The following is a 262509-nucleotide window of genomic DNA, read 5'->3' as shown; positions in this document are numbered from 1 at the left end:
GCCCCACATCGGGCCCTGTGCTGATAGCTCGGAGCCAGGAGCCTGCTTTGGATTCTGTGTCTCCCTCTCTCTCTGCTCCTTTCCCACTCATGGTCTGTCTTCCACTCTCTCAAAAATAAACAGACATTAAAAAAAATAGAATTGTGATGGCATTTTTTAAGTTCATTTATTTATTTTGAGAGAGAGAGAGAGAGGGAGGGAGGGCACGAGTGACCGTGGAGGAGGGGCAGAGAGAGAGGGAGAGAGAGAGAATCCCAAGCAGGCTCCATGCTGTCAGCACAGAGCCCAATGCACGGTTCCATCTCAAGAACCCGGAGATCATGACCTGAGCCAAAGCTAGGAGTCCGATGCTTAACCAACTGAGCCACCCAGGCGCCCCCATGATGGCTTGTTTAAAGTGCTTCTGGTCAGGAACCCACACCCATCCAGGGACAGTGCTCTCTTTTGCATCACCCCCCGCCCTCGGATGGGTATGAGTGTCCATAGAGGGCATGTGCCTTAACTCACTTTTCCGATGCAGCATCTGAATTGGTACCCTCACAGAGAAGGCAACAAAGGTAGCCCACGTTATTTTTTTTTCTTGTGGCTAAAAGGATAGCGGCATATGTTCTCTTAGTGTTGTACAGACAGGCTTCGGAGCGTCTGTGAAACAGCCATTTCGTGTCTTGATGAGGCTTTATCTCCTCTGACGTGCATGGAATCTGCACAGAATGCCCAAGATGAAATAGATAGCTGCTGCTTTCCTTGGGGTTCGCTCTACCTAGTGCTGTACCCTCACCTCCAGCCTGGGGGTCCGTCTTGCTTCCGCATGACCCAAGTCCCCACCACATCTTCAAATGGCCTTCAGCCCGAGAACCGGCGAGGCCAGAGACAGGTGCAACTTTGGGATTTGCAGGGCCTGCGAGATGAAGGAAAAGACCCTCTGGCCATCCTAGCCCTCTGTCCGACCAGCCTCCTCTGCCTGGTTAGACTTCCTCTGTGGGGAGCCACAAAGTCAGAGAAATGGCTGTGATCCAGAGAGCTTGGTACCCAAGAGCTGCTTTGTCTGTCCATGTCATGGTGTAGGTCCGTCTGTGACTTCAGAGCTCGTTAGCATCGCCCCCTCTGTGTTGCACAGTGAGCAGAATTTGGGAGATGGCTCCTGGTAGGAAAGCAGCCTACCTCAACTGTTTCGGACTGTGAATTTCAGAGAACCTGGGTTTGACATCAGTTGTCCAGAAGGTGGCAGGTGCCATTGAGGGAGGGCTCAGGCAGGGTTTTATCTGTCCCACCCTGACTCCCGTCTCTGGCCCAGCAGAGTCAAGTGTGTGACTGAAAATAGTTTTGAAAAAAATCACTAAGCGCCAACTCGCCATCAAGCCAGGATCCTGGCTCCTCTGAAATGTCCAGCAAACAGAGATGGTTTCAGCTTCCAGTTACTTCTGGGGCAAGACCCCTAAAACGGTCCAGTCCTAAGTATTTTTTCAATGGCTTTGTCAATAGAGTCATTCGTTGTTGCTCAAGAAACCACATTTCCCACACCTGGCCTTGCAGAAGAGGCTGGAAGGAGCCATCACTCTCTCCCTGACCTCACTGCCAGACCAAGATCCAACTCCATTCAAGACCTAGGTCATCACCACTTACAGCGACAGCAACCGTGGAGCCCACTGAGTGTCCGCCGTGTGTGGGGCTCCTGCAGGCCTCACAACAACCCTGCGGTCAACATGGTTCTTCCCATTTCACAGATGAGGAAATTGAGATCTGGAGACTTTTCATCACTGAACTAAGGCCTCCTGGCTGTCTCCTCTGCCCCCCGGTTCCCTTTCAAGGAAGTGTTGCCTGAAGGATAGGATGTGGACTCCTTCCCTCTCTACCCTATTTCCCCTCTTCTTGCTCTTTTCCTTCAAAAATAGGCATTGTGTGACACCTACGGGGTGTCACATACGGTCCCAAGCCCTGGGTATCCAAAGATGAGTAAGAAAGACTGCTTCTGGCCTTAAGGAGCATATTTAAGATGTTTTTCCAATAGACAGTGATACATGCTGGGGCACCTGGGTGGCTCAGTTGGTTAAGCATCTGACTCTTGATCTCAGCTCAGGTCTTGATCTGAGGGTCATGAGTTCAAGCCCCACCTCGGGCTCTGTGCTGAGTGCGAAGTCAACTTAAAAAAAAAAAGTGGGGGGCTCCTGGGTGGCTCAGTCGGTTGAGCGTCCAGCTTCGGCTAGGGTCACGATCTCGCGGTTCGTGAGTTCGAGCCCCGCGTCAGGCTCTGGGCTGATGGCTCAGAGCCTGGAGCCTGCTTCCGGTTCTGTGTCTCCCTCTCTCTCTGCCCCTCCCCCATTCATGCTCTGTCTCTCTCTGTCTCAAAAATAAATAAACATTAAAAAAAATTTTTTAAAAAAGTGGTACATGCTAGAATACATATATACTTGGTACTTCACACGGGAGATGACTTCAAAAATCTGTGTAAATTGCTGGAAGTAATAAACGGAATAGAAAATATTATTCTGTGGCTAAGAGATTAGAATATATGAGTTTTTTAAAAGACATACATTGTTCATGCATTTTTTTTTCTTCAAAATATTTTCTTTTTTTTATTTAAAAATTTTGTTTAACGTTTATTTATTTTTGAGAGAGACAGAGACAGAATGAGAGTGGGTTGGGGCAGAGAGAGAGGGAAGCATAGAATCTGAAGCAGGCTCCAGGCTCTGAGCTGTTCATCAGCACAGAACCCGACGCGGGGCTCGAAGTCATGAGCTGTGAGATCATGACCTGAGCTGAAGTCGGACGTTCAACCGACTGAGCCACCCAGGCGCCCCCTCTTCAAAATATTGTCAAACAGAAATAGGACCATGCTGTATTGATGTTTTGATTTTCTTTAATTGACTTAATGGGTTTTTAAACAATTTTTTAAAGTTTATTTTTGGAAGAAAGAGAGAGAGAGAGAGACCGTGAGCAGGAGAGGGGCAGAAAGAGGGAGACAGAGGATTCGAAGCAGGCTCTGTGCTGTCAGCACAGAGCCCGATGCGGCCTCGAACTCGTGAACCATGAGATCATGACCTGAGCCCAAATCAAGAGTTGGCTGCTTAACCCACTGAGCCACCCAGGTGCTCCTTCATAGTTTTAATAATAGATTCATAAATGCATATTAATAGGGAAGTTTAGATAATACAGAGAAAGTTACAGTTAACTTTGACTGCCACCCCCATTCCCTGATTTTAGTCTCAGAGGAAACCATGTTAAAAATGTTATTTGTATTCTTCCAGGCCTTTCTGCATTCACCTGTGGCAACATACCTTCCCCCGGCTTTGTACGTGTGGCTACTTAACTCTCTCCCTCCATCTATACTGATATTTATATAGATTTTGGATTTCTTTGATTACTGGAGTGATTGAATATTTTTGTGTGTTCACTGAGAATTATTTTTTTCCTTTACTTATTATAGATATGAATTCTGTAGGTGTTGAAAACTTTAACCATTTGTTGCAGGTAATCTTTACTTTGATTCACACTGAGATATTTTATGAAATAAAAAAAATAATTATTAAAAAAAGACAGAAATGGGGGCGCCTGGGTGGCTCAGTCAGTTAGGCGTCTGACTTTGGTTCAGGTCATGATCTCACGGCTCGTGAGTTCAAGCCCTGTGTCAGGATTTGCGCTGACAGCTCAGAGCCTGGAGCCTGCTTCCGATTCTGTCTCCCTCTCTCTCTGCCCCTCCCCTCCTCACACTCTGTCTGTCTCTCTCAAGAATAAATAAACATTAAAATATTAAAAAAAAGAAGACAGAAATGTAGAGTGTAGACAGTACAAATCCCCTCTGTTGGAAGGATGGAGTTGTAGCGTTCTTTTCACCTCCTTTCCCCCTTTCTGTCCTTACTGTTAAGGTCATAGTCATTTTAGGGTACCGTATCAAAGTTTTGTTTTGAGAAGTGGTCAATTTTAGCAGATCTAGAATGGAGACAAGACCAATTTTGCCAGCATTGGGATGGGTAGAGAAGTGGAAAGGATCCAGGGGAGGTTGTGCGAAGGAGATCAGAGATTGAGGGTCCAAAGGAAGGAGGGACTGCCAAACGTCCAGCTGAGAGAAATTCTATATGGACTGAAGGAAAAACACAAAGAAGTGTTTCTCTCATCTTCTGGATGCCATGTCTGCCTTGACTGGTTGAAAAGGTTGAAAACTAGTTGAAAACCCCGTTTTCCTTCGTATGGTCCTTGACCTGATGCCCTTCCAAATGGGCAGGTTCTGTCCTGAGCGTGAAGCTGCCTCTAGGTGTTGTTTCTGCAGTTACCTTGTGCCGTTGATGATTCTTCTTCTCCTCCTGTGGGGGAGTCAGAGGGAGAGGACACAGCCTGAGCGGTTTCTGTTTTATTAAAAAAAAAATATTCCCTGACTTGACACACTGAGGTTATAGAACATGAACCCAAGAGCTCTCTCACAGCCCATTTTTGCTCTCTGAGGAAGCACCATGAGGCTTCCTCCCCTGCAAATGCTATGATGTTCCTCATATCTCAACACCATCTCCCCAGCCCCCTGGCCCTGTGTTCAACTAAACTGATCTGCTTGTAGTCTCCAGGACACTTATGTATTCTTTCTTGTCACCTGATTTTCATACATTTCCCTAACTCTGGCTTGGGCGTCATCATTCTCATGATCATAAACTATTAGTTCTGGCCTTTCAGTTCAGTTATCCCTTGTTCCAAGTAGCCTTTAGGACCAGTTCCTTTCTTTCCGTGCCCAACATGCACACACACACACACACACACACACACACCCAGTCTGGGTTATGTACTCCGTTCTATGCACTTCAAAAACACTCTTGACCTACCCACCACAGTACCAATCTCACTGTATTATATTTCTCTATCAGAGCTGTCTCCCTGAATAGCAGTGACTTCCCTGAACATGCCTATTTTATCTCCTTATCTCCTTTGACGTACACAGCACCTGGCACACAATAGTTACCCAATAAATGTTTAAATATTTGTTAAACAAATGGACGAAAAATGTAAATGAACCAACACTGATATTTATAAATTCTTGTGTGAATTACCGTATTCTAGTTAATCCTTTTTCAATAGATAGCACACAAATAAACTCAAGTTTTGACTTTATCCAAAGTTGAAAATCTGAATAGACTTGTAATTGGTAAAAGACTGCTACAATGGCTATCAAAAAAAAAAAAAAAAAAAGAAAAACCCTTGCATTGTTGTGCATCTCTTACTTGTTGGGATTCTTTTTAGCATAAATATAGACTTGGGGACTTCCGCTTCCAGCCAAGAGGTAGGAATAGAACCAGATCTGCCCTCTCGCCTGAAACAACTCTCCTGCCCCAACTGACCCAAATTAAAAGATAAAATGTTTGAAGCAGTGATTTTCAAGATACTGGACATAGGACAATAAAGAACAGTGATTCTCAAGAGACAGAAAAAAATATATAAAACAATGAGGTGAGCCTATGACTGCCCCAGATTACTACCCTGAGAGGGTATTGAGGTCACAGCCCAGGGAAAGGGAACCCAGGCAGAACCCTAGGGACTTCTGAGTTGAGCAGAGTGGAAAGTCTGGGGAAATGAAAGTTGCAGTTCACAGAGAAGGCAGTTGCACAGAGAAAAGATCCAAAATTCTTCAGCAGATCGCCTTGAGTATTCAGGAGAATATTGATCAACATATGCATGTAAGGAAACTATGTGAAGTTGGGGACAGAACTATGCAAAAGGATGAGAGGGAATGGCACCAATCTCATTGTATTATATTTTTCAGGCCTACACAAAGCTGGGAATACACAAAGCTTGCTCCCACCAGCAGTGCTGAGAGACCCCACAGTTCTCTGGGTGTTGGGTGCAGTATTCTGAAGGGTTTTGCCCGGCAGTAGAGAATACCTACCTTTTGATTAAGCATGGCTATGGCCCTGCCTAACGGATCTTAAAAGTAAGACTCAAAAGGACCAAACTGTTGACAAGTAACTTAACTGCATCCCCAAACAATGCTCAAAAATACTTACAGTAGTACAAACATACCCAGCGTACAACAAGGAAAAATTTACAATGTCTGGCATCTGGTCAGAGATTATCAGACACGCATAGAAGCAGAAAAATATGGCCAATAATGAGGAGGAAAACCAATTAATCAAAACTCACCCAGAATGGACACGAACATTAAAATTCGCAGAAAAGAATATTAAAACAATCCTCATAATTTGTATCCCATAACTCAAAAAGTTAAGTAGAGACATATAAGATATAAAAAATATCCAAGTCAGAATGTTAGAGATGAACACTTCAATGCTGAAATGAAAAAATACCCTGAAAGGATTCACAGCAGATTAGTTAGTTTAGAAGGAAAGGTTATTACATTTGAGGACACGGCAATAGAAGTTACCTACAAGGGAACCAAAAATAAAAATTTGAAGAGAAAATGAACAGAGCGTCGATGAGTTGAAGAACAAGTTTAAGTGGCCTGATATACATGTAATTAGAGTTTCCGAAGGAGAGACACAGAAGAAATATCTGAATATACATTGGCAAAAATCCCCCAAGTTTGTTAAATATACTAACCTGTGCATCCATAAAGTTCGATGATGCGCGGGAACAAGGAACATGAAACGCACTGCATGTTCAAATTGGCCCAAACTAGTGACAAAGAGAAAATCTTAAAAGTAACCGGAGAAAGCAATCACATTACATGCAAATAAAACAAGGATAACAGAGATTTTCTCATAGAAAGTAATGGAATTGAGAAGATGGCACAACAGTGTATTTAAAATATTAAAAGAAAGGGGCGCCTGGGTGGCTCAGTCCGTTGAGTGTCTGACTCCTGATTTTGGCTCAGATCATGGATCCCAGGGTCATGGGATTGAGCCCCACATTGGATTCCATGCTGAGCACGGAGCCTGCTTATGATTCTCTCTCTCTCTCTCTCTCTCTCTCTCTCTCTCTCTCTCTCTCTTTCCCTTGGTCCCTCCCCTGCATGCACATGGTGCATGCACTCTCTCTAAAATTAAATTAAATTAAAAAAATTTAAATATATTGAAAGAAAACTATTTTAAAGATTTTATTTTTAGGTAATCTCTACACCCAATGTGGGATTCAACTCACAATCCTGAGATCAAGGATTGCAACTCTTGATTTTGGCTCAGGTCATGATCTCAAGGTTTGTGGGACTGAGCCCCGTGTTGGACTCTGCACTGAGCATGGAACCTGCTTGAGAGTCTCTCTCTCTCCCCCCCCTCTCTCAAAATAAATAAATACACATTAAAAAAAAAAAAGTTACTTGCTCTGCCACCTGAACCAGCCAGGCGCCCAAGAAAAACATTTTAATTTACAATTCTACACACAGTGAAAACATCTTTCAGAAACAAAGGTGAAATAAAGACTTTCCAGAGATACAAAAGCTGACAAAGCATTCATTATCAGTAAGAATGTTCCAAGAAGTCCTCTGGTATTTATATGATACCCAATAGAAATATGAGTCTACCTGAAGCAATGAAAAATACCAGAAAAGGTAACTACATAAATAAAAGCTTTTTCTTCTTATTTAAATCTCTTTTTAAAATATTCTACCATGTTAAACAGAAATAATAATAACATGCTGTAGGGTTTGTAACAAAAGTGGGAACGAAATGTGTGACACAATTGCATCCAGGCTGAGAGGGAGAAATACTCTTGTAAGGTTCTTATACCATATGTGAAGTAGTGAAATGTGGTTCGAAAGTAGAGTGTGGTAAGTTAAAAGATGGGTACTATAATTATTAAAATAACACAGCAGTTATAGTTAATAAGCCAACAAAAGAGGTAAAAATAAGTCATTAAAATATAATTAATATATAAGAAGGAGAAAAATGGAAAGAGAACAAAAAACAGAGCAGAGGGAAATAAAAAATAAATAATAGCAAAATGAGGTCAATACAAATGTAATACATGTCAATACATTTAAGTGTAAATGGCCTAACGCCCCAAATAAAAGGCAGAGATTATCAAATTAGATAAAAAGGCAGGGCTCATACGTTACATACAAAAAGCCTATTTTAGATATAATAATCTAACTAGATTAAAAGTAAAATAATGAGGAAATACCATGCTAACACCCATCAAAACAGTGCTGGAGTAGCGATGTTAATATCAAAGTATATTTCAGAATAAAGAATACTACTAGGGTAAACAGAGTGACTATGTAATGAACTTGTTCATCAGTAGGATGTAACAAACCTAAAAATGTATGCACCTGATAGCAGACTTTCAAAATACATGGAGCAGGGGCACCTGGGTGGCTCAGTTGGTTAAGCATCCGATTTCAGCGCAGGTCATGATCTGGTTCGTGAGTTTGAGCCTGGCATCTGGCTCCGTCTCTCCCTGCTCCTCCCCCACTCACGCTTTGTCTCTCTTTGTCTCTCAAAAATAAATAAACGTTGAAAAAACAAAGAAAATACATGGAGTAACAAATGATAGCATGTAAGAGAAATAGAAAAATCTACAATTATGTTTGTGTTGATAACTGATAGAACAAGTAGACACATCAGTAAAAATATTGCAGGCTTAGGGCACCTGGCAGACTCAGTTGATAAAGTGTGTGGATCTTGACCTTGGGGTTTGAAATTCAAGCCCCGCATTGGGTGTAGTGATTACTTAAATAAATAAACATATTTTTAAAAAAGAAAATAGAAGGCTTGACCACCACTATCGACCGGTTTGACCTAATTGCACTTGTAGAACACTCACCAAACAAAGACAGATTAAAGAGTCTTTTAAAGTACGTATAAAACAATGATCAAGACAGATCATATTCTGAGGCATTAAACAAATCTCAAAAAATTTAAAGCGTTCAAGTCAAACAAAGTGTGTTCTTGAGCTGCAACGGAATTAAGTTAGAAATCCATAATAGGAAGATATCCGGAGAATTCCCCAATTCTTGGAAAATAAATAATATACGTCCAAAAAACATGAGTCAGATAAATAAGAATGCATTTTGAACTGAATAAAAATGAAAATGCAACATGAATGAATTTGTGAGATAATTGCTAAAGCAGTACTTGGGGAAATTTACAACATGAAATACATATATTAGAAAAGGGAAAAGTCTCAAATCAATGACATCAGTTTTTTACCGTAGGAAATGAGAAAAAAAAAATGAACAAATTAAATTTAAAATAAGCAGAAGAAAGGAGATAATAAAGATCAGAATGGAAATTAATGAAACAGAAAATATAATAACAATAGAGAAAATTAATTAAACCGTAAGTTAGTTTTTGTTTTATTTGGTGGGGAGAGAAAATCAATTTTATTTTGTTTTATTTGTTTTATTTGCTGGGGAAGAAGTCAATAAAATTTATAAACTTCTGCCAGATTGATCAAGAAAAAAAGAAAACACACAAATTACCAATATAAAAAATGAGATAGTTGACATCACTAGAGTCCACAAATATTAGAAAAGATAATAAGGGAATATAATAACATTATGACCATAAATTTGACAGATTAAATATTGTCCAGTTTCTGGAAGGATACAAACTTCCAGGGGCGCCTGGGTGGCTCAGTCGGTTAAGCGTCTGACGTCGGCTCAGGTCATGATCTCGCGGTCCGTGAGTTTGAGCCCCCCCGTAGGGCTCCGTGCTGACAGCTCGGAGCCTGGAGCCTGCTTCGGATTGTGTGTCTCCCTCTCTCTCTCTGCTCCTCCCCCGTTCATGCTCTGTCTCTCTCTGTCTCAAAGATAAATAAACATTAAGAAAAAAAAAAAAAACCTTCCAGAGCTCACTCAGAAAGAAACAACCTCAACATGCCTGTATCTATGAAAGCAGTCAGGTTTGTAGTTAAAAATATTCCCCCAAAGAAAACTTCAGGCCCAGATGGCTTCACTGGTAAATTCTAGCAAGCAGTTAAGGAAAAAATACTACCAATTCTACACAAACCCTTCCAAGAAATTCTTTTGAACCTTGAGATAAATTTGTTAAAGTCTAAATAAATGGAGAGACACAACTTGTTTATAGTCAGAAGATTCAATATTGTTAAAATGTAAAATTTCCCCCAAATCTATAGCTTCAATTCAATCCAATCCCAATCAAAATTGAAGCAGACTTTTTTTTTTTTCAGAATTTGATAAGATTATTCTAAAATTTATATGGGGGTGCCTGCGTGGCTCAGTCAGTTAAGCATCTGACTCTTGATTTTGGCTCAGGTCATGATCTCATGGTCTGTGAATTCAAGCCCCACACTGGGCTCTGCACTGGGGCGTGCCCCTTCCCCGACTTGTGCACACACACTCTCTCTAAAAACAAGACATAAAATTTATATGGACATGGAAACAATCTTGAAAAACAAAACAACTTTGAAAAACGAGAATCAAATCAGAAGGCTAACACTTCCTTATTTCAAGACTTACAAAGGTATGGTAATCAACACATCAACAGATAGAGAGATCAGTGAGATACGAAATAGAGTCAGCGTCAGATCCACGCATATACGGACAACTGATTCTTATCAAAAGTACAAAGGCAAATCCGTGGAGAAAGGACAATCTTTTCAATCAGTGGTTCTAGAACAATTGGATAACCATCTGCAAAATATGAACTTCCACCCATACTTGTATCGTATGTCAAATTGACTCAGGATGGAACCTAAAATCTTTTTTTTAAAATTTTTAATTTTATTTATTTATTTACCTTTTAAATTTACATCCAAGTTAGTTAGTATATAGTGCAACAATGATTTCAGGAGTACATTCCTTAATGGCCCTTACCCATTTAGCTCATCCCCCCTCCCACAACCCCTCCTGTAACCCTCAGTTTGTTCTCCATATTTATGAGTCTCTTCTGTTTTGTCCCCCTCCCTGTTTTTATATTATTTTTGTTTCTCTTCCCTTATGTTCATCTGTTTTGTCTCCTAAAGTCCTCATGTGAGTGAAGTCATATGATATTTGTCTTTCTCTGACTAATTTCACTTAGCTTAATACCCTCCAGTTCCATCCACGTAGTTGCAAATGGCAAGATTTCATTCTTCTGATTGCCGAGTACTACTCCATTGTATATGTATACCACATCTTCTTTATCCATTCATCCATCGAAGGACACTTGGGCTTTCCATACTTTGGCTATTGCTGATAGTGCTGCTATAAACATTAGGGTGCAAGTGTCCCTTCAAAACAGCACACCTGTATCCCTTGGATAAATACCTAGTAGTGCAATTGCTGGGTCATAGGGTAGTTCTATTTTTAGTTTTTTTTTGGAACCTCCATACTGTTTTCCACAGTGGCTGCACCAGCTTGCATTCCCATGGAACCTAAAATCTTAAAACTTCTTGGATAAATGGAGAAAATATTTGTCTTTTGGGTTAGGCAAAGATTTCTTAGATACGACACTGAAGACATGATTCGTAAAAGAAATAATTGAAAAATTGGGCTTTACCAAAATGAAAAACGTCTGGTTTTTGGAAGACACTATTAAGAGAATGAGAAGATAAGGTGACTGAAAGAAAATATTTGTAAAGTATATATGAAGATAGAGAATTTGTACCCACACTATGTAAAGAACCCTCAGAACTCAATAATAAGAAACTACCCAATTTTTTAAATAAACAATTTAAAGAGACACATCATCAAAGAAGACAGAAGGGCAAAGAAGCCCATAAAAAGAAGTTCGATCTTATTTAGTCATGAAGGAAACACAAAACCACAATTAGGTACTCATATGCACTTATTTAGAGGGTTAAGTTTTAAAAATACAGACCATACTAAGTATTGGAGAAGATATGGAACATCTGGAACTCTCATACACTACTGGTAGAAATGTAAAATAGTAAAACTATTTTGGAAGTAGTTTGGCAGCTTGTTAAAAATTTAAACCTATGCATACTGTAGGATTCAGCCATTCCACTCCCAAATATTTTCCCAAGAGAAATGAAAGCATGTGACCATACAAAGACTTGTTCATGAATGTTCTTAGTGGCTTTGTTTGTGATGAATACCGCCAAATTGGGAACAACCCAAATGTCCATAAACAGGCAAATGGATAAACAGTTTGTGGTGTCTTCACACAATGGAACAACTCAGCAATAAAAAGAAATGTACTATGGATTCACCCAATGACATGAGTGAATTTCAAAGTAGTCATTGATGGGCATTGAGGAGGGCACCTGTTGGGATGGGCACTGGGCGTTGTATGGAAACCAATTTGACAATAAATTTCATATTAAAAAAAAAAAGTAGTCCCGCTGAATGAAAGAAGTCAGACCCAAGAAACAGTGCATGCTATATGACTGCATTTTCTAGAACTGTATATCAACTCTAGAAAATGTAAACTAATCAATAGTGACAAAGTGGATCAGTTGTTCCTGAGGGATGGGGATGGAAATGGGCCAGAGGGAGAGAATTCAAAAGGGCATAAGGAAACTTCAGGGGGTAATATGTTCACTATCTTGATTATAGTGATAAACTTCATAGGAGTATGCATATGAGGGAACTTAACAGATTGTAATTTTATTATTTTTTTTATTTTTTATTTTTTATAAATTTTTTTTTAACGTTTATTTATTTTTGAGACAGAGAGAGACAGAGCATGAATGGGGGAAGGGCAGAGAGAGAGGGAGACACAGAACCGGAAGCAGGCTCCGGGCTCCGAGCCATCAGCCCAGAGCCCGACGCAGGACTCGAACTCACGGACCTCGAGATCGTGACCCGAGCTGAAGTCGGACGCTTAACCGACTGAGCCACCCAGGCGCCCCAACACATTGTTGACCTAGGGTCAACTGTATTTACAGAGAGCTGTTTTTTTTTAAGTTTATTTATTTTGGGAGAGAGAGAGAGAATGCACACGAGGTGGGGAGGGGCAGAGAGAAAGGTAAAGCGAGAATCCCAAGCACTGTCGGTGCGGAGACCAATGTGGGGCCGAACTCACAAACCCTGAGATCATGACCTGAGCTGAAGCCAAGAGTCTGACACTAAACTGACTAAGCCACCCGGATGCCCTGAGAAGCCTTGAGATGGATTTTCTCCGTGAACCCTCATAGCAAAATGAGGGGTCATCAGCATTCTTATTTTACACATGCCAAAGACTAAGCACAGAGCAAATATCAGTGTTGTTTCCAAGCCAGTTACTGTCATGTCTTTGCATCCTTGCCCTTCTACCCTGAGAACCGCATGCCCATAAAACTAAAGACTCTTCTACAAGCCCCCTCGGCATTTTGATTTTATTTGTTTCAGTCTTGTGCCCACATGCCCTAGTTCTTCAAATTTTTATTCTGTATCTTTCAGATCTTCTGTATTTCTCCACAATTTATCTGAAACCCCTCAACGATGATAGTCACTGCTCTTATAAAGGCTTGCTGAATTTTAGAAGGTAACACCTTTGGGGCCCCCCGGGGGGCTCAGTCAGTTAAGCAGCCGACTTCGGCTCAGGTCATGATCTTGCGGTTGGTGAGTTGGAGCCCCGCGTCGGGCTCTGTGCTGACAGGTCGGAGCCTGGAGCCTGCTTCAGATTCTGTGTCTCCCTCTCTCTCTGCCCCTCCCCACCCCTCTCTCTCTCTCTCTCTCTCTCAAAAATAAATAAATATTTAAAAAAATTAGAAGGTGACCCCTTGGTTACGCATCGGAGTGACTTGTATTATAGTTTTGAGTTTACCATTCAGATGCTCTGGAAAAGCAGATTGATCGAACATCTATTCTAATTCCAGTCCCCGTCAAAAATCCCTCTAAAAATACAACACAGAATTTTTTGTTGTATAGAGCTGTAAGAATGGAGAGTGTAGAAGGGGAGGTGAGGCACTAACATTTTAAGAGCTAGAAAGCATGAGAATGAGTGGTAAATGACTTAGCATGTGGAAGACATTTAAATTTGAAGGTGTTAATTGGGGAAGCTAAGAAACAACCCACTGCGCATTGCTGAATCCCCAAATCTCAGGAACTGGTGGTACCATGTTTCCCTGGAAATGAGGGTGAGGAAGGAACCAAACCAATAAAGATTTGTTGAAAGCTGTTTGCAGAGCACTTGAGGGGTCTGTCACTCGATGAGCCAGAGGACTTCTCCTCTCCAGTCCTGGCAGAGACCGGAGGCTGATTCTGGAACATGTATAGATGGGAGGCAGCAGGTCGGCCCACGGTCGTGAGATGAGATGCCAGAATATTTGACCCCTCTAGTAGGATATTTGAAGAATCTTTTCCAGGGACTCTGACTCATGCAGAGACATAAAGATATTGATATTAGTGGCCTTGCAAACAAAACAATCCAATATAGGAGACTTAGACTGTACAACCCTCGACTTTATGTTGAGGGGTTCTAATCAGCTTTTCAGCCTCTACTCTTAAATATAAATAAACAAGCAAAGAACCAGAATGCTGAGGAAAGGTCTCTTTCCATCTCAGATGCTGCCTCCAATGATTCACACCCCTCCCGCAAAGAGAATACACTCTCTCCCTCCCAAGGCCAAAATGAAAGATAGAGACCAAAAACACAAACAGACAAAAAATATAAACAAAACCTTGGATATACGGGAACTGTGCAGGGAGCTAAAAACTTCAAAAATGTAATTAATAACCTCAGAGAGACTATAAGAAATACCGAAAGCATGAAACAAGACCACAGTGCTATTCAAAACAGAACAGATAGAGCACCTGGCTGGCTCAGCCAGTAAAGCATATACTCTTAATCTCAGGGTTGTGAGTTCAAGCCCCACATTAGACATGGAGCCTACTTAATAAACATAAAGACGGAACAGAAAGCAACCACAACAAAACTCTTAGGAAAAAAAAAAATAAGGGGCACCAGGCTGACTCAGTCAGTAGAGCATTCCACTCTTGATTTTGGGGTTGTGAGTTCGAGACCCACATTGGGTATAGAGATTACTTAAGAATAAAAACTTTAAAAAATATTTCAAAAAAGAAATTTAAAAAAGATACCATGATGAAGAATTAGGTCAAAGGATCGGAAGATAAATTTGAAGAAATCTTTAAGAAAATAGGGCAAGAAGTCAAGGAGATAAAAAATAGAAGATCAAATATCAGGAAATTAGAGGCTCAACCCAGGAGATCCCATACCTAAGCAAGAGATATTCCATAAAAGAAGAACAGAGAAAAGGGAGGAACTGAACTCATGAACTAAAAGATGAGATTACAAATTGAGAGGATGCTTCAAGTGCAGATATAAAAGGAAAAAATCGACCCAAACCAGGGAGCATCATTGAGAAATTCTGGAACACTGGGGACAAAGGCAAAGTCCCACAAGCCTCATACAAAGGATAAAGAATCACAGTGGCTTGGAACTTTCACATTAACACAGGAAGCTGAAAGATCAAAGAGATATGACTTTAAATGCTGAAGGAAAAAATGCTTTCCATCTAGAATTCTATATCCAGCTAAACTCTCAATCAAGTGTGATGGTAGAATAAAGACATTTTCAGATATGCCAGGTCTCAACACTTTTACTTTTTTCTTTAAAGTTTATTTATTATTTTTACTAATCTCTACACCCAAAGTGGGGCTCAAATTCACCACCCTGAGATCAAGAGTTGCATGTTCCCCTGACTCATGCCAAGAGGATGAAATTTATAAACCTCTTAGGCAGCTGAACGTCTGGAGGAGAGATTTAAACAAGGGGGAGAGGGTTTGGGGTTGAATTAATAATACATCTATCAAAAATCCTAGGCAAATGGTGAAAAGAAAATTACTAACACTAAGAAAACTAAAGGCTGTGTAGAAAGGAAAGGTAGTTATACTATATGGTTTAACTCGGAGTAGACCTTTCATGTCATGGGTGGACTTGGATGGGTGGATTAGTGTTTCTTATCGAAGTTAGGAAATTTGGGGCCATCACTTCTCCAAAACCATTTCCCCCCTTTCTTTCCTTTTGGAAGTCTTTGCAAGTGTGATGCTTGATGGATTCCCATAGGTCTCCGAAGCTCTGTTCATTTTTCTTTACTCTTTGTATTTTCCAGATTGGATAACTTCTATCGTCTTCAAGTTCACCATTCCTTCTTCTGCCCCCTCACATTTTTTTATGCTTATTTATTTTTGAGAGAGAGACAGAGTGTGAGTGGGGAGGGACAGAGAGAGAGAGAGAGAGAGAGAGAGAGAGAGAATCTGAAGAAAGCTCCAGGCTCCGAGCTGTCAGCACAGAGCCCGACACGGGGCTCAAACCCACCAACTGTGAGATCATGACCTGAGCCAAAGTCAGACGCTTAACTGACTGTGCCATCCAGGCACCCCACCCCTCACATTTTCTACTGAAGCTTTCATTTTCCAGTTTCAGTGATTTCACTTTTCAAGGTCCAGATTTTCCACTTGTTTCTTTCTTTCTTTTTTTTTTTTTAATGAGTTCTGGCTCCATGTTGGTATTCTTTCTTTGATGAGTCACTGTCATTATACTTTTCTTCAATTCTTTGAACACGCTTTTCTTTAGTGGCTTGAACGTATTTATAATAACTGCTTTGACGTCTTTGTCTGTGAAGCTCAACATCTAAACCCTCTCAGAGACAGCGTCTACTGTTTTCTTCTTGCCGACCCAAATCTTGTAATTTTTTTGTTAAAAACTATATATGTCACACACTATAGTGCAGCAACTCTAGATTGAGATTCCACTCCCTGCCCCTTTCAGAAGTTAGTGCTGTTGCGGAAGTTTTGTTTGTCTGGTTAGGGACTTGCCTGGGCTAATCTCAAGAACTCTGTTTCCTTTGCAGTGCATAGCTCCAGATGTCTCTCGTCAGTTTTACTTAAACTGTTGTTTTAATTTTTTAATACTGGCCTCCTAGAGATTGTTCCTATGTCAGTGTAATTTAGCGATCCACCGATGACTGATCAGAGATTGTGCTCAAACACTTGAGACAGTAAAAACTCCGTCCTTTGCTGATGGATCTGTATGGGGTTGGGGAACACACGCAAAATTCAGGTGATTTACAAGTCTTCCCTGGATTTTGCTTTTCACTGGCTCCCATGTGTCTCCTCTGTGTGTGTGTCAGACCTGGTGTTCAGCCAGGGGTGTATGGAGAGCTAGGGCCCTCCCTCTCTGGTCTCTCTTGTCCACGCACACAGCCTTGGAAATATGTGCAGCTTTCCAGACTGCCGGGGATATGTGAGAGAGGACTGGGACCATTATGGCCATCTCCTTCCAGGGATCTTACTGCTACATTTCTGGCTAGTCTGACAGTCTGTTATTTGTCCCAGCTCCAGGCTAGCTGCAATGTTGGTCAGCCCTGTCTGCTGGTAAAGCATCTGGATTTTGTGGCCTGCCCTGCCCTGGTAGAACTGTCAGACTGGAGCCAGGGATGAGGGGGGCAGGGGACAGGTAGGTGATAGATGGGATCCACCCTGGGCTAAAATGCCAGAGGCCCGCTGTTTATACCTGAGGTTTAGTAGTCTTTCTCGAATAAATATTTCTCGAGTTTTATATGCCTTGGGTTGATCTGCAGCACCCTGAAAATGTTTGTGGCTCTGTTGCCTGGTGTTGTCACTACTTTTTGAGAAGAGGGCTTGCCAAACTCCTTACCCTGTCATTCTGTCTTGTCACAACAATGCAAACACTGCTTTGTAGCCAAAGTGTTCAAAATATTATATTGGGAGGAGAGAGGAAAAGAGGGTGAAATCTGTATATTCTCAAGTGGGAGTTCAATTGATAATGCCTACACCAAAAAATTGAAAAGTCGCAATATGAACGTGTTATTTAGTGATACGAACATACGTATAAGATAAATCAGCTAAAAGAATTTAAAATGGTGTGACCATTTTGGGGGGCATGTCCAGCCTTGAAGAAATACACTGATTCAATAAACTGTGTCTCTACATAACTTTGATAAAAAATTTTTAAAAATTTAAAGCTAATAGGAAAAAAATTAAACACAATTAAGCCTATAAGGTCAGTCATACTTGAGGTTGAACCAGCACCGCAACTTGCTAGCTCTGTGACTTTTGTCACAAAACTTCAGACCATCAGGTCTCAATTTAGTCTTCTATAACATGCAGATGATGGTCACTTTGAAGAGTTATAGAGGCGCCTGGGTGGGTTAGTTGGTTGAGCGTCTGACTTCGACTCGGGTCATGATCTCAAGGTCCATGAGTTCGAGTCCCGCGTCAGGCTCTGTGCTGACAGCTCAGAGCCTGGAGCCTGCTTCCCATTCTGTGTCTCCCCCTCGCTCTACCCCTCCCCTGCTCGCACTCCCTCTCTCTCTCTCAAAAATAAATAAACATTGAAAAAAAAGGAGTTATAATAGTAGCACATACTATGTGCCAGGCAGCAAATATCACAAAGTGGGGAAAAGAATCTGTTTCCCTTGCCTGCAGGTAAAGCCATCTGTCCATCACCCTTCTTGACAGCCCAGAGCCCCTGAGAATGGATTTTTGGATCAGTCTCTAGCTAGTGGCTAATTGAGGCCAAGCATATGAGGTGTCTTCTCAATGACCAGCCTGGCTATATCTGCTTCTGTCTCCCCTCTGGAATGTAATCTCTAGAAGGGCGGGGACTAGTGTGCCTTCTTCTAGAGTGCCTGACAATTTGTAAGGGACCAATAAAATTTGTTGAATGAATCAATGAATCAGATAGTCTGACAGGGTATTCTATCTTTCAAGTAACAGTGTTTTTAATACCACAGCATAGGCCGCTCTCAATTGAATCTGTGTCCCATGTGGACAAACAACTTAAGGACAAGATAGCTTCCAGGGAACATTCTGGAACATTATTATCCTTCCCGAGTACAGGATGCTAGGTTGTTTTTTTTTTTTTTTTTTGGTTTGTTACTTAAAACAATTCTATCACCTTTTCCTCAAAGGCTTCAGTTTCCATCCCTGAGACAGTTTTATTTTGTTTTGTTTTTAATTTTCGTGAACCTCGTTCTCCTACTTTATATTGCTGTTGTAGGTTAGAGTCCAGTGCTGAACTCAAGACACTAACAAATAGCTTATGTTCTGTTTAGAGAAAATGGGATATACTAAAATCCAAGTTTATAAAAACCTGTAGATACAGGCAAGGTTATGAGCACCTGAACTTGCAAAAAAATCATCCCTGAATTCTGGGAAGAAGCCAGTTCACCGGTATATTTAGTGCATTATTCAAATTGTAAAACCTTGACTTATAATCACCTGAGGATATCGCAAACCCCTGGTCTTCTTCAAACCTCCACCCAGGAGATACAATGCGCAGACCAGACCTCATCCATTAGCCCCGAGACTCACTTGCCCTAGCAACCTGCCACATTAGCCAGGCTGCCTCCTCCAACCCCAGGACTTAGAATTACTTAGCTTCTCTGGTCATCTGTATAATGCCGTCCTTTTCTGAGGCTCTTCTGAAAGTTGCCAGTGATGTGGGCAGCAGAGTGGCAGAAACGACTGGGGAGGTCACCTCTAAGCCGGGCTGCTATGGCTTTCACGGGCCCTGGGCACTTTTGCTTTCGTGGGCCTCTTCTTCCATAAAAAAAATGTTTTTAATTATATTTTAGGACTGTGTTAGTATACAGGTAATATATTAACATATAGTAAAACAATTTTTCAACCTAAAAGCTAATTGTTTCTTCTGAGGTTAAAAGTAAGTAAAACATTTTCGTGGGTCCCTAAAAGCACTGTGGGCCCCCAACCCTGTACCTGCTGTGCCTAATGGAGACGTTGGTCCTGCCTGCGAAGGGATTCTAAGACACACGATTTCTTTTACGACACATACTGAGGGTAGCAGCTAAGAGTTGGGACTTGGGAGTTAGATGCAGATTTGCACTGTGGCTCTGTACTATCCTGGCTGTAGGGCCTTGGGTAAGTTGCTTAACCTCTCTGAGTCTCACTTTTGCCATCTGAAAGTGGAGGAAATGATACATTCTCAGTAGTTTTGATGTAAAGGCTAAATACTTAACATAACGCTTGTCCACTGGGAAATACATGGTCCGTGGATGACAGAAATGGTCAAACACTCCAACTGAGCATTGTTCTTCAAAGTCTAACCCATCAGGGGTTCCTTCTGTTCCCTAAAAAGTGGAAGTAGAACGGGATCCATGGTTCAGGGGGTTATGGGGCCATAGCAGAATTTATGAGGGGTGGGAGGGCAGGGAGCAGGAAAGCTGTTATGAAAGTCAGGGTTCGTCCCACCCCTCATCTTGCTAAATGCCACCAAAGAAATGGCCTAATGTAGCCCAACTGGTTATTTGGGGGACTTTCTGTCTGGTTCAGGCAAGGAAGGAGCAAGGCAAGATAGACCTAGAACCCCCTCTGTCTAGTTCTAGATTTGCCGGGGTCAAGTGCAGAGAGCTTGATTGTCTGGACAGGTTGCTTTGCCCAAAGCAGGGCCCAGGTAGCATTAGGCATGTGGCCGTGAGAATAATAATGCAGGCCCAGTGGTTTTAACCAATCCAATGAAGTGATTTTAAATGACAAGACCTGACCTTTTATATGACAGGTTCCAAGTTGCTTATGTGGTAAAACAAAACAAGAACAAAACAAAATCTCTGCCTCCCTAGCTTGAAATGCATGCAAATAGAGATTCAGTTGGGTGCGTAAGATCCTTTAAAATGCAGATAACTATAGGATGTTTAGGGGCTATCAATCATTCACACCTTGGAGTGAGTTAATTTAGTGAGCCTGATGTTTCTTCAACACTTAACTGAGATTTGCTGCTGAAGAGGAGCTTAGATAGGAGGGGGAGAAAGAGGGAGAGTGTATTTTGTTCCCTGGGTTACTACTTAGTGGAAGGAAGACTGGAGGTTTTCTGGATTGCGATCTTCCAAAGACCAGGAAGCACCAGACTGTATTGGGACCTGGAGAGGGGGCGGGCATGGGGTGAATAGCAGGACACAGAGGACGGAAACAGAGAGAGAGATGGGGAAACCTTCTAACTTGGAATTTAAGCAAAACGGTGAAATCGGGGTCTTTAAGTGTTTTATGAAAGAATAAATTGTTCCCTTGGATGCAGAGAACTTGCCTGTCAGCCCTGCTCTGGATATTCTTTTTATATGACCTGGCAAATGTCAGGAAGCAACCTTTTCTCATCTCTCCATCAAATTCTTATGTTAATAAGTTGGTTTGAAAATACTATACTTCTTAATTGCTTGGTAGAATTTTAACAGGGCCTGCATGAAATACCTATACTTTCCCGTGAATTCCCCTAAAGGAAAATATCCCTGGGGATTTACTTATTTGATTACAGTACATTTGTTTCGGATGATTGTTTATTTCGATACGAAAAATTCACCCACAATTCTCCTACCCAGCTTGAAAGGGAATCCCTACACTGGCCCAATGTCCTGACGGTGTGAAAATGAATGAGCAGGAGTAAATGAGTAGGAGTCTAGCCCAGAAGCCACGTTCTCTCCCCGATCATCAAGATGAATAGTCCCGAGTATTTACTCTCACCTCGCAAGGGTAAACAGAGTCACTGCCTAACCTAGCTAGGTTGAGGTTGGAGGAAAGACACCCATTTGATGATTATTGAAAGAGCAAGGCTGTGTGTCGCAAGACATTTTCTCTTGTTCATTTGGCCTCTATTGCGTAAGAGGAATGTCTACGCTTCCTAGTATGTTTGTACCTGTACTTGGTGATAATCTTGCTGAAGCTGTCCCATTTCTTCCCAATATTTATGCATTAGAGTCTGTCCTCGTTGACTTCAATTGTCCCATATTTCTGCTGGGGTGTTCCAGGCTGGCGAGGCAAATTAACTACAGCCACAAATATACAGTGTGTTCTTTCTGAGGGTTTTCCTGTAAGATCTAAGCTAGCCATTTCCTTAAACCCGAAATCCCTTACGTGATAACGTGCGTAGCGTTATAGGTAAAAAGAAAGCAAAACGAGCCCCTTTCTGGCCTTTTCCAGGAGATAGTGTTAGGGGTATAAAGACACGGTTGGCTTGGAAACGTTTTTATTTGGCCTTAAAACACTTTTCTTCCAGACGAAAGCATACTTCTGTATCTAATTTGGACCCATTTTAAGGTTACTTTCCTGTGCTCCGCAGATGAGTCGGCCTCGTACGGAGTGGAAGGTGCGGCTTTGATGTCAGGGAGACCTGGGTTCGAATTTCAGTTTTGCTACTACTAACCAGCGCCTCGGAGTCTAGTTTTTTTTCAACCTTAGATTTTTTTTTTTTTTTAACGTATAATAGAGACACAGCACCCAAAATAGCCACTTCACAGAACTGCGGTGGAGATGATTTGAGATCAACCCCACAATACACATTGGAAGTCACTCAAAAATATTAGCGTCCCACGCATGCTCAGATGTTGTTGGGTAAAAGTTTCCTTGGACTCATAAAAGCCTGGGAGGGATAAAGAGCTTTAAAAGAAGTTTTGGAAACCCTTTTTACCAGGCACAAAGGAAGCATAAATTCAAGAAGCTGCAAGTTTGCTCAGAACTCACATGTGTACAGCGTCATTTGAGTTAAAATCCTTGAAAAAAACTCTTATATCCCAGCACTTTTTTTTTGTTTCGTTTTCTGTTTTTGTTTTTTTCTGAGAGAGAGAGAGAGAGAGAGAGAGAGAGAGAGAGAGAGACTCCCAAGCAGTCTCCACGACCAGCAGAGAGCCCAACACGGGGCTCCATCCCACGACTCTGGGATCATGACCTGAGCCGAAATCAAGAGTCAGACGCTCAACTAACTGAGCCACCCAGGCACCCCCGTCCCAGCACTTCTTAAACTTTAAGGTGTAGAGGAATCACCCGGGACTCTCGTTAAAATGCAGATTGAGATTTAGTAGGACTGGGAGCCTGGGGGGCTCAGTCGGTTGAGCTTCCGACTTCAGCTCGGGTCACGGCCTCGCAGTTTGTGAGTTCAAGCCCCGCATCGGGCTCTGGGCTAACAAACAGCTCAGAGCCTGGAGCCTGCTTCGGATTCTGTATCTCTCTCTCTCCCCCTCCCCTGCTCATGCTCTGCCTCTCTCTGTCTCTCAAAAATAAATGTTAAAAAAAAAAAGATCTTCCATTAGATTTAGTAGGACTGGGGTGGGGCCTAAGATTCTACCTTTCTAAGAAGCTTCTAGATGATCAAACCAGCTGGTAGCAGACCCGGTACCTATGTCCTCTACTTGGTCAGTCCACAAGACAGTTGTGCAGTGTCTAAAATACTGCCTGGCGGGGGGGGGGGGGGGGTCAGCCTGTCATTATTGGATAAATGGAAAAGTGTATCCTTGACACAATTTTGTTCCCTATGATCCAAACTGGGACAAAACCGTCCTCACCTCCGAGGACGTGGTAAGTGCTGTCTCTTGCAGATCCACTGTGGGGAGACGGGTCACTTCAGAGCCAGCCGGGGTCATCCTCCACAGGCTTGCTGGTGAGAGGCGATCAGGTACATGAGGGTATCAGAGCTGTGGCCTGGCCGGCTGGGTCCCTGGCATGGCCTGGCTTGCAGAGAAGATCGAAGAGGCCGATCTCCCGCTCCGAAGCCTCAGACCAGGCCACACGTCCCCACGGGGGGCACAACAACACTCAGTGGAAATGGAGGGAGCCATCAGGGGCCTTTATTCTTTTTTTCTGGCGAACATAACCTTCTGCTCTCTGCCCAGGTGGACATTATGTCAGGCAGGCAGCGTCTAAGACGAATGCCCACAGGTTGCTAAACGTCCTGCGTGTGGCTCCCACGGCGCATGGTGTTACTTCCCTGAGGGACGGAATTGCCCCACATTTGAACCAGAAGTGGGACAGGTGTGGCGTATGTGGTGCGGAGAAGACAGAAAAGTGCGTCGGACAGAATGTGGACCCTGGGGTCAGTCAGAAGCCGCTTCCGGCCTCAGCTTTGTGGCAGTGAACACCTGTGTGGCTGCAGGCAGCACAGTGGCTCTCTGAGCCTCAGTTTTCTGATCTGTGAAATGGGGCTGCCTACAAATACAACCAGCAGGGTTGCTGCTGAGGAGTGGAGGTGCCGCGTTGTCGGATGGCACCTTAAGAGAGCGGCACCTTTAATGTTAGGCGGTCTGGCTGGTTTCTGGAAGGCAGCCCGCACTCAGATGGTCAGGCGAGCTCACTTGGGTTACCCACCAGCATCGTAACCTGCAATCGCCCATCAGCCACCGTCTTGACTCTCACACCTGACGATCCTGCATTGTGGCCAACGGGAAGGTGGCCTGGGTCGGGTGCAGCCTCCGGCCGGTCACAGCCTGGTGCTCTCTTTGCTCCTGTACGGTTATAAGCCTTACGGGACTCGCCGAACATCTGTAGCTAAGCAAGCTGAGCAGATCTGACGGTCCTTCTGCACTGTCCTTATGGACGGTCACTCAACCCCTGTTGCACCCACGCCTTCCTGTTGGCCAACAGAAGAGGAAAAAAGTGTTTTCATTAACAGCCAGGGAAATCCGAGCCAACCTACAAAGTGACCCACCTGCTGAGTTCTTAAACTAGCCCTAAAAGAAAACAGAGGATAGGAAAAGACTTCAATGAGAATTGTTAAATATTACAGCACTTAGCACACATCTTGTGAACAGAAAGATTAAGATAGTTTTGTCGAGTGTTGGAGCATTGTAACAGTTCCAAGGTTGTCTACTGGTTTAGAAGATGTTTTTGGGACTGCTGGTAGGTAGTCTCAGGCATGCAGTGAAGGACACCGACCCACTTACTGTCTAGAAATCACGCACACACCCAGTGCATTGGCTAATGCTAACCAGAATCCAAAGTAGAATAGAATAGAATAGAATAGAACAAAACAAAACAAAACAAAACAAAACAGAATAAAATAAAACACAATAAAACAAAACAAAACAAAACAAAATAAAACAAAACAAAATATGAAACAAAATAAAATAAAACAGAATAAAATAAAATAAAACAAAATAAAATAAAACAAAATAAAATAAAACAAAATAAAATAAAACAAAATAAAAAAAAACAAAATAAAATAAAACAGAATAAAATAAAATAAAATAAAACACAATAAAACAAAACAAAACAAAATAAAACAAAATAAAATAAAACAAAACAAAATACAAAACAAAATAAAATAAAACAAAATAAAATAAAACAAAATAAAATAAAACAAAATAAAGTAAAACAAAATAAAATAAAAAACAAAACAAAATAAAATAAAACAGAATAAAATAAAATAAAATAAAGCTTCAGCCTTTACTTTCATATAAAAAAAGCACTCATCACCCAGATTATTCACGATGCTTGATTTCAAAGCCGTCTCCCTGGCTATAATTCCAACAGTGTCAGAGAGGTAGGGTTTTGACCATAATTTTTCACGGCAGTGGAGGCAACCGGAGAACCACGAGTAAAATGATGACTTCTTCCCCCCCTCCTGAGTTTTTTATCTGCTCTTCCCTTAGTCTCAGTTTCCAAAGATAAATGTCCCTTGTCTCCAGTGAAGCAGGGTATGTCTTCTGCACACATTCTCGCAAATGAAAACGGGAGGTGGGTCCCACGGTCCTGGGTCCTCTCAGCTCAGTAGCAGGTGAATCATTCTGTTGCACGAGGACCCCACAGGGCACGTAGGCTACTGTCGCGATATGTGTTCCTGTGTGATTAACGGGTATCGGGAGAAGGAGGGACGTACCTTCGAATGCTTTGTGAAAGAGGGAGAGGCGATCGGGGGGACCACGTGCCTGGTGAGGGGTCTCTGCGAAGCCAGTGTCCGGAGAAGCAAGCTCTGTACCGACCTTGTGAGCCGTGCGGGGGTGCGCGGTACCTCCAGGGCTGGGAATCTTCCAGGCCAGCAGCCTTCTCACAGACCCTCGCTTCCCAGCATCCACAGACCTTGACTTCAGGAATTCCTCCCACGCTCACCCCTACCTCTTCCTGCACTGGGTGCCCCTGTGCACTTGGAGGCTGGGGGAGGAGGACGGACGGATACCCTCTCGTGAAATAAACATTTTTGGGAAACCTCCAAATTGTTTCAAAATCAGCAGGACGCATGAGCCAGCCACAATAGGTTCACTTTCATGTGGATGCTGGAGCGGGCAAGACTTCCAAGTAAAAACCCTGAATGTGAATTTAGCTAGTTTTGGATAAAGACGCCTTTCAGCGTCAATAAACACCATGAATGCAGCCGCAGTAGAGTTACAACTTAATGAGATGAGGGGAAGTGCACCGGGTCAGGCCTCACCTCCCAGCTTCTGTCATGCTAATCAGCTGGGCAGCCGGCAGCTGAAAAACTGCTGGCATTTTTATTTGCATTTCGTTTACTTGGAAGGAAATTGACCCAGATGGTCCACAAAGGCCCTAGAAGGCTGGCAAGCAGTGTGGGGCTGCACACTTCTCAGAGAGCCTCCACTTGTCTGCCCATCCTTCTTTGAGCCTCGGGCATAAAGGATTAAAACAGCGTAAGGGAATTGATTTCATGATTTTTAGATAATTTCCCCAAGATTTCAGAAAGGACCTCAAAAACTAATTTAATCAGCCAGGAACTCAATAGTAATTAAGAGGAAGAAAAGCTGAGATAATGAAAGAGGTGGTGAGGATTTTTGCTGTTGCTGGTGGGAACCTTTCTTAATTAGGAAAAGTCTAAAATCTCAACGATGCTAAGGGAGACGAGCATAGGCTGAGAGAGCCGGTGGCCGGCGCCACAGTCAGCCCATGATGGATTGCCCACGCAGTTCGTCTCCTGCAAAGAGCCCCAACAATTGGCCACAGAGGTGCCCTGCTTGGCATTTCTATGGGTATTTGCCTGAATCTTGAAGGCGGGGACCTCTGGGGGAGCCCAGGGTTTGTCTCCACCTAGTCCCCTTCCAAAGGGGGGCTCGTTCGCATCAGGTGAGACGCACCCCTCATCATGGCTCTGAGATAATGTGGGATTTGGGAGCACAAGCAGGGGGGAGGGGGGCGGTCAGGTTGTCTGTGCCCAAATCCGGGCTTTGTCAGCAACTAGCTGTATGACCTTGGGTGAATTAGCCTTCAACCCTGCACCTCGGTGACCTTGGGTGTAAGACGGAGATAATGATAATACCCTCCCTATAGGGTCCTTGTGCCCCGAGATGAAATAAGGCACAGAAAGCGCTTAACCCAGGGCCAGGAACAGAAGTACAGCTAAACAAATGTCAACTATTGTTCTTGTGAAGGTTAAATGGACATTCTCTTCAGGTCTTTAAGTAAAAATACCTCCTGGATCCATGAAAAATGGGTTGATATCAAAGTAATTGGTGCCCTCCCCGTCTTATTTTGGTGCCTATAGATACCTGGTGCATAGGAGACATCCAATAAATATTGCTCGAATCAATGCATGAAACATCACGTGTCAAAGAGTAAGTGCATGTTTTGGGCCGGACAGTAGGGAAGGGGGAAGGAACCGAGGATCTGTTTCATGGAGCCATGCCCTCAGAAGCCACCCTCCAGTTCCGGCCGCTCCTTGATGCAGTCCTTATCAGAACTCCCCTCCAATCAAAGGGATTTTCTTCAAACGACTGCTACCAGTCAGTCCTTAGATCAAATGAACCAACTCAGGCTTACCCGTGCCCTGATCTGATTTTCTGACCCGAAAGCAAGCAGGGAAAGGATACCTAAATACACAGACAGGTCACGTCTTCGAGGACGTTGCAGGCATGAAGTGAAGCCGAGTGCCTGGGGGCCAGTGCGGGCGCTTGTTTCCTGGACGCTGCATTTCGGACTCTTTGTCTGCCCTGGGCGCTCATCCCTGGGCACTGGCCATCCGCTCTGTGGCTTTCAGGTTCACCACCTTCCCTCTGATTCTCGCCTTTTTCTGACCTCCCTGGTCACATGCTCTTTCACCTCCACCCTACCCCCCACCCCCAGGACTGGAGCGACACCCCAGGCCTGGGCTCCTGCAGGAGGGTAAGCCTGGTTTGCTTGCCAGCTTCACCCCAGAGTTTTTCACTTCTAGCTTCTGTCTGCTTCCGCCTAAGAGAGCGAGAGAGCGTCCCAGGCCTCCGCCCTAGTGAAATGCATCCTGATTTATGTCTAATCTTTATCTTCCGTGTAGGAAATCTAAGGGTCACTTTACTGTGGCAGTGTGAAACATTTATTCTCCACGAGTGCCAACCAAAGGCTCTCTGCACAAGAAAGAATGTCTGTAGATTGGCTTTCAGTGACAAACATCATCTCGTTGTCTTGTACACATAAACCAACTTAAACCCTCTTATGCAAATCATGAGTTCCTTGTGAAGACCCGGGAGTAGGCCAGGGATCTTAGAGGCTAGGAGGCATCCTGCCCTTGGGGATGTGCTGGGAGTGGGAACTTGAACTTGAGGCCTCCCTCTGCCACTCACCTCTGCTCTTCCCCGTGTAGTCCTTCATTCTTCTCTTGCTCTCTGCACACTGTCTTCCTCTGTTGTTTTGATGCACAGGGTGGAAAATGGCCTCAAGTGGCCACCAAATTGCTACAAGTCCAGGCACCCGGGAAGAACCCGACTCTCTTGATTCTAATTCCAGATTCAAGGGAAGGGACTCTTGACTGGCTCATTTGGGGCAAGCACTCACCTCACCGTCTAGGGAAGGGGTGGGGTCAAAGTGGCTGCCGAAGTTAATGAGTTAATATTTGCAAGGCACCCTTTACTTAGCACACAATGAGCATGATAACTAATTGAAACTAAAGGCTCAATTGATTTTAAAGGCTAGATAAAAGAGGGGCGCCTGGGTGGCTTTGGCTCAGGTCCCGATCTCGTGGTTCGTGAGTTTGAGCCTGGCATCAGGCTGGCTACTGTCAGCAGAGACCCCACTTCAGATCCCCTGTCCCCGTCCCTCTCTGCCCCTCCCCTGCTCTCTCTCAAAAATAAATAAACTTTAAAAAAAACTTAGAAAAGAAAATGTTTCTCCTCACTCTTTCCCACCCCTCAAGAATGGGGCAGAGGAAGGGTCCAGGCAGACTATAGAGGCTGGGAACCAGCTTCCCTTTAGACCGTGGGCAACGGTACCAGGAATTACTCTCTACTGAATGTCAATGGAGAGAAAACAGAGAAAAATACCCCAAATTGCTCTTCACAGCCTCCTGAGGATGTGTTCCACAAGTAACCCAGCATTCTAGGTCAGCAGGGCCAGGTGAGGCTGCAACCCGGTGAGCCTGGGGAATCTGTGTCTGTCCTCTAAGAGTTGGAGGAATTTCCGTGGAAGGAGGGGGGGGGTGGAGGGAGGGTGAGGTTGTGGGATGGGGGGAGGGCGGGAATTCAGGTGCACACTCTCGAAAGGGAGCCTGGCCAATGATTGAGCTAATTCCCCTGGGGCCATCTGAGTTCTGCAAGTAGGGGCTGTACCTCCAAGTAAGGACACTGTTGGTGGGAAGGAGCCTGGGCAGGCACTTGTCCCAAAGAGAGTAGCATTTCGAAGTGCCACGGTGAAGACAGGCTTTACATTAGAGACCTGATTCTAAAGCTAGATAAAAGAAGGGAGCCTGGGTGGCTTCGGCTCAGGTCCCGATCTCACGGTTCGCGAGTTTGAGCCCTGCATCAGGCTGGCTCCTTAATTTCTCGGGGACTGTACTTAGAGGCAAGGAGAAAGCTGACAGAATGAGAACCCTAAGGCAGTGATTCTCAACCAGGAGTGATTTTGCCTGCCTCCAGGATGGGGAGTCCTCCAGGAGCACTTGGCCATGTCTGGAGATATTCCTTGTCACAGTGGGGGAGGGTACGCTAGTGATCTGGTGGGTAGAGGCTAGGGATACTGCCAAATGTCCCTCGGTGGCCACGATATGCTCCCATGACAAAGAATTATCTGGCCCAAATGTCAATGATGCTGAGGTTGAGGACCCTTGGTGTGGGGAAGGTCTTCCGCTTGAAAGACTTGTCAGCACGGGTCGTAAAGGTGGCCGGGTGGTGGTGTTGGCAAAGGATGCTGACAAAGAGGACGAAGTTAGCGCTGGCTGAGGGGTTGGCCAAGGTGGCGGCCATGTTGTTAAGCCTACAGACTTTGTCGACAGCTGTTGAGGATTTGTATCTCACCTTCATTAAGTAGTTGGGTGACCTCGGGGAAATTATTTAACCTGTCCGAGCATCAGCTGCGTATACAAGGGGAGTGATAGTAATACTTCTGCACGGGGCTGTTGTGAAGAGCAAATGGTATCACGCACAGCAGCGTGTTCATCACCGGGGACCGCTACCTCCGCTGGAACCTGCAGCGGAGTTTTCCTTCAAGAAGCAATGGCGGGCAGTGGAGCAGCTGGGATGGGAACCTGAGCACAGGGGATGGAGCCAACTAGAGTCTGAGAAAGAGACGCCGAAGCTGCATTCTTTTCCTTGGTGGCCTGCAAAATGAGAAACGGGAGGGTGGTAAGAGGACTTCGTCACTGCCCCAGAGGACCAAAGGGTCCCAGTTGGGTTGGACATCAAGGCTGGTCAATGAAGGCATCCTTGCGAGGTAGGGATTCATCCAGATCTCAGTCCAGGAGTAAGAAGGGACCATTGGTGGCACTTTACCGTCTCCTCTGGGTCTCTCTTCTCCCGGGGCAATTTGAGGTACCTTTCTGGAGCTCCCCCGCCCCTCCCCCTTGGATTGGCCCCCCATGTTCACCTAGTGAGCCGCTAGATGGTGTCTTAAGCGGGATCAAGACACTTCCCAGCCAGGCTGCCGGTGATGCGGCTGGAACGCCTTCGGCAAGTGGGAAGGAACGTTGGCATTACTTTCAGGATCCCTGACAGACCCCACTTTTCAGTCCTAGTTGCATCAGACACAAAGTCCAGCATGTACGAACAAGTGTGGTTTACGTTTCTCGAGTGGTGGATTGTAGAAACATCCCAAAGAAGACGCTGGAAGTTTTGAAAGGGGACTCCATAGAACTTTGGAAGCATCCTCACATATCAGATTTCTAAAGAAAGTGGGGTTTTTCTTCAAATCAGAAGAGAGGGGCTGCTCTTGTTGATGTTGTTTGCTGAGAGGCCCAGCCGGCGGCTCTGGCAGAGGCCGTTGGAACGAGGGAGCAAAGGGCCAGCTACTCAGCAGAGGTCCCCGGCTCTTGTGGAAGCTACAAAGCATCAAACTGCGAGCCTCTTTTTCCGGAGGTGCAAGGGCAGTTCCCGGAGAGGAGGATTTGAATTGTGGCTAACACGCATCTCTGCGTCAGTAACCCTCACAAAGTTCCAGCTCGTCTGTGGTTTCAAAGTCACCAATGGCCAGCGACTCCAAAAAGGCCTTTGGCAACGCAGAGAGAAGCCGAGACTTTCACGTTATAGTCCTGGAAATGCATCCAAATGTGGGCATGCATGTTGGGGTTAAGGAGCAGCTGAAGTCAGTGGAGGAAGATGCTTAAGGTAGTGAGTCTGGCCAAGTTGGCCTGGATGCAGCAAATAATTGCAGGGTCATTTGCAGTGAAAGGCTTTCGGGGGGGCTCGGACCACATGAGAGAACAGGAAACTGTCTTTAATTCTTTATGTTAATAAAGCCAGTTCCGGAGGGTTGCCTGCGTGGCTCAGTCGGTTAAGCATCCGACTTCGGCTCAGGTCACGATCTCGCGGTTTGTGAGTTCGAGCCCCGCGTCGGGCTCTGTGCTGACGGCTCAGAGCCTGGAGCCTGCTTCGGATTCTGTGCCTCCCTCTCTCTCTCTGCCCCTCCCCTCCTCACGCTCTGTCTCTCAAAAATAAATAAATGTTAAAAAAAATTTTTTTTAATAAAGCCAATTCTGGAGGAGGACAACAAGGAGGAAGAGAAAAAGGAGGAAACATTTCTACAAGCCTGTAGAAAAACGTAAGGCTGCTGAGTTAGCAATTAGATCCCCACATCTGGCAGATACTACCATCTGCTGGCCTTACGAGGTAGGGAACAGCTGGGTCCCAAATGCCAAACTTGGGTCTCTCTCAGCCAAAGTTGCGGGGTCCAGCAGAGCACGCTTGTTCAGCATTTGGTTGTGTACCAGAAGATGGGCTGGGTCTCCAAGGAAGCACATCAGGTCCCCAAAAGCCAAGAGTTTGCAGCAGGAAAGGTGGGGAATGGCCCAAGGGCTTTAGTACGAACTACCCTCGTCCTTGCGGAAATTGACTCCACTTAGGTGGGCAACCTGACTCTCTTCCACAGGAGCAGTAAGGGCACCAGTGTGCCAGATGGGAGATTGATGGAGTGGGGTGACAGGCTTTGTGGCCATCAAAGAGGAGAACCAGGTCACTAAAGTGCAATCAAGGTTTTCTGTGGTCACCATTTATTCTACTAGGAAATTCAAGGCCTTTCGTCATGTCCTCTGGAGCATGGGGATCTCACATGGCTCTTCAGGAAGCAGGGGATGTGCTGTTACCAGTAGAATCCCTCAAGAAGACTGTATGAGTGATGGATGAGGCGTGTCCTGATCTAGTCGAAACAATGGAGGTGGTGGTGCTTGCAAAGACTGACCCTAGCTTCTTCCAAGATCTCTTTATTGCTGTTAGGAGACTGGCTAGAACTAGGTAGTTCACTGGGATTACCATTTGATTGGCCTAGAGAGAGAAAAGCAAGTGAACTCCAGCCTACTTCTCTCTTCCAGCGCTTTCTTCTAGGGAACTTCATTGCCTGAGCCTTAGTTTTATTTACAGGATCATTAGTGCCTGAGAAGCAGAAGGGAGTCTGAAGGAGAACCCAATGACTATGGCAACAGTGTTTTCTTTCCTTCCTTCCTCCCTTCCTTCCTTCCTTCCTTCCTTCCTTCCCTCCCTCCCTTCTTCCTTCCTCCCTTCCTTTCTTTTCTTCCTTCCTCTCTCCCTCCCTCCATCCCTCCTTTTCTTTCTTTCTTTCTTTCTTTCTTTCTTTCTTTCTTTCTTTCTTTCTTCACCGTAATATATATTAAAAAGTATAAAGAATTAAAAAAGAAGAGGAACTTTATTCTTTTCATGCTTCTCTGAGCATCCAGGCTTTTCCCATACAAGGGTCCCATGTCCAGATGAGAGCTGCCTGTGCCCCCGCCTCCTGAGTGTTGGCTGTAAGGAGACTCTTGACACGGCAGCAGTGTTTTCTTGACACAAGTGGGGTGTTGCGATGGGATCCTCCTCTAGTCTCTTTGTTCTTACGTTTCTCCAGTTATAGTAGAGAAAAAATCCAGCAAGATCCAAATGTGCAGAGATTCCCACACTTAGCTGGATGAAGACTGAATAGGACACAGTGTGATTGGAGCCATTTGGTCCTGGATTACTTACTACGAGGATTTCGTGTTTCAGGGTGTTAAATCCACTATTACCTGGTGACAATATTTGATAGGGATAAAGGAAAAAAACCAAGGTTTTGTTAGCTTGTTTTATCAGCTAGGAAGGATACCCTAGTTGTCCCCGGAGGTGGGTACATTTCAGTGTCATGGAGAAGGTATTTAGGGACCAGAGTGCACTTGTATGTCTTTGCCAAGGTGAGCAGCAGGTGTGGTTAAAGTCCTAGACCTACAGGATGGAATTGGTGTCTGGTCTCCCTGAGATACTGGGAATGTTGATGGGCCTCCATCACTCTGCTCTACAATGAACATAAATCATGAAGGATCTCGCGAGGGAATAATCTCATCTAGAAAAGAGAATAAGAGATATGCTTTTAATTGCGCAAATTTTTTTTAGCATTCCAATCTGTGTTAATATCTGTCAGTCCCCCTAAAACAAGACTTTTCCCCCTGTTGCTCATCATTATGAATGTTTCCTATACTATTTAACAAATGAAAATAATCCATTAAATTGGGGCCTTAGTGTGGACTGAATGTTTATGTCCTCCTCTCCAAATTCATATGTTGAAGCTAGAGCCCCCGGTAGGAAAGTTTCAGGAGGTGGGGCCTTTGGGGGGTAATTAGGCTTAGATGGGGTCATAAGGGTGGAGCCTCCATGAATGAAAGTCACTAGAGAGTTTGCTTCCTCTCTCTGCTCTCTGCCATGTGAGGATATAATGAGACACTGGTGGTCTGCAACCAGGAAGAGAGCTTTTACCCGATTCCTACCTTGCTGGTACACTGATCTTAGACCTAGACCACCTGGTCTATAGTGTCTTTGTTACAGCAGCCTGAATGGACTAAGACAGGCCTTTATAGGGGTCTGTAATGGGGCTATTTATTACTCCTCTGATTCATACGGAAGCTGAAGGCCTAAGGATAGCAGTACCCATTGACGCCCATCCTCAACGTATGTCTTCACTCTTTGGTCCAGGCCTTCATTTTCTCATGTATGAAAATCAGGTTGTATGACCATATGGGTGTATTGTTTTGAAGATTTTACAAAAAAGACAGGAAAAAAAGGAGCAAAATTGTGTAGCAGCAAGCACTAATTTCAGAGTCAGACCTCGAATCTCAATATATATCAGTTTTCTTCGTTCACTTCTGTTTGTCTGCCTATCTGCCATATATCCATCTTTCTTTCCTTCCTCCCTCTTTCTTTTTCTCTCTTCCTTCTGTAAATATTTACTGAGCATCATGGTATTTATTAACTGTACTTCCTTCCTCTTCAGATCATTGCTGGTTTCTGCCCTTTATCCCTCAACTTGTTTTATTCTGCCTCATAGCCAGAAGTCTCTGAAGTTCTCAACATAAAACATGAGGGCTCTAACACTCCGATAGAGTCTCAGGACCAAGAATACTGAGTCCATACGAGATTGTAGAGCCTTCTGTCGTATTATATGCAGGACTTTCTGTTTTTTACGGACTAGCGACAGACTAGGAGAAAGACAGGAGACAATAGGGATTCGGGGCCTGAAATAATCACTTTTTATTAAAAAAGTAGTCAATCTTCCCCAAATGTGCTTATGCTTTAGAAGGAACCCAAGAATCACCCTGCATGTGACCATGTTGAAAACAAGAGGGACGTAAATAAATATTTGGGCTTTTCAGTGACTCTTCAGTGTCTCGTGGATGTGGTGATCAGAGCTCTTTTTGTTTCTTAACCAGAAGTATGTAGGTTTCAGCAAAGATGCTCACGATGTTCTTAAAGGCAAGATGACTGGATAACAATTGCACCGCTAGGCAGATTCGCAGCTGCATGACCACTGTGTCCAAAGAGCATTAATTAATGGATCCATTCATTCATCATTACTTGTGGATGTACATTGTATTCGTTCAGATTCTTTGCCTATAAGCTAGAGAAATTTACTATGGCTAACCCAGCAAAAGAAGAATTTACTGGATGGCTAGCGAATTAAAGAAAGAATTAGAAAATCGGATGCCAGGGACTTTGGAGCAGAAACTAAAGGACAATTATCTTCAGCACTCTCTCCAGGAGATGGCTCTGCTTTAACCATTTTCCATTCTGTATCCCTGCTCACGCTCCAGATTCCCCAGAAAGAAAGTCTCAGTTGCCAAGCTTAAACTAGAAGGGGCACAGGGGCAATGTGTGATTCACATTCCATAGGGAATGAGGGAGGGTAGTTCTCCACAAAAGAGATACTTTTTAGCCAATAATAGAGGATAGAAGGAACATTGGGTAGGCAAAAACAAACTCCACATAGAAGGAAGTTTCCAGTGAGAAACCATAAGGCTCTGTCCTTGACCATGACCTGTTCTACACTTAATCACGGCCTGGGATGGAGACACTGGTGGTAGACCTTGACTATGGACATGGCCCAAAGCTGAAGAGAGAGCTAATGATGTGAATGGCTGAGTTGAGTTGTGGAAGATTTTATAGGCCATGACATATGGAGAAGTCCTAGATTAATGTTAAACAATGATTTCATGCTCTCTCAAACTCCCATCAACAGTATCCCTACTGGTGAAACACTAGAGACATTCCCATCAAAATCAGAAACAACAAGCAAAAGTGTATTGTTATTTAACACTGTTCTGGAATTTCTGGACAACACTGGGAAATTGGCACCTGCCAACACACTACACTGTGCAATTCCAAGGAGCATTATTCATACAAGTCTACGTGCATGGTGCCCTTGGAGTTGTGTCATTGTGCCTACATGTCTGTTCATGGCAACCCTGGAAACCGAAGTACAACTATTGGAAGGAAGAAGGAAAATTCTCATATACGTAGGTGATGTAATTTCCACTTAGAAAATGCATGAACTGGAAAACTATCAAAATGAATAAAATGAATAAAACTATCAAAATGAATAAAATCATGCATATATATATGTTGTATATAAAAACCGAAGTGGGAGGGGGACGGATGAAATAGGTGAAGGGGATTAAAACACACTTACCCAGAGGAGCACTAAGTAATATGAAGAATTGTTGGATCACTGTATTATACCCCCGAGGCTAATTTAACATCATAGGTTAATTATACTAGAATTAAAAAAAAATGAGTGAGTTCCTGATATCCAAGGCACAGCATGGTGATTATAGTTGACCATTACTGTCAATGTATTTCCAAGTTGCTAACAGACTAGATCTTAAACATTCCTGCCACAAAAAAGAAATGATCATTACGTGGCAGTAGAGACGTGTCAGCTAATGCTACAGTGGGAATCATATCGCAATAACATAAATGTATTAAATCAACAGGTTGGATGCCTTAAAGTTACACGGTGTTACGTGTCCATCGTATTTCAATAAAAAGTAATAAGAGTATTAGAATGGTTTTAACAGATGGTATTTTTATACCAAAAATAATAAATTAGAGGATATAATGGGGATAAAATCCATCTGTGTTGAAAACAAACTTCTCCCCAACGTGCACACACACACACACACACACGCACACTCTAAGTATAATCTTAACAAGAAATGTGTAGGATTAATATGGAAAATAATTAACTCCACAACTCTTTACTCAGAGATATAAAGGACAACGTGAGCAGATGATGAGATGCTATAGACAGTATTTGTGTCCCCTCCCAATTCATGACTTGAAACTTATTCTCCCAATGTGATGGTTTGGGGGTGGGGTGGGGGCTTTGGATTGATTAACAAAATTAATCACTTTAAAGTGAAAAACTCAGTGACAATTTGGTACGTTTACAGTGTTGCGCAACCATCACTTGTAATTCCAAAATGTTTTCATCACCCTAAAAGGAAACCCTGGGTCCCTTAAACAGTTCCTCCGTCCCTTAGCCCCTGGAAACCACCGATCAATCCACTTGATATCTCTATGGATTCGTTTTCTGGCTATTTCATTTCATATGAATGGAATCATACAATAGGTAGCCTTTTGTGTCTGACTTCTTTCACTAGGCAGGTTTTCAAGGTTCAACCCTGTTGTACTTCATGAATTTTCATGGCTGAAACACATCCCATTGTATGTATATGCCACAATTTATTTATCCATTATCTGTCGGACATTTAGGCTGTTTCCGTTTTTGGGCTAGTGTGAAAAGTGCTACTTTGAATTTGTGTGTACCTGTATTTGTTTGAGTATATGTTTTCAATTCTTTGAGGTATATACCTAAGAACGGAATTGCTAGGTCGTATGGTAATTGTATATGTAACTTTTTAAGAAACCAGCAAACTGTTTTCCATAGCAGCTGAACCATTTTACATTCTCACCAGCAATGTACAGGGGTTCTCATTTCTCCATATCCTCATCAACCCTTGTTATTTTCCATTATCGTTGTTTATTAATTGTAGCGATCCTAGTGGGTGTGGAGTGATACCTTGCTGTGGTTTTGATGTGTATTTCCCTAGTTACTAACAATGTTGAGCATCTTTTCATGTGCTGGTTGGCCATTCATGTATCTTTTCTAAAGAAGTATATTCAGATCCTTTGCCTATATTTCAATGACAAATTTAAGTTGTCTTTTTATTGTTGAATTGTAAGAGTTCTTTATATGTTCTGGAAACAAGTCTCTTCTCAGATATCTAACTTGTAAATATTTCTCCCATTCTGTAGATTGTCTTTTCATTTTCTTGATAGTGTCTTTTCATGTACAAAATCTTTTGTTTATTTATTATTATTTAATGTTTATTTACTTTTGAGAGAGAGAGAGAGACAGAGTGCAAGGGAGGGGGGCAGAGAGAGAGGGAGAATAGACACAGAATCTGAAGCAGGCTCCAGGCTTTGAGCTGTCAGCACAGAGCCCAACTCAGGGCTTGAACCCACGAACCATGAGATCATGAACTGAGCCAAAGTTGGATGCTTAACTGGCTGAGCCACCCACGCACCCTAATGTACAAAACTCTTAAATTTTGATGAAGTTCAGTTTATTTATTTTTTCTTTTTTTGCATGGGCTTTTGTGTCATATCTAAGGATCCATTCCTAAATCCAAGGCCATGAAGATTTACCCCTATGTCTTCTTTTAAGAGTGACGGTTGACTTTGACTATAGGACTCTACGACAGCTTTTTCAAACCTTCCTTAGGCTCCAGGGCAGACCAGGATGCTTCCGTCCTACCCTTCCCTCCTCTCTTCACTCAAGATCAGATTTGCCTCATGGTCTGATAGCCCTCTCAGCCTTCCCTGACTAACTCCTCAATTTCCCTCACTTTCGTTAACGATATTCTTGTACATTCTTGCCAGTCTTCGTACTGGCATCTCAGAGGATCCAGACTGAAACAAGATTGAAATATTTGTCTATCTAAATACTGGGAGATATTGCAAAACTTGTCAATATTTACCAAAAGTAGTATCAATTTCATTTCCAGGATTCAATCTCCAGCAAAACAGGTAATCAGAGATGCAAACAAAATTTAAGCCTATGTAGGGGGCTGTTCCAAATAATCCTAAGTTGTGGTTTAGAGTCTGGCATTGTGCTGAACGTCTAGCCGTGGCTGGTGTCCTGACCTTTCCCCCCATATATTTTATATGGGGTGGGGGGGATATATTTGTTGTGGTGGGGAGGGATAGTAACTCTTGGGAGATTGAGTGCTTTGACGTCTGGGCCAGAGGCTGATGACAGGGAAGATGGAGGAAGTTATACTCTCCCTTCCTGTATGAGATGTGTCCCCTGGAGTCATTCACAGTGAAGGCTGGAGGGGACGGCTGCCACCTCACGCAATGGACACACTGAGACCACAGCGCCGCTGGCAGGGGTCAGCTTGTCACAGGGGACACCATCAGTGGTGGTTGTGTTGAAGACCCTCTCTTGAAGGACTTGTGAGTAAACAGACACCCTTCGGGAAGATGAAAAAGGAAAAAAGTGGCCCCAAGCACATGTAAATCACCCCCGGAGTCTCCCAGAAGACTTTAAGATTTTTTTAAAAAGTAATCTCTATATCCAATGTAGGGCTCAAAATGTACAACTCTGAGAGTAAAAGTTGCATGTTCCACCGACTGAGCCAGCCCAGCGTCCCTCCCAGGCTAACGAGAGGTTCACGGCCGAGGACCAGCTGACAGGGGCTATGGGGCCTCCAGGATGAGGTTATACTGTTAGTTTTAGTGTACTTCTGGCCTCAAATAACAGAAAGCCTATCCTAGCTGTCTCTGACATTAAGGACTCCCTCCGACCCAGACCCTGACTCCAGCTTTTTCCTCTCCCTTTCTGCCCTTGGAAACTGGTTCATTTGTTCCTAATCATCTGAAAGCTCCCAGTGACTTACCCAGTAAACCTACATAAATAAAGTGAGGGACGGATCACAGAGCTAGAACTTGAATATGGCATCTCATGGATACTCTCTAGGAAAATAAGCAAGTGGCTGTTCCTTTGCCTGTCCAGATTAATAATATCTGCCTCTTCTTAGAATGATTTGAGATTATATGAACATCCAAAAGGGCTGTTGATAAGCTAACTAATACTATGGAGCTAAATACCTAACCTTTATAAAAAATGTGTAACTTGTAACTACTGTATGACAAGTCAAAAAAAAGGAATAGGACAGAGGATATTTGGAAAGCAGTCTCACTGCCTTTGGCCAACAGGCAAAGAACATGCTAGGAGTCACTATTATCCTATCCTTAGTAGAGCTATTCTGTGGTTCTACCTGTACACTAATCGGCAGTTGGGAGGAATGGATTGCCATGTGAAGGACAGCTCCAGACTTCAGTACCTTGTGCCGGGCAGAGACCGATACAAGTAAAGGATTCCATGCAAATGAAGACCCTCGTGAATGGTACAAACGAGAAAAATATTTGCCTGGTCCCATTTAGGTTTGGGAGAGGAGATACATTTGGAGGACTTCTGTTATTTCAGATGTCTTCAGTGTGGTGCTCAAGGGCTTCAGCTTGGTTTCTCCACGATTCTCTTGGTTCTACCTCCCTTCTGTGCTATCTCATCTGGTGTGGGACTGCTGAGAAAGAGATGTGCCTTCCTTTTCTGAATGTCATTATGTCTCAGGCGAAAAAAAGACGACGCTCTTTTTTCTAGGAGTACGAGAAGGTTTTCCAGAAGCCCCAGCTGATGTTTTCCCCGTATTTTGTTGGCCAGAACCAGATCTCAAAGCACTGCCCTACCCATTGGCTTGCTGAGGGTGGGATTTACTTCCACTTAATGTAGGGAAGGGCAGGATCGTTGAATAAAAACAGAGATCTATTAGGGAAAGGGAAAAATGGATTTAGGGTAGGCTATCGGTGGAGTTTGGCCAATGACTATCTTTAATCCTATCTCATTTGGGGCTCGGAAATACGGGTTACATTCATGACCTGACCAAACATCCAAAATAACCTAAATGTATGCTGGGATGATTGCAACCGCTTCTTTAAAGTGGCCCCTCTCTTCCACATTTGCCTCCCTACCGTCTGTTTATTCTCCACAAAGTAACCAGAATCATGCGTATAAAATATAAATGAGACCTCATCCCTCCATTGCTCGAAACCTTCCGCTATCTCTCCGTTCATTAGGAATAATATCAATATTAAAAATAGTACTGATGATACTAACTAGCATCCTTTGCCCACTGGGCCTACACCATCTGGCTCCAGCCTTTTAAATAAATTAATTTAAAAAATGAATTTCTTCCATTGGAATGGTAACTCTTTGAGGACAAAGACTTGATCTGTGACGTTTACTGCTATATTGCGATACCTAATACACAGTCGGTGCTCAATGAATACATTTGAATGTTCCAAAGTGGAGTTATTATAGATATAATGGTACATACATGGGGTGGAAAATTATGTGAAAGCTGTTTCTTTTTTTAATGTTTATTTATTTTGAGAGAGAAAGCACGAGCGGGAGAGGGGCAGAGAGCGGGGGTGAGAGAGAACCTCAAGCAGGCTCTGCGCTGACAGATGCAGGGCCCAATCCCACGAACCTACCCATGAGACCATGACCTGAGCTGAAATCAAGTGTTGGATGCTTAACTGACTGAGCCACCCAGGCGCCCCTGAAAGATGTTTCTCTTGAATTTTTAACACGGTGGAAAAGCATTATAATAAAATGCCGAGTGAAACGTCGCCCTTTACAAGTCCAAGTTATGGTATGATTCCAATTTGTTAGGTAGATAGATAGGTGACAGGGCTCAAAAGAGTGACTTTTAATTTTGTTTTAATGCTTATTTATTTTTGAGAGAGACAGAGCACAAGCGGGGAGGGGCAGAGAAGGAGACACAGAATCCAGAGAAGGTTCCAGGGCACAGAGCCCGACCCGGGGCTTGAACCAACAAACCTCGAGATCATGACCTGGGCTGAAGTGGGACGCTTAACGAACTGAACCACCCAGGCACCCCCAAAACAGAGTGAATTTTAACAGTGGCTCTCTCAGTCTTCTGGCATTGTAGCTAATTTTTATTTTCCATGAAATACTTTCCTATATTAAAATTTGTTTCTACCAAAGATATGTATGATTTTATGATCAGAGTAAAATAAATAAGCAATATTTTTGTAAAAATTAACTGCATAAATACTGGTTGGGGATCTCCTGCCTTTCAGGCTGTAGTCCTGCAGTGTAATTCTGACCCTGACCACCCAGAGTTAGTGCAGACTCAAGGGTTCGTCAACAAGACCAACTTCATTTCAAATACCAGCTGCCAGTTTGGAGGTCCCCAGGCCACCGACACTTCTGACCAACTGGCTACCAATCTGGGGGTTCCCACCATCCCGTCAGGTTTGATAATTCACTAGAATAACGCTCAGAACTTAGGAAAGTACTATGCTTACAATTAGTTTCATCGTAAGGGACACAAATGAGGACCAGTCAAAGGAAGGGACACCTAGGGTGAGGTCTTTAGAGGGTCCTGAACACAGAGTTTCCATGCTTCTCCCTGTGGAATCACGATCCATCACTCTTCCTGGCACATGGATGTTTTCTCCTTCCACGAAACTCACCCAGGCCTCAGTGTGCAGAGATTTCATAATGTTCGAAGTTTTCAATGAGATCTCCTTATTGGCATGATTGATGGAGGCATTGGCCACAAGATCACATTCAGTCTCCAGCCTCCTCCCCACAGGAAGTCCTGGTGATTCAAGTTCCCAACCTTCTAATCGTGTGATTGGTCTTTCTGGCACAAACAGTCCCATCCTGAGTCGCCTCATTAGCACCAGCTCAGGTGTGGTGGGGGGGGGGGCACCATGAACAAGAAGACACTTCTGTCTACTCAAGAAATTCTAAGATTTAGAGGCTGTCTCCTAGACACCAAGGACAAAGGCCGAATTCTTTATTCTACAGCACAGACACATCATATAGGAAGTTCTGGGGGGTTTTTAGTCCCTAGTATGAGTCTGCAGTGTTTTATGGCAGCCAAAGACAATAAAAATAACAAAACCAAAATTAATGTTGGCTTGCAACATTGGAAACATAGCGTATTAGCTTGCTCAGGCAGCCATAACAAAGTCCCACAGACGGGGGGTGCTTAAACAACAGAAATCTATTCCCTCACAGTTCTGGAAGCTTGCGATCAAGGTTTTGGCAGAGTTGCTGTCTTCTGAGGCCTTGTCCTGACTTGTAGATGGCAGTCTTCTCTCTGTGTCTTCACATGGCTTTCTGTGTGTCTGGGTCCAAATTTCCCCTTCTTAAAAGGACACCCACAATGTCGGGTTAGGGCCCACCCTAATGGTCTCATTTTAACAAAATCATCTTTTAAAAGATCTTATATCCCCAATACATGCACATCCTGAGGTACTGGGGGTTAAGACTTCAACTTATGAATTTTTTTGGGGGGGGGCACAATCCAGCCCATAACACTCCACTCTCCAGCCCCTCAAAACTCATGTCTTTCTCACATGCAACATACATCCACCCCATCCTGATAACCGAAAAAGTCAGCCCATTCTAGCATTAACAGCTCTAAGTCCACAAATCTCATCTGAATCTCATTCTGTGGGTGAGAATCCAGACACAATTCATCCTGGGGTAAAATTCCTCTTTCTCCGTGAACCCGTGGAACCAGACAATAAATTATGTGCTTCCAAAATACAATGGGGGACAGGCATAAGAGAGGCATTTCTGTTCTAAATGGGAAAAATCGGCAAGAAGAAATAGGTCACGAGTCCCAACTAAGTCCAAAACCTAGCAGGGCAAAGCCCATTAGATTTTAAGGCTCAAGAACTATCCTCCTTGGTTCCATGATCTGTCCTCCAGGCCCCTGGGGTGGTGTTGCTTTTGGGCAGACAAGGGCAGTGGCCCGGCCCCTCTGGAACTGAGGAGGAGATAGTCTTAGGCCTGAGTTTTTTGAATTAATGATTAATAAAGAAGGATGCTAACAGATCCAAAGATTCCCTCCGTGTTTTAATTCAGCTGCGGGAAGAGAAGAAACTGCCTTTTGAATACAAGGTCGTATGCCTCCCACGGAAGGCCATAAATTAAGACCCAAAGTTCCAGTTGCCCCGTCTCCGAAAAACTCAAAATCGTTCCAGGAAAAAATAGGATCTGTGGAAAAAAATGTAAAGAAAGGCAGGAACTTTCCAGAGATGTTAAATATCAATACCGGTTTTGTCCTAAGAGGGGATGAAAAGACCACAGTCCTCGGGTAAGCAGAGCTGAATAGGCAGAGTCGGGGCACAGGGTGGTGGCCCTGATCACGCCCCTCCTGGCTCATCTTAGTGCCCTGTGTCCAGTGGTAGGGAACATACTCTGGGGACAGCGTGATGCCTGGGTACGATTTCTGCAAGGGTGAGCATAGGATTAACAGTTCGCTTTCTTGGCCTACCTTCATGACTTCTACTATTGACCTCTTTCCCAAGAGATGCATTTTTATTCTATTTTAAAAGCCAGCCTCAGGAAAATATCTCTTATCCGGCAACAATAACCCCTAATGAGGGCTCACCGCTACTTAATTTAACGTGTCCTTTTGTGCCACATTCTCGGTCACATTCACAGATTCACAAGACGGGTGATTGGAAGGGGCTTGCCCCAAGTTTCCCTCAGAGTGTGGGCTTTGTCATTCCACAGGCACGTCTGCTCCTCTTCGGCTATTTGCTACGTGACCGTAGAAAGCTTCCTGACCTCTGAGGCTCAACTTCCACATTTAGAAGTTGAGGATAACAAGATCTGCTTCAACAACGGTGCTGTGTTATTATACTGTCATAGGACCTGGCAACAATTAGGAGCGAGCTTTCTGGGCACCGAGAGAGTTTCCTCTGACTCTCGAGAACTCTGTTCTGGAAGTGTTGAGATTTCTCCCCCCTGTGTCCACTCACTGGGCCTTTTGCGTCCTTCTCGGTTCGACACAGAGCCCCAAAGTATTCGCTCAGCTCTGTCTTCCTGGGGGCATTTCATTTCCGTGAGCTCCGCACCTCCTCAACCACATCTCACGTCCTGGCCCAGTTGTGCTGACAGAATTCACTGGGGGGAAATATCATCAGAATTGTGGTATTTCATAAGTGGTAGCAACAGTTGAGTTGCGTCGGGCCGCCTTCCTATAAAGAAATGGATGGATGGCTCTTCTACTCTTTTCAGTAAATGTAGGAGAGTAACAAGGCCACGAGTGAGAGAGAGAAGCAGCAACTAGGGTGGATGTAGCTTGAGGACACTTGTCTGGCTTTTTCCTGACAATTCTTCTTTTTCCGTTGCCTCCCCAGCCCTTTAAATGAGCACCGTTTGTGACCACTTTTGCCATAGAAACACTCGCAAGAGACAGCTCCCCGGCTGCAGCCTGCAAGGCTGCTGTGGAAGATGGATAAAACCCCCTCTTGGGAAGAAAATCGAGTTCAAGGCAATCGCTTCCTTCAACGCTGGCGTTGGTTTCGCCCTCGCGCAAAATTAAAAACAAGCCCAAACTTTTCTCCAAAACGCTTGTCTCGCTACGAGCCAGACTTCAAACAACCCTAAAATGTCCTTTGCCTACGCACCAGAGAGTTCAAGGAAGCCGAAAAGTGCCCAGGAGAAGATTTTGTATGGGAACGTTAACTTCCCATTCCATTTGACTTTTGGTCTTTAAAATACAGGTCAAATCAATGAATTTAATGAAGGCCGTGGAACACAATGGCTTCGCCTTGCATTTTGACCCACATAAAGGGGAGGCAGCCCAGGTCACAAAGCTTTAGCAGAACTTTAAGTGGTTAGTACACAAATGTGACAGAACGCTTAGAATCTCAGAGGCTTGCAAGGCCTATTGACAAGCAGTTAAAAGTATTTGAAATAGCTGCATGAATGAACTTTGATAAGGTAGCACCATTGTCTTCCCGCTGCCTCTTTCTCTTCATAAGAAAACTCCCCCAGAAGGACAAGAGTCAATGAATGTGAAATGTAGTGTCAGTTTTACTGGACTCTGGACGCCTTTCAGCACCGTGGACTTTGTGTGGTGAGTTCATGCTATTTAAAAGCATTCTTCCCTCTGAGTTTCAACTCTTGCCAATGGCGACTTTTCAGTCAGCGACCCACCCAAGTCTTTTCCAACTGTTTTCACGCCATGAATGGCTCTCTAAGCTAAAAGAAGTGAAGATTAATTTCAGTATTTTTGCCTCGTCTTGACACTTGGATTTTTCGAGAGGGGATGCATCATCGCTCACCCTTTGGCTCAGGGGAGGGGGTGGCGGGGTTAATAAGCCATGAGGGGAGATGAGCCATGTTCTTCTGAAGCCTAAAGATGATTCCTTCACGCCAAGGGCATGGGCAGGAAGCTGCATTTCAGAAAACTGCCCATCACCTTTGAACTGGCAGACATGAGGGGACTCAAAATCTAAGTGTTACATTTTAAAGAAATATGTGGGGAAGTGGTGGGAAAGGTCTTTTCAACAACACCCTTGGACCCTGGGTGAGCCAGTCCTTCCATTCCAAGAGAGGCTCGCTTCCAAAGATCATCTAAACCTGTCTCTCTCTATATATGTATGTATGTATGTATACACACACACACACACACACACACACATTAAAATCAGAAAACATCCATTTTTTCCAAGCTGTGTCTGAAATACCAGTTCCCAGGGGGGCTCCACCATTGTGTGAAAGCCTCCTCGCCCGTCGGAAAGTTGTGTGGAGAGAGTGGTGGGATTCGAAAAGTCTACAAAGACCCCGTCTAAAGGGCCATGTGTTGGTTTCACAGGGTTTCATGGTTCCAAGATTGGCTAAATATGCTTTGGGGGGTTTTCTCAGTAAATCTCTATAGATAGATTTTATTGTATTTTTACCCTTTTGTCTGTTTTTTTGTGTTTGAAATTTCTCCCTTATTCATTGACCAGTAACTTTCTGTCACCCATCTTTGACTTTTCTCCTTACATCTGCATTTAAGCTGTCATTTACTTCTGCTGTTCCCTCCTCTAATATCTGACAGCCAAAGCCTTCACACGCTTTTATCCCTTTGTGTTTGCATTATGACATAACCTGTGCAGAGTGGCCCGGCTCCCCAATTCTTGTATGTAAAATTTGCAACATTTTTTGAGACGGGTCAGTGCCCATTTTGGGGATCCTTTTCTTTATCTGAGTACCGTGTTAAAACTTTTTGCAGATGTGGCCTATTCAGGGGCAGGCTGCGGCTGCATGCAGAGATGGGGAAAAGAAGAAAAGGCCTTCCTATTTTGTGATTGCCATAGTAACTCAAACATCGCCAGTGTGTCTGCTGGTCCGGTCGGCCGCAGCCTGTGAGCTTGATTTCCTGTGCAATCAAGCCCTCTACTGGAGATCATGGCTCTTGTGACACAGGGCTACACAGAGGACAGTGTGCTTGTTAGGCCTGAAATTAAGCATTTCACTTTAAAATAATACCCATTTGTATCCATTTTGTTCAACATAACAACAGCTGCTGTCCCTGGAATGACAGACTTGCCTTTTTAACCAAAGCTTCATATGACATTTATGAATGAGGCTGGTTCCATTCACTTGTAGTTTGAATTCACAGTGGTTATTTTTGCTGGGGTTTTTTTTCCCCCTTCCCCAGCATATGGGTGAAATCAACATGATTCAAGTAATTATATACACAGTTCATGAGGAGGAAAAAGCCTGCTTTGTTAGTCTCATCTCTTTTAAACTAGTTAGTGGGCTTTAGTTCCCCCCTCCTTTTAAAGAAGGCAAACTATAGAAGGGGGACCCATGCCAACGTGAAAAATGCTGATAGCCTCCAAAAAGCGAGCGATAACGAAAGAAGAGACAGTGTCATCGCAAGGTTTTGTTTATTCGTTTTTGGGTAAACAGCTAAAAAAACAGCAGTCTGAGTTTCTCAGTGGGAAGGGGGCGGAGAGATCCTGGGCCGAGCCCTCCTGCTGAAGTCATTGAAAAAAAGACGGCTCCGAATTCCTGTTTTGCTTGCCAAGGGCTCCGGGTCCAGAAAAATGAATAGAACCGAAGGCACTACCCAGGTGAAAATGCCTGGTCTGGCACAAAACGCCAATGGGCAGTCCCTTCGCAGAACCCTGAACAGTCCCACGGCATCACTGGTGTTCAGAAAGATAATCACTGTTGTCACTGCGTTAGCCAGTAAATTCAGTGCAACGCGGATGAGTCAGTAGCTCTTCTCTCCCTCCTCCTTCTTCCTTTGATTCACCAGCAGCAGCAGCAGATTAACTAAATCCGGCAGAACATACCATGTTTTCGTATCACATCACCAAAAGGCTTCTCTTCCCGGCTTAAAAACTGGACAAGCAACAAGAAATCAACCTATCGGAGCGGAATCCTCAATTTGTAAACCGTTCAGCCGACGAGAGGTTGACCCTGCGAATTCAGCACCACTCAAACAGCATTCCCCTAACCTGAAAATAAAAGGAACCGGAAAGGAGGCCTTTCACCGTCTGCAAGTTTCCATTTCTCTCAACTTGTAAAAATGTTTAGAAAATTAAAATATTTGTCTCTAGTCATGGAGTTTGGATGAGGTATTTATTCTGTCTTCCCCTCCTTGCCCCAATGTGTAGAAAGAAAGACTGGAAAGCATTACTAGGGCCGATGGCAATGGAAACCACCTTTCTTCAAGCTGCACGGTTTCGTTTGTTTTCCAGCTCTTTCAAAGTTACCAGTTTCACAGAAAATTCACTTGCCAGCACAAGCTATATAGATTCAGGCAGGAAAATGCCTCTTCCTAAACATGATGGTTTTTACTTCGGTAGGAAATTGTGTGTTAATATATTTAGGCAACGGTAAATAATCAAGATTGCACGCGTCAGAAGGGGCGTGTAGGTGTGCGCGTGTGTAAGCACACACACACAATATACCCAGACTCTAGTAAGTCAGGTAGAGACGAGTCGGGCACGTGGTAAGCATCCTCATGTGCTAGCCATTTTTATTGTCCTAGTCATTGTATCCATTCGTGTGTCCAAAATTCACTTGAAGCCAAGAGGGGAGGGGCAATACTTCTAAAGAGTCAACTCGCCAGTAAATGATTTACCTAAGAACCAATGCGATTCTGAACTTCGTTTTTGACGGCACACACGCTGAATAGATATTTCTGCATTCACTCCTTCGTGTGTGCAGAAACTTGATAGACTGATTGTAGCCCAGTGCTAGGCACTGAGGCCAAAGATAAAAATAGCCTAGAGTCTCACGAAGCATACGCTTCAGCGAGGAGACAGCTGAACCAGAAGACCCCTCCCAGCAGTGAGGCCCCAGTGAGAGCAGTGTGTTCAAGGGTAGAGGGAGTATCTGTTCGTGAAGACAGGAAGAACAACACTCACCTACGACCAGAGGGCAGTTGCAGCTTGGAATTCGGATCATCGCCGAGGAAGAGAGGGCAGCAACGATGGAGAAAAGTATTTTAGATAAATGAAATCAAATGAGCAAAAGCATGGAAGTCTAGGTGAATAGGAGGTTTTTTTGGGAAATAAAGAATTCAGAGAGTTGGAATACTCCTTAGCTTTTCCCCAGAGTTTTCTAAGTAAATCATTTCTTTAACTGGTGTCTCTCAAATGCCTATTATAAGCGAGTTATTTTGTTATTAGAGTAAAAAAAAAAAAGTTAATCGCAGTATCTGCCCTCAAAAGACTCCCGATCTGCCACTTTAAGTCCAATAAGGAAAAAATTGCACTCCAAAGCTAAATAGAAAAAGTCTGTGGAATTCTGGCAGCTGGTTTCCCTGCACTCCTTTCACTGATAGAGGATGAACGAGGGTCACTCCTAACCACAGCCTCTCCTTTGCTATCTGCAGTTTGAAAATGTGTCATGTTCCCTGTGAACTTGTTCCAGCCGGGTGATGTGAGTTTAAGAGTGTGTGTGTGTGTGTGTGTGTGTGTGTGTGTGTATGGCATATGTACCTATATATAGTGTGTATATATACGTATATATAGTATTACACTATGTATATGGATAATATATACTCTGCACGTGTAAGAGCATCTTTTGATGGGACCCTGGGCAACAGCTTTGGGCAGGACCACATTTCTGCAGCTGTGGGGAAGCCTCGGGAACAGCAATGGGATGGAACAGTGCCGAAGTCAAGGGCAGGGCTGCAAATGGTGGGGAGCCGAATTTAGCCTTTCTTGTCCAATTAATGCTTCGCTCTGTCTGTGCTCCTCACGTGTCTTGCCTTCCCGTGTCTCACACACACACACACACACACACACACACACACCTATGCAGAGCCTCCTTGATACTCGTGGGTGTGGCATAAGCAGTATTATTGCCAAGTTGTTGTGTTGTTTCCTGATGGCTTTTGTTAGTTCAAGTTTTCTTCGGTCAGCCCAGCTAGATCAGTCCTACTCTGCAGGGCTCTGACAGAAGATATCCTTTCACACACTTTTACTATCCTATCCCCGAAAGCCTTCTCTCCCAACCCGAGAATCGGGGAAGCCAATAAGAGCTCAACCGATTTGAGCCCAGTTCTCCATGTGTAAATTCACTGCAGTTAACAACAAGAAGTTGACCCCATGAATTCAACATCCTGTAATAAGTCTTAGTCTCTGCTCAGGATGAGTCCAGATGGTGGGAGCGAGGACCGAACAAGGAGGTGCAGATACAGCCCTGGGACACATTAGCACAACCGAAATTATTATTTAAACTATGACTTGGCTCATTGCTTGTATCGTCTCTGTGTCTCTCGCTGGAGTGTAAGCTCCGTGAGGTAGGACTGCTCTCTGCTCTGCCTTCAGGGCTGAGCAAAGTGCCAATAAGACAGCGGTCACTCAGCAAATGAGTCCATTGCTAAATGAACGGGTGAATGAATCCAGAAACACCCCTGCCTCAAACTCTCCGGAATCCTTCCGGCAACTACGTGGCCACCTCTGTTCCCACTGAGATTGTCTCCAGACATAACAGATACTCACCCAGGTCTCTCTGGTGCTGCCTACAATGACCGCTGTAATAGGAAGACAATATCTATCATTTCCTATTTGAATGAGAAGAAAATAAGATTTTCCCCACTCTGCATGATTTCTGTGCCCCTCTGCAACCCTGTTCCCAACTGTCCTACATTGTGATAGACCTGTGGCTATGACATCTGAGGTCAAAGCACTTTATAAATTTTGACAATTCTTACTCATCTGCATTATCTCTAGACCAGTGGTTCTCAGTCTTGGCAGGCCATTAAAATCACTGTGGAAGCTTTGATAAACTCCTGATACCCCAGCTGCACTCAGGCCAATCAAATCAGAATCTCCGGAGGCTGGATCCAGGACTCAATATATATATTTTTTTAATGGTTATTTATTTTTGAGAGAGAGAGAGAGAGAGAGAGCATGAGTGGGGAAGGAGCAGATAGAGAGGGAGACACAGAATCCGAAGCAGGCTCCAGGCTCTGAGCTGTCAGCCCAGAGCCCAGTGTTGGGGGCTCCACCTCAAACCATGAGATCATGACCTGAGCCGAAGTCGGACGCTTAACAGACTGAGCCACACAAGTGCCCCAGGACTCAATATTTTTTAATGTCCTCTAGACGATTCCAATATGTAACAAAGTTTGAGAACCTGTTCTCTGGAGGCTTGTCATAAACCGTCTTTGCTAAGTTTGAGATTCTAAGAATTCTGTGATCAGAAGCCCCCAGTGGGTTGGGATGGGAGGGGTCATTTGGTTTGCACCTTTGCTCCCCACTGCTTCCCAAAGGAGCCACGCATTGGGCCTTTTCTCTCCGACCTGGGTTGGCTTTGGGAAGCAAGTGATCGTCCCTTGTAAAGAGTAAAGCCGCTTCTTTGGGACAGTATCTGGAGGTTTCCAAAACCATGATGGGGGAAGAAGCACATGAGAAAGGTAGATGCAAAGGGTGAATGTAGGGAATAAGCGATATAGTCAGAGAGGTGACAAAGTCTTTGTAGGAGACCAGGACCCAGAGCTCTGACCTGTCTGATCTCCGTTGACCAGGTGCATCTATAATTGTAGCCCAGCTTACCTGGACTTTCCAGGCTTTGGGTACTAATGAGTTCCCTATAAGAGGAAATGGCTTCTTGCCTCTACTTGCTGACAGGGGTGTCTGGGCAGCAGGGGTGGGAGAGTCTCACCCGGGCTTAACGGGCAAGCCTATTCTTTTTCGGCACCTGCCCCATCGGCTTCCCCACCCCCCCCCCCATTCTGCATGCTCACAAACACCTTGGTCATTATGCTGACCCTCTAACGTGTCAGAACTGCAGGACGGTTGTGACAAAGGCGGGTGTGGGGACCTTAGCAGAGGGCAGTGATTTTCAACTTTGCCGGCGGCCCCAGGGCCCACCGCAGTTTGGGGGAGCCCTTGCTGAGGGAAGGCTGAGTGGGGAGAGCCCCAGCACGGAGCAGCCCTGCATCCCTGATCCCACAGGTCAGGGTCCGCGTTAGATGTCACGTTCACGAAGGCTTCCCTCGTCAAGCACAAGTGGGCAACCCTAAGGCACCCGTTCCACTTAATCGGATCCAAGTCAAGACACTGACCTTTAGTGTGGCTTTGGGGAGGCCCCCCTCCCCCGCCCCCATCCCCGCCAAGCTTCCCAAGTTCTACTTTCCATCTCTGTGAACTTGAGTACTCTTGGTGCCTCACAAAAGAGGAATCGTAAAGTATATGTCCTTCTGGGACTGGCTGTTTCACTTGGTACGACGTCCTCAAGGTTCATCCACGTTGTCGCCCGTGTCAGAATTTCTTCCCTTTGGAAGGCAGAATCCTACTCGGTCGTATGCGTAGACCGCGTCCTGTTTATTCCTTCATCCGTGGACGCCTGGGTTGCTTCCACCTTTTGGCCACCGTGGGTAGGCCTGCTGTGGACGTGGGGGGCACCTGCGTTTACTTTGGAAGCAGATTTCTGCCACCCCTCGTGGCTCCGTCCCGCACCCTCGCTGGGTCTTCTTCCCGCGGTCTACACCCGGTGCCTGGCGTGCCTCCTCTCCCAGGTCCGGGCTGTTACCAGCTCTGCATGGAGAGATGACCCTGAGCCCGTGAGGCTCCTCTGTCCCAGCGCTGCCTCCTCTCCTGCCCCTCCCCCCGGGGCCACCAGGTAACCGGCCCCCACCGCTCCCCTTGCGCGGTGCCCTGCTTGGGGCAGAACGTTAGCAGCCGTTGCTCTGGCCTGACCGACTCCCCGGAGTGGGAGGGTCCCGCGGAATTCACATGTGGGAGCAGAGTTGAAAACGTTAAATAACACACACAAAAATTAACCCTAAGATGATCATAACAAGACAAGGGTGAGGATTCCCTCTTCTTTTCCTCCTTTGCTTCTGCCAGAAGCCACCAAAGGGTTAAATACTTGGCCACGAGGTGGGATCAACTTCTCAGATCCGTGGTGTGCCTGATTGTCCTGCCCGCTCTGTGTGAGGGATGCCCCAGCTGCTTTGTCGGTTATAATGGCACATCTTCATTATTGTTCCGATACTCCTTGAAGAAAAGAAACGCCCTAATCTTTCTCTGGTGCCAATGACTGCCACAATGCGGGGATGTTTTATTTCCCTCCCCTCTGTCCTTCCCTGCACCCCCTATTGTTGCCATAGTCACGATGGGGCGATAGCGAGGGCGCAGGGCCCTGTCTGTACTGTACCGCCCCGAGCGTATTGTTTAAATCTGTATTATTCCACTGTTCTGAAGATTTACATTTTTAATGGCTCATTTATGTAATCCCATAAATAAAGTAGCGAGAAAAGCATCCCACACAAATGAGTGAATCGGAGTTTAGAAAAGGCTCCTGAGGCAGGTCAGCCAGGGTCTCAGCTGCGGGGCCTTGATTGGTGTGGCCGGTGTAGGCAGGGTGGCAGCGGGCTTAAGACCACCCAGTCAGCGCCCAAATGGGGCATTACCAAGGAATAGCGGGACGGAGCTGGAGTTCAATCTCCCCTATTTATCGGAGGACGCAGTCCTACTGCAAAATGCATTTTAGTCTGAGACTCATTTACCTTATTGCTTTGACAGCTGCACCTCTCTCGGCAGAGAAGTTTCTACGGTTAGCTTTTTCCCTCCAAGCAGCTGATGCTGTGTGTCTCCACCCGCACCGCCTCCCCCCCACCCCCGCCGCCCCTCCTTTCTTCTTCTCAACCAATATATTCCTGGGGCTGCTAAATTCTCTCTAAAGAGCCTGTGAATTCGAGCACCTGCCTCGAGAATGTATTTGACACACTGAACAGAGATATGGTTGGAACAATTCCCCGTTAGGCTACCCTCTACCAGTTCTCTCTTCATACTCCCTCCCCGGCCAATGAAAAGCCGTAGTGAACCTTAGCCCCTTTGGGGGAGTGTGTACTAACGGGGCACAAATGAAGAAAATGGCTCAAATGGACCCGAATCAGCGCGCGCCTCGCAATCTTCCCCGTCCCTGCCGGGCTTCGAGGCAAAACTGTAAGTTGCTGTTCTCCAGCTTGGTAGGCATCGTGGCTCCGGAACACGTGTTTGAATAGTCACTATTTCGTGCTGTCACGTGAAACATTTTTGCGTTGGGCTATCCTAGCAAAGCGTGACCGCGAGTCGGGTCCTCTTGTCTTCATCTTCATCTAGCAGAAGCCAGTCTTTTCATTAGACTTTCCATCTTTTAGAATATTTCCTAAATATCTGCCGTCCCGCATCTTTCAGTGGCCTCTGCAAAGACTTGGATGTCTGTGTGCGCGACTGTCCATCGGAAACCCACGGATGAGGTTTCGTAAGCGTCCGGGACTGAGCCCATAGAGACCCAGAGGGACGGTTAAATGCTCTCAGTGCACATAAATATCACAACGTGGCCAAATTTAATTGCTGAAAACAGTAGAGCAAGAAAGCCTCCGAATCCCACTCTCCTATTTTCCTGCCATGGAACAGATGACTTGTAAACTTGGCAAAATGAAGATTGTAACCTGCAATCTCCATGTCAGGAGCTTGTGGGAAAGGGCAACCCCCATTTTTCTTTTCTATCTCCGTAAGAGGGAAAAGCCCCGTGTAAGTCAAAGAGGACTCGTAAGATCTGTTGTCCGTTTTTCCCAAAATAGACGCAGAGGCAGGGAGGGAGGAGGCCTGGAAACAGAGCCAGAGCCCCGGGCTCGGATCCAACCCGAGCGTGTTCTTGCCGGGGAGCCTGTGACATGGCCTCACACTCGAGAGTGCGGGTCCTGAGAAGCCGGTGGGAACTTCTCTCCGCTCGCTGCCGAAACCTCACCACGCACGTGACACGACACGGGACAGTCATACCGACGGACTAAATGATGGAAGAACCTAACCGAGCCTCACCTCAGTCACCTGTGAAGTCTGCGTCCGAGTGCGTCATGAAATCCTCAGGAAATGATACATGTGAACACCCCATACATACGTGCATCACGGCACACAGAGGAGGCCCTAAATGGGAGGTATGACTTATGGTGATGAATGCTTCTGGTAGAATGGGCAGAAGCCAGTCTTTTCATTAGACTTTCTGTCTTTTAGAATATTTCCTGTGGGAAACCTTTCAGCATTACTAATGGCGTCATTACCTCTCCTTAAAAGAGAGGAGGAAATTCCATAACGTCCTGGAGATTGGATTCAGGGTCACGATCTCCCTCCAGTGAGTTCTGACTAGTGGAGCTAAAATACCCAACCCGTCCATCCAAGATCGGCGTAAGCTCGACCTGGAATTTAATAGATTGGAAAAATGAATCCGTGCATCTGTGTTGCTGCTACTCCTGGATATTTCTTTCTTTGATGAATCATGAGCCATGCATTTCTTGAGCCAAGGCCACAGACTGTTTCACTTGTAGTTCTTGAGATCAGCTTTTCTCCCTGATGGTTTCTTGGACCTAAACAAACCCTCCGGGGCACGGGTGTGCCTCAGGTTCCCAACACAACTGCCTGAGCGGCGGACGAGACATCTTCCGCCCTGCATAACCAATTAGATGCCAGGAACCTTCATATCGCATCTTGCTGGTGCTGCTTAATCAGATGCTAAAGCTGTCCCATGAGCTTGGGCCCAGGTGAGGGACAAGCCCTGACCAAGCCACCAGAGCCTGGGGCTTTAGGACTCAGTCTCCCTTACAGATCAATGGCGTTAATCCCATCATGCCTCACGTCCCTTCTTAATTCCAAACCAGTCAGGTCATTCATCACCATCAAGAGTCTTATCTCCACAGGGTCCTACAGTCACCTAATGTCATGGCTTTCAAGCTTTTTCACGCCAACCTGCAATAAGGAATACATTTCATGTCTGTATCTAGGATACACCCACAGCCACATACACACAGCCACATACACAAATTAAACAAAAGAATTTACAGAACAATGCTCACTTCAAGTTTACCAGATATGCTCTTACGTTTTCTCTTCTCTTTCAATGTTGTTAAAGTTCAACCATGCCGCACTAAATTCACTCATAATTGATGAAGTCATCTTCTTGCTGTAACTGAAGCCTGGCTTTCTCCTGTGGACACTGCTTTCACTCTGTCTCTTGAATGGAAACTTTTTCTTCCCACACTCCTTTTTGACCTTGCCAGGCTCTTTCCTCCATTTGCCTTCCAACCTCCCAGCAGCTTTGACGGGCACACCACGAGCCTTTGCTTCGCCACTTGTACCAGAATTCCTCTCCCTCTCGCCTCGTAAGGTCTTGGCTCGGAAGCTGCCCTCTTTCACTTGCGCGTCGTCAACTTCTCCTTCCCAACCGGGCAGCCCCCTTTAGCCTACAAATATGTTGTGACATCACCCACCTTAAAAAGAAATTATTTGGCCCCGTGCTTCTTCCAACTCTAACCAACCCAATAGTTTGGCTTTCCTTTGTGGCGGTTCTCGAGTTTTCTATACGCACTGTCCTGACTTTCTCAGCTCATATTTTCTCTTTAAGCTGCTCCAACCATTTTCATCTGTCCACTGATGCTACCTACTCTCATCAATCTTACCTCCGTCGTGCCCAAGTCTATGATCTAGTCTCCATCCTCTGGAGAACAGGCTGGTCACACAGTAGCTACCTAGTAATTTTTGTTGAATGAATGAACGAATGAATGGATATAACTCCCATCCTCTTAGTTTACTGGATTCATGGTTGCGCCCTACAAAAATAGGTGAAATTCAATTTTTACACCAGGTTAATGATCTCCACGCACTCATTCACTTCTTCTAAGGTTTTATATTGGCTTAATCCATGTCTGCTTTTTACACGTCAATTCCTGGAGCTTTCTCGGCCTTGTAAAATTGCAAACAGCTTTTTCCTTTTTTTTTTTTTTTTTTTTTAACGTTTTTAAACGTTTATTCGTTTTTGAGAGAGACAGAGACAGAATGCCGAGTGGGTTAGGGGCAGAGAGAGGGGGAGACACAGAATCCGCAGGAGGCCCCAGGCTCCGAGCTGTCAGCACCCGAGCCCGACGCGGGGCTCGAACTCACGAGCTGTGAGATCCTGACCTGAGCCGGAGTCGGACGTTCAACCGACTGAGCCGTCCAGGCTTTTTTTCTTTTTAACTTTTTAACACAAATGCTCAATTCTTAGGATGAAGGAGTACTCGTTGAACACATAAGCATGTGTAATTCTACGTTGGACCTCAGGTACACGCACCTGTACTAATCATAATCCAGAGTTCGAGACAAACTCATTATTCTCCACTCCTGGCTTGCTTTAACAAATTAATTAATCATCAAATTTTAGTCGTGTAGCAATCATTCAGGAGTCTACCACCCAACGTGAAGCTTACTGCATGCTAATTTGACATATACATTGTTCCAGTCATGGATTATAAGAGAATAGGAAGGAAGGAAGGAACTAATATGGCCTTTGTATCAGCCTCTATGCTGAATATTTTATCTGCGTGATTTGATCCTTGAGGTAGCTCTGAGACATAAGCATTGTCTTTACTTTCTAGATGAGAAAACTAGCTCAGCAAGATCATTTGTCCAAGTTATCCCGGGAAGTACTAAAGCTGGAATTCACAACTAGGCTTGTCCAGCTTCAAAGCGTAGGCTCTCTCTCTGTGAGCACACTGCCCCTGGGGGCCGGCAGCAACACATAGAAGATGGTTGGGCCTGGCATGTCTGGGACCCGGCCTGTTCTATGTCAAAGCCTTGCTGGGAGTTAGGTATCTGAACTCCAAAAATTCAGGAAGATTTTCAAAAGTGTTCTTTTGTAAGGTGTGAATGTAACAGCACCTAATATGCAGGAAACTAAATTTTAAAAAGACATACATTTTAGGAATCTTTCATATTGTAAATAATTTTTCGAAGACCTATCAGCTACCTTGCATCATTCAGAAGCATCTGGGGGTATCTGGAAACGGGAAAAAAAATGACGCAAACCTCCTGTTCTCAGTACCATAAAACTCAACAGTAATTTTGCGTCCCCCAAATCGGAGTTTTCAAGCCACATTCATTTCCTTTATATTGCCCGTTAAAAGAGTTTGATGCGATAAGAAAACAAAACATAGCACATAAAAACTGTGTTGTATTTACGAGATGTTCGTTGACCCTCATTTAGTGGGGCAGCCTCACTCCACCCTGGATTGACTGTCAGCATCCATGGGGCTGGTGGAAGGGGTAATGGGGCAGCTCTTTGGAAAACTCCCCTGGTCTTCCCACCTGTGTACATCTTTTCTTGTTACTTCCCTGCTCAGCCTGTATTTTGGAGAATCTCTTGATCAGTAGTCGCTGCCTTTCGTTCTATGAAATTCACAGGTTTTTCGCTACATGACATTGCCTCTGACAGACAACTTTTGTTCTGTCCCTTTTGATCTGTGCTCATCTGTTTGGATGGCGTGGACTGGGTCACTGTGGCAGCATAAACTGATGTTGTAGACCAGACTCTGAAATTCTCTGAGTTCGCGTCCCCTCTGTGAAATGGAGATGATAGGGTCCATTAGGAATTGCATTTAGGTGGCATGTCTATTTCATCGTCTCTAATCGGGAACCATCCCAGCTGGTCTTTGTCTTTCATGACACTTTTGAAGGGTACAGGCCAGCTATTTTGTCGAATGTTCCCCCATTTGGATTTTCCTGATGTTTCTTCCTGGTTGAATTCAGGCTGCACACCCGTGATACGACTTTTGCAGAAATGCTGCGTCTTCAGTGCGGGTCCTTGGAGGCACGCTGTACTGCTTTGTTCTCGGATTGGTGATGTTAACTTGAACCTTCAGGTGGTGAAGCCACTGGAAATTTAACCACGTTCCCTTTTGTAATTAGGAATCTGATGGGGAGATATCTGGAAAGGTGCAAATACACATCTTCCTCGACTCACAATGGGCCTTGTCCCGATAAACCCATTGCAAGTTGAGAATATTTGAGTGGCAAATGCATGGAATACACCTGACATACTGAACGTCCTAGCTTAGCCTAGCCCACCTTAAACATGCTCAGTGCACTTAGAGTGGCCTCCAGTTGGACAGAATCATCAAAAACAAAGCCTATTTTATAGCGAAGTATTGACTATCTCAGGTAATTGATTGAACACGGCACTGAAAGTGAAAAACAGAACGACTGTCTGGGTACAGGGTGGTTGTCAGCATGTGGGTTGTTGATCCTCGGGATCCCACGGCTTGCTGGGGGCTTTGAGTTGCTGCTTCTCCCCAGCATGACAGAGAGAATCGTTTGCATATCGCTAGCCTGGGCAAGCATCCAAATTCAAACTTCCAAGTATGGTTTTTACTGAATGCGTATCACTTCTGCACCATTAAAGTAAAAAAAAATCGTGAGCCGTTAGAAGCCAGGAACTGTTTGCGTCTTTTTTCTCATGTGACTTTTGCCCACGGATTTCAGCACCCGTCGATGATTCTTAACTGACACACTTAACTGCCAAGTGGTGATTTTCTAATTTCGCCATTCTTCCTACGTCCCGATATTTCCAAACAGACTAGTATAAGTATTTTTTAATCCAAGAGTTAGTCAATTATATTAATTCCTCCTGAATATAACCGAGTACACCCAGCTCTTCTAGCCTCTTAGACACCACGGCACTTGTGAGTCGATTCAGCATTTGAAGGGTTCCCCAAGCGCGCCTCTTCCCAAGCCCAACTATGGAGGACCTTCTCACCCAGTCTCCCACTTGTTTGATATTGTTGTCGTTGTTTGGGGAAGGGTTGTGTTGAACAGGGACTACTGAGTTAAAGGCAGACTCCAACCTAATTTAGACTAAGCTAAGTTTTATTCTTTCTGTGCAAATATTAAACTCAGCCAACGAAGGAAGTCATCACAAAGAACAAACTTAAGAGAGCCAAAGAACTTATGAAATGGACAGAACACAGGGCCTAGAGTTTCTCCCAACTAAAACAACATTGGGCATTTATATTGCAAAGTCAATGACAATGTTAATTAGTAAGTCATTAGGTGGATGTCGTTAATAATTTTAAAAGATGTTTTCCTTTCTCAGCTTGCCCTGTTCTTTTCTTCTTCATTGCAAAGAGGCAGTTGCAAATACAGCCTTGAAAAAAGTTACAAGCAAGGAATAAAATCTACGTTTTCTTGCATCAAAGGGGCTTAGAAAATGCAATTGTATTTTTGACACATTTTCATTCATATTTCAGACATTTCTCGTTCATTAAACAAATACTTTTTAAAAGGTTTGCACTGAGAAGTAGCTATTTAGTCTGCCCTATTTAAAATAGCCAGCCTCCTAAAGCTATTATTTAGCTGACCATGTAGTGAAGTCATTTGAATGATTACTGTAAAACAGGATTTAAGAGGAAAATAAATGAAAGGGGAAAAGTAATTTTGTGATCGTTTCAAAGTTCTAAATACACAGGGCCGGGTGCCATGACACAATTATTCTCTCTTGCCTTTAGACACAGGAAAAGTGGATGGATTTCCTTTGAAAAAGGAGCTCCTTCTAAATCAACAGTCAGTGGTCAAAGTAAACACCCGGTTGAAGATTATGTTTGAGAAACTGCTTACAAGTTCTGCGAAGCATTAACAAAGCAAGGAGCGGAGAGCTGCAGACGCAGAGGAACGCACGAAGGAGTGTTGACAAACGTCCTGTGCGTTGGGCCATCAATGGCCGGAATCCAGACTCTTCTGCAAGGAAGAGTCCCACACCTTATCTATTTTGTGGTTCTCCTGAAAAATAATTATTAGGAGCTACTCTGACGGAATAAAATAAGTGATGTCATCAGCAACTAGCTTGCAGACAAACACAAAACAACGATTCTATTTGTTGCGAGAAGCTCAACCCCCTCCTGCTACATTATTCCATTGATGGAAAAACATTTACATCTCCTTTGTTCACTAGTTTTCTGGAGAAATTTTATAATCACTGGGCAACTCTATTTCTCTACTCTCTTAGAAGTGACTCGAGTGGCCGGACCCATGTTTTTATTCCATGGCCAAAAAGAAAAAAATCTTTCTCTGTTTTTTTTTTTTTTTTTTTTTTTGAAACGTTAGTCTATCATACATCAAACCCGTCAAGCTTTTTCATTAAAGTTCATGGTTTTTAAGTTCATTGTAAATAACTCAAACTGATTTTACAAAAGAGAAAAAAAAAAGTCTTGCCCCGATGTTGGCCATTACAAACTGTAATAATATCCCTTGTCAAACGGGATTTCTCAAGTGGCTTTCTGAAGAGGGGGCAGAGAAAGCAGAGATTTAGCTAAATGAAAATATTTTGAGATTAAAACCCATGCCGTACTTGCCTTGTGGGTTGACTTGTTTTATGAAAAGTCTCGAATTGTTGCAAAATATTAAAAGAAAACCAGTAGTTATGTTTATCAAGAGGTTAGATTCCACAGTTTGAGAACCTTAAGAGTTACTTTGCGGGAGAAAATCCCAATAATGAGAAAGAACCATATACTTGCTGATAACTCCGTAAATTTGTAGAGTAAGGATTCTCTTGGATTTTTCTTTCCCAAAGTAATGAAAAAGGCATCTTCTCGCTTTTTTTAAATGTTTGTTTATTTTTGAGAGAGAGAGAGAGAGAGAGAGAGAGAGAGGGGGGGGGAGGGGCAGAGAGAGAGCGAGACCCAGAATCCGAAACAGGCTCCGGGCTCCGAGCCGTCAGCCCAGAGCCCGACGCGGGGCTCGAACCCACGGACCGCGAGATCGTGACCTGAGCCGAAGTTGGCCGCTTCACCGGCTGCCTCTTCTCGCTTTTAATCAGACCGGGGTCATCACAGCAGGCTGCAGGCAGTAGGTCATTGCCCAGGGTTCAAATGGGGATGCAGAACGTGACACGTGGTACAGAATAAGGGACTCTTGGAGGCATTTGGCTTTTCACAGCTGTGAGAGCAAGTGAAAATGTAGGTGAAAAGCTCTTGCCTCTCTCGTCGAAGTTTCTGCAAGGCGGCAGGGCTGGAAGTGAGGACGAAAACCCAGACAGAGCGAGACAAACCAGAACCTGCAAGGATAAATCAGAGCCCGCAAGGATAAGCTGGAACCGACATCTGTCTCTCACCACCTCCTCCCCGTCTGGCATGGGTGACCAACAGAAGTCGGCATTCTTCTGTTTGAGGGGCACCTGGGCCTGGCCTGACGCTCAGAATTGCTGAGCAGAGCTGGTGGGAGCTGGAGGGCCCGGGAGGGGGCTGGCACAGAAACCGTGTGCATGAGCTACCAGTGCCTGTGCAATAATTGCAATAATCTTGAGTTTAACAGATGCTGTTTTACTTTCGCCTTTTCAGTCACAAATGCTCCCTACGGCCAACCCTAACCTAGAACCATACAGGAAGGGAATTCTGCGAAACACAGCTCCAGCTCGGGCTAAGGTGGCCCCTGGGAAACCATTGCCGCCATTTTCCTCCAATCTTGCGAGTCGCCCACCAGCTTTCTTCTCCTTCTCCCCACCCCCACCCCCTCCTGCCGAGAAGTTTCTGACGTTGCTTCCATGTTGGGCTGTCAAGAAGCAGCTTCAGGTTGATACAACTGAGGGAATCATCTTGACGTTCTTCTGGTAGTAACGTTATCACAATGGCCCCCACGTTTTCGGGACTTCTGTGTTTGAAAGGATACATTGGTCAACCTTACGTTTATTGCTTCCATTGTAAACATTTGAAAAGGCTCCAGTTCAAAACCCCAGACTAAATATCGATTCCGTTCATGGAACTCTTCCTGCTCCCCATGATCCCTCCCTCCTTCCTGGCACTTAGCTTATTTTGCCCTCTGTGCGTAATTTCTCAGCTTATGTCCTCAAATGTAGGGCGCCGAGAACGGGAACCTTGTCTTTCTCATTCGTGTTTCCCTCTATTCACTCCTACCTCTATACCTGATATCATGCCTTTCCATGGCAGTTGCTCAACAAATGCTCACGTAGCCCCTGATTACTTCGAGGTTGTAACTTACCTTTCTTGTTTTATTTTTTTATTTTTTTATTTTTTTACCATTTGTTTATTTTTGAGACAGAGAGAGACAGAGCATGAACGGGGGAGGGTCAGAGAGAGAGGGAGACAAGGAATCCGAAGCAGGCTCCAGGCTCTAAGCTGTCAGCACAGAGCCCGACGCAGGGCTCGAACTCACGGACGGTGAGATCATGACCTGAGCCGAAGTCGGACGCTCAACCGACTGAGCCACCCAGGCGCCCCCCCCCCTTTCTTGTTTTAGACTTTACTTTTGTGTTGGGCCTTACTAGCTGAGACAAAGATTATCTCCAGCCTGTGGGGCCTGCTTGATATTCTCTCTCATCACTTCCTGCCCCTCCCCTTCACTCTCTCTCAAAATTCACAAATAAACATTTAAAAAAATGAATTCTCAGTAAAAGATAAGGTAGAAATCCTTGTAATGATCTGCGAAAACACAGGAAGTCCTTGGCTATTTCTTAAAAATATAAACATACGTCTACAATATGTTAGAGACGTATTTATCTAAGGGAAATGTAAGCATATAGCCTTACAAAGACATGCATGTGCTATCTCATCGCAGTTTTATTTGTTATAGCCCAAATCTGGAAATAGTCCACATAGCCATTAATAGGTGACTATAAACCATTTATGGCATATGCATAGGATTGGATACACCTTAGAAATAAAATTAATGATGGGGCGCCTGGGTGGCTCAGTCGGTTGAGCGTCCGACTTCGGCTCAGGTCATGATCTCGCGGTCTGTGAGTTCAAACCCCGCATAGGGCCCTGTGCTGACAGCTCAGAGCCCGGAGCCTGCTTCGGATTCTGTGTCTTGCTCTCGCTCTCTCTGCCCCTCCCCTGCTCACGCTCTGTCTCTCTCTCTCTGTCTCAAAAATAAATAAAACATTAAAAAAAATTTTTTTTTAAAAGAAATAAAATTAATGAACTATTAATTTTGCTGTCACATACCACAACGTGGATGAATCTCAAAACAATTATGCTGAGTGAAAAAATCCAGACCAGAAAAAGACAGATTATATGACTCCATTCATATAAAATTCTAGAAATGCAATTTAGAGTTATAGTTATGAAAAAGTGATTTATAGTTATAGAAAGGACATGAGTGGTTGCCTGTGGATAGAAGGTGTTGGGAAGTGTAGAATGATGGATTAAAAAGGGCATGAGGGGGGCAAAATTAAAAATAAAAACAAACGAAAGGGGCCTGAAGACACCCTTGGTTGTAATGTATGTGTTCCTTATCTTGATTGTGGAGTAAGTTTCACAGGTGTAAACATATACCAAAGCCTATCACGTTTTATCTTAAAATATGTGTCATTTATTGTATACCAGTGATATCTCACTACAGCTTTAAAAAACCAATGGAAAAAAGATTGTCAACCCCAAAACACGAGTCTACTGAAAATGCTCTGAAGCACCTGGGCCACTCAGTCGGTTAAGGGTCCGACTCTCGGTTTCGGCTCAGGTCGTGATCTCACGGTGTGCGAGTTCGAGCCCCACGTTGGGCTCTGCACTGACAGAGCGGAGCCTGCTTGGGATTCTCTCTCCCTCTCTCTCTGCCCCTCTCCTGTTCATGCTGTCCCCCTCTCTCTAAAGAAGCAAATAAACTTAAAAACAAAAGAAAATGTTCTTCAAGAATAGAGTTGAAGTAAAGATATTTTCACATGTAGGAGAACTAAGCGAATTCATTGGACCAGATCCGCCAGATCCTTTGACAATAACTGCCAAAGGAATTTCTTCAGTCTCAGGAAAAATGATGCTAACGGATAATTCTGGGAAAGAGATTAAAAATATACAAAACAAAAGCCTACAGGATTAAAGGAAGATATAGACAATTCCAAAATCATAGTAGAGGATTTAAATACTCTTCTATGAGAAACTGATAAGCCAGTTAGGCAAAAAGTCAGTAAAGACACATAATCTGATCAACGCTATTTACTGTTTTAACTAATAATGTATCTCTAGTACATATTTATAGAGTATTACATCCCCCCAAACTCTGAATGGTACATTTACCAAGATAAACCATAGACTGGCTTTTAAAGAAGGCTATGTAAAAAAGTCTAAAACAGTATTTAAAATACTTTTACCTGAAGTACTAAAAAGAACTTGCTATAACATTGCTCTGCCATAAAGATCTGAAAACACCAGTTTAGGGCACAGAGTTAACAAAAACACTGCAGTTTTCTCTGGCTATAGCAACTGAGTTCTCTGCAAACGATCTAACAAGACTACCAGAGTAGAATGGTCTATGTCATTCCTGACAAGAATAAGTATGTACTGTGTTTTTGTTGAATGCTTGTTGAAATGTGTTACTTAGCTCTTGCCAAACACTGATTAACACTTGATCCACTTAAAATACTGAATAATAGGCTTACATCACAAATATGGCTCTTATGACTAAACAAAATGTCCACAGAGCTTACTAGATTTCCCGAAATAATAGAAAGTACTTATTGCCAAAATGACAGAAAGTAAGATGGTATGTTCTATAACCGTGTTATGACTAATTAGAAATTGATTAAAAGGCCCAAATATTTGGAAATTGAAGAATACACTTGTAAGTAATCCAGAATCAAAGAGGAAACCAGAAGGGAAATTAGAAATTACTTTGAACTTAAAGAACTGAGATTGCAGAGCAAACCATGGCCTGAAATTTGGAGAAAAGACAGAAGATACAGAGGATCACAGCTTAGCACAGCAAAAGGCCAGGAGCAGAAGCCTCTGTTAGAACCAGTAGCAGAGAAGGAAAATTTAAAGTGTGTTTGAAAAATTTCTGAAGACTGTATGTGGACAAACCTGAGATTTAAAACTCAAGGGGTCCAGTCTTCGGGGAGTGCTTACATGGTTGAGTGTTTACCACCAGGTTCTCACAGTGAAGACTGGGGGAAAATCTCTTTGTTCTTCTGGCATAAGGAGAGGAAAAGTAGCCTTTCTGAAAAATACCCAGAGCATTCTGTTCTTCTTCAGAAGGCCTGCCTCAAGGGAAGCTATTTTACTAGATCCTAACCAACCAAAGTTTTGCGAGAGCCCAACCAACCTGGGGAAAGGGAAATACCCAACTCTAGACTCTCTAGCCTTCCAGTGTAACTTTTGAAAACCAACCAACCAACCAACCAAACAAACAAACAAAAAATAGAACTGAGGAGCACTTGTGAATGTCACAGGCCAGGGGTATGGGATCACTGAAAGACTGAAGCTTAATCATACAACTATAAAACCTCCCTTCCCTTCTAGAATGGCTTACCACCACATCAACAGAGTTCCTGTACAATAACAGGAATGCAACAGAAAGAATTGCACACCTCAGACCTTATTTAAGGAGTCTTTAGGGAAATCCAAAGACAACAGAGGAGACAAAAAAGACACCAGAGGAACTTTTAGCCCCAGACAGCTATAAGGACAGCAAACATGAAACACAATCTCTCTCCTGGACAGATACACGTTAAATCTTACACTAAACGCCTTAGTTCCTTTTACCCAGTACATCACATCTGGCTTTCAACAAAAAATTACAAGGCTTATTAAGAGATAAAAAGCATGGTTTGGGGAGACAGAGCAAGCATCAGAACCAGACTCAGCTATAGTAGACATTTTGGAATGATCAGACTGGAAATTTAAACAACTATGATCAATATGCTTAGGGTGCCAATGGAAAAAGCGGACAGTATGCAAGAACGGATGGGTAATATAAGCAGAGAGATGGAAACACTAAGAAAGAATCAAAAAGAAACACTAAGAAAGAATCAAAAAGAAATGCTAGAAAACACACACACACACACACACCAAACAGAAATGAAGAATGCCTTTGAAGGGCTCATCCATAGACTGGACACAGCCAAAGAAAGAATCAGTGAGCTTGAAGAAATGTCAATAGGGACTTTCAAAACTGAAATGCAAAGAGAAAAAAAACACACAAAAAACTCCACCAACCTAGAATTCTGTATCCAGTGAAAGTCTCCTTCAGAAGAGGAGGATAAAAACCATCTCAGACAAACAAGAGTTGAGGGAATTTGTCACCCATAGACCTGCCTTCCGAGATGTTCAAAGTTCTTCAGAGAGAAGGAAAATAAGGTAGGTGAGAAACGTGGATCTAGATAAAGGAAAGAAGAATATTAGAGAAGAAATAAAGGAGGTAAAAGAAAATATTTTATGTTTCTTACTCTTAATTGATCTAACATGAAACAGTATTTTCAAAATAGTAAAAGCTGCAATTATTCAGTGATTATAGCTTATGGATATGGGAAATAAAGGATAGCAAGGTTATAAGGGAAGGGGAAGGAGAATTGAGAACACTGTGATATAATATACTTGCACTACCCTTGAAGTGACACAATGTTACTTAACAGTGGATTTAGATTAGCTCTAAGCGTATTTTGCAAATTCTAGGACAAATGCATAAAAAGGTTAAAGAAAAAAAGAGGGGGAAGGACAAAGATCTAAAATCACTAACATAAGCCTCCGCCTTAGGAGACAAGAGAAAGAAGAGTAAATTAATTCCACAGTGAGCAGAAGGGAGGAAATAATGAAAATTGGAGCAGAAATCAATCAAATTAAAATGAAGAGATCAACAGAGAAAACCGATGAAACTGAAAGCTTGTTTTTTGAAAAGATTAATAGAACCGATAAACTTCCAATTGGACAGATGAAGAAATGAAGAAAGAAAACACATATCGCTAATATAAAAGAAAAGTGGATTATTACTACAGATCCGACAGACATTAAAAGGACAATAAGAGAACATTATGAGCAATTATTCCTATATATCTAACAACTTGGATGAAATAGTCCAATTCCTTGGAGAATACAAGTTATGAAATTGATATGAGAAGAAACAGAAAATCAGAATAGTTCTGTATCTATTAAGAAATTGAAATGTATAGGGGCACCTGAGTGGCTCTGTCGGTTAGGCATCTGACTCTTGATTTTGGCTCGGGTCATGAACTCATAGTCCATGGGTTGGAGCCCTGAGTCAGGCTCTGTGCTGACATCTCGGAGCCTGGAGCCTGCTTAGGATTCTGTCTCCCTCTCTCTCTGCTCCTCCCCCACTCATGTTCTGTCTCTTTCTCTCTCAAAAATAAATAATAAACATTTTTTTTAAATGAAAAAGGAGAACATTATGAACAATTATTCCTATAGATCCAACAACTTGAGTGAAATAGTCAAATTCCTAGAAGAGTACAATTTACAAGATTGGTATGAAAAGAAACAGAAAATCAGACTAGTTCTGTATCTATTAAGAAATTGAAATGTATAGGGGCAGCTGGGTGGTTCAGTCGGGTAGGCATCTTGATTTCAGCTCAGGTCATGATCTCATGCTTCGTGAGTTCGAGCCCCACCTCAGGCTTTGCATTGATAGTGCAGAGTCTGCTTGGGATTCTCTCTCACTCCCCCTCTCTCTCTGTTCCTCCCCCCCCCCCCTTGTGTTTTTTCTCTCTCTCTCAAAATAAATAAATAAACTTAATAAAAATAGAAATTGAAATATACACACACACACACACACACACACACCTTCCATGAAGAAAATTTCAAGCCTAGATGGTCTTACTGGTGAATTCAATAAAAATGTATAGAAAAAAAAATCCACTTTTGTACAAAAGTCTTCAGAAAATTGTGGAGGAAGGACCACTTTCCAACATTTCTATGAACCTGGCATTATGCCAATACCAAAACCTAAGACGTTACCAAAAAATTAAAAATTACAGACAAATTTCCCTAATGAGCAAACATGTAAAATTCCTTAACCAAATAATCACATCCAACGGTATATACATATCCATCTGAGTCAGATCAGGAGACAGAAATTACACATGTAAACAGGGAAGTTAAAATTTAAGACTTTATTAAGGTAAGATAGGAAAGTATAACATGTAAAGAGAATTGTAGAGGGTAGTCTAGGGCTGAGGGAAAATATCCAAGGAAGGTCAAATAAGGAAAGGTGCCCCCCTTTCTAGGGCTGGCGTTCAGACTTTGTTGGAGAAGGTGTGGCTGTGGCCCACTGAGTTGCCTCGGCAGATCCAAAGTCACTGGGCAAGCAGAAAGCAAGCCTCCTGGGTGAAGGTGAGCTGGGGCTGGTGGGTGGGCACACAGAGGGACTCAGGGTGCCACCAGGTGCACAAGGCTTGGAGTGTGTGGCGTTCACATGGGGTAGCTTTGGGGGCACAGATCAGCTGTCCCCAGCTAGTAGGCTAGCAGAGGGAGTCAGGGCATCATTGCAGACACAAAGCCTGGAGCGCATAGTGTCCATGTGGAGAGGGCCGAGGGAGGGTACGCCCCGGTCTAGGCGGGGTCTTCAAAGCACCAGGGGACCTTGTGAGCACGCGGCTGGGGAGGAACAGCCCCAGATGTCATTGCAACCACCTCGCCAACTCTCTGCATAACAGCTGGAACTCTTAAGAGAACGCCCCCTGAGTCCTGCACTATCTGTCCCGCGGACAAAGGTTAATATTGTGCTCCCTGCAAAGAAGCGATGCTTCAAAGAATCCACTCTGTTATCGGGGAACATTATTGAAAGGTGAATTTGGAGCTGAGAGGCAATGGATTGATAACTGGCACCGCCCACCTCTGGCTCACCGGCTTCGTTACGCTCTAGACTACACGTACTTAAACTTTCTCATGACAACAAACCGATTTGCTATTTCTACCTGTCAAGGCACGGCTGTTCTCTTACAAGGGAAGACGTTTTTACCCTCACCCCGAGTAAGAAGATGCACAGGCCCAATGTCGTGGTACCCACCTCTGGCTGTATTGACTTCTGCCCCAGTTCATTTGCCGTCCCACTAAATATTGTGTTACCTAAAGACTACGTAACCTCCAAGAACGCGTATATAAATGAAAATGGGAAGAAGGAGAGAGAACAGATAGGTGAGTACCTATAAATTAACATGTGCATGTAACAAGAAAATGCACAAGATTGCTGGACCTTCTTCTCTGTAACCAGTCACGAAGCGGCAGTTGGTGTCTATGGTTTCCTTCTTTGTTCGATATTGCTCTGGCTTTCAGCTAGAACCTCACCAGTTCCACGTTCTTTACCTGGCCTAATCCCCCAAATCCTCGTGTCGGCAAGGTTTGGGTTCTCAACCATGCTGTCTCTACGGTGGCTGTGGTGTTCCATTAACCTTCCTAACCATAACCCTTGGGCATGGAAGTACTGAAAGGTGCTACAGAGTCCCCGGGGTTGGAACCCCACACGTGCCTACACTTTCTGATCGGCGATCGGAACCGGTCACTCCAACCGGCAGGCTCACACCTTTCCCATTCTCCTTTTATGCTCTTGGGTTCGATGGCAAAAGAATCCCACAATTCTCTGGGGGCATTTTCATCTTCCAATTCAGTGGAACCGTTGTTGCGTTCGCTAGTGGAAGCAAGTTCCCGCCTCCTCTTGCCCCCCCTGGGGAACTAGGATCTGCAAACCAGCACAGCTCAAAGTTGCCAGGGAGCAAACATTCTGTGAGGAGGCTATAGTGAGAGGATCCCGTCTCACTCCAACCCTTGACTCCCAGATCTGTGCATGCGGGCTCTGGGGGATACAGCATCATGTGATGGTCTCCGATTGGAAGCATAAACTGCATTCTGTAAAATAGAATCCCACACTTTCAGGGCATTGTTACTCAATGGGCTCCATACATGAAACCGTAATTCCCATTTATGCCTTTAAAAAAGATCAACCAACGAAACAAAAAAAACCCTTGTATGCACTTTAGCCAAACAGCAGGGACTCTCCCCAGACTTTCAAGATAGAGCAGAGATTAATGTGTTTGTAGAAGTAACCAGTGAAAAGATAGATGCGGGAAAACCTGACCTTGGGGAAACGGATCTTAACATAAATCTCAAACTTAACATTTCTGAAACCTAGCTATTGTCAACCCCAAACTCTTTTTCTGTTCTAGTCTTCCCGGATCTCAGCAAATGGCACCACCGCTCCACCTAACTGCTCAGGTCAAAATCCTAGAAATCATTCTTGATTCTTTTTTTTTTTTTTCCATCTCAAATCTTCTATCAGAAAATTTAGTTCTTCTAAATCACATTTTGTCCATATCCACTGTTATCACAATGCCAGAACCACTATACCTCTAACCTTTGATAACCTCCTTCCTGGTCTCCGTTTCCCCTCCATTTCCCACTTGACAAAAGAGAGTAGACTTTTAATCTGCAAACAACTCTCCTGTTTAACACCTTCAATGGTTTCTGTACTCTAGGAGTTTAATACAAACACCTCAGGGTATTTTCCCTTGCTGTTACCCCTGCCTGGAACTCTTTTCTTCCAGATCTTCACTTGCTGGCTCCTTCTGCACAATCACATCTTAACGAACATGCCACAAAGGTTTTCCCTGATCGCTCTTTCTAAAAATAACCCTTACACATCCCGATGCTTTAACTTCTACTTGGATTTATTGCATTAAAAAAAAAACATAATTATGTGACATTGCTTTATTTTTGTCGATTTATTTACGGACTGTTTCTCTTTGCTAGAATGTACACTTTATGAGAACACGGATTGTATCTGTTTCATTTACCATTCTGTCCCCAACACCATCCATCCATGGTAATAACCATCGCATCCAAAGCATTAATGGAGATGTGTCTTCAAAGACTATGGATAACGTTCTGGATTGTTTAAGTATCGATAGTTTATTCCCTTTGAAGTATGGAAAGTTTGTTGTATGTCAACTGTACCTCAATATAGCTATTTAAAAGCGTTATTGGGGAAAAAACTAATGTGAGGTGATAGATACCAAGCTACTCCCTTTGATGTTTCCTGTACGCAAATTTTTCTAACAAAGTATTCTAAGGACGGAGATGCCCAGATTTTTCTTCGATATGACTTTTACTGCTCGTTAGAAAATTTTGCGTGACAATCAAAGGAATACTGTAGGTATTTACATTTTCTATAATTTTATATAAATGGAAGCAGGAACTATGTGCCCATTTTTGGTGTGACTTCTTTGACTTAGCATAATATTTTGATTCGTCCACATTCATGCATCCATGTGAGTCATGTTTTTACATGAATCAATATTGACTTAATTGCTGAGTAATACTTCATTGTATAGATATAGCATAATTTGGTCATCTGTTCATTGTGATCTGTTTTTGATACACATTTGGGCTGTTTCTGCTTTTTGCTTACAGCAAACAGAGCTGCTAGGAATGAATATTCATGAATAGGTTTTGGTATGAACATATGACTTCATTTCTCTTGGGTAGAATACCCAGGGGTGGGATGACTGGATCGTACGGCTAGTGTATGTTTAACTTCTTTTTTTTTTTTTTTTGAAATTTATTGTCAAATTGGTTTCCATACTGTATGTTTAACTTCTTAAGAACACATCAAACTGTTTTGCAGAGCAGTTGTACAATTTTACAGCCCTGCGATCGACGTGTGGGAGCTACAATTATGCCACCTCCTCACTAACATTGGGTAGGATCGATATTTTTAATTTAAGATTTCTTAATGTACTGACATCTAATTGTTTCACATCAGACCTAGTTGTTGAAAAGACTCGTTCTCCACTGAATCTGTTTTTAATTTCTTTAGTGATTTTTGTTCACTGTATTTTTCAAGATTTTCCTTTGTAGTTGCTTTAGGGCTTACCATATACACCTTAATTGAACAGAATCAATTGAGAGTTTTACTAACTTAATTCCAGTGAGAATCAGGTCCGTCTCTTTTCCCCCCTTTTGTGGTATTTTTGTATAAATATTACATCCATGAGCGTTACAGACCTGTTGTTATTACTTTATATATTTATGACTTTTAAAGAGCTGAGAGAAGAAAGGAAAACAAGTGTATATTTATGCTTTTGTTATATTAACATCCTTATGTACTATTTCTGGTTCTTCTCATGTGTTCTTATGGATTCAAGTTATCATCTGGAGGCATTTTTTAGTACAATACAGCTTTGCCTCCACCTATCTTCTCCGTGCTGTTGTTGGCAAAATTACTATATTTCTATATGTTATGGTCCCAACAATACATTACATATACATTGTTGTTGTTTTTTTTTTTTTTTTTTAATGCTTATTTATTTTTGACAGAGAGAGAGACAGAGCATGAGCAGGGGAGGAGCAGAGACAGAGGGAGACACATGTCTGAAGCAGGCTCCAGGCTCTGAGCTGTCAGCACAGAGCCCGACGAGGGGCTCGAATTCACGGACCGCGAGATCATGACCTGAGCTGAAGTCAGACACTTAACCGGCTGAGCCACCCAGGCGCCCCTATATACACATTGTTTTATACAATTGTTTTTCAAATAAGTTAAGAGGAGACAGGAGAAGAAATAGGCGCTTTTACTGCCTTTCATAATTACATAAATTGCTTTTACCAGTGCCCTTGGTTTGTTCATGAGATTTGAATTGGCATCTGGGGTCACTTACTTTCAGCGTGAAAAACTTCCTTTCGTATTTCTTGTCAGTTGAGTCTGTGAGCAACAAATTCTCTCACTTTTTGTTTATCTCGTAATGTCTTTATTTTGCCTTCATTTTTGAAAGATGGCTTTGCTACATATAGGATTCTTGACGAACAGTTATTTTTTCCTTGCACTTTGAATATGTTAGCCCACTGCTTTCTGGCTTCCATTGCTTTTGAAGAGGAGTAAATTAATCTTATTGGGGTTTCTTATCAGTGACGAGTTGTTTTTCTGTTGCTACTTTCAAGATTCTCTCTTGCATTTAAGCTTTCTGTATTTTTACTGTCTGTTTATGGATCTCTTTGTGTTTATCCTACTTGGAATTTGTTGAGCTTCCAGGATGTGTAGGTTATTGTTTGTCAATAAATTAGGAAGTTTTCAACCATTACTTCTTTAAATATTTTTTTTCTTTTCCTTTCTCTCTCTTCTCTTCTTCTGGTGTTTTTTTTTTTTTTTTTTTTAATATATGAAATTTATTGTCAAATTGGTTTCCATACAACACCCAGTGCTCATCCCAAAAGATGCCCTCTTCAATGCCCATCACCCACCCTCCCCTCCCTCCCACCCCCCATCAACCCTCAGTTTGTTCTCAGTTTTTAAGAGTCTCTTATGCTTTGGCTCTCTCCCACTCTAACCTCTTTTTTTTTTTTTTCCTTCCCCTCCCCCATGGGTTTCTGTTAAGTTTCTCAGGATGGTGTTTCTATTACATGTTTGTTGATCTGCTTCATGCTATCCTACCTTTCTCTGAGGCTCTACTCATTTTTCTTCATTCTTTTTTCTCTCTGTGCCTTGGATTGCATAATCTCTATCAACCTATCTTCGAGTTTGTTAATATTTCCTTCTGCAAGAAGTTGAGATCCTCTAGCATATTTTTCACTTCAGTTATTATACTTTTCAACTCCAGAATTTTTATCTGAGTCCTTGAAAGTAATTTATTTCTTTATCGAGACTCTTTGATGTGACATTGTCACAATTCCTTTATAAAAATCCCTTTATTTTGTAAACCACGGTTTCCTTTAGTTCTTTGAACATATTTATAATAGCTACTTTGAAGTCTTTGTCTGTTAAATCCAATATCTGGTCACTCTCAAGGGCAGTTTCTGTTGCCTGCGTCTATCCCAGTGTATGAGTCATATTCTCCTGTTTCTCTGTATGGCTCATACTTTTTTTGTTGGAAAGGGGACATTTTAGATAATTTATAATAGCAATTTTGGGTCCCGGTCACCCCCACCCCTGCCACTCAGTGCTGGTTATTGTTATTTTGCTTGCTTATTTGTTTAGCGACTAGCTTTTACTTTAGTGATGTCTATTCACCAACACACACACACACACACACACACACACACACACACACACACACACAGTGTTCAACTTCCGATGTTGGTGTGCAGCCTGGGATGAGAGTGGTTTGCCAGGGAGTCTCTCCCCCTGACCATACTCAGCTGGTAAGTTCCACAAATTGTTGGATAATTATTCTATTGTTTTCAACAATGTTCTGGGACATAAATTGTTCCACAGACAAAACCAACCAAATTCCAGCTTCTCTGAAGGAATACTTCCTGAAATCAGTGTTCGATAAAATAAAAGGGCTCCTCCCAGCTGTCTTGTCCCTGGGGTTCTTTCCTGCAAACCAGCAGTCTTCAGTTTAGCCCGTATGTGCAACAAACCTAACAGTGTTTTTCCAATTTCCTTTCAACACAACATCCACCATTTTTCAGTGCACCTTAAGCCTTGAACTTCTCCATATTTCGCTGCAAATGAAGTCAGTTTCTTTCTTTCTTTCTTTCTTTCTTTCTTTCTTTCTTTCTTTCTTTCTTTCTTTCTTTCTTTCTTTCTTTCTTTCTTTCTTTCTTTTTAAAAAGCTGGCTTCACACCCAGCGCAGAACTGAATGTAGGACTTGAACTCACGGCGCCGAGATGAAGACCCGAGCTGAGATCAAGAGTTGAGGGCTTAACCAACTGAACCACGCAGGCACCCCGAAATCAGTTTCTTTGGGAAGAGATTAGGAGCTATCTATTTGATGGCCTGCTTCTTCCTCTAGGCAAAATCTCTGAGTCAGGACTCTGGAGCTAGGGTGGGGACATTGGTATACTTCTCTCTGAATGACGCTCCCACTTTAGGAGCTGAGCATGAGGTAGAGGGGGGACAGTGGCCTCAAATCTTCTTGGCTTGCCTTTCCTGGCGTGGAACCACAGCCTTTTGAACCAGGGCGAGGGCAGTCAGGAACCCAGAATTCTCAGTGGTGACATGCCCAAGGTGGAGCCTCTGTGCCACCAGTGGGAGGGGACTAGGCAGGAGAAGGGAGCCCAACCTCTCAGGCAACTAGCTCAGAACTTAGTCTCAGCAACAGGTAGCTGGGACAGGCTGAAAAATGCTGCTGTTCTATTCCTCCGGGGAAAATAGCGTATTGGCTGGGAGCTGGGGGCAAAGTAAGCCCTGTGTTCTTGTCTGCACCAGTCTGGAGTAGAGTTTCTATCTTTCTGAGCTGGGAGGGAGGAGGAAGGGAGTGGTCTTGATTCAGAAACTATAAGCTCTCACTGGTCTTAACAAATTTTTGTGGATTAAAAAAATGTTTGTTTACTTGTTGTCGTGCCCTCCGACCACTTCTAGAGACTTTAGTTACTTATTAAATAATTTTCACTGGGGAAATCCTGCTAGCTTTTTAAAATAATTTTTTAAAGTTTTTATTTATTTATTTTGAGAGAGACAGAGACAGCATGAGCTGGGGAGGGGCAGAGAGAGAGAGAGAGAGAGAGAGAGAGAATTCCAAGCAGGCTCCGTGCTATCAGTGTAGAACCCGATGTGGGGCTCGAACCCATGAACTGTAAGGCCGTGACCTGAGCCGAAACTGAGAGTTGGACACTTAACCGACTGAGCCTCCCAGGCGCCCTTAGTTTTTTTGTTTTTTTTTTAATTGGAATTGCATTGGATTTATATAACACATTTTGGGAGTATATATCTAAAAAATATTGAACGTTCCAATTCATGAACATATCTCCACTTATTTAGATCTTTAATTTCTCTCAGCTATGTTTTGAATATTTCAGTGTACAGATCTCGCACATCTTTTGTCAGATTTATCCCTCTCCTTTTATTTCTTTTTTGATGTTTTTTAGATTTTTAAAAATTTTACTTTTGATTGTTGCAAGTATTAGGAATATAATTAATTTTCGTATACTCATTTTATATCCTGCCTCCTTGCTAAACTTGCTTAATGGTTCTGGTAGCTCTTTCTAGACACTCTAGGGTTTTCTATGTAGAAAAGCATGTCAGTTGAAAAAGCAAGAAAGTTTTCATTCTTCCATTCCAGTCCGAATGCTATTTATTTTTTCTTGAGTTATTGCACTTGGCTAGGCCCTCCAGGATACTGCTGAATAGTAGGAGTGAAAGAGGCATCCTTGATCTTACTGAGGAGAGCATTCAGACTTTCACCATTAAGTAAGAGTAAGGGGAGAGCATAATTTATGCCTTTCTTTTCTTTTTGTGCACTCTCCTAAAATATCAACCGCGTATAACTACTGTAACAAAAAAGTGCCAAAAGTGTGTAAAAGAATCGAAACCCCAGTGCCTCATCCTGACGCTGCTCAGTTCTTTTCTCTTACATGGGCTCAAAAGGGACTCATGGAGATGACAGCTGTAGCAGGGGCCTCTGACTCCATGCTTGCGAAACTCTCACTCTGGACGACCCAGCGTGCAAAGAAGGTCATAGCTGGTGGCTCCCTGAGGACAAGAGGATGAGGGTATTGGCAAGGATCTTTCATTTTTGAAAGATATTTTACCTGGGTAAAGAATTCTAGGTTGATGATTGTTTTCTTTCTTTCTGTATTTCAGAGATGTTTCGCTGCCTTCTGGCTTTGTTTCTGGATGAGATATGCTTTGAACTTTATATGTGCTTCCCTGAACGTACTGTGTCTTTTGCGGGAGGGGCTGCTTTTGACATTATGTCTTCATCATTGGTTTAAAGCAGTTTGATTTTGATGTGCTTTGGGGTGGTTTTCTTCCCTTTTTTTTTTTTTAATGCTTCGAGTTCATTGAATGTCTTATGTCCATGTGTTTATAATTTTCATTATATTTGGAAATTTTGTGGACAGTATGTCTTCATATATTTTTCTCTATCCATCACCGTCTTTGAGGATTAACATTTTTTTAAATGTTTATTTATTTTTGAGAGAGAGAGACAGAGACAGAGTGTGAGCAGGGGAGGGGCAGAGAGAGAGAGGGAGACACAGGATCGGAAGCAGGCTCCAGGCTCCGAGCCGTCAGCACAGAGCCCAACGCGGGGCTCGAACTCACAAACCATGAGATCATGACCTGAGCTGAAGTCGGACGCTCAACCAACTGAGCCACCCAGGCGCCCCAGCATCTTTGAGAATTTTAAATACAAGTGTATTTGGCCACTTGAATTTATCTCAGAGCTGAATGATGCTCTGTCCTTTTTCAATCATTTTTCTCACATGTTCAGTCTTTCCTACAGTTTCGTGAACATATGGAATAACATTTACTGTCCTTAGCTACTATTCTATCACCTCTCACATCTCTAGGTCATTTCCTGTGGGTTCATTTTTCTCCTCATAACGGCTTGTATTTTTCCGCTTCTTTGGATGTCTGTTGATTTTTTCTTTGGTGCCAGACATTGTGAATTTTGCCTGGTGGTGCTATTTATCTTTGTATTCCTATAATCATTCTTGAACTTTGTCCTGGAATGCTACTAATTTGCTTGGAAACAATTTGACCCTTTTGAGTCTTGTCTTTAAACTTTGGTGGATTCAGAGCACCATTTAGCTTAGGGCTCAGGTCGTGACCTCACAGTTCGCGAGTTCGAGCCCCGCGTCGGGCTCTGGGCTGATGGCTCGGAGCCTGGAGCCGGCTTCGGATTCTGTGTCTCCCTCTCTCTCTGCCCCTCCCCTGCTCATGCTCTGTCTCTCTGTCTTAAAAATAAATAAAACATTAAAAAAAATGCTTTGTGGGCTTCGTTGAGTCATGGAGGCAAGATATATCTAGAGTGACTTATTTGCCTGGAACAATCCAAGTTTACGCCTGCTGCCTTGATGTAATTTTCAATAGCACCCCTTTCACGTAGAGGTGCCTAGCCTTGGAACAAGAAATTATGTAGTGCCCTACTCTACCATATTTGAGTGTGCTTCCCTACCCACTCATTGAGAAATCTGTAAAGCTAGCAAGTTTGAGTGGTACCAACAGCAAGAGAAGGCTTCCTAGCTGTTTCAGGCTGCAGTGTGGATTATCCTCAGGCCTTATGATCTAGCGAATCCAATGATATTCAGTGCGTCTGTAGCAAATGGAGATGCTCTGTGAAGCCTGGGGCAAACTCAAATTACAGTCCAGGTCACAGTGTTTAGAAGAAGAGCCACACTGCCCTGGGCAAATAGCTACCCTCCTGTTGAGAAAAGGCTTCCGGATTGCAGCTGGGTCTGGGTAGAGACAAAACACTGCTCCTATAATCCCAAGTGACCCTATGACCTGAACTGCCCGTTATGAACTGGATGTCATCCCAAGGTCAAACATTTGGGCATGTGAAGCAACACCCCAGTTTCAAAAGTGTTAATATGGGGGTCAAGTTCAAGCAGGTCTTGAAGGCTTAGGTAAGATTCAGAAGCAAGTGCCTTAGACTGCCAGTGCTCCTACTCCTGCTGTCCCGCCCCTCTTCTTTTATTCACTGCCCCCCCCCCCCCCGCCACTTTCTGGCCTCATAACAAGCTCTCTCTGCTGGTCATAGGAACTCCTGCAACACTCCAGCCACACATGGATGAATCCTTTCTGGCTTCAGAGTTGAAGTAGTTTGTCTGATCGGCCCAGCATTGCTCATATGCCCACCCCTGTGGCTGGGGTAGAATCGGTCACAAAGCGAAGACTGGGGAGAAGTGATGGGCAGAGAAAGTCCTTTCGGTCCTCCCCTGGGTTGTGCATGCATTCACCGTTCCCAAAGTGTCCCAGTCTCTCCTGGTGTAACTGTCCTACAAACAATCTCTCTTCTTCACTGGTGGGAGAACCAGCAGTGTCACCCCCAGTCACTGCTTCTGGAAGTGAGGTCGTGGGGCCAGAGGGCTCCAGGATCTCCAGCCCATTTCGCTTTACTTCCTGCCCTGTCTCAGTGTTCACCCACTGCTGTAGACTCAAGGATAAATCACACCGAGAACCAAGACATTATATTCAATCGTAAGAGGGAAGGGAAGAAGAAAGAGACAGAAAACTCAAGGAATAATCTTTGATTCTTCATCTGGTGGGTGATGTCACCCACACAGCGGCTCCCAGCGGAGGGTGTGAATGGCGCCAAGATCCAGCTTGCACTCAGCTCGCCAATACACAAAGTCACAGACGTTAGCGATGCCATGTTCTCACTCACCCAGAGGCGTGTGTCATACGGACTAGGCGTGTGTCTGGCCTATCTGGCCATGGCTGTTTAAAGCTTCAGTCACCTTCCACCAACCTTTATGCCTAAACATGATCGTGCACAGAGGTGTACCAGGATTTCTCTTCAGCTTCCTCCAGTTCCCAAGATATGATGTCAGTTTCCTTTTCATAGTCATGATCAAATTCCCAGTTCAGCGGTTGCAGCTGAGAAGAGGCAGACCTCGCATAGGGCCGTCTTAACTTCCGATTCAGTGGAACCACTATTATGACCCCTGGTCGTACTCATTCTCCCCTGGGTACTAAAACAGAGCTGTGGAACTCAGAGATTTAGGGCTGGGGAACACCCGTTTCTGAGAGTGAATCATTCGTTTTAACTTCGAGGTTTGCCACATCTTCCTAGTGGTTTCCAGACCTTTTGGTGTCCAGACCTTTTATGAGAGAAAGAGTAATTCATTGGTCACTAATTCACAGCAGGTACCCCATCCTGCAAAAGAACATCCCAACCTTATAACGAATGGACGGGACTGACTACAAGGCAACATGGGAAAATGAATGTAATTAACATGTAAGGAAAGAGCTTTGTTATCTACATTTTTTACATTGATATTATTGCTGTGTTTGTCAATATGGTTTTATAACAGTGTTATTAAAACAAAGGCAAGAACAAAAAGACAACTAATTGAGGATAGTTTCAGCAAATACCTAAAGATACATACTAAATTGGATGGAAATCTCAGTATGTGGCTTTTAGAAGCAGCATTTCTTTGTCAACGAAGACCATTTCAGTGAGTCCTGGAAATACGGAGTCATTTTACCCTCTTGCGAATTGTTTTTCGAGAGTATTTGTATCAACATACTCTGGTTAGCAGAATTACTTTTTAAAAAGCCCAGCTATTTTGAAAAAGAAAAAAATCCTTTTAGTTTGCATTTTTTAATTTATTGGTGAGTTGAACATTTTTCATGTGCTTACTGGATGTTTCTATTTTCTTCTGAAAAAATGTTCATTTATTTATTTTCGAGAGAGAGAGAGAGAGAGAGAGAGAGAGAGAGAGACAGCAGAGGAGGGGAAGAGAGAGAGGGAGAGAGAGAGAATCCAAAGCAGGCTCCATGCTGTCAGCCCCCAGCGTGGGGCTCGATCTCATGAACCATGAGACTACGACGTGAGCTGACATCAATAGATGCTTAACCGACGGAGCTGCCCAGGCGCCCCTGGATGTTTGTATTTTCTGTGAACATTTCATCTATTGATAACTTTTTTAAAGCATATTCTTAGTGTGTTTCTAGTAGTTTTACGTGATCTGGCCATATATGACGTATTATCTTCTGTGCTTATGTTTGAGATTCACACACATAGTTTTGAGGTTCACTAGACACATACGTATTTTTAGAACTTGTCACAGTGAAAATTTTGACTTTAAAAAAACATTGAAACTGAAAGCTTTTGTGCTGCTTTTGTGCTAATGAACCACCACGGACCGCTTCCCAAATGTAGAAAATTGGAATGCCTGCGGGCAGGGCCAGACAAATTTGGAGAAGCAAACAGTGAGCTTCAGGAATGCCCTCTACCTTTAAATGTGGTGGATACGACCGTGGCTTATAGAAGACTTTGAGGCCGGGAGTTAAATTGCTCCAATCTGGGCCCAGCGTGTGCTGGTCCCATTTGCTTCGCTCTCTTACCGACGGAGTGAGCGAGCGAGCAAATGGACGGCTTGCTCTCCACGTAGGATATAGGATTAAAAACCAGGCTTGCAGTTTTTCGTTTGAAAATCCACACTGACCTTTGAAAGACTATCCTCCCCGACTGACAGGCCTGTAACTTGGGAATAAATAGAGGCTTGTAACTGGGCGGTATATACTAGTTCATCTCGAAGGAACCACACGCCCGGGGAGCGAATGAGAAAAAAACCATCTACGAAGGATAGCGGACAAGCGCTGAGGGCGAGCTATCCATCTGGCTGGTGGAGAAAGATGTTTCTTGGGTATTTCATAAGGTATATTTATAGGGTTCATGTTGCACACAGGGAATTTTCGTGTTACGAAAACCAAAGGTGAGAGCTACAGGGCTAGACGGATGGGACAAATAGCTCAAGTAATTGACGATGCACCCAAATCTGTTTATTATTGGCCTTTTCATGATAATGCCCAGGGCCTTCTACTGAGATTGATAGCGTGGTGACCCAAATAGAAACGACTTAGTTATAAAATTCCCCTGAATTCTGCTTACTGTGTCCTGTTGGTGGTTTTAATGTAGATTAAATAATTTACATTATAAAATAAGTATTAAATAATTAAATATTAATAATAACTAAATAATTCACTTCTTTCCGTGTCCCCGTGTGCGTGAGTGCATGCCTCTTAGCAGCCTTTTCAAAGCAGAACGTTCTGCAAACTAGCCTTCTCCGATGAGGGCGGGGCTTATTCCAAGACCTGCTGACGCTCCCTGGGTGATGGGGTGTTATGTAAGGTACCAAAGAGGCCTTGAAGCGTAAGATTTCTTAACTCCCAAGTCTTGCTATTCTTGTGGATGGAAAAAAGGAGGGGCTGGATATGAAATAACCTAAAATCTTTGCTTCACATGGGAGTGTAATTCCCCTTCGATATTCCCGTCAGCTGCCATATAACCATTTAACCAGAGAACTAAGTTTTCCTCGTGGATTAGACGGCTCGGCCGGCCTGCAGTAAACGCTGGCCCGGGACACGTGTTCCTTGGGTGGGGCTTGGGCATTCAGGCCGCCAGGAGTCCATTTTAACCAATCAAATGCGTGAGTTATTTAAGCTCTTCAGGCTCTCAAGTTGGGACTCCTTGGCCCATTACACACCAAGACATCCCAGTCCTGTGTTTGGAGAGAGCTGAGTTCAGATAGGGTTTGGCATAACGTACAGGAAAAGAATGTAGGTTTGTAGATTCAGACAGTCCTGGCTTCAGACAGCCTCTCGGCCCCTTCCCAGATCCGTGACCGGGGCAAACTGTTTACCCTGTCCCGTTTCCTTAGTTACAGAATGGGGCAGAGCACCTTCCTTGGACCCAGGTAGAAGCTTATCTTAAACGTTCTCGCTACACACACACACACACACACACACACACACACACACACAAATGGGTAACTGTCAGGTAATGTACGTGCTAAGTAACCTTCTTGTAATCATTTCACAATGTTTACTTCTGTCAAATCACCACATTTTACATTCCACACTGACACAATGTTATATGTTAACTCTATCTAAGCAAAGCGGGGGGGGGGGGGGGGGGGGGGGGGGGGGGGGGGGGGGGAAGCCTGACAAGTTTGGCCCGTGGGTGATACACAGTGTTACTGTCCACATAGTTTAGTTCAGCCGATCAGTTCCTCCTGGTGATAATATTTACAAGTTTAACATTCCTTGAGAGAGTGTGAGGCTTCCCTTCATCAGGGATTCACCTTATGGGTTTATTAAACAAGCACTGACTATGGGCCAGCTACTCTTTAGGATCCGAAGACAACGGCAGGACCTCTGGAGTGGCGGAGATTATGTCAGTACGATATAAAAATGTGAGTGACACGCTAAGTCACATCGATCATCAGCGAAGGAATGATAAATTCTCCCAGGAGATTTGAGGCAGCTCTGTACCCCCCGCCCCGCCCCTCCTGAAACAAACAAACGGGAAAATTCAAAACTCCACAGCCACCTTCCAGACCCCACCGATCCTTCCAGAATCCGACCTGAGGAAATGTCCTTTAGCATTCTCAGCCTGCTCGAAGAAAAACCACCCGCTCTGGCTCCCTCTCCCAGGACGTGTGGGCCATTTGGGAGGACTGACACTAGCAGGTCAGTGGCCACGGCCGAGACCGTCACTTTTGGTTCACATGTCTCCGAGACCGCATTTCCTAAAGCAACGAAAACAGAAAATGAACTCTGCGAAGTCGCACTTGTGCTCAAGTCTTGCGGCTTCCTAGTGGAGGCATGAAAACTTAGGGCTAACACTTGGTCCTTCTGTCTCTACTTAACTGGGGACTCAGTCCAAACATCTTAGTGTACAGATGGGGACGATGAAGGGAAGTGACCAGGTAGGGCCCTCCCCCCAGCCAGCCAGCCAGCTGCAGAGGCAGGCTCAGACTCAACTCCTAGAACTCCTCTGCTGGGCTTTGTGAGTTCCACATACAATTATACTGGAGAGCAGACAGTATCCGGGGCGGAGGAGGCTCTCCGGGGTGGGGGTGGGGGGGCGGTGGTAAGCGGAGAAGTAGGAGGTGGCTGGTGTGTGTGACATCTCAGGACCAATCGCTTCTGCCGACATCCACGGTCCAGATATGGAACAGGAACAGATCAATTTGCTCTTGACATTTCTATACAGGAAACCATGGCTGCTCTTAAGTTTTAAAGATTCTAGTAACATTTTCAGAGGTGGAACAATTCCTTTTTTTTTTTTTAATGTTTATTTATTTTGCGAGAAAGGAGCACGCGGATGGGGGAGAGGCAGAGAGAGGGAGAGAGAGAATCCTAAGCAGGCTCTGTACTGTCAGTGTGGACTCCGAGGGGTGCTTGCTCTCACGCATGGTGAGATCACGACCTGAGCTGAAACCGGGACTCTGAAGTTCAACCAACTGAGCCACCCTGGTGCCCCTGGGAACAATTCCTTTTAAAGGGAAGGTGATTCTGTAGAAGACTCATCCTGGAACACAGTTTAATAAGAAAGGTTCAGTATGGTTAGGCTAACGAGCCTTCCTGTGTTAGAATGTGCTCGTTATAACCATCTTCTTCTAAAGAACAAGAACCTGGCAGTTTGCTCTAAATACGGAGAACGTAGACAGTTGAAACAGTACAACTTTATTTTACTCAGTTATAACAAGATTTTTCAAAAACTCACAACGCTACGCTATTTCTGGCATTTAAATAGAAAACATTGCAAATTTAGCACAAATAATGTAAGCGAATGCAGACGTCGATTTGGATAAAGTCCTGAAAGCAACGTGTGCCGCTGCGTCGCTACAAAGTCATAGGATGAGGCCCTGGGGTCTCTGGTGGGAGGCGGGAGGGTCAAGCGAGGCCTTGGGTTTGTCCCTCCTGCGCTTTTAGCTGGGAGCAGACTGAGGATGTGGCCGGTGGCTCGCTGGGGAAGCAGCACTCGGTCTAGTCTAGTTTCTCTATAAACACCCCAAAGCTAACTTTTCGGATGTGCTCCTTTCTGACCCTGAGAAAGGGCTTTTCTTGGCTGCCAGGAAGCAGGGAACAGGCTGTGGCGGGTGATTATCTGAGAGCAGCCAGGCATAAGGTCAGGCGCTATGGAAAACTGGGAGGGGACCAGACAGACAGATTCTTCTTCCTTTTGTGGGCTGGGGAAGACGGGACTTCGTGGCATTTTCCTGAGTATGAAAGGAAGGACGCGGGTTTGCAAAGTCTGTAATTGTACGTTCATTTGGGAGACACCCTGATACCGAACAAAACAAAAAGCCAGAAAACAACACCGAAACCAGAAAAAGGCGTTGTAAACACACTTTTATTTAAAATTAAGGTTTCGGAAACAACTCTACTGAGGGTGGTAATGTAGGTGTTTAGCTCAAGAAGACACAGCACTGAATAATTTAACTTTAACCTTTGAGGGTTCTTTTGGAAGCACCGCTTAGAACGCACACGTTGCCCCCAAAACTGACTATGGAAAGGTGGTTCATCTGGGGAATGAGTCTGAGAACGCACAAGGCAGCGACAGAGCCACGTTTCCCCCCTTCTGGCTTTTGGTACACAACACCAAACCCAAAGCCCTGTGGGCACCCTCCCCCACGGCTCGCTCGCGGGAAAAGGAAACCGGCAAGGAGTCTCTCGCTGCGTTTCTTCCTGGTACATTTCCAGCCTTTCCAAGGGTCACACCTCGGCCTAAGCACGGTTCCTGGCCGGCTGACTTCTGCCTCTGAAATTCAGCCTCCAGCAAGATAACGTTTAGGATTTACAAGTGGTTTTTGTTTTTGGAGAAAACTTGAGAAATGACCACGATTGGAACACATGAAACAAACAAACAACCCTGGAACCAGTCGTAACCATCTCGGGGAACTTTGTTTCCGTTTCAGGTTTATTTCGAAACCAACTGGCGGACGAGAGAGAACAGAAACCACACGCGTGCGCGGGGCGCTGCCGCGGTAGCCGAAACCTGCCGCGCCGCCTGCAGACGAGTCCCCGGGCGCGGACGGCCGTGTCGCCGCCGCAAAGGACCGGCGCTAAAAACCACTCCAGCCCGAGGCCCGTGCCCCAGCCCCGCGTCCGCACAAGCCCCAGTCCCGGAGGCACCGGCCGCGCGGTCCCGGCCTCACCGCTTGTCGGACCGCTTCTCGTACCTCGGCGGGTCCCTCGGCGGGCCCCTTCCCGGGCCCCTCGCCAGGCCCCTCGCCGGGCCCCTCGCCGGGCCCCTCTCCGGGCTGCTCCGCTTCCGCGGGGGCGAGGGGCCGCGCGCGCCCCGGCCCTGGGAGCGGGGCTTGTAAGGGTGGCCTCGGTGCCCCTTGCGGTGCTCTTCCTTCCGGCTCTGGCTTTTCGCAGGTGCCTTCGTGGCCTCTTTCGGCTCAGGGTCCTGCTCTTTGTGGGAGGGCAGCGTGTTCTTAATCGTGTTAATCAGGAATCTCTTATTCGCGCCGGCGAGGGGGCACTTCATCCTGGGGAGGGAACAAGACGACAGCGTCAGTCCGCGCAGCCCGCGCCCACGCCGCGCCCGCCGATCGCAGCTCGGGCCGAGGGGTTCTGTGAACACGCAAGCGAGTTTCTGAATTTGTTCGGCTTTCCTTGCATGCCACCTAGTGTAAACTCGGAGCACCAGGGGGAAAAGGCAAGACGCTTGGAATTCGGAGACGGCCGGCGGACCCCACCGGAACGCTTCGGCCCCCTCTTCTCCCTGGGACTCACTTTCCCCCTGCGACACGGGGGCCACACGGTGAAAGAACGGAACCACTCAGTCTTTTCCCCTTGAATGATCAACGCCTGATTTGACTCTAATCTGCACGGCGAGCTGCATTTATCAGGGCTTGGTTTTCATTACCAAAGAGTAAAAAAGAAGTCCCTCTTGGACAACAGAAAAGTATGCCTTGCCGTGTCTTGAGTACTGGAGCCAAATGCTCTGTTCTGGAAATAAAAATTGCGCAAAGAATCCATACAAATGCACTAATCGCTTTTTACCTTTAAAAACAAACATCTCTCACACTTGCCACATTAGGACGCTACTCTGTGTTCTGTGGGGAGCATCTCACACAGGCCCACCCTCTGGGTCAATTTCTGCTCCGGGTACACTGAAGTAGCTCGTGATTCAAGTTCACCCAAGAGACAAGATGTAGCTAATTAAATTACTAGTTGACAGGCTTACGTATACACTGCAGTATTTTTTTTTCCTTTTCACGTGTACTAAATCTCTCATTTTGGAGAAGAACCCCCCCCCCCCCCCCCCCCCCCGCAGGTGAGAGCCTGCATATTTCTCTTGGCCTTGAGCTGTCTGCCACGTGATGGGCTATTTTAGGATGCTGATTCCCCCTCCCCCCCCCCCAGTCACGTTTCTCAGAGCGGCTGGTACTAAACAAAAATGAATGCAGGATTCTATCATCTCCCATGTTTGTAGCAAACCGATTCAAAGAGAAGCCCACACGATGACTTCAAACTCAATCTAGGGCACCCCACTGGAGTGACCCTGTAGCTCAGCAACACCTCCCCCCGCCCCCATCAGTGAAAAGAGAAGCAGACATCAACCTATTGCCACTTACAGGGAGGTCAGACCACCTCAAGCAACCAGAACGGCATCGAATCTGGAAGTGAAATGACAGGTGGGGGAAAAAGAAAAGGAAACGTCTCCTGTGGCAAATGAACAGCTCTTGAGCCCAACGCGGACAGAGAAAATACCTGACAAGAATCAAAGGTGGTGTGGGCACTCGTCGGGCCAGGCGGGGCTAATGCTCAGGCCAGAAGTGTCGAGCGAAAGAACTAGAACAGGGGGAAAAGGAAATGCAGGCAGAGAGGAGCGCGGCAGGGGCGGTGGGAACCCTTGGAGGCGGCAGCAATGAGGGGGGGTTTGTTTCTCTGGTTAGCGCCGGAGTTTAGAAGCCACAGAACATGAGCTGAGGGGCAAAGAAGAAAGGCAGTGACAACGGGGAAAGGAAAACCAGCTCCGAAGCACGGGGGGTAGAACACCACGTGGCTCCCGGTGGCCCCGTGGGGCTTCACGGAGCTTCCAGAAAGAGCACACCAGCCAGCATGATGCTACCTCAGGAGTCCCGAGGCGCAGCCACCTGCCCTGTCCTGGAGCCACAGCCCTGAGCAATAAGGGGGCATCGACGAGAGGCCAACCTGCTTGGACCTCCGTGGCACCAGAGGGTCTAACTTCAGGCACCATTCCGGAGCAGAAACCTGAACCCCTGCAAACTCGGGAAAGATGTGGAAGAGTACCACACGCTGGTGTCACCAAAGCGGCCAGACTGTGGGAGAAAGCGGCCCCTCAATGTGGCGGGTGACAAGCGACAAGCTGAGAGTGCCCAGTGCTTCCGGCAGGAGCGGGGTCACTCGTCTAAGTGGACTGCATGGGTCTCTTGCATATGGGGGGGCTACGGACGGCTGGCTCTGGAAAATTCTGGGCTACGTTCAGTGGAGCGTGCCAGGCCAGTGCCGATAAAACCGGTCAGCTCTTCTCGGGATTAGACCAAGGGGAAAAGGCCACCACTGCCAGATGGGACAATGACCCAGGATATCAAAACAAAACCTTTGGTAACCCTGGTGAATTCTGCTTGGTTTTGCTGTCTTCCACGTAAGGCCATCTCCACCCCCACGGGCTTGCCTGAGATGAGCACAGCTCTTCTGCTAGGGACACGCGGGTTCCCACCGAGAGAGTGGGGGCCGAGCCGGAGGGGACAGTTCCTAGCTTCCAGCTGCTTGTGGGACCCACTGACTCAACACAGCGCCCAGAAGGGCTGTTCAGAGAATGACAGGGCTTTCTAGGGTCAAGTCCACAAGAAAACTGGCCTTCACAGCTTTTTTTATTTTTAATGTTTACTTACTTTTGACAGAGAGAGACAGAGTGGAGGAGGGGCAGAGAGAGAGGGAGACATAGAATCTGAAGCAGGTTCCAGGCTCCGAGCTGTCAGCACAGAGTCCGATGTGGGGCTCGAACCCACAAACGCTGCGAACGCGGAGATCATGACCTGAGCAGAGGTCGGACGCTCAACCAACTGAGCTACCCAGGCGCCCCATTCACAGCTGGCATAGTAAGTGATTCCACGTGAAGACATTGTAACATGTGCAGTGAGGACATCGGGGTGTAAGGAGTGCAACAGTGTTCCTGACATTTGAGGAAATCTACACGGAGAGAGCTGCCCCAGCCTCCAGGGTGTAACTCGTTTTGCTGAACCTCACAGCCCGGGGCTTTACTGCTACGCGCGCATACGACACGGTACCCGCTGAGCACACATGCTCTGAAATCTTACCATCTATCCGACTGAACCTTGGGCGTGTCATGTGATCTCCCTGCCGCCTCTTGCCTGTTAAGTGTGGGAAATGACTGCAGATCCCGAGAGTGAGAACGTGGAGAGTGCTTAGAAGAGTACCTAATGTGTAACAAGCGCTTGGTAAATGTCAATGTCAGCGCTGCTTTATATCCTAGCTCTGCTAACCAGCCGTGTGGCCGTGCGCAAGTTACTTAACTCCTCTGTGCATCCGTTTTCCCCGTTTGCAAAGGGGAGTGACAGAAATATCCACCTATTGGGAGGACTTACTGAGACAATGCATAAAGCACTTAGCACAGTACCTGCCTGGCACACGGTAAATCTTCAGTGCATATTACCTATGGGTCTATAATTTCTCATCCACAACTCCCAAGTGTTAAAACCTCTGAAAATCAGGTTCTTTCTATGATGCCGAAAACCTGGCCTAACTGGACGCTGGGCTATTTATGTCTAGTCTTGATCCCATTTAGTAGAAGCATTCAGAGGTTTGGGGGCAGACGGGATAACGTGTTGAACGAGCACCCCTGGGGGTGTTCGTCATGCACACTGGATGTGCTCAAGTACCTTGCTAAAATGGGAAAACATCTAAATTTAGAAACTTATCAGGATTCAAGGGTTTTAAACAGGGAATGTGGACCGACATTATTCTTCTTCATTCTCTCTGCATGCCACACTCACATCCGTTAATTTAGCAGGGATTTCTCCTTGATGGTGACTCAGGAGAACCTCCTGAAGCCTCAAATCACCGGGGATAATAAGTTAATCACGAACAGAGTGGGCTACCTGATGTTTCTCAATGAAAAAAAAAAATTAAAAGAAGGAAAAAAAAAAAAAAAACCCAACCACCTGAGCCAGCAAGAAAAGCTTAACGATATTTTATAGAAATTTTCGCAAAAATGGGTAGAACTGCAAAGGTTTGGTATTTCTACACCCGGAAGTTTCCCTTTCCAGAACATCTCAGTCCCCCACTGGTGTGGGGGGGGCGGGGGGTGGTCAATGGGCTACGGGGTATCCCTCTGAGCTTATAATTTGCATTTCCTAAATTCTGTGAGCTCTGCAGATGCTTTTCAGATAGAACACGGAGGGCCGGGGTATGTAGGTGGCTTCTGAAGTCTGTCCCAGTTTTGAAATTCTCTGCCCGCAGTTATTTTTCTCTCAAAGTTTTGAAAAGCTATCAGCCAGGATCATGGTGCTTAAAGGCATAACGTTTTTCCTTTAAAAAAATTTAAGTGCGTGTGTAGAGTTATTTTTCTCAAAGTCTTGAAAAGCTATTAGCCAGGATCATGGTGTAATAAGACATAACTTTTTCCTTTGAAATTCTCCGCTCGTGGTCTGTATGTTAACCCTTTAGAAAACGACTCTTTTCTCATTCATCCCATTTGAAAATTCATTTCACCCATCTCTCCATCTGGCGTCTCAGCTCTCTCTTGGTGCCGCTTTTTCGTGTATTTGAGATGACACGATGAGCTGGCATTAGGTGCCAACCATTCCAGGGTTTTTCACATCCGCACTGGGGTATATAAGGCCTGCGCCTGGGGCGCGGCTGCTCGATGTTTCTGCACCGCCTACGTCCCTGGCTATGTCCCAAGACACGCTGCTGGGGTTGGGGACCGGAGAGGCCACAGGATGGGGCGGCTGCTTCCCTGTCTGCAGCTGTGATCCGTCCAACGTCAGTGGTCTCACCCTGGCTGGCTGCTTTCATTTTGGGTTTTAGAAAGCTATCCCAGCTGGTGTGGGAAGAGCCGATTTAAGGCACCAACGATATAAATGGATATAAAACCCTAAATATAATGAGACTGGTTACAAGTCCACTGGAGAGTACCCACGACAGCACTTCAGGCTTAAGATCCAGCATCCTCCCTCTGGCAAACTCTGAAAGTGACGGGCTTTGCTTCGCTTGCAAAGCCGTCCGCGCAGAAGCTGTGACGTAGGTTGCTGCAAACCGGGGGAAAGGCGGATTTCTAGAGAATCTGCTATGAGACAGACTCGGACTGATTGAGGCCGGGATTAGAAGCTTTTCATCTCTCCCTCTCCTTCTGAGTGCGCACACTATGTAACCTGATTTGCGAAATAAGGCACATCCTCCTGGTAGTTATCATGCTCGACTTACGAAAAACAGTAGACAATAAAACAAACCAAGAGAACAGAAAGGGGAAGAGATACGTAATTCTTTTGCTGATGTTAATACTTTTTTAAATACTGATTTTTTAATACTTTTTCTCTCTCTACTGCTGAAGGTGGGCAGTCGTGACGTCTAACGTGCTACGGAGTCAGACCTGACACTTTTGGATTCGAAAGTAGTTCCACGGGGGCGCCTGGGTGGCTCAGTCAGTTAAGCCTTAAGCATCCGACTCTTGATCTGCGCTCGGGTCATGGCTCAGGTCATGATCTCGCCGTTGGTGAGATGGAACCCCACGTGGGGCTCTGCGCTGACAGCACTGAGCCTGCTTGGGATTCTCTCTCTGCCTCTCCCCTGCGCACGCGCGCGTCTTCTCTCTCAAAGTTAAGTATTTTTTAAAAATAAAATAGTCCCACGAATACGACCCGTCAGATAGTGACATGCGATCACCAGCCATGGAGGCGAACAATGCTGACGCTAACTTGCGTGAAGTGACTGCCATCCATCACATGACTGACACGACCCCGTTCCGTTTCTCCAGCCATCAAACACTTTATGGGTGGACAAGAGAGGACGAAAAGCAACTCGTCAGAGATCCCGAGCTAGTGGGATGGGAGCCAGGGGTCTGATGCCAAGGTCCACCCTCCGGGATTGTCCCAGACAGGGAAGAAGGAGCAGAGAGAGAGACACATGCGTGGTGTAACGGGGTGGTGAATCAGCAGGGCAGTCAGGCGAGGAAACGTAGGCGCTAAGCCCATCAGCCCGCTTGCCGCCGAGGCCGCTTTGTCCGGCAGGGGCACCAAGAAGCGAATCTGGACGTGGTGTCAGGTGGGGAGCCGCTGACACGGACAGGGCCGCGACAAGGGCAGACAGCGCCCTAAACGCACTCGATTTTGAGATCGGGGACGCACAGCAGGCATCGCGAAATCATGATTCTTACTTTTCTGGTGAGGGAAGCGGAGGCCAAGTTCCCGTGTGACGCTCCCCAACTCACTCCTGTGTTCCGTGGCCACACTCACTCCCACGCCAGCAAGTGGCCCTCTACCTGCCGCTCGGCACGTTCCTCGGGGCCATCACGGATGTGAGTGAAAAAGGACCCTTAGAAAGAAGTGGACTCCCAACGCTCCAGGAAACAAGGGAAATATTTTTAATCTTGACGCTGTGGTTGATTGCAACTCATTTTCTTGTTTAAAGCTGCCACAGCCACCACAACCACCCAGGGGGCCTACAGTTTGCGATGTGGCAATCAAATGCCTCAGCATGTGGCCACCTGAGAAATCCTTTTAGAGCGTCATAAGCCCCATCGCTCAACTGCTAATTCTTAATTACTCTGCGGTGTGGACAGCAGTCCTGAGGCCCAAGGTAGGTTTTCAGCTACTCTGTCCCCAGTGCTGTATCTAAAAGTAATGTGAGATAGGTGACGTGTATGTACATATATAGTTATGCTATTAATTAATTTTTATTTAATTCTTTTTCATGTTTATTTATTTTTGAGACAGAACGTGAGCGGGGGAGGGGCAGAGAGAGAGGGAGACACAGAATCGGAAGCAGGCTCCAGGCTCCGAGCCGTCAGCACAGAGCCCGATGCGGGGCTTGAACCCACGAACCGTGAGATCATGACCTGAGCCGGCGTTGGCTGCCCAACCGACTGAGCCACGCAGGCGCCCCGCTGGTAATTTATTTTTCAAAGTCTGAGAAGGCACAGGGTAGGTCCTGCGGCAAAGACAAAGGCCAGGCTATCTGTCCACGTATTTATGCTCGTTGGGAGACCACCAGGAGGAAACAGAGGCGTGTGACGATAAACCTCAGAAGCCGGAATGGGAACGGTGGTGTCCCGGGATGCGTGACAAGCCTGCTGTCCTTGGCTTCCTGCTCCCCGAGCCGCACACATCATGTCCACAGCGATCTCACCCAGCGGGAACGCACGCGGGGCTCTCCGATTCACACAATCTCACGATTCACTCGATTCACTCGTAACTGGATGTGGAAGGAATGCGGGAAGCTGGGGCAGGAAGGCGCAGGAAGTATGACACATCGGCATCCTGCCGGACAACAATCCACGGAAGAGAGCTAGTGTAGGACACGAGCGTTCGGCCAGGGACGAGAAAGCAAGTGGGGACCCAGGCGTCCGCAAGTGGCTAGCTGGGGCCGCAGGAAACCCCTCTGGGCCCCATGGTCTTAGCTATAGAGTAGAGGTTTTGGATCTCGTGGCCCTGAACTACTGCCAAGAGCCTCATCCACGAGTCACTCTGAAATGCGAGCCCTTCCTTCCCTCCCCGCTGAGCTGTGCTCACCTGCTCACTTGTCCGTGTCCACCAGTGGATTAACACCTTTAAAGCCAGGAGGGAGTCTTCTTTACTGCTGCCTGAGCCGGGCCTCTTACTATACCTACCGGTTGGGGCTCAGGCAAGTGAATTAAAAAAAAAAAGCCTGCAAAAAGACTCGAGAAATGATCCGCTTTCCGGTATAAAGCTGACTACATACAACAGAAGAACGACGTACAGGATTTTTCACCTTATCACCGGACCGACTCCGGGCCAAAACAGAAAGGCACCCAAAGATGCCACTCGCCTTAAAACAACCAGGTGAAGAAAACCGAAGAATCGTTTTCTGTCCCACTCAATCCTTGTAACCTTTTATACCGGAATATAAGCCTTTCCCAGGCTAAGGCTGAAGTTCTGCGAGCCCTCGCCGCAGAAATGACATTGGGCTACAGATCAGCTGATGTGAATGCGACCAGAATAAAAACAGCTTTGCAGACCGTGAAGCTGTGCAAATTGCTGAACTGTGTGCCTATAAATTCCTTTACGTTGACTAAAAGGAAGTCATATGGGCCAATATTTCAGCCTCCTTGAGGCCTCTGTTAAGAACAGCTTCTGAAGAGATTCTTTTGCTGAAATACGTGCACAGAAGTACAGAGCACCAAATGGCCTCTTTCTTTACAAAATAAAAAATGGCATTTCCACTGCATTTTCTTTAGTTCAGCAGTCTCTTTCTGGCAATGGCTCAACGACCTCGCTAAGATCGTTTCATGGAATGTCCAAGAGGGGAAAAAAATGGCGACCTAGTTCTATTTTAAATTTTAAGGCAAATACGGCCCATTCTCACCATTACTATGTAACATAGTACTGGAAGTCTTAGCCTCAGCAAAAGACATAAAGGGCATACAAATCGGCAAAGAAGAAGTCAAACGTTCACTATGTGCAGATGACATGAGACCCTATGGAGAAAACCCGAAAGACTCGTTTCAATTCCTTAATTTTAATCAACGTGATTAAAAAAAAATGCTAGAACTGATATGTGAACTCAGTGAAGTCATAGGATATGAAATCAACGTGCAGAAATCTGGTGCATTTCTATACACCAATAATGAAGCGGCAGAAAAAGAAATCAAGGAATCAGTCCCATTTGCGGTCACACCAAAAACAATAGGAATAAATCTAACTAAAGAGGAAAAAGACCTATACTCTGAAAACTATAGAAGACTTACGAAAGAAATTGAAGAGAACACAAAGAAATGGAAAAACATTCCATGCTCATGGATAGGAAGAACAAATATTGTTAAAATGTGGATACCACCCAAAGCAATCTACGTATTTAATGCAATCCCTATACCACCAGCATTCTTCGCAGAGCTAGAACAAACAATCCGAAAATTTGTGTGGAACCACAAAAGACCCCGAACAGCCCAAGCAATCCTGAACAAGAAAAACAAAACTAGAGGCATCACAAGTCCGGATTTCAAGCTGTATTACAAAGTTGTAATCATCAAGACAATATGGTACTGGCACAAAAACAGACACACACATTAATGGAACAGAATAGAAAACCCAGAAATGGACCCACAACTACATGGTCAATTTATCTTTGACAAAGCAGGAAAGAACATTCCGTGAAAAAAAGTCTCTTCCACAAATGGTGTTGGGAAAACGAGACAGCAACACGCAAAAGAATGAAACTGGACCACTTTCTTCCACTATACACAAAAACAAATTCAAAATGGATGAACGACCTAAATGTGAGACAGGAAACTATCAAAATCCTAGAGAAGAACACAGGCAGCAACCTCTTTGACCTTGGCTGGAGTAACTTCTTATTAGCTGAAGGCAAGGGAAACGAAAGCAAACATGAACTATTGGGACCTCGTCAAGATAAAAAGCTTCTCCACAGCAAAGGAAACAACAAAACTAAAAGGCAGCCTGCGTCATGGGAGAAGATATTTGCAAATGGCGTATCTGATAAAGCGTTCGTATCTAAAACCTATAAAGAACTTATTAGACTCAACACCCCAAAAAACAAACAACCCAGTTATAGATAGATAGAAGGTATGAATAGACAATGTTCCAAAGAAGACATCCAGATGGCTAAGAGACACATGAAAATATGCTCAACATCACGCACAGTCAGGGAGGTACAAATCAAAACCATGACGAGGAACCACCTTACTTACGCCTGTCAGAATGGCTACAATTAACTCAAGAAAGAACAGGTGTTGGCGAGGATGTGGCGACAGGGGAACCGTCTTGCACTGTTGGTGGGAATGAAAACTGATGCAGCCAATCTGGAGAAGAGTATGGAGGTTCCAAAAACAAAAAACGAAACAAGCAAACAAAAACAACTAAAAATAGAACTACTCTGTGATCCAGCAATTGCATTATTGGGTATTTACCCAAAGGATACAAAAATACAGCTTCAAAGGGGGTACATGTACCCCACTGTTTACAGCAGCACCGTCAACAATAGTCAAACTATGGGTACACACCCAGACACACACACACACACACACACACACACACACACACACACGCTTTAAACGGAGGGAAAACCAGGTGTTCTCCCAGGATGAGCCTGATGGGGAAGATGCTCGCTGTGCCAGCACCAGGGAAGAGAAGCAAGTCGTGGCTGTCCTTCAGTCAGACCTCTCTGCATCGCCCATAGCTGCTAGGCTGTGCTGGACCAGAAGCTGCCTCCAGGAAAAGTACCTACGTGAATGTTTGAGTTGCGTGTGAACTAGCTGGTTATTCAGAGGTGAGTGAGCCTGTCAATTCAAGGAAAATAGCTTGCAGGCTTCATTGCCAATGATAAAACTGGAGTTTTCAAGTGAAAGAAAATTAGATTTTTGGAAAACTGGGAACTTGATAGTTCCCAGAGAGTTAAAAGACTCTCTGATGAGATTAGTGGTGATATTTATAAGTGTACTTTTTAAGTATTCTATAATGTGTTGTCATTAGAAGATGACTCATGAGCCAACATTTTTGAGATGGCTAATGAAGGATGTTACAGAATCACGTATGGGGAGAAGACCCACTTAAAGTGCAAGGGAGACCAAGCGATTTTATTATGACAGAATATGAAAAGTCTGCATTATTAAAAAGAATGTTAAGAATCTACTACTCGCTGAGATTACTTGCAAAATTTTGATGGAGGATTAAAGAATACCATAATTTTCTGGAAAGGCTATTGAAATACTTCTTGCTTTTCTGGGCATATATTTGTGTGAGGTTGGATTTTCTTCAAATACTTCAAGCAAAACAACAGGTTGTAGAAGCAGACGTGAACTTCCAAGCGTCTTTTATAAGTCAGACATGAGGGAGGTTTGCAAAAATATTAAACAATATCACTCTAACTCAGTATTTTTTTTCCACAAATGTAGTTATTTTTATAAAAGGCATACTATTTCCTTTTAACATGTAATGGGCTTATCATTTTTTATTTTATTTTATTTTTTATTTTTTTAACGTTTATTTATTTTTGGGACAGAGAGAGACAGAGCATGAACGGGGGAGGGGCAGAGAGAGAGGGAGACACAGAATCGGAAGCAGGCTCCAGGCTCTGAGCCATCAGCCCAGAGCCCGACGCGGGGCTCGAACTCGCGGACCGCGAGATCGTGACCTGAGCCGAAGTCGGATGCTTAACCGACTGAGCCACCCAGGCGCCCCAGCCTCCCACCCTTTACTCCCTTTTCAACATGCTTCTGCTTCCTTCATGGGAAGAGGCTGTCAACTGTCCCCGACTATCCATTCTTCCTTTTTTCTAGAGTAAACGAACCCCAGATATTTATCTGGCACCTGACTACCTGGAGCAAAACAAAGACCGAATTCCTGAGCTTGTAGTTGGTGAAGGCATGGAACAAAATTCTGGCCAGTGGAGTACATGCAGAAATGGTGGAAATGGTGGACACAACTTCTGGGCAGTGTCCTTAAAGGGGCGGGGGGGGGCGTGGCTTCTTCCTTCCTTTCTGCTAAGTGAAATGGAGTGGGCCAATACTAGACCATGTGGAAAAGAATCACACTCTGCGGCTGGAAGATTTAGAAAACTGGAAGGAACCTGGGTCCTTGACAACTCTGGGGGAACTGCCAGCCTAACCGATGTGACACCCAATGGGCACATCCTTCCTCCCACAAACGTCAAGATGACCGGCGCGTGGGGTAACTCTCTCCAGGGAAAACGGAGCTGACACTGATAAACCAGTTCTCTCACCATCGGAAAGTTCTACCGAGTCAGTAAGTGGCAGAAAGGTTGTCAGGATAAACGACTTCGATTTGGAGAGCTGCCTAGAAAGAACTTATGCCCTTGAACATTGCGAACACAGCAAGAGCCCTGACTGATACTTTCATACTCACTTGTCGGGCCATCTGAATTCATGATTTAGCTCCCTACTGATTCTCTCACTGAAGGTATGAGATTGGACCAGCGGCTACAGTCAACCTGATCACAGTCCTGCCTTATACCAAACACCAAAGTGGCCTGCCCCTAACAAAACCGGTACTAATTTGATTCACTTTAGAAGAGGCACCTTATCTCTGTAAAGGACAGAGGGCCGGAAAGAAGATAAGAGCAGATCTAATAACGCTGACTGACTGCTTCATGCCAGGAACCATGCAGAATATTTCTGTCCACTTTATCTCACCAACTTGAGTAACTATCCTTCTAGGAAGTGGGTATTTTACTGAATCTAAGATGATTCCATATGTGACATACAGATTGACTCACACTGGATTACTTCATTTTGTATCATTTCAACCATAAATACATCACAATCAATTTCTAAAAGATAGTATCTTCTGAAAAATGAAGTATCCATTATCACACCTAAAAAAATCAATATTAATTACTTAATGTCATCAAATACCCCAACTGTTTCATAAATGTCTTTTTTTAAAATTTTTAAATGTTTGTTTATTTTTGAGAGAGAGAGAGAGAGAGAGAAAGCGAGAGAGAGAGAGAGAACACAAGCAGGGGAGGGGCAGAGAGAGAGGGAGACACAGAATCCAAAGCAAGCTCCAGGCTCTGAGCTGTTGGCACAGAGCCTGATGCGGGGCTCGAACCCACGAACCGTGAGATCATGACCTGAACCAAAGTCAGATGCTCAACCGATTGAGCCACCCAGGTGCCCCATAAATGTCTTTTTATAGTTAGTTTGGACAAGGATCCAAACAAGGTATACATTTTATCTGACGTGTCTCAAGTCTATTAGTTCATAGGATACCCCTCCTTTTCTCTGCAAGTCTTTTGTTACAGGGAATTGGGCTGTTTGTCCTGTAGAATTCCCCACATTGGACTTTTGTGATTTTATTCCTATAGGTGTCAGTTAATGTGTTCCTCTGGCCTCTGTATTTTGTGCAAGCTAGTAGTTCTGACCGGAGATGGGATCAGATTGGGGTTCGATCTCTTCGACAAGGATGTCTCCTAAGTAGTGGCCTGGTTTTCCGCATCGTTTCTCAGCATGAAGACGGGTCCGTGAGTTCAGGTGTGGGTCTGCCTGACCCGTCCCAGAATGGTCCCCAGCAAGTCCGCATCTGGTCAGTGTAGCGGCCGGTGACCTTTGCCTAGGTCCAGTGCGTCCTTAGGGATTGCAAATGATGCCATTCTTTTTCTTTTAAAATCGAGTTTATGAGACAGAATGCACACAGAATAAAATTTATCCTTTTACATAAACAGCGTTAAGAGTTTTGACCAACGTACGAAGTCAAGCAAGACGTAGCGCGTTTCTGTCACCCACCAAGGTCTGCCCTTAACCCCTTCCTTCTGTCCCCATGTCCTGGCAACCAGTGATCTGTTTTCGGTCCCTATCGTTCTGGGTTTTCTAGAAGGCCACATCAATGGAATCTTACACTGTGTATGCCCAACGCGGGGCTCGAACTCACGATCCATGAGATCACGACCTGAGCCCAAGTTGGACGCTTAACCGACTGAGCCACCCAGGCGCCCCTCGGTTGTTTCCAGTTTTGAGCCATCATGAACAAAAGCGCCATAAACATTACTGTGCGCATTTGTGTGGGTGCCTAAGTTTTCAATTCTCTGGTAATTGGTTAGAAGAAGTCTCTGTGGCGAGTATTTATAAGAAACTGCCAACTATGTTTTGCAATGGCTGTATGATCTTACATTTCTGCCAACAGTGTGTGAGCATTTTAGTTGTGCCACATCCTCGTCTTTATTTGGGACTGTCAGCCTTTTTTAATTTTTATTTTGGATACTTGAGTGCATCCGTAGTGGTGGTAACTAACTGATGTTTTCATTTGCATTTTCCTCCTAACTAATGATTTGAGCATCTCTTTTTTTTTTAATGCTTGTTTATTTTTGAAGGAGAGAGACACAGAGTGTGTGTGGGGAGGGGCAAAGAAAGAGGGAGAGACACCGCTGAAGCAGTGAGCATCTCTTTATATGCTGATTGGCCAACCCTGTATCATTTTCAATGATGTGTCTGTTCAGATCTTTTGCCTATTTTTAAATTGGATTGTTTGTCTTCTTATTGAGTTGCTAAGAATTCAAACGGTGATCTTATTCTAGCATTCTTTTATATTAAAAAAATTTTTTTAAGTTTATTTGTTTTGAGAGAGAGAGAGAATGTCCAGGAGGGGCAGAGAGGGAGGGAAAGAAGAAAGAATCCCAAGCACTGTCACAGAGTGGAGCCCGACGAGGGGCTCGAACTCACCAACCGTGGGATCATGACCTGCGCCGAAATCAAGAGTCAGTCGCTAAACCGACCCGACTGAACCACCCAGGCACCCCACGATGTCCTTTTACATTTAATAGTTGCAGTTCCACAGGGGAGTTTTCTTTCATCAATGATTTGGTGACCCCGCAGCACAATGTGTACAGGGAACTGGATAAATGTTTTATTCTTCCTCTCTCTTTGCCAATTTTATGGACAATGATTTGGTTCCACAGCATTCTCCAAACGGGACCGCTAAGTTTCTTGTTGTGATTATCATTATGGCCTTGTGGATCTGAACACAGTTGAGGTATCTCGGTCTTTATAGCTTTATTCTTCTTGGTGATCAAATTACCCCATCTGGCGGGAGGGATTTCAAGTTGTTTCCTGAGTCTTTCGGCCATCTCTACAGTAGTCTTCGAGTGTTTCTTTGCTTTCTCGTATGACAAGATTCTCCGGATCCTCGTATACATTCCCTGTCTGTGTAGTAACGGTGTAACCTTGCCCGCAGAGAGGGCGGACTTCTGGGAGGAGATCTCAGTTCTAGGAGGTAATGTCACACACCGGACAGAAATGTCTTTGTCTAGAGTGGATCTTAGGATGGGGCAGGCCATGCCTGATGGTCTTAGAGCGCAAGCTGGCCCTGCCAAAAACCCCCAACCATGTGATTTTGGGCGGGAGCTTTGGGTCACGGGGTCTTGGTTAACCCTGGACACTGAGGCCAACCACACGAGCAATCAATCATGCCTAAGTAATGAAATCCCAATAAAAACTCTGCATACCGAGGCCTGGGTGAGCTTCCCTGCTGACGATATTGCCATGCATATTGTCACACCTTAATGCTGACTCTATGGGGAGAGGACAACAGAAGCTTCATGTCTGGAACCCTCTCAGACAATTCCCTTTATGCCCCTTACTTTGGCTGACCTGAATCTGTGTTCTTTCCCTGTAGTAAGCCGTAACTGTGAGTCTCACAGTTTTCTGTGAATTGTAGGGACTCATCAGTGACTTAAGGAAGCTGAGGGTACGTTGGGAACTCCCTGAATTTGCAGGTGGTGTAAGAAGGGAGGGCAGTCTTGGTGACTGTGACCTCTAACTTGCAGTTTGGTGAAGCCCAGACACTGCTTCAGATCTGCAGTCAGGTATCTCTCTAAAGCATGGCTTTGTACTGATATTTCCAATTCGAATTTAGGATTATAGGTTTTTTACTTTGATTTTACATTTGCACCCCTTTGACGCTGGACATCTTGGTATTTAGAGCAGGTAAATATTTGCTTTATCCTGTTACATAGTATTTTCTGAATAACATCATCAAATTTTTGACAACATGATGATGGAAAACAATTTAAGATTTCCTGGTAGTTCTTTTCAAAATGTAGTCACATTTCAGATCACGCACAGTAGTTCCTTTATGTGTGGCTAAGTCATTCACTAAATGGCTTTTTAGGTCTATTTGTTTTATTTTGCTTGATTTTTAAGGATTGACTTTTCCCTTTATTTACTTAACTTTTACATTTTACGTAAATCACGTGCATGGTTCTAAGAGTCAAATCTACAGAATGAGGTGTGTTCTGAAGCCTAGTTTTTCTCCTCATTTTTAGATTCGACTCTGAATCACCCACAATCCTCCATTGTTGCGGATTTTAAATTCTAGATAAAAGATCTAAACTCAGCATATTTAACACATGAATGCCTATGTTACTGCTAAAGTGAAGCTTAAAAATGCTTAGGACTAAATTCTTAACGGTAAATTCCTCTTTTGTTTCTAAACTTTAAGTTTTAAAGCTCTATTTTGTATGGAAACTGCAAAGGCAACTTAAGTTCTACCCAGCCGAACTGTCACATAGTCGAAATACTTACGAGTAGAATTTAAAAAATAAATTTCAATTTGCCAAGGGCTAGAATTAAAACAGAGATCCTTGGGGCGCCTGGGTGGCTCAGTCGGTTAAGCGTCACACTCTTGATTTCAGCCCAGGCCATGATCTCACGGTTCAGCTGACGGGATTGAGCCCTACAGAGCCCACTTGGGATTCTGTCTCCCTCTCTCTCTGCTCTTCCCCTGCTCTCTCTCTCAAAATAAATAAAAAGAAACAAAAAAAACAAAACAAAACAGAGATCCTTAAACAATGAACACTGATACAACATTACTCTCGCACGGCGCCTTTGGGCAGAAGATCTACATATCCACCAGGGATTTGGGATCTAAAGGGATGACGGAGCCTTCACAGATGCTCTCCCTCCATACCCCCAGCCCTCTTCCTCAGGGTCGCAGAGTCCCCAGAGCTGGCCCTCAACAGGGCTCCCACTCTCCTGCTCGCCTCTGGGGGATTTCCTCTACAGCCACAGTTTTACATTCCTTTCACCGGCTACAGATTTACGTATCCACATCTCCAGCCGAGACTTTCTCTTTGCTACTGTTCTGTTTTAAGGAAGATCACTCAAGAACTTACCAACCCATAGGTCCCATCGTTTCTGCTCTCGTTTTGCCACGTTTTGCCTCTTTAAGCAATTCTTCAATTGCTTTCCTGATGGGGAGAAAAATAGAGTTGAGAGGTAGTCACACGACTGAATTCTTAAAAATCAGTTTATTCCACATATATGATCTTGTGGAAAGAACAGCTTTTGAAACATAGAATGCCAAAACGGGGGAGAAGTTTTTTTAGATTAAAAAAAAAACACATGGCTGACAGTTTTGAGCAGGTAAAAATTAAAAAAAGAAACTTTGTATATGAAAGGGAAACACACTGAAAATTAAAGACAAAATGACAAGCTGTATCTGTATTTAAAATGTTCAAATGCACTCTTATTCTAAGAAATACTAATGAACTCAACTCTGATAAATATATTTCTACCCATTAGTTAGTAAGAGAGTAGAGAAAGGAGTACTCTTTGCTCGACTAATGGGGACTGAAACTGATAGAACACTTCTTTAGGACAATTTGGCAACATGACAAACAGCCTTCAAAAGAAGACATACCTGCTGACCTAAAAACTCTACTTTATCCTAAGAAAATGGGTATAGTGTATATTGGATAATTTTTATTTCAGGTTTCTTTGCATGTATATATTACCCAGGAAAACATTTGGACGGGTGTTATCAAGATGGTAAGAGGAGTGTCTGGGTGATTTTAATTTTTTTTGTTTGCTTTCTGTATTCTCTATTTTTTCTAGAGTGAATCTGTATTATTTGTGCACTTTTAGCAAGATTTTGAAAAAAAAAACCAGAAAACATACTTATCATATTCTGAGACATTACTCTTTTTATTTTTAACTTATATATAAATATATTATATATATTATAATTATATACATATATATATAATTTACTGTCAAGTTGGCTCACACACAGTATATACAGTGTGCTCTTGGCTTCAGGAGTAGACTCCTGTGATACATCACTTACATACAATGCCCAGTGCTCATCCTAACAAGTGCCCTCCTCAATGCCCAGCATCCATTCTCCACGCCCCTCCACCCCCATCAACCCTCAGTTTGTTCTCTGTATTTAAGCGTCTCTTATGGTTCGCCTCCCTCTCTGTAAATAATTTTTTTCCTTCCCTTCCCCCATGGTCTTCTGTTAAGTTTCTCAAGTTCCACATATGAGTGAAAACATACGGTATCCGTCTTTCTCTGACTTATTTCACTTAGCGTTGTACCCTCCAGTTCCATCCACGTTGCTGCAAATGGCAGGGTTTCATTCTTTCTCATTGCCGAGTAGTATTCCATTGTATATATATGTACAAATCTTCTTTATCGATTCATCAGGTTGATGGGCACACGGGCTCTTTCCATAATTTGACTATTATTGATAGCGCCGCTATCAACATTGGGGTGCGTGTGCCCCTAAGAATCAGCGCACCTGTATCCCTTGGATAAATTCCTAGCAGTGCTATTGCTGGGTTGTAGGGTAATTCTATTGTTAGTGTTTTGAGGAACCTCCACACTGTTTTCCAGGGCGGCTGCACCAGTTTGCATTCCCACCAACAGTACAAGAGGGTTCCCGTTTCTCCACATCCTCGCCAGCGTCTGTAATTTCTTGAGTTGTTCATTTTAGCCACTGAGATTAGTGTGAGGTGGTATTTCATTGTGGTTTCGATTTGTGTTTCCCTGATGATGAATGATGTTCAGCATCTGTCTGTTGGCCATCTGGAATCTTCTTTGGAAAAGTGTCTATTCATGCTGAGACATTACTCTTAAGACACTGTAGAAGGTGCTATGGGTAGTAAAATAGGGAGATGATCATCCCTGACTTTAATATTATTTACAATATGTAAGCGGTAAAGTGAAAGAAAAGAGAGGGATAAAGTTGGACACAGATACAGTTCAAAGACAGAACTATACACCTAATCACAAAATTTGGAAACTGGTCATTATACACCGATTCTCTATAAAAATACTTAACCATACTGTTGTAGTACTTTACATAACCCTCAAACCGTGTTAATATTCTGTGAATATTTTATGATGCTTATTTTACCGAAGCAGGCACATGGCTTAAAAAAAAACAAGTATTATTTAAAAACTTAAAATACAGCAGCCCTCTTGCCTCAACCTTCTCCACCCACTAAAAAAATCCATTTCGACCCTTAAAAAAAAAAGAAATTCTGTTTATCCTGGTATTTATCACCATATTTCTCTTAGGGTGCTGGGAAACTATTTTGCCACCCTCTTGACCTTCAAAAAACACATCTACCTAGTTTTGTATCATTTACATTTTTAATAAACGCTCACCAATAGGGATGGCTTTTATTTTATTTATTTATTTTTAAAAAAAATTTTTTTTCAACTTTTTTTTAATTTATTTTTGGTACAGAGAGAGACAGAGCATGAACGGGGGAGGGGCAGAGAGAGGGAGACACAGAATCGGAAACAGGCTCCAGGCTCCGAGCCGTCAGCCCAGAGCCTGACGCGGGGCTCGAACTCACGGACCGCGAGATCGTGACCTGGCTGAAGTCGGACGCTTAACCGACTGCGCCACCCAGGCGCCCCAGGGATGGCTTTTAAAAACTGCCTTTTCAGTTCACTCAGCAGCTCGACACTTTCTGCTCCACCCTCGAGAGCCCACTTGACCGGGTCCGTGAAGAACGAAACACTGACCACCTTGTGCGCCCTCTCACCCCCCGGACTCACTTGCTCAGTCAAGATTGTGTTTCACAGTTGAGCCTCATGGCGTCATGAATAGTTAAGTGCATCTGATTACCACGTAGCATCTGTCGGTGGGGAAGACCCTCCTCTGCCCTATGGTCCTTCTAGCTGGACTTAGAATCAAATTGACACGAGACACGTTAGTAGGAAAAATATTGAATTTAATAGCATACATAAGGGGAATCCACACAGACATAAAATTTCAAAGACAGTGAGGCAACATGAAGTTCACATGGGAGGGGTAGGGCCTGAGGATACCAAGGGGAGGAAGGCTATTAGCAGGAAGGTGAGAGGAGGGATGTGGAAAATCCTTTCCAGTTTGTCCAGAGTTAGGCAGTTGAGGGGAGTCCGAGAGCTTTTTCTGTGTCTGCTGGGTTTCGATTACTTTTAACTTGAGATCATCTTTATGCCAAAGTGGCCCATCTTGGGGTAGCCTGCCCTTGACCCCTACACAGTATTTCTTCCATCTCTTTAATAATAATAATAATAATAATAATAATATACATCCTATTGATGTGATCTGAGGGCTTTGTCTCATCCAGTATTTCATGAAAAATGTATCCTATCTAGCTCCAAAGATCCTTTTCCACCTTAATATATGTAAGTTAAAAACTGAAAAGGTAAAAATATTCCAAATACACCTCCTCCCCCTTCCCATCGGTAAGTGTGGTACTGTATTTTTTTAAAAAAAAATATTTAAAAAATATTTATTTTTTGAAATACATTTTTGTATTACATATTATGTATACGCTTTATATACATGATATATAAAAATACGTGTATATTTCACATATATTTATTTTTGAGAGAGAGCGCGAGCGAAAGCAGGAGGGGCAGAGAGAGAGGAAGACGGAGAATCCCAAGCAGCTGCACGCGGACAGCAGAGAGGCGCTCGAACTCTCAAGTTTCCAGATCATGACCTGAGTGGAAGTCGGAGGCCTGGCGGACTCAGCCACCCAGGCGCCCCAAGTGTGCTAGTTTCTAAATTAAAAACAGCTGATCATCATACTTAGACCCATCCATGTGTGCCCTCTCCTCCTGACAACAGAAAGTTAAACATCTTCAGGGAAAAGGCCTGTTTGGGCCGTTCCCCAATTATGAACAAACCGTGTATCAGCTGCAAATAAACGAGAATGCATTTTCCCAAAAAAACCCAGGTTAAAATGTTTGCCTGGCTCTCTTGGACCAACCCACAAAAGCCTATCTGGGTCAGAACACGGTTGAGATGCCGTACGTGTTCGGGAAACAATACTCCGTCCAGAACCGTGCAGAGATCCCGAGGGCACATTCTAGGCACCTTCGAGAGGCGGACCCTGATTTTTCTACAGTTTTGACTTCATGTAAAACCATTTCCGGCACCGTCATGAACTTCATCTGCCCCGATTTCTCGGAGATCTGATTTACAACCGCGGTCAAAGAGAAAAGCAGCTGTAAGCATGAGAAAGGCTGCTGGGGCAGAAGGAATTCCCCGTGGGCCACACTCAGTCGCCAGCCAGCGTGGGAGGCGGGACCCCACTGCCAGGGCTGGGGTGCGGCCAGCTTGCTGTAATTGGTTTAACAACAGCTGACGTTGGCGTTGGCGTGGAGCTTCGCCTTTGGCCAGGTGCTGTCCCATCTGAACACGACGACATAGTTACAGCAACTAGTTTACAGGTGGGGGAAGTGTCACGCTGCCCAAGACGGCCCCTGCTACTGATCCTGGGGGAGGTGGGTGGGGAGCCTGGGCACTTACTTGGAGAACCGCAGAGGCGGAGGAAGGAAGGACCGCGCACTATTTCGCCCTAGGAATGTTGAGCATGTGCTACCTCCCACCCCCAAATTCTCCTGCCTGGGCTTTCCTTCCAAATAGGCAAAGAAAAGTCCCTAGCAGTCACGTCTGTTGCCCTGAAATAACAACATCATCTTCAAACTCAAAGGGAAAAGACTAGGAAGTCGGGTAGTTTGCCTCACTGCTGACTGTAGCCTTCGGTTTTTCCTGAGACTCTTGCTGACGAATTCTGGGGTAAGGAAACAGTTGAGCCAGCTTCTGTTGAACGTGATCACAGAGGCTTAAATCATCAGAGATGATGATGAAACAGCAACCTCAGGAAACAAGATAGTTATTTAATGAGATGATGACACGTAAGTGAAAGCTGCCTTAAAATACGGGAAAAGCAAACAGCAGGAGAATATGGCAGAACTAAGTACACAGAGAACCCGAGCAACTAAATAATTTATTCAGACACACGTTTAGTTCTGGGTACTTTTTATACTTAGATTCTTAACATCGCCAAGTTTTCTTTGTAAGACAAACTCATTCTATTAGAATATAAAATTCAACGTGAACAAGAAGTCCAAGAAAGCCAGCTCATTAAGCAGACAGTTTTCTGGGCACGGGAACAAACTAAAATCAATTTTCAACAATCCACGTGGGTATCATCTACACCCGGTTTTCCATCCCAGCTTAGCTTCCTCGGGCCTGCCTATTCATTCCATGAGCCAGCTGGTACATGCTTAAGGAATGTAAACTGATGATAAGAGCAGCTTAAGTAAAACCCAAGCGGGAATGCAAATCTGGTGCAAAATCATCTTAAAGCCCAAAGTCAACAAATTAGTTTTGAGTTATCTGGGTCTATGTTTCTTTTTCCTCACATAAATCAATCTAAGAGTTAAGTCTACCCTATAGAAAGGGTGGCAAGAAAACCAAGGCAACTGAAATGAAACAATAGAAATTGAGGGACACTGGGGCACCTGGATGGCTCAGTCCAACGTCTGACTTCGGCTCAGGTCATGATCTCACGGTTTGTGAGTTCGAGCCCGACGTCCGCCTCTGTGCTGACAGCTCAGAGCCTGGAGCCTGCTTTGGATTCTGTGTCTCCTTCCTCTCTGCCCCTCCCCGTTCATACTTCGTCTCTCTCTTTCTCTCTCTCAAAAATAAAGAAAACATTAAAAAAAATTTTTGAAAAGGAAAGTGAGAGGCAAAGTAGGTAAGAACATAAGAAAATGAGATCTTTCGAGGAATAAAATCAGAAAAGCTAACCATCAATTAATTGTTCAAAAAAAAGACAGAGCCAGGCCTCGGGATCTGCATTACACTGTGTCTGGAGAAATGCCGAAGGAAAGTGCTACAGACTGAACATGTGTGTGTTCCCCCAAATTCATACTCTGATACCCTGATTCCTGGTGTGATGGGACCAGGACGTGATTAGCTCACGAGGGTGGCTTCTTTAGCTCCACAAGTCCTGGGAGAGTATAAGGTGGCTTCTTTGGTGCTGCTAATGTTGTTTCGTGATCTAGGTGCACTCACTTTGTGACTGTTTACCAAGCTGTAAACTTATGATTTGTGCACTTTTCTGTATGTACAATTACAGTCCAATAAAAACGATTAACAACGAAAAAGGTGCCTTTGATCAACTAACCGTGTAGTAGCTGTTGCATGATGGATGGGAAAGGCAGTTCAAAAAAGGCAATTACGTCGTGGAGGACTACCCCGAAGGTCTTGTGTTCAAACAGGCGTGACTGTACGATAAACACACGGATTTAGGAAACTGGCACAAACGAGTGAACTGCCATTGGCCGCCGGTGACTAACACACACCTGACAGGCCCAGCTAATTATCACTGCTGAAGGCCCCCAGTTCATGCTCAGGGTACTGGGTAAAATTCAAAAGAAACTTGACTATAGCAATCTCAAGGTCTTCCCACGGAGTGGTAAGTTTCGAAGAAAGAAACGGAACAATTTACTTAATCTTCAGTAAGGATTTGATGTCAGACCATAGAACATTCTGATAAAAAAAACAAAAAAACAAAACCAGAGACAGAGGACTCGGATCACTGCTGGACATCTGCAAACAGCTGTCTACAGGCTCATGATCAGTCAGCAGTAATTAGCAGTTAGTTGAGTGACCATGTGGATTGGCAGAAGCCAGAGGAAAAACTGGGGGTTCTGTATTATTCAGTGATTTGATTATAGATATAGAGGAAGAAATTCAGGCCAAACTCATTTAATCTCAGAAAACCACATTGGGCGGGTTCCCCTATCAGCTGTCAAGAAAGGTAAGAAAATTCAAACTGTGGAGAAGGTTTTTGAAGATAAAACTCAATAGGAATGTTGAGATCATCTGGGAAAATGAAAAGAATTGTTGGTAGACAAAAAGATGGAGGCTGAGGAAGTTAATTCTGTAGATTATGTTAAATGTGGCCAACCTCTATCGAGTACATGCTCTGTGAGATGATTTATACAGTGATCAAGGCCCTTCCCTGTAGAGGCTTATATGAGGGACTGTATATCAAATAAACATCTGTATGTGTACATCAGAAATAAAAATTACTTAGGGGAATGTGGGGAAGGAAACTCAATATATCTTTATTTACAATATAACAGGGAGAGTTCTGAGAAAAGCTGCTTAATTTTTAAAAACAACTTATGTCTGGGGAGCCTGGGTGGCTCAGCTGGTTAAGCGTCCGACTTCGGCTCAGGTCATGATCTCACGGTTTGTGAGTTCGAGCCCCGCGTCCGGCTCTGTGCCGACAGCTCGGAGCCTGGAGCCTGCTTGGGATTCTGTGTCTCCCTCTCTCTCTGCCCTTTCCCTGCTCATGTTCTGTCTCTCTGTCGCTCAAAAATAAACAGACATTTAAAAAAAAAACAACACCAAAAACCCTTATGCCGATAAAATACCAAAGGTCAATGGGGGAGCATGAATTTGAATGCAGGATTAATGAAACTTGGTGATTTCATGCCAACGTGGACCAAAAAATAAGAAAGTGGTAGGTCAAGCAACGCTGGGAAAAATCAAAGAGTGGATTGCTTTTTACTTTGATGATCGTAACCCCACAAGGTTGCCATGAGGATAAAGTAGTTTATTTGGTTCCAAGTGTTCCGATGAGAAGCACAAGACATAGGAGAGGTGCTTTTTGCTTGACTAAACTCCTAGAGGTCAGGGAACTTGTCTTTTGTCATCCCAGTTTCCCCCATGTCTGTGTGGCACATGGTGGGTACTCAGTTAGTTCTGGGGAAAGAATGGGTTCTGGGTGTGAGTGGGACAGGACAACAATGCAAGGATTTACCAGTAAAAACGCTGTATCTGTAGCAGGAAGAGGAGGTGACGGGGGAGGCAGAAGCGGCGGGACAAGGACGGTGAAGACAAAGCAGTGAGACCGTGCGTCACGGAGCAAAGAAACGTGATGAAGGGAACTGGCGGCCACCTTGGGCCGCGGCGAGCCACGCGGCTCCTTGGGCCGCGTCCCGCGGGGGCCGGGCGTGAAGAGCAGCGCCCAAGCGCCACCGCCTGGGTGGCGTCGTGCATCAGGTCCGAGTGGGAAACCGCAGCCAAGGACTGGGGACGCAGAGGCAGCTGTCAGAATGCGGCACGGCTGGAATTTTGCCCACCAGGATGGAGGTCTTCCCCCCTCTGGGGCTGCCTGAAAGTCTCAGCCAGCGGTCACTTCTAGAAAACACTTTGCCCTTTGTGTGCCACCAGAAACGAATGACCTTTGTTTGGCTTCTGATGCCATTCTTTTGCGTCCTTCGGAGAACGGGAAAAGCCCGTTTCATTTGTCTGTTACCGCTCTCTAAACCCCATCGCTTAGCGGAGACGCCGACTGCGCTTTGAAATAAAAGTCCTCAGGGCTGGAGTCTGAGCACGCTGACACTGCGATCCTGGGATGTCGCGGTGGGGGGCGGGGGGGGGGGGGACTGGACCGTCCCTGCGAGGCCTCACCAGACGTCCCGTGCCCCACACGGCCAGCCCAACTGCAGCACTCTATCTGCCGTTACAGGCACGGTACGGCTTTGCTCGGGCCACGCTCCCCGTCCAAACTGTTCTGTTCTGCACTCCGGACACATCCTGGTCACCATTCAGATCGCATGTTACCTTCTCTGCAAGACTTCCCTGATCTGCCGGCTTGCTCCATAGCAATGGGTGTTCCCACTCCTTTCTCTGAGGCCCACCGAGGGACAGATAAAGTCGCACAGACGACACTCCTAAATATTTACAGGTTATAAAATAAACTAAAAACCATTCAATAACATATGTTCATTCCTCCTGTGATAAATACACCTTCATTATAATAAAACAATTTTAAAAATGCGCAAAGCTATTTTTTTAAATGACTGAAGGCAAAATACCAGAGATGACAGTATTAACTTACTGCACACATTGATAATTCTGTTTATGAGTTGGTAATATTTGGCTGGGTACAGAAATAAAGACACACATCATTCATACATTATGTATTTATAGTCTAAAATGTATTTTCTCGCCTTGATTTTGGCAAAATCACTCTACTGGTAAAATCCAGATTTTTACATGAATTGTGTTCTCTGAATATAAATTAGATTCTATTATGTTCTAGTAATCTAAAGTATTAAAAAATATATAGCTGCATTGAATGTGGGTAAAATTTTAATATTTCTGCCAAAAGGTTAATTACCTTAAATGTCAAAAACTGAAAACCTAAGTTTGGGATGTTGTAAAATTTCCCGGTAAAATACTAAAATGATGAACGAGTCGGTGTCAACCTTCTCATACGCTCTGTATCCACCTGCACATTTACATATGTGCCAAGTATTATGACTTAAATTCCCGATGTTATTCAGCCCCCACATCTACCCGAGCCTAGTATTATGCTGAGTCACGAGAACCTGCAGACCCATGCACTGAAATCCTCAGACAAGCGGGAAAATGGAAGCTCGGCGCGACGAGGGAACAGTATTTTCTTACGGTATAATCTGCTGCTTTTGTGGCGAGAAGGTTCGACAGGCTCACACGTCTTTTCTGTCCAACCACTTCCGTAGCTCAAATCCCTCCTGTAGGCGAAAGCAGGTTCTGCTTCAGAGTCAACAGTGGTGCGACCCGCGGATTTCCACGTATTCAACGGTTTCCTTTCATTCGACGATACAGCTCAGAACACGGGGGGGGTGTTTCTCGGGTTACGAACTGCGCTGAGTGCGATTCACACACCTAGTGACGGCGGGGCCTGTGTGTGCCTGTGATCTATGGGGCTGTCTTCCTGCCCAGGTTCAAGGCAAGCCTCCTTCGCACGTTGATATAATTTAGCATGTAATATGCACCTGTGGGGGGGGTGATGAAAGCTAATGGCAACAGTGGCTACATGCCACGTATCTTACGCCACGTATCTTACGCCTAAGCCTCACAACCCCACTGTGTAACTACTGGTTTACTGATCAAGAGGTAAGGAGAAAATAAGGAAAAAAGCCACAAGAGCCAGTAAAGGATGGGGCTGGGGGGTGAATTCTGGGGCCCAGGATCTTGGTTAACCCTTACATCGCTGTACTTGAAGGTGTGTTCCCAACCCTCAAGAAGCTCAGTCTAGTGAGAGAGAGGCATTTGAGGGAAGACAGCAACATTTTACTGTATTGATTTGTACTTCTGACAAGAACTGTTGTGGTGAAGGTAACACGCCGGGCCCTTCACCTGGACTTTGATATTCTCCAATCCCCACAGCTCCCATTATAGTTGACTTCTGAGGGTGGGTAGTTATTACAGAGAGATGACCGCTTCAGTTAATAGGGAATATGTGGGCTGACTCTTAGAGGGAAGCCTTATGGCTCAGTTCATAAGACACCTCATCACAGGAATGGCTTCAAAATGAAATGACCTCATTTTCAAAGTAGTTAAGTATCTTTTAGCATATTTATTCTTCAATCCTGATGCAGGAGCCACCTGCAGAAAATACAGGGGTCCATTTTCAGTTTCTACTGTGAGATCTGATTACATAAGCCCTGGTAAATTTTATATACTACAAAGAAAAGCATCTCTTACTAAAAAAACTTTGTGGGGGTAGGGGTGGGGACACCCCCGGTAAAATATTTCCCAGTAAGATACCAAAATGATGAACGGGTCAGTGTCAACCTTCTCGTACGCTCTGTACGAGGATGAACTTAGAAAGGAATAAACTCTAAAGAGAAAAGCCCATGAATTCTACCATTCCAGGAACGGCAGCATATCTCTTTGATGGGGCAAAGGTTAAGTTCAAAGATACACGCATGCTCTCCTGAAATATTACCAGCGAGAAATAAACCCAGACAGAGAATCTCAAGTCAAAGTTATTTGTGAGCAATCTCAATCAATGAAAGCATTTTGTTATCTCCTTAAGAGAATGGACGCATTGAAGAACAAAACTGACGAAAGGAAAACTGCAAGGAAAAAAAGTGCTTAACGTCTAGAAAGATGGCTATAGAAGGGAGCCAATGAGAGAGCCAAGAAAAGCTAATATGGCAGCTGCTTAAATTTGGTAAAGGAAAGGAAAACCTGGCAGAACGCTACAGAAGCCGAAATATAAAATAAAACTCACTCTCATCAAACAGCCATTCAAAATGCAAAAAAGAAAAAAAAAATCACAACAGTGTACAAAGGAAAAAATCACAGCATAAAGCCTCTAAAGTCTGTCTGCATAGCTCTCTTCAGGGAGGGCTGGCGTTGGGCACGCCGACCTTTGATAATACACGGCATTCCAGAAAAGCCACCTCACCAAGAGCGTGGTCTGTAAATCACTGTCTGAATCCAGGGAGCTCCGCTGCAACACAAGCGGCCTGCAGTTCTCTGCAGACTGTCCTGCACAAGGCTTCTGAGCCCCTGGATCTCAGCCCCGAGGACGGCCTAGTCAGCAGAAAGCCTGGTCAGCCCGTGGAAGCTACTTCCCTCAGGGGTGTCAAGGCCGCAGTAAACTGCCCCCTTCTAGGATTAGGAAGCATACTTACGGGCCAAGAGCCAAGGAACGGAAAAACATGAAGACAGAAAGTTCCAGAATGTGTAGGACTTCCTGGTCGTTTCATGCTCTTTGAAAAGGTGCTTTCCTTTGAAAACCCACCTTACAAACTCTTCTCCTGGAGCAGCCATCTCACGATAAAAAACTGACCTGCCATCCAGGGAATCAGGCGCTTTTTAGGAACTGAACGGGAAGAAGACATACTGAGACGTCTAATTCTTAGAAGTCCAGCGATGCACCAGGAGGTGAGAGGAGGAGAAAGCCTATGCTTCACAGCCATCGACACAGGCTCAGTGACCACCCCGGGGCGCTCAGCGCAAGGCAGAGTCAGGCCTAGAGAGGCCCGAGAAGATGGAGGGCGCGTTGAAGGGGGGGGAACCCCCGGGCGAGGCGTGCTTTCCTCAGGCCGCGTGCACTGCCAGCCCCGGGCCTCATCTTGACCGCCCCATGTTCCCTTGGCTTTCGCACTGGGTATCAAAGAGTGCTTTGAGAGATGTAGCAGTTTCCCCTACAAAACTGGCACAGAGTTCCTGTGTACGTCTACACACAGACAGCATTTTCTACATCAGTAATTAAGTCCAAGAATCTCACATAAAAATAATTCACTGAAACCAAGCAGTACGTCCCGGACTCTATAAACCCTCCAGCGTTTCAAGTTTCAGGCTGCCTTTCAGGTGCCAACTTATGTGACAATGAATCGAAGTAGAACAAGGCCATCTTCCAGCCCACGCTCCAATTGAAAAAATCCTTGGTTACTCTGCATACGAGTGCACTGGGGGGAAAAACTCCGTACTAAGGTAGCGGTGAAAATGAACTAATTAAGCAGGTGGGCACACACGCGAACCTACCCTTGGGAGTGGCGTCCCTCTGAGGTAAACCTTTGTAAGAGGTTCAAGGTACTCAACCTCGATGGCTCACCCAAACAAGTCGGTCCAAATGGCGCAACTGTGCAAACAAGGTCTTACGTGTCCTTCTAAAGCCCCCAGAGAGGCTTCCCTTGTGGCTGCCAGGAGCTGCCGGGTCCTGGTGCAATGCAAAGGGAAATAGGAAAGCACGGTCTGGAGGAAGTGTTTCACGATGCATTCTGCTAAATGTCAAAAAACTGAAAAGCGGACTTGGCCTGTCCCTTTACCGCTGCCGTGCTTTTACGGAGCTGCACCTACGAGAGTCACTGTGTCTGTGACTGAAATACAATCCACCCTTCAGGACGGAGAAACAGCTGTGGTTTAACCGGATGAAGCGGGGCTAATGAAGAAGTTAGGACTGTGTTAAAAATGGAATAGGTATCCAACGGAGATGGAGGGGCGCAATCCTGAGAGATATTAACCGATGTCTGATGTACTCGTGGGCTTGTAGAAAAGGGCACTGTGTTTTCAGTAGAAAAGCTCAGAACCAGAATTTCACACCTCACTTGACGCAATCAAAGCCCCAAGTTCACAATTCTCCCTTAGCATTTGCTTGATAGGAAGTGGACCGTATGCTAAACTCCTATATCAATTCCTCAACAGCATTTCCGGAGAGGCCTCAATTCCAAGTATTTACAGGGGTCTTTTTACTATAATATGGAAGGAGAGAAACCGAGATGGAGAGACAGACAGCACGAGCCGGGGAGGGGCAGAGAGAGAGCGAGAGGGAGACAAAGAATCCCAAGCAGGATCTGCACTGCCCAGGCAGAGCCCAAGGTAGGGGCTCGAACCCACGAGGCTGTGAGATCATGACCTGAGCCGAAACCAAGAGTTGGACGCTTAACCCACTAAGCCATCCAGGCGCCCCTAAGGAACCTTTAAATATAATAATATGTTTTGAGAACGTAAAGTAAAAGTTTCCCAATTGTTAAGAGTCTAATTTTATTATTTAAAGCCAAGGAAATTATGGCTTAGAGAGGTTAACAACTTGCCTAAAACTAAAGTTTTTTTCTTTTATTGGAAAATTTAACAAAATTCTCAGTATTTCTCACCCTCCCCCCCAACCTAAGATGGCATTTTTCCATCATCCTGGTAGGGATTACCAGGGGACAGACTACAATTAGGATATTTTAGCCCAGGGTCATTGCCTTTAGAGAACAATTCTGCAAAGAGCGGCACTAACACGATCCCGGTGCTACTGCGTGTCTATAATCGTGTTGTAAAACACACACAAGAAGCAAACCCCACCCAGCAATGGCTGATGGGAAACTTGGTCCTGGCTGAATTCAGGAGTGGTAAAACTAGAACTCCCTCGGCCTGGCAAATGTCTCTTCAAGTAATTTACTATGATTGCTCAATCATATAAAACCGAAAACCTACATAAAATTACCTAAATTATTCACTTCAAAGGTTTTGATAGATCAAAACCTTTTAATATGCAAACCCATGTTTTATGTTGGCAACCGGTGGGGTGCAGTGGGAGCCCACTCCACTAGCCAACTGGGTGTTCTTGGGCAAATCATACACCTTCCCTGAGTGTGTTTCTCTCCATAAAATGAGACTAAGCCCTAGCTCACAGATGCACCGTAAGGAATGAAAAAATATGAGAAAGCATAAAGGGCTTTCTTTGTTTTGATCTTTCTTGGGAGGGGCAATGTAGTTCACCTAGGGATTTGAATTTGGCAAAACATTTTTCAATCTCAGTATCTCCTTCTTTAATTTATATTCTGTGAAGAAAAGCTTCCAGAATGTTCATGTTTTTAATCCTGTGTATTATTCTGTTTTGATGATATTATTTATTGGTCCAAATAATAAAGGAAATTATTTATTTACTTTGAGAGAGAGACACACACAGTGTGGGGGGGGGGGGGGGAGGGGGAGAGGGAATGAATCCCAAGCAGGCTCCGAACCGCCAGCACGGAGCCTGAGGCAGGGCTCGAACACATGAACTGCGAGATCATGACCTGAGCTGAGATCAACAGTCAGATGCTTAACCATCTGAGCCACCTGGGCGCCCCAAGGAAATTCTATCTTTCTACAGCCAGAGGAAATTTTGTGTGCACTTGGCAGAGGTAACCAAGTCCTTCGGTGAAACCGAGTGAGATTTTAAAGGGCTAACAGGGAGACGGGCGGAGAACCAGTCAGAAGAGAACTACTTCAAAGGGCCAACGACCCATGAAACACATGATCCGAAACAAATTCTACGAAAGCCCCCTATCTTGTATGTACAAAAAGAAAGCCAGTGGTCTGGTCTGGGTTCTTCAGCTTTTCAAAGAGTTCACTGCGTTCATTCTCGAACTAGGTCTGCTCCAGGCAAGACGGGCGGACAGGTTAACATCCCGGTGAACGTGTGCAACATAAGAACACACGTTCAGGATAATTCAAGCTTCAGAGCAGAGTTTCCTACCTGAAAAATCCAGATCGAGTAGAGTTATGAATTAATTGTTCTGTAAACATTCCCTATGCCATCTCTTGGTGCTTTTCAGAGAGGGATTATGCAGTTCTTACTTTCTAGATCTGAATCGAGGACATGTTCAAGTCTCCTTAGGAAAATGACAAAGCCACTAGAACACTGTAAAGAAAAGGATGTGCCCCAGTCCTGCCACTTACTAGCTCGGTGGTCTTGTGATCTTGGTTACCTTATCTGTAAAATAAAGATACTTCTGTTCTTTCAGAGTTCTTACGGGGATCAAATACAATCATATATATAGTTACTTTGTAACTATAAAGCAGTGAACAAATGTAAGACATTATTTGAAGAAATCTACTCCTGAAATAAGTAAAAATTAAAAAAAAAATAAATTTAAAAAGTGGTTATAAAGTATTGATAGTTATGTGTTAACTAAAACACAAAAGTATTATATAATAGTATCTATAATGTGTATAGCAATTAACAGCATAATACATTATCTCGTGGAGCCTCAGAAGAACCCTTGAAGTTATTGTTCCCTTTCTGTTAGGCAACTAAGGCTTAATTAAGAAGTCTGACTCATCCAAGGTCAACCAGTAAAGGGTACACCTGAGTCTCCCCCAGACCTTTCTGACTCCACCTCCAGAGCCCCGTCAATTAACACACACCCTTATTTTCCTGCGTCTGTGAAGATGTTTTCTACATTTTCAGGACGAGGAAGTGCTGCTTTGGTACAACGGGGATTAAACGACTAGAACGTAAAGATAATGCCAATGAAGTTTAATAATATGGGAAACGGTACTTTCACAAACCAAGTATCAGTAAACCTGTATCTGGATTCTTAACCAGAGACTAACTCTTTGACTCTTTTCATGGTTCAGATCAGCCTCATTTCCATCATGTTGCAGCCTGGACTGGGAAATAAACAAGCACTTGGAAATAAACAAGACAAAACAAGACAGTTTTGTGTCTCGAGTCGAACTCTCTGGAGCATACGTTCTCACAAAGCTTTGTTATCTTCATATGTACCTGAGGGAGGTTAACACAGGCAACATTACGGACGTAAGAAGCTGAGCCTAAGGAGTCAGGCTGTCCTGGGTCAGACCCACTTACTACCCATATACCCTTGGGCTGCTTACTTCTCCAGGCCTCGGTTTCCTCTTCTATAAATGGGAAAAACTCTCTACCTTGAAGGAGGAGTAAACTGGTTTTCCCATGTGGCTAGGCAAATCGGTCTTCTTACTTTACGGTCACAGTTACGTGTCTGTTTGGCCATCTGCTTCTGGCTAGGGAGAAGCCCAGTTGGCTTCCTCGTGTCCTGGCTTGTTCTGAAGCACACTGCTCTCAGGTGGGGACCAATTTATTAGAACACGAAAACAAAAAGGGAACCCTTGGCTCGCAAGCTGCAAGTCTGGGCAGCCGCGGTGAACGCCTGTGGCACTTCAAGACAGACATTTTCAGCACAGCGTCTAATCAGAAGGCCCCAGAATCTCCGATTTCCTCCATCCACTTAAGAACAAAGAACGATCTTCACCGTGTCAATAAAGAAGCCAACCAACCAACCACAGGTAGCGATTTGTAGAACCAAGTCCGGAAGGCTTCGATGATAACATCTGATGCAGAGTGTGACTCCACTGCATTTACTCTGACACACAAAGAACATGATGGTGACACTCTTTATTCTTCGTTTTCAGGGAATGAAATGGTAATTGATGCTTACATTTTATATTTTAGAGTAATCATTTTTTAATAAAAATCCCGCTAAGTATTCCAAGCCCCAGAATTTATGCGTAAGTATGCAGAACAGAGTAAGCAAGCCAACCAGGATAATAATTTTAGTTGCAGAATCTCCACGATGTGTGGTCCTTAACTTGCAGTCTAAGCTCCAATTAAAATGGATTCTGAGATCCCATATAACTTAGCAGGAATGGTGGTGTAGAAATTAAGAGCTGTGGACCAAATGTTCACGAGGATCCAAGGAAAAACTGCCAGAGTCTGCTCATCTTATTGTGGAGCTAATGTGATTTAAAAAAAAAAAGGCACACCAGACGTCCAATTTTAGAATGTCCCATTTATTCTTTGTTTTTGGCCTTGTGATTTTCTGATTTATAAGAAATAAATATTTGGTCTTTATCTGTTCCTAGCACAGAACTTCTAAAACCCTTGGAATTTCCTAAATGTTGAGGGCAAGAAAGGTATCTTTTGTCATGATGAGCTCCTAGGCTTTCTAAAGATGGGGGCTGGCTAGCCCACCCCCAGCCTTCTGGGGCAGGGAGAGGAGCTGGAGATTAAGCTCAGTCACCAAAGGCTGACGAATGGAGTCTCTGTGAATACCCAAAAGGACAGGGTTCAAAGAGCTTCTGGATTGGTGAACATGTGGAGATGCGAGGAGGGAGAAGGCATGGAAACCCCCCGCCCGACCCACACACCTTATACTACGTACCTCTTCCTCTAGCTGTTCATCTGTATCCTTTATAACAAACTGGTAAACCTAAGTAAATGTTTCTCTGAGTTCTGTGAGCTGCGCTAGCAAAGTAATTGAACCCAAGTAGGGGTTTATAGCGATGACAGCCTGTAGGTCAGAAGCGCAGGCAATGGTCTGGACTCATGATTGGCGATCTAACTGAGAAGCGGCGGGGCGCACAGTCTGTGGGAGGAAGTCCCAAACCAGTGAGATCAGACCCTGTTTCGGGTAGAGCGTGTCGGAACTGAACTGAGTTCATTGTGCGCTGCTGTTGGAAAACACACACTGGAAGCCTTCGTGCTCTATCAGGCCTATAAAGACTGGGGTTCCCGACACATTTCCATCAAAGCAAAGGAGAAGTCCATTTGCGATGGCAAAACAAAACGTAAGCAACCCTGCATTAATCCACCCTAGATTTTATTTTTTGAAATAGCGTTCATTTGTGAACTCCCAAACCTGAGACCATGCCGTAGGTATGAAAGGTAGGGCAGGTGTTCACAAAACCAATCATGGCTGCCTTGAGGGTCAGTTCGAGATAACGTGAGAGCCACCCACTTGCACATGTGGCCTTCCAGAACCAAAGCCCTACCTTCTTAGCCATGTATAACACAATCAGTTGTTTGGGTTTTTTTTAGGTGAGCTCTGCGGACCCACCTGCCACCTGGTATATCTACTTGGTAAGATCGGCTTGGTTCTCACTGTGCAGGCTACCCCTTTGGAACTCTAGCTTTGCCCGAAACGATCACGAGCGTCTTTTGCCTAAATGAACTCCTAGATCTGCATCTTCTCCCTGACAGTCCCAAAGGTTATAGGATATTTTAACCTTTCAAACTAAAATTAAGCTCTTAGAATATTCATTGAAGAAAAATACAGAGTCAGTCTTCTATTTATGCATTTGACAAACAGTTTTTGAGCATCTACTATGGGCCAGGGTCTATAGACACATCAGTGAGCAGTCAGACCAAACCTGTGCTTCGTGGAGCTTATGTTGTAGTGGCGGTACTTGGGGAATGTGGGGGAGGAATAGACAATATAGAATAAACGCAATCAATAGGTAAATTCTATATGTTTTATAAGACATTAAGTGCCAATACAAAGAGAATGCCGAGGGTAAGAGTGTTGGAGAAGGGGCCACAATTTTAAACAAGGTGTAAGAATTAGAAGAAACGATACCTTTCTTTCAAGAGTTCAGTAATACAAAGGTCAGGAACCAAATGAGATGCACCTTTGCATCCTTAGTATCTAGAACATAGCAGGACTTAAAATGGTAGAAAAAAAAGCACATATTTTGTATCTTGCCAAAGCAATCCTATTTGTAATAAAGGCATAGATTCATTAGACAAACCGATCAGGAAAAGGATATAGTATTGCCAGAACAGGATCCCTTAGACTCAAATCCTTTGCATTCCATCTCATAGTATCCAAAACAAAAATCCTACGACTTTGACCCCATTAGAATTCTGTGGACACAAGATCCCAAGGATAATTGGTGTCGCCCTTCCATACTGCTGCTGCTACAAAATAAAAATGTCCTTTGATCCCCTTCAAGTGGGATATATGCTGCCTTTTCTTTCAGACCAATAGGACAAAAGAGAACTGAAGCATGAGCTAAAGGTGGTTAAGGGATGGTAGGATCAAAGCTCTTGGGGATGGAGAGAAGACATTAATGAAATAGATTATAACGCACAACCGCCCTTATTTATTACTTAGGCTAAGATGCCAATCACCTCAGCTCTTCCTCCCATTGAAGCCACAGGACAGGCATGCTTTCTTGCCTCACTCAGGAATTTTTCTTTTTTTCTTTTAAGTAATCTCTCCGCCCAACGTGGGGCTTGAACTCAAGACCCTGAGATCAAGAGTCGCATGCTCTACCAACTGAGCCAGCCAAGCAGCCCAAGAATTTTTTTTCTTGAGGCTTGTTACTGTGGTGGCTTCTCTGAGTGTGTGTCAGCGGACGAGTGTACAAAATAACGCCATTACAAACCCTCAGTTTTTCTCTGCAGTTTTCCCTTTCCTCCCTGTTGCGCCAGTCATACGGGTGCTGACATTCAATCATTCGGGGCCATTCGTTTACTGAATATTAACGAATGCCTACACGGGCCTGCCATGGTTTCAAGTGCTGGGGACCCAAAGGCAAAGAGGGACAAAGCCGTTGCCCTCAGGGAGCCTGTATGCAAGTGGAGTTAGACAACAAACAGGTAAATACACAGTACGATGTGAGCTGGTGAGGAGGACCATGCAGAGATGAAGCAAGGTCAGTGGGTAGAAAACGACGGAGGTTGGTCTGTAGGTGCTCTTGCTGTTCTAGAGAAGGCAGTGGTGGGTAAGGATTGTCCTAAGGCTCTTGCCCTCCTGATTTTCACACTCTTGTATAATCCCACCTTCAGCGTGGGCTGGACTTAACAGACTCACTTCTAACAAAGAGAATGGGGCAGAAATGACGAATGTCACTTCCAAGATTAGGGTATAAAAAGACTGCGGCTTCCATCTTGGGTTCGCGCGCTACTTCCTGGCCCCTCCCCTGCTCTGGGGGAAGAGGCCACGGCAGGAGGCAGCCTCAGGTGAGTGAGCTTGGAGGTCAGTCACCCCCCATTCCGGCCTCCAGGCGACTGCAGCCTGTGAGTCGGGTTCGTCCAGTTAAGCTCCAGCCAGATCCCTGACCCACGGACACTGAGACATGGTTTTAGTTCTCAGCACGAAGTTTTAGGACAATTTGTTACGCAGCATCGGGTAAGTAATACATTGGTCAAGGATGATTCTCTAAGGAAATTACCATGAAAAGGGATAGGCCATGGGAAGACTTAAGGGAAGACAGTGTAGGGAAATAGGGGGCAAGTGCCAAGGCTCTGACACAGAAAGAAGCAAGGCGGATAAGGAAAGAAGTGAGAAGGCCAGTGAGGTCTGTCACGGATAACGAGACATAACCAATAGGAGGAAGGCCACTATTCGAATCACCACTAATTGGCTTAAACAATAACCAATAGAACAGTAATAGTAATCGCTAGTATTTGAGTATTTAAGTATACTAGGAACCGTGCTGAGCGCCGTATTTCATTCATTCTTCACAACAACCCTATAAAGTTGGTATTAGCATTAGTCAATTTTACAGATAAGGAAACGGGGGGGTCAGGAATCTTAAGACACTTTCCTGCATTCACAAGTTAGAAAATGGTAGAGCCAAGATTTAAACCAGGCCTCCCACTTCAGGGTTCTTACCCTTCCACACAGTACTATTTTGGAAAGAGGCCTCTAGAAAGAAAGCCTCTTTCACTCTTGAAAGAGGATCAAAAACAAAAACAAACAGAAAAACCCAACCCAAACCCCAAGATGTTGTTTAAGCCAACGGTGCAGTCTCCATCTGCTAGACGCTCTAGGAGGTTTGATTTTCTTGTGGAGCTCTTTTAATAGAATTGGTTGAGGCATCATCTACACCATTTTTGCGGTTGGACTCAAGTCCGCATGGCAAACTGAGAAAAGCACACAGGTAGCTTTTCTCTTTGACATACGTTAAATGCCTTACATAACAAACAGGGAACCTACTGAGGGTTTGTATTATTGGGTACAATATCAATATATCCTATTTCAAGCAATTTTATGCTTAGCCTGGTTTCTTATTCAGATACCTCATACCAAACCAGATCTGCTATAGAACGTGCTTCCCTTCTGGCTTATTAACCTCTGTCTTGAAGCTTAGAAAAGATTATGGATGCCCCGTCTTAATTTCTTTGTGAAAAGAGGAGAAACACAATTTCTCTTCGCTTTTTATCTGTATTCTATAAATAGGAATGCTGTTTTAAAATATCTTTCTTGAAAGCAATGGCTTTAGCAGACTGATAACCTTCCATACAGGGCTCCACAAATTTGTATTATAGTGCTGCCCTGGGCTAGAGGAAACAAAAATAACAGCAATTTTTTTGCTTTTAAGTTGTCACCTGGAAGAAATGAGTGAAATCAGCTTGTTTGACACGTTACTGGTATTATAATAACATTAGTAACTAACGCTGATTGACAGCATACTCTATGGGCCAGATATGCCCTAAGCACTTTCGATAGATTATCTAAATTAATAGTTATATTTCTATATGGCAAGTGTTATTGTTATCTCAATGTTACAGATGAGGAAACTCAGACAGAAAGAGGTCAAATAACTTGTCCAAGGCCACATAGTTAAAGAGTCTTTGGGCCAAGGCCAAGACCCAGGCGGTATGATTCCAACAATGCAACCTCTTAATTCATCCGCTAAAAGATATTCAGGATCCCGAGCACATCAGTTTCTCCTCCTAAGATATACTTACACACACACACACACACACACACACACACACACAAAGGAAAAAGGGCCCATTAAAATAAATTCCCCTAATACATATACATATCTAAATGTATATGTATTAGCCAATCTAAAACTTTTACAATATCCTACTGTCCCAGTAACTGAATATTCTTTCCTATAATTATTCTTTACTATGTAAGTACATGCACATATAAGTGATATAATTTTAGACACGGATAAAAACTACACACACACACACACACACACACACAAACACACAATGCGGAGGAGTTTATTCCTTTAAAGAGGTTCATAATTTAGCTTTTTCACTGCTGAATCATCTCAGTTTTTAGAAAATTCTGGGTACAGTCTCATTTATCCTTGGTCTCTTTTATTTCTCTGCTCAAACGTCACCTTCTCTGAAAGGCCTTCACTAGCTACTCACTCTCTCACCTTTCCCATCCCTATCCTTCTTTTTCCATTTATACCACTACCTTAAGTCACATCACGTATTTATTTTATGTATCCGCTGTTAAAAAATAAACTGCTTGTGGGTCAGTTTGTTCCCTGCTATATCCCTACTACCTAAACTGTGCATGCATATAGTATGTGCTCAATAATATTTATGGAATGAATGAATGAATGAAAAATAAAGAAAGGAAGGAAGGAAGGAAGGAAGGAAAGAAGGAAGGAAGACAGGAAGGTTCCCTTTGAGGAGAGCAACTTGTTGAGGGCCAGCAGCAGCAAGAGCCAGTCCGCTCAGTGCCCTGACCTCCTCTCCCCACCCCCAATCTTGTCACCTGTAGCCCTGGGTTCTCAGCCTTGTTAAAGATGTGAATTCCGACACGAGCGAGGAAACGAGGTAAGGGCGAGGTGCACACTGACTTCTGTAAGCAAGGACAAGTTGGGGAGGAGTGGAGATGATAAATCCGGCCATACTGGTTTTGGTTGTGAGGGAGTGGGAGAAAAACAAAGGGGTAAAAGACACGGAAATGGGGCCATTTGCCATCTTTAGTTTACCTTTACCGCTATACACAATCTGTCTCCAAGTATTTTCCTTCTTTCTTAGCAGTTTTCCTATCCTCCTATCTCCATTCCTACACTTATGCTCTCCTTACATTACATAAATGCCGCCTAATGCACTCTTACAATGTTTTCGTCCGCTCATCCATTCTGCACAGGCATGGGATGAAACAAAACACAACACAACTCTGGGGGTGTCCCCAAGCTTAGGAATCTTTAATGGCCCCTTTATACTGACAAAGAGAAAACGACTTATCCTGGAACACTCTTATTTATTTTTCAGGTCTGCCACCTTCAATCCCCCATGAGGTGCTGGAAGGCAGGCTATGGCCGTCTTGTTTGCCATCCGCAGTGCCCGGGATGGTGGCTGGCAGAGTGGATGCTCATGGAACAATCCTTGTTTCAGGAGCATCTCTCTCCCATTCCGGTCTGTGTTCAGCACATAATACTCTGCACTGCACGTTAAAGCACTTCATCGTAAACGCAATTTGTTTCCTTTTTCACGTGTATAACTCTGTCTGCCCTCTCCAAACCACATCAGGCTTTTTAGGACAGACTCCACCATTTCTTAGGGCTGTGCCCCTACTAGGTCCGTATCTGCTGTACAATATGGACCCCGATAATTTAGATATGGAAAGAATTCATTAAAAAATTGCAAATCGCACAATAACTGTACCTGGATAATTTATAAAGTTCCAAATAGAGAACAACAAAAAACCCCCCAAGAATCTAAGCACAAAAGGCTGGATTTGGGGTCTTTATAAGTATTTGAAAGCACACACTGGTCGATTTGGGTATACTTCCTAGGAGTCCAGTCTAAGGGATGTTACAGAAGATTATGCCGACAAAAAGATTCTTGTCTAGTGATCTGGGGACTATCTATAATTTTAATGTTTCAAGGAAACAAAAAGAAGGGTGGGGAATGGTGGGCCATAGAACTCGATATGGTCTCATATTTCTAGAAATGCAAGACACTCTTTGGTCAGAATGGCACTAAACGGTCCGCTTTTTATGTACACTTTTTTCTTTTTTTATCCCTACAGAGACTTTGTAGGCACCTGTGTTATACCAACTAATTAGAGCACTTAGATGTTACAGCTATATGCAATTTATAAATAATTAGTTTGTAAAGTGCTTTGAAAATAGAAAGTGCTGTGTAAGTACTCAAATTATTATTTATTAAAAGCCTTTGGTATGTAATCACTTTATTTAATGATTGGCTCTTTAAAAGGCACAGTGCTTTACAGCTGAACGAGATTTCTGATTTTAAATCATTAATATTCGTTTCAGTGAAAAGCTATTAGCAAATCAGAGGTACGGATCAAGTTATTTTTTCGCAGTTTATATATAAATATATTTGACTCCTGTTTATCTCCCTTACCCTTTTAAGGACCAATTCAATCTTCTGTCAGATGCCACAGACTTTATGCAGATTGTTCCCACTCGTACCCGACTCTTGGTTACCCCTCCAGTCCTGCCCTCAGTCTTTTCCTTCCACCCATCTGCCTTTCTAAAGCTGTTTTGCATCAACCTGTGCATTTACGGCCACTCTAAGCAGATTCAAGATCGCAAGCCGCAAGATCAGTGATGATAAATCTTCTTCGGAGCAACGAAGCCACGTGATATGGAGGTAGTCACGTGAGGGCATTTCCCACATGTACTGCTATTAATTACTTCAGTCTATGATCATCATCCTACACCTCTATGTCCACTAATTAAGCCTTGCTTTCATCTCCTGGAGGTCTTGGTTCAGAGGTATTACACTTCAGTTAAATAACCCTGTTTCCCATCCCCATAGGACTACTCAGAGGCAAACGTTTTTGATTCTCACCTATCCTCTTAGACGTTCCCTGCATCTTCAAGGGCTAATTTCCTTGCAGTGACATTGGCTTTCCAGAATCTCTTCTGGATCACTCTAGGAGAACACTATCCTGGCCCTATGACTTTGACCTTCCCTCATCCCTGCTCCCAGTAACATTCAGCTCGTCAGTGCCCTACAGTGTACTTGCTTGATTGGAAAACCCAAACTAAGTCCTTTTCCGATATAGTGAGTGCTAACGTGTAGCCCTGTTAGGCACTAAACTAATACGCCTAGTGCCCAACAACCTGTTAATGTCAATCAGCACTTTTCTGTCCTCATGTGACTCATTCAATGCCATTTTTTCCCTCTTTGAAAGCACTGGCTTCCACGACTCTACTTTCTATACCTCACTGGCTGCTACTTTTATACCCAATCTTTAGTACCGAGCTTGCCCAGAGCTTGGTCTTGGGCCCACTTCTTTTATCAGACTCCAGTTTCTCCATAGAAATACATACATACATCATTTTTATGGCAACAACTCACTTTTTTAAAATTTGAGTGAGTCAGAGAGAGAGAGAGGGAGGGAGGGAGGGAGGGAGGGAGGGAGGGAGGGAGAGAGAGAGAGAATCTTAAGCAGGCTCCACGCTCAGCACAGAGTCCAACGCAGGGCTCGATCCCACAACCCTGGTGGCATGATCTGAAGAACTCACAAAGTCTCTAGCTTAATTATCTTTCAGGGCCTCCAACTCACATATCTACCGTCTACCACGTTCACAATGGAATTTTTGATTCCAGTTACCTTTTCCACTTTCCAACCTATGTCTCCCCTTAAGCTTCCCATTTCAGTAATTTGGCCCCAAACTTAGACGGAGGTCTCATGTTTTCTCACCTTCCACATCCGATTCCTGAGGTTCAGCTCTCAAGTGTATTTCAAATCAACCCTCTCTTGTCCATTGCTAGCTTGCTGCCCTTCCAGGCCAATGACACTCTTACAGCTTCTCTGCTTCTACTCTGGCCTCTCTACAACTCACTCCTCTACAGTCATCAAAGTATTCAGATGTCATTCCCATTGTACTTAAAACCCAAACCCCTTAACCACCCCAGCTCTCCTTCCTACCAAATCCATAGCGTAGGCCCTTCTTTCTCCTCCTTGCTTACCATGCTACCGAGAAGCAAATCTTTCAATACTTTTAATTCCTCAGACCGCCAGCTTTCTGCTTCAGGACCTATGCACAGCTATTCCACCAGAATGCATTCTCTCGTTTTTTGCAGCTAGCCCCTCCTCTTCCTGTAATCTCTGGAGGAGCTTCCCTGACTTCCTTACCAAGATTAGAAATTCGAAATGTCTAATTGTCGGAATTTCTAAACGTCTAATTGTCTATCAGGCATTGTGCTGCAAGCCAGTACAGTGGGCAGACAGCAAAAACGCTAACAACAGCCTAGCAAATCCAAGACCGGGAAACCCAAGAGTATAATGAAGGCACACACAACTACCCAAACTAGGGTACGGAGTCGGACATGTTAAGTTCTCTCCTAGAGTACGGCAGGGTAAAAGTGTTCCAGGAAGACGGGACAGCAAAAACAAAGGCCCCAAAGCAAAGAGTGCTGGGGGCGGGGTGCTCAGGTTCAAAGGCTGCCAGAGATTTAGGGTGAATGAAGAGTCAAGGTGGGGTAGGACAGGTATGAGACGAGGTTGATGAGATTAACAGGACAGCTTAGAAGCGGTTCGCTAATATTTTAAGTTAAAAAAAAAAAAATCATTTTCCCAACATGGAATTTCCTTCTCCCCATCCTTAATGTAACCTTGGGCTATACCTAGATACCCACCTAAGGACTGAAAATGTTATCTGGTCACTCCAGTTTCCTCCTTTTATAATATAAACTCTCTTGACCTACTTAGATCATTTCCGACAAAATATTTTATTAGTGTCCTGAAATTAAAGCAGTAAACTGGTATCTATCCTATAAATGCTGCCACAAAGATCGTGCTAGATCTTACCTAACCTTCCTGTGAAACCATAATTCTCACAATTCTTTCAAATTATTCCCCACCCTTGCCCCTTGCCCGACCTAAGTCATAGCAAAGAATGCAATTCTCCCATGAATTACTAAAAAGTATCCAACAAGAAGCTAAACCCTCCTCCCATTTCCACCTTTTTTTTTTTTAAACCAATCCCAGTCTAGCTGGGGTCAGGCTCCACCGCATCTCTCCTTCTCCCCCAATCACAGCCATGAATGCATATTGCATATTCTTTTGAATTCCCTTGATCAAAGTCCTTTCAAGGCCTGTAATTTTCTCATAGCTTACTTTCACTGCTGACTCAATTAAAAGAAAAACAAACAACCCTGAAAGAGCCAATCTTCCAGACGAAGCAACAGAAACCACTCAAATTAGTTTAAATGAAAGAGGGAATTTATTAGATGAATACAAAGGTTCTTGCGGGGATTCCAACAGCTGTAATGGGTAAGAGCTAGAAGCACGCCTTGCTGAAGACACATCGGGTCGTGATCACAAACTTCTATTTCTGGGTTTTTTGCCAGATCACGAAGACAATATCCTAGAGGACAGTCCTCCCTGTATAGTGCGTGAGGGACTAGAATGTGGACTCCTTTCTGCTTGCTTTTTGATCCTTATATTCCTTTATGCTGGCCTCAAACTTGTCAAGCACATGCTGGCAGACATTCATGAGCTCATTCAAGCCTCTCTGAAATGGCTCCACAGCTGGAAGAGTACCTCGAGTCTGAATGCGTAAATTAATTTTGCTCTCTGAAGGATGGGTTGTAGTGTAACCACAAAATTCCACTTCCGGGTTCTTCATGATCATGTAACGAAGAGAATTTCCTAGGGTATGGTCCTCCTCGTGCAATACAAATGTCACACAGTGTCTATCTGTTCCAGCTGCCTGGACCATTTCCAGGGCTGTCTTCCTCTCGCCTTCAGCCATTGAGGTCTTCAATCCAGATATTTTTCTACACACATATTTTTTATAAAAATGAGATCATACTGAATATGGTTTTGTAACTAGCTTTTTTTTTTTTTTTGCATTTACTGTATCACACTGGCAACACATTATACTCTAATGCACTCCAATTACACAGAACTGTTAGGATTAGCCCCTTATTTTCCTGCCTCCACATAGTCTATCGGTAAGTATGTAATTATTGCCTCCGGTTTTTTCCCCACCCCATCGGACCGTCCACATGGCCACAGGGGAGTCCCCTTAACACACAAATGTTTGTTAAAATCTTCTTTTGGCACAGTCATAAGGTAGGGGTAAGATTACAACAGGGTGGGCTCTGCTAGGGAATGAAAAGGCGTAGAAATGTTTAAAGGCGTAGAAAAACATAGATCTTTTTAAAAACAGACTGTAGATTACCATCGTGCAGGCCCCACTATGGTTTCCATTTTCAGGAGATTAACTAGAATGGAAATTCCGGGATATGTAAATCAAGCAGGAGGGAGGAAGAGAACTGAGCGCACAGAGTAATTTGGACCGCAGTTACAGGGGCTTAGGCCTGACTGAACGCACCAATAGCAGCACTCGGAGAACAGTGGCCTGGTGCGCGATCTAACGTTAGCTTTATTTACTCTCGCTGTTTTAACTGGGGGTGGGGCAATGTGGGGACTTAAGTCCGGCCTCACAACTTGTGCTCCCTCCAGGACATCTAGTGGTACTGAGCGTTTCTACTCCAAAACATCCATGTGTCTTCCCCTCTCTTCCCAGTCGGGGCCCCCTCTCCCCGCTCAGGCGCCCACTTCTCTCCCCTCCCCTGTCCTCCCAGCCAGGCGCTCGCTGTCTGGTCGGGCCGTGGAGGCGGAGGCCCCGGCCGACCACCGGCCCCTCCGCCACCCGCTCGGGGCGCAGGGCGCGGCCCGCTCCTCCCGCCCGCCTCTCCCCCCCCGCACTGCCCACCCGCCTCCACGGCCGTTACCTCTCCAACTCCTGGTCTTCTTCCATCGCGGGGGCGGCTTCCGGGATCCTCAGGTGGTGCTGCTGGATCGGAGGCTCTAACCCATATCGCGAAACGTGCAGGCGGAGCAGGAAGGAAGGAACGACCGACGGAAGGAGCCGAAGACGGAAGGAGGGAGGAGGAGCCGCAGCGGCGCGGCACTGCCCAGCCGCTGGGCGGGGCGTGTACGTTCCGCCCGGAGGCCCCGCCCACAGGCCCCGCCCCCGGCGCGAGGAGGGCGGTGGCGAGGTCCGAGTTGCTCACCTGGAGTTCCCGGAGCTTAGTCTGTCCGCTGAGCCAGCGGGGAGAGGTGGGGTCGGGCTCCTGTCCCCTCTCGAGGCCGAGAACCGCCCGTGGGCGCTTGGGTTCAGCCCTCGGCACCTTACCCCAGGTGATGGCGAAGGGGGCGGGGCCTTACCTGTCGGCCCCCAAATCACCTTCCTTCTTAGCGCGGAATCGGGCCTTTAAGATTTGCCGCTCCACCCGTGTTACTCCCTGGCGGGACCCCAAGCCAGGAGGGGGTAGGGGGGTGGTGTTCATGGGATGGCAGGTTTAAACTATAGTTGATCGATACACCTTGATGAATTTTACAACAGAATAGGATGGGTTTAAGTCTGAGTTTGCGTCATCCGGGACCTTGCGGCTGCACACCTCAAATGGGTCAAAGGACAAGCGTTCGTAGAGGAGAGTTTGGAAGGAAAACTGCTCTTCTCCCCCCTGCCCCCGCCCTTTCTCTCTTAGGATCTTTCCCACACTTGGAATACGTACGCCCTCCTTTGCTTTGCACTTCCTTTTCCTTTTACCCTTTTAGCTTCATAAACCTCCTTCACCTGCAGAACCTCCCTCTTACCTTTGTTCCCAGGTGCTCTCCTGCCTCCGCCTCGGCAACCTTTCACCACCCAGACTCGCTCCCCGCCCTCCTTTTTCCTTTGTACCTCTCCTCTCTCTCTTCTCCGCGGGTGTTCTTCTTCGCCAAAAACCCTTCTCCCTTCTTCGATCTCCTACTCCCCTCGCCTTTCTCGGCCCGGTCAGCCCCCCTGTCCCTACCACCTTACCCCAGAGTCCTCTCACCCCCGACACACCTATATTTCTGCTTTCCTGCGCCACCTGTTCTCCTGCCCCCAACCCGATTCCCCTAGGTGCTCACTGCCTCCCCCCAGCCGTTCCACTCTCCTCGCGGCGGTCCGCGGTGAGCGCAGAGGCACTTCTTGAGCGTGTCTTCAGCGGGGGGATCAGGCGAGCGGCGGGGACAGCCGAGACCGGGTGGGGGGAGGGCCAGCGGCGAGGGCGGAGTGGGCTCACTCTAACCCGGGAGTGACGGCCCCGGCCTGGCCCGCCCCCCGAGCTCTGGGATAAGCGGAGTTTCTCTCTGGCCCGCCTCCTCCCCGCCCTACGCTGCCGCCCATTGGCCCAGGCGCGTGTCGGGTTGGGCCGCTCGGCCCCGGCGCTCGCCCCCGGGAAGGCAGCAGGGGCGGTTGAGAAGTGAAGTCTTGGCCAGAGTTTGCTTCTTGCCAGGAAATCCGCGGTGGCGGCCGTGGCGGCGGCGGTTCCCCGCGTAGCGGAGGCCGACTGGCTCCCGGCTCCCTCGGCGGGCCGCGGAGAGCGGAGCTGGCGCTGGGCTGCGGCGTCAGGAGCCGGCGCGCGCCCCGGGCGGCCGCGCTTTCCCAGTGAGTAACTTTGCCCTGCCCGCCTGGCCCCGCGCCCTGTCGCGGGTCCCGGGCAGCCGCCTCAGGTGCGGGCGGCGGCGGGGTGCGGGGCAGCGCCGCGCCGGGCGAGGCGGCCGACCTCCGCGGCTCTGCTCCTGGCTCGCCCGGGCTGCGGGAGACGTGGACCCGGACCCGCTGTGGGGCTGGCCGCGCTCGTCCGGGGAGGAGGGGACGGCTTGTCCTGCGCCGGGCGCCCGCCGCCGGCCAGGCGCCTGGGAGAGGCGGGAGGCCCCCGGCTGTTGGCGTTTGGTGGTTCCGGCCGCAGTGTTGCTGATCCTCGCGTCGTTTGCTGTTTTCAGGAGGGGAGAGGTGGGCATGAGTTTCTTATTTCGTGTGTGTGTGTGTGTGTGTGTGTGTGTGTGTGTGTGTGTGCGCGCGTGTGCGCGCGCGCGTTGTAAATGAGAGTGGCACTAACTGCCTTGCATTGGATCTTGTTCTCCGGGAAAGGAATAGGGAGAGATACCCACCGTCCCGGCCTGTTGCCTACGAATTCTCACCTTTCCCTTGAGGCTGGAGCGGGTGGGACATCACACGTCTCCGAGGGGGTAGTTTCAAAATGTGGATCTCCATTTGGAAGCAGTTGCACACAAAGCACCGTTCAGGAAAGACATCACTCGCTTTCAAAGCTTTATGCCATATGTTTCAGGCGAAGGACTTTTGACGAACGCAGTGTTTCTTGTGATGTTTCAGTTTGCAATTAACATTAGGAATCAAGACGTTCGTATCTGCCAGGAGCTACAGTACAGTCGGGCATGGGCTTAACTGTATAGATGCTTCTCTTTAAATCACAGAAACCAGAAGTTGAGCGTAAAGCAGTGGCAGAAGACAGTTGTGAACTCCGATTTATGGGGACTGCCTTCACTTTAAGAATTTCACGTTCTCGCAAGCGGTAGGACTTATTTGTCAATTGGCCTTCGTCCCAGGACAGGTTTTGATTTTTTTTTTTCTTGCACCTACTGTGACGCAGCACTGATGAAGTTGGATCTCAGTAGATCAATTTATTTTCTTTTGACACATTTGATTCCCACCTTCACAGTCCTTTAGAAAATGGAGTTTGATCTAGTATCTGTTTTGGCCAGTCAAAGCTTTGTTGAGCCTTGGAAAACAGAAGTTTTGCCTCTTTATCTTGAAGTCCCACATGTGGGTTTTCCCAGAGGGGTAAAATGTAGGCCAAATCAGAACTGAAGTACAATAACACTACTTTTAATTTGGCCCCCTTGTGTATTAAGGTTCCTAGTTCGGTGTCTTGTTCCTCTCTCCTCATCAGGTTGGAACATTTTCATTCTTTATTCGTTCAGCACATGATAGAGTGCCTACTGCCTGCTAGACATTGATGGCCGGGGTCAGTTCTTTCCCTGAAGGTGATCACGGTCTTATTTGGAAGTCGATCCATACCTGTTCCACTATATTTTGAACACAGTGCTGTGGGGACTTACAAAAGGGAGCATTTCTGACTGAGGTTTGCTAGGGAAGGCCTCATCTAGGCACTTCTCCTTCACGTTGCTGAGGAATTTTGCCTGGTACATTCCAGGCAAAGAGACTAACATGTAGGGTGTTGCTTTATGAGATCCACAGGGAGTCTCTGGCTGAGGAACGCAACATTTGGGGCTGGGGTAGTAGTCAGGGGTTGGTATATTACTCCTTTCAGACGACTCAGCACTTTGCCTTGATTACAGTAGGCACTCAAGCACTTGTTGAACTGACTTGAACAGAGACATAAAGGGTTCTATATGCCAAATTAAGAAAGTTGGACTTGATCCCCTCAGTGATACAGAGCTGCTAATTTTAAGTAGGAGAACGTGTTGATAACATTTGTATTCCAGAAAGATATCTGCAGCCGTCTGGAGGATGGTGGGGGTCCACATGGGAGACAAAGAGGGAACCGTTACACTCTAGGGGTTAAGGGCTCAGGGCTTCTCAGTTCGCATTGCCTGGGTTTGAATCTGGTTCTGTCACTCACTCCGTAACCCCTTTCTTTTTTAGGTTTTTCATTTCATAGGGTTTGGGGGATAAAAGGGGAAAAAAACACGTATGTTACTTAGAATAGTGCTTGGCACGTAGTGAGGATTTGGTAGATGCTAGCTAGCTGTTACTCTGAAGGCAGTGGAGCAGAGGAAGAGCTATCATGGTGTTGAGGAGGTTTATTTGGTTGGATTAGGTAAGTGACTAGATGTGATTAATAAGAGAGGATTCCTAGGTCTTTTGACTTGAGTCATTGGAGTGTACTGGTTAAGCTGGCCGTGGAGTGGGCACAAGAGCTGAAGTCCATTGCTTACCCTGTAGAATTCCCATCCTGAGCTTTGGTTTCCTAACATTTAGGAAATGATCACAGTACCTGTCTAGTAGGGTTTGAGGATCAAGTGAAATTACGCACGTAATGCCCTTGGCAGACTACCTAGCATGTTACAAGTACTCAATAAATATTAGTTGTTCCTTTAGCGATGACGACACGAATGAGCTTGTTTCGGAATGGTGGGAGATACGAGAAGGAGCAGTTAAAAGCAACTGCTGGTAGAAATGGGGAAGAGAAGATAGCTAGTTTTAGGCCAGTCCAGTGAGGTGCTAATGAACGGTTGAGATATCTGTGATGAAGATGTTGGATAGATGTGCTGGACAGGAGCTAGGAAAAGAATGGAAAAGAGAAAGAGTTGACACAAATCCTTTGTGGGTGTGGTTAGCTTTTTGGAAGATTTGGGGAAAAGGGAGGCATTTATAACACGGCGGTGCCAGGAGTGTGGATACTGTGTATTAGGCATCTCTATCCTTTTTTTTTCTTTAATTATTTTTATGTTTATTCAGTTTGTGTGTATGTGAGAGAGAGAGAGAGAGAGAGAGAGCTAGCAAGCGAATTGGGGAGAGGCAGACACAATCCGAAGCAGGCTCCAGGCTCTGAACTGTCAGCACGGAGCCCAGTACGGGGTTCAAACTCACTAAACTCGAGATCTTGACCAGAGGTCAAGTCAGACGCTTAACCCACTGAGCCACCTAGGCGCCCCAGGCATCTCTATTCTTAAAATGCATTTTGGCCACAGTCACAGGGGAACTCCGGTCTCTTATACTCTGGTTGGCTCTGTGTCCTTCTCTCCTTCCTCTTTCTTTTCTAATCGCCCCCCCCCCCCAAATTAAAATCTTTTTTATCATGCAGTGTCTTTTAACTTTTCTTTGTTTATGGGGCTAAAGTTCATTCAAGGCCCACCTTCCTATATCAAAGTCCAACAAGGTTTCTAGAAGAATCAAAGGACTTGTTTCATAGGTTCCCCTCAGGAAGCAGTGTTGATTGAAAAAAAATGTGTGTGTGTGTGTAATTTGACTTGCAAAATATACGTATATACACACACATGTATTTTACATATGCATGTATATGTACACATATGTATATATTGAATGTTGAATTATTGTTGTAGAAGATTTTGCTAGGCCTAAAATGACCCTGTTACAGGGCCTGGGAAATTTACAAAGAAAATCCCTTTTAGTTTTCCTCTCCTATGCCTCTTTTCCTCAGAAAGTGCAAAACAGCAGAAGAATCTGTGATTATGTAAGTTTTTTCACTGGTGGAATTCAAAGAAATAACTGTTTTGTGTATTAGTCTAACAAAAATTTATTGAGGGAAATTTTTTAAAAAGCAAGTGCTCATGATATACATCACAATAATTGTCACCGAGTTAGTATGTTTTTAAAGAGGCAGGCATTGTAGGTTCTGTTCTTTAGAAAGTATGCTTCAGATGAGCAAGGATCCCGTCTGTTTTGCTTATTGAGCAGTTCCTAAGCGCTCAGAATCATAAACAGTAATGTATGCATGAATGAATGAAATGGATCCGTTGGCTTTGAAATGTCTTGGCTCACAGATTTCTCTGAACCTTTGGAACAATCATTGGTCAGAAGGAAAACAAAAGAGGGAGTTGAGCCAGCAAGGAAGCTTGAAGCGGTTCGTGTACCCACGGGAAGATGGGGCAACTCTTAACAGAATGTATGGCTCTTCTGATTCAGTGATTTTAGTACCTACTGCTGTAATTATTGACATGAGTCCTTCCTTTTTCACATTTTACTTTGATTAGTTGTGAAGTGTGGGAGGGAGGGACAGACTTTCGCAGGGTTATTGCTTGGTTCAGAGTTGAACCGAAATAGCTGTGTCATAACTTTGTCCTCTCTTGGTTATTAGCTGAACTCCGGAAGTCTTAATTAGAAAAGCTGAAAAGATAAGAGTCTTGTGGGCAGAGAGGGTTTAAGCATAGCTTACACCTTTATCTTTCCAGCCTCAAGATTTAGGCTATTATTTCTGACAACCAGAATCCCTCAGTGGAGAAGTTATGTGTGGGAAAAAAATTTTTTTTCAAAATTGGGGTAGGAAAAACAAGAAAGAGAAAAAAAAATGCTGAAGATAGGCACTAGGCAAGTAAAAACGATATGCAATATATATACAAGTGTATATGTAGCATATATATTTGTTTACTATATGTAAAATACAATAAACAATCACGTGTCCACTTAAAAAGCATACCAACTTCCATATGTAAAACAAATGAGGTTTTAATTTTTCCTCTTAGAGTTCTTTTAAAATAACAAATTGCCCTAATAGGGCAAGTGTATAATAGGAACCGTTGTAAAAAATGTGTATATCCAAGTTATGAGGACCTATATCTCATGTAAAATAAAGTCACTACAATAAAGTGGCTACAATAAAGCTTCTAAAGGCTCAGTTGGCTATTACTTTGTTTTATAGACAAAAGTAAGTCTGGGAAATAATTTATATCCTTTCCGCCACCCTCTTGTACCTCCAAATTGGGAGTTTGGCTACCAATCTAAAAAGTTAGTGATCATCAGAGTTCTTAACACTGTTCAGTCAAACTACATAATTATTGAGCAAATAAATTGGAGTCCTTCACATTTATCTTTGCTGTGTGACCGTTGCCACTTTTCTTTCACATGATTTTAACGTTTGAACTTTGACTTTCGACTGTATTCAGATAAGCATACTTGATGTGATCAGCACTGGGCTGTATGGGCCACAGAAGATCATCTCTGCCCTTGTACAACTTAAAATCTTAAAAGATATTCAGTCAAGTTATTAATCATCCCAAGCAGGGTGTCTGATACCTTTGACTTCTAGTACCTTCGCTCAGCGCCAGTGACCTTCACTTCTACTGTATTTTAACATTATTCCAAACTTGCCACGTTAGAAATCTTAAGTGTATATATCCTGTTCTCTGACCACAGCTTCTCTCCTCTCCTTCCAGCTTTCTCACACCCACACTCTATACTGCAGTGCCCTTCCTCTTCGCAGAGACCGCTTGCCAGTCTCTTCGTTCCGCCCCACCTCCCGTACTCCGTTGTATTAACATCTGTTGGCCTGGAGGTCTTCTCTGTCCAGTTTGGAGTCCCTTGTTAAGCACCTGGAATATGCTTTCAATGCCACCTCTGCCTCTCTTGAACTTGTTTTTGTGCTGTGCCTGCCAGATCATGTCCCAGTTCCATTCGCTCTGCCTTCTCTCCCTGAGTTGCTTTGGTAACACCAATGAAAGGCCAGGCTCTCCATGCAGGTGACTGGCTCTCGGACCCCCCCCCCCCCCCCCCGGTCAGTTGTGTTTATTTGGCACCGACTGAGTTCTCGGACACTGAGCTGAGAATGTTCCCTCGTCGCTTACCTTCCAGAGGAGATGCACATTCATCAAGTGATGGCACTCGCTGCGGTGACAAAGTACGCTAAGCGCTTTGGAGGAAGAGTGTAGGGCTATGTAGTCCGATACTGTGGTCACTAGCCCGTGTGGCCAGTCTAAATGGAGATTTGCTGTGTGAGGCACACACCAGATTCTGGAGACTTAGCCTCCGCTTAAGGTGAAATATCTCTAGCTTTTATATTGCTTACATGTCGAGATAAGGTGATAATATTCTGGGTATATTGGGTTAACTAGAATATTAAAATAATTCATTCACTTGTTCTTTTTTTCTTTCTGTTTTTTTTTTTTAATGTGGCTACAAGAACATTTAAAATGACCCGTGTGGCTCACACCCTGTTTCTGTCGGGTAGCTCTGCTGTAAGGTGTCTTCTGGGGATAAAATGAGGGGAACCAGGCTCTGGGGAGCTCGATGTTCCGGAAACGGTCCCCGAGGAATTCGTGTCTGAACAGATACCTGGCTGAGTAGGTGTTACACAGGTAAACCCTCCTCAAAAGAAGCAGTCAGAGGTGGACAGACAGCCCTTTGAAGGAGGACGAGAAGACGGACGAGAGAGCTAGGAGAGAGAGGCCTGAGATGAGGCCAGGGAGGGAGGCAAGGCCGGATCACGTAGGCCTTGTTGGCCCTAAGTAAGGACTCCGTTCTTCATCCCTCATGGGTTGTTCCAGACCTTCCTCATTGACCAACCCTTTTGTCCAAGCCCCACTTCTGCAGTCTGCAAGTAGTCTGGCCACCTCATAAACGATCTGGTTTGATCTCTCAGGTTTCTGTCCTTCCCCTTCCCAGCTGATGTACGTAAGTCTCAGATCTGTGGGAGGCTAGCTTTTCCACACGTGTTCTTGATCCCATCCTTCAAAGTCCTTCTCAGGAGAGGCTGTCTTTGGTTAACTCCCTTCTGTGTTTAATCCCTTTCCCCTGCCGGCTTTTCCATATCAGCTTAAATACGCTCTAGTCTGAAACCTTTAAAACAGAGCTCCACTGACATCCCCCTCGAGTTATTCTTCTTGCAGAATAACAAAATATTTTGGGGCGCCCGGGTGGCTCAGTCGGTTAAGCGTCCAGCTTCGGCTCAGGTTGTGATCTCACGGCTTGTGAGTTCAAGCCCCGCGTCGGGCTCTGTGCTGACGGCTCGGAGCCTGGAGCCTCTTCAGATTCTGTGTGTCTCTCTCTCTCTGCCCCTCCCCCACCCCCATTCACACTCTGTCTCTCTCTGTCTCTCAAAAATAAATAAACATTTAAAAAAAATAATAACAAAATGTTTTTTGTTGTTTGATGTTATATTTTATTTAAAACAATATTTTTAAAAATGTATTAACATGTGGTCAACATAAAAGTAAGATATTTGACTTCTTTTCCTATTAAGTATTTGGAATCTGGTTATATTTTACCCTTGTAAGTAGCATATCTCAGTGCAGACCCTAAATTTTCAGGGGCTAGAGTAAAAGGAATCTTATCAAAATAATAATTTAACAAGAGTGTTTTATACTGCTTCAGTTTTTCTTGCGGCAAAAAATAACAGAACCTAAGATTTGCCCCCTTAACCATTTTCAAGTGCACAGTACCACAGCAGTGTTAAGTATATTCATACTGTTGTACCAACAGAGGTCTGGAACTTTTCCATCTTGCAAAACTAAAACTATACCCACTAGACAACAGCCCCTGTTTCCTCCTTCCCTGACCCCCCCCTGGTTTCTGTGGATTTGGATACTTTAGATACCGCATAGAGGTGGAATCCTACAGTATTTGTCTTTCTGCGACTGGTTTATTTCACCTAGTGTAAGGATCTGAAGGTTCGTCTGTGTTACAGCATGTGACAGAATTTCCTTCTTTTTAAGATGGTGTAATATTAATAACATTGTGCCTTCCTCTGTTGATGGATATTTGGCTGGCCGCTATCTCTTGGCTGTCGTGAATAGCGCTGCATTGAACATGGGTGTGCAAATATCTTTTTGACACCCTGCCCTCAATTCTTTAGGAATCTGATTCTTTAAATACCAGAAGCGGGATGGCTGGATCATAAGGTCATTCTATTTTTAATTTCTTTAGAACTCTAGACTGTTTTCCATAGAGGCTGTGCCATTTTACCGTCTCCCCAGTAGTATGTAAGGGTTCCAGTTTCTCCACATCCTCACCAACACTTGTTATTCTGTTTTGTTTTGTTTTTTTGATTATAGCCATCCTACCAGGCATGAAGTGACAACTCATTGTGGTTTTGATTTGCATTTCTCTGGTAATTAGCGATAATTAGTGACGTTGAGCATCCGCTAGTTATGTTGTTGGCCATTTGTAGCTCATCTTTGGAGAAATGTCTGTTCAAGTCCTTGGCCCATTTTTTTTTTTTTTTTTTTTTTTAATGAATGATGTATATTTGGAGAGTAGCTAGTTGGTTTTTTTTTAATTTTTTTAATTTTTCAATATATGAAATTTATTGTCAAATTGGTTTCCATACAACACCCAGTGCTCATCCCAAAAGGTGCCCTCCTCAATACCTATCACCCACCTTCCCCTCCCTCCCACCCATTGGCCCATTTTTTAATTGGACTGTTTGATTTTTGTTGATTTGTAGTAGTTGTTTATAATTCTGGGTGTTAGCCACTTATCAGATATGCTATTTGCAGATATTTCCCCTGTTTTAGGTTGCTTTTTCACTTCATTATTGTGTCCTTTGATGTGACAAATGTGATTCTGTGTCCCATTTGTCCGTTTTTGCTTTTGTTGCTATAATTTTGGTGTTGTATTCAAGAAATCCGTGCCGAATCCACTGTCCTGAAGCTTTCCTCCTGTTTTCTTCGAGGGGCTTTGTAATTTTAGGCCTTTAATCCACCTGAATCAGTTTTTGGATATGGCATAAGATAAGGGTCCAAACAAACTATTTTGAACATACTTCTGAGACTTTGCATATGGAAACAAGAGGAAAAGGTCTGAAATATATGGAATCGTTTTAATTCCATATATTGAATTGAATTTAATATATGGGGGGGATTGATGTGAGTAATTAGGCCAGGAGACGGTTCTCAAATGGTAGTGTCATATTGAGTCACCAGTATGGAAACGATCAGTAGTCTAGGACTAGCTGTAGTAAAAGGTAAAATGCCTGGGAAGAAACCAAGTATCCGAATGCAGGTGATTGCATCCTCTGTCTCTTTATTACAAATGTGCGATGCTTGTGGTCAGTAGGTGCTGAGCCTACCTCGTCAGGCCATTCTGTCAGAGCCGTTTAATAAGATTTCCAAAGTATCCATAACAATTAGATCTCATATGAAATATTTATTACCCTCATTAATTTTTCTAATTTTAGGCTTTGTGCTTTCATTATAGATGAGATACACTGAGACTTCAATAGACTAATTTCAGAGTTTGTTAAAAATTAAAAAGAATTTTTCTAGGTTTCTGACCTTTTCTTTTTCCAGATATTGAGTACATTTGTCAACACATTTGAATAATGTTTTCCACCTTTGAGAGGTATATAGCATTAAGAAAGCTTTCAGGATTTATGCTGTGAGTCTGGATGTTTTTTAATCCTCTGGTAGCTTTTTTCAGAAAGGACTAAAAAAAAATTCAGTGACTCTATTTTGCACGATACAGAAGGATGAGAAAATCTGTTAAACATCAAAGTTAACTTTCAACTAAAGTATATTGTGTTAACTTTTTTTTTTATTGTAAAGAGTTTATGTGCTATGAAGTTGTTCAGTCTGATTTTAGTCTTTCTAAGTGTGACTATGTGACTGAATTTTCTTTATTTATAGTTTGGGTTTGCCAGAGGCAATAAATCAAGCTTGGTGCTAGAGAAAGCAAAGTAGATTATTAAGTAGTTCTTAAAATGTTTATTCATAGTACACCATTCTTTATGTCTCCATAAAAAATTACTCTTCTGGTTACTTGAACCTTTTGAAAAGAAAATCGTTCTGTTAATAAAAAAGAAATTGCTCTTAAAGTACACTAGGGTTTATGAAAGGATATCTTTCTGGAAGATAAAGCTTATTGTTTTTAAAAATAAGATTTCTAGGGGAGCCTGGGTGGCTCAGTAGGTTAAGCGTCCAACTTCATGGTTTGTGAGTTTGAGCCCCACATCAGGCTCTGTGCTGGCAGTGTGGAACCTGCTTGGGATTCTCATTCTCTCTCTCTCTCTCTCTCTCTCTCTCTCAAAATAAATAAATGAGCTTCAAAAAAAATAAAAATTAAAACTTTAAAAATTTGAAAAATTCTGGGGTGCCTGTGTGGCTCAGTTGGTTAAGCACCCCACTTTGGCTCAGGTCATGATCTCACAGTTTGTGGGTTCGAGCCCCGCATCTGGCTCTGTGCTGACAGCTCAGAGCCTGGAGCCTGCTTCAGATTCTGTGTCTCCCTCTCTCTCTGCCCTCCCACACTCATGCTCTGTCTCTCTCTGTTTCTTAAAAATGAGTTAATGTTAAAAAAGTTTTTTAATTAAAAAAAATTCTAATTCATGTTAAAAGTGGTGATATGTCTGTTTTAAAGAACATTTTTAAATCTGATAACTCCTAGGAAGCAAACAGTACATCTATTTGATTTGCCTTGTTGCATACATTAGGACATGGGGGCATAAGGGTACATGCGGTTTCCTTTTCCCTTCTAACACTGTATTTTTTTTTTTATAATTACAGAAATGCCAAATATGGAAAATTTAGGAATTCCTATACTATGCAAAGAAAATGGAAAATGGCTAGTAATGCCACCAGTTACAATTCTTTTAAAATCATTTATTCAAATAGTTGAATATCTATTCTGTTACTTGTGTACCATTCTAGATATTTGGGATATGAAAGTGAATTATAAAAGTTCTTGCTCTGAGAAGTTAAGACTAGTCAGATTATAGTTTTATTACTGTTACCATATTTTGATACAAATATGATATCTAAGTAGTAAAACTTAAGTATAGAGAGTTTTGTGGCAAGGCGATAGTTAGTCATTATTACTATTATTCATTCATTATAGGCGAAGGATAGTCTCGAGTGAAAAAATAGTTTCAGCGTTTTTGTGATTGTGCCGGTCCTGAGATAGTTAAGTAATGATTGTGTATTTCCCCTGCCCTCCCTGGATATTTATCGAATGCCTGTTGGGTGCCAGGCAGTGTTCCGGATGGTGACCATATAGCAGTGAACAAGACGAGTGGGGTCCCTGTTCTTAAGGAGTTTACGTGCTGTGGGGGCAGGAGGAGAGAGAAACAATAAACAGGTAAGCAGCTTAAGGAAAAGAATCATGACAAACGCCAAGAAGAAAACAAGGTGGTGTGGCCTGCTCTCAGTGGCCTGGTACACAGGTGACTAAGATCCGCAGCTGGTTGTCACATCTCCTCCCCGCCATTAGTTTGTCTTCTCCATCAGGAAAACGTCACTAATACTCGCAAAGAGAAACAGACCAAACGGTGGCATCCCTGCTTCTTGCCCTTGGCCTTTTCCTTCCCTGGACATTTCCACCCAGTGAAATTGCCAAATAGCAAAAGTAGGAAGGACTTTAGAGGTCAGAAGCAAGACATCTGGAAAATCGTTTCTCAGATCACTTGGGTCTTCACGAAGCTGAGCGTTTGTACGGTTTGTACCTGTCAGTATCTCCCAGCGCTTACTCTTTGTATGTTCTGAATTCACAAAAACAAACCCGACCAGTTATTAGGAGGGAACAAGGGCAAATGATTTTTATCAATCCTTATGGAATTTGCAGTTTTATCATAAAGCTGCTCCTGTCTCTTCAGAAAACCATCATCTGTGTTACCTCATAAAGAACTTCTGATTGATAACATAGTGACCAAGTATCTTTACAATTGATGTGTAAGACTTTTGTGCCCTGCTTTCTCTGGTACATAAGAATTTGGAATGTGACTCATGACTCATCAGTTGACGTTGCGGTGCATTTTTAGAAACAAAGAAGGCCACGGCAGATTTCCCTTAAGCAGCAATAGTGGAAGTAAATACAAGAAAACACAAATGTGTCTGTCTTTGTGGGTGTTGTTACAGTTGGATGTTGAATTGATTCTTAGACACGTATTACAACACTGGACGTTTCAATGAGTTTGAACAGAATTATTATATGTCTATGTGTCTTGCAATAAAATTCTATTTTTATTATGTGGTAACTGCGTGTCTCCCATTTTTATGGTATGAACTCACTTTGCAGATAAATACAATACTTAATATTTAGGTTTGTGTTTTACTTACTTATTTTTGAAACATGGAGATGAGGCAGTGAAGAAAAAGCATCTTGGGCACAATACTTCATTTTTAGTGCCCCATAAAAATCATCATTTTTGTCGACGATGTTGTGTTTGCTTACTTTGCCTTTTAATTTCATCATGTATGTAAGAACCAAGCTGGGCCACGTTCTGCTTCTACTTTATTTCCTTCTGTACATGCTTCTGCCTTCGTATACAACCACACACATGAAAGTCAGTCTGCCTGGGAGCACCCGGCTGGCTCAGTGGAAAGGGCATGTGAGTCTTGATCTGGGGGTTGGGAGTTCGAGCTCTTCATTGGTTGTAGAGATTCCTTAGAAATAAATAAATAAATAAATAACCTTAAAAAACAGTCAGTCTGAACAAATAGGTACTTCATGAAAAACAAGCCTCACTCCTACTCCTGTGCCCCAGCCACTTAATTCCTTCAGAGTTGACTACTGTTACTTTTTTGTATATCCCTCTAGACATATTTTGTGCATATAAACTCATGTATGTATCTATATGGACAGATCTTTTTAGACACATACTGCTCTGTACCTTGATTTAAATTAGCTCAAAATTTGTTTTAATCTGCTCTTCTTTTTGAAATTCTGTTTTTAATGTGTTTGGTCATCTCACCTGAATTGTATTACCTTAAAAAAGTCTTTATCTCTTGAAGAACAGTTATTACCATGCAGGGATTTTTCTCAGTTGGATGGATGGATGGATGGATGGATATATATAAAGGGTTATTTGGCCTTTTTTATTTTGTTTTGCATGGAGCCCAAACCAGGACTTGAACTCATGATCCTGAGATCAAGACCTAGGTACTTAATCAACTGAGCCACCGAGGTGCCCAATTTGGCCTTTTTTAAAACTATAAATCATGACCCTGTTGTTTACTCTTTTTTAAAGGGATAGCTGAACATAATAAAAATTTAGTCGTCTTGATGATAACTTAAGGGAAAATGGAACATTTACTAGGTTCCTTTGACCTGACAAATATAGATATGCAACCATGGAAAAAATATCTATTTAGTTCACTTTAAATTTTGCTGAAAAGCTTGGTTATTAGGGAATACAGTAAAACCTTGGTTTGTGAGCATAATTTGTTCCAGAAACCTGCTTGTAATCCAAAGCACTTGTATATCAAAGTGAATTTCCCCATAAGAAATCATGGAACCTTAGATGATTAATTCCACAACCCATATATATTCATGTAAAAATGATTACAATACTGATATAACATAATAAAGAATACAAAATATAAAGAAAAATAAATTAACCTGCACTTACCTTTGAAAACCTTCATGGCTGGTATGAGGGACACAAGAGAGAGGAGGGTTATTGTGTAGGACGACTTTGACTATCACTACCGGAATCACCGCTATCTGTTGGCTCCCTGGCATCTTTTTCTGCACGGGGCCGTTGTCTATGCTCGCATGGATGTTGAGTACAGTACAGAATTCATACACTCTTGTCATACACTGTATATAATGTAATTGGCAATAAGGCACAGAGGAAAGGGTCTACGTCTGCAGGCAGCCTCACCTAGAAATGGAGCTAAGCATCCCTAAGCCTTCTCTTGCCTGGAAAAGCAGAGGGCCACCCATAGGTGCTTTGAAGGGACAAAAAATACTCTAGTGCCAGTTGTGGGCACCTTCTGATGTTCTGAAAAATCACTGATTTCTGCCAAGCACCACGGCCTGAGACCGAGCCTCCAAGCACGGGAGGTGATCCCCCACAGTCCCGCAGCAAGAAAGAGAAGAACCATTGGTGCAGTTGTGATCACGTGACATCCGGCGTCATGTACTACTCGTATTGCAAGACGTCGCTTGTTTATCAAGTTAAAGTTTATTAGAAGTGTTTGCTCGTCGGGGCGCCTGGGTGGCTCAGTCGAGTAAGTGTCTGACTTCGGCTCAGGTCTTGATCTCGCGGTTTGTGGGTTTGAGCCCTTCATTGAGCTCTGTGCTGACAGCTCGGAGCCTGGAGCCTGCTTCGGATTCTGTGTGTCTCTCTCTTTCTGCCCCTTCCCCACTCACACTCTGTCTCCCTCTCTCTCTCAAAAATAAACATTAAAAAAAAATTAAAAAAAAAAGTTTGCTCATCTTGTGGAACACTTACCGAACAAGTTATTGCAATCCAAGATTTTACTGTATTGTAGTGTAAATTATGCTGAATTAATAGTTGTTTAACAAATCTGCTTGCCAGTCAGAAATGTCTCGGTGCATTTTACAGTGTTCATCAATTCTGCAGATTGTACTGTTACTATATTAATGTTTGTAGTGGGCACTCTTAGAGTATCTTTCATTTTGAGAAGTGTTGAGTACATCCATTTTATTCTACAAAGGGGAAGGGGAAAGACGGTCTTTTCCTTGAGTTCAGTTAGAATATGATATTAGAGGGGCACCTGGGTGGCTCAGTTGGTTGAATGTCTCTGGCTCTTGATTTTGGCTCAGGTTCATGATCCCAGGGTTGTGAGATTGAGCCCTGTGTCAATTTTGACAATATTCTACTAATCCACCAGCATTGAATATTTTTTCATTTATTTGTGTGTTCAGTTTTTTTCATCATTTTCTTACAGTTTTAGTTATATACAGGTCTTATCTTCTTGGTTAGATATATTCCTAAGTATTTTTTTTTTCTGATTTAAATGGGATTGTTTTCTTGATGTCTCCTTGATAATTCATTATTAGTATATAGGAACAAAACAGATTTTTGAATATTGATTTTGTATCCTGCAACTTGATTGATTTTGCTTGTTCTGACAGTTTTCTGGTGGAGTCTTTAAAATTGTATATATAAAATATCATGTCGTCTGTATATAATGACAGTTTAACTTCTTCACTTCCAATTTGGATGCCTTTTTTTTTTTCTTGCCTAATTGCTCTGGCCAGGACTTGCAATACTGCATTGAATAAAAGTGGCAAGAATGGGCATCCTTGTCTTGTTTCTGATTTTAGAGGAAAAGCTTTCAGCTTTTTACTGTTGAGTATGATGTTAGCTGTGGACTTGTCATGTATGGCTTTTGTTATGTTGAAGTACGTTCTCTCTGTGTCCCCTTTATTGAGAGTTTTTATCATAAGTGGATGCTGAATTTTGTCAAATGCTTTTTCTGTATCTATTGAGAGGATTGTGTGGTTTTTACCCTTCATTTTGTTGATATGGTCTGTCACACTGATTGATTAGTGGAGTTCAACCGTCCTTGCATTCCTGGAATAAATCCCATTTGATTATGACGTAGGATTCTTTTAATGTGTTGTTTGATTTGGTTTGCTAATATTTTATTGAGGATTTTTGCATCTATGTTTATTGGGGTTATTGTCCTATAATTGTCTTGCAGTGACATTGTCTGGTTTTGGTAGCAGGGTAATACTTGCTTTATCAAATGAGTTTGGAAGTGTTCTGTCCTCTTCTGTTTTTTTGGAAGAGTTTGAGGAGATTGGCATTAATTTTTCTTCAAATGTTTGGTAGAATTTACCAAACCATCTGGTCTTGGACTTTTGTTTCTTGGGAGCTAGTAATTGCTTCTTTGCAGAGATTGGCTACTAGAAAGTGTATTTCCCTTGATGTTTGTCATGGGCTATCAGTAAGGATTCTGATTTTACTGTTTTATCAAATCTTTCTTGTAATAATAGGTACCGAGTGAGATGTTTCCCTACATGGGTTGTGTATTTATTTTGTATGATGTTTTTGGACAAGGAATTGCCCCCCCATTAAAATTTTATTTACAAAATGGCAATTTAGGGGACTCCTTCATGGTTCAGTTACTTAAGTGTTGGGCTCTTGGTTTCAACTCAGATCATCATGTCACGGTTCATGAGTTTGAGCCCCTCGTCAGGCTCCTGGCTGGCAGTGTGGAACCTGCTTGGAACTCTCTCTCTCCCTCTCTCTCTTTCCCTCCCCCATGTGCACATGCACACTCTCTCATAAATAAATAAGTAAATAAATAAATAAATAAATAAACAAACGAATAAATGCAGTTTAGGTACAAGCATAAGAAAATGGGTTACTGCAAAAAAGATTCACTTCTTATAGCTTAAACAATGTTCCTTTTTTTTAAAGTTTATTTATTTTGAGAGAGAGAGAGTGCATGCACCCACACACAAGCAGGGGAGGGGCAGAGACAGAGGGGGCGAGTGAGTCCCAAGCAGGCTCCAGGCTGTGAGCCAGACACAAGGCTCAAACTCATGATCATGACCTGAACCGAAACCAAGAGTTGGACACCTAACCAACTGAGCCACCCACCCAGGCACCCCACTTAAATTTTTCTCCATAGTGACCCTTTGAGCCTTAGGTTTTCTTTTTCTTTTTTCTATTTTTAAAAAACTTTATTTGTGGAATTTTAGAGTTTTTTCCACGTTTGTATTAAAATAATTAAAAAATAGAACATTTGATAATAGACATTCATAGAAAATCTGGAAAGTGGACAAGAGTAAAAAAAAATAGGTGTAATCCCTCTACCAAATATATACGTGCTTGCTCTGGTGCCCATTTATAATTGTCGGACAGTCTTCCTAATCTCCAGTGAAACGTATGATGAGTGAAGTTGATGACATTTTTCATAGTCCCCAAGGACATGCCCTAATTCCTCCTTACCCTCTTGTTTCTTATTTCCTTGAAAGTGCCTCAGCCTGTATAGCAAAGCTTTCGTTGCAAGTTAGGGAGATATTTATCCTGCCATTTTCAGCACTGTTACCATGTGTATCTTTTGCAGCCATGGGGATGAAACCTGTTGAAATAAAGAGGAGAGAGAGCGACCAGAGTTGAGAAAAGCACTTCATTTTGCAGAACACATTCAGTTTAGGGTGGCCACGTAGAGCACTTGTTCGCTGAAGGGCATTTGCACGGCGTGTGCAGCTGACTCTGCTCTGCCTAAGGCTCCGCGGCCACGCTTGCTCTCCTTGTCTGCACCGTTGCATCGCATGCCAACAGCATGTTAACTGTGCTGTGGGTTTTTTTTTTCTTTTTATCAATATATATGTTTTTAGTAAGGAAACGATTGCAGAAAACAGAAGCAAATCTGTGTTTGGCAGGGCGATACCAAGAAGATGTGTGTATTAAAATTGCATCAGGACATCAGCCTTTTGGTGGAGGAATACTAAGTGATAAGTTCTGTAATGGCATCACTTGCGTGGGCATATGCTATGGGAAGTGGTCATAACATATCCAAGTGGTGATTTGCTCTTGTTTCTAGGACAGTCTTGCTGCTTTACAAGCTAATTCAGAATATGCAGTTGTACCAGTGGCACAGTTGCGTTTTTGTTTTCATTTTAAGCGGTGGCATCAGATGCTCTTCTTGTCCCCCTAGAACTTAATTGAAAGTTCCAAAATGAAAATATGTTGGGACAGGCGAAGAAATTCTTTCAGTAATAGAAAATAGGAATTATATTAAAAACTTTTTTATATGTTTATTTTTGAAAGAGAGAGAGACAGAGACAGAGACAGAGCGCGAGTGGGGGAGGGACAGAGAGGGAGGGAGGCACAGAATCTGAAGCAGGTTCCAGGCCCGAGGTGTCAGCGTAGAGCCCAGCATGGAGCTCGAACCCACGAACCACAAGATCATGACCTGAGCCAGAGTTGGACGCTCAACTGACTGAGCCACTCAGGTGCCCCAGGAATTATGTCTGAAAGGGAGACTTTGGCAATATTCTGTTTAACAAATGTGTTTCCGTTCATAGTATTAATCCTAAATTATGGATTGTTAAGTGAGCCAAAAACTGTTGATGTTATCAAGTAGTAGGAGATGAACAGAAAGGAAAGTTAATATTTTGACACCAGTTTCCTAAGTAAAAGTGCTAATATTTGACAACATGATTGTTTCCTAAGACACTAAATGAAAGTATGTTTTCTGCTGGGTATTTACCCAAAGAATAGGAAAACACTCATTTGAAAAGATATATGCACCCCTATGTTTATTGCAGCATTATTTACAATAGCCAAATTATGGAAGCAACCCAAATGTCCACCGATAGATAAATGGATAAAGATATGGTGGATACATACAATGGAATATTACTCAGTCATTAAAAAGAACAAAATCTTGCCATTTGCAACAACATGGATGGATCTAGAGGGTATAGTGCTAAGTGACATAAGTCAGTCAGTCAAAGACAAACACCATATGATTTCACTCCTTTGTGGGATTTAAGAAATAAAACAGAGAAAAGAGACAAACCAAAAAGCAGGCTCCTAAATACAGAGAACAAACTGATGGTTACAGAGGGGAGGTAGGTGGGGGAATGGGTGAAACAGGTGAAGGGGATTAAGAGGACACGATCACAATGACCACTGAATAATGTGTAGAATTGTTGAATCATTATATTATACACCGGAAACTAATATAACACTGTGTTAACTATCCTGAAGTTAAAATAAAAAAGTAAATGATTTTTTTTAAGAAGCAAGTATGCTTTCAATCGTGTAATTTCTGGAAAGTAGAAAGAGTTGATATGAAAGCTACCTATAAAATTATAGTGTAACTTTGCTTAATATCGCCCTACATTTTATGTACCTCTTAGTTATTTTTGTGCTATAACAATCTTAGGAACAGTTGCAACTCAAAAGTCAAGTATTAACTAATGACATATAACACAGTGGCTAACATTAAAAAAAATTGACAATATCAAATGTTGGCAAAGATATGGAGCAGCCAGAACTCCCGTGTTCTTGGTGGGAACCTAAAACGGTACAACCACTTTGGGGAAGATCTGGCAGTTTTTGTGTGTGCGTATGTGTTTTTAAATTAAACTAAGCATACGCCTTTCCTGTGGCCCACCCAAACGTATGTTCATAGAAAGGTTTGTACAAGAATATTAATAGATGCTTTTATTCATTGTCACCCAAAACCGGAAACAGCCCAGTTGTCCACCAATAAGCTACACGATACGGTGGCATATTGCTGAGCGATGAAAAGAGACAGACTGCTACCTAACGTGCACCGCAACACGGATGCTGAGTAAAAGTAGCCTTACACGAAAGAGTACATACTCTGTGTTCCCATTCATATCCTGTTCTAGAAGAAGCAAAACTAATCTGTTGTGGAAAAAAAAATTAGGGCAGTGGTTGGGAAAGGGACATGAGGGAACTTTCTGGGGTGGTAATTATGTTCTGTATCTTTTTTTTTTTGAGAGAGAGGAAGAGAACAAGTAGGGAAGGGACAGAGGGGGAGAGAGAGAATCTTAAGCAGCCTCCACACCTAGCACGGAGCCCTGCGTGGGACTCGATCCCACCACCTTGGAATCATGACCTGCACTGAAATCAAGAGTCGGACACTTCACTGACTAAGCCACCCAGGTGCCCCTATATCTTTTTTTTTTTAATATTTTTTTAATCTGTATTTTTGAGAGAAGAAAGAGACACAGTGCAAGTGGGGGAGGAACAGAGAGAGAGGGAGACACAGAATCCGAAGCAGGCTCCAGGCTCTGAGCTGTCAGCGCAGAGCCCCACGCAGGGCTCGAACTCAGGAGCCATGAGATCATAACCTGAGCCGAAGTTGGACGCTTAACCGACTGAGCCACCCAGGCACCCCATCCCTATATCTTAATAGGGGTTTGTGTTACATGAATGTATGCGTTTCTCAGAAACATTATGAATATACAGACACCTAACTTAGAAAATTTTCATAATAAATTGTTAGGAAAATATTGATTGATGGAACTTTTTACGACTTGTTTCATGCATTTGTTATCATATAAACTTTGTTTCTCTTTGTTTTGGTGATATTTACATATATATCTATATCTATCTAGGTAGATAGATATAGATAGATATCTATAGATAGATAGTTAATTATGCTAAATTGTAGCCTTATTTGAGGAGTCGGTACAGAGAAGTACATTTTAGCTCATCAATACAATTGTCTTTCTTTGGGGTTACTGTCACGGTTCTCCTTTTTTTTAAATTAAAAAAAATTTTTTTTTAAACAAAGAGTGGGACTGAGTGGCAATGTCTTCAGATAGATTATCATAAATCTTGTGGTTTCTCTAGGATTTTTATTGCATGTTGCTTATATAATGCCTTTTTGTTTTTAACTTTAACGATGGGGAAGAGGGAGGGAGTGGTGAAAAGTTCCCTAACTTCAGGTACCACAGAACATGGGCTTTGAACCTGGTTGGACCTGGGTTTGAATCCCATCAGAGTCACTTACAGCCTACTTGCTTTAACCCCTCTGATCCTCATTTTTCTCATCGATAAAATGGTGGTGGTAACTGCTTCCTCCGTTTCAGAGGGTTTGTTGAAAAGAGTAAATGAAATGACGTTTGTAAAGCAATTAGTATAGTGTCCAGCATGCGGTAATAGTAAGAAAGAGGGTTATGAGGGAATACTTCAGTCCTAGGACTTTAAGACTTCCAGGTTGTTTGAGGAGGAAGTAAGGCCATAAGGTAATATTCTTAGATGAAAATAAACCATGCATTTGATGGTCTCCGAATGGACATTTGTGACCCGGGAATGATACTAAGGATATCTCTGGCTGGATTCCTCCCTAAAGATATTGAATCAGTAGGGCCATACAAAATGACCAGTGTGATAAGGCTTTAACGCTCAGAGTGGTGCTGGAGAATAAGTTCAAGTAGCAGACATTTTTAGCCTCCATTCTTTCTCTCCTCTATATACGCCGGATACCTTATCAGTAATGTTGAATTAATGATCGGTTTTAAAAAATATTGATCATCCCCTGGGTGCTAGGCGGTGTGTTTGGCGCTAAGGCTATGATGCTGAACAGAACACAGGCCCAGTACTCACAGAACTTCCAGTCTGGTGGGGGAGGCATTAAATAATCATACAGTTAAGTAATTACCGTGATAAGTACTAAGAAGGAAATGTTACACGACCAGGTAACAGGGGGCCTGTCCTGGTCCTAGTCGTGGGTGCCATACGGAACATTTTTTTTTTATTTTTTTTGGACATCACATTTTAAAAGACAAGAAGGAGCTAGGAGAGGATAGTGGGAAAGAATATTCTGGGCAGGTGATATTTGCAAAGGTCCTAAGTTAAATAGGGGCATGACACTTTAAAGGAACTGATAGGAAATCTGTGGAGTAGAGAAGTGAAATTGATGAGAACTGTGGTAAGAAATGAAAGTTGGAGAGTGAAGTCGAAGCAAAAGTCTACAGAGTAAAATCAGTCAAACTTTATACTAGATTAGGTGTGGGAGGTGAGGGAGAGGGCACTGTCAAAGGTGACTTCTGAGTTTCTGGCTTATGTGCCTGTATGGTGGGTACTAGAGCCCTTTCTCCAGGGGAGGACCCAATTTTGACAGAAATGATCTTGGGTTTGATCTTCATCCTGTTATGGTGTCTTCGAAACAACCAGGTATGTGTTTATCATGCTGTGAAGGACAACACCTACCCCCCCACTGCCCTCCGCCCAGAAAGCTTTCCTTTTGTGGCTTTTTCCTTTTGTGAAGGTTACATTCAGAACTTTGTAAAACTTCTTTCTTTCTTTCTTTCTTTCTTTCTTTCTTTCTTTCTTTCTTTCTTTCTTTCTCTTTCTTTCTTTTTCTTTCTTTCTCTTTCTTTCTTTCTTTCTTTCTTTCTTTCTTTCTTTCTTTCTTTCTTTCTCTGTAGCTGAATCTTGTAGGTATAATATAATGTGGGAGTCTCTTCGCTCCTTATCTGCCTGATAATCATGCTCTTTCTACACTACTGGTGTCCTATAGTTCAAGTTCTCTTTTCTTCTTATGGCTTTTTAACTGGGCTCCCTGCATTCTTTCAAATTTCCCCTTAATTCTTGTTTCACAGTATATCCAGAATAAGTTTTTGAAATACAAACCTCATCTTATTATTGTCCTTCTTAGAACCCTTCCATATCTTTTTGTTTATAAACATCCAAATCCTTAACATTGTCCCTAGCCCTTGGTGAATTACTCTTACCCCTGCAGACTTCCCACCTTTTCCTTGTGCTTTCTACTGAGCTGTCTTTAGTTGACCTTCCTCAAGTATCACCTAAAGCATCACATTCCCAGGGAAGCTTTACTTTGAACTTCCTTGTTAGGCGCTTCTAACAATATATCATGTGTTCTTATTGTTTTATATATACTTGTGCCATTGGCTAATTGAGTAATCTTTGTACTGGACTAAGACCTGTGAGGGCAAGGCCTGTTTAGATCTCCACAGTAACCCTCTCCCCTGCCACAGTGCCTGGCACGCAGCCTATGACCAGCAAATGTTTGTTGAATGAATCATGAACTTTCTAGCGCCTAATTTAGGTACCTGTTATATGCTATGTTAGTTAACTGATAGGGGGAAACAAAAGCAAGTGTTTTCTTTTTTTAAATACCAGTGTTCTACTGTTAGGTTTTCTTCATGTCGACTGTTTCCATGGAAACAGCAGCCAAGATTGTTGGGGTTGCTGTAATACTCTGTGGGTGACATTTGCTGCTACCATTGTTAACCAAGGCGCAGAAGTTTAAATTTTTAGATACGTCTCTTGACTTTGAGATCTAAAATGTAAAAATTTAATTTGGGGGAGAGTTGTTACGTACTCACTTTTCCCCAGTAATCTTTTGAAGGTCTTCCTTTCCATTAAAATAGTTTGCTGGACAGTTCTAGAAGAGTTGTAAAGCATGAGCACTGTTCTGTTTCTACCAGATAACTTTGTGTATTTTCATTGTATTGTCTATCACTTATTTTCTTTTCTAATGAATGCTTGGTTAGTAAGTCTTACTAATACACCTTTACGTAGTTAGAACATAATTATAGTGCCTGTAACATAAGTGAACCTGTCTTATCAGGAATCAGAAGTTCAGATTGCATTCAGGATGCTAGCAGGGGTGGAGGCATTCATATCCAAAATTACTTCTACAACTCAGAGCCACTGATAAGAAAGCAGGTGGGTTCCAGATCTTGAGACATTTATTTAAGAGGTAGGAGTAGATGGCCTTGGATGACAGCATCGTTGCAGCGGAGAGAACACGAAGTTTCCTTTTATACCTTAAAGGCCCAGGAAGAAAGCTGTAAGCATGGTTAAAACATTTCTTTATATATCCTTTAAAAAAATTTTTTTTTTTAACGTTTATTTATTTTTGAGACAGAGAGAGACAGAGCATGAACAGGGGAGGGGCAGAGAGAGAGGGAGACACAGAATCTGAAACAGGCCCCGGGCTCTGAGCTGTCAGCACAGAGCCCGACGCGGGGCTCGAACTCACGGACCGTGAGATCATGACCTGAGCCGAAGTCGGACGCTTAACTGACCGAGCCACCCAGGCACCCCTATATATCCTTTTATATACGAAGGTTACATTCAGAACTTTGTAAAACTTTTATGCCCCATGGTAAATATAAGTGAATGTTTTCCAAGAAGCTGTTCGATATGGATGGACAGCTCAAAAATTGAGATGCTAATTGAGTTTTATGTTCATTCAAGTTGATTTTGATATCGGAATGATGAAGCAAAAAGTCACTTGAATTGTGCGGATGTAAAAAGGAATGTTGATTTTTAAAGTCCCCATCTTATCACAGTAACAATAAAAACGAATTTTTTTAAAATTCTGAGACATTCTTGTGAGAATAAAAAATGAGGCCCATCTAGCATTTTGGCCCTTATACAAGTAACAGTATGTATTGTCTTCTGGCCATTAGTGTCCATAATGCTAACTAACAACAGAAGATAAAGAATTTCCCTGTGAGTCTATCATCCATTTATCTATATGCACATACATGTGTGTGTGTGTATATCTGTATCTATGTAGATGAGTATGTACATATTTTGGTTTGTGCAACCTCCACGTATTTATTTTAAGTGTATATCCTTTAAAAATTAAAGCTCTGGAATCAGACTGCCTGCTTTGAATCATATTCAATTACTCACTTTGGCATCTTGGGCAAGTTACTGAATATTTCTTATTTTCAGCTTCTTCATCTGAAAAATGAGGTTGCTGCTGCTAATGATGATACCAGACTCCTGAGGATTAAATCTGTTCACTCCCCATCTCGGTTAATACCATGTCTGACACAAAGTAAACACTTGATGAATATCAGCTAATACGATGATCTCGTCCGTCATTGCTTTTTTCTATGTCAAAATTGCTCTCATGAGTTAATCCCTGTTTAATTTACACTATTTGTCTCTTCATGACATCAGTCCTGTCCCTGTTGTTTAACCACAAAAAGTCCTAATTATTTTGTCCTGTCCCCGTGTTCTAGTTCTTTTCACTTGTTCTCATTTTAGTTGACTACCTCTCAATCTTTTTCTGGCTAAACTGTGCTTTTCTGTAGCATATTGGGCCTTGAATTTCAGGCAGGGCGGGCCCTAGGTGTTTACCATGGTGGTTTTGTGTTTTAGTTTTCAACAGTGGCGAAACTCCCTTCTTCCACACTACCCTGTCCCACTGCCCCACCCCCACCCCCCAATCCCTACCCAGGGCTGTGCTGAAATGTTTGAGCCGGAACAAGCTTGCTGATTGTCTAGCCCGGTGCCTTTGTTGTTCCAAGCAGAAGGTGACAGCCTAAGACTCCACCTCCTCCTGATGATGGGCATTTTTGGTAAATCTTGAAAGACGTTTTCTTCCTCAACAGAAGGTAATTAACAGAGTAAAATATTAAATAGGTCATTATATTTGGGCTTTGGGCAATATCAGGAAACTCTTATATTTATGACTGAGAAGCTAACCTTGAATTACAGGGAGTGTAGTTGTATTTTGATGGGAAATACAAGGAAAGTTCACGTATAGCTTTTGTTTTCTTTGATATGTCTGTGCTGGTTTTGATATGCCGACTCCTTACCCTCCGGCTTCTCGCCTTTTTTTTTTGAACATCCTAAAGTGTTGCCCAAATCCACCCCTCTTTTGACCGTTGCTACTCATTACATTAGTTCAAGTTCTCATTACCATTCATCTTGACCATTGCAGTCACTTTCTGTTTTGCCTTCCTACATTATTGCCATATCCCCTTGCCTGTACCAGACCCGCTGCCATAGTCCTCTCCCCTGACACGCAGACCCATTCACATCATTTCCCTCTAGCCATCATCTAGAGTTTGCCTGAAGGCTGACAGAAGCCTGATTACTTTTGAGGGAAAAATACCTATTTAAGGGAGGAAGGTCTGAGTCCCTCTGTGAGAGACTCTCCTGCCAGCCGGTTAAACTTTGCAAAGAGGCATCTAGCCAGTGTATAATGATACTGGGGGTATGCTGGGAAAGTCTCCTTGTTAAGTCAGCTCCTCTCAGATCCATTTCTTTGGAAGTACCTGAAATTAATTAGATATGTTCCTTTAATGTTTCATTTTGTCTTCTGTTACGTGCAGATGTCCTCAGAACAAAGTAATGTATTAATTTTCATAAATTGGATACAAATCACTTTGTCGATTTATTTTCCTTAGATTTTGTTGGAAAAAGAAAAGACAGGTAAGGGTAGAGAATGTGATATCGAAATAGAGGAAGGGAAGGACAGAGATGAGGAGAGAAAAGACTAAGAAAATAAAGTTTATGAAATACCATTGATCTAAGGTTCTGGAGCTGCCTGTAAGCTTAACATCCCTCCAGCGGGTCCTTTCCTTTTCACCATCTTTTCTATTAGAATTTGTTTTTAGATATACAGTTGATCTAGCCAAATAATCTGTAACCTCTGTGGACTAGATTCTTCGGTACCCATGTAGATTAAAAGGCGTCCTCACAATCTATAAGTACAAATAATTATATAAATCATAGTTAGTTGAAAATATATTTATGTAATGGATTTTTTACCTTTAAGACTGTTCTCTAAGCCAAGAGTTTTCCTTTTATGGGCATTTAATGTGTGCCTCTGCTTTTCACATTCTAATGAAATGAATTAAAATGAAGAGAATGTGCATTGAGAACATTTTATCTGCCAAGAGCCACAAATACAACTGAACTTTTCGTTTGTTGTTATTTCCAGTTTTGATCAAATTTGTTCTCTTAAAAACTATTGTGAAATATATAGGTTGAAAATGGAGACTTAAATGTGTTCGATCAATAGAATTGTGGATTACGTACTCAGCTTTATTTGCCTCGTACACAGCCCAGCACATAGCAGGCACTCAGTAAATATTTGTTAGATATAATTTAATACATTAAAGATTAATGTAAATAATGTAATTAAAAATTAAAGGCTGCAGAATAATATCTGTGGCCATAAAATTCTAGATCCATTCAGAAGCAATATCCTCAGGTAATATTTTGAAAAGATGAATGCATTTCTCAAAAGCCATAAATTTCCTTGTGTTCTGTGTATGGGTAGAATTATTTAACATGGCATAAAATAGACATGGAATAACACCTTTACGTTTGGAAAACTGGCTCTCTCATGCTTAACTGAAGCTCTCATGAGTAAGTTTATATATGTGTATATTTTATTAATAACAGTAGTTTCGCAGGCAAAATGACAGGTTTCCCCGCTCTTCAAAAGTTCATGTTCTGCCATTTTGCTTTGACAAAGGACTTCAAGAGTACTTGTTTTCACTAACCAAAAGAAATCCAAAGAGGATTTTTACTTTTACAAAAAAAGAAAGGAAGGAAGGAAGGAAGGAAGGAAGGAAGGAAGGAAGGAAGAAAGAAAGAAAGGTGAAGAAAATAGCACTCAGTGTTTGTTTTGCATGAGCAATTACCAGGGACAGCGCACATCTGGATTAGCCAGAGTGGCCCTACACCCCTTCCCAGAGAGCTGCACTCAACATCTTGCCGTCAAGCCACCACAGCTCTGAACTGTGTGAGCCTCTGTGCTTTGTCTCGGTTTAATTTGTGCATCTGTCGGCAAGATGTGTCCTAAGGTATCAGAAAAGCCTAAGAGAAGTTATTTGGGGGTACAGGAATGGCCCGCATTTTTTCCACATAAACTAATGGTGATCGCTTCTTTGCTTTATGCCATTTCTACGTACAGAAGATTGCGTTGGAATGCTCCACGTCCAGATAGTGGGGGAAACCTGTATTTGAAATGGAGGAATGGGGAGGAATTAAATTAATTATGAGTCATTGGATCTCTGGTGGTGAGCAGATTGGGATAGGTGCTAAATGGATTAGAATGGTCCAAAAATAGTAACAGTAGATGGTTGCAGTTATATCTGAGATGTAAAGAGGCTGAAAAGTTAGTTGGTGAAGTATAGGATTATAGGGGCATAGAATAATGGTGCTTACTTGTTTTGAGTTGATTAACAACTGTTTGGTAGGCTCTTCATTGGGATGGAGAGGGTCAAAATAAGACCCTTTGGTCTTAGGGACGTTACAGATAGAATTCCACAGGCTAATGAGTCCCTTTCATGTAAAAAGCTGAGAGACAACTGAATGAGCTCTTTTTTGTACTCTCATATGTGTTAACCTTAAAAATAAAACAGCAAAAATGGGTTTATTCAGAAATAGCAGAGAATTTTAATTCAGGACATACAAGCTTTGGCAAAACAATAGGCAAGCCCCACAAAGGAGAGGAACGTTATTGTATGGAGAAGGAGGAGGAAGTTGGGAGGGGTTGTTTTGAACAAAAGTCTCTTGGAGAAAAGCTAGAGTTCAGGGTGATGATGGTTTCTCATTGGCTGACTTGCTGGAGTAGCTGATTCCTTGTAGGAGATGCGGTGTCCATCTTTTCCTGTTGGGGCCTGTAGTTGATGAGTCTTTCCTGTTAAGGATTCTTCTGTTGTAGTCTGTACTTGACGGTTCTTCCTGTAATTGACCAGTGAGTGGTATGGCTCCTACTTTTGGCCTCCTCACTCTACTTAGTGAGCTTTCCCTTTATTAATTTTCACTGGTGTTTGGTGGAATTCTGAGGCTTCAGTTATTTATCCTGGGAGGCATGGAGGGATAGGCCCTGTTCAAATTCACATGTCTGGCTTCTTTGGGGTGGTAGTCTCTGGGTGAGTGCGTTTATGGACATGGGGATTTCCTGTAACAGGAAGTTGCTGTTTTATTTAACCCCTTTCCTCTGGAATCCTCTTTTTTTTTTTTTTTTTTTTAATGTATATATATTTTCTGAGAGAGAGTGAGAGAGAAAGCACGTGTGAGAGGGAGAGGGGGAGAGAGAGAGAGAGAGAGAGAGAGAGAGAATGAATGAATCCCAAGCAGGCTCCACACTCAGCACAAAGCTAACATGGGGCTCAATCCCACACCCCTGGGATCCTGACCTGACCTGAAATCAAGAGTCAGATGCTTAACTGACAGACTCCCAGTCGCCCCTGGAATCCTCTGGAATCCTCTTGGTCTAACTAGCTCCCTTTTAAGGCCTCATGGGGACACGGTACTGAAATCTTCCACTTTCAAGAAAGTGTAATCTCGACATTTATATTTAGCATATGGAAGGGAATAATAACGCTAAGAGATCCTGAAGATCTTAATGCTGTGCCCATGTCACGTTCCCACCATTGAATTGTAGGAAACATGCAAATTTGCTAAGAAGCTAAGGATACCTGTCCTCACATGCCTCATTCCTATGTAGGTACTCTTATTTTCTTTCTTTCCCTTCATTTATCAATTTTGCACACTATTCTATTAATTTGAAGACTATGCCTTCTTAAATAAACAAGTGAACTTGATTTTCATAAGTTATACATGGCCGTTTTAGAAAACTTTGGAAAGTAGTCACTTGTGGTCCCCATCACTGCTTTTAACGTTCTGGATGTTATGTTTTAAATTAAAGGATAAATATATTAAGTCTAATGTAGCTACTTTTTTTTATTTGACCAGTTTAACAATGATTTATAATTAACTGATGTAAATTAGTGTAATGTGTGGCTTAAACATTTTTAAGTAGATATTTTTAAATGATAAACGTATTTAGTCTCTCCCCCCAACCCCCCCCCCCCAAAAAAGACAATTGCCTGAGCAGATTAGGTAGTTAGAAGATGATAGTGTTTGAGGGAGAATACTTTTAAAATCAATAATTAATTTATATTAACTCCTTTTCTCATCAGAAGTTAATATACTCAGAAATATCATTTTTATATCTTTTTCATTTCTCCTTTAACTTTGAAATTTGATATTAGGAGTCTGGGGCATTTGTGAATTATATGGTGTGAAGACTGACTCCTCTACTGCCCTTTTCAATGATTAATTAGCACACTACAGACAATATTTGCTGTTTACGTTTGAGTAGTTCATAGCATTTCATCTACTTTAAAAACGATGTACATATCCTTAATGTAATTGTACTAAGACTACAAGTTGTTATATGATTAATATTTCACTCTCCCGTATACATAATATGTACAACACAACACAGTGCTTTTCAAGTGCATTATTGTACTTCTCCAACTACTGCAAAAATGTAGCTAGAAGGACACAGCATCCAGAAGAAGTAATAAGCATATGGTACTGAGCTGTTTATGCCATATGTTGATGTACTTAATAACAAGAAATGCTATAAATATAAGGTGCTTATTGACTACTTTATAATTGCTTGTTATGTGAATTCATTTAAAAATTGTTGAAGGGAAGTATAATTTTTAAATTTCTCTATTTCTTAACTAAAAACCTTAGGAAATACGGTTATTTTTCGTATTTCCTAAACTGGGTTTCCTACTGGTCAAAACACTATAGGCATTCTTAAAAGTGAAGAAACATTTCTAAGGTGTTACGATGAACTCTGAATATATGTAGTACATCAAGGGAAAAGACAGAAGGCTCGGCTCCGTAATTGTGTAAAAATATTGTTCTGCTTAATTTATTTTGTATTAGCTTATACCGAACATCTATCCAACTTTCTGGGTTTCTTTTCTGAAAGTGTTAGTATTTATGTATGTGTGTATAGAATAGTTTATAGATTAACTCAGATTAAATCAAATAGCTTCTAGAAACGGGGTAGATTCCCATATTAGACTACTAAGCAACAGATATTTTTAAAGTAAAAAATTATAATAAATTTGAAGAAAGAAGCAACAATATAAAATGTTGGAGTAGAAAATGACTGTCAAATTGTAGCGTGTGTATATGTGTGTGTAATTCTAAATTTTAAGTTTTTGTTTTCAACAGAACCATTAGATTTTTCTGGGGGTGTTATTTAGGGCTAGGATATAGGAACCATTAAGAATTGTGAAATCTTGGGGCACCTGGGTGGCTCAGTTGGTTAAGCATCCGACTTTAGCTCAGGTCATGATCTCACAGCTCATAGGTTCGAGCCCCGCGTCGGGCTCTGTGCTGACAGCTCAGAGCCTGGAGCCTGCTTCGGATTCTGTGTCTCCTTCCCTCCCCCACTCACGTTCTGTCTCTCTCAAAAATAAATAAACGTTAAAAAAATTTTTTTTAAATAATAAAAAAAAGAATTGTGAAATCTCTTGTTTCTTAGATTGTCTCTGTCTAAAATGTCTTTCAATATTAATAAAACCACTGAAATATCTAATGGTAATTATTACCACTTTTTAAAAGCTTTTCATAATGTTTAGCTAGAGGGCAAAAAAGCCCAATATTTAAGGACGAGTTCAAAAACTGTCAGTCTTTGAGAAACTGAACAGGAATCTACATCTCCTATTTAAGAATAGATTTAAAGAAAATTCCCAGAAGTAACCCTATTCTGCAGTATGATTTGATTTTTTTCATCTCCCTGTAATTCTTCGCCCCAGATTGTATCTGAAAATGCTAAATCTCCTAGGTAAAATTTACAAGTACAACTAACCTGTATATCTGTAAAGTGTAAAATGTTACAGGAGTAATTTGAGGAGACACATGGTAATGCTGTCATGGCAAACACCACCAAAGGGATGTACGTATGTATGTAATCCAGATAATATATATAAAGGTATATGTGTGTATGTATAAAATCCAGAGTATGTAATCCAGATAATATATATAAAGGTATATGTGTGTATATATAAAATCTAGAGTATGTAATCCAGATAATATATATAAAAGTATATATGTGTATATATAAAATCCAGAGTGAGAGGCTTACCAAACAAGTAAAAACCTGATCCCTTATGCCTGATCTGTTTGGCACTTACGTTTCAATGATACCTTTAAATGTTGGCATTTTGGTTTATGAACGACCCACTTCTACATTTGGATAGAGTGATTTATTTCACTGGAACCATAACCGTTTGTGTCCAGATGGCTTCACTGAAGCCACGTACCTTGTGGTTTTTTCCCAAGCCTCGCCAGGCCTGGCTGCTTTTCACATATGGTTCCTAATGAGTGGGGGTATGTGAATGCCCAACCGAGAGCAGATTAGTAGCCACAAACTACGAGTGTGGGTATGTGTGTGAGAGAGAAGTAACAGGTGACAAACATTTAAGGGAAGTGGCAGTTGAGACGGTCGGAGAGCTCTTTGTGGAAGAATCACGGGTATGTATATTAATGAATCATTGGGTAAACATTAATGGCTAGTATTTTCCATTTAAGAAGATAAGGAAGTCTGTAACGTAACAGGGCAGAGGCTTAGGAAATTGGCGGGACGAGTAAGGGGAGTGTGATGTTGGGGGTGCAGCGGGACGGAGTAGGTGAGGCGAGGTGGAGGTCAGGGAGAGAAAGGAAGGAGAGAGGCTGGAAGATCCTGTCAGAGAAGAGAGACAAACTAGCAGTCCCTGGACGCATAGTGGTATGACATACGTGTTCAGTGAGGGGTTTGAAGAAGCTTCTGGCTACAACACAGAGTTTGGAGGCTTAGGGGTGGCAATAAGAGTCAGACATATCCTGTTAAGGCACTAGGCCTTTCTTCTATAAAGAGATTTTTTTTTTTTTTCCTGGAGAGAAACGATAGAATCCTCGTTGTCCGCTATGAAATCACCTTTTGTGATGGGGAAGTGCAATGAGACACAGGAGGTATGATTACAGTAGTAACGGGGACCTGATTTAGAGCAGAGGCAGTAGGAATAAAAACGCTAGAGGTGGAGTCCAGATTTGGTGAGGCAGGTGAAAGCATTCTCTCTCTCAGTCCTGAGATTGTTCTTAACCGCGTGCAGGCAGGTGCATTACGAGATGCTGGAGTTATGAGTGATGCAGGACACGGTACTTGACCTTTCAGGGAGGTCCTGTAGGGCAGACACATGCCGGCAAGTGGTTGCCTTTACCACAGCGGTGAGGAGCGAATGAAGTCATAATAAAATGGCGGCGGAAGGGACAGGACGAGTGATTTTGTTTGGGTGGATGAGAAAAGAGCTTTGTAGCAGAGGGTTCACTTGAACTGGCCATTAAGTGGACAGGGGCTCTGCAGCTCAGCAAGGCAGGAGAGGGCCTTCCAAGTGGAGAGAGGACTTGCTGAGGTCAGGAAGTTGTAAGTAGTTTGGCGCAGCCAGAGGGTGGAATGTGTAGAATCGTGTCAGGAGGTGAAACGAAAGGAGGCAGATGTAGAAGGTTTCGGTAGCTGAAGAATTTGGCTTTCGCTTTGTGGTAGCAGTCGGAGCCTACAGAAGGGTGTTAAGAAAAGAAGATCACCGTTGTGGGGATGCTGGTGCTGTAAGGGGTGGACAGTTGAGGAGGAACGGGACTGGGATCCCTGTCGAGGGATTAATAAGACGACAGGTGCGACAAGCCATGTGGCCTACTCTGGGAGGAGTGGTGGGGATGGAGGGTAGAGAACGCACAAGTCCCATGTTCTGGAGGGGGAAATCGGTGGGAACTTGGTGACTGGGGGGTGGAAAATGAGGCAGAGAGGGAGAGAAACAGGATTCTCTGGTTCTAGTTAAAGGGTACTGGGCGTCTAGAAGTGCCATTAGGAAGTGTGGTAATAGGATCATTTAGAGGGAAATAATGACATGGGTTTTGAACATAAGTGTGAGTCAGATATACAGGAACTGAGACAATTATTTAATAACTTGGGAGAAAAATAAAGGTAGATCTGTTCTCAGAGTGTATTCGGAACAAATGGTAACCATTTTATTAAAAACTATACAAATAAAGAAAATAGAGGCATATCTTTATCTCATCTTATTATGGAGGAGGGGTAAGAGTAGTGGAAGGATGTTTAAAGGGAAAAATGTATTCATTTGCATGAAAATGGACAACTTCTTTATGTCAGTGGGCACACAGGCTCACGGGATGCCTGGGAAAAGAAATTATGATCTGATAAATAGCTTTTATCTTAATATATGGAGTTCATATCAGGAAAGAGACTAAAATTCAATAGAAAAAAAATGGGGCCAAGGATATAGAGCCCCTCACAAGACAATTAAGGCTGATAATCATATGAAGTTAGCTACAGCCAAAGAGATGCAAATTAAAGGAAAAATGAGATGTTACACTTGTATTTTCAATGGTCAGATTTATAAATATTAAAAAGAATAAAATTGGGGCGCCTGGGTGGCTCAGTCGGTTGGGCGACCGACTACAGCTCAGGTCATGATCTCGCGGTCCGTGAGTTTGAGCCCCGCATTGGGCTCTGTGCTGAGAGCTCAGAGCCTGGAGCCTGTTTCAGATTCTGTGTCTCCCTCTCTCTCTGACCTTCCCTCATTCATGCTCTGTCTCTCTCTGTGTCTAAAATGAATAAACGTTAAAAAAAAAAAATTAAAAAAGAATAAAATTAACCAGGATTAGAACAGTTTGAGAGAAGTTAGCATGCTTATACATTGCTGGTAGGAGCCAGAATTTTGTTGGCTCTCTGGGAGGGCAGTTTAGTAACATAAATCAGAAACTTTTTCACTGGGCCTGGCAACCTCACTTTCTTAGCATTTGCCTAAAGGAAATAACTGCAAGGCTGTCACAAAACAGTGGTACATTGGATGAGGACCAGAACAGACTGGTATAATTTAAGCCCAGGGAGCAAGGAGTTTCAAGGAGAGGAATTAGTCAATTACAGAGAGGTAAAGCGGAAGCTGGCCCTGAGAAGTGATCAGGAGGTCTGGCAGTTAGACACTTCAGACCGCAAAAGCAGTCTTGGGCTGCTGGAGATTGGAAGCTCTTTGTGTAAAAAATTGGAGATTGCACTCATGGTCTCACATTCCAGAAATACTGGGGGTGAAATGAAGGTGGGGGAAGCGGTAATAGTCGACAGATCTCCCGTTTTCACGTTTAAAACTGTGGAGACGTGAACTGCCTTTATGGGGAGGGGAGAGAGTTAGAGGTGGGAGAGAGAGGAGAAAACTGACAAAGATTGACAAGGGTATGGGATATGGAGCCCAGGTAGAGGGAAGGTCATCTGCAGATCGGGAAGGAGGAGGTCTGTTGCAAGGAGCAAGGAGTTAAGGCTGTGTGTAAATACAGTAATAAACTGGTACATATGGAGGTTTGGTTAAGGAGCAGGACGTGCTATCACCTCGGATAGTCTTCTAGTTCATCCCAGGATTCGAGATTTTCCCCCTTTTCCATTTGGCACAATTTCTGAAAAGAACTGTCTGTGTTCTAATTGCTGTCTTCCAATTTTCTCTTGAACTCTTTCCAGGAAGCTTTTGCGCTCATTCCACCAAAACTCTGGATCAAGGTCACTGGTGAATTCCGTGTTGCTAAATCCAAGGCTTACTCAGTCCTAATCTTATTTTACTTGCCGGCAGGATTTAACACAGTCAATTCTTCCCTCCTCCTTGAAGCACTTGGTTTATTTGGTTTCTGCACACCATGCTTTCCTGATTTCCTTCCTACCCTGACAGCCACTCCCCTTCAGTTTGGTCCCCCCCTTATCGCCCATTCTTCATAGTACTGGAATGTCCTAGGACTCAGTCTGCTGACTTCGTTGCCACTTACCACTCATCCACTCTCCTTTGGGGATCTTTTCCTGTCTGATGGCTTTCCATACACTGATGCTTCCTAAATTTGTATCGCCGGCCCAATCCTCCCTCTTGAGCCGGGCGGTGTAGTTAGTTGCCTACTCAGAGTCTCCACTTGGAGATCTGATAGCCATATCAAACTTAAGATGTTCAAACGTGAGTATAGCCATTAAAGCTACCCTCTTACAGACTTGCATCTCAGTGACGTTCATTCTCTTTTTCCAGTTCAGACCAGACACCTAGGAATCATTTTTGACCTCTACCCCCCGCCTTTGACCTCTAACCCCCCCCCCCGCCCCCTATCAGCCCACACGCTCATCTTATTCTTTGGCAAATCATATCGGTCTGTCTTCAGAATACGTCCAGAACGGAGTTGCTTCTCATTATCTCAGTCATGTCCGTCTGGTTCTTACAACAGTCATCTCTTGCTTAGACGGTTTCAGTAGGCTCCTAACTGCTTCTACCTTTGGCCTCTTCTCAGCATAGCAGCCACAGCGATCCTGTGGAGGTACTTAGAGTAAAAGCCGAAGTTGTACCATAAGCCCGCAAGATGTAGTTAGCCCCAGTTACCATTCTGACCCGTTTTCTTCTGTCTGCCTTGTTCATGTCTTCCACGCTGGCCTCTTTACTGTTCACTGAACACGCCTGGCACGTTCTCCCCTCCAGGCCTTTATGCTTACTATTTATTGCATTCGTCTGGAACAGGCGTCTTTATACCAGATACCTGCGTGGCCTTCCAGTTACTTCCTTTTGGTTTTAACTGAAGTGCCACCTTCACAGTGAGCTTTTTGGCTGATGGCTCCACCTAGAAAGCCACGCTCCTCCCAGCGCTGTGCCTTCCCTGTCATACTTGCTTTCTCTTTCTGGCTGTTGTAACAGTTTTAGCTTCACAGTCATCCTATGTTGTAAGCAAAATACCATCGCTGTTTTACACACTAGGAGCCTGAGATTTATAGACGTTTAAGTGCTGTGCACGTCACGGCATCACGTTGCTACTGAGTGAGTGAGAGGGCCAGATTTTGAACCCAGACCTCAAACGCTGCAAACTCTAACTCCGGACTCTTCTGATGCTTTTCACTCCCTTGGGTAATTGAGAGTGAGTGGAGAAGTTGCGATCCACGATCACTGAAGCTAGGCATTTTTGAAAAGACCTTCAAGTTAAGAATTTATCAGTCGCTTGAAAACAAGTGTTTTCTGCATTTTACTGTGCAGGAAGTTAAATGTTTGAAAGTTTTCATCCTTTAGAAGAGCACAGATGATTTAATTTAATAAAATCAGGACACTTGCCTTTGAAGGTAATAGAAAGAAGCATCTAAATGATACCCAGCAGGTCAAGTCTGAGATAAAACCGAACCAGTAAAAACGGTGGCTCCCTCTCACCACCTACCCTGCATCGTTCAGGTATGTGCAACACTTGGGAACTTGTGACACCAAGATGTTAGACATTGCCCCAACTCAGCTGGCTGGTAAGGAGTGCAGGTGGGAAGAGCCCACGTGTTGCAGGAGTCTATCTTCCCTGGAATAAAGTTCTTTCCACAGAGGTCTTTCGTTACTGGCAGAGGTTTGCCTGGATACTTAGCCGTCCAGACACGTTTAGCATTCCATATGGTAAGTTTCTTTTTCAAAATAGTTTTATATCAATTCTGTTTTTAAACTACTCTAAGGTAACATAATTTAGTAGGACTTTCTAAAATACAGCTTTCGGGGGCGTCTGGGTGGCTCAGTTGGTTAAACCTCCAACTTTGGCTCAGGTCACGATCTCGCGGTTCGTGGGTTCAAGCCCCGCATCGGGCTCTGCGCTGACGGCTCGGAGCCTGGAGCCTGCTTCGGAGTCTGTGTCTCCCTCTCTCTCTGCGCCTCCCCTGCTCGCTCTCTCTCTCTCTCTCTCTCTCTCTCTCTCTCTCAAAAATAAATAAACATTAAAAATAAAATAAAATACAGCTTTAGTATCACTATCTGGGCCTGTAGGAAATGGGAAGGTAATGCAGTTTGGTTTTGGCCTTTATCTTTTTTTCCGCATTTGAAAGTTTGTCAGTATAGCTTAACGGTTCAAAATTAGAAGACCAAAGGTAGACGGACATTTGAGACTTGTTCATTCTCTGCTAGCCACAATTTAACCTCCATTTCATAGGATAAGATATTGAAATTAACAGAAGCAATAACAAATGTGTGGACTAAAAGGTAACTATGACCTATCACTAAGTATTTGGTTATATATGAAAAAAGAATCACAAGAATTTTAGGTCTACGTTTAACTCCGTGCATGTGTGTGTGAGAGAGAGAGAGATCAATTAGTATTTAGGAGAAGCTGACAGTTTATACGCAGGAAGCCAAGGCTTCGGAATATATATGATATACTAACAAATAGTAGACGTTGGATAAACATTTGGTGAATGAAAGAATTAATTACGTAGTGACCTAGTTACCCAGCTGGCGTAGAGCTTAGAGCCTAAGTTTCATAGCTTCTAGCATTTTCTGCTCACCTTATTAATTTTCTGGATTATTAAATAGGGTACATATAACTACAAGTGGCACCTTGAGAACTTTATGTTTTATTTTTTAATTTATATTTTGCATCTTAAGAATTTTAAAATGGTTTTTCAAATACCACAGGAAGAGAGAGACGAATAGCTAAGTGTGCTGAATTACAGCTTTATATAGAAAAACGAGAGAATCGTATATGTGGAATTGTTGGAAACTGCTCTTTGGTCGTTTTCCTGGCGACACGGAATAGGAAATAAGTTTTGATTAATTTAAGAACAGGATTTATGTAAGGCTGTCATAGAGTATGCTAAGCATTTCTGTACAGCTAAATAAGACCTGCTTCTTGCAGTAGGAAAAGGCTCTGGGAAAGGAACTTTATTCCAGGAAAGACAGATGCCCCCAGTGTAGGCTCATCTCAACAATTTACCTTTTTGAGTTTGTGTCTTCGTTGAAAGTCGTGCTGGTTATTGACTGGTACTTCTTGTGAAAGAAGACTGTCAGAACCCATCAGTGCTCTGTACTCGTTCTCACAGTGTGACCCGGGATCCCTTACTCTCTTCCATTGGGCCCACGAGGTCAAAACTGTTTCCCCAGTGATGCTAAAACATTATCTGCCTTTTCCACCATCATTCTCTGGTGAGTGTCTAATGGAGATTCCAGAGGATGCATGTGATCTCACAACAGATTGAGAACAGAAACAGATTTGAGACTCCAGGTTTGCAGAGGTGAACAACAACGGCCGCTCTTCTCACTGTATTTTTTGTTTTGGAAAAAGAAATGTTATTTTTCATAAGAATCTCGACAGGTAACGGGTTTGTTGTTTTATTAACAAATGAATATTTCACGATTTTAGTTAACTGCGTTGTCATTTCAAGAATATTATCTAAGTGGAATAATGCACGCAGCCTTTCGGGACTGGCTTTTTTCACTCCGCATCATTCTTTGGAGATAATTCCAGGTTGTGTGTAGCAATCATAATTCATTCTTTTTTATTGCTGAGAACTGTTCTGTAGTACAGATGTACCATGGTTGTTTACCCACCCACCCGGTGAAGGATGTCTGGGTTGTTTCTAGTTGGGGGCCATTGCAAATAAATATGCACAGGCTAACGAGTGAATGTAAGTTTTCATTTCTCTGGAAAAAGCTGAACAGTAGCTGCACGTTAGTTCTTTAAGAAACCGCCAGACTTGTCCAGAGTGGGTAAAGGGTTTCTTAGGTGTAAAAGTTTGACATCCACTGCCTTGTACGAAGGCGGTTGTCAAAACTGGTCCGTAACATATACAATAAGAAAAGTTTCAGGGGCGCCTGGGTGGCTCAGTCTGTTGAGCGTCCAACTTCGGCTCAGGTCACGATCTCACAGTTCATGAGTTCGAGCCCCGCATCGGGCTCTGTGCTGCCAGCCTGCTTCGGGTTCTATGTCTCCGTCTCTCTCTGCCCCTCCCCTGCTCTTTCTCTCTCAAAAATAAATAAACATTTAAAAAATTTTAAAAAAGAAAAGTTTCGGGGCGCCTGGGTGGTGCAGTCGGTTAAGCGTCCGACTTCAGCCAGGTCACGATCTCGCGGTCCGTGAGTTCGAGCCCCGCGTCAGGCTCTGGGCTGATGGCTCGGAGCCTGGAGCCTGTTTCCGATTCTGTGTCTCCCTCTCTCTCTGCCCCTCCCCCGTTCATGCTCTGTCTCTCTCTGTCCCAAAAATAAATAAAAAACGTTGAAAAAAAAAATTAAAAAAAAAAAAAAAAAGAAAAAGAAAAGTTTCTTGTGTTGACAGCATCAGGTAAGAAAATAACTTTTTAAAATTCTCAGACTTTTAAAGGCTAAAGGAAGTAATGTCTTATTCTCTGTAGTCACAGAGCAGGGTCCAGTATGTTGACTGCTTTGCAGTGCCGTGAATAAAAAAACGTGCAAGGTGTTCTCCTATATATTTATATAGCGATATTATACATTTTAGGACTCTTGAACATTTCAGGCTCAAGCATGAGCCTGAGAACAAATTTTTTTTTTAGTGCATAATATGTGCCAAGAATGGGGAATACAAGAGATAAAGAAGATACTATCTTTACCCTCAGAGAGCTGAGAAGACAGATAAACAAGAAGGCAAATGTTGTAATTGCTGAAATGAAGGTATGTGTAAAGGGCAGCAAGGTCGTAAGGGGAGGGACATGTCCCCGAGGCCAGGAAGGAGGCTGAAGGGATTCGACAGAGCAGGTAGCGTCTAAGTAGGAGTTTGCCCGAAGGACACGCAAGGAGAGTCCGAGCCTCCCGGCGCCGATGAGTCAAAGGAGCCATAGGAGTTTCCCATCCAACCATACTGTGCTGGTAACCCTTAGCTCATTGTCTTTTTCCCTGGGCTGGATCTCCTAGGTTAGGGACCCCGAGGATTCCTTCAGTCTGAGTTAAAAATAACCTCAGGAGACATCTGAATAATACACAGTTTTGGAGTTTGCAAATTGACTAAGAAAAACCATAGCTCTTCCGAGAGTATCTGTGATGCACCAGGATATACTTGTCTCAGCAGGAAGAGCAAGCCTGTTACTTGTAACTGGAATCAGGTAGAAAATACTGCCTTCTCACTCCCTTTCCATTGTACTGCCTGTTTTTCAAGATATTATTTAAAATGTGTTGTAATATTCCCAGCCGATTTAATAGCTTCTGTCTCTTTACTCTTCCTGGAATATTAGCTAAACAGATGACGTAGTTTTGTAAAGATACACATTATACTACATTTTATCTTTGTATTATGAATGATATTTAAGACCATTACTTATTTAACGTATTTTAATACTTCAGATTGTGCTCACAGAATATCTGAAATCAAAAGTATATGTAAACACGGACATATCCTCCTATAAACATAGATGTGCTTCTGGCCACCTAGATGTAGCCAGAGTGCTCAAGCAAATTGTCACTTGTGTGGTCTTTGAGCATTTACTGAGCCCCTCCGTGGGAGGTCCAGCTCTTAAGGACCTCATAGGTTAGTGTGAGAAGTGGTACATAAGGTGTTGGAGTGGATTTGCACACAAAGAAGGAATGAAGTCATCTGCCCGGGTTGGGAGTAGAGGGATGGGATTAGGGGTTGGAAAGACAGGATCAGGCTGCCTTTGTCCTTACAAAATTCATACACTAAGGCTTTCATGAAATGCCTCCCTTCTTTCTTATAATTACTTAATTTACTTTTGGGTTATTTTGAAGCGAGAAAGAACTAGATTTATCTCCCTTATCTCTCACCAAGTAATTATAAGTTGTTTGGCTTTTTGCAAATCATAAAATCTGTCTGAACTTTTGTTTCTTTAATGATAGTAATAATAGCTAATACTTATATAGCACCTATTATGTGCCAGGCTCTGTTGTACACACACACACACACACACACACACACACACACACACACACACACTTATTTATTCTATCAGCCCTTTGAAATAGGCACTATTATTACCCCCATTTTCCATCTGAGAAGGAAGCAGACACAGAGACATTTGGGAAGGTCACAAAGCTAGTAAGTGACGAGAGTGAAGATTTGAACCCTCACGGACCGGCTTGAGTATGTGCCCTTAACTGCTTATGCTATACAGCCTCACAGTTCTTTAATCAGTATTTCTATGCTGACCACATGTTAGTGATCTCCACATGATAATTTTTCAGTTAATATTTGTTTCATGGTAGCAGAGGTATTTCGGGGGTGGAGATAATGCTGTTATTTGGTATTTCAAATGGGAACGTGTTATTTTTCCACATGAAAAGATTGTGTGATAAATAATCAAAGAACGAAAAGTCATGTAGAGACTTAGAAAATAGCTAAAACATAATAGTCTGAAGAGAGATGCTTCCTTAGTCATTATGTGGGAGGCTAGAATTGCAGTATATTTTCCCGAGGAAGAGAAAAATTAGAATAAACACTATCACAAAGAAAGAAGAGCCAAGGATATGTGAATTTTCTTGCTAATTGGGTCAGGAGTAAGAGTCTGGGTACATTCTGTAGTAGGATACCCGGTCTGTCTGCCTGGGACAAATGATGTTTCTCCCCTTAATCTCACAGACCTGCACTGACGTTTAACCAGTTATGATGCCCAGAGGGTAAAGAACCAGCCTCGTGAGTTACAAGAAGCATTTGCTCTCTTCATGTTGGTACTGATACGAGGCTAGATCACAGGCTGCTGCTGTTGTTATTTTGTCAAGTAATTTTTAAAAACAAACAGTTGATCGCAGATCAGTCCTCCCCTCTGAATCCTGTCCCATCCGTTCATAATTTATGGCCGTTCTTGTCACCTTGGTTGAAATGTTAATGTTGTCTCTCTAGTAAATACTCCAAATAAATAAAATAGTAAGTGCCTAAGTGTGATGGGAGGAGAATTTCGTCATTGAAACAAATGTCGGGAGCATTAACGTGGTGTCCTACCCTCTCCGTTCTTAGGGCGGGGAGACCCGAGCTTTGTGATTCCCCCGCCCTGAGTGTGTCGGGCCTCGGATATTTTGATCTGCCGCGTACTCCTCAAGCGTGTCTTGTGCTCAGAAGCCCCTGAGACTGCAGAGAGGCTCTTGCCCGGCTGTGTCTGGCTGACATGCCCTGTCCCGACTCAGAGCGCACGTTCTCCCCCTTTGGAAAGTATTTCCGGCTCTAAAGCCAAACTTGAGTTAGATGCCACCTAATTCATCTCTCTCCGTATTCACGTAACAGCATTCTTAGGATGCTTATGATGCTTTCTTAGAGTATACTGAATTTTAATAACGAGTTTTCTTAACCGTCCTCTCTCTACCTCTCCCGTCTCCTTGTTCAGTGTTTGGCACATACTGGAGGCTGTAAATACTTACAGAAGATGAATATAGACAGCTGCTGCCTTTGGGGTTGATTTTTAACCCCCGGGTGCTGCTGGGGAGGGGGAGGGGAGCATTCCTTACTAGCCTCGCACTAAACGGGAGAGGCCGTCATGAGAGTCTTAAGGCTGGAGAGGAGACACACACACACACACACACACACACACACACACACACACACACACACACATAATGCTGCTTTGAGAAAGCAAGAACAAATCGAAGTGTGGAATAATAGGAGGTGGAATCGTAATTTATAACACATGTTATCTAATTGAATTACAGTGGGCCTCTTCCTCTAATGGCATAAAAGAGTATTGCACTTTATGGAGTTTGCCCAGATGCTCTTTATGTATGCCGCGTGGTCGTATATTTCTATAAACTGTGCTACAGGGAGAGAATATTCAAATCGTACATATTTTGAAATCCGTATTTTCTAAACAGTGCAGGGCAAAGGTCGTTTTTTAAACAGGCACCGAATTATCTTTGAGACAACGTTGCAAAGGCAGCCTGTGGTATTGCCTGGCAAGTGCATAAAACCAGAAGCGAAGAACCATGGCTGAGACATGCAAATGCATTGCGCGGTATACCTCACTTTGCATCATTATCATACTGCGTAGATTAAGTGGCTTTAGAAACTACCACTGAGCAGTGCAGTACTGGAGGATTTCAGTCCGTAAAACAGACGGAGTTTTTCTTATGTGTCACCATAGGTGGCATCTTTGCTTTTAATCACAAGTTCTGTTCTCACCGAGAACTGGGCAACACAAGTCACTCTTCGCCAGCTGGCAAATTCGTTAATTTCCTTGTTGGATTTCCATGGCTAATTTATCACCCGATGTAGTTATTTTTGTTTTGTTTTATTTTACTTTACTTTTTTACGAAAGATGTCAGCCAGTATTGGCACTTTTTAGCCTGCCTTGATCGATAGTGATTCCTTTTTTGGTTTGTTCTGTCTGTCCAGAAAAACCCTGGTTTGAGCCAGATACATCGCCGTCCGGGAAAGCGAACCACACCTGACGCGGAAGTCGAACGTATGAAGATACAGAGACCGCTTTGGTCGACTCACAATGGGAACGACAAGCGAGGAGCTGGTGTCCGTGGAGCAGACCTCTTCGTCCTCCTTCAACCCTCTGTGCTTCGAATGCGGCCAACAGCACTGGACACGAGAGAACCACCTGTACAATTACCAGAACGAGGTGGACGACGACCTGGTCTGCCATATCTGCCTTCAGCCTCTGCTGCAGCCACTGGACACCCCCTGTGGACACACGTTCTGCTGCAAGTGCCTCAGAAACTTCTTACAGGAGAAGGATTTCTGTCCGCTGGACCGGAAACGGCTGCACTTCAAGTCGTGTAAGAAGTCTAGTATTCTGGTTCACAAGCTTCTGGACAAGTTGCCAGTGCTGTGTCCGTTTTCTTCAGTGTGCCAAGATGTGATGCAGCGCTGTGATCTGCAGGCACACCTTAAAAACAGGTAAGCGAAAGCCGCGAAGGAAAGAGAAGGAGGTCTAGGTTTTGGCCCCAGGCTGCTCCAACAAAGAGAAACGTCAGAAGGAGCACCACGGCATCGGAAGTACGGGGACAAGTCAAGAGAGGCAGTACATAGGTGGTGTGGGATGGCATTTCATATGCTGGTTTATCAGAGACGTGGATACAAAAACTAGAGGGAGGAAGTGCCTGCTCACGTTTTGCTGGTATAATGTGAGGCTGTTACGTTCACGTGGGTGGCAAGATACAGTGACAGACTTTTCCCGAGGCGGTTTGGCAGTTTGCGTCAAAAGCCGTGAAGGGAGCTTATGATCCTAAGAAAATAACTCAGAAGAAGGAAAAAATTGTATATGAAGCCGTGCTCACTGCAACACTGTGCAGAGCTCAACGCATCAGAGACTAATTACAGTAGGGAAGGGTTAAAACTACCATAGTGCATCAACTCCATCAACTCCATGGGATGTGATGCAGACAGTACAAATGGTAATTTTGTTGCAACATGGAAATGAGTGTGATTTTATTTGCCCACGTCTTCTAAAGATCTGTATTCAAGAACTAGATCGAATAAGGACTAGGGGTTAGAAACTTTAAACCATTTAGTGGGGATTTTTGTTCTTATAAAGCTTTTTAAAAGGTTAAGTAGTTTGCTGATTATTTAGTGGGTTTTAGAATTTGGCTTTGATAAAAGACTTGATCTTTAAAATTATTTATATACCCCGGGGCGCCTGGGTGGCTCGGTCGGTTGAGCGTCCGACTCTTGATTTTGGCTCAGGTCATGATCTCACGGTTCGTGAGTCCAAGCCCTGCGTCGGGCTCTATGATGACAGCTCAGAGCCACGCTTTGGATTCTGTGTCTCCCTCTCTTTCTGCCCCTCCTCTGCTCACGCTATCTGTCTGTCTGTCTGTCTGTCTCTCTCTCTCTCTCTCTCCCGCCCTCTCAAAAATAATAAATAAACATTAAAAACAAATTTAAAAAAATTACTTATACCCTTAGGAAGGGTTAAAATACATCTCTTTTGTCTTACGTATGTAGAATCACATACTATGACAGAAATAAATGTACTGATTTATAGGTTTCAGAGTTAAGCCACTTGTAAAGTATAGAGCTGTGATTGCCGTGGAAAACTTCACGGTACAACACATGAGAGGTTTACAAATAATCGTGCAAGTCTGGTATGGAACAGCTCATCTTTATACTCCCACCTAAAATCAGGACTGGAGATTATCTAATCTAATCCCCTCACTTTAATAAATCAGGAAACCGAGTCCCAAAGATTTAGAGCTAGTTAATGGTATCGTAAGTTAGCCTAACCTTCTAATATTCTTCTTTCCCACTCTAATACACCATGCTGACTTTACCACAGGTCAGACCAGGTTCTCTACCACCACATGGTAGTAAAAGCCTCCTATAGACATGAGTATATGTGGTCATTCTGCTCATACGCATCGGTGTTGTAAAATGAGGGCACTCATTAGAAATAGTTAAGATACATGAGAAAGAACAAAATGCTACTGGGACCCCATCAAAATAGAAAGCTTCTGCACAGCGAAGGAAACAGTCAGCAAAACTAAAAGGCAACCGATGCAATGGGAGAAGATATTTGCAAACGACATATCAGATAAAGGGTTGGTATCCAAAACCTATAGAGAACTTACCAAACTCAACACCCAAGGAACAAACAATCCAGTGAAGAAATGGGCAAAAGACATGAATAGACACTTTGCCAAAGAAGACATCGAGATGGCCAGTCAACACATGAAAAAATGCTCAACATTACTCATCATCCAGGAAATACAAATCACAACCACCATGAGATTCCACCTCACGCCTGTCAGAATGGCTAAACTTAACAACTCAGGAAACAGCAGATATTGGCGAGGATGTGGAAAAAGGGGAACTCTTTTGCACTGTTGGTGGGAATGCCAGTTGGTGCAGCCACCAGTGGAAAACAGTATGGAAAACATACTGGAAAAGAGTATGGAGGTTTCTGAAAAAACTAACAATAGAACTATCCTTTGACCCAGCAATTGCACTACTAGGCATTTATCCACGGGATACAGGTGTCCTGTTTCAAAGGGACACATGCACCCCTGTGTTTATAGCAGCACTATCGACAATAGCCAAAGTATGGAAAGAGCCCAGACGTCCATCGAGGGATGAATGTGTAAAGAAGATGTGGCATATATATATACAATGGAGTATTACTTGGCAATCAAAAAGAATGAAATCTTGCCATTTGCAACTATGTGGATGGAACTGGACGGTATTATGCTAAGTGAAATTAGTCAGAGAAAGACAAAAATCATATGACTTCACTCATATGAGGACTCTAAGAGACAAAACAGATGAACGTAAGGGAAGGGAAACAAAAATAATATAAAAACAGGCAGGGGGACAAAACAGAAGAGACTCATAAATACGGAGAACAAACTGAGGGTTGCCGGAGGGGTTGTGGGAGGGGGGATGGGCTAAATGGGGAAGGGGCACTAAGGGATCTACTGAAATCATTGTTGCACCATGTGCTGACTAACTGGGACGTAAATTTGGACAATAAATAAAATTAAGAATTTTTTAAAAAGAAAGAAAGAACTAGATGTTACTAATATGTCCGAAACGTGAAGATTTACAGAAAAATTGTTCACATCGAAGCTGTATTGTCTAGGACGAGGCAAGAAAAAGTGGGGGGGGGCGGGGGTGGATACAGAGACTTTCGAAGGTGCAGGTGGCCTTAGGGTTCTGTGTGTCCTCCGCCCCCAGCAGGGGTAGAATCGGAGCATAACAGCAGAGACCCTGTGCAAATCGACACCAAACTTTTGAATATGGGATTCTGGGTTGGGTGTGCTTACTGCGGAGATTGAGGAATATTTTAGGCTTATCGTATTTCTCTCAGTTGGATTACTGTTTTTAGGGTAACAGGTTTGTCTTGAGGCTCTTGTGGACATCAGTCATAGGATGTTAGAAGAACTGAACAAAGTCTCAGTTCGATACTAATTATTTTGAGAGCAATGAGGTAGACATTGCACAAATTTTTAGGAACATTCACTTGACTAAAATGCCCATGAGAATTTGGTATGTAGTCGAAGTATCATCAGTATTTTGGATCAAGCAGTTTACGGGAATTGCAAACTGTCCTTTCGTTTGTGAGCTGATAAAGGCTAAGCAGTTATGTCCAGTTGAAAGTTCCATTTTCCAAGTAAGCTTGTTAATATTTGAGCTACACATTTAATCATTTCCAAAGCATCTTAGGCCCGTGTAGTGAATGATACACTGGAAAAGGTGAATGATTTGCTTGACATAAACAGCTAAGAGTGACTACTGATTATCAAAAATAAAAAGATAAAGTATAAAATATAATTTTTTTAAACTTTATTTTTTAAATTTTTTTATTTTTTTAAGGTTTATTTATTTTTGAGACAGAGAGAGACAGAGCATGAACGGGAGAGGGTCAGAGAGAGGGAGACACAGAATCTGAAACAGGCTCCAGGCTCTGAGCTGTCAGCACAGAGCCCGACGCGGGGCTCGAACTCACAGACCGCGAGATCATGACCTGAGCTGAAGTCAGCTGCTTAACCGACTGAGCCACCCAGGCGCCCCTTAAACTTTATTTTTTGAAAGAGAGAGAGAGAGAGAGAGAGAGAGCGAGCCAGCTAGGTAGGGGCAGAGAGAGAGGGAGAGAGAGAGAATCCTAAGCAGCCTCCAAACTGTCAGCACAGAACCTGATGTGGGACTTGATCTCATGAACCGTGAGATCATGACGTGAGCCAAGATCAAGAGTCGGACGCTTAACCAACTGAACCACCCAGGTGCCCCTAAAATATACTTTTTTTAATGTTTATTTATTTTGAGAGGGGGGGGAGAATGCAAGCAGGGGACAGGCAGAGAGAGGGGGGAGACAGAGGATCTGAAGCGGGCTCTGTGACGGCAGCACAGAGCCCGACGCAGGGCTCAAACTCTCAAACCATGAGATGGTGACCTGAGCTGAAGTCAGATGCTTAACCTATTGAGCCACCCAGACGCCCCTAAAATATAATTTTTATACCCCATTTGAACAGATATATGTTGAACAGCCCTACCTTCTTCTAATTTCTCAATTAAAAATGTTGATGTTAAGTAGTCTCCTCAAGCTGATAGCAAGTTAGAATCTAATGCTAGGTCGTAAATTCTTTTAAGCACAGCCCCCACGTCTTTCCTGGTCTTTGCATTCCCTTGCCCCAAACTGACCCTCAAGCTAATGTTTTTCCAATGAAATTGTTAATCTGTTTTCTGAGTACCCATTGCTGAGAAACTAACCCGCCCCAAATATAATGACATAAGCATTTGATTCTGCTCGTGGATTCTGTGGGTCAGGGATTCAGACAGAGCACAGCAGGGTGACTTCTCCCTGTTATGTGACATCCGGGCCACAGCAGAGAAGAGCTGAAAGCCAGGACTGTAGCATCTGGAACTGGAGATCTTCATTCACGTGTCTGGGACGCTGTCGGAGGTAACTGTGGAGACACAGGCTCAGCGAGGCGAGCCTACAGGTGGCCTCTCCAGCCTGCTGGCCTCCGGGATTGAAAGTTCTTACGTGGCACTCAGTGTTCCAGTAAGTAAGGCAGAAGAAGCTGCATGGCCGTGTAGGAACCAGCCTTGAAGTCACATAGCATCCCTTTTGCTGTCACTCTGTTTGAAGCAGTCCACCCTGGGCTTCACTTCAGACATTTGCAGCTGTGTTTTAAAACCCACACAGACAGGCAAACGAGTGATACATTGAGCCACAGAGTGTGATTATTCTGACTGTGGCATCTCTGCACACAGTCTCACTCATTTGATAGCAATTGACAAGTTTCATTAAAATTCAGCATTTCAGCATCAGCAACAGTGATCCATTGTATAAAAGCTACATGACTATCATATGTCTTTGTAAGCTTTTTAGGATTTGGAAATCTCTCGTTTTTTTTAATCAATTTATTTTTGAGAGAGAGAGAGAGAGAGAGAGAGAGAGAGAGAGAGAGAGAGAGAGAGAATCCCAAGCAAGCTCTGAGCTGTCAGCACAGAGCCTGATGTGGGGCTCAAGCTCACAAACCATGAGATCATGACCTGAGCCGAAACCAAGAGTCAGACACTTAACCAACTGAGCCACCCAGGATTTGGAAATCTCTTAATTATTAATAGAAATATGGCATTCGGAGTAGTTTGCATAAATCTGGTAATTTTGAGTTTAAAATTAACTTCCCTGTTTGAATAAAATTCTGCTCTTAAGAAATCTGCCTCAATTTGAGAACAGCTGATATTTTCTTCTATCGCTAAAAGTAGATATTTATGAAAGGTGAATTTGTTCTTTACTAAAATTACTAGTTATTAAGTGATTATATATTAGTAAAACAATGAAGAATTTCTAAAGACATGGGAAAGTGCTCATCTTTGAATGGAAAAATAAAGCTCTTAAGAAATATTCTCCATTAAGTATATAACATTTTGTAATTACTTTGTGCAATTCTGCCCACCGATATCAACTATAAAACCTTACCTCTCTCCTTCTCTACCCCTCTTCCCCGCCTCACCCTCAATAATTTAGCATTATACCTGATGGTAATTGTACATGTCAATTTTTTGTTGTTGTTAAATTGAGCATTTGTGTCCTCGTCTGTGGCAAAGTTCCAAACCCTTGTTTCCTCTTAAAGCTTATAGTTTAATATTATTGTAAAAGGTTAGTACAATCGAGAGAAAACGTTTAAAGAAGTCTTTTTTCCATGCCGAGAGCTTTTCTAGTTCATCAGATGGTTTCAAAGCCTTTAGAGGTACAGGTGGGTTGAGGCCAGGTTGCTCTGTTAAGTTCACAGTTTAACTTAGAGGGAAGTTCCTGTTTGGCAGACTCTTCACCGGCATTCTTCTCTTATGTGTAATATGAAAAGCGATACATATTTGCAAATCATATAGCTGATGAGAGTATCCAGAATGAAGAATTTTTACAACTCAACAAAAAGGCAAGGAATCCACAATTTTAAATGGGCAAAGAATTTGAACAGATATTTTTCCAAAGAAGATTATTTAAATGGCTAGTAAGCACATGAATAAATGCTCAACATCATTAGTCCATTCCTATAATGGATTGTTTGTCTTTTTGTAAGTTGTAAGCATATATACAGTGTGACGCACACATATGTACATATGTTTGTGTATATATATGTATATATTTATATTCTGTATATAAATACATATTCTGTATACTAGACCATTATCAAATATACGATTTGCAAATGTTTTCTTTTGTTCTGTTGGGTGTCCCTTCACTTTCCTGTGCCCTTTGAAGGACAAACAGGTTTAACCTTTTTTTTTTTTTTTAAACGTTTATTTATTTTTGAGACAGAGAGAGACAGAGCATGAACGGGGGAGGGGCAGAGAGAGAGGGAGACACAGAATTGGAAGCAGGCTCCAGGCTCTGAGCCATCAGCCCAGAGCCCAACGCGGGGCTCGAACTCATGGACTGCGAGATCGTGACCCGAGCTGAAGTCAGATGCTTAACTGACTGAGCCACCCAGGCGCCCCCAAACAGGTTTAATCTTTATGAAGTCCAGTTGCTCTGTGTTTTCTTTATTTGCTTATGCTTTTGGTGTCATAGCCAGGAAATCACTGCCTAATGCAGGGTCACAAAGATTTACACCTGTTGTCTTCTAAGACTTTTATGATAGTCTTTGATCCATTGTTAATTAATTGTGATTGGAGAACATGATGTGTCTACTTCAATCCTTATTTAAATTATATTGAGGCTTTTTTCTTTTTGCAAGATTCATTTAATCATGAAACAGACAGATGGATGCATCAGTGTCAAGGAAAAGAGCGTATCAAAACCTTTTCACTTTCATTAAAGGTTTTGACAATGAGAGCTTTATAAAATGTCACTAAAGTCTATTTGCTGTACAAAGAACATCTACTTCTAAGTAGGAGACCTATGCCATTCAGAGCAACCATTTTAATGTGTAGAATAGTTCTGAATTCTTTCTGTAAAAATATTTGGCTAAACGATGAAACATCTTTGGAACAAAATTGACAGTGTAACTTCAGTAAGATGTCAGAAATGTCTCCTGGAAAAACTGGGAATATTTCCTTTTGCCAGGCAAACTCTGAACAGTTTAGGTGGTAAGGGGCCATAAATCAGACAAAGCTGAAAAGGAACATCGTGTTACTAGAAAAAACGGCCTGTAATGTGGATGTCCTGCATGTCCAACTGACAGCCACTTAATGGCGATGACTTATTATATGTAAGAAAAACAGAACATGTTCTTCAGCAGGAAATGACATTACAGATAGTTCTTGAAAATAAACCTCTTAGCAAAGCCCTAAATAGCTTCAAAGAGCATCATCACAGAATGGGTGAAGATAATTTATATGATGTTAAAGGATTCCTTTATATATTCTAATACCTTCCTTTTTTAAAAAAAATTTTTTAACATGTATTCAATTTTGAGAGACAGAGACAGAGCATGAGTGGGGGAGGGGCAGAGAGAGAGGGAGACACGGGATCCAAAGCAGGCTCCAGGCTCCGAGCTGTCGGCACAGAGCCCGACGTGGGGCTCGAACTCAGGAACCATGAAACCATGAGATCATGACCTGAGCTGAAGTCGGGACGCTTAACCGACTGAGCCACCCAGGCGCCCCTAGTACCTTCCTTAAATAGAAACACGCATCACACATAAACACTTTAAACGCTGATTCTCTTAATCAAACGTTCCTTTACTACCACACTTGGCTACGAGCGCCATTTGGGTGCGGAGGTTTAACTCCCGCTGCTCTGGACAAGCCAAGATGGGGACTGATTTGGACACTTAGCGGACACTCGTGCCCCTGGGCCCCTGCTGCTGCTACTCCGTAGTCTGTCCACCGCTGGTGGGACCCACCTAGGTTTTTCGCTTCCAGTTGACGGGCTGCGTATTTGTTATGTTTTCCTGGCGGCCTCCAGAGCGTTGCACTTGGATTTAGGTTTCTTCTCCTTTTTTTTTTTTTATTTCTTGAACTTTACCTTTCCCATCGGGAAATCTCCGTCCTACCCTCCCTGTCCCTGCAATCAGAATCGTCCTCAGACTCCCTTGTCCAGTCCAGAGTCCTTAGCACTGCCCCCCTCACTGCGTACCCTCGTCTCTTGAGCCACAACTTCCCACGCTGCTCTTCTTCTCCCCGGAACACCCGAAAATCCTCTCCCTCGGTCGTCTTTCCCAGATCTGAATCGTCACCGGCTACACGGCATTTGGAGATACGGGGAGACTCAGCCCCGGTTTCCGTTTCGCTGTTGCCACGTTTTTCTCTGCCTTTACCTTGAGCCGCCTCCATATCAACTGTTCGAGTTCCTTCACCGACAGGGCCAGTGTGGCTCCCAGTCTCTCCGGCAGAGCGCGTCGTCTAAAGCCAGCCTTTTGCGGGGGTTTCCTCTTGTGGTGGATGTCTTCTTTCGGGAGCCCCTTTCTGGAGGTTTTGGTGTTTCTAGTTTTGACTCCTTTGGTGGTGTTCTGGGCTTCTTACCCAAAGGTGCAGTTGTAAAAACAAGATCGGTCACTGCAGTCAGAGTCCTCATACTGTGAGTCGTTGGCTGGTTTCTTAGGCCTCACAGACCCCACCAGGGCCCCTTTCAAGGCTGGAAAGTTTGCAGCCTTGAAGTTCTTGCCGGGGACAGTGTGCTGTCAATTCCCGCCCCGACCCAGACGCCGGGAGCTCTCCGCCCCCTGCCATCAGCCCTCCAGTGAGGAGCACAGGTTTTGAATGGTCTCTCCCTCTCCTCTTTCCCCCGCAAGCCCTGTGAGTGTTAGCCCTCTTAGCCAGTTACTGACCGATTGGGACGTGGGTGGACCTGTCTTTACCTCTTGAACACTTTCAGTTTTCCCTATTTAAATTTATTCTTGCATAAGAGAAGAGAGGCTTTAGAGTTACTTGGTGTGTAGGATTTTATAACCGTCAGCTAGGCTCTTTCCCAGCCATGCACCTTCTGCTTGTGCTTCCTTCCCGCTTCCTGTGCCTTGTCCATTTCCCCCATTGAAAAGCAGCTGTCGCCCATGTGGATTGCAATGCGTGATTTATATTCGGGGAATTCAATCTTTACCTGCATTTTTAGTCTCAAGTGTGTTTTACGGTCTCAGTTTTGTTTTTTTTTTTTACTGAATGAAATATTTTTAAAAGGCATTTCTCATTAAACTTGCTTACTTGACGACAGTCCTTTTTCTCAGTGATAGAGTTTTCCAAACGTTTCATCAGGCCCTTGCAGGATCATTTTCTGGAGTGCTGCACAACAACGCAGAAGGGAAAATCAGTTGTCCCCTCCCTTAACACAGGTGAAGAGAATCGCTTCTCGGCCTTTTGGCTAAGGTCAAGGGCAGTATCTGTTCTTACCAGTTTAACACAGGTGAAGAGAAAGCACGTAATGAAAGGCGAAGGAAGAAACTCTGTAAAGGTCCTTTTCAAGAACTTGGAAACTTACGACTTCTCTTTCATGTGTGAGGAGAAATGTATTGCTTTTACAGTTAAGAGGTAGCTTTCAGTTTTAGTTGAATTTAGCCCAGTGTTTGAGTTTTGTTGAAATTTTAGGTTTTTAAAAATACTGTCACTGAACGAAGTCTGTCGCCCTCGTCGTAAGACCACCAGCCACCGCGTGCACCACATGCAGCCTCAGCGGTGTCCGTGGAGCCGTGTCAGGGGCCAGGGGCATGTGTCGGGCTCTCCATCCGCTTTTCTCCTGCTCTTCCAGACTGGCCATGATTAGTCACTTTGTCCGGTCAGGATGTCGGACGCACGAGAGCTGGCGTTCTGATGTCCGTATCTAGAGACCATATTTCAGTGTTTAAACAAGCATCTGGCTGCCCTCTTTGTTTGCTTCCCTAAGCAAAAACAAGGAAGACAACCGTTCTCATTTCTTGGTGCCTGTGCAAGTTTCCCGAGCGCTTGGCGTCTACTCTTCAGCCCACTTAAGATCTCTGTGATGCCACTATCGTCGTTCTAAGTTTAAGAGCCACACGTGTTTTCCTCTCCTTCCGTGTCCGTCAAAAGTTGTCGGGCCTTTGCCAGTAAGTGAGGGTGTGACGTTGGCCGTGACGGTGGAGAGGCGGAGTGCCTCCCAGGGTCCCCGTCGGGGTGCCAGGGCACATTGCGGAAGAGGGTTGCTGTTTCTGCCCTGTGGTTAGGCCATTTAAGCTGCGGGAAAGGGTCCTGTGATCAGAGTTGCAGAATAATATTTGCAGCTTAGTGCCAACCATACTGGGGTACGTATTTCTGGTACCCGTGTATATCTGAATGCAGTCTCTTTACTGAAGTGTTCTTTTGAGATACACACGGGACCGGGCTTTGCGCCAGTGCCTTCTTTTAAATTTGCTGTGTGGAGCGGTAAGGACTTCGTTTGCGCAGAGATTAACACCAGAATCACATACCGCTTGCGGATGACGTCGAAGTAAGTTTCGCAAAGAAGCCATCGCTCTCCTGTTGCTGTGGTGCCAGCTGTGGATCACTTTTGTCCTTTCGAATCGTCTGGAAACCGCCTGTTGCTCTCTTTCTAGATGTCCTGGAGCTGCTCATCGGAGACTTGCCCTAGAGAGGAGGAAAACTGGTAGAACTCAGACAGAGACTGAGAGTGAGAACGGACCCACTACAATAGGCCCTCCGGGTACTTTATCCCCCGAGGCGGACTGCTCAGGGTCGGGCACGGCGCCTACCGAGCGGAACTGTATGCCAGCGTGCCTTCTCTCGTGGACCGAGGAGCCTGGCCTGGACAACCCCGCCTTCGAGGAGAACGCGGCTGCTGACGGTATGTGCCGTTCAACTTCCTTCCGTTTTTCACGTCTTTTCAAATCAGACCTTTCCTTCCTTCCACTCCTCACTGTTTACGTTCCCGACATGTGTTGTTCTTCCTCTTCAAAAAGTAATTTTATTGAGACATGATTCACATACCACATATTCACGCTTTAAGTGTATAATTCCGACAGTTGGCAGGTGAGAAACGGGACATGAATCTCACCCCGGGGACGCTTGTCCTTCCCCGTGCCTCTTCTGTTGTAGCCCATGGTCTTCCTCGTCGTTAACATGCTCCTTACTGTTTGTGTGTTTCAAAGGCTGTCGCTTCTTGACTAAGAAATCCACAGCATCAAGAACGACACAAATGACACCTCAACTTAAGTGCTTATTCTGTGCCAAGCACTTTACATAGATTAACTGATTAACTATACCATTATTCCAAGATTTTTTTTTTCTTTTAATGGTGAGGAAGGAGCCTGAGTCTTGAAAGATTAATTGGTCAAAGTCGGACAGCCACAAAATGGCCAGGGACACATCTGCCTCCAAGGCCGTGCTTCTTACTATCGCTGTCCTCGGGTCGCAGCCCCTGATCTGTCTTGATAGCCCACCAGGAAATAGAAAGCCTGCAGTCCAAGATCTTGGGCGTATCTTGATGGTTGGCCCTATGCCTTTACGTCTAAATATGATTTTCTCTAAGGAAAATTCTAAATTTTGCTACTAATTCAAATTTTCCCTACCATGGTTATAACACATTTTTCATCTCCTAATGCTCAATTCAAGACCCTCCTGTTCTTAGAGGTTGATGTAATTGTTTGTTGTTTGTTTTTTTTTTAATGTACTGCCTTGCATTGTTTATAGTTGTTTCATGGTTCAAACTTTCTCTGATCAATTAGGACAAGACGACATTGTCTGTATATTTCTTTATCAGATCACTGTGTCATCCCTAGTAATCTGATTCATAGCAGTTATTTATTGATTATTTACTGATCACCTTTCCAAGAGAAAGTGTTTTGATCCTCTTAACGTGTAGACGTTTTCTGTCATTCTTTTTCTTATCCAGTAATACTGCCTCGCCATTAATCATCTATTAACATAAGGTGATCACTTATGATAGATGATAACTTACTTACCTGAAGATAATCAAAATATAAAACGTTTTTCTTTCCATCTATTTTTCTCTTTCTCGTTTTTAACCTGGCAGCTTTACAACAACCACTTAGTTTACCGGAAGGCGAAATTACCACGATTGAAATTCACCGATCTCATCCTTATATTCAGTTAGGAATGAGCATTGTGGGTGGCAATGAAACCCCACTGATTAACATTGTTATCCAGGAAGTCTACCGGGACGGGATAATCGCCAGAGACGGGAGACTCCTTGCTGGAGACCAGATTCTTCAGGTATCAATTTTAATTATTTTGTGAACTTGCATCGCTTCGCTCTTATTCATAAATTTCAAGCTTAGAAAACTGACACTGTGGAACCTGAAATCTACAAAGGTAAGCTTCACTGCTCTTATATGTACAACAGATCGGAATTTATCTGTAATTTTTCCTATTTCCCCGCACGCGTGGAACGTATTTTTTTTTTTCTCCCTACCTTAAATTCGATCCCGCGGGTGACTCTGTGCCTGTCCTCTGTGGGCCAGCTGGGTTCTTCCTGGCTCGGACTCCATGCTTGGCTATCTCAGGGCCACCCTCACTGCTGAAATTCTCTTGTCCCATTGGCTTTATCCCTAGTCCATTATACCGTCCATCAGTTACCTTCCTTGTCTGATTTATCCTTCTCTACGCTGATTACTGTGATCTAGAAAAGACAGACCGTGCAGCACTAGCTGCTTAGAATTTATACTGTGGACTCAAGATAGAATTCAGAGAGGGCGGTCTCTTGTTGGCTCCCAAATGCGCTCTCCTCGGCAAACAGCCTGACTCCACACTAGGCCTCGATGCTCGCTTCTCCGCTCTTCTCTTTGAAGAGAAACAGCTACTCCCGCAGAAGATCTGGCTTGGGACGAGACGTTCTTGTAGTAGAGGGTTTGTTGACACTGAGGGTGTGGAGATGGTCAGAATCCTACTGCACAGGACTGGAGTTTCTGTGAACATTGGCCTGGATATATGACCCATACAAGTGTCCATGATACTTGAAGCTAAAAGAATGGATATATAGGAGAGAGAAGAAGTAGTCATGAATGAGAAAAGGTGCCTCTTGGGAACCCAAGCTCAAGGACTTTTGCCTCCTCAGTGTCACCGTTCAGTCCTTCACCGTGGTCTGTGGGTCTCCACCCCTCACTTCCATTTTCCCTGCCACCTCTCCGGTCTGTCCCCTCAGTGCTTCTCATCTACTCTAGTGGAATCAACACCCCGGCCTCCCCACTGCCTGCTCTGAAATCTGGCACGACCCCAGACCTCTTTTTACTTTAAGCGCTGACATTTCCTTGCTTTTCTCTTCACCGCTTAACACATAATCAATCACAGAACATTATTTCAGTGTACTGTCTTTCTCTGGTGACTGCAGCCACCTTGATTGTACACATAGTACAGATCTGTGGATATGTACCCATAATGCCGTGCATGTAATAAGGGCCCACGAGGGGCGCCTGGGTGGCTCAGTCGGTTTTGCGTCCGGCTTCAGCTCGGGTCATGATCTCACAGTTTGTGAGTTCGAGCCCCGCTTCGGGCTCTGTGCTGACAGCTCAGATCCTGGAGCCTGTTTCAGATTCTGTGTCTCCCTCTCTCTCTGCTCCTCCCCTGCTCATGCTCTCTCTCTCTTTCTCAAAAATGAATAAGCATTAAAAAAAAATATATATATATATAAGAAATAAAATAAAAAATAAAAAAATAAGTGCCCAGGAAATGCTTGCTGAATCAATAAAAGTGTGGATTTAGATATAATATCCTAGCAGGAATAGCTGTCTGCTTTATTAAAGCAAAACTTAGAAAGGCTAGGATTTTTAGCTCTTGGAAAGAAACGTCCAGATGGGGAAAAAAACAAAATGGGCTCCCAGAGCAGCGAGGATTGCCCTTTCCTGGGGGTTCCTGGCTTCGGTTTCCACTCCCGTCTGGATGCTGCGTCTTACAATATATCATTGACACTTTACCAGTCGGGCCCCACACCCCTCCTTCTTTGCCGTTCGCCTGGCTGACACAGACTGAAGTTCTCGCGTTTTGTTTTTTACCAAATCCTAAGAGGGAATAGGAGAATACAGGAAGCATAACTAATCCAGCTTATGTAAAATCCATTTTCTGATCCTGCCATAGCCAGCTACTTACTGTCTTACTGTATTTGCTGTCATTTTATGATGTCAGTGCTCTGGTGGCATGAGGTTGGCACAGCTCTGTGGACACCTTACCTGCCTTCCTTCCTTCCCAGCTCCTGGTCCGCTGTTCCACGGAGGAAATCTTGTGGCCGGTTCCCCAGGTGCATCGCCCCTGGCATTCTGATACCTTGGCGGTCAAGACCAGGAGAGCCAGACTGCCCTTTCCTGCAGCTTACATAGTGTTCTTTCTTTTTCCCCTCTTCTGGCCTTTCTAGCTATAATTAAGTGTACATTTATTTTTGTATGTTGTTCTTTGCTGCCAGCAATGTGCCAGTATTAACCTTTTTATACATTTCTCATTCTTTCTCTATATCTTAAAGGTAAAGACAAATGCTTTGTTCGTATTTGCATTTCTTGGAATGTAATTGAGGTTAAATAGCTTTCAGGTTTTGCTCGCTAATATATTTCATCTGTAGGCTTTTTACCGTTCTGCTCTGGAGATTCGTTTAATAACACAACTGAGTCTGTATACCTCAAGTAACAAATCTAATTCTCTGAAATTATTGGCTGTAATTTGGGGGATTAACTCAAGACTGTAAATCCGCATTGTAGAAATTCCAGTGCGTTATTGTTGTTTATGGAGGCATACGTACTAACAACTCTAATAATGGCAATCTTAAATCCAGTTTAGTGATTTCAAGTTTAGTTTAGTTTCAAGTTTAGTTAAATCCAGTTTAGTGATTTCAAACGTAGTGATACACGTATGTAAGCGATGAAGCACGGGAATCTTCCCCTAAAACCAAGAGCACACTGTATGCGCTGTATGTTAGCCAATTTGACAATAAATTATATTAGAAAGAAAGAAAGAAAGAAAGAAAGAAAGAAAGAAAGAAAGAAAGAAAGAAGGAAGAAACGAAAAGTATGAGCAAATAACCTGATTAGTGAATTCACAAAGAGTCTCTTCTGTTGTGGGCCCTGACTTCTCATTGGCCTTTAACTGGCTTGTCAGACTCACTGAGTAAAACCACACCACCTGCCCAGATATGGAGAAGTATTTATGATCGTTCAAAAGTGAACACTTGGAAAGAAGGCTACTTGGTATTTTTTTTACTACCTGGTCGTCTTACACTTTGTACAAGCTGCATAAATAGTAGAGTATGAGCCGATTTGAAAATACCTTAGAATCGATACAATGGTCTGTTTCCAGACCAAAGAGCTAGCTGGACTACGCTTTTAGTTCCGCAAACCATATGCAGTGACAGTGTGTGGCTTTGGTTTTCCAGCACACGCGTGCACACACGCACACACACACACACACACGCACACATTATTCTCTTAAATAGCTTCTTTGAAAAGGAGAACCATATACCCTTAAGGCCATTTGCTGTGCAGAATTTTGAGCAGTTTGGAGAAAAAATACTGTTATAAATGATCTCAATATCACTATTAAAAATAATACATATTTTAGAACGTTATTAAGAGTAGGTGTTTTCAGTATGATCTGAATTGTCAGCAATTTATTCACTTCTGGTTTTGAAGAAAAATGATTATAGTCATGTGTTGACCACATTGTTACAAACTACATTTGACTAGCAAATCCACTTCAGGCTGGCTTTTTAGAAGCTGCCTTGAAGTTCTGTTCTTGACCCTCTATTATTCAACCTTTTAATCAAGGCTTTGCATGGCTACCAAATGCACAAATGTTGCAAACTTGGGAGAATAGCAAGTCTGTGTGACATGTATGATCTTTGATGCCTGCATTTTAAAAGGTATCAGTAGGCCCAAATCAACAAAATTCAAGTTACTAGTGCTCAAAACTATAAACCCTAGGTGGATAGGAGCGGGGAGGGCCTTTTGTGACATAGATTCACGTGGAAAAGATTGAAGGGTTTGGGTGATCACAAACACCTAACCCGGAGCCTGCCACATGACCGAGGCTCATAGGTGTTGATTTCCCCCTCGTGGTTGTTTCAGACAGATGAAGAGAGGAATTCTGATTGTGATAAGTGTCAAGAATGGTGCCAACCCCTTCTTCTGACAATATTCTGGCGAATAATTGAAGCTGAGTATATTTTCTCTGTAAGGCTACATGTCCAATGATTCACTATCCTCATTTCAAGATTAAAGTTTAATAAATGTTCTGTGAGTACTGAGTTATGCTTGTTGTATTAGATGTTAAGCTAAGCTTAACTTGCGGGCTAAGCTAAAGACTTAGAGTAAAACTATAATTGACCTGCTCTTCCTTAAAATAGAGATCACTGGGGCCCCTGGGTGGTTCAGTCAGTTGAGCGTCCAACTCCAGCTCAGGTCATGATCTCACAGCTCGTGAGTTCGAGCCCTGCGTCGGGCTCTGTGCTGACAGCTCGGAACCTGGAGCCTGCTTCGGATTCTGTGTCTCCCTCTCTCTCTGCCCCTCCCCTGCTCATGCTCTGTCTCTCTCTGTCTCTAAATAAACATTAGGGAAAAAAATTTTTTAAAAAGAGGGGGCGGGGGACGCCTGGGTGGTTCAGTCAGTTGAGCTTCCGACTTTGGCTCAGGTCATGGTCTCGCGATCCGTGAGTTCGAGCCCCGCGTCGGGCTCTGTGCTGACGGCTCAGAGCCTGGAGCCTGCTTCCAGTTCTGTGTCTCCCTCTCTCTCTGCCCTCCCACACTAATGCTCTGTCTCTCTCAAAAATAAATAAAAAGCTTTTAAAAAAATAAAACAAGATAGAAATCACTGATCTGGAATAGGATTGTGACCCTGGAATGTGTCACTTTCCTTAAAATAACGCTCGGTTTCGTTTTTGTAGCTTACGTGTGTTTCATTTGGAAAAGCAAATTCAATCCAGTAAAACTTCAATTTCTGTCCCATTAGAGCTAGTATTATTTCATTAGCACTTGCCTTATGCTGCTGCTGTCCGCACATTGCCCTCCTGATCTCTGAAGTGTGAAGGAGATAGTGAACACATCTCACGGGAGAGGAAACACACTCACAGAAGTTCTGTAATTTCCCTGGTGACATTCTGCTTGTACATGGCAGGACCAAGGACTCTAATTCAAGACTGTCATTGAAGCCCGTGTTCCCAACTACTCTTCTCTACTTGGTGCTAGTCATTGTAAGTTAAGTTTAGGAACCGTGTATATTTTTTTAATGTTTATGTATTTTTGAGAGAGGGGGAGACAGAGAATCCCAAGCAGGCTCCAGGCTGTCAGCACAGAGCCCGACGAGGGGCTGGAACTCACACACCGTGAGATCGTGACCTGAGCCAATCAAGAGTCGGACGCTTACCTGACTGAGCCACCCACACGCCCCAGGAACTGTATTTTAAAACATCTTGGGGGTGCCTTTCTTTGTGAACAGTGACTGTATATCACTTTCGCAATGTTAGTTTCTTTGGGAAGCAGTATGTGAACATTCCTACAAGTTGAGAAAAGATCGTCACGCTTTGGTCCCAATTCTTTCTTCCAGGTCAACAACTGTAACATCAGCAATGTATCCCACAACTATGCCAGAGCCGTCCTCTCCCAGCCCTGCAGCACCCTGCAACTCACCGTGCTGCGGGAGAGGCGCTTCGGGAACCGAACACACGGCCACTCTGACGGTAGCTCTCCGCGGGAAGAGGTCTTCCCCGTGGTCCTTCACAAACGGGACTCTGGTGAGCAGCTCGGCATTAAACTCGTGCGAAGGACGGATGAGCCAGGCGTGTTTATTCTCGACCTGTTGGAGGGGGGGCTGGCTGCACAGGACGGAAGGCTGAGCAGCAGCGACCGAGTGCTTGCCATCAACGGACATGACCTGAAGCACGGGACCCCCGAGCTTGCCGCCCAGATCATTCAGGTACACGCCGGACGGTCATCCCGGTTGTTGGGCCCTGATTACCTTATGTCAGTGTTTGTTTTCATAGCATGAGAATCCAGGGGATATTTGATGCTTCATGGGGAAATCAAGCACGGCTCCCTAAATCCTTCAAAATGCAAAACGCACACTAGTTGAACTTCCTTACCGATAGAGTCCTTTCTAGAAAACTATATCCCTGCGAACACGTAGCTGGCTCTTTATAGAGTGAAGGCTCTACAGCTTCACATGGGTTTCTCATTTGCTCCCTGGGCTCCCCCCAGTCCCAGACACAACAGATGAAGCTGTGCACATTTAACAGGTGAGAAAAGTAAAGCTGGAAGGAGCTGTGATTCCAAGTGTGACTTACACGCTCTCCGCACTCCCCCTCTGTGCTTCAGGCTCCATACAAATGGGGGGGATAATACTTTTTTTTATTAAGAGTAACTCTAATCCAGGGGCGTCGGGGTGGCTCAGTCAGTTAAGCATCCGATTTTGGCGCAGGTCGTAATCTCAGGGTTCGTGGGTTTGAGCCCCACGTCGGGCTCTGTGCTGACAGCTCGGAGCCTGGAGCCTGCTTCAGATCCTGTGTCCCCCTCTCTCTCAGCCCCTCCTCGCCTCCCTCCCCGCCGCCTCAAAAATAAATAAACATTAAAAAACAAAAAGAATAACTCATCTCTATAGTGCCCTTTTTTTAAAGGAATTCAAAGCATTTCAAACACATCATCACTTGTGTTCTCACAGTATCTCTGTGAAGTAAGTAAAGATAGTTATTATTAGAGAAAAAACACATTTTCAATAAGAGCATTAAGACCTATAAAGTAGAAAGTCATCCAGAGCAGATCTTCCGGTTCTACAAGCTGCCATAGCATCTGACGATGTGGGTCTCCCCTGCAGTGATAAGGGTGACACAAAAATGTGTTGTTGTTGTTGATTTTTTTTAAGTGAGCACCAGAAAACCCTCTTACATACGGGAAGCCAAGCATTAATATGATCGGGCATCAGGAATTAAAGCGGGTTGATAGTCACTGAGAAATGCGTACAGTACACAGAAGCAAGTGACAATGACAATTTAAGCTCCTGTGTAAGAACACCCAAGTTTCAATCCCATGTAATTTACTCCTTTTCACAAATGTTTGGTTCAGTGTCACGTCAAGAACACACACGCACAGGAACCAAAATACTGCAGTAGGAGGGAGATTTGGGAATGGGTCTTCCGTCACAGACTTGAAGTTTAAAAAAAATTGGATCCCTTAAAATGTCATCCAATCAGAGGCAGCAGTGGTACCTTCCCCTGTGGGTGCCATCCAGCTGGTGCACTGGTGAGCACGAGTTGTCCGGGGGGGCAGGGGAGGGACTGCTGGCAGGGAGAGGGGAGAAGAAGAAGGTGGTTCACACACTCATGGGGCTTGTTAAAGGAAACAGGAGAATCGCGTGGGCTTTTATGAAGTGAGAAGTCAGGTCCACAAGATGGAAGGAGCTGGGACGACTGTATATTTCCGGCAAATGTCCTAATGCCTAAGTAGGTGGGCCTCACGAAATTTCTAACCAAAACGTGCGAAAAATAGGTGCACGGGTAGAAAAGACATTTGAAATTTTTCCTGGTGACATATGATATCTGGAGTTTTATAATCCACATAGATAGTTGTGTCGTATTTTGCACCATAATTCTCCTCAAACCGTAGAAAACTGAAGTTGCTCAAGTTGTTTCTTTATGAAAAAACTAATAAATCTTACTGTTTTCGATTATGAGACTAGCATGTGCTCCATGTCTAAGAAGGAGACTAATGAAGACAAAATACGGAAAATAAAGAAGGAAGTTAAAATCACATTCAATCTGAAGACCCGTAGATAGCAACATTAATATTTTAGAGAAGATCATTCCAAACATTTTTATGTATGCGTCCACGGATCAATAGGGACATTTTACATAGATACTTAACCTATGTGCTCATCTTGCAAATTCTGAGTTTGCCACCCTTGATGTCCACAGTAGGTTGTAGACTTCTTACCCTGAAAATAGACTCATCATCACATAACTGGGTAGTAGGCATGTCCTACTAAAACGTATTTAATCATTCCCATTGAAAGACTTTGACTTTTCTTGTTTTCAAGTTTAAGAGATTTTGCTAAACTTCCCCAATACATATTCCTAGCCACAAGGCATGCCACTTATTTGTGAATTATAGGTATTGTCGTTTTGCGATCCTGCATTTTTAAAAATCTTGACTTCAACAGAATTCTTTTGCTGTGTTTGAAACCCTGAGGTATTAGGTGTGCAGTCTATTTAAAAGTAGCCTAAACCTAAATGTTGGTCCATCGTTTAAAGCCTGTATGTCCACTTCCATCACACGCCCAGAGTTGTCTTTCAAGCAATCAAGAAAGATCAAGGATTTGTTTCTGTTAGTGGGTTTGCGTTTTCAAGTAAAGGTGAAATACCGATTGTGTTCGGTGGTTGCAAGTGTTACACAGTAAAGAAAACAATTCTGTACGTTGAAATGAAATCACAAAGGGGCTTTTCACTCGTCACACCTGAAGTGTCAGAATCTTAAATATCAGGATTCTAAACATTCTACTTTGGCATTTATCCTGTAGATCCAGCCCCCAGACTCTGGCCCCCTGTGAAGTGTTGTTCTTTCGGTTCTTTTGAAGAACTCCTCTGAAACTATTTAGTTTACTGAGATGCTTGAATAAGCAAATGATTTGTAGTAGGGCCTTAAAATTGGTTATCACTCATTTTCCCAATTTAATAACTGAAAATGGAGTGACTTGTTAACATTGCTGACTATAATGATGGGGCAGGGCCCTGCTTTCCACTGCAGCCCCTTGAAAGCAGGCTGTCAGATTTCCCCAAGGGAATAATAGTGAACTTGGGAACTTGTGGTCATGACCAAGAATCAGCATCACATAGCTCAGGCCTGTACGTTTAAAAGCAAAGATAAAAATAGCTTTAACAAATATAATAGATGTGAATCTGTGTTTGAAATACGCATATATAAATATAAATAATGGACCTCTAAATTCAAGGTGATAGTCATGAACCTCTAAAGTAATTGAATGTAACATTTAAATGTATGTGTGTGTGTATGTGTGTGACATATATATCTGTGTGACCTATATGTGTGACACAGTATACGATGTATATAAATACTATAAATACTATGAATAATACAGTATCCAGTGTATGTAAATACTAATCTTGTTTTACGGGACCTTTGTTACTCTTTTCAGAACTGTTTGAGCTGATGTCCTATTTTTCACTCAAATCTGTGGCAAGCAGAGACAAAGCTGTGCAAAGTTCCATTGGTTATTACTCTCAAAGTAGCCACCCTGGAATTTATTTCAAAAGTCACCTGCCTTCTGATTCAGTTTTGAATCAGCTCTTCCTTTTCTTTTCTTTTCTTTTCTTTTTTCTTTTCTTTTCTTTTCTTTTCTTTTCTTTTCTTTTCTTTTCTTTTCTTTTCTTTTGTTTCCTTTGCGCTCTCCCTCTCAATGCCAAGGCCAATCTTGAAGGGGTTACCCTTCAAGAAATCATGGGGAGATCAGAACATGGGCAGCTTGCCTGCTTTGCCTTGCTTATTTCCTTGGTATTTCCAGGGTCGGGGAGGGCCTGCCCAAGAGGTCTGCATGTAGGCATTTTAACTGCAGAAGGCTTAAAATACTGGTTCCTGAGATGAATTCCCTTCCTCCCCACCAGCAGGTGCCTGCAGTCACCACTCAGGCGAGGCTCCGGCACAGTGATGATGAGTGTATTGAAAATTACACTGCCTTCAATTTTTTAAATGAGAAGCATCATTAATGACTGGTGGTTGTGTATGTGTGTTTTCTCCAGGCTAGTGGAGAGAGGGTGGATTTAACAATTGCTAGACCAGGGAAATCCCAGCCTGGTAATCCTGTCCGAGACGCAGGAGCTCAGAGTAGCAGCCAGCATCACGCACAGCCGCTGTACCACAACAGACCCAGCTCACATAAGGTGAGGCGTTGTGTTTGTGTGTTTTCATTCACCTCCCCTCAGAGGATCATGGTTGCCATCTGGTAAGCTCTAAATGAGGGCTGTTATTCTGTTGGGAACGGCGAATACAGATGTTTGGGATGTGAAGTGTGTGTTTGGCTACCTTGAGAGTCACTCTGTAGTCTCAGTTCCTCAGCCAGTAGGGATGGTTTCTTAGTAAGAAGGTCCTTCTGCCAGGTGACTGATGAGAAGTGTTTGATCTTCTAGAAAAACCTGTATTTGTTTGCTCCTGCTTGAAAGTGGGATCCGTCTTGGGTTGCTCATTTAAATGTAACAGTCGGTTATGTGATGAAAAAGCATAATGAAGACAATGATTGACAAGTCTATACTTAGCCATTGGGCAGGTTGTCTACAACAGAACTGGGTCTGTGAATATTAAACGTAAATCGTACATTCTGATAGCCACGTGCATAGTACATTTCTTTTTGTGTTATAGCTTACAGGAATACTTCCCTAAATCATTTTAAATTCCCATATGTTGAGCTTTTTGCTTCTTCTTTAATATTTCACTGGGTTTATAACACTCCTAGGTCATTTATCTGTGCTGAAGAATTTGGAGACTGTCCCACCTTAGTTGTAGGCATAAAACAGTGGTACTTTACCGCATTCTCAGTTTTATTTACCTCGTTTGATCTTTCATTTGAACCCAACTTCCAGTAGGCCAGGATTTTTAAAACAATGATGTTTTGCAACTGTGCGAAATAGCATATAGGAAACTTCCTATAGTTTTTAAGCAGACCAATAAATAAGTTTTTATTGAGTGAAGCAGTTTAATTTTACTTAAGGCGAGTGACCTTGGAAGCTCAGAGTTAGCTTAAAGTGGCTCCTTAATGGAAGTACGACTTGAGAGAGTACCTCTGGAATGTCACAGGCGCCCCAAGAAAGCATCGCTTAAAGGCACGAGTATTTTTGGCCCATCAGGTTTATCTGGTTCTCTGAGCTGAAGTACAGACTTGTCCCTGGTCTTTGGTTCAGTTAATACCTATAAGAAATTACAACCACAGACTTGTTCTCATTTCTGAACAGAAAATGAAATGTGTGCAGGAAACCTATAGCTTTGCTCTCACAATGATGGCTATGAAAAGGAGTTACTGTTTCAAATAGGAATTTGAAAAGGAAGTGTTCATATAGCCGATCCTTGCTTTACAAATTATATATATATATATTTTTTTTTCCTCTTAACTCTACTAATTCTTATTCTTTAATTTTATGTGGCTGTGTTTTTCATAGTAATGCTGAATTAATTCTTATTCTAGGTCCTCTACAAACCTGATTGGTGGGAACAACCACATGAAATACCTCTTAAGCATTAATTTAACAATTTACTACTAATGCACAGCATTTGTGATGTCAAATCCTGATTTAGAAAAATAAAGGTGTCCTAGGGACACAGACGGAAATTCACCAGAACAACCTGTTCAGAGAATAATTGTTGTGAAAAATTAAAGTGCACACGAGTCTACATAGCTGCTTGAATAAACATTCATGTGGTGCCAAGCCCTTCGAAGTTTCATGAAGCATACCAATATAATCTGGGAAGTTTGCCTAAAATGCATGCATCTCAGCCACAAAGAGGAATAAAACAACCACCTTTAATTGATTAAATATCTGACGGCCGGAACTTCTCACATAAATACACTCAAGGCTGACTTTATCTGGGTTGTCTTCCTAATAAACTGGCTCTTGCCCAGGTTTGAAGATGCTGACATAGATTTCATATGGTAGGATACCGCCATGAGGCATTTACAGGTTTCCCACAAGGTCAAAATTTTCTAGGAACGCTCGGCTGTTACTTCAAGTAGTTCCCTTAATAAAATTTCAAGGGGCGCATGGGTGGCTCAGTTGGTTGAGCGTCCAACTTCGGCTCAGGTCATGATCTCGCGACTCGTGGGTTCGAGCCCTGCATCGGGCTCTGTGCCGACAGCTCGGAACCTGGAGCCTGCTTCGGATTCTGTGCCTCCCTCTCTGCCCCTCCCCTGCTCATGCTGTCTCTCTCAACAGTGAATAAAGATTTAAAAAAAAAAAAAATTTGAAATTTCAAGAGTGGATTCCAGGACCAGAGAAGAACAGATGGACCCGGAACCCAGGGCTTGATTAACAAATATGCACCTGTCAGCTCTACAGAAACGTTACAGTTCTATAAATATAATTCATACCGTTCTCTCATTGATATTGTTAGTCATGTTAACACTTATCTTATTATTACAATTTCTCCTATAGTTGATAAGTGTTAGGAATCTTTTGAAACATTAGTTTCCATTATTACACTTGATAGTATAGTACCCTTGTAGCGTGGGTGCATATAATCAATATACATGTGCTTGCATCAGTTCAAATCCCGGTGTGGCCACCTACAGCTGTATAATTTGGGGCAAGTTACCTGACCTCTCTAAGGTTGTTCCCTCATCTGTAAAATGGGGCCAACAATAGTATTCATGTTCAAGATCATTGTGAAGATTAAAATAAAATAATGCGTGTAACGCCATTAGCTTTACCCACAGTAAATCTTCAATAGGTGTTGGTTACTATTGCTATTTTAATATTAATGTTCCATACGTACACCTTGTTTTTGATTGAGTTCTAATTCAAAAGAAAAGTCATGTTTTAAATTCTCCCTTTCTTCTAGGAGTGACTCACTCATAAGTAGCAGTAATAAATGTCAGTAAAAATTGCTTTTTCCTGAGAACACAGTTTGCTGGGAATTTATTTCTCTTTATTAACTTTTTCAAAAAATTCAGTTATTTCATATCCTTTTAGCTTTTCATGAAGGTTTTGAACATCAATTTGCACCTGCTTCCTGATTGAGCATTTTCATAATCCTATGAGTAAGAATCAGAAGATAGGTCTGTGGCTTATTTCTGGCAATTAATGAAGCCCACACTTTACTTTTGTACTACTCTACTTTTCCTTCAAAGAATACAGGAGAGAGATGGAAATAAAATTCATTGGCTTGTCTTCAGAATCTTAAAACTCCAACGCATTATTTACTTTTATGGAATTGATCATATCTTGGAGGCCAAGATAATTATACAAATGATGTGTTTATTTTACTTTGACTTCCGTATGTCACAGTCCTGAGTGTTTTCTGTCCCATAAATAGTCGGATGAAAATACAGCAGTCCAAAGTTTGACCTTGTGATCCCCAGTGTTCACTGTAGTGTTTATACCATGAAGAACTGTGTGTTACTTCTATAGCAGGTGATTTTAAAAAAGACTTTATAATTGCCACAGTATTTTTTCCTTTAGTTTACGCTGTCTTTTCTTCAGCTATATATTATTTTATTATCCAGTAAATTTTTCTCGTGTTTTAGGATCTTGCCCAGTGTGTTACATGCCAAGAAAAACACATCACTGTAAAGAAGGAACCCCACGAGTCCCTTGGGATGACAGTAGCTGGAGGCAGAGGAAGTAAGAGTGGCGAACTGCCCATCTTTGTGACCAGTGTGCCACCTCATGGCTGCCTTGCACGTGATGGCCGAATCAAGAGAGGTGAGAGAGGGTCTGAACAGTTACACTACATCTTCTCCCTGAATTCAACACGTGTTTTAAAAAATAACACATATCTATGATATTTTCCATTAAACATGACTTCTTTGAATCCTTTAAAATGTCCCTTCCATATAAAGCCTCTCTTATTATAAGGTTAGAAAATGCCTAATGTGAAGGAAATTTGCTGAAGTTTGATGACGTTTCCATTATTTTCCAACAGTTAACTCAGTTGGATTATTTTATGTTGGAAAAGACCCTCTGAAAGATTGAACACTTCTCACATGATGGCAGATTGGATCCTCTGAAGGACTGTCTCACTAAAATAACAAATATTGTTTATGTAGTAAAATACCCATGTGGGAGGGGTCTCACAGAAGAGGTGAAGTGGGAGACATTCTTAATAAAAAGACATAGTTTTAGGGATTAATTCATTTATAATTTCACACTCCGTACCCCACCTTTCATCAGTACCATATAATTTATAGAGGTAGGGATGGTGGTGGTAAGAATAGCATTCTTCATACACTTGGTTTGTTCATTTGGGAAAGTGAGTCTTAATAGCTATTTTTCCAAGAATGAAGTTGGATCCCTACCTCACACCATACATGAAAATTAACTTATAGTGGATCTAAAACCTAAAAGTAAGAACTAAGACTTTTTAGAAGAAGACACAAGCATGAATCTTCTTGACCTTGGATTAAGTAATGGATTAGTCAGTGGTTTTCTCAGATAGGACACCAAAACACAAGCAACATAATAAAAATAGATAAACTGGGGGGCGCCCGGTGGCTCAATCGGTTAAACATCCAACTTCGGCTCAGGTCATGACCTCGTGGTTCGTGAATTCAAGCCCCGTGTCAGGCTCTGTGCTGACAGTTCAGAGCCTGGAGCCTGCTTCGGATTCTGTGTCTCCCTCTCTCTCTGGCCCTCCCCCACTCACAGTCTATCTGTCTGTCTCTGAAAAATAAATAAACATAAAAAAAATTTTTGTAAATCCCCCCCCAAAAATAGATAACTGGATTTCATCAAAATTACAAATTTTTATGCTGCCAAGGATGCCGCCAAGAAAGCAAAAAGATAGTGAAGGTGAAATGCACAGGATGGAAGAATATATTTGCAAATCATGTATGTGACCACAGACTCCTGTCTGGAGGACATAAAGAACTTTTACAATTCAATAATAAAAAAGACACAAAACCCCGTTTTTAAATGAGCAAAGGATCTGAATAGACATTTCTCCAAAGAAGATACACAAACAGCCATAAATCCAATGAAAGGATACTCCATGTCAGTTGACGTTAGGAAAATGCACATCAAAACCACTCCCTACCCAGTAGGATGAATAGAATAAAAAAGACAGTAACAAATATTGGCAAAGATGTGGAGAAATTGAAACTCTCAGACGTTGCCAGTGGGAATGTTTTGGAAAACAGTTTAGCAGCTCCTCAAAGTTAAAAACAGGGGTACCTCCTGACCCAGCAGTTCCATTCCTGGAGAGATGAAAACATACGTTCCCCCACAGAAATTTGTACATAAAGGTTCATGGCAGGATTTTTCATAATGGTCAAAAAGTAGAAACACCCAAGTGAACACCAGCTGATGGATGGATCAACAGAATGTGGTACATCCATGCAATGGATGTTATTTGGCCATAAAAAGGAATGTAGTATTGACACAAGCTCCTATATGGATGAACCTTGAAAACGTTATGCTAAGTGAAAGAAGCCAGTCACAAAAGACTACGTGTGGTTGCATTTATAGGAAATTTCCAGAACAGGCAAATCTATAGAGACACAAAATAGATTAGTGGTTGCTCAGAACTGGAGAGGGAAATGATTGCTCATGAATACAGGGTTCTCAGGGGAGGGGTCCAAAAATAATGTGTGCTGGTTACACAACAATGTGATTATGCTAAGAACCATAAAATTGCGTACTTGAAAATGAGTGAAATGAGTGGTATGTGAATTACACGTTAATAAGGCTGCTATTGTTTTTTAAAAAATGTTATTTGCCCAATTATGGAATTTGAGGTAATTTTATTTCCTTCTGTTTATTTCATGTTTTCTAAGTTTTCTACAGTAAGAATGTTTGCTTCAATAATCTGAAAAATAAATGATGAATTGGGAGAGGAGGATTTTCCATAGGCTTTCTTGGTACCTACAAAACTAATCTTTTCCTTCCTAACCTTTTTATGTAATCCTCATTACCCTTTTTTTATTATATTATGGCAAGGCAACAGACACTTTTTTTTTTATTCCTCAAGCAAGAGAAGATGTTCAAATCACAAGTTTCGTTTCTTTGTGTAGGCCCAAAGATATCTTCTCTTTACGTATTCTGATATGAGCACACTAAACAAACGTTGTAGGGCTATCTTTATGTATAAAACAGTGTAACTGTAAAATAGAATATATTAAAAATTCATTTCTTTAAAAAAAAATTTTTTTTTTAACATTTATTTTTGAGACAGAGAGAGACAGAGCATGAACCGGGGAGGGTCAGAGAGAGAGGGAGACACAGAATCTAAAACAGGCTGCAGGCTCTGAGCTGTCAGCACAGAGCCCGACGCGGGGCTCGAACTCACGGACCACAAGATCATGACCTGAGCCGAAGTCAGCCGCTCAACCGACGGAGCCTCCCAGGCGCCCCTAAAAATTCATTTCTAAGAGCAAAGGATCAAATAATTTTCTAATAGAAAAGAACTATAGAAGTCACTAAAGCTCAAAGAAGAGAAATAAATGTGCCCAGGGCCTGTACCTGGCAAAACTAAGTCTAATGATTTGGACCTCCAGTTGAATCACAGTGCCTCGAGCCACACCTTTTCCTACATATTATGACACTATCTTAAAGTTTTGCATTGTTCTGGAATGTTCTCCATAATTGGATTTTTCTTCAGGATCATAAAAATTACAGAGAAGTAAGAAAATGGTCTTTTACCTCATGTGAGTTATTGGAACCACCCTTTGTTGATTAATTTACAAATAACAGGATGTACAGGAAGATAGTCACTCACTGGCTTGTCTCATTTTTCTTGTTTCTTCATTTGAACAGGCGATATATTGCTGAATATCAACGGCATTGATCTGACCAATCTAAGTCACAGTGAGGCTGTGGCCATGCTGAAAGCCAGTGCCGCGTCCTCTGCTGTTGTCCTGAAAGCGCTTGAGGTCCAGGTTGTTGAGGAGGCAACCCAGACCACGGAAGAGCAGCTGAGCACCTTCAGCGAGAATGAGTATGACGCCAATTGGTCCCCGTCATGGGTCATGTGGCTTGGGCTTCCAAGGTACTGACCGCTTTTGACCCTTACGGAGTAATCATACTTACAGCCACTGTCAGTGTGTAACACCATAAATTCACTCATCCAGGGAACGAAAAGGTTTTAGTCCGATTTGCAATAGCAAATCAAGTTACAACAGAAAATGGTAATTTTTCTCAGGTTATTGTATTCTAAAAGGTAAATTTAATAATAAGAACTAGGCTAAAAAGACTTAATGTATCTATTTATAAAAATAATAGGTGCATCTGGGAGGCTCAGTTGGTTATGGGTCTGACTCTTGGTTTCAGCTCAGGTCATGATCTCATGGTTCGTGAGTTTGAGCCGTGCCTTGGGCTCTGTGCTGACAACTCAGAGCCTGGAGCCTGCTTGGGATTCTGTGTATTCCCTCTCTCTCTGCCCCTCCCCCTTGTCCTCTGTCTCTTTCTTTCTCAAAAATAAATAAACATAAATACATACATACATACATACATACATACATATAAAGATGAATAGGGGCACCTGGGTGGCTCAGTTGGCTGAGTGTCTGACTCTTGATGTCAGCCCAGGTCATGATCTCGTGCTTCATGGGATCAAGCCCCATGTCAGGCTGTGCACGGACAGCATGGAGCCTGCTTGGGATTCTCTCTCTCCCTCTCTCTGCCTCTCCCCTGCTCATGCACACGCTCTCCCTCTTTCTCTTTCTTCCTCTCAAAGTAAATAAAAATTTTTTAAAAAAATGAATAAAGCCATCTGTCCATTCCTACTAAGGTTCGTAAGTGGACCAGCCATGAGATTTGGATGTTCAGCCTCTTGCTTTAGAAAAGCAGTCATTTCCCACCATGCATTCTGATACATGCTTAGACTTCGTGTGCATTTTTCACCAGAAAAACCAGGTCAAAGTGTGGGGCCTTTCCCTATTCCAGAAGCTTTTCTGAAATCCCTCTCTTAATCCTTTTAGCTCCCTAAAAAGGCCAGGTGTAAAACTCCGTTTTTGCTGGACGTGAGAGTCTTTAAGCCACACTGTTGGGGTTCAAGAGTAGGCGTGCCTCGCCACCTCAGTGAAGAGTTCGCTGCTTCCTGATTGTCGCCATCAGGGCATGCTGCAGGGGGTCCATGTCTGGTCACGAAAGCATTTGCAGCCCCCTGATGCTCGTTTAATTGGGTACTGAGATAGGGAGAATGCGTATTACTGTCTTTGTTCCCAGATCACTTTAGATTCCTAATATATAGAAGAATCCTAAAACTGAACTGTGATGACATATTTGGACTCTGAGCCAAGTATGAAAATGACTGCTTTTTTACAACAAAAATAAACAATAAGAACGCCAGTTTCTGAGCCATCTAGCACCGTGTGGATTTAATTTTTAATAACTAGCATTTGTATAGTGCTGTATGATTTATTTAAAAAAACGTACTTTCACGTGACACCAGAAAGCACAAGGATGGTTGAAATTCATCGGTAACCTAACTTCCCGACTTGTCCTCTTGGTTGAAAAAGACTAAAAAGGCCTACAACCAATAGAATTCACGTCTCAGGGGCCTGTAGGGGTCAGTTGGAATGGTTGCCGAAGACACGCTGTCTAAATTGTGAGGTTTCAGCTCGTTTATCTTGCTAAATACTCAGCCCTGTCACTTTGGACCTAGCAAGTCGGGAAGGCCCCTTCACGCACCAGTGGGTGAGCAGGTGTCTTCTCCTGCTGTGCGGTGGCCGAGCTGGTCCACACCACTGCGGGTGGACAGGTGGAGACCCGCACTGCGCCGGAGAGCCACTCGTACTGCCCTGGTGCTCCTCTCCGTTTTCCTTACCTGCTTCCCCGGCCTAGTTCTGGGGTCCGCACTTCCCCCCTTGTGTTCCGAGCATCTTCCGGGGTACCACGAAGAGTAATGAAAATTTCAGGTGAAAAATACACAGCACGATAAAGTCTGTTTTGGGGTCTACCTGTATCAAAAGAGTTATCTGTCAGGAGGAGGTCACTATTCTGCAGAGTCTTGGGGGGTCTCTGTTGTGCGCAAACCTGTACTCCCAAGCACGTGGCAGAAGGGCCACTACTCTGGGTGCGGGCGGCCCCTTTAAGCGCTCTGCTTCTGACAAGGGAGGCTCCCCCACTGCAATGTGCTAGGAGTGCCCCGGACATCTGCACACCAGACAGAAGGATTTGTTTTGTGTTGTTGTCATCATTTTTTTGCGGGAGATTCGGAATAATGAAAGTGACCTACGTTCCCCTTAGGCTACCAGGCCAATGCATGGGGACCCTGCTGTATCTTAGAAGCCTTTTTAAAAGCCCTTTCTTATTGGTGAGCTAAGAAACTAGACCAGATTAAAAGTTCTTGCATTTCATATATCACATGCAGAATTGGCTTTATTAAGAACTGTTTTTAATAGATTAAAAACAGGAAGCCTTGCCTTAGAGGACTTTATATTCAATTTTATCTAAAAAGGAAAGATACTTTTTTTTTGTTTAATTTTTTTTTTAACGTTCATTTATTTCTGAGAGGGAGCGAGAGACAGAGTGTGAGCGGGGGAGGGACAGAGAGCGAGAGGGAGACACAGAATCCGAAGCAGGCCCCAGGTTCTGAGCCCGATGCGGGAGTCAAACTCAAACCGGGAGATCGTGACCTGAGCTGAAGTCAGACGCTTTACCGACTGAGCTGCCCAGGCGCCCCAAGATATTTGTTTCTTAAAGAGAGATTTTTTTTCTGTGTCATTTAGGTGGAGTTTTTTTCTACTTTTACGTTTTTATTCACTGCTTGTTCCCAGATCCATAGAACTCTGAAGTGCCCTACCCTCCAGACAGACGGTCTGGAGCATCTCAGGGTCCCTGGTTTAAAAAAAAAAAAAAAAAAAGGTGGGGGCTGGCGGGAGATGTTTTTTGTTGTTTTTTTTTTCCCCTATTTTGAGTTCCCTATTTTTTCAGAGCCTCCCTTAAAATGCATCTTAAGTGAAGGAGGAAAGAACAACAAATAACTCTTCACATACATTAAAAAGAACGTTTTCTGTCTTTTTGGGGAACTCACACAATGCTCACTTCTTTCATTTGAGTGCCGAGATCAGGGGTACCAGACCGCTTCTGTACCACTTTTTTCTAGACACAGATTGTGTGGGTACAAATGGATGTCAGCACCGAGGACGTTGTTGACAGTGCAGTGAGCAAATGCAGGCACAGAACCATTTTACACAAATGTCTACGGTGCCACTTGTAACCAGGTGTGTTTGTGCGTGCGTGCCTGCGTGCCTGTGTGTGTGGGCAGGTCTGGTATCTTCACCTGGGAAAAGAAGACCGAGAAAAGTGGGAGAAACTCCAGTCCACCTAGGACTCGCTAGAAAACGGGTTGTCGGCATCACGTATCCGGAAGGAAACAAAGCAGCCCGTCTTACTCCCAGGCAGTGACAGCATAACATGCCGTGGAGTTAGTTGCAGCAGAGGTGAGCAGGGCATAAAAGCCTCCACGTTAATTTTTTCCTGATCTTTCTGTTTATTACAGCGCCCTTCACAGCTGCCATGACATAGTTTTACGAAGAAGCTACTTGGGAAGCTGGGGCTTTAGTATCGTTGGTGGCTATGAAGAGAACCACACCAACCAGCCTTTCTTCATTAAAACCATTGTCTTGGGAACCCCTGCTTATTATGATGGAAGATTAAAGTGAGTCTTCATTATGTCCGATCATGTGATTCAGCTTTACTGAGATGGGCGCCATCGTGACCAGGGGTCAACTCCCAACCCAGCCCGTGGGCTGTTGTCGTAAATAAAGCTTTAGCGGGACGTGGCTGCGTTCGCGGGTTCGCGCGTCCTCCGTGGTTGCCCCTGAGCCACGGCGGCGGCGATGAGTCACTGGGACAGAGACCGTGTGGTTCGCAAAGACTAAGATATTTGTTTACTAACTGGCCCTTTACGGCAACCGTTGGCCAGACCAGATCTAGACTGAAGCGTCGCTTTACCGTCTTGCCTCCGATAGCTCTGTGATGCGAATCTAATGACAGGAGCCAAACCTGAGTCATCTGATGAGACACACTGTGGTAGGACAGCTAGCAATGAACAGTCATTCCACACATTGCCCCTTAGGTCCAGTCCTGTCATTAGATGACTCTGTTTTTCTCCACAGCACTTATGTCCACCTAACATTATATTTATGCAAGCTCCGTGAGGGGGGGTGGGAGGGACTCGGTTGCCTCTATCGTTATATTCCTGGCCGCGACAACAGTGCCTCGTGTATACAGTAGGGTCTCGGTAAATATTTGACAAATGAATGTATGATAGCTTACCGTGTGCCAGGCACAGTGCTGAGTGCTTGCGATGGTATTATGGAACCTTCTGAACAGCCCCGGGAGGTCAGTGTTGTTGTTGCTATTTCCGTTTGATACACGAGATAACTTAAGCGCTGGAAGGAGAAAGAAACTTGCCCACAGTCAAGCAGCTGGAAGCGGTTGACTGCGGTTCGCGCCCAGGACCGTGTCTCCAGGGCCTTGGCTGGGAACCCTCTGGAAGTCCTCAGCCGGCCTCGCGCAGCCTCTTTCCTTTTTCAAAGCTCAGGTGCTGGGAGAAGAAGGAGGGGTTACGTCAAGAGATCCTACGGACTGAGAGGAGACGGGTAACGAAGCTCGTCGTGCTTAGTTTTTGAGGGGAGGGTGGGCTCTTAAAAAGTAAGTGGTGACATACTAGACAGGGTGTGCACACATGGCTCACAGAGAGAAAGTGCCATTCACGTGATCTGGCGAAAAGTTGTCAGGATCAGGATGCTCTTGATCAGGCTTGTGTTGACAGAGATGGGGGGAACATCCGTATTTTAGGCGGAAGGAGGAGGGGCAACGTGAATTGACCATCCTCTTCGCTAGGTGACTCCACCAGTCTGGGTCTCAGAAGTTTACTTTCCACCTGCTACTGAGGTAGCTAACAATAAGCTGGCCTGTTGGTGCTACAGACTAAAGAGGGAAAATCATAAAGGATACAGAGGCCTTCGGATTTGTCGTCCATTTGTGATGACCCTGTCAGAGGACAGTAAGCATCGGCAGCTGGCGGCAGCTGAAAGAAAAGGAGGTGTCCGTCTTACTCTCGACGCGATTGAACCCTGGGACGTATGCACTCTAAGAATGAGGAAAGAGGACAGTTAAAATAATAAGCCATCCCCTCGGGTGCATTAGTTAGTATTTCTTAACGGGGCAGCACGTTTATTCTCCGAATTACATTTTGCTTAAGCTTAGGCGAAAATTACTCTGCTCGCCCTCAAAGCCACCCAGCGGCTACGGGAGCGGTGGGCGTACAAGTGTCCTTGATTGGCAGGGGCAGGCCAATCTAGGCTGAAAAACGGCCCCGGGTGTTTTGCAAGGTAGATCACATGCGCTCACCGTTGACAGCGAATGGCTACGCGAAGCTGTGAATTTCACGCTTAAGAAATCTCAGGCTAACGTTTTCTGATCCCATGAAAATAGTTAACGGTCCGCTTCTGTTTCTCTTTGCCCAGATGTGGAGATATGATCGTGGCGGTCAACGGCCTGTCGACTGTGGGCATGAGCCATTCTGCGCTAGTTCCCATGTTGAAGGAGCAGAGGAACAAAGTCACTCTGACAGTTATCTGCTGGCCTGGCAGCCTGGTGTAGGTTCCGAAATCGGTTTCGAGTCAGGCCCCTTCCTTGTCTGGGCTTTGCTCACTAGCCCTTGTAACAAGTTCCTGTGCTTAGAACTCAGACCCTCCGTCGTCAGAATGTGACCTAACATGACCGATGAAGTCTTCCCAAACTGTGACCCGGCCAGCTGCATCGGAGGACTGGTGGTAGTTCCTTGGGTCCACGAGCCCCAAGACTGGGATCAGGGAAGCCAGTGGCAGTAGCATTTGCTGCACTGTCGCCACGGTGCCACGAACGGATCCCTGGGGATGGTACCCCTCCCCCATTTTTTTCCCTTCGGTGCCAACATTTCAAAACTTCCTACCGTTTATAAAGTGATTTTTCTGACGTATGTTACTTCTACTTTAATCTCCTAGTACTCATAGATGATGAAGACAGAAGTCTGACGCTACTAAAGAGCTTTCTCCAAAATAATGTACCAATAGTTAGAATGCTAGATAATAAAAGATCACGTTTTCCAGGGACACAGGAGGTTGGGAGGTTAATTACAGTTCCGTGCTGGAGACGGTAAAAGCAGCACTTACTTAAAGAAGTGCAAAGGCATTCGAGATTCATCTCCAAAGGAACGGTTTGTTACGCAGGAAAATTTTGGAGCGTGTTTTGCTAAAACTCATTTTCTAGCCTTTGTATTGTCCTTGTCAGCAGTCTTGACTGGACATGCTTTCTGTGATTGATGCAGTTAAAGTAGATAAAGATAAAACCGTATTGCTATTCAATACGCATTCACATATATCACAACTCAGTGTAGAAGGTACCCTAGCTTTATTTCATTCTGAGACGAGCCTTGAGTGTTTTAGAAACCCTTATTTTTTTCCCCCCATTATTTCTCGTGAACTTAACCATTTCAAGAAAAAGCCTGAAAAGTCCTGGATTTTTATCGAAAATAGTAGGTTTTAGATGCTTATTATCTTTCAGTCCGTCCTTGATCACTAGGCTATCTCTTGTTTTTCCTAAATGTTTCTGAAAACTACGACCAGCCCGTTTTGTTCGTCCTTCACTCCACGTGGTTGTCCTTTGGAAGAACCCATAGAGAAGCGAGTAAGATAAGAAATATCTTTACCTTGCTAATATTATGCATACTTGAAAAAAGTTTCACTTAGGAACCTAGTTCAGAATCTGAGCTCATTTACAAGTGACCTCCGTAATAAATGGTATTGTTTATCAGAGAATGTATTTCGAAAATACTACAGTATATTATGAGCATGACCACTTGATCTTCAAGCTAGCAGTTGCATTGCTAGGGCTTTATTGTGGCTGTAGCATGTCCCTGGTTATTCCTGGTAGCTTTTTAGTGATTTTTTTAAGCCGATCTCTTTTGGATAAATAAGAAAAGGCAACAATAATTGCTACCGATTTGTTCAACCCCTTAGCTACACTGTGTATGGTCAACATATAACCAAGATACAGTGGAATGCTCCATACAGTATATTACTGTTATGTGATGATTGGCTTTTGAAGCAATTTGGTATTGACGTGCTTTGATACTCTAATCGACATGGAACAGGTCTGTTTGTTGGGTTTGTTTTTCCTGCTCCCCAGATAGAATTTTATATCCTACTTGGCTATTTTTTTAAACATTTTGTAAGAATGCATCATTGCTTGGGGAGCGACCATCCATCAACAAATATCCTAATGGCTACTTTGTTATACATAAAATACTTACCTTGAACCTGGGGGGTATGATGAGTATTTTGGAAGAAGGCACTTTTTTTCAACGTTATTTTTATCACGGAAATCTCGGCCTCGGCTGAAGCCAATTTGGTTTGATTACAAAACACGATGGCTTTTGGTCAGAATGACATTTGGTGATGGAAACTTGTTCGTAATTTATTGTTACTGTTGAGATATTTGAATTTTCTCATTTTAAGCGTAAATAGTTCAAATATTTTGATTTGTTCTGTGCCTTCGGTTTAAATTATTTCAGGATTTCTCAAACGTGTTTAAATAATGGTGTGATAATCATCCAGGATGGAAATAAAAGTCATCCTTTCCATGACAGTGACATCGTCTCTTTTCTGGAGCAGCAGATAGTGACTCCGTATGGCGTCCTTGTATGTGTTCATGGCACCCCTGTTGCCGTCACCGCGCCCCGAGCTCCGAACCTCAGAGTTACGAGTCCACCTTCTGATTCTTACTCCTGTAGGCACAACACGTTGATTGATCCCTGCTGATCGTTGGACATTTTGCCCACACGGTATCTCCAGATCTGTGTTGCCCAGTACGTGCGGCTACTGAATCCCTGAACAGCGACTGGGCCACGTATCAAAATGATAATACCTTGGATACACAGGCTGATAGAAAATACAGTATTTTTTTTAACTTTTATTGTTGGTGGGTTGCCTGCCCATCTTTTTCTATGCATTTTTTCCGGTCTTATTGAGAAAGAACATACATCTCTGTGTACGTTGAAGGCATACGGCATGATGGTTTGGGTTTACATACACTGTGAGGGGGTCACCGCAAGAGGTTCAGCTAACCTCCGTCTTCTCTCACCGACACCGTAAAAAGAAAAGACAGAAATTTCCCCTCGGGATGAGAACTCTCAGGATCTACTTTCTTGACCATTTTCTTGTATATCACATAGCAGCGTTAGCTGTAGTTGTCGTGGTGCACATAACATCCCTGGGACTTTTTTTAAATGTTTGTTTATTTTTGAGAGAGAGACAGAGAGAGGGAGACACGGAATCTGAAGCAGACTCTGAGCTGTCAGCACAGAGCCCGGCGTGGGGCTCGAGCTCGCGAGCCTCGAGATCATGACCTGAGCCTAAGTGACACACGTCACCGCTAAACCCACTGAGCCACCCAAGCACCCCTTAGGACTTCTTTATCTCGTAACTGGAAGTTTGTACCTTTCGACTGCCTTCCTCCAAGTTCCCCTCCCCTTACCCTAAAATATCTTACTAAAATTGATTTCACCAGTTTATTTTTGCTTTTTTGAAATTTATTTGGAGAGAAAGCATGAGCATGTGCAAACACAAGCAGGGGAGGGGCAGAGAGAGGGGGGGGAGAGAATCCCGAGCCGACTCCACACCGTCAGCACAGAGTCCCACACGGGGCTCGATCCCAGGAACCCTGAGATCATGATCTGAGCTGAGATCCAGAGTTGGACGCTCACCCGACTGATCCACCCAGGCGCCTCTTTTTACTTTGCTTTAACGTGGTTATCAGAAAATTGGAGATTACTACGTGGCTGTGCCTGTCGCCTCCATCACAGCACTTCCCGGACCAGGCGGGCCTGACCTGCTTCCCGGCCTTCCGAGGGCTTTGCTCATTACCTGCATTAAAGAAGAAAAAATTGTAATCAAAGAAAACTGCTCCCGATTTCCCGGTAAATTAAGTTCAGATCAAGGGCCGTGCGGTCTGACCCCTAATCAGGTTTTCTGGATGGCTCTGTGGTCCCATTTACCCTCTGTGGCTCCGGCGGGCTCCCCACGCCCCCAGGTCCTGCTTCCGAGGGCTCCCTATTGCAGCCCTGTGATGCGATCCCTTGTGTGCGTGGCCGCAGTGTCCCCTGTCGGGAGGCGTCGCTTGGATGCTGCCATCTCTAGCTTTCTCTGGCACCTCCTCCCTGCTTTCAAGAGAATTGCCCTCCTCGTGAGGGTGCATCTCCGCAGGCCTCCGTATTTGCTTCTGTTGTGGCTCTGACCTAACCACCCTCACAGTTGCAAGAGCCACCTTGCGGTTCTGAGTGCACCCACACCCTGGGTCTGCAGCCCGCGCTGTCTGGGGACTGAGGGCCCCTAACGTCGCTTCTGCAACACGGGACATCCGTTTTCTCGTGCGCTTCCCTACCCCCCGCTCTCTCCGGTCTGAACTCTTACCGGTAGCTGTTGTTCTAAACCCTAATTTTGGTCACTGCCCTGGTTAGGGATCTGCAGGGAAAGGTCACAGCAGCTTGGCGCGGCAGGAAAGCCCCTTCCCGCCCCGCCCCCTGCCCGCCGCTCACCTCGCTTCCCCGACTCCTTGCCTCCTTTATACACCATCACCACCACGCCCGTGCCTCCGCAGGCTGACCTGGCTCTCGTGGCATCACCTCCTTGTGGGAAATCCTTACCAACCTCCAGGGGCAGTCACTTTTTGCTCTTCTGAAAGGTTTTGTTAAATTATACTTTCGTGGCCACGGATATGTGCGAGGAAGAAGAAAAACTTGCCAGGTAGGTGCTCGATTACCCCTGCCTGTAGCAACCTTTAAAATTAGACACTAGAAATCAGAGATTCTATACCTTCAGGAGAGCCCAGGGTTCTCTAGACGGAGCATGTAGGCCTCGTGTCCTTTCTCTGTCCCAGGATCCCTTCCAGGACGCCACACGACATCTAGTTATGCCTCCTGGGGCTCCCCCCGGCTGTGCCGTTTTCTCAGACTTTCCTTGCTCCTGAGGATCTGGACGGTGTCACGCACCCGCCAGGGACACTGTAAGACGCCCCCCATTGGAACATGCCTGCGTGGCTTTCTCGTGATTAGACGGGGGCTGTGCGTCTGCGGGAGGAAGATGGCCAAGGTCAAGGGCCATTCTCTCATGGCCTAGCGACGCTGCATACTGTCAGCGTGACTTGTGGCTGTTGGTGTTGACCTTGCCCACCTGGCCTAAGAGCAGTGTTCGTCAGGTTCTTCTCCAGGAAAGTTGCTTGCCCTTCTGTCTATACCGCAGTCGTTGGACAGAAGTCACTGTGCACGGCCCACATTTAAGGTGTGGGGAATTCCATCCTCCGATTATTTTTGAGCTGGTCGGGGAAATGAGGGGTCTCTGATGCTGCTTAGGGAGGCCACCTGGGTGGGAAGAAGGGAATGTCGAAGATCGAGAAGGGTTGTTCCCTCAGGATACTGCCCATATGAGCAGACTTTCAGACAGCGGGGGGCCGCGCGCTCCAAACGAGCCGGCGCACTTCCTCGCGGAAAGACAACGCGGTCTGCAAATTCTGTTCGTTCTTGCTTCCGAACCGGGTTTCCGGTCCCTTGTACAGGAAAGCGGGCTGTTGCTTTAGGACTCCTCAAATGGTTGAAGCCTGCGATAAGTGGCTGGTTTAAATCTGAAGTCAACAAACCTGACTTTCAGCTCCTAACGGTACTTGGCTCGTGCATCACACCCGAAGCCCCCCCCGAGCTTCAGGACCCATCGATTCCGAGGGAACCAGTTGGGAATGTGAAAGCTCCGAGCTGCAGTGAACGTGGCACTTTCTATAAAGACTAAGCGTCTTGCATCAACATTTAAAAAGGGCAAGTGGGGTAGCCCCGCTGCATGTTGGGGTGTACTCTTTCCGAGTTGCCTTAAGCACCTGCAGAACGCCCGTGCACGTCCCAGGGCCCGACGGGGCTCTCTCCCGTGCAGCCATCGACACGAGAATTCACCCAGCACCTACCATGTGCATGACGCACAGACGGGCTCCGGATCACTTCTTTGCAACACCGGGTTGCACCTTTTCGTCCTTCGGGCCTCCCTCCGTTTACCCGTCTTTGGCGATAAGACCGCGCAGGTAGGTCGCACAGCAGAGGGAACTCCTACCCAGGCCCAGGCGAACGAGTCACGAAGTGAGCGCCTGTTCTCTTACGTCTCTCTTCTCGGCCTGCGGAAGGAAAGGTTTCAACGCCCCGGGGGGGCCTTGCTGGAAAGCTCTTGCCACGGCACAGCGCAAATCTCCGTTCAACTAGGCGAGCAGTTGATTTCTCTGGCCACGCAAAAGCTCTTTAGAAGTAAAGTTGGACATGTGAACCCAGTGCCCACCGGCTGCGAAACGCCCAAGGATAGAAATGGTAAAATGTAAGAACACGGGAGTAAAAGACGAGCCCTTTCTAGCACCTCCCCGCCCGCGGCAGAGGGCAGGCCTCCAGCCAGGGGAAGGGTGGCGGCGTGCGGGGTGCTGCAGGATTTCCATCTGCGCTCCGGTGACTCCCCTGCACATGATGCTTTGAGGCGGGGCTGTTTTGCAAACTTCTACGGGGCCTCACCTTGTTCCTCAAAAGTCTGCAGTTTTAAGGGTGAATCCAGTAGCAACCCCTCCTTGAATCGCCCAAAAAGCGATCACCGGTTCGAGAGGTCAGGTGAGAAATGTCTATCGCTGAGGCTGCCATGTAGAGACGCGACAGCTGTCCGGTCGGTGTCGGGGTTCTGAGAGTGGAGGCAGCTGTCAAAAATAAAGGACGTCCGGGGGCGCCTGGGGGGGCTCGGTCGGTTCATGATTTCGGCTCGGGTCATGAGTCAGTTCACGAGCTGGGAGATCGTGACCTCCGCTGGGATCTGTGCTGACGGTCAGGAGGCTGCTTGGGATTCTCTCTCTTCCTCTCTCTCTCTCTGCCCCTCCCCTGCTCGCACTCTCTCTGTCTCTGTCTCTCTCTCTCTCTCAAAATAAATAAACATAAAAAAAAAAAAAAGGAAAGAGAGAAAATCTTGTCTCACCCACAACGCTGCCAGAACGTCTCCGATCATGGGATGGGTTGAGTCACAACCCGGGACGGCGACCCTCCCACCGCCAGACCTCCCAGGGAAGGGCACCCCAGAGCGGTTTTGCAGATTTGCACCCTCCCTTCCGTGCAACCCTCCGGGTCTTGCCTGGCCCTTGACAGTGCGGGCTATCCTCCTGCCCCCGGGGGTCCCAGCCCGCGCTGATGTAGGGTGAGGGCCGGGCACAGAGGTGGGCGCCCACAGCAGCAAAGCTCACCCTGACGAGTTAGTGAATGTTTAAGGAAAATGAGTTCTCATCTCCTCTCACCTGTAAGTCATCCCAAAGGATACCATGTCCCTGTATCACACAAGTACCCACACCCTAGAGCCTTTTCCCCCAACGGCCCCAAATCATGGAACCTTAGAGTCAGAAAGCCCTTATCCAGGTTTTTCTGATATGGGGATCGCTTCTGTCTCCTCTCCAGCCCCTGCTTGAATGCTTCCACGACTGGGACCTCACTACTCCATTTGTAATTGTCAATGTAATTGACAATTAATTGACAATGTAATTGTCAACCATTGCTTTGGGTGACATTTTGTCCCTGCCTTTCTTCCCAGCTGGACTGCAGAAGCCTGGCAGAGGGGGAAGATCTCTTCGTTTGTTATCTCTAATATCTAAATGAATATCAGGCCGGCACGATGCGTGAAATACTGATACTTTTTTTCCCTCTTGCTCAGGGAATGTTTATTTAGCATGTGCTACAGGCCAGGTACTGTTTTCTGTGCTCGGGATCCATCAGTTACCAAGACAAACTGGTTGGCTCTCCCTCAGCTTACATTCTAAGGAGGGGAAGAATGAACAATAAAATGAAGAAACGATATGCTGTTAGACGGCGATAAATGCTGTGAAGAGAAAAAACCCAGGTGAAAGGAAGACAGAAACGAGCCGTAGGAGGGAGGTGGTCAGGGAGGGCCTCTCCGGGGAGGTGTGACAGGAGGCACACAGCTCGGTGCTCCGTGTCGGTTGTTTAGAGACCGTCGGGTCACATGTGGTGGTGATCACTCACCTAGGATGGCTGTGCCGGCGTGATGGGCCCTGGGCGTGCTGGCCGGACCTCCGCCCCTCTCTTCCCGAGGCTCTGCGACAAAAGCACTGATACCTGCTGGGGCGCACATGATACGAATTTATTTTTTCATTTTTTTAAACGTTTATTTGTGAGACAGAGAGACAGAGCACGAGCAGGGGAGGGGCAGAGAGAGAGGGAGACACAGGATCCGAAGCAGGCTCCGGGCTCCGAGCTGTCAGCCTGGAGCCCGACGCGGGGCTCGAACTCACCGGCCGCGAGATCGTGACCTGAGCTGAAGTCGGGGATGCTTAATCGACTGAGCCCCCGGCACCCCGGGGTGCACATGCTACTAATTTAGAGGGAGGCCTGCTGGGTCACAGTGGACAGAACCCAACAGGCCGGGTCTGTGTTTGCCACTTATTGGCGTCAGAGCCCCAAAGCACTGCATTGCACCTCAGATCCTCAGTTTTCTCATCTAGCAAACGAGAAGATGCTTACCTCGCTAGGGGGCTGCACGCTGTAGAGACTGTGCACGTAAAGCGGCTGACCCATCGTGCTCCACGGGCTGTAGTGCCGTGTGGACACAGAGATGCCGGCAACACCCGCCCGGGGTTATCGAGAGTGAGGGAGCTCCCTGCTTTCAGAGCTTCCTCTGCACCCAAGCTTCTGTCTGCTCTCAACATCGCGCGTGTTTTCCCCAACACGGTGCACCCGTCGGCAGGTTGGGTCGCGCGCCTTAATCGCGTAAGTGACTCAGTTTCCCCAGGCACGGTCCCCAGCTTTCCCGAGGCCGGGCTGCCGCTCATGCTGTGCCACCCCTCCAGGAATGCCTGGTCCCAGCCAGGCTAAGCCCTGCTAGTCCTTCCCGGCCCAGCCCCGGTGCCAGCGGCGGCCGGGCTCCCCCACCCCGCTCTTCCAAGTCCTTGGCTCCCCTGCCACTCCCGGCCCCGTCTGCCCCTCTGCTGCGCTTGTTTTTCTGACACTGCCGTCCACCCCCAACCACAGCCTGCGCCGGCCGTGCCCCTCGGTGGCCGCGAGCTCCTTGGGGGTCTGGCCGTTCAGCCTCCCACGCGCCTGGCGGCCCGAGGTGTGGTGCCACGCTTGCCGGTTCCAGCTCAGTTGTCAGAAGCCACAGAGGAGGGCTGGGGAGGACCCCTGGATCACACCGTGGGTGACTCTGAAGACCATGGATTCCGGGGCGCCCGGGTGGCTCCGTCGGTGAAACGGCCAGCTTCGGCCCAGGTCACCATCTCACGGTTCTGTGGGTTCTAGCCCCACGTCGGGCTCTGAGCTGCCAGCCCGGAGGCCACTTCAGATTCCCTCTCTCCCAATCTCTCTCTCTCTCTCTCTCTGCCCCTCCCCTGCTGGCACCCTGTCTCAAAAAAAGAAAGGGAAAAAGAAAAAAAGACAAGAGAACGGGTTCCGCAGGGGGTAACAATCGCGAGAAACCAACAAAACAGCGAGGAAGTGGGAAAAAAAAGGCCATCACGAGCCAGGCCTCCGTGGCCTGACGTCGGTACGAGCCTCTTACAGGAGGCACGAGAATGTGGTTTGTTTATTGCCGCTTATCTACCGTGGTGCCCTTTCAGGCAAATTTGCTACCTTTTCTCTGTGCAGGGGACAGATGGCCACCGTCAACAGCACCGGGCGATCGTCTAACTACGTTCCGACAGCAGCACTTTACTTTCCCACGTGTGGCGTTGACTAGCAATTTGTCATTCGAGCCTCATGACAACCTTAGGAGACGTATCAGGTATACGTAGACGGCTCCCGTTTGACAGATGAAGAAAAACTGAGGTTAAGAAGGGACTTCCCCGCTTGCACGTAACTGGCAAACGGCAAACTACGCACCAGAAACCAGAGCCCGCAGCCCAGCGTCCCCACCCGCCGCCTCCGCCCGGACCCTACCCTCAGCACGCTCCGTCGGTGCCCTGGTCACACGGCTTGTGTGGGAAGCTGGGGAAAGGACTGCCTTCCTCCTCCGTAAGCTGCCTTTCCCAGGAGGGGTGCTTTGCAACAGGCCATCTTCACTCAACGAACAACGGAAACGAGTAGGCCAGCCCTGTCCCTTGGGAGGTTTACGGTGTCCGACTCCGATGAAAGGGAATAACGTCACTGTCCCCTGTTGGGCCTTTGGAGGGACCAGGAGTTAACATTTCTACCGAGTAGGCACTCTGCAAGGTTGCAGACTGTTTACAATCTGTGTGCTGGTTTACCCTTACCCTTGACTTTGAAAAAGACGGACATTCTTGGTTCATAATAGCATACCGGCTTATTCCAGCCATGCTCTCATCCGAGCTATTTACTTTCAAGCTTCCATTTTAATTTCTAAACAGGGAACTGCATCGGAGGGGCCGTCTCAGTTCCCGCTCTTGGATCCGGAATTACATATCTCGGCAGCATTTCTCAAGTGCACTTGAGGACTCAGAGACCGTAGGCTGAGAACTTGACATTGAAATTCAGTAAGGGATTCAGAGAACTCCGGTGACTACAGCGTCTCAACCCGAAACGGTTTCTTTGGTTTCTGCGGTTGAGTGAAATTACAACTAGCATTTATGGAAAGTCGAGCCTATGCCGAGCATCATTCACATGTGTGTCCGCTCACTCCTCCCAGGCTTTCAAGGTGAATACCGCAGCCGGTTCCACAACTGAGGCACAGAGGGGCCACGCCGGATCCCAGAGCAGGGGGTGACCCCTGGGATTTGGGGTGCGAGCACCCACCAGGGAGCAGAAATGTCTCTTCTGACCCTGCCTTTGCCTTTGTCTTCCTGTCTGACACCTGCCTCCCCGTTGGTCACGTTGCCCTTGTCACCACCTGACATCTGACGTGGCCGGGCGGCAAGGGGAAGACTGAACCAGACACCCGGGGGGTCGGGCCCTGAGTGGAATCAATCAGCTTCTCCCCGGCCGGTTCCTGCCCCCCTGGGAAGAATGTACGATCTGTCCCAGTTACTTGACGATAAGAACCGTATTCGGCGCGTGATTATTTTCATGTAATCTAATGGACGGGATTTCCTATCGTTCAGAAGAAAGGACTTCTTAGAAACATCACGTATCGTTGACAAAAATGCCCGTTCTCCAAAGGTGCCACCAGCCTGGCCGCCCTCCTGCAGGTCTGGGTTCCCCGGGCGCCGGGCCTGCGGGGCTCTAAGAAGCATGGCTTTCTCCGGCAAGGTTCAGGGTGATCCCGCCAGGAATGGGCAGACCCCCTGCTTAGCCCACCTGCGTAGACCCCACTGCGGTCAGGGTCAGTGCCGGTCTCGGCCGCTGGCACCCCCACAAGGCCTCGCACAGGCGGGGAGGTCTGTGGATGCACGAGGGAGAGACTGACACAGCTCAGTCTAAGCAAAGCCCCCAGCTAATGAGAAAGAATCCCCAGCCAGGGTTTCCCACCCGCTGCCCCCCACCCCCCAGCCCTTCCTCTCTGTCTCTGTCTTGTGCCCATTCTCATTTCCTCCGCTCTCGTCCTGGCTTTCTTTGCTCCTTCTGTTTCTTGTTTGCTTCCCCAGCCCGAAAACCACACGGCTTTGAACCACACCCTCTTTGTCTCTTGGATCTCTTTCCCACAGCTCTTTTCTGTTGCGCTTTGGCTGGGTTTTCGTTTGTGGCTGGATTTCAAGGGTCTGACTGTGTACTTCCGCTCCCCCCCCCACCCCCACCCCGGGGACACGCGGAGCCCCTGGTTCCTTGATTTCCATCCTTCTCTCTTCTCTCTCATATCGGATCCCCCCACCCCAGCCCTGGGGGGTGGGGCACTCACTTCCCCCGCCCGAGGTGCTCCTCTTACGCCACCCCCAGGGCTCCCTCCAGCTCTCAGGCTCCTCAGGCCCCGCCCCCAGGGAAGGCCCACGTTAGCGCCCCATCTGGGCTTTGCTTCTCTTTTTATGTTCTTTCTTTCTTTCTTTCTTTCTTGTACCATATGTTCTCGCTTGTGGAAGCCTCACCTGGGCGAAAGTCCTTGGAGAAACTGAGGCTGGGCCAAGGCTCTGCTGTTGCTCAGTCCTCCAAGGTGGCTGCCCCAGGGAAGGCACAGATCGGCGCCCCAGCCTTTGCAGGTGATGCACCTGCTGAGAGAGGCGTGCCATCCGGGTCCCCTTTTGCAGCCGTGGCCTCCCTGCCCTTCCCACACCTGCTCCCACTGACCCCCGACCCCCTCCTCCCCCCTTCGTCTTCCTGTGATGTGCCGAATGGAGGGGCTGTGCCAACGGCTCATCCCTCGTGGCCCTGCGTGTCCCATGCGCCTTCACGCGTCTTCCCGGCTATCTGTGTCCAGGACAAAACCTTCTCCATGCAAAAATGTCCAAGTTCCTCCCTAGCTGAGAGCACTCCTCGCTGATCCCGGACAGGCACCCAAGATTCTTCCTGCCACGCAAAGGAGAGCAGGGGGGCGGAGGTTGGGGAGAGGGGGTATCCTGCATAACACTTCTCTGGGGCTGCTGTGCCCCGGGGTCAGGCAGGCCTGCGGGAGGGAGACCACAAGGGACACAAACCATGCTTGCTCATCAGAGCAGATTTCTCCAGACTTTTAAGAGGGTGCACCCCCCACCCAGGAAAGAGTTAGGATGATTCACCCCATCAATATACGGACATTCGTCTATTAATATAGATCTGACTCAACTAATACAGACACTTGTTGTAAGACAGAATGGGAAAATAGAAGAAAAACAAGAAAGAAACACTTAAATGGCTTTAGTTTATTAAAAGTATAAAAAATGTTTTCTCCCACTGAAGCATTTATTTATTTTTTACTTTAATTTTTTAAAGTAACCTCATGCCCCAGATGGGACTCAGACTCACCACCCCGAGATCAAGAGTCATGGAGTCCACCAACTGAGCTAAAGTATTTATTAATAATTTTTAGTGAATGCAATCTGACTGGATATACATCATTCTTTCTCCCCCCCCCCCCAAACTTACTTTTGTATTTGGTGATATAGTATCGAGAAGAACTGGTTCTGGAATTTCACTTATGTTGGTTCTTGGCTATCATACGTCTCTGAGACTGGTTTCTCCCCATACTCACGTCTGTGTCCATCCACTAATGATACACGGTGTCGCTTCAATGTAACTGCAAATTTCCACCTTCTCTGATGTCGGTCCGGTTTTGCATGCTAAGAGCTTTTTCCATTTTAGGTTTAAAAAAAATTTTTTTAACATTTATTTATTTTTGAGAGAGAGACAGAGCACGATCGGGGAGGGGCAGAGAAGAGAGGGAGACACAGAATCGGAAGGAGGCTCCGGGCTCCGAGCTGTCAGCCCAGAGCCCGACGCGGGGCTGGAAGTCACAAACCACGAGATCATGACCTTGAGCCGAAGTCGGACGCTCAACCGACCGAGCCACCCAGGTGCCCTGCAATTTTACATCTTTGACAAGTGGTTTCAAAACACTATAAGAAGAGGGGGTTGATTTTCACATAATTAGAAAATTCTGCTTCCACTCAAAGAGTAGAGTGTGAGAATTTTTGAAGTTTACAACTGTAAATCTAACCTTTCTTTCTCCAACAAAAACGCCCTAACAGGAAGACATTTCCAAACATCCCATTTTCAAAAGGCTGTGTCAGTAGCATATGTTTCTTCTAGGGAAAAAAAAAAGAATTTGGGGTGCCTGGGTGGCTCAGTCGGGTAGGCATCCGACTCTTGATTTCTGCTCAGGTCACGATCTCACAGTTCGCAAGATGGAACCCTGCACTGACAGCCAGGAGCCTGCTTGGGATTCTCTCGCTCACTCGCTCGCTCGCTCGCTCTCGCTCTCTCTCTGCCCCTCTCCCACTCGCCCGCATACGGGTGCACACGCACGCCCTTTCTCTCTCAAAATAAGTAAGTAAACATTAAAAGAAAAAGAATTCTGTTCCCACTGATCGTTAAGGCATCTTTCTCTTGAAATGACGGATTTGTTGGCTTTTCGAAAATAAATGCTGGTGGCCCGGGACCGCCAGGTGGCCTGAGGGCCCGGCTGCCTTCCCTGCCGGCTGGATGATGAGGGTTCGCCCCGGAGAAGCAGGGGTCTCCGCTGTCACTGTGTGTCCACGTCTGGTTTCGGTACTGATGTTGTCAATCTGCCGTTTCTTCGCAGTGATCTCTTTAAAGCCACCCGTCCGTTTCTTCAAGGTTCAGTACAGCTAACCTCAAATAATAGAATCCTACGTCCACTTAACCAGACCCACACAAACTGCGATGAGTCACAACGCAACTGAAAATGAGTGGAGCTGTGAGGGTTCCCCCCGACACCCTTCTTGGAGGACCACCCTCTCTTTTTACTGGCTTTTCTGGCCAACCACACGACCTGAGAGCTTGCCATAAGGAGTGGATGAGGGTGCCAGCACCCATCAGTGTTTTAACTACTTGCAAAGTTTTTGTTTGTTTTAGGAAAAAACGAATAGAATTCTAATTTTTTCCTCCCCGCCATCGAAAGAGACTGCCGAGGGTGGCCCCCTAGGGACGGGGCAACGAGCAAGGGGCACCCGTGGGGCGTGCATGTTTGTTTCACGAACTCCCAGCATCGCGGTGGTTAAGCTGTGCCCTCTGCCCCATCCAGCTGTGGTGACAACAAAGGCCCGGGGCGAGCCTCCTCGATCGGGCATCTGACCATGTCACCCTCCTGCTCTAGAACCACTCTGGCTCCCCGTGGCCCTCTGAATAAAGCCCAGGTTCCTTAGTCTGATTCACAGACTAAGGCTGGGGCGCCTGGGTGGCTCAGTCCCACTTGGGCTCAGGTCATAGTCTCACGGTTCACGAGTTCAAGCCCCGCATCGGGCTCTGTGCTGACAGCTCGGAGCCCGGAGCCTGCTTCCCATTCTGTGTCTCCCTCTCTCTCTGCCCCTCCCCTGCTCGTGCTCCCTCTCTGTCTCAAAAATAAATAAACATTAAAAAAAATTTTTTTTAAAGTGTCCGCGCTGACCCGAAACAGGGCTGATGCGCCTCTTTCAGCCCTGTATTCCCCTCGCTCGGCAGCGAGGGCTGGCGGGTGCGTTTGTACAGTGGTTTTCAGTTTCGAATGGAAGCGGACGTCTCTCCTGCACCTGGTCTCCCACAGCCTCTGGGCCACCCGTCGTCGTGGTGGTGATGGTGTTTGAGTTGCCTGGGGGCAGAGGTGGCTCACGGTGGCTGCTCGGGGTCCCTCCCCTTCTTTCCGGTACTGCCTTCTCGATAGGGGCAAGAGAAGGTGTGGGGCCCCATCCTCATGGAATTGTGACCAACAGGATGACCAACAGGATGGAATTGTGACCAACAGCCTTGACCAAACGTGTGACTCCTGAGTAGTCTGGGGGACAGCAGCAAGTGGAGGCACCGGTTTAGGGTTCTGAAGCCGCCGAGCATCAGCATCCCAGGATTAACTGTGTCGCCTTCTCACGCCCTCTGGTGGCTGGAGGGAGTGCCCACCCTCACTTCCTCCCCCGTGTCTGCAGCCCCCTGCCCAGCGAGGGCTCTCTGAAGCTGGGAACTTCGTCTTACGGATAGAAGGGGGGTGGGTATGTCCCCTCCCGTGTGGTATGAGGAGCTCACATAGCTTGAATACACCAGAAAAGCAACGTGCGAAGACATCGTCGACCTTCCCACGGGCTTTTCTCCATCATGAGTAACCAACAGGGACCCAGCTTGCCCGTGCACCGTATGCGAGTTGAGCCTCTACGGTATAGGGCTCTTTGAATGTCAGTGTTATTGAGGTTTTGATAATTATGTACCTTCAAAAGATGTTCAATGTAATTCTGATCATACTCCTCTAAAAATGCCTCAGATTAAAAGCTTTTGCTGGCTCTTTAGACCGTGGGCCTGCAATTATAGAAAATGAACTGCATTTTAGCTTTCCATTGAAATTAATAACAACGGTTCCCCGGTTGACTCTGTGAATAGTTAATGGAACAAACAGGATACTTCAGTACAATATGGGTTGGAAAGCCATTTGAGCGAGATTCTGGGTTTCAAATGGGAAAATAATTCATACGATGCAAACCTTTCTCATATGCACTCTGAGCAGTGGGTGTTTCTCTGAAATGAAAACTAAGCTATTTAGCGAATGATTAACCGCACCTCAGTCTGCGTGTTACTCCCCTGAAAGCCGGACTCAGGTAAATAATCTAGCACGTGGTAGTTAGCCCCGCCAGAGACCTTGCACCAAGACGGGTCCCCTTGTTTGACAACCAAGAAACATGTTCAGCCAACTTGAGCGTCCTCCACGGACACTGAGCTGGAAAAGGAGAGAGAGAAGTGGAGTCTGGCCTACCGACCCAGAGCAAACCAAACCCTGCAAAGTGAGTATTCTCGTTCCCATTTTGTAGATGTAGAATTAAGTAATTTGCCTGGTGTACCTCCTCCGGCCAGGCAGTCCCTCCCCATTCGAGACACCTGCAGTGGACACATAGGCTCAGGACGCCGGCGTCTGCACCCTCCCTCCGTCCATCTCTGTTCCTACCTCCATGCCTGGTCCTGTCGCTGAGAAGGGACTTTAGGGACGCTTCGGCTCCGGACGTTCGATTTTGACTCCATCCCACCAAATCCAAACCGACCTGCTTCGGTGGAGGGAAGGGGTGGGGGGCACAGGTCTCATCTGCATAAGATGTAGGCCTAGGGAGAAAGTTCACAATTAGACGAGTCAGGGCGCTGGCGGTTACAAGAAAACTAAGAGGGATAAGAACGAAACGAACGTAAACAATTGCTAAGAAAGACGCACAAGAGGCGAAGACCCCTCTCCGCCTCTCCTCACTCAAATTCAACTGTGGAAGGCACAGTTGTGTCTCCTTGTGACGTTGCACGCTGCGTGCGTTCACATTCCCATCACTCCTTGTGTCACTCACCCACGAAACACTAGGAAGAGGATGAGCCACATAGAAACATTACACCTAGAACCTAGTAGAAGATTCTGGAAAAGTCAGAGGCAGTTACGGACGTTGCACACGCCGTGGGCGTTCGGCCCAGTACAAACACCTTAGTAAGAACTCCCCCGCCCCTCCGAACTAAGGGTGAAATGGTCTGCCAGCACAGTCTCCATGGCAAAAGTGATTTAAAAGAAAAAAAAAAAAAGATTTCTGAGATGTGGAATTCATGCTGTTACGCTCAGAGCTGTTAAGACGCGGTTGGAAAATGATATTAACCAATTTTCACCGCTTCAGCGTCAAGGGAGAAGAGACTGTCATGTCGCAAGTCAGGGTTCTATCTTTGGGGGAAGCCTAGGTGACTTTTTACCTCAAAACGGCACAGATCTGGAGGGGCGGGGGTGGCTTATAGGTTAGATGACCAGATATCAGGACAAGAAAAAGATCCCGATGCGCTGATGGGGAACGGATACGCTTTTAAGAGGTAAAATGCTTCATTTCACTTCAAGTAATGAACTGCGTCAAGATGGGGGTGAGGTTGGAAATTCTAAGCAGCCACAAATCCCGTATGAATTAACAGGCCACTTGCTTCTTGTGCAGTTTCCAGCTGTAGTAAGCCCGTTGGAGCCGCGTCTACAGAAAGGGAGGGAGTGGCCCCCGTGGTCCTTTGTCCTAGGCACATGGCGTCCAGTCCTTGTGGGATCTGGACCGTGTCCAGAAGGCCGCTCTGAAAACCGTGTCTTCTGACGTATGATTGAGGAAACTGGAGATGTTCACCCGCGAATAACCCAGGGCGCACACCTGCTGTCTTCCTAAATTTGCAAGACTGCCTGTCTGGAAGCGAGCAGACGTGTTCTACGTCTCCGGGGGGCCGAACTGGTGCTGCCACTGGGAATCACAGGGAGGTGGGACTCAGGGTGAGGGAGGGCGAGTTCCTTACAATTCCACGCGTTTCAGCATATAACCCGATCTCGGGAAAGTTTCGTCTGCAGACCAGGGGGATATAGGGAGGGGTCCTGCGCTGGGAGAGAAGCTGGATGAGGTGACATCTGAGGACCCTTCCAACTCTGAGATGCTGGCTGGTGCCACTGGGACCGAGAGGTGTTTTCAGGGACCAAGTCTCTCCATCAAGTCCCCTTGGGGTAGCACCGGGGCTTGCAGCGACGTCTCTGGTGGCGGATGTTTGAGGAAAGAGTGTTGGAGCGCCATTGGTGTTGGAGGTCATATCAACAAGGGTAAAGGCTTTCCTCCTGCCCCCTTTCTTTCTAGAAGGAGGGTAGGTCTGACTGAGAAAAGCATGCAGAGAACCGAGGCAGCTGTTGTAGGGTACTTCTGACAGTCGGCTCAAAGCACAATTCCGGGGACGGTTGTAGGGACTGTCCCTGGAATGGAATAGAATAGGGCTATAGAGAATAGCCGTATTCTACAGAGCACATTGCTGTGCTGACAGTCCCTACGGTGGGGTCCCTCTGCACTTTCTGGGCCGGAGTTGCCTTTATTAATGGAACTTGGCTAATAGCGACAAGGCGTTGAGCCACACGGTCTGCTCCCCAGCGAGGGACAGTGGGCAGAGGATAGGAGAGGGTGGGGAGTTGTGGATCACGGACGTGTCCGAGTCCCGGAAGTGGCAGGTGAAGACTTTCCAGACTTGGGCAGAGCCAGGACCATCGCCCAACCCCAGTCCAGTGCTGTCCCCACCTTCTCAGTGTGCCCACTACGCAGGCTGACAGATAAGAAATGGGATGATGGCAAGGCATAGGGGAAAACGATAGATCGCAGTTAATGATTTTTAAAAAAGGAAAGGAAATCAAGCGTGCTTCCTTCCTTAGTGAAGAGGCTTCTCCTCCAGCCTGATTTCGGCTCCTGCAGGGCGGGGAGCCTTGTTGGGGGTTCAGAGGAACAGCCACCATTTCGGTCACGACCATCGCTGTCTCCTTGCCACAGGGCCGGTTACCTGCCCTCCTTTCCCTGCACTGCGGTTGGTCCCACGTTGTAAGCATTGCTGCTGCTCAGGGGGGAACATGAGCAGAGCCCCAGACGGGCTGGGCATGGTGTGGAGCTGGAAAAGGGGAATCTGGAGCCAGATGTGACCTGTGGCAGCCATTTTCTACACCGTGGCAGCCATTTTCCACACTCAGCCTGTTTCCTTGCCCGGTAACGGCACCTGCTTCAAGGTCCGGTGTTGGAATCCCACGAGCCAAACCAGGATTGTGGAAAGCTTTGTGGCCAAAGGCATGATGGGATTTCCTCCCGGTAGAAGGTCACCTGCTGTTCGCCCCTGACGGAGGTCGGCAAGTGACACCCACAAGCACTCTGGGGATGCCGGGTCGTCTTGGGGAGTCTGCCTGGCTGTCTCCCCATAGCAATGCTCCCCTCCCTCACCTGGGGCTCTGGGTGGCCGGCAGACTGTGCCAGCGTGACTGAGCAAAGAGTCTCTCGTGACAGCCTGCAAACTGTCCTCCAGTTCTGGGCCAGCGTGTCTCCTGTTACCTCGCTGAAACAGACACCCAGAGAACACCGCCTTCCGAGCGCCCCGTGAGGACGCGTCCGTGCGACAGCTTCCGGAGCCACAGCTTGCTTTAAAAGCAAGCCAGTGGCAACCCACCAAGGCTCACCGATTTCTGACTCACGCATCGAACTCGACTTGCCAGCGCTGTGCCGCTAAACTGCGTCCGGTGGGGGAGCCGAGGGGAAGTCCTGATGGGGAGCGTCTCCCGCTGCCCCCTGGTCTGAACACTCCCATTGCGGCCACTTTCAGGCCATCAACGTGGTGTCACTGAACGCAGCGGTGGCTGTTGGGGGCTGGTAGGACCCGGCTCCAACTCAACGCTGCCTGAGATTCAGACTAATGTCCATGATAGTTTCTCAGGCAGAATGTTCTCCAGGAAACCACGCGGCTCTGGCACTCGCTCATCCTCCGATTTTAAAGCAGCGTAAGCACGGTGGTTCAGCTCAGTTGGGCGCTACAAAACAGTCCCAAGGACCGGAGGGGCCTCTGAGAGAATGCGCGTGGATGGACAGGCGGTCCACATGCAGGAACCTCCTTACTCGTTTTACCCAACAACGAACGTTTTCCAGAGCTTGAAAGACTCGATGCTGGACAAAGACACGCACGGAAGGGCTTTGGGACCGTCTTCACACTTCGTTCCTTGGCCTGGGGTTGACAGAAAAAGGTCAAGCTTCTTTGCTTTTGCCACTGACTGGGGAGTGGGCCCCTCCCCGGAGGGAGAATGTCTCCTGGCCGTGAGCAAGGAAGGTGCCAGCCTGTGGCTCAACCACGGGAGCCCATCAGCCCTCAGCAACAGTGAAGTCTAGGACCTTCAGCCAGACCGTGCCCGGATCCAACCTCTTAAACGTGTTTTAAGTTAGAAAGGGGATTGGCAATTGCCCATGACGTTTTCCTAACATTCCAAAAATGTAAACATGACCGGGGCCCCTGGGTGGCTCGGTCAGTCAAGCGTCCGACTCTTGGTTTCGGCTCAGGTGGTGATCTCACGGTTCCTGGGTTCAAGCTCCAGGTCGGTCTCCGTGGTGATAACGAGGAGCCTGCTTGGGATTCTCTCTCTCCCTCTCTCTCTGCCCCTCCCCTGCTCACGCCCTCTCTCTCACACACAAAATAAACTTCAAAAAATGTAAACATAACGTACGTACAGTAAAAATGCACAGACCATGAACGTGCCCCTTGATGAATTTCAAAAAGACCACGCCCAAAGGCATTGCCACGACTGGTCTTTCTCTCATATTTGCAGGTGCTGAGCTACGGAGTTGGCGGACTTCCCACGCACCTGTGTCCCTTTTCTTCCTGAGCAAGGAGATCTCTGCACCAGATGGGTTTTGCAGCCGGGGACTTGCCACTGTGAACAGGCCAGGCCTGACTGGGCTAAGAGGAGAAACTCCAGCCCCGGGGTGGGGTTGACGGCGCCCTGCAATTTGGGCACAAGGTGGCCGGTAGCCCTCCCAGGCTGACGCAGAGTCTCTTCCAGACCGGAAGACCGCCTTGGGTGGGGTGACCTTGTGCTGGAACCAGGGAAGCACGGAGCCCACGACGGCTCCCACCTCCCAGCGGCACAGACAGGGAGCTGGAGAACTGAGCCCGTGGCTCCCCAGCACCTGAGGGAGACTCAGCCCGCCCACTGGGGACACCCGGCGGTGCAGCCAAAGCCCAGGAACTGGGAGCTGATGCAAGTCACGGACGTGACCCTGGATCCCGAACGCCTTCTGTCTCCTCCCTCCGCGCCCAAATGGTCACTTCCTCCTCTGTGATCTGCACGGGACGCTTGCGATACACGCGGCCAATCCGGCAAACCTCGAGGGGCGCGGCTGCCGTTCCGGGGGTGAACGAGACTGACGCCATCACCCCGGAGCTGAGGGGGTACGGGGCTCCACAGACGCCTGCAGCCAGGGGTTACTGGAGCCCAGGGTCCGCAGGACGCTTCTTTGAGGAGACTGCGTGGGTCCGTGGGCCTCGGTGGGTGAGAGCAAATGGCTGGAGACAGTCCAGAGAGAGTGCGGAAAAGCTCAGGTATGTTCCAGAAGGCAAGGACCTCGGTAAGAGAGTGACCCGGAGAACCGTGCGGCCACCTGCGGCTGCGAAGGGCTGGGACCAGAGGAGGGAGGCTCCTGCGCGAAACCAGGTGGAGCTTCACCCCCGGGCTCAGGGGCAGCCCTTGGAGCAAGTAAGCGCAGGGCATGACAGGCTCTGCTTGTGTTCCCAGCAGATCCTTTGGGGCCCTCTGGGATCCCTTCTCAGCGCAGCAACGCCCCCCTACTTGCTGTAAGCTCCTCGTGGGCGGGGCGGGGTCCCCCCGCCCTGTGGACGCTTAGTGCTGCTGGGGACCTGAGCAGCATCACACGTGTAATTCACCCCCCACGCCCTCTGGACAAGCCGAGGCCAGCAGCCTTTGCTCCAGTTTTGGCATAAAGTCCAGCTGAGAAGGCATGTGGATGCTCCCACTGTCTCTTGAAAACCTTCAAAGATTCCATTTTCCTCCAGCAAGACTAGAGCTTTAAAAAAAGAAAATGCTCTCAGGACGCCTGGGTGGCTCAGTCGGTTGAGCGTCCGACTTGGGCTCGGGTCACGATCTCACGGTTTGCGGGCTCGAGTCCCACATCGGGCTCTGTGCCGACAGCTCGGGGTCTGGGACCTGCTTCGGATTCTGCGTCTCCCTCTCTCTCTGCCCCTACCCCACCCCCTGTCTCTCAAAACTAAATAAACATTAAAAAAATTTTTTTTAAATGCTCTCATGAATTTTGGAAACATGCTTACTCTGCCTGTGACTTGTTTTTTAACCTATCTTTCAGTTTTTAAAGATTCTAGAATATGTAATAGAAACAAAATAATGCCTGTAAGATTGAGGCATAATAATACAATGAACACCATGAACCCACCACCTGGCCTGAGAACGAGAAGGTCACCAAGGTCACCAAGAAGGTCACCAAGGTCACAAGAACAAGAAGGTCCCTCCATGAATGCACCCCCGTGCCTCATCCTCAACCCTGGGATAACCACTTTTCAAAATTTTCTCTTTATCAACTCCTTGCTTTTTTATCTGTGGTTTTATAACATGAGGCTTCGTTTTGCTTGATTTGAACTCCATAAAGTATTATACTCTATGTTGGCTTTTCTGAGACTTCTTTTGATACACGTTTCTTTTAAGATTCATCCTTACTTTTGCATGTTGCTAACAGTCATCCATTTTCACTGCTGTACAATATTCCACTGGGTAATCTCATCACGATATACTTACCCATTCTCCCACGATGGACATTGCAGTTGTTACGAGTTTTTGTCTACCCTGAACCATGCTACTGTGAATACTCTTCTTTTTTTTAATTTTTTTTACATTTATTTATTTTTGATAGAGACAAACAGAACACAAGTGGGGGAAGGGCAGAGAGAGAAGGAGACACCAGGCTCCGAAGCAGGCTCCAGGCTCCGAGCTGTCGGCACAGAGCCTGACGCGGGGCTCAAACTCACAAACTGAGTGATCAAGACCTGAGCCGAAGCCGGACGCTCGACCAACTGAACCACCCAAGTGCCCTGGTATGACTATTTCTTATCGACTTTTTATTGTTCTTTAAAAATAATTCTTAATTGATTACATATATCCTAAAAAAACCAATTCCCAGCTTATGAATAAACTATTTTGGGGGCACCAGGGAGGCTCATTCAGTTAAGTGTCCCACTCTTGATTTCAGCTCAGGCCATGCTCATGCTTCATGGGATCGAGCCCCGTGTCAAGCTCTGCGCTGAATGTGGAGCCTGCTTGGGATTCTCTCTCTCCCTCTCTCTCTGCCCCTCTCCCACTTGTGTGCGCACACACACACACACACACACATGCATGGGCTCTCTCTCTCTCTCTCAAAATAAACATTTAATTTGGAATAATATAGATTTACAAACGAGTTGCAAAGATAATACAGAGAATTACCACCTACTCATCGCTCAGTTCTCCCCAGTGTTGACATCTTACACCCCCAAGGTGCCTTTGTCGTAACCAAGAAACCAACATTGGTATCTGTTACTATTAACTAACCTCTAGACTTTCTTCAGATTTCACCAGTTTTTCCAGCAATATCTTTTTGCTGTTTCAGGAGCCAATCCAGGATACCACTGTGCATTTCATGTAAGTTATCTTAATTCCCTTTATCTCGTCTTTTGATGAATAGAATCTTTAATTGTAATGTAGTTGCATGTTTCATTTATAATTAGTACTTTGGGGAACTTGCTTAAGAAGTTCTTCCTTGTGTCTACATCATGATGATTTTCTTCTATATTTAGGTTTTGCTTTTCACATTAGTCTTTCTTCTGTCAGAACCCATCTTTGTGCATCATGTCAGACAGAGACCCAATTTCATTTTCCCTCCTATAATAATAGCTGCATAACGAGACTTTATATGTAATATGAAAGTCCCTCCGCTTTTTTCTTCTTTAAGAATTCCTTGTCTATTCTTGGTTCTTTACCCTTACATAAAATTTTAGATTCAGCTTGCTAAATTCCTTGAATAATCCTTATTCCTTAAATAAGCCTGTTGGGATTTGGATTGGAATTGCACTGAAATTACTCAGAGAGAACTGACGTCTTCGCAATATTACATTTACAATGTCAGTATCTTCTATCCGTGAACTTCTTGTTCTCTACATTGATTTTGGTCTTGTAAAATATGCTCCAAGTCTTCCTTTTTTGTAATAAATAAATGTTTCAATGGCTTTTAATTTTTTCTCTAAAAAGAAAGAAATTTGATGTTAGATTTATACCTACACATTTGATGCTTTTGCTGTTATCGTAAATAATATATGTTTATATTACATTTTCTAAGTTTATTGCTATTGCATAGAAGTCCCATTGGTTTTTTTTTTAATTCTTTACATTGAGGAAACTCACAAATCGTAGAAGTTGTCCTTTTAAAGTGTCCCATTTAGTGCGTTCACAAAGTTGTGCAACCATCACCACTAAATCCAGAACGTTTTCATCACCCCGAAGAGAGCCCCTGTACCTATGAACAACCAATCCCTAATTCTCCTACCCCAGACAACTAATTTACTTTCTATCTCTAAGGATTTGCCTCTCCTGGACACTTCGTATAACTGGAATCCTGCAACATGCAGTCTCTTATGACTGGATCCTTGCACTTAACATTACATTGTCAAGGTTCATCTACATTTAGCATGTATCAGCACGTTATTCCTTTTTATAGCTGAATAATATTCCACTGTAGGGACATCCTATACTTTGTTTATCTGGTCATCAGTTGATGGCCATTAGATGGTTTCCACTTTAGCTGTTATGAAGAATGCTATGAACCTTCGTGTACAAATTTTTGTATAAACATGTGCGTTCAATTCTTCTGGATGCATACTCAGGAGTATAATTGCTGGGTCATATGGCAATTCCGTGTTTAACTTCTAGACAAACTGTCAAACTGTTTTTCTCTCTCTCTCTATATATAATGTTTATATATATATATATATATATATATATATAAGGTTTTATATATATAAGGTTATATATATAGCTTATATATAAACTATATATACATAAACTTATAATATATAATATATATATAAACTTATATATATATAATTTATTTATTTATTTTGAGAGAGAGAGAAAGAAAGCACAAGCAGGGGAGGGGCAGAGAGAGCAGGAGAGAGAATCCCAAGCAGGCTCCGAGATATCGACACGGAGCCCAGTGCAGGGTTTGAACCCACCAACCGTGAGATCATCACCTGAGCCAAAATCAAGAGTCAACCGACTCAGGATACCTAGGTGGCTCAGTCTGGCTGAGCGTCCGACCTTGACTCAGGTCATGATCTCACCGTTGGTAAGTTCTAACCCCACCTCGGGCTCTGTGCTGACAGCTCAGAGCCTGGAACCTGCTTCCGATTCTGTGTCTCCCTCTCTCTGCCCCTCCCCCACTCACACTCCGTGTCTCTCTTTCTTTCTCAAAAATAAATAAACATTTTTAAAAATTAGGGGAAAAAAAGAGTCAACCGACTCAACAGAGTGAGCTATACCCAGGTGCTGAACACCTTTTATGTGTTTATTGGCCATTTGTATACCTTTCTCAGACAAACGTGTATTCAAATCCTTTGCCCGTTTTTAAATCGGGTTGTGTGTCTTTTCATTGTTGAGTTGTGAGCGTTCTTTATATATTCTGGAAAAAAGTCCCTTATCAGATGTATGATTTGCAACTATCTGTCCTCTATTCTATGGGTTGCCTTCTTATTTTTTTTTTTATAGTAAAGCACAAGATTTTCACCGTGATGAAGTTCAATTGATCTGTTTTTATTTTTTTCTTTTGTCACTCATGCTTTTTAACGGTGGCAGAAAAGACACATGTCCCTTAAAATCAGGAACAAGACAAGGTGTGTGTTTGATTTAAGGAGCTCACATCTTGCTTCACCTCCACCGACCTTAGCGGTTGCTTCATGAGAAAACATGTGACCCACGCCAAGTCCACCGGCCTCTTCAGTGGCATCTGTCCACCCGAACCTGGGAGACAAGAACCCAGTCTCTCCTCTTTGATTGGAAAAATACAAAAATTCACCCAGAAATAACCACCCCGGCTCCCCTAGGGAGTGAAGAAGCTTATTTGCAGGAACAGCAAAATCTCCTGCTTCTTCTCTCTTCTCTGACCTCCCTAAGCCTCAGTTTTCCTGCTGGGAAAACTGGAATAATTCTTACCTCATGGGTGGCTACGAGTATTAAATAAAATAATGATTACAGAACTAGCACCAAGCCTCACTAGACCCTCCCTGTCAATTTTGCTAGACTTGCAAGATTATTCTGCGTTTGCAGCTGTGCAATTCCTACCCCCACAACCACCCATGGAGATTGTGGAAGGACTCATTCTCCCTCCTACATGCTAACTTGAGAAAGGAGCAAATCAGGGGCCCCTGGATGGCTCAGTCGGTTGAGCGTCTCACTTCAGCTCGGGTCATGATGTCACAGTTCCTGAGTTCGAGCGCCATGTGGGGCTCTGTGCCGACAGCTCGGAGCCTGGAGCCTGCTTCGGATTCTGTGTCTCCCTCTGTCTCTCTGCCTTTCCCCAGCTCACATTCTGTCTCTCTCTCTCTCTCTCAAGACTAAATAAACATTTTTAAAAGATTTTACAAAAAGAAGGGAGCAAATATGATTCCCTTTACTGCATGCCAAGAGGTACAAAACACGTACAATTCAACATTTCTCAGTGCCTTTGAACCCTAGCGGTTTTGGGCACATGGTGTACGTTTCATTTGCACCGATAATTCCCACCTGCTAAGGGTGTTTCCGGAATGCCAACTCCATCTTGAATGTTTTGAAAACGTAATTATTTTTTTCATGTTTATTTTTTTTAAGTGTTTAATGTTCCTTTTTGAGAGAGAGAAACATACAGAGCACAAGCAGGGGAGGGGCAGAGAGAAAGGGAAACACAGAATCCAAAGCAGGCTCCAGGCTCTGAGCTGTCAGCACAGAGCCCGACGCGGGGTTCGAACTCACGAACCGTGAGATCACGACCTGAGTCGAAGTCGGACACTTAACAAACTGAGCCACCCAGACACGCCAGATGTTTATGTATTTATTTATTTTGAGAGGGAGAGGTAGAGAGAGGGGGATAGAGAGCATCCCAAGCAGTTTCCACACTCAGCACAGAGCCTGACCCGGGGCTCAGTCCCACTGCCACGAGATCATGACCTGAGCCGATATCAAGAGACAGACGCTTCATCGACTGAGCCCCCCAGGTGCCCCTAAAATATAATTATTTTTTAAATTGTGATAAAACAGATGAAATTGACCATATTCACCGTCTTTGAGTGTAGAGTTTTCACTGGCATTAAGTATACTCACATGGTTGTGCAACCGTTGCCAACATCCCTATCCAGAACTTTCCATCTTGCCAAACTGCAACTCTGTCCCTATCCAACAACAGTTGTCCATTCTGCCTCCCTCAGCCCTTGGCAGCCACCTTTCCACTTTTTGCCTCTATGAGTCTGACTGCCGTAGGTACCTCACGTAAGTGGCATCATACAGGATTTGTCTGTGATTGGCTTATTTCACTTAGCATGATGTCCTCCGGGTTCACCCATGTTATAGAACATGTCAAGAACTTCACTCCTTTCGAAGTCTGAGTACCGTTCCATTGAATGGATGTGCCACAGTTTGCTTCTCCGTTCATCTGTGGACACTTGGGTTGTTTCCACCTCTCGGCTGATGTGAATAGGGCTGCTATGCACGCGGGCTTACAAAGAGCTCTCCGTGACCCTGCTTTCAATTCTTTTGAGTATATAGCCAGTGGCTCATAAGAGGTTTTGAGAGAGAGGAGGTGGGCGGGGTGCAGGCGTGAGCGGGGCAGGGGCAGAGAGTGGGGTGGGGGGGTTGCGGGGAGACGGAGTCCCAGACTCCTCTCTGTCAGCACAGAGCCCCCTACAGGACTGGATCTCACAGACCGTGAGATCACGACCTAAGCCAAAACCAAGAGTCAGACGCTTAACCAATGGAGCCACCAGGCGCCCCAGCTCCTACGATCGTTAAGAAAGAAAGAAGTTTCTAGAATTCCAGCACGAGCCCTCCCGAGGATTATTACCGCATGGTATTATCACCAGTGAAGGCCCTGGGGCTCCGGGAAGACGGCAGCTTGCCCAAAGTGTCCCACACAGATCACGAGACAAGATGTACCTACAGTGTGGCCCATCTGCTTCCGGGCCCACGTTCTTCCCACTGACATTTGCGATCTCTGTCCCCAAACAGAAAATTACTGGGGATAATCAGTGGGTCCCCAAAAGGCATGTGCATAACACGAATCCACAAAATCCATCACTTTCTCATGCACGAGGGACAAAACAGAAAACAGAGTGAAGAAGTTCCATTCACAGAAGCTGTAAAAAATGTGCTTGGGAAGCAACCTGGTATAAGATCTGTTGAAGAAAATTATAGAATTCTTATCAGAGAAATAAAGGAAGAATCGAAATTTGGGAGTTGGGGCTCTGTTTCAGGCTAGTAAGATTTGGAATGGTAAAGCTCAGAAAACTTCTTCAGTTCATTAGAGATAGAGCTCAAAAACTAAGATTTTCACAAAAATTATACTAATAATCCACGTGGACAGATAAATAAATAGGCGAGAGTACTGCACTGGGGGAAGAGAATAAAACAGATCAGGAGAACTCACTTCGCAGATCATTATAAAATATATTATCAAATGATAATCAATAGGGATGTCTGACATTGGCTTAAGAACAGGGAAAAATAGGGGCACCTGGGTGGCTCGGTCGGTTAAGTGTCCGACTTCAGCTCAGGTCATGATCTCACGGTTCCTGAGTTCGAGCCCTCGCCGGGCTCTGTGCTGACAGCTCAGAGCCTGGAGCCTGCTTCAGATTCTGTGCCTCCCTCTCTCTCTGCCCCAACCCACTCGCGTTCTGTCTCTGTCTCTCTCAAAAATAAATAAACATTAAAAAAAAATTTTTTTAACTTAAAAATAAATAAATAAAACATAAAAAAATATATGTTTAAAAAAAAAAGAACAAGAAAAAATAGTCAAGAAAATGAAGCATAGCTTCCAGGTGTATCCTAAATTTCACGAGAGCTATTCCCGGGATTAACCTGGAACAAGAAAAAAATGGGAAAGGAAATAACTTTTAACAAGCGTCACTGAAGAAACTGAGTGACAATTACCTCTACTATTTAACGAGTATTAACTCTGTGCCAGGGGTTATTCTAAGCAAGAATTTACTTAACGACGTCATGAGGCATGTTCTATGATTATTCCAATTGCATGGATGAAGAAACTGAGTTACCAAGAGCCTGTATGAACTTGCCCAAAGCTGGAAAGCAGCTGAAGTCGCAGACCCGGGGTCATGGGTTCACGGGGTCACAGGGTCAAGGCACAGACTTGGGTCGGCCCTCCCGACACCCCCCCCGCTGCTCCCCTCACATTACAAAGACTGAGCTTTACCCTAACTGCTCAAATCTTTATGTTTGAAAAGCCCTGCTTAAAAAAAAAAAAAAATTAAATACCTATCTCAAACGCAGAAGGAAGTAAATACATTGACAATAAAAGGAAAAAACCACGAGGCATACATTTTTAAATATCTGTGTAAAAATAAAATTTTGCTGCAGAGGAAACATTTGAAATCAGGTAAAAAGGGGCGCCTGGGTGGCGCAGTCGGTTAAGCGTCCGACTTCGGCTCAGGTCACGATCTCGCGGTCCGTGAGTTCGAGCCCCGCGTCGGGCTCTGGGCTGATGGCTCAGGGCCTGGAGCCTGCTTCCGATTCTGTGTCTCCCTCTCTCTCTGCCCCTCCCCCGTTCATGCTCTGTCTCTCTCTGTCCCCCCCCCCAAAAAAAAAAAAAACAAACGTTGAAATCAGGTAAAAGATCACGAAGAAGCTCTCCTCAACCACCCGAACGCCTGAAATCAGAAGACTGACAATATCAAGTGTGGGTGAGGCCAGGGAGCACCTGGAACTCTCACACATTGTCCAGTGAGGGCGCAGATTCATTCACCCGCCGTGAAAAACCGTTTGGTACTAACGGCTCAAGCCACACAGGCGCGTAGAACGTGACCCAGCAAAAAATGAAAGGCTTCTATCCCTCCGAAGACATGTACGGGACACAGCCTCTTTATCTGCAGCGGCCAGGAATATCCTTAACAGCTTTAATCGCGATAACCAAAAGCTGGAAACCACGCAAATGTCCCTCAGCGGGGAAATGGTTAAGTGAACCGTAACGTATTCAGACGATGAGATACCACTCAGCAAGAAAAAGGAATGAATCACGGACATATGCAGTAATGTGGGTGCATCTCCGGATACCCGGTGAAAAGAAAGAAGTAAGACTCTGAAGAATAACTACTGTGTGATTGCATTTATATGACGTGCAAGAACGGGCAAGGCAACTGGTGGTTAAAAAAAGTCTACAGAGTCACTTTGGGGAGTGGGTGTTTGGTAGGAGACCCAAAGGGATTCTTAGGGTCCTGGAAATGTTCTGTCTTAACCCGGATTGTCGTTACACGAGTATAAACTTGCATTTCACTGAGCTGCACACTTCAGACCTGCACCATTTAGGTAAGTCACAGCTCTATAACAAGTACAGCTAGTAAATCGAGAACGATGTTAAGCTAAATATGAATGACAGAACTTTCTTTTAATTCACCAAACATTTGTGAAGTACCTATCGTGAACCGGGAGCTAAGGACACCTCACTGACCGAACAGGACCACCGTCTAGGAACTCAAATGCTGCAGGGGACACAGATACGCAAATAAATACCGAGTCTCCTAAAGCGTAAAGAGTGGGGAACAGGGGTCACGATGCACACAGGATGCTAACTCTGTTTGGGGAAATTAGAGAAATTTTGGCAGGAGAGAAGAGGTTTAAGCTAGGTCTTAAAAGATGAGTAGAAACACAGTGAGATACAACCGCCTACCCGTTAGGATGGCCACTATCAAGAAAAACCCAAACAAACAGAAAATAGCAAGCATTGGTAAGGATGCAGAAAGATTGGGACCATTGCGCACTGCTGGTAGAAATCTAAAATGGTGCAGCCGTATGGAAAGCAGTGTGGAATTTCTTCAAAAAATTGAAAATAGAAATACAACCAGATCCGGCAATGCTACTTCTGGGTATATACCCAAAACGATCGAAAGCAGGTTTGTGACGAGGTATTTGTACACCCACATTCATAGCAACATCATGCACAATATCCAAGAGGCAGAAGGAGCGCGAGGGTCCACAGACGAACGGATAAACAAACTAAGGTATATCCGTACAACGCAATGTTATTCAGTCTTAAAATGAAGGAAAATGCCAACACTGCCTACACCATGAATAAGCCATGAGGACATCATACTTCGAGAAATAAGCCAGGCATCAAATGACAAATACCGTATGATTTCCACTGACACGAGGTACCTCAAGGAGTCAAGTTCACAGAGACGGAAAGCCCAATGGTGGCAGCCAGGGGCTGCGGGGAGAGGGGAGTAGGGGTGTGGTCTAACGGACACAGAGTTTCAGGTTCGCGGGAGGAAAAGATTTCTGGAGTTTGGCTGCACAACAACGGGGGTGTATTTAGCACTCTTGAACTGTATGCTTAAAAAGCTTGAAGATGGTCAACTATACGTTAGGTGTATTTTGCGACACTTCGCGAAATAGAAGGAGTAGTGAATTTCCTGGCGACAAAGGGCATACCTGAGCTCAGAAACTCGGAAGAGCCTGGTGTCTTCGGGGAATGGTGACACGCGGTGTGGGGGGCGTGCAAAGGACACAAGTGACGGATGGGAGCCCATGAGCCCCGCTAATGTAGGCGGGAGCCGGATGGCGAAGCCTCTGGACTGTCGTGGAAGCAGTTCGGGCTCGACCCGAGCAGAGCCGCAGCTGGCTCCCGGCTCCCGGACAAGAGCGTGGCTCGGGGCACTTCTCGCTTGTGAAATCCGCCACCACTACGATGTCTGTCCTCTCCCCCCAGACTGAAAGCACCGGGAGGGCAGGCACTCCGCCTGCTTCTCCCCCGCGTCGTCTCGAGCACAATGTCTGGCAGGGAGCAGGTGCGCAAAAAAAGGTTCGAAAGAACAAATCATGCGCTTTGCATTTGAGCAAGTTTTTTTTGAGGGGACGGAGTGTGGAAAACAGAGACACCAATGGGGAGACTTTGCAGGAGCCCCGGATTGGGGGGATACGGGAGGGAGGCACCAGGGCAATGACAGAGGGAGGAGCACAAGCCTCCGAAATCAGGCCGAATGGGCTTGGTGTGGAGGAGAGGACGTGTGCGAGCGACAGGTGGGGAGTGAGGAGGCTTCCACAGGTTCGGGGATCCCATGTTTCCTGGCGGAGGGGGCGGCCCGCAGAAGGAACATTCTGGGCAAACATATCTATACATATCTATAAAGCAAATACTGGGATAGCAGGCGGGGGGCATCCGGCCCTCCCAGGAAGCCGGGAGCAGGACGTGCTCCTTGGAGCTATGCCTCGTCACACAGCTGCCCCGGCAGAATCTCCTCAGGAGTGTCTGTCCCCCGGGGTAGCTCTACAAGGCAGGGACGTGCATGGGAGACCGTGTCCACGTGCGTGTGGCCAGCGTGTTCCTGGCGTGTCGAGCCCTCCCTCCTGTGCAGGAAGAGCCAAGCCTTCTGTCCCAGGGCCCGTGTGCTGGGCAGACCGGAGTTTGAGCCCTGCCCGTGTCACTAGCCACCAGCCGTCGAATTAGAGCAAACTCCCGAGCACTCTGAAGTCACGCTCCCCTCCCCTGTCAAATAGGGCCAAGGCGACGGACTTGAGATGGGTGTGATGATTGGTAAGATACGCGTTCACGAACGAAGGCCGCACGGGCTTTGTTCCACAAAACACGGGCTTGAAGGCGTTCAGCGTTGCCCAAGGTTACGCCACGCTCGGACTCGGGCGACTTTGCCTTTCCCACTCCGTGCAGTGACCCCTTTAACAGAAACCTTTTTTCTGTCCAGCAGCGGTATTCAGGACAGAGCTAGATCCTGTGGAGTTCAAACAGGCGCTTCGATGCTTGTGCACAAGGTAGCTGCTCGGTGCACACTTGCCGAGTGAGGAAATGCATCCTGGCTTTCGTAAAACCGGCCCAGAGGCTTGATTCTCTTCTCCTAATGCATCTGTAGAAAGCTGCACCCTCGGTCGAGCCGGGGGCCAACTTCGTTTGCAATTTACCTTCTCTTGCTTCTCATTGGACTCAGTGAAGGTCACAGTAGTTCGTTTGTTCACTTATCAGACACCGGTAAGCAGCTTCCGATCGCCAGGTGCTGTGTGCTGTGTTAAGAGATGTGGCCCTTGAAAGGTGGCCTGAGCAGTTGTGCAGGTTGTATACTGCACAATCTGAGGGTACACCCTTCACGGCGCAGCCTTCCCCGCAGGCATCGCTGAGTGCTCCGAGCTTGAGGACAGAGGAGCAGATCAGATCTCAACCTGTCCAGGGAAATGCTCGATTCCATCAAATCTGGCGCTTGGGAGACTCAGTGTAGTCGGGGGAGGGTGCAGGGCTCAAGTCCTTCCGGAATCACCCAACATTGGCTCTTGGGTGCCAGCATGCCCCCCAGAGTAGATTCTTTCCCCTTCGTTCCCCCACCAGGCGCTAACTTTCAGCACCAGCCAAATTTTCCCAGATGGATTTCTAACCATGGAAATGGAGGTTTCTAATGGAAATCCGGGCAGCCCTTTACTTAGAGCCTCTCCAGTGGGCACTACTCTAATTATTCAATTGCCTAATTCCATTTATCTTTCATGATCCATTATGCATCACTGACAGGCTGCGTCTTCCTTAGCAGATACATAACCTAGTCTAATGGACTCTGGGTGAAATCAACCACATTGACTAAGGGATTTAGCTGGTACCTAATTCCCCCAAACTATTATTTCATAAATGAACAAGGCAGACAGACACATTTTCTGCTTTAGGATAAATATTTTATGAATTGCCCCTCTGATACATCACATTATTAGTACATTATCCTCCATCCCTCCCCAAGGTTTGAAGGGCCTGGGCAGACACTCAGGAGTACATTTGGGTGATTTTATTGAACAGGCTGCTTTTAAAATCTGTTTGTATCAGTGGAAAAAAGAAATACTTTTGTCCGACGAGCACTGGGTGATGTTTGGAGGCGTTGAATCGCTAGATGGTACACTTGAAACTGACATAACACTGCGTGTTGACTGAATGGAATTTGAATAAAAACTTTTACCCCCCCCCCCAAAAAGCCGATTTCTCACCAAACTTGCTCATGTTTTCGCTGTGCCCCACAAGGTGCCGGTGAGGGGGGCTGTGGCTTTCAGGCTAAGAATGAGTATATCCAAGCGCCGAGCCCTCAACAGCGTTCTGCCCGAGACGAGGAAGAGAGAGCGGCTTTGAGTTGCCACGTTCTTTCCCTTGTCCGGGAGAAGCGTTGTACGCTTTTTCGCGTTTCTTAGCCCAAACGGGTACATCGCTAAAATTACGAGAAGCTCTCATCAGCCGTTTCATTATTGGGGAGACTTCTTATCACGTGGAAGAAGGGGAGACTTACTCAGGAGAGGCGGAGAGGCAGAAGCAGGGGATTTTTGTGGTCTGCCCCCATCCCCGGGGCCGTACAGACAAAGATTTGGACCCGAGAGCAAATAAACTAGATTCTAGCGATTTCTTCTCACTACAAAGAGCCTTTACGTTGGTTCCAGATGTTATGGCAACCTGTCTGTTTGCCGAGATGCAATGAATCGTAACATTTTTTTAGGGATTAATTAGAATCGAATCGGTAGGGACCGTTGCATACCCACCTCTGATAAAACGCCACATGAGGTTGAAAGACGAGTGGCCTGAAAAGGAGGTGGGATTATGATGAATGCATTTACGCTGTCTTAGAGGCTCCCTTGAGTATGTTTTACCTTTGCCATAAAATGAAAACATTTAAATTTCTTTAAAATTACATTTGACTTAATTATGCCCAGGCCCTGATAGCAACAAGCCCCCCGTTTTGTCTGTTTTTCTGTCGTAAAGAGCGCCCAGGCTCATCATTTCATAAAGAGTTGTTTTCTGCAGGATGTTCGCTATGTGCAGAATGTTAATAGCTGGCTGAATATGAATAGATTCTGTGGCTCCACTTGAAATATAGAAAAATGGCCCAGACATTAAAAAAGATAAAAGGGAAAAGGGCAGTAATGAATTTAGAGGAAAATGAACATTAATGGTACTAGCATTACTCATGCTCCACATAACAAATTATTGGAAATCTGTCAAGCACACCAAATTATCTACTCGTCGGCTGCTGCGGGGCCCTCTGCAGCCATCCAAAACCAGCAAAAGCAAGACAATTTAAGCTAATTTTACTATTTATAACAATAGAACGGGCCATTAAGATAAATTAATGTCATTATCAAGTTTCTATGAAAATGACAAATACCACTATTTCGAGCAGCTTAGAGGCTGTTGACTATAATGAAATCTGCTGCACAGGTACTAAAGAGAGACACTCCAAGTAATTATTTTCTAGTAGCCTGTTTGTTTCCTGACCATTCATTTGCTTTCACCACAATTAGTTCTGTACACAATATGGTGTTAACCAAACAGTCAACACTATGCAGCATTAGGACTAATTGGGCCATTAGGAGGCAGTTTCCAGCCTTTTCCTCCCTACAGAGAGCTGGGAGTAAACAGACCAGAGGCAAGAATGATAGGACCGCGCTGGCGTGGATTGTCTTAATTTAAAGGAGCTCCAAGCAGGATAATCAACCACACAGGTGACTCTGCAGAGAACACCCTCGGACGAGCTGGACGGTCACCAACTGGACTCCCGTCCCTCCCCGGGGGGTGGGATGCCTCGCGGGGCAGGACCTCCGGGCATGTGTCTTTCGGCCCCCCCAGAGCAGCGTCATCCAGAGGTGTTAGGACCACCTTGTTGGTCTGACCCTGGGCATTCTTCTCCCACTGTTTCGGCCCACGGTTTCTGAGTTCAAAGCCCCATCATGAAAGGCTCCGTTTCCCTTAGCCGGGCTGTACCATTGGCTGCCTCTGGGTCGCTCTCTCAGGACCAAATGACTCAGAGATTGTCCACAGCAGTGGTCTGCTGTCCCTCAATCAGACATCAGTGGGAAAGCATTGTCCCTGACAACGCAGTGAGTGATTTTTTAGGAAGAAATAGTCATGTAATCCTGCTCTCGTGAGCTCCTCGTTGCGTAGTAAACTTTGCATCCAGCAGCAGCCCAGTTAATAAAGAGGCGGGATTCACGAGCCCCTCAGGGTAGCCCCTGGTGCTCCCGGGCCGTGGTGCCTCCCGTTGGGGGGAACGTGAGCGGACTGCTCTGTGGATGCCACTCAGAAATGGCCCGTTGGCCGGTCTCAGCTGTCTTTCCCCTCTTCCAGCTGAGAGGAGGGTGCCAACGTTCAGCTCCGCTCAGGAAGCCTGCGGGTTCTCGGGAGACGTGAGACACACGCACACACGTGTCAGATCTCCAAGGAACCCAGAGCACAGAAGTTCAGGCAACAGCAGAACTACCAGGAAGAGACCAAAAGGACGGCCCGAAGGGTAACAGGTGCAGCGTGCACAGCAATGCTGGAGGCATCTCAGAAACCCCTTTACACAAGAGCTTTGGCTCTTACCAGCTTCATAACGTGATGTCTGCTGGGGGGCGGGGGGGCGGATACAGAATCAGCCAGAAGGGAACTTAGACAGGAAGTCTTCCAACGGCCAGCCGAGAGGCAGAGGTGAGGGCCCATCACTGGTATCTCGATTCTCTCACCCGTATCCTTCCTACAGGACCACTTGGCTCCTGCACAACAGGGCGGGGATCTGCAGGGGCCTGTGCACGCACCTGTATGTGCATGCGCGCATGCGTGTGGCCCCAGGCACCCCCCCCCCCACGTGAGCAGCCCTGGGCCCTTTACATTCACTGATCGCAGACCATAGCCATTGGTGGACCTCTTCAGCTTCAGGACTGCGAAATTGGGAGTCCTAGAAGAATAGGCATGACTCGTGCCTCAGGGGGCCACCGAGACCCTAAAAGAAAGGCAAGGTGGCCCTCAGCAGCCCTCAGACCCACACTGCAGCCACCGCAGTCCCCCTCCCTTCTCGCCCGGGGCCCCCATCTCCCACCTCAAATGGTCTGCCGCCCTTCCCCCTCTGCGACCACAGCCATAATCAGCGCTAGGAGAGGCAGAGAGAATGTCTGACTTCCTTATCTTCCACAGCACCTAGAACAGAGCTAGCATTCCATGAGTAAGTGCTCTTTCAAAGAGCGTCGAGGATGGGTTTCTGACCGCAGCGACATGGGGAGGGGGGGAGGGGAATGCAGGTGCACCGTGGACCTGGAAGGAGGAGAGAAGCGGGCTTCCGTCGGATGCCGAGCCATCTGGCAGTGACAGCTTAGGAACACCTACTTGTCGCGGGATCCCTCTTGGGTTCTGAAGTCTGTGTTGCTGTGGCATTCGCTGACTCGGGAGCGAAGGCCCCCCAAGGAGGTGGCTTGTCCCCATTCTGCCCTTGGGACGCCCGGGGATGCCAGCCCGGGACCCTCCTGGGCTTACTTCCAAAGTCACCTGGCTGGCTGCTGACCAGGATGGGGCCATCCAGTTCGTCAGATTACAAATACTGCGTTTCAAAGACCTGGTTCTTGGGGAAGACACGCGATGAGTGAAGTATATGCACTATCCCAGGGACGATCATCATGGTGACACAAACTTTAATCCCCAAGAACTCAAAGCACTCTCAATCATCACGCTAATTATTCTCAAAGGTTCCCCCAAAGGATGGCCCACTTCGTCACCTCTAGCTGAGGAAGCCGAGGGACCCAAAAAGGCAAGAGTCCGGGAAACGGGCTGGAGGGTGCTGCCCTCTGAGCTGTCGGCCGTGGAGGTACAGGCCCATGGGGCCGTGCTGAGCCGCTGGAGGGGTACAGGTGCAGCCTGAAGCTTCTCACCGAGGTCCCGGGGGACAGGGAGAAGGTTCTGAGATGCTTTGTTCTTTTTCCCCTCAACAGACCGAGACACAGGCGCCGGGTTAAGCACCCTGTATATCGTCTGTTTTCATCGTCCCCACTGCCCTGTGAAGGAGGTTTACGCACAGGAGGAAACCGAGGTCACACAAGTCAAGAAACACGCCCAAGACCGTGTGGCTCGTGGCTGCAGAGGCAGGGTTGTGACCCAGGTCCGTCTGTCCCGCTTGAGAGGCGCCGTGCTCTCCCCGGAGGCTTTCTCCCTCTGAGGCTTCTCCACCCCTGATGGGAGTTAGCAGAATCCTGCCTCTCCCACTTCCTCCCCCTTTGACCTTGATCAGCGGCAGCTTCCTTACCCGTGAAACTGGTCTGATTGCGACCCTGTCTGGTTACTGCGGACATTCAGATCAGTTGGTTCACCTAATGTGCCGGGCCGGGAGCGTCGCTCCCACTCCGGCCAGCCCAGCCCTCGGTGTCCCCGTGTCTGGTGGGTTTCAGGGCTTCGGGGGCTGCCGGAGCCGATGACTGGCGGCAGCGACCTCATTCTGCAGAAATCACACTGGCTTTTACAGGTCTTTACAGGAAGGAAGTAGGCTAATGCACTGGTCCCCGCGTGTCTCGGCACAGCCCAATCTCTCTAATGGGCTCAAATTGCAGTTTTAAAACCTAAACTATGAACTTAAACTCTCCTGCAGACACGGCTCAGGACAGGCGTCCTCGCTTCTCGTGCTTCCAGTGAAACTCAAGGCAGGAAACGACACGGGGCCCTGTGTTCCTCCGAAGAGCCGGGCTCGCAAGCGGGAGTGAACGTGACCTTCCCTGAGCTGGTTCTGCCTGAAGGTGAGTGAGAAGGAAAATTTAGGAACTGCTTCTTTCTTCAGGACTCACAGTAGTTCTCCCTGGATCCCCCGCGCACCCTAGATCCTGCCGCAGTCCCTGTCTCACTGCCACAGTAAATGTAAGAAAGAACCTTGAGGTCAGCCCTAGGGTCCCGACCGGCCACAGCTCAATTCGCTGCAGCCCATTGACCTGCGTCACCTTTCTGCCGGAGATCGGCCTCGCTTTTTGAACTCTCAGACACTCTTTGCTGCTTATGTTGGTGTTATTGTCAATCAAAGAAACGGAATTGCTCTCAACGATCTGAATTTCTGGCCAAGAACTCTTGACAAGCCAACAGCTAACATTTTACATGTTCCAGGCCCTTGGAACATCGTTCCCTCGGAGGCCCACGGTGGCCCTGCCTGGCAGGCAAAAACTCCCAGTTGCACAACGGAGGTAATAGGTTCGGACGTGCTCGACTTACTTATCCAAGGTCACACAAGGGGTGAGTGGCAGGGACGGGACTGGAGTCTGGACGGTCCGTTTTCAGAAGTTGCATGCTTGACTTCTCCGCCATCTAGAACCTGTGGCCTAGCTGGACTCCTGGTCCCGGCCTCAGCTAGTCTGACCTAGCCCGTTATGACCCAAGAGCCACCATAACAAAGCACTGGGGATATCGACTAGCCAGGGCAAAGGGGACATTAGTGACTTAATCGATTTACTGTGGGGATTATTACTTCACTGGCTCTCTGCCGGTAAACCCTATGCTCCGTAAGGAAAGAACCGCTCTGGTCCACGCAGGGCCTGGCAGAAAGGAGGCGGTCAGTGAAAGGTGTGTGGAATAAATGAATGAGTTGCTTAAGAGATGAAAATCACCAGTTGGGCACTCCACTGCGGTCACGGACGGGGTCTAGGCAATTCCCCTGGTAGTTTCAAACATTTGTCCTCAGAGTGGATCAGTAAATGGTCTCCTTCTCAGGGCTCACGTGGGCCAGCGGGTTCTTCAGAACAGACCATTGAGCAGTGACTCAGCCCCCGCCATGGAGGCCAACTGTCCATGATCCTTGCTTTCTCATAGCAGAAAGGAAGGCGCACGCCCGGTCGCAGTCAGAGCCTCTGAACAGGGTCCAGCCGGAGTGAGGAGGGGTGCATATGTCTCTGGCCCTTCATGCACTCTTCTAACTCAAAGCAAGAATTTTCTAAGCACATTTAAAAAAAAACTTTTTTTTAACGTTTTATTTATTTTTGAGACAGAGAGAGACAGAGCATGAACAGGGAAGGGGCAGAGAGAGAGGGAGACACAGAATCGGAAGCAGGCTCCAGGCTCCGAGCCGTCAGCCCAGAGCCCGACGCGGGGCTCGAACTCACGGACCACGAGATCGTGACCTGAGCCGAAGTCGGACGCCCAACCGACTGAGCCACCCAGGCGCCCCACTAAGCACATTTTTAAAAACCATCCAAGTCTTGGGGCGCCTGGATGGTTCAGTCGGTTGAGCGTCCGACTTCGGCTCAGGTCACGATCTCACAGTTCATGGGTTCGAGCCCGGTGTCGGGCTCTGTGCTGACGGCTCGGAGCCTGGAGCCTGCTTCGGAGTCTGTGTCTCCTTCTCTCTCTGCCCCTCCCCGACTTGTGCTCTGTCTCTCAAAAATGAATAAATGTAAAAAAAAATTTTTTGTAAACTGTCCAAGTCTCAATAACCAACATCATGGAAGGGACTCAGGCATGCATTTCTCTTTCCAGCTCGCTTGTATGATGGTTCATGGATCACTGTTTTCCTGCCTTCCCAAGGTCCATGAATTAGGAGGGCATCTCCAGCAGATACATCAGTCACATCTGGCTAAGGCTGTCGTGTATCCTCATGTGGCCGTGCTGGTTTCTTGACTTTGCTAAATGTGTTCCACTTGTCTAAATTTAGCAGCCTGTTTACTCCCAAGACTAGAATCCAGCCAAGCCTAGGGTGACAATGCCAGCGTATTAATGGCCGGGTCAAAGTTAGCATACTGAGGGGTTGGCAAGAACAGAGCACGCAGGCAGGGCCCGGCTTTCATCCGTAGGTTGGGAGCTGGGGCTGTGCCTCGTTCTACTCCATCCGGCTGGCTTTGAGCACGTCTCGCCCCCCCAACCCTTCTCATCTGCGCCGTGAACACTCAATAATCCCCAGTTCCATTCTGGTTCCTTAAAAACACCCGTGATTTCAGGACCATACAGATTCTGTGATCATACTGGGTTTTTGTGCTGGATTCAGAATCTATTTATGAGAACATAACATCCAACTCACCTAGTTTCTGACTTCTCATGGGGTGAACGGGGAAGCAATCCTGGAGTGTGGTGGTTTCCCTCACCCTCGGGGGGGGGGGTGCCGTGCAAAGGTGTGCAGGGTGGGCTCTGTTCTGGGGCTCCTGCTGTCCCTCAGAGTCACGTCCCGAATGTCGACACAGCTTTACGGGGTGTACGATCGTGACAGAGTCTCCAATGAGGGTGGGAAACGCCCCGTGAGGGAGGAGTTTGATCCTGTACAGTGGGTGATCTTGTCATCTATCTCTTTCTCCTAAGCAGTAGCAATGACCATGGAGCAGGCTCCCGGTTTGATTCTTAAAAGGCTAAGTCACAGGACAAGGCATTTCCATTTAACTGGACTTTCCAATTAGTTCGATCCGAGCTCATAGCGAATTTGTTAAACTGAGATTTTACCGTCAAGATGATGGTTGCAATGAATTTTGACATCTTGTGACTTTTCAAGCTTATTGACCCAGAGCAGTTTAATTCTGTTGTACTTTTGACTCCCCAATAGGAGTGCCCAAGAAAGTGCCTAAGAAATCCTGCGGCAAGAGCCGGTTCTGAAGGCCTGGAAGCCTGTTTGTGAATCGGAGCCCAGGTTCACTGGACAGTGAAGGAGGAAGATACACCCGACCCAGAAGGTTAGTTACAAGAGGAGAGGAATTCACCCCTCTTACCTCCCTGTCATGACTCGGTGTTTCTCAGCGTCCGTAACCAGCTACTAACCAGCTAACTGTTTCTTAAAGAAACGATGACTTTGGCACGTTACACTTCCCGGAAGATGCCTCCCTTGAGACAGCGATGTTGATCTTGCCTGGACCACGTTCTGGCCCTTTCTGATACTCAGAGGTAGGGGAGATAGAGAGATGGCGGGCTGGCCTTGGGAGAGAAAGCCCTCAGGACGGGGAAGGGGGCTGTCGGGGACGGAGGGAGGCATCTTCCCATTCAGGACAATAGGATCAACAAAAAGAACACCATGGATGTGGGGGAAGGATGGGCTCAGCCTGGGAGAGATGAATAATACATTGGAAAGCAAACATAAGCATTATTTCTCTTCTAATCAGGATCATGAAGCATTTTACAAATTAACCACTTTTCTCAGACACTTCCATATTGAGTGGCTCTAGGTAGAGCCATCAGAGCCCCCTCTGCCATCTGCATTTAGAAAATTGCCTATACATTTATTAAAGTGAAATTCACCCATTAATTAATGCTGTTCTCCCTGAAGACTCTCATTAGCGCATTGAGCTAATTACTGAAACCACAGGCCCAAGGGTTGGTTGGATTTTTTTTTTTTCTATTACAGTAAAATTTGCTCCTGCCTTACCTTTATAGGCTTTAAACAGAAGAGATGGCAGGATCAGAATAACCTTTGGATGCAGGAATTGAATACACTTTCACACTGGCTGTCTTTCCCTTCTCTGTGGGAGGCATCCGCAGCTGCCTTTTCAGCAAGAAATCCTTCCAGAATAAGAGAGGCCCGCATGTCTAGCCAACACGGCAGTCTTCTAAGAGCCCAGCTGCTGGGCTGGGGTGAGTGAGGAAATAAATTTGGAATGCTACACAAGTCAGTGTCTGTTCGATGGGCCTCTCATCCATGCATTTTCTCTTCTCTTCTTCCCTACCACCCGTGTGGTTCCCATGTGTCTTTTCCCTCCAGCAGAAACCAAGGGGGTTGCAAATAATGTTTAAAAAGGGGGGATGGGGCACCTGGGCGACTCAGTTGGTTAAGCGTCCGACTTCGGCTCAGGTCACGATCTCACGGTTCATAAGTTTGAGCCCCATGCCGGGCTCTGTGCTGACTAACAGCTCAGAGCCTGGAGCCTGCTTTGGATTCTGTGTCTCCCTCTCTGTGCCCCTCCCCTGCTCATGCTCTGTCTCCCTCTCTCTCAGGAATAAACATTTAAAAAATAAATAAATAAAAAGGTGGGGGTGGGTAGAGACATTTCTAAGGTCAATTGAAAGCATCTTAAGCTGCCCTGGGGGGGCGAGGCATTAGGGGACCAGGGAGCGGGCCTCTGCCCCTAACGTTGACTTTGAGGAAAGACACGTGATGCAAACTGAAGCCAGGAACACCTGTTCATCTCAGTGGCCCCCTGGTATTTTAAAGAAGTCTGTTAGTTACCACACCCTCTTTTGCACAGAAGAATAACCTAAAAGAAGCTATCAGTTACAGTTATGAATACTTTATTTTTTTAATTTATTAATTCATTAATTTTGAGAGAGAGAGAGAGAGCACAAGGGAGAGAGGCAGAGGAAGAGAGGGAAAATCCCAAGCAGGCTCCGTGCTGTCAGCACAGAGCCCGATGCGGGACAGGAGCCCACAAACCACAAGATCATGACCTGAGCTGAAATCAAAGTTCGGATGCTTAACCGAGCGAGCCACCGGGGGCCCCACAAACACTTTAAAGTACATAGTATATTAAGTGAAAAGGGCAGAAGAGAAATTGTATTAAGCTTTTGACAGCGATTATGTGATAGGATGTCTGCATTTAGCCAAAGACAGGAAGGAGAACAGGAAACATAATAGTTGTTGACTTGCCCAAGAGGTAGTGGGGTGGTTTTTCTCTTCCGTACTTTTACAAATAATACGTCGAAGCTTACATTTTCGAGTGAATTGTCTGCTTGCCATGCTGGCCCTGTCCCTTTGGCCCACTCACACCAGATCCTTACGGAGACGCAGGGTAGGGGTCAGCTGAATCATGGTCCCCTGAGATGTTCGTGGCCTAAAACCAGGAACGTGCAAAGGTCACCTTCGCTGGCAAAAGGGACTTCGCAGATGTAACTACCCTGAGGCTCTGGAGAGAGGGGAGCTTATTCTGGCTTGTTCAAAATATGCTCAGAGACAAGTATCCTGGAAGAGGGAAGCAAGAAGGTCAAAGTCACGGAGGGGACGCTATGACAGAAGCAGAGGCTGGAGGGAGGGGCAGACGGAGCCGGAAAAGGCAAGGAAAAGGATTCTCCTCTAGAGCCCCCACAAGGAACCAGCCCTGCCCACGCCTTGAGTTTTAGCTCAGGGAAACTGATGTCTGCATTCTGGCCTCTGGAATTGTAACCGAGTCAATGTGTGTTGTTCTGAGCCACTTGGTTTGGGTTGGTAAGTTACAGCAGCCGCAGGAAACAAATACACGGGTCTCCTCGAGTGGCTGGCAAGGGAGCCGCACCAGCCCCGTCGGCACGCGTGGAAGCCCGATGACACGCTCAGACCTCCTTGCCTCACACAGGCCGGCTGCCCACAGGTGGCGTTTTTAGCACCCGCAGCAGCAGCTGCAACGTAATAGTCCCTGAGCTGGGGCGCAGGAGTCATTTAGTTACCTGGACGGCGCTGGGGGCTTTGACCCTGGGGCACTGGGAGTTAGGTATCTTGAGGGAGTTAGTGCACTCTATTATCTCCATGCAGAACCTGCTCTGAGCCTCTGTTTCCCCATCTGTAAAGTGGGGATATTTATGGAACTCGTGAGGGTGAAACGAGGTCGCACACGTCACACCTCCAGCACACGGCACATGGGAGACATTCAGTAGGGAAGAGATCCTACCGTCTCCTTCCGTATCTCGAGGGAGAAGCCTCCTTTCCACCCACCCCATCCCCAGGAGGCCAGGTGCTGGCCAGCCAGCAGAGGTCGGGGATGTTCTAGACATCAGTCCTATTGTCCTGACGGGGATGTTCTTCTGGGAGTCTAGAAACACCTGCAGGCCCCACGTGCACACCACGCCCAGCCGCCTGACTCTCAGGCATGATGCTCTCGTTCAACATCCAGCAATAGCTACTGAGTGCTGGCCGGGTGCTGGGGGGGTTAATGGCAAGAAAAACAGACACAAGGCTTGCCCCCACCAGGCAGACATTTCACTGGGGAGGAGAAATACTAGTTAAATGAGCAATTATGACTACTCATGTGCGTACTCATGAGTACTCATGTGTACATGAGTGCGTGTACAAGGCCAGCCGGGGCGGGGGGGCTTCCGTAACCCCTCTAAGCGATCCCAAATATACCTGTAATCTAAGCGAAAGCAAATACGGCTTCGGGACCAGGCCTCAGAGCCCTTTCTGGGTGGAAATTCTGCAGCCCCCGTCAGCGATGGGAAGTGCAGGGCACGGAGGGAACGAACGTCCACCCAGGCTGGAGGAGGAGGTGCTTCCAGGTAGCCCTTCGTCCGTCTGCCTCGCTCAGGGTCATCGCCTCTCAGTAAATGCGGACTATTTCACATTCGCACACTTTGCAGCTTTCTGCCAAAGACCGGTTTTCCAGGCTGGATCTCGGAAGGTCTTTTTCCACTTTTGCACGGAGACGGCGCTCCGCGCTGTGATCGGAAGAGGTTAAGTCACCATCGTTTGCAGCAGGTCTGGGAGAAATTCGCCAAGAGATCCAAGCGGCTGACGAATGAATCTTTGGAGTCCGGGCCGTTTATAGATTAGGTTCTGTCTACCATAGACTTATTTTTTTTTTAATGTTTTTACTTATTTTTGAGACACAGAGAGACAGGGCAGGAGCATGGGAGGGGCAGAGAGAGAGGGAGACACAGAATCCGAAGCCGGCTCCAGGCTCCGAGCTGTCGGCACAGAGCCCGACGCGGGGCTCGAACTCATGACCTGAGCCGCAGCCGGACGCTCAACCGACCGAGCCACCCAGGCGCCCCAATACACTTATTTTTTGAAAGGGTTACAGCCTATTGCAAGGATCATCCATTTGGCTCAACTGTTCCGCGAAGTTGTTATTCGTCTGTTGGCTCACCAGACATTTGGGGAGCACCCACTCTGAGCAGGGCTCTGTGCTAGGGGCTGGGCACACAGGGAGAGTGGCCATCTCTGCTTTAAGGAGTCCAAAGATGGCAAATTGCCACACAGAGTTCAGGGAGTGTGGGGGCGGAGTCTGCACCTGGGCCGCTGCCCAGCGACCCAGGTGCTCCCAGCTAGAGCACCGGGCTCCAGAAGGCAGCCAAGGGCAGCTGACTAGGCCCTTATCTGGGAGGTACAAACTAAAGACCCAGCTGGAATGAAAGAGAGAGGAGAAAATGGTCTTTTTTCTCATTTCGAAAAACTAATTAAACTGAACGGAATAAAGGCAACGAACCTCACGTTCCCATCAACCAGCTCCAACGAGCCACATTCTGTGGTTCTCCTTTCATCTCCGCGCGTCCACCCTCTTACCCCTACTCACTGTAGAGGGTGCACCTTGGACTGTGCACAGCTTGGCAGGATAACTATGACCAGCGACACACCCTGTAACCCACACCTTGTCACAGAATAGAATATCGCCCTTCTCGCAGAGAGCTCCCTCGTATCCTTTCGCGGGTGATCCCCACGTCCTCAGAGGTAACCACTGACCTGACCTTTTTCACCTTAAAATATTTTTGCTCATTCTAGATCTTCGTATGGGTGGAATCGTGCAGTATGGTCTTTGTGTCTGGCTTCCTTCACTCAACATCATCTGACGGTCACCCGTGTTGTTCCGCCTATCGGTGTCTTTTATGGCCGAATAGCCTTCCACAAGGCTTCATATTTTTTTAAAAAGCACTTTGGACAGACCACTCTAGCAGACCGCAAAAGGGGACAGTAAAGACCTCTGCTGCTTTCAGGAAGCCTGGTCCACCTGTAAGGAAAGGGCATTGAGGAAAACGACTCAGGGTTGAGGGGACAATGGCTGTTGGCTACCCATCCCAGGAGCCATTCCTCCTTCTTCTTGATCACAGAACCCCGTTTGGTCAGTGGGGTCTGCTCAGTCATGGGGGTTGACTTGTGATTGGTCTCTTACCAATCTCCTCTTCTCTTTGCCCTTGTGTTCGCTAAGGTTGGCCACGTGGCCCAGTGCTGGCAGTGAGACATATGGAGAAAGACAGCGGGGGCTTCTCGGGGCTAGCCCCCTCACCGCTGCCATCTCCAAAAGAAATAGGTGCCTCGGCCAACATACAGGACGCCTCCTTACTTTGCCTGTAAGTCAGCTTATGTGACCATACAAAATACCACCACAGGCTGGGGGCGCTTAAACAGCAGGAGTTTATTTCTCACAGGTCCGGAGGCTGGATGTCCAAGATGGAGGTGTTGGCAGGACTGATTTCTCCTGAGGTCTCTCCCCTTGGGTTGTGGATGACCGTCTTCTCGTGTCCTCACGTGGCTTCTTCTCCGGTCTCCAGTCCCTGGTGTCTCTTCCTCTTCTGATAAGGACTCAGGGCCCCACCATTATGACCGTATTTGACCTTAATTCTCTCCCCAAGGCCTTATCTCCAAACAAGCCACATTAGTTTAGATTAGTTTTTCAACCTATGAATTTTGGGTACACACAATTCATCCTCTAACACCTGGCTCAATACTGTGTCCAGGCCTCACGGGGACTCACCTGATTGGCAGAGACCAGGCCATATGCATGGAGCCTAGTTTCAAGGAATTCCCGGAATGTGAATTTTTCTGGCTTCCACTTTGGAAAGGCAAGACTTAATGTAGAGAATCATCACAATGCAGAGAGGGTGGTCAAAATAGTAAGCAGCCACAATAACAAGTGTTTACTCCAGCAGACATGCAGTTCAATGCCATCCGCAGTCCTGAGCGGTGTTCTAAACCTCTTCCCACTGTTTTCTAGAAGATCCTCTTCTGGAGCCCTTTTGGCCCCCTAGCCCCCGGGAAGCCATTTACACAGACACCAACGTGAATGTTGCCCCCTTGTCTGTCACCGGGCGGTCCTATGGCCTGCCTGTTTCTGGACCCTGAGCCAAGTAGACCTGTGACTTTACATGATGATACCTTCATGTTTCTATCCTGGGTCGGATTTGAAGATGTGTCTCTCTTGTTTTTGAGCCAGTTATTCGTCAACTGTTTTAAGATGTTTCAGAATTTTTTTAGATGTTTTGGTCTATCGTCTGAATGTGTTTGGAGGACAGAAGGAAGTGGGGGATGGCTTCCGTGTGAACCAATTTTTCTGCCTTGACAGATACCAAAACAGCTGTGCGATTCACAATTTTATCTAAGTGATTTGTTCAGCATTTATACCAAAGTGATTCTTAAAATTGACATTGGTTTTTCTCATAGAATATAAGATTAGCTACGTCGAGGTGGTACAGATAAAAGAATAAAAGAGAATAAAGAGCCCAGAGACAGGCCAAAGTATATACAATAAACACAATATGTATCAGTAGGTGATAGCAACCTGATTGTCTTTATTGCACATTTTCTATATGCAGGTGCTGGGAGACAATTCTCCTTGGGTCTCTGACTTCTCTGAATGTCTTGCAGAAGAGGCACTAACTGTCCTTTCTTCCAGACCATCTTTTTAAGGATGACCATATAGCAAAGAGCCTTGGAAGACGGAGGGATCCCTTAAAGCAAAGGGCAGGCATGCTTCCCGAACATTACAGAAGCTTTGGATTCCCTAAGCTCAGGGTTCCTTTTCTAGAATGCAACCCACTGTGTGTACAGGCAACCTTCTGTGCCTACCATTCACTGCCATGGGACTTGGGGACAGGGGACTGCTGCAAATATGGGCTGCTCCTGCTGCTGAGTAACAAGTCCTTTGTCTCTGATACAGGAGTCTTGTGTCTTCTATCAGCATCCTTGAAAGTGTAGCAGGTAACTTATTAGCTGGAAAGCAGGGTAAATTCTCAGACTCTTCACGGTTCTTGACAACAGGCTGCTTGTATGGAATTTTGCATATATTATGTCATTTAATCACGGCTTGAGGTCATACAGGAATTTCTTCCTGGGCCAGGATTTCAGCTCAGTGTTTTGCAAGTTATTAGTTATTTGGAGGCAGAAAGTTACATTCTTACCTCACAATGTAGACTAAATTTCACATGGAACACACAGTAAAATATAAACAAACATGAGAAAATATACATACTTGATCTCTAAATGGGTAAGAATTTATTTAATGGGGACTGTAATGAACGATATGGTAGTATATACTTGAAATTTAAGAGAGTAGATCTTAAATATTATCACCACATAAAATTTAATAATGGTAATTATGTGGGGGGATGGAGATTTCACTAACCTTATTGGGGTTTTATCATTTACAATATATGTGTGTGTCAAATCATCACGTTGTACATCTCAAACTTACATACATTTTATGTCAATAAAGCTGGGGGAAAAACTTATTTAAGCATAAAGTAAAGCATTTTTAAAAAGGTTTTGAACGCAGGCCAAAAATCACAGTTGAAAAAGCAAATTGGAAACTGGGAAAATACTTAAATTAAGTAGGAGAAGGAATTACTGTCTTTAACATATAAAGAGCTCATAAAAATCAACAAGAAAAATATTAAGTCTCCATTAGAAAAATGAGTAAATAGCCAAAAAAAACCCACACCCCATTCTATCTACATTTTATTCTTTTAAATAAATGGAACTAATAGCCAAAAATGAGCGTATAGGCAAAACGTTTCAGTTCATCATTAATGAGATGCTGCCCTCAAATACTTTTCTACAAGTTGGCTACATTTTTTAAATTAAAATACAAGTATTGGTGAAGACACATTGGGATGGTTATTATACACTGCCGATGAAAACACACACTGACACAACTTCTCTGAAAGACCTTCCAAGAGCTTTAAAACTGCTTCTGCCATTTGACTTCATTAATAACACTTCAAGAAATTTCTCCTGATGAAAGAATCAGAGATGCATTCAAAACTTGATGCATACACCTAAAGAATGGTTTTCACAATTTTTTTTAATGAAAATACCTTTACGCCTCTTCCCTGAGACAAAAGAAATTCACGTATTTCTGAGGGCATGTGTTACTTTTATAATTAACAACCCATTAAACATCTTTAAAAGAATCATAAGAGAAAACAAATCAAAACTATTTTTGCAGAAATAATGCAGGCTCGTTGTAAATAATTATTTAAATATAGAAAAATGTGTAATGCAGCCTTCCCTCCATCCCGTAGTTTTTGGAAGGTTTTTTTTTTAATGTTTATTTACTTGAGAGAGACAGAGACCATGCAAGTGGGGGGAGGGGCAGAGAGCAAGGAGAGAGAGAGAGAATCAGAAGCAGGCTCCGAGCTGTCAGCACAGAGCCGGACACGGGGCTCAAACTCACAACACTTGAGATTGTGACCTGAGCTGCAAACAAGAGTGAGACGCTTAGCCAACTGGGCCACCCAGGCACCCCAGAAGGGTTTTTTTTTAAGTCCTATTTCTAACAAACATATATGAATATGCATTTTCATCACTATTAAGAATTTAAAAACATGTGTAGCTCCCCCGGTTTCAAAAAAGTTGCAATATTTAGTACACTTTTACATTTTTTCTCTTCCTCCCTTCCCCAGGATTTCAGCTGTGGTCAAAATCATCCACATGTCTGAGTTTATGCTAACATTAATTTTTACATTATGCCTCTTCTATTTTAAGAATACTTTTTTTTTTACATTATTATTATTATTGAGAGACAGAGAGAGGCAGAGCATGAGCAGGGGAGGGGGGGAGAGAGAGGGAGACACAGAATCCGAAGCAGGCTCCAGGCTCCGAGCCATCAGCCCAGAGCCCGATGCGGGGCTCGAACCCATGAACTGCGAGACTCTGACCCGAGCTGAAGTCAGACGCTCAACCGACTGAGCCACCCAGGCGCCGCATATTTTAAGACCACTTTTAAAAATCAACTACCCTTAACAATCTTGTTACCATTAATGGTTTAAATTCATCTACAGCCTCTATTGTTTCTGTTTCTTCTCTCCATCTTTTCTGAAGTATTTATTCTGGTCCATTGTCTCCTACTTCCCAGAGGTTCTTTAATGTCTATGTTTTGTTTTAACAGAGGAGAGACGGTGACATTGTGACCCCCTTTACCCTCACACGTGAGGGAGGAGTCGGGCAGATGTGGGATTCCAGCTCGCAGTTCTTTCTTCTCGGGATCCGGGAACATCATTCCATGATCTTCCACCATGTGGTGTTGTAGGCAAGACGTTCGGTTCTCTTTTCTTCGGTTATCTTCTTAATTGTTCTGTTTGTTTGTTTGTTTTTGTCTTCCGTCTTTTTCTATTATTATTTTTTTTTTTTGAAAGAGAGAGAGTAAGTAGGGGAGAGGAGCAGAGGGAGAGACATAGGACCCCAAGCAGACTGCATGCTCAGCATGGAGCCCAACTCGGGGCTTGATCCCACAACCCTGAGATCATGACCTGGACTGAAATCAAGAGTCAGGTGCCCAACCAACAGAGCCACTCAAGCGCTCCTTCTTCTGTCTTGAAGCTTATAAATGTATCCATTTGACCTTGGAATTGAGAAATTTCACCAATGTCTCAGTGGTTTTTTGTTTGTTTTTTATTTTTTTCCGACTTGGCACTCCATGACCCCTTTCTCTGCACTCGGTAAAAAAGGTATTACATATTTTCACTGATTCTTTTTCTCCTATTCATTCTATTCTCTCCTCGCGAAATTCCTATTATTCACATATTGGTCACTCTGGATTCATTTTTTTATTCCTTCCTAGGAGTATGATTTCTAACACTTTTCTCTAATTCACAGATTCAATTTTCAGTTGAATTAGAGGTCAATGTGTCCATTCAGTAGATTTTTTTTTTTGTTTTTGAGATGGCGTCCATTCATGCTGGTTTTCACATCTTTTTTAAATTTCTGTGTAATATTAACACAACAAAACACACGCTTTTTAAGGGCACAGGTCAATTGCAGCAAGTGCATGCATATAACCGGTGGAACCATTGAATAAAGATTTATATAAAACATTTCCATCACCCCAGAAAGTTCCTCGCGCCTCTTCCCAGTCAACTCACGACCCTCTCCAGAAGCCCATTGATTATTTCTACGACCATAGCTTAATTGTCCCTATTTCAGACTTTCACATACATGAACCTGTACCACATGAACTCTTTGGGTCTAGCTTCATTCGTTCAACCTAATACCTTTGAAATTCATCCATGCTGGATGTTTGGACCATTACTGTAGTCCCTCGACAGTTTCTTCCTTTTTATTGCTCAGCAGTATTTCCTTGTGTGGCTCTACCACACATTGTTTCCATTTCAGTGTTTTAATTTCCAAAATGTGTTTCTGTCTTATTATCGAATGGCTCTTTTCCAAGATGCTTTGCCAATAAAGCTCTGGCTTTACTGAAGGAAAATCTGCCTGAATATTCAGAGGATGTAATAATAGCTTAAAGTTTTTTACCTCTTGCTTCCTCAATCAACTGTGTTAGATATGGAGGCCAGCATTTATTTTGATTGCTTGGAGGCTTCCCTTCCTTCAAGGTGCTGAGTGTTCCCAAATAGCCAATGACTTTTTGTTGTTGTTGTTGTTGTTGTTGTCAGTTGCCATAGATCACGTGCCATGATACGCAAGTGTCCAGACCTCCCTCAGCACCCGTCGGGTTCCCCAACGGGACCCTTCGCTCCCCCCAACAACTCATATCACGCGTAGCTGCAGGTGGCACAGAGCAGATTTTGCTCCGGTTTTTGTTCTTAATATGCTTGCAGAGCTCCTGTTTGCAAGCCTGAAATCCCTCGGCTCAAAATAGGAACTTTCTATTTCGCGGTAAGAGATGAAACTTACAAAATATAACTAACAAGCCTGAAAGCCCTCCACTCAGAATAGTAACTTTCTATTTTGCAGGAAAGAAGAAACTTACAAAGTAACTAACAACCACATTACACCCAGGCTTATGTGTATATTATTCAAACAGATTGCACACGCCATGATTGTAAAGTTCCTGCTCAAAAGCGTCCTCAGACAGCTGTGTGATGTTGCTACCAAAGAACGGAAGGCGTATGTCCACTATAGGTGCCCCGACTGGGCAGTGGTGTTAGGGCTGGATCTCGCCACTCATGATCACTTATGCCCTGGGACAGGTTATAAAAGGGGTAAAAGCATCTCCCCCACTTTGAGGCCATCATTTGGTTGCCAGCAAAGCCTTTGTGCTCCACCCCTGAAAGGCAGCTGATCAGGATCTGTGCATCATGGAGGCTCTCTCTCCAGCAGAGAGCAGTGCCAGGGTGGGTGATGGCAGACGGCTGCGTAGTATTGCTTTGGATTGAAAATGAAGAAGCATAAGAACAAAAACAGGAAGAGCCTCTTGCTGGTCTATGGAATCTGAAATCTTCACCCCGTGGCTCATGGGAATAAAGAAAAAGGCCTAGGCCAGGAAAAGGAGTTCCCCCTGACCTGGGCAAGTAAAATAGTGTGGCAGTAGGTGCAGGCACCTGCTGGAGGGAGGAATGGGCTGTAGAAGTGGCCGCCTCCTCCCCTGCAAGAAACCCGGGTGGAAAACACACGGCCCGGTGCTTCCCAGACAGCTCCCGAGTCCAGCCCCTGTCCTGCTGGAGTCTGGCCTGGATGAGGCGGGTTCCACAAGCCCCTCATGGTTGGGGAGACCTGGGGAAGGAGACCTGGGGAGGCTATGCCCTTGGAGTTCTTCTGAGCTGAGCTCTGTCTTTGTGGGGCAGTCGCAACTTCCTGGCTGTGCCCTCCAAATGCACCTCCCTCATCAGAAGGCTGCCTCCTTTGGTGGCAGGGGGGAGGGGGGGGCTGGGAGTGGTCCTGACACCTTTGCCCTCCAAGCCCTCCTCCCACCCTCACCTCTGTCCCATGACTGGACTAAGCTTGGGCTGGTTGGGGACACGGTCCAGTGGTTCCTTGGGAGAGCTCCGCTTTTCTTTCCCGTGTGAAACAGAAGGCTGAGTGTGGCTTGACCTTCCGGTCACCCCAGTTCCTTCTAGTTTATAGATTCCCACCCCACTCCCCCACCCTGACCGTCTCGCAGGCTTGCTATGCGTATAAAATGACACGATGCGTGGACAGGCATTGCTCAGCACTGGGTACGTAGGAAGACCCCAGAGCTCTTAGTGTCTTTATTATCACATCAGAATTTCTCAACATTTCTACCTACGGTATGTTTTCCTAGTATCTACCTGTGCCACACGT

The 262509-nt window shown here is 44.9% G+C and overlaps 3 protein-coding genes and 2 pseudogenes across 8 annotated transcripts; 3 read left to right on the top strand and 2 right to left on the bottom strand.

Moving 5' to 3' along the window:
• Positions 1–4215: 4215 nt before the first annotated feature.
• Positions 4216–4333, top strand: LOC122232462 (annotated as a pseudogene).
• An 80272-nt stretch (positions 4334–84605) lies between these two features.
• On the bottom strand, positions 84606–130379 carry LOC122239452 (protein POLR1D-like). Its single transcript, XM_042988688.1, has 3 exons — positions 130301–130379; positions 102089–102163; positions 84606–85764 (listed from the first exon to the last, which is right to left on the bottom strand). Exons 1-3 carry the CDS (start codon positions 130324–130326, stop codon positions 85425–85427), a joined length of 441 nt encoding a protein of 146 aa, XP_042844622.1. The 5' UTR covers positions 130327–130379; the 3' UTR covers positions 84606–85424.
• On the bottom strand, positions 128763–130385 carry LOC102964472 (RNA polymerase I and III subunit D). Its single transcript, XM_042988773.1, has 2 exons — positions 130301–130385; positions 128763–129337 (listed from the first exon to the last, which is right to left on the bottom strand). Exons 1-2 carry the CDS (start codon positions 130324–130326, stop codon positions 128962–128964), a joined length of 402 nt encoding a protein of 133 aa, XP_042844707.1. The 5' UTR covers positions 130327–130385; the 3' UTR covers positions 128763–128961.
• Positions 130386–130578: 193 nt separating this feature from the next.
• LNX2 (ligand of numb-protein X 2) lies at positions 130579–211404 on the top strand. 6 transcript variants are annotated; one of them, XM_042988326.1, is made up of 11 exons: positions 153614–154314; positions 154599–154820; positions 174689–175201; positions 185731–185978; positions 187167–187366; positions 192671–193039; positions 196869–197009; positions 200360–200537; positions 203586–203817; positions 207274–207432; positions 209249–211404. In XM_042988326.1, the coding sequence occupies exons 3-11, from the start codon at positions 174795–174797 to the stop codon at positions 209382–209384; spliced, it is 2070 nt and encodes a 689-aa protein (XP_042844260.1). In that variant the 5' UTR covers positions 153614–154314; positions 154599–154820; positions 174689–174794; the 3' UTR covers positions 209385–211404. The 6 variants fall into 6 exon arrangements, with proteins under 6 accessions (XP_042844389.1, XP_042844204.1, XP_042844519.1 ...); XM_042988455.1 differs by lacking the exons at positions 153614–154314; positions 154599–154820 and adding an exon at positions 130579–130628; XM_042988270.1 differs by lacking the exons at positions 153614–154314; positions 154599–154820 and adding an exon at positions 131807–131985.
• Positions 184525–184738, top strand: LOC122232432 (annotated as a pseudogene).
• Positions 211405–262509: the final 51105 nt, after the last annotated feature.

The sequence above is a fragment of the Panthera tigris genome, chromosome A1, assembly GCF_018350195.1.
Source record: "Panthera tigris isolate Pti1 chromosome A1, P.tigris_Pti1_mat1.1, whole genome shotgun sequence".
Taxonomy (NCBI): Eukaryota; Metazoa; Chordata; class Mammalia; order Carnivora; family Felidae; genus Panthera; species Panthera tigris.
The sequence above is the reverse complement of the archived record's forward strand: the minus strand, read 5'-3'. Positions and strand labels throughout refer to the sequence as shown.

Excerpts from the sequence above, each read along its gene's own strand:
- LOC102964472 (XM_042988773.1), bottom strand. The coding sequence starts at position 130,326 with ATGGAAGAAGACCAGGAGTTGGAGAG. Across the intron at positions 129,338-130,300 it reads GAAGACCAGGAGTTGGAGAG|AAAAATATCTGGATTGAAGA; the intron begins GTAACGGCCGTG and ends ATATGTGTGTAG.
- LOC122239452 (XM_042988688.1), bottom strand. The coding sequence starts at position 130,326 with ATGGAAGAAGACCAGGAGTTGGAGAG. Across the intron at positions 102,164-130,300 it reads GAAGACCAGGAGTTGGAGAG|GAAAGCAATTGAAGAATTGC; the intron begins GTAACGGCCGTG and ends TCTCCCCATCAG. Across the intron at positions 85,765-102,088 it reads ACGATGGGACCTATGGGTTG|GATGAAGTGCCCCCTCGCCG; the intron begins GTAAGTTCTTGA and ends TTCCCTCCCCAG.
- LNX2 (XM_042988455.1), top strand. The coding sequence starts at position 174,795 with ATGGGAACGACAAGCGAGGAGCTGGTGTCCGTGGAGCAGACCTCTTCG. Across the intron at positions 175,202-185,730 it reads CAGGCACACCTTAAAAACAG|ATGTCCTGGAGCTGCTCATC; the intron begins GTAAGCGAAAGC and ends CTCTCTTTCTAG. Across the intron at positions 185,979-187,166 it reads GGAGAACGCGGCTGCTGACG|CTTTACAACAACCACTTAGT; the intron begins GTATGTGCCGTT and ends TTAACCTGGCAG.